This window comes from Chiloscyllium punctatum, chromosome 19, assembly GCF_047496795.1.
Source record: "Chiloscyllium punctatum isolate Juve2018m chromosome 19, sChiPun1.3, whole genome shotgun sequence".
Classification (NCBI taxonomy): Eukaryota; Metazoa; Chordata; class Chondrichthyes; order Orectolobiformes; family Hemiscylliidae; genus Chiloscyllium; species Chiloscyllium punctatum.
In genome coordinates, this window is record NC_092757.1 from 78,110,681 (window position 1) to 78,364,832 (window position 254,152).

Sequence of the window (254,152 nt, forward strand, 5' to 3'; positions counted from 1 at the left end):
AGTGTTAGGTGCATTAGTCAGGGGTAAACATAGGGGTCTGGGTGGGTTCCTCTTCGGAGGGTCAGTGTGGACTTGTTGGGCCGAAGGACCTGTTTCCATACTGGAGGGAATCTAACCTAATTTAAATGAAGGAGCAGACTCAATGGGCTGAATGGCTGACTTGTGCTCCTGTGTCATATGGTCTGATCTTTAGTGCGTGACTGCAGGGCTATTATCAATCACTACCTGGACCCCATTGCTGTTAGTGGTGCAAGAAAAATGATGCAAAAGCTGTGATCTTTCAATGGCTTATCACACAGTTTGAGACAGCTGTACAGGACACAGGAATACTACTGTGGCTCAGTGGTTAGCACTGTTACCTCACAGCACCAGAGTCTTGGGTTCAATTCCACTCGCGGGTGACTGTCTGTGTGAAATTTGCATGTTCCTCCGTGTGTCTGTGTGGGTTTCCTCCTGGTGCTGTGGTTTCCTCTCACAGTCCAAAGATGTGCAGGTTTGGTGGATTAGCCATGCTAAATTGACCATGGTGTCTAAGGATGTGCCGGCTAGGTGGATTAGCCGTGGGAAATGTACAGTAACAGGAATGGGGTGGGTCTGAATGGGATGCTGTTTGGAGGGTCGGTGCAGACACAAAGAGCTGAATGACCTCTTTCTGTGAGGCTTGCATATTCCTCATAGCATGGAATCAACTCTGAGGAGAGGCAGTGGGCGCAAAATCCCTTGGGTCAACTGAATGGGGAGAGGCTAGAGGTCAGGATCTCCCTTCAGACGTGAATTGAGCTACTTAAATAATCTTCTAGATCAATCATTACCATACAATTCTTAAGATTAAGATGATCCATCTACCTCCTACCTTTCATCAAAGAATTTAACTTTTGAAAAAGGATGAAATTGGAGACAGAGAACTGCAGGTAAAGAAGCAATAATGAATTGAAAAGAAAAGAAAGCAATGAAGGAAGCTTCATAACACTGGTATTACTGGAAAGTAACTCGTTTCCAGGAAATCAATTATACATGAATATAATACCTTTCTCAGTTTCGGTGTGACCCAGAGTGCTGCAGAGTGGACAGATTACTTTTGAAAGGTAGTTACTCCTATTATGTAGGCATTTACTGCGATCAATTTGCACAAAACAAGGTTCTACATGCAGAAAAAGAAAATAGATGACAATTATTGACCAAGAGAAGGATGCTGATTCTGATCATGAGAGAAATCCCTGTACGCAGTATAGTAGCCCCATTGGACCTTGTACAACCATCTGATCAGGTAAATAATGTCTATGTTTGATATTCATTCTGAAAGGTAGCACCTCCAATAATGTTGTCCTTCCTCAGTATTACTCTAAATGTCGACTGTATCGCCAAGATCTAATAGAAGACATCATTTTATACATATGCCATATGTTCCCTCAGATTGCTATCTGTTTGGAGCAATGGGCCAGATTTTCCCAGAGTACCAATCTCAAACAAATTACCACACTTTTTTTAAATGCAAAGAATAAGCTCCACACTTCTGACAGAAGATTCTCATCAGGCATCCTTCAGAAATGCAGAGCCGTACCGACAATCTGATGGATCCCACACAATGCAGAGCAGTTTGGGGGTTGGGGGGGGGGGGGGGGGGGGGAGGGGAGAGTGAGAGGGTACGTTCATAAGAGAAGTGTGAGGTTAGCGTGGCAGGGGTTAGGGGTTAGGATGTCAGGTGGGGAGAATGAATTGAATTCAATTTATTGTCACATGTACTGAGGCACAGTGAAAAACTTTGTCTTGTGAGCAATACAGGCAGATCAGAGTTAAATAGCATAGATAAGTAAATAATAGGTAAGCAGTGGCAAAAACCACACAGAGTTACAGGTGAATGCTAAGTTTGTGAGTCCATTCAGTATTCTAACAATAGTAAGGTAGAAACTGTTGTTTCGAAACCGGCTGGTGCGTGTGATCAGGCTTTTGTAAGTTCTCCCCGATGTTAGAGGCTGTAGAAAAGCATTGCCTGGGTGGGATGGATCTTTGAGAACGGTGGCAGCCTTTCCTTGACAGCGGGCCTGGTAGATGGATTCTATGGCAGGTTGGTAGAGTATCTGATATGTAGGGTAGCAGAGCACAAGGTGATAGAGGAGACCCATTAAAGGAATGTTATGAGCAAATCAGGGTGGATGTGAGGTTTTGGAGATCTACAGTACAGTAAAAGGTCCTCTGGCCCATTGCATACTCACCAATTGAAAACAACCTCCTAACTATTCTAATTCCATTTGCCAGCACTTGGCCCTTGGCCCTATATGCCTTGGCATCAAAAGTTAATAAAGTAAAAACAATGACTGCAGATGCTGGAAACCAGAGTCTAGATTAGAGTGGTGCTGGAAAAGCACAGCAGTTCAGGCAGCATCTGAGGAGCAGTAAAATCAATGTTTTGGGCAAAAGCCCTTCATCAGGAATAATCAAAAGTTAACATTTAAATTTTTCTGAAATGTTATGGGCTGGGGAGGGTGTCAGGTTCTGCCTCTACCACTCTTACAGACAGTGAGTTCCAGATTCCCACCATCCTGTCAGTGAAACTGCTTTTCTTCACATCTCCTCTGAACCTTCTGCACCCTACCTTGAATCTATACCCCCCCCCCCTCCTCCAGTCACTGATCCTTCCATCAAGGGCTTGCCAAATAAACACAATAGCCAGAAGAGGCTGGGAATATTGTGGCGAATAACTCACCTCCTGACTCCCTAAAGCCTGTCTAGCATCTAAAAGGTACAAGTCAGGAGTGTGATGGATTACTCCCCACTTGCTCCAGCAACACTCAAGAAGATTGACACCATCCAGGAAAAGCAGCTGCTTGATTGACTCCACATCCACAAGTATCAACCCCCTCCAACACTGATGCTCAGTACTATGTACAAGATGCACTGCAGAAACTCACCAAAGATCCACAGACAGCACCTTCCAAACCCACGACCACTTCCATCTAGAAGAACAAAGGCAGCAGACACATGGGAACACCATGACCTTCAAGTTCCCTTCTATGCCATTCACCATTCTGACTTGGAAATATATCACTGTTCCTTCAATGCCTCTCAGTCAATCCAAGAATTCCCCTCCCTAAGGGCATTGTGGGTCACCCTCCAGCATGATTCAAGAAGGCAGCTCACCACCACCTTTGCAAGGGGCAACTAGGGATGGGCAATAAATGTCCAGCCACCCACAAGCGAATGGAAAAAAATGCCAGCCAATCCAATCTCTCTTCATTACTGAAACTCTCCAGCCCAGTAAATCGCCAGAATGACTGGCTGGAATTAAAATTGAAAAACCATTAACACCAAATGGGTTACATTCAAAGATGCTGCAGAAAGTAGAGTTGAGGATTATGGAGGCACTGGCATTAATCTTTCAATCCTTAAAGTCAAAATATTGCAGGAACTGGAAATCTGAAATCAAAATTGAACAAGGTGGAAATGCTCATCAGGTCAGGAAGGTACAGAAATGGGGAAAGGCCCAGAGTTAACTTTTCAAGTTACGTTCCTTCACCAGAACTGGGGAAAGTTAGAAATGCAATAGGAAGTGAAAAGTGAAGAAAGGGAAGAATGAGAAAGGGGAATTTCTGTGGTAGGGTGGGGAGCACGAGAAATTAAATGATTAAAGGGCTCATGATGCAAGTCCCAGAGGAGGAAGGAGAGCGGCCACCTGAATGCAAAGTAAAGGAAATAAGAGAGAAACAAGACAAAAAAACCCAAACCAACAAAAGAAAAAATAAAACAAAATTGGACAGAGTTTATGATCTACAATTGTTGAACTCAACCTTGATTTTGAAAGGTTGTACAGTGCAGAATCGAAAGGTGAAAGGCTGCATCTTTGAGGGAGGTAGAGATTTGGTGGAACGGCATAGCTTCAACAGAAAGTCAGTGGGAGCAAGACAGAGAATTACAATGATAAGCATCAGGAAGTTCAGGGTCTGCTCCAGTCAGTCTGCAAGCACTGCTTAGTACATCACAGAATATTCAGAGTTCGCTAATCTCAGTCAGGGTTTATTATGACAATAGGCTTTGTCAGTTTAACCCAGCAGTAAGGGAGAGGAAATGTCAGCACTGAGTGCTTCCACCAAGCCTTAGCTGGAACGTGCATGTTAGGCGAATGACAATGGTTGGTTGTAAGGCTGACATTCACCATTATGACCCACCCTTAGGAATGATCAAAGAAGCATATCAGACACTTGACACTTGCATAACTTTACCCAATTAAACAGCAAAGCCTTAAGATGAGAAGATGGCAGAAAAGAAAATTGTGGGGGATATACTTATTGCTTCACCAGAGACCTGGAGTTTCCAGTATAAACACAACCCTATGTAGAACCACCCCCGCCTGTGTTTTACATCATTTTGCTAATGTATGTATCCAGTAAAATAATGCTGCGAGTGGGGTGTCATGTGCAGCTCTCTGGCTGCCAGTCTTTGGTTAGACACATCTGCAGAGATAACCTCCTTCATGAAACAATGTAGAACCCAAACACCACGTGACAGCTTGGGGGGAGCTCAGCAGAATCTCAGGAAAAATGAAATGGAAAATAACTGTGTTCCCTCATTAATTATTTAATGCTTGGTCACCACTGCAATTCTAAGAGAACAGCACCCTCTTCCTGGTAAGTTATATCTACTGCAGATGAGTCCTCAGGAGGCAAGTCATAAATGACTGCTATGAATTGAATTACTTTAATAAGTGCCAGATGAAATATTGAATTGATGCTCATGTACACCTGTTTAGAAGACGTTAAAGCAGCAATCTAAAAGAGACAGCATTGCATTTCAGTTGGAGCAGGAAAATATCTGAAAATTCCTTTTTCTTGCTTCCTATTCAATAAGATCACCGATGAACCTCTATAGAGCCCCATTTTTAAAATTTGATTTGATTTATTGTCACATGTACCTAGGTACAATGCAAAGTTTTGGTTTACAGTGCAGTACAGAGAGATAACAGATTTGTGAACACAGCCCAGTCCATCATGCAAGCCAAGCTTCCATCCATTGACTCCACGTACACTTCTCACTGCCTTGGGTGGACAGCCAACATCAGCAAAGACCCCTCTCCCCCCGGTTATAATCTCTTCCAACATCTTCTATTGGGTAGAAGCTACAAAAGCTTAAACACACATATCAACAGATTCAAAAACAGCTTCTTCCCTGCTGTTATTCAACTCCTGAATGGAAATTTCAAATTTAATGTTGATTTTGCTCTTTGCGCAACCTCTCTGCAGCCATAACATTGTATTCCTTACTCTGTTCTATTAAGCTCCTTTAGAGCTGAAGAATCTACTGCTGTCAGCTGTGAACATAGCATTCACAGGGGTGAAAAACCCAGACTCATAACCCTGAGTGAAAAATTTCTCCTCACCTCAATCACTGACCCCACTCCCTCTCCCCCTGAAAGTACAAGCCAGAGTTCTAAACACCAGTGTAAATTACAAACATTTCAGGTCTGTCATGCCCTCTAAGAATTTCAATGAGGAAGGATGGAACTGAAAGATTTTAAAAAATTTTCTTCTGTTAAATATATTTTACATACTTGCGAAGATTGGGAAGAACTGAGTCCTACTCAGGACATTTTGCCGATACAGGACCCTATAGCATCATTCAGCATGAAACAGACCCTTCGAGCCAACCATTTCATGCATGAGGACTTGTAAGTGGGACTGGTTTAGTTTACCTGCTCATAGCCCATATCTCTCCAAACCTTTCCCGTTCATGTATTCATCCAAATGCCTTTTAAACATTGATTTTGTACCCACATTTACCACTCCCCGTTTTTCTCTCTCGGTATGGTTGATGAGAAGCTCTGCACTTTTTGGGAGAACTCTGTTTTCACTTCACTTTTGATACTGACCTGGTGATAACTTTGAAAGTTTTAACTCCTTGTCTTGGCCCACAGCTGGCATCAAGTGCCAGGTTAAAATGTGGGATTGAATCTGCTTCCTCTATATGCACACAACATTGTGGCCATACCTACTTGGACTGCAAGAAGGTATCTCACCACCACCCTGACAAGAGTAGCTAGAATGGTAACTAGGAATAAATGTTGGCCCAACTAGCAACGTCCACGTCATGAATGAATTAAAACAAAAAACCTGTGTTACTGTTGCTTTATAGTGCAGCATCACCAGTTTTATCACAATACAGTGGAAAAAAACATTATATGGGAGCTACAATTAGGGAAAGAATCATAGAGTATTTATTGTTTCAGGATAACCTGTATGATCATTATTGAAATGAACAGGGATCTTCTCTGACTCGTGAGCTGGACAGCATCAATCATTGTTATAGCTTGTTGGGTGCCTCTCACTATTTGACTTTCTGCCATTGTGCATTTTACTCCAAAGTAATGCCAAACACATTAAGGCAACTTAATCTAGTTTCTTGACTTTAACAAATGATATGTAAATCTGCTGAAAACCTGCTGTTTATGAACTGAGGAGCTTGGGAAATATTTCCTTTGACAATCCTCAGAGATTATCCATGCCAATTTCAATGTTAAGAAAATGATTCTTGTTTGCTTAGTCTAGTGCCATTTTGTTTTTGGAACCATTCTCTGCCCGTCCATTGATATGCATTTGTGACAGCTGTGTAGCACTCACCTCCAAGCCCCCATTCCACAGCCATGATTTCGAGGTGCTGGTGTCGGACTGGGGTGGATAAAGGTAAAAATCACACAACACCAGGTTATAGTCCAACCGGTTAATTTGGAAGCACTAGCTTTCGAAGCACATTCCAGAGCAGTCAGCTGAATGTCTGGATTGGCACTGGGGGGTGCCATCTTTGGACGGAGTTGGTAAGACTCAATATGCCGTCTCTGGTGACCAGAAAGTCCCAGAGCACTATTGTGAAAATGACTCCGGGAAGTTCTCCTGGTTAATACTAATCCTTTAAACCAATACCAGAGTGAAACAGATGATTAAGTCATTATGGTAGCAGCTGTGGGACCAGCAACAAATGCTGCTCACATTCCATGGAAGACTAAAAGCGTGGCTGCCACATTTCCAACATTACAACCACTCAGAAGTACGTAATTGTCTTTAAGTGCAGTGGGATTCTCTATGGTCCTAAAAGGCACTATAAAGCAAATCTTTCTGTGTCAACACATTATCTGACATGTTACTAATTCCCACAGATTAAAGCACAGAAGCTGCATTCGCAATATGCATTGACTTTTTCTCAACCAGAAATACAACAATTGGCCCCAGCGACTTGAAAGTTAGAAGAAAGGAAAATGCAGAAGATCTCCCACTGATAGTCACTTTTCAGATTCTTTTTGGAAGAGTATGCGTGTGTGGGCAATTTGACTGGATTCAGTTGTTTTTCCCTAACAGGTCTGAACACCCTCAAATCTTTAAGTAGCCATTCCCCCAGTGGGAATCTGACTACTAGGGGGCAACTTTCATTCATGAGCTACATCCTAAAACAAGTCTTTGCCTGTATGGAAAGGATGGAAAATTTTAAATAGGTTGTCGGAACCCAGTTGGCATTTATTTCATTACACTGTGCGTTTATACATTACATATTGTAGGTCTATTATGTTAATAAAAGCCACAATTGGTATTGTCACAATTTCTACTCCTGCTTTTGTATCAACAATTAACATTGCCTATGTAAATAGAGGACTTAAATTCATAATGCAAAAGCACACAAACAATGTAGTTGCAGGCTCTGACCATTAAGCTGTGTTGTGCCATAAGTCTCACATCACTGCCATTTTTTAACATATTAAAATAACATACATTATTTATCAACTACGGACAATGCCAAAGGTTAGAATATTAAATGGTGAGTGCATAGTTATAGCAGGTAAGACTGAGAGCAGTAAATTATTAAACAGTGGTTTACAGATGACCTGTTAAGCTGAGCAATGTGGCACCGTGCTTGTTCTTGGTTTCTTCCTAATACAGCTGAAAAGATTCTTGTTACTGTTGTTTGTCCCTTTTAATTGAGTGATGGAGTACCCAATCATAATATGTCATGGTATTTTGTGTTGTGCTTCTTTGTGGAGAAATAGAGATGGAATAGGAGGACTTGATCCATGTTTATTTTCATTGAATGCATGTTTAGTTTCCCTGGGCTATTTCCCACAGTAAAACAATGCAATATTGATAAGGAATGAATTCAGCTAGTCACTGCAGTGAGATGAATCTTTACACTTGCAATTAGAGAAGAATTCCAGGAGCTTAGTCCTGCTCAGAACTGTGAGAACAAGCCCAAAAAGAATAGTAGCAGATAAGACTACATTTTCTCAGCAATTATTTCCATTTTCTGCAGCAGACATTTTCAATAGAAAGATAAAGTCTGTTACAGACTTGAAACAAAATCATGAGAGTGAAAAACAGTCAGGTATCCACCTCCACAGCCTATTCCATCCACATGTCATTTCCATTATGCAACTCCTCAAACTCACCACCTAATCCCTTGTCTCACTCAGTCACCCTCTTGCCGGTGATACACAAGAATGAGGCAGCCCAGAGCACAGCAAAGTTCATCTAACAGGTAGCCCCTGAACCAGACTGTGGGTCACCAAGTCGGGCCTTATTTGGTCAACAACCAGCATTCCTAATACAGGTAAGGCACGTGGAAGACTCTGCAAGGAGACACACCTTTAATTTGAAGTTAATTCTCTCTCTAGTTTGCTGGTGATTAGAAGAGCAGCAAGCTGCAGAAATGCCTCTACCTTCATTCAACCCAGACACCGGGAGCAACCATGAGATGAAGGGGGTTAGAAGATTCCAAGGTTCAGGATGCTTGAAGGATAAATGCGGAGACAAGGCTAGGAGGTCACTGAGCAGGTCAGGGCAACAGCGGCATGTGGGTTAGGTCAGACAAGGCTCCAATTTGGTAAGCAAGAGCAGACTCAACCCCTCAAACCTGCTCTGCCATTTAATATGATCACAACTGATCTTAAAGCAGCCTCAACTCTGCTTTCCTGCATGCTCTTCATCACTCTTCAACCAATTACTAATTAAAAATCTATATCCTCAAATTTACTCTATGACCTAGCTTCCACCACACTCTACCATATTGAATTCCATAGATTCATGACACATTGAGAGAAATAATTTCTTGTCTGTTTTAAACCTGCTACTCTTTATCCTAAAACTACAACCCTTTGTTCTAGATTGCCCCACATGAGGAAACATCCTTTCTACATCTACTTGACCAATCCCTTTTAGCATCTTATACATCACAATTAGCTCTCCTCTTAATGTTTCTAAACTTGAGTACAGAACGAAACCCCTCAATCTTTGGAATCAATCTAGTGAACCTCTTCTGAATTGCCTCCAACATAACTACATCCTTCTTCAAGGGGATCAAGTCTGTATGCAATACTCCAGGTACTGTCTAACTAATGCCTTATACAGTTGCAGCAATAGCTCCCTTCTATTATACCATCTACCTGCCAAAATTCTACTTGCTTTCCTTATTACCCACTGTACCTGCATACTAGTTTTCTGCAATTAATGCAGAAAGACATTTTCCAAGCTAAAGGAGCCTAAAACAGTTTATGACATTTGGAGACATCTCAGAGGAGTGGCCAATTTTGTGACCATGGTCTGGTGTGAGTATACAATTAGTTTATGAGCACTGAGATGGGGAAAGGATTCTGAAGATATCTTGATGTCTTCACAAGACTGACAGGATGTTGGAGTATTTGACAGAGTTATTCTGGGATTTAAGACACCTTTTGCAAGGGGAGAGCAAAGAAAATGGGATCCAAAATGTGCAGGTTCTTTGCAAACCATCAAGTTGCAATCTACCCTCCCACTTCATTCTCATCCACCAGTTTCTGTCTGACTTATCTCAAGCCTGTCCTAGTACTCCCAATTACACCCTCCCTACTTGCTTTCCCTATAGTCAATTACTTCCATTCTTTATATTACTGCTTTAAATGTTCAGACGCCTTAAAATGAGGAGATGCAGTGCAGTGACTTATAAAATCTTCCATAGTGCTTGTAAAATATGGCAAACCAAATTGCTTACGCAATTTCCATTTTTGTAGAAAATGCTAATTCTCAAAAATACTTAGCCGGATTGCAATAGGATTACAGTTCTTTAAAAACATCTTCTGAAGTCTTTGACAATTCGACCCACCATTTCTTTTGATGTCTTTGGGGCAGAAAAAAGTTGCTACACTGATGGTGGGATGGCTGCTTCTGCAAGTTATGCCTGCCGTGTGAAAACTCACATGCTTTCTCAAAATGCAGGCATGTTATTGAGAACTCTCAAAATTGTTGGGATAAGTATTTGAAAATTAGCCTGTGAGCATTTATCTTCTAAAAACATGACTTCCCATTTTCATGTTTTCAAATCTCATTTTGTCTCAATTCTTTGCATTCCTGTTTTGTCTTCCTTGTACACAGAAGGCAAATGCTAGTGGCAAGGCCAGCATTTGTTGTTCTTCAGAAGCATTCAGCTCTACGTTTTTATACAATATGCAGCACACAGAGAAAAAATGCAGAAAGAGAAAGCCTCATAACAGATGTACTTGAGTACATCTTCAGAAGTGCTCATTAACTGCTAGAAATTAGGTCGCATTACAAGATAGTTTTTCTAAACACATTATCCTAAATGTTAAAGATAATGGAATCAGATACAAAGAGAAAAACATGAGCAGTAATCTTATACAAGGAAATTGAGTTTTGTTTTTGCAAGATGGCAGCAATACAATTTTCATAATGCAATTTTGTCACTACAAATTTCAAACTGAATGTTATAATTAAAACTGGGAAACAATGTACAGAAGCTATTAACCATTTCTTTAAAAATAAAAATTTAAATTCACAAGCAAATATAATTTAACACAGATACAGCTAACCATAGGGCTCAGATTTCATTTTACAGGTAACTCCTTATGATTAATAACTGGCATTTTCTACAATATCCTACACTATACACCAATGAGTGACAGATTATTGTCTTAGTTCACAAGGGTCTTCAATTGTACCAATGGGGGCGCGATTGCAAAATGAAGCCGGTCATTCCTGCCTGACAATAGAGTATACAAAGATAAGTTTGGAAGTCTACTCCTGGAAAAAATTGAAGACGTTTGCATGCACTACAGCTACATACTTTACAATACCTAATACTTCCTCTTTTGTAAAACCATATTGACTTTGATCAACTTAGGATTTGTTAAGCGAGTGTTGAAAAAAAAAGACACCAGCATTTTACCATGATTGGGCCAACTAGTTGCTCAATTTTCTCTTTCCTTCTTTTTTAGAATTGAGATGCTAGCAATCTTTGCTTACTGCTAACCCATTGCGTTGGTTCTAAAATCTGGGGAGTTTTGAAGAATGAACTGTGTCCAACTACCACTGAGGCCACCTTTACAGTACTGTAGGAAGTAGGCCAGAATTCGGAGGATAAATCGGACTTTAGTACCGTAAGTTTCTTGAATACGTTCGTTGATTATTACCTTGCATTCACCATTTTTATTAGTCCCTTACTTATCCCCTATTTTTCATTTGATTTGTGTCTATTATGAAGACTCACATTACTTCACCTCCAAAGGTATTTCTCATGCCTCCATCTGTAAAAGAACCAATCCTTACTTTAGCTAATCTCCTTTTACATACGTGTACTTGGAAGTAAATAAGAGCTTTACATGTTTCCTAGTAAATGCTCATTCTATTTTATCCTGGTCACCAGACATATTTTCTTACTCTCTCTGCTAAAGGTCTATGGTACAGTCCCCACCTTTGGGCCAGGTTTGAATTCAGGCCTCATTTGCCACAAAAGGGGTGTCAAAACATACCTGAACAGGACAATTAAAAAATACTGGCTCACCATTCACACATTTCTGCATTTGACAATTTGATCAGCTATTCCTTTAATGTCAAGTTTGATATGCTCATCTCACCACAGCATTTAGTCACTGGCAGCTCCGATGCTCCCCATGTTTGATTCCTACCTTCACTCCTTTGTTTTCAAATCACTGTTAACCCTCATGTTCAAACAACTCTCAAGTCATCTCCAACCTCTTTCGAGACCACAAACATGGTGTTCCTGCTGCTCAAATCTATTTGAAGTTCTTCACTCAGGTTTCCATTCCTGCCTCACCAATGGGACAACTTCTCATTAAAGTTACAAATAAAACCCTGAGTGCAGTGCATTGTCTCAAAATGACATATGTCAAACTTAGTGTTGAGATAAGGCTCTCAAACGGACCTGCTCTCCTGCTTTGGTATGGTGTGAAGATAGATGTGAATAGGCAAATGAAGAAAAATAACCTTTTCTTTCAAAAAAAAAGTATAATTATTGCAACAGGTTTACATAAGTACAGGTTTACATAAATGCTAAAATGATTGCAATAATTGATTGCTTGGAACACGTTTTATTACACAATATTGTTGATAAAGCAAACACTTGCTAAATTCTATTGTGGTTAATCTTCAATTCCCTGAAAATACAATAAGACAGATAAACTTCAATGCAGTTAACACGTTAATTATATAATTTTTTTCTCGAGTAACTTCTGCTTTTGCATAAAGCCAGTTTATTAAACATAATCCCTTAGTGAAAAGAACATTTGAATAAATTCCTAAATATTTAACTACTGCAGCGTAGCTTAATAAATAGCATATAACAAATGAAGTCCTACAGCTTTAGCATTATAATCAGCAACAGACTGTACTAAAAGCAAATGGAGAGAAACACCAATAATCTTTTTTCTTGCATATTGCAGCATGCACAAGATACAAGTTTGGCTTTGACACTTTTTACTCAGACAAATTATTTATTGGGTAAACAAAAATACAGGGCACACATTTAAAACAATAAAATTAGTCAAGAGCTGGACTTATTTTTTAAAAAATCCAAACTTCATTTAGTGTTACTGGTTGGAAATGTAACTTTTGGCAAATTTCTTTGTCAAAGCTGGTTACTTCTGCAATAATTGGCATTCCCCTGAAGAGAGAGACTTTCCTCCTTTTTATTTCTATTTAAGGCAACAAGAAATGCAAACTTCTTGGAAACTGCACCATCAATTATGTCCTTTTTTAAAAATGGACTTGCATTCAGACTGAACATGTCATGTAGTGAAGAAATAGGAAAAGGTTTCAGGGTGAGAGATGGTACTGATGAAGACTGGTGTATTTAAATTTTCCATTTACCAACATGATGTACTCAAGTGAAATGTGGATTTCCCCCACAGTCTGCCAGAATAGTATACCTTCACCTCCTGTTGACTAGTGTGGCATTTCCATATATCAGTACTGAGCCACAGATAACTTTGAAAGTGATGCCAAGAGTTTGACTGACATCAAAGAACATTTCTCTTTGGACTCTTAACAGGTACCAGAGATGTGAGTGACTTTGTTTCATAACTGGGACTCAGCAAATACTACAGACAGACGTACAGGCCCAGTACTCTTTAATTTGTGCCTCTCAATAATTGCAGTTAAATATTTAAGTTTCAAAATTCAAGCTTTTGAAAGAAAAAATGTCTTTTAATTGTTATTTAATATATTTCTTTGTAATATCTGTATGGCTCACATATAATTTATCTCCTTGCTGCCATTAGCTGTAATTCCTTCTCTTTTAAAGCAAGAAAACTTAAATGACGCTCTCCAGGCAATACATGACCGAAACAGAATTTATGCAGCAATAGATCTCAGTTCTGCCAGGTATAGTTTTTTTTTTAATATGGACAAATACCTATAAATGCTAATCTCAACTGAGGTAAATTTCCCCTTTCAGCTGCAGTTTACTATCAGCCAAGCTTTTAAATTGGTTTGAAAAATTGGCTTAAAGCTGCTGCTCAATCTACTGAATGAGACATGGTTTGTTACCATTTCTCCAATCTTCATTACTCTTTTCTTCAGATTGATTTGTTTTTCTGGTTAACACTTTCCGCTTGCCTGTTTAACTCAAAATTATTCAACAATTTCAAATGACTGCAATCATTAATCACAATTTCTCTTCTGCCATCAATATCCTTCCACTGAGCATGCTCCAGGATCCAGGAAGCTACAGATGATGTTGCTGTGAGGTCACAATGGAAAATGGACAGTGGAGGAGGGTAGGAATATTTTTCTGAAAACTATATCCAGTAATAGATTTTATGAGCAAATGGGATTTCAGATAGAGAATAATGCTCTGATAATTTAGTTACGTTATTCGTTACAACTGAATATTTCAATTTTCCTCAGAAAAAATATACAACAGAAAAGGCACCCCGTGTGAGCTGCTACTGGGTCCGAGTCTGCATCTTCCTTCATAGCTGGAGGAAGATGGCATGCAGGTTAAAAGATACTGTTAAAATCCATGAGGTTAAGGAATTTGGGAAAATCCATACATTAAAAAGAGACCAGACAGATGAACAGTGGATTTGAATGCCATCCTTCATTTATCAGAGTATTTGTTTGACTATATTCTTCCTCTATCTCCTTCACATAAGTAAATCAACAGAAAATTTTCCAAGGATCAGTTATTAGATTAGATTCTCTACAGTGTGGAAACAGGCCCATTGGCCCAACAAGTCCACACCGCCTCTCCAAAGAGAAACCCATCCAAACCCATTCCCCTACCCTAAATTTACCCCTGACTAACACACCAACAACTTTGGGCAATTTAGCATGGCCAATTCACCTGATGTGCACATCTTTAGATTGTGGGAGGAAACCGGAGCAGACACAGGGAGAATGTGCAAACTCCACACAGACAGGCAGGAATTGAACCCAGGACCCTGGTGCTATGAGGCAGCAGTGCTAACCACTGAGCCACCGTGCCGCCCATAAAATTTGGCATGCAATAAAATGGATCAGAGTGCAAAATGTCTTGAGAAAAGAGGTAGAGAGAGTTTAAATCTTGTTCAGAGGAAAAATGATCAAAACTAAATAGAAATACTGAGTTTGGAGTCAGAGTTATTCCAAAACCAATTAAAATGACCAACAACATTGCTTAGCTTGATTTTAATAAAGCCATTGTAAACTGACCAACAGTAGCAGACTAGGCTTCATGGAACATATTCTGGGTTTATGATGCACGGTCAAACACAGACCCAAAGGAATACAGATTCTGGATTAGTGGTGCTGGAAGAGCACAGCAGTTCAGGCAGCATCCAAGTAGCTTTGAAATCGACGTTTCGGGCAAAAGCCCATGATGAAGGGCTTTTGCCTGAACCGTCGATTTCGAAGCTACTTGGATGCTGCCTGAACTGCTGTGCTCTTCAAGCACCACTAATCCAGAATCTGCAGTCATTGTTTTTACCCCAAAGGAATACAGACTACCTGGAATAAGTTTTTTTCTTGAGCAGCAAATCTAGAGATTGAGACATAACAGCTGAAAGTTATATTCAATTTTCTGAAAAGAACAAGTTATTGCAGTCATCAACATGACTATGAAGCTCCATTTGAATCAAATAGTAATTTCAGGTTCTTACATATAATTGCAAATAACCAGCAAAGAGGATCACGTAGGATTCTAATTTATTAACAAATTACATACACAGTCAGAGCTCCTCTGTACAATGCAGAAAATACACATTGGTGGAGAAAAAAATTATCTTACAAGATTATTAAAATCTACATTAACAAAATTCCCAGAAGCATTTGGAGAAGCAAATGAGGGAGAGGAAGATGAAGGGCAGTAGAGAAAGGATGGAGGTGGGTGGGTGGGTGGGTGGGGGAGGGAATCCTGAAAAACAAATAGATCTTTGACACCAAAAGCTTTGAAAAGATAAACAAATACAGCAGCTGTGAGAGCTCTATCTTACGGGAGAACTGCACCTTCTTTATGGATCAACTCAACTGTATGGTAAACAAAAATCCAACTAAGCAACTGAACAATATGAATTCAAATGATCCAGTTAGCCAGTCAACTCTTGCTTGCCAGAGTGTCAAGTTAATTCATCAAAGATGCCAAGACAAATAGATCATAACCTGTATCCAAAAACAGTGAAATGTACAAAAAAAGGTGTTATTTCTTTCTGAACACACTATTGGAATGATTCATATTTCCAAGCATTAAGTTTTGTACCTGCATGAATTCCAAACCATAACATTTGTATTGGTTACCTTAATCTGAGGAATTGAAACTGACAGTTTGTTATATTCTCTGGAAGTCATTAAGGAGGCCACAGTTAGTGGTTTGTGAGTAAATGTATAGTGATTCAAACACATAATGGGATCAAGGGCAAATCCCAGCCTTAATGCAAATATCTGAAAACAAAACCTAAAACAAGTTTTCTCCATTCACTGTGATGCGGGTTTTCAGTACAGATGTTCTAATATTTTACATTTTTTTTGAAACATAGGCTTTGGCAATAGTATTTTTTGTAGTAATACCGAAATGTGTCAATATATTACACCCATGTGTATTAAAAAGAGGGTTGAAATTACTTGGTTTATGTGGGATGTGGTTTCATAAGCTTATTTTAATACATTACCAAAGTTTACCAATGGCACAGAGTGAGTTGATATAAATAAGCATAGTACATGGACACATGACAACTATGTGAAAGTTTGCCATATTAATAGAGCTTTGGGATACTGGATAAACAACTGAAAGTTTATGACTGAATGGATGTCTAGATATATATTTTTAAAAATCTTGCTTTTGTTTTCTCTTCCACAAGAATGGGTAAGTTTGGTATTTGCTCCTCGGTCTTGGCAGTGGCTGCTCTGCAACCAAATCAATTGAATTTAAACCATTCATCTGAGTAAACCAGAAAGTGAGAAACAGAGCTGATGTTTCAGCCTGCAACTATTCACTGAAACTGGCTCTGACTAAAAGTCATCCACCTGATTCTACTTTTGTTTTCCTCTCTGCACATGCTGCTGGATCTAAGTGTTGCTGCATTTTGTGTTTTTATTTCAGATTTCCAGTATTCAGAAAATTTGGCTTTTGCATTCATCTGGGTGAGGGAGCAGACAATGGACATGCAAAGCCATCAAAAGGAGCAAAACCATGACTTACACAGCATACAGATACACAAATGTTCTGCAGGGTCATAGTGTATGAAAGTAATTTTATGTACACATTGTATATGCTCTTGAAAATACACTTGCATCAAGATGGATGATTCAAAGAACACTTTTTTTCTTCTAAATTGGTCTATATAATTGCTCAGAAATGATACAGTAACTTTCAATCTGGATAATTGAGATGGAGAAGGAAGTGTTAACAGATTGCATTCTGAAGCATCCTTTCACAAAATGTAATGAGCGATGTTTCAAAATTATATATTCCAAGAGCATAATTAATTAAAAATCTGAGGTTTAACATTTTATCATAAACCAATCACACAAACTGTAGCCTGCAGGAATCTCTTTTAAAGTATTCCAGTGTAACCTAGATCCATCGTACTCAATCCAGTCAATATATGCAGGTCCACAAGTTCCCCACCAGTCTCTCCCCAGTGCTTTGCAGCTGCAGAGAAATCTTATGGAGATGCATTATCAGTGAAAAGCATACAGTAGTAATAGGATAGTACAAATACCAATAACACCTCCCAAGATTAATGTGTCCCTGCGTTTTCTCAAATTTATCCTCTGAACCAGGTTGTTAATGGCAGGAAATCGGTCTGGAATTGTTGTTAAAGAATCTGAAATAATTGTGTTTTCAATTCATTAGAAAAACATCTTGACACAAAACAAGGAGCTTTAGCCACCCAGCCCTGTTTTCTGTCATTTGCTAAAGTACCAGATTCCTCGTTGAGGTATAACTCCATGGATATCAATAATTCTCTGACTGACTGCACTTCAGGCGTGGGACTAGATGTTTAATTGCCAGCTGCTATTTGACTGAAGGAGGATCACAGCTAAAATATCCTTACCAAATGCTTTATTCTGATCCTTCCAAAGGACCAGAAGAGGGAATCCTGGCTTGTTTATATCTTTCTGATAATGAGCACTGAGGCAAACTGGATATTTTCCTATTGGCATATCACCAGAGGTTAGCTAACTTATCCTGATTACAGGCTGAATAGCAAGGGTGCCGAAACAGTAGTAGACTCGCCAACTTTAAGGGCATTTAAATGGTCATTGGATAAACATATGGATGAGAATGGAATAGTGTAGGTTGGATGGGCTTCAGATTGGTTGCACAGGTCAGCGCAACATCAAGGGCCAAAGAGTGTGTACTGTGCTGTAAGGTTCTGTTCTGTAAGGCTCAAAAATTCATTTTATTGGATAAACTGGATGGATAATGCACAAGTTGATTGTACATTTATCTTTGCCTAGAACCCACTGCAACTTATTTGAAGCTAGAGCTACTTTCACTGCTCACTCTAAAATGTGCATCATAATTAACTGCATTAACAATTTAAGATGACTGGAGAGACCAGCTGCAGCTTTCAGAAGGTGAGAACATTCCTACGGCTCCAACCCTAGATTTTTATGTAAAGCTCTAACCTACAGAAATTGTGTGGTAACCCTGCTCATTCAATAGCAATTGCTCAAGCTACTTTCACTCAACAAATTACTCCTGATCCTGCCAGTCTGAGTTTCTAAAAAGCATAACTGCCCTCTAAACAACACAGAATAGGTAAAGAGCCCATCATGTTGTTACGGGTTTGAAGATGCATATCAGCCAGACTAGGCAAGGATGGCAGATTTTCTTCCTCCAAAAGGCATTGATGAACTAACTGTCTTTTTGGAATAACCCAGTAGTTTCAGAGAAACCATTACTGATGGTCACTTTTTATTTCAGTTTTATTCAACTAAATTTAAATTCCCCAAATGCCATAGTTTCCCAAATCTCATTTTCCGATTATTAGTCCAAGTCTCTAACCTACTTATTAACTCAGTAAAATAAACACAATGTTAGTTAGCATTTACGCTGAGTGAAATGTTGTGAGACGAATGAACTATGGATTGACTATAGATAAAAATCTAAAGAAAACCTTTGCATCATTGCTAGAATAATTATAGTCTTCAAACACTGAAAACTGCAGTGTAAAATGATTCGTTGCTACATTCTTTAAAAGTTATGTTTTACATATTTTTCTGTGAAAACTGGTACTTTGTGAACCATCTACTCCAACTTTTCCTGAAAGTTCATTACTTTGCATTAAATTTTATGTAGTTCTCTACATTCAACCAAATTAGTTACTGTATCAACTGAACAGTTTCGCAGTTTGATATATCACAGCTATGCTGTGGAAGACAGCTTAACAAACTTTACAATACACTAGTTTTCCACCTACGAAATTCTGGATAGACTGACGAGTCCACTAGGAGAAAGTGAGGACTGTAGATGCTGGAGATCAGAGTCAAAATGTATGGTGCTGGAAAAGCACAGCAGGTCAGGCAGGTCAGAAGGTGGGGGGAGAGGAGATGAGGAAACTGGTGAAATCAACATTGATCCCATGTGATTGGAGGGTCCCAAGGTGGAAGATGAGGTTCCTTCCTCCAGGCTTTGGGTGACTAGAAGCGGGCAGTGGAGGCAGCCCAGGAATTACATGTCCTTGGCGGAGTGGGAGAGGGGGAGTTGAACCACAGGGTGGTGGGGTTGTTTGGTGCATGTGTCCCAGAGATGTTCTTTGAAACATTCTGCAAGTTGGTGTCCTGTCTCCGCACTGTAGAGGAGACCACATTGGGAGCAACAAGACGCCAGAGATGAGGTATTCGGATGTGCAAGAAAATTTGTGCTGGATGTGAAAGGATCCTTTGGGGCCTTGGAATGGAGGTCAGGGGTGGCTGGGGGGAGGAGAGGCCCCGGGTTTTACACCTCTTTCGCGGTGGCAAGGGGAGGTGTCCGAAGTGGGTTAGTGGGGGGCATGGACCTAACAAGGGGGTCGCAGAGGGAATGGTCCCTGCAGAATGCAGATAGGGGTGGGGAGAGAAATATCTCTCTGGTGTTGGGGTCAGTTTATAAGTGGAGGAGGATGGTGCATTGTATTGGAGGTTGGTAGGTGGAAGGTGACCGGGGGGGCGGGGGGGGTTTCTGTTATTGTTGCAATTGGAGGGGTGGGTTCAAAGGTGTAGCTGTAGGAAGTGGAGGTGTTGTGCTGAAGGGAATCATAGACCACGTGGGAGGGGAAATTGCAGTCCTTGAAGGAGGCGGCCATCTGGGATGCACTTTGGTGGAATTGGTCCTTCTGAGAGCAGATGCAGAGGAGGAATTGGGAGTAATGGATAGCGTTTTTATAGGAGGTAGGATGGAGGTGTAGTAGTCTAACCCACTAGCCCGTCCCATCATATTTACCTTCTAAATTATTGTTACCTTGACACAAAGTAGAAGAATTTAAAACAAAATGTTTGAAAAGGATACTGGCCAAGGAGTTCACTTTGCTTTGTATAGACTTCAGCATTCCTCGTTGTGATGTCACATTTTCTTTTGTTGCCATAGCGATGCTAAAGAAAGAAAACACATCAGATCATTGCTAAGAATAGCTTGCTTAGCCTGCTGCAATTTCTCAGCTGACCAGACAGAAAATCAAAATATACACTGTAGTCTGTTTCTTTGATAAATGCGACACACACTAGTGCACTAGGTATTCCCACAGCTGCTCTCTTTTCCAGTTTCTTCCAATTAATCTTCATCCTTCTTTCTCTTTCCTTACCTGTCGGCTCCTACAAAACATGCAGACTCAGCACTTTTCTTTCTACATTCACAATCTAAATTTAACCTTAGTTACAATCCAATGGGACTAGCAATCTGATGAGGATAAAACTAGAAAATTCTTGACACCAGCTAGTCTGTATGTCCACAATTAGTTACAAAGCAATTTGACAACTCATAACAGTGATGCATTTATGGCTTTATGTTTAAAAATATGTCCAACTGCTCTCTACATCAGTTCTTTACTATCACAATGCCACCTATGTACCTGTGACTCTATGTTAGGACTTCAATGATTTGAATTCATTTACAACTTACCAAAATGAGAAAGAAAGCTATGTATTTAAATTTTACTGAAATACAAACGTGGACATCATTATAAGCAATGTAGATGGAAGCATGAGGTTAAAAAATACTGGTAGATTAAGTGAATAGGAAAAACTGGGCAAACAGATTTTATGGCAACTAAATGTGAGGTCATTCATTTTGAACATAAAGATTAAATAATGTATTTCATCAATTGTAATGAACTGGAAACGTGGTGATCCAAAGAGACTTGGTGGTCTAAATATATAATTGTCACAAACAGGTAGAGAAAATAATTAAAAAGGATAATGGAATGCTGATCTTTTCACCTAGAGGGCTAGAATACGTGTAGAAGTGTAAATCAAGCAATATAAAGTCCTGATTAAACCCGGAGTAATGTGGAGCTATTACGTGTAACACGCTTTCTGAATGTCTTAGCCTTGGAGGAAGTGCCTGTCGGCTTGCCAGAATGACATCTGGTTTCCAAGGGCAAATTACAAAGAGGTTATACATCAACTACACTTTCGCTTTTGGAACTTTGAAGGTTAGAAGTGATTTGATCAAGGGGGCAAAGGGGACAGAAACTATTTACGCTGGTTGGGGAATTGAGGACTAGGAAACTATCTAAAATTGGAACCATTTCTTTCAGGAATAAACTGAGGAAACACTTCAGTGCACAAAGGATGCTAGATGTTTGAACCTCTACACTGCAAATGGCAATTGATTGATCGACTATAAATTTTAAACCAAGACCAATAGATTTTTGTTATTCCAAGATATTAAAGGAAATGGGGTAAATAAGAACAAAGATTTAGATTGCAAATCGCCCATGATCTTCTGAATGGTGGAAAGGTTTGAGGAGAAAGCTTGCCTGCGCCTGTTCCAAAACACTAAGAAATGTTAGTGTAGCTGGTCGGGGTGGGAGTTTGTGTAGAATGCATTTCCTTCTCCTATGAAAAGTCTCTACAGTCAGTCATTCCACTATAGACATATACTAAACAAAGATAAGGTCTCACATAAGGGCAGGAATTGATAGGACTGTAAGATACACACCTGATGACTGATTATACAGCTGCATAACAGAAACCCAGGAGGAGTTTGTCTGTTTACCACTTAAGTCCAGAGTTGTGGCAAGGTTTCCCAATTTGTTACAGCTCCAGACACACAGCTCAAACTATGACGATCCTATGAGGTTAGGGGCAGGGGGAGGAGGAATAAAGAAGTGCATATATGGAACAAGCTGCCAGAGAAAGTGGAGGCAGAGGAGGCAGGTACAAATACAACATTTAAAAGGCATCGGGATGTGTTTATAGGAAGTGACAATATTTCAGTTGAAGAAGGGGAACTATGGAGCTATGAGGGAGGAGATGGCCAAAGTTCAATGGTGCAATCCCCTAGCAGGGATGGCAGTGGCAACAATAGCAGGTATTTCTGGGTATAATGCAGAAGATGCAGGATCAATTCATTCCAAAAAGGAATAAAGATCCTAAGGGGAGGCAGGGGTGACCGTGGCTGATGAGGGAAGTTAAGGACCATATAAAGACAAAAGGGAAAAAGTATAACATAGCAAAGATGAGTGGGAAATCAGAGGACTGGAAAGCTTTTAAAGAACAACAGGGGATAACTAAAAAGGAAATACGCAAAGAAAAAATAAGGTACGAAGGTAAACTAGCCAAAAATATAAAGGAGGATAGTAAAGGCTTTTTTAGGTATGTGAAAAGAAAAAAAAATGGTTAAGACTAAAATTTGGCCCTTGAAGACAGAAACGGGTGAATTTATTACGGGGATCAAAGAAATGGCAGAAGAGTTGAACTGGTACTTTAGATCTGTCTTCACTGTGAAAGACATGAGCAATCTCCCAGATGTAATAGTGGCTGAAGGACCTGAACGGAAGGGAATTTATATTAGGCAGGAAATGGTGTTGGAGAGACTGTTAGGTCTGAAGGCTGATAAGTCCCCGGGGCCTGATGGTCTACATCCCAGGGTACTGAAGGAGGTGGCTCTAGAAATAGTGGATGCATTGGTGATCATTTTCCAATGTTCTATAGATTCAGGATCAGTTCCTGCAGATTGGAGGGTGGCTAATGTTGTCCCACTTTTTAAGAAAGGAGGGAGAGAGAAAACAGAGAATTATAGACCAGTTAGTCTGACCTCAGTGGTGGGAAAAATGCTGGAATCAATTATAAAGGATGAAATTACAACACATCTGGATATCAGTAACAGGATAGGTCAGAGTCAGCATGGCTTTATGCTTGACTAATCTTCGAGAATATTTTGAGGATGTAACTCTGAAGATGGACAAGGGAGATCCAGTGAATGTAGTATACCTGGACTTTCAGAAAGCCTTTGATAAAGTCCTACATAGGAGGTTAGTGAGCAAAATTAGGGCACATGGTATTAGGGGCAAAATACTGACATGGATTGAAAATTGGTTAGCTGGCAGGAAACAAAGAGTAGTGATAAATGGCTTCCTTTCGGAATGGCAGGCAGTGACTAGTGGTGTGCTGCAGGGATCAGTGCTGGGACCGCAGCTTTTTACAATATACATTAATGATATAGATGATGGTATTAAAAGTAATATTAGCAAATTTGCTGATTATACAAAGCTGGGTGGCAAGGTGAAACATGAGGAGGATGTTAGGAGAATACAGGGTGACCTGGACAGGCTAGGTGAGTGGATGGATGCATGGCAGATGCAGCTTAACGTGGATAAATGTGTGGTTATCCACTTTGGTGGCAAGAACAGGAAGGCAGATTACTACCTAAATGGAGTCAAGTTAGGTAAAGGGGCAGTACCATGAGATCTAGGTGTTCTTGCACATCAGTCAATGAAAGCAAGTATGCAGGTACAGCAGGCAGTGAAGAAAGCTAATAGCATGCTGGCCTTCATAAGAGGAATTGAGTATAGAAGCAAAGAGGTTCTTCTGCAGCTGTACAGGGCCGTGGTGAGACCGCACCTGGAATATTGTTAGCAGTTTTGGTCTTCAAATTTGAGGAAAGACATTCTGGCTATTGAGGGAGTGCAGCGTAGGTTCACAAGGTCAATTCCCGGAATGGTGGGACTATCTTATGCTGAAAGAGCGACTGGGCTTGTATACGCTTGAGTTTAGAAGGCTGAGGGGATCTGATTGAGAAGTATACGATTATTCAAGGATTAGACACTCTGGAGGCAGGAAGCATGTTTCCGCTGATGGGTGAGTCCCGAACCAGAGGACACAGTTTAAAAATAAGGGGTAGGCCACTTAGAACAGAGTTGAGGAGAAAGTTCTTCACCCAGACAGTGGTGGGTGAATGGAATGCTCTGCCCCAGAAGGCTGTGGAGGCCAAGTCTCTGGATACTTTTAAGAAAGAGTTGGATAGAGCTCTTAAGGATAGTGGAATCAAGGGTTATGGGGATAAGGCAGGAACAGGATACTGATTGAGGATGATCAGCCATGATGGTGCTGGCTCGAAGGGCAGAATGGCCTACTCCTGCACCTATTGTCTATCGATAATGGGCCAAATGCTGGCAAATGAGACTAGGTCAGATTGGGATGTCTGGTCAGCACAGATGAGCTGAACCAAAGGGTCTGTGCCCAAACTGTATGACTATAAGTCTCCTTCTTTATTCACCCACTTGTTTGGTTAGTTGCAACAAGGTTATTTTAAAAAGGAATTCCTTTCATTGTGGATACCTTCGTGAGAGCAAATGAAATAATGTTGCAAAAGGAGCCAATTTAGCCAAGCTTTCATGAATTAACAAAATGTGAGATTTGAATTTCTAGATTCAAGAAAAAATACCACAGCAACACACACACATTACAAATTAAGAGACTTCAAAATAAAGTTAAAAATGGCTATATAAATCAGAGAGCAGAGTAGTGGGTGGGTGTGAGAGAGAGACACAGACACAGAGAGAGAGAGATGAGAAAGAAAGAGGAGAGAGAGATTCTTCCTTTTGTTACCTGTAGTGCAGGGACTGGCTGTTCTCAAACCAAGGCTTCCACAGCAGCCTAATAATAATACACAGACTAATGCTGAAGTTCTCTTTTAACCCCTTTTTATATATTCCTAGAAGGGGAAACCATAAAAATGTCGGCAGGAACTATCTGCTCAAATGTGTTATAAAGTACCTTGCTATATTTAATTATGTAAGTTATAAAATATTGGTTATAGCACATTTTATTAAGTGATCAAATGATCTTTACACTTCCACATCAGGACAAGCCAAGAATATTTTTTGGAGCTGCTTTTGGGACAAAAGGAGTTTGCTTTGGCACCTAAACATTATGCCCCGGAAAGTTGCTATAAATGAATTAGGTGCTCAAACGTTTTCCAAAAACAACGAAAAAAAATTAGATTAGGCAAGACAGAATCGAAAGTAAAAGTGAAATAAAAAACCCAGGAGACAGAATAATGCAAAGGAGCACATTGAGTATGTGTCAAAAATGTGATTAAGATGGGGTTATTACTACAGAAAGACATTGATGTGTAATATTGTGATAGTTGTATAAGCCTCAGCTTCATGCAAGCTGAAAGGTTAGAGATACCTGCTCAGGAATTGTAAACAATATCGCAGACATTACTTCTCTAATTACATTTAACTATGTTCCTCAGCAAACTGCTCAGTTGACACAAAAGTTACATATAAAACAGGATGTTTGGCACAGTCACTGCTTTTTGGCGTTTATGTTCTATATGAGCAAATAGTTACAGATGTACTTTGCTACCCAGTTCCCACGTATCTTTGCCTACCTATCCAATCTAAACTTGATTGAAAACAATTACATACAATCACTAACCCGGGAAGTGAATCCACAAACTCTCAACTGTTTTAAATCCCTTCCATTTGAGTTCACATCCATCACTCCTCATTCCTAGAATGAATTTGTTTCTACTTACACATTATTTTGTTTTTATAATATCTCAGGAAACAATCATTTTAAGCAATAATCTTTCGATGGAAATATCTGTTGATTTTATTCAGTCTTTAATAAAGCAAATCCATTTGAATTTACGCAAGTCATTTTAGAAACGGAAACATTAAAGTAGCCCAGTATGGATTGAATGCCTAAAGACTTTAGAAATGAACTGTCAATGTCACATGCACTTAACTTTCCAACGACTAATCTGGTGCTGTCTATGGCATGTACAAGATCATTCAAGTCCATCTTCCTGATATAGCTGATAATTCCATTATATGCTCTCCAGGAACACCAGGGGCTTCATTTTGTTACTTGAAATTTAACAAGCACTCTTGTTGATAAAAATCTTACACTAAAATATGCAATTTGCTCAGGAACTTTTATTAGTTTATAAGACTATAAAAGGACATTTTGTCGTCTTTCCTTTACAAAACAATGATTTATGCTATAAATGATGTCATGAATTCCCTGGTAAGTGTTTGTCAACTGCCAAAAATCTAAAGTCAGCCTGTCCCAAGTTTCCCTGTAGAAATTTCTATTATATATTGGTTGTAGAGCTTGCCATAAAATACAACTTAGTCCATAGCATTTGAAAATCATTACTATATTGAAAATAGTTTAATGTGCTTGGACTTGAAATATCAGAACTTCTCCACAGATTTACCACTGAGTGTCTCAAACTGCACTTCCAAGTAGTTCTGAAGCCGTGGCTCAGCATGCTGGTGCTGTGGAAACTGTTTACACACAATGTGCAGCATTGATGTAAAGAAAAAAAGCTTGTATGGTACAAAGAGTTAATCAGAGTGGGAGGTGGTACGGAACATAATCACTGCCAAAGACAAACTCAGCCAAGTTGGCCATTTCTGTACTTCAGAGTTTATATAGTTCTCTACATTTAAAAAAAAATGCATGCACAGGAAAGGGGGACGGATTTGGGAATCGATAATGTTCTTAGACCTTGAAGAGACAGATTTAAGGTGGGACAGAAATCCGCATGGTCAGAGGGTCAAGAGTTAACATTAAAGAGAAGGGTTGCAGGGGAAAGTGAATAAGACGAATTGTGTATCTTTACACTATTTTGGCGCATTAAGTATTTGGTTTAAATTGTTGAACATCTTTTTCAAATAATAGACTTTTAAAAATAATTTGTATCCATATTTTAAAACTAAGAACTTATAGCACTGAGCAGTAAATCATCCAGTTACAGACAAGCAATTATTGGTTGCCTGACAAATAGCTACCTTGCAATTTTAAATCTTATTTAAAGACTCAGTGAAGCCATTCATTTCTTTTAGCTAAAAGATATACTTCAATACTGTATAGTCCTGACAATGCATTTTCCTCATTTTATATATAAACAGTCATTCAGACATCATGCTCTTCAGTTATCCAGCTGGTTGCCCAAAGTAAAAGCCAACTTTTACTATCTTTACAAACTATACCTTTACTACCAACTGCAGCAGTCAAGCAAGCATCCTTACATTCAACACTTATCATGGGAAAACTGCTCAAAGAATGACATCCAAAAATGGAAAAATTCTGCAAAATTGATTCTTGAAATTCAAACTCAAAAATGATCAAGGACTCTCAGTTGGAACTGAATGGCAACGTTATAGAGCAGCCAAACCATTTCAGCCCAAGCACATGCTTGTTTAAAGAGAAACTACTCGGGCATCTAGAGAATCAGAAACAGAATTTTCTGGAAAAGCTCAGCAGATCTAGCAGCATCTGTGGAGTGAAATCAGATTTAACTTTTCAGGTCGAGTGCCCCTTTCTCAGAACAGTTATTTTGAGGTTTTTTTTCCTGGAGAATCAGAATGGTTGCAGCACCAAAAGGAGGTCATTCCATCCAGTGAGTTTGCACCAGTTCTCTGCAGGAATACATCATTCCATTTCCCAGCCTTTTCTTCACTGTAACCCTTCTTCCCTCCTCAGTTGCTTATCCATCTCCCTTTCGAAAGTCATGATGAAATCTGCTTCCATCACACTTTCAGACTCTGCATTCTAGGTCCTAACCACTTTGTATAAACATTTCTCTCAAGCTTTCTTTGGAACTTTTGTCAGTTACTCGACAACGATGTGCCCTCTGGTCTTGATCGTTCCACCATTGGGAATAATTTCTCTATCTGTTCTCCCCAGGCCCTACATGAGTTGGATTATTTTATACAATCACGCCTCAACTCTCTCTGCTCGAAGAATTATGCTCACTTTTCCCAGTAACGGACGTCCTTCACCCTGGAACCATGCTGTAAACCTTTTCTGCAATCTTCGTAAAACCTTCACAATTTTATATAATAAACAGTAGAAGAACATATGGCCTAGTGAGCTGGCTTCAGCGTTCAACTTGATGATTAGTCTTCTGCTTCAATGCTCAGGTGTTGACAGAAGGATGGAGAGGAAATAGGATGGGTCAGGTTGGGGGTGGGGGGGGTGGTGCAAGAGGAGACATTTGGCAATGGGCAAGCAAGGTGACAAGGAGGCGGCAAGGGTTGGCAGGGGAGGTAGGGAAGATGTGGAAATGGACAGGGAAGACAGGGAATGTAAGGGGTAGCAAGGCAGGGGTAGGCTGGGAAGTGGGCGGGAGGCCATGGTGGAGGTCCAGAATACAGGAGAGAGGCGGCTACAAATGTGGTTTTGGAAAGGGTGGGGCAGGGGATGAAAACACTGCGACAGGTGAAACAAAGAGAGGGGGGGGGAGGGATGCTGCAAGCAAAGGGATAGAGGAATGTTGCAAGGGGGAGGCTGCAAAGTTGAATGGGAAAAGAAGGAGGCTGAAAAGGAGACAGCATACATTTAAATGTATCAACAATGGAACGGTCAGCTAACAAAGGATCAGGAAAACCTGAAATCACAAAAGCAGTGAATTCCTCGCAAGCAAATATGCATTGTTGAGTTTAAGGCTACATATGTTTAGGAGCTACTACATGGGGAAAACGTAACAGATGCTATTATAATAAACACATTCTCAATTGTTCAATTTAAATTTGAGGGGTAACAAAACAGGCACTAACTGTTTAGTTCAACCTTCCTGCTTTATGTCTATGATATAGAAATACATTAACTATGGCCTCATTAGTTTGTGGAATGGATGTTTAGAACAAAGTAGTACAGTACAGGAACAGACCATCAGCCTTTCAGGATCATCATGCCCTAACTAAATTTAAAAACAACAAATTTTCTGTCCTTATTTGGTCTGTATCCCTCTATTCCCTCCCTATTCATATAACTATCCAGATGCCTCTTAAATGTCACCAATGTGCCTGCTTCCACCACCTCTTCTGGCAGCACGCTCCAGGCTCCTACTACTCTCTGCATGAAAACTTTCCCCCACATATCTAAGGGTGAAGTCTTTTTGTGTATATGAGGGCATTAGTTATTGTAAAAAAAGCAAGTTATGGCTATTGTATTGAGCCAATTCAAGAAATAAATGCTTTTCGTGTACATTATGGCTTTGATTTTAATGTAGGAATGACATTTTTGAGAGTATTGATGAATTATTCTAGTTCTACTTCTGTGCAAGCCCAAATATCTATGTCAATAATAACACAATGTTATTACTATTAATGATTTAGTGAGAATTAAAATTAAAACGAAAACCTCAAAATGCCCTTGAAGATAAAGTTAAAAAAATTGTACCCAAGTAATAGAAGAGAATGTTGGAAAAACATTATTTCTTTAAAAAAAGCAAGTAATTCTAACAGAGCAGTATGTTTCTTAACACTTGAATGCAAGATCCGCATTTATTGGAGATGCTCCAAATTTTATGAATTGTCAAGTTAATTAATTCAATTTCTTGATTAATCAGATGATAAACATCTCCCTAGTTTAACAACGGAAAACTTTCAGAAAAATATAGTTTCCAAAAGTGATCACAATCACTTCATTAACAGCTGTGATCACTTACTGCTCAAGTCAGTAACAAAGCAGTAATACAAACACAGCATTATCAAAGATGAGGTCTGGTGTTTTTAGCAATAACATGTCCAAAGACATAATCTTGCACTTCCAAGATACAATGCCATTAGTTCAGAATCAATTTGCTAATAGTTTATTAACAAGCACTCTTTTCGACTTGTTCATAAAATCTAGATATCTAGAATGAGAGTGTCAAAAGAACCTGACAATAAAACTACTGTACTTGCTTGAATTTGAATAAGTTAGGTTGCTGTTTCTGACTGGCACCTTTTTCTCTCTATGACATTAAGGTCGATGCTCTGAATTGTTAATGCTCCAGTACCTTTTCTACCCTGCATGGTTTTCTCTTCACAGACAAGCAGCAAAGCTTTTCTCACAAGCCTGCAAATATTTCTGTAGTTGGAGCAGTACAACTAAATACACTGTGATAAGTTTTTGTAGGCAAGCAACTTATGTTCCACACAAACTGCCTCTCAACCTCCTTAATCTAATCTTAAGTACACGTGAGCCAACAAGATCTTACAGTGATAAGTTAACCAGTAATGAAGAAACATTACTATTTGGACCAGATGCAGGAAAGGACCTGCAATAAAAACTCAGCAAAAAGGGTGAATTGTGGAAAAAAATAGAACAGCAATGTCGTCTCAGAACTCAGAGTCCAAGTCAATTTTAATGCCACAGGATCAAAATAAGATTTAGAGCAACTTTACCACTCATAAACGTTGTAGGTCGGTGTAATATGTGTACATCTGAGGGCATAGTTATCTAGACTCAAGGTTAAGCGAATGAAAAGCGCTCCTTCAACTTCCATTTACTGATGATTATGTCTGCAGTAAGTGTGTATGGTTGAGAATCCTATCAGATCACATGGATCGGTAGGAGTGGCAGTTAGAGGCAATAAGGAATTAATAGGAGCTAGGGGGTGGGATACATGGCAATTATAGGAAGGGAGAAAAACTGCAGATACAGTCAGGTAGATGGTTACCACCAGGATAGGTAGGTGCGGGAGGCAGGTAGTGCAGAAATTGTCCGTGTTTGTCCCCATCTCAAACAAGTATGCTATTTTGGAAAATGTGGGGAGGTGATGGACTCTCAGGGGAATGTAGCATGAACAGCCAATTCTCTAGTATGAAGCTGGCTCTAATGTAACGAAGAGTAAGACAGGTTACAAACAGTTGATTGTGATAGGGAACTCTTTAGTTAGAGACACAGACAGGAATTTCTGCAGCTGACAGTGAGAAATCAGAATATTGTCAAAGGGAAGTGGGACCAGCAGGAGATCATTGTACACATTGGGAGGAAAAAAGGATGAGATTCTGAAGGGAGAATATAGAAAGTTAGGCAGGAATTTAAAAAAGTAGTCCTCAAGGGTGTATACTGGCACCACTCCCCACCTCTTCCTCCGCTACATTGATGGCTGCATTGGTGTCCCCTCGTGCTCCCGCGAGGAGGTTGAGCAATTCATCAACTTCACCAACACATTCCACCCTGACCTTAAATTTACCTGGACCATCTCTGACACCTCCCTCCCTTTCCTGGACCTCTCCATCTCCAATAATGACGACCGACTTGACACTGACATTTTTTACAAACCCACCGACTCCCACAGCTACCTGGATTACACCTCTTCCCACACTACCTCTTGCAAAAATGCCATCCCGTATTCCCAATTCCTCCGCCTCCGCCCCCAGGAGGACCAGTTCCACCACAGAACACACCAAATGGCCTCCTTCTTTAGAGACCGCAATTTACCTTCCCACGTGGTTAAAGATGCCCTCCAACGCATCTCGTCTACATCCCGCACCTCCGCCCTCAGACCCCACCCCTCCAACCGTAACAAGGACAGAATGCCCCTGGTGCTCACCTTCCACCTTACCAACCTTCGCATAAATCAAATCATCCGCCGACATTTCCGCCACCTCCAAACAGACCCGACCACCAGGGATATCTTTCCATCCCCACCCCTTTCCGCCTTCCGCAAAGACCGTTCCCTCCGTGACTACCTGGTCAGGTCCACGCCCCCCTGTAACCCACCCTCCCATCCTGGCACTTTCCCCTGCCACCGCAGGAACTGTAAAACCTGTGCCCACACCTCCTCCCTCACCTCTATCCAAGGCCCTAAAGGAGCCTTCCACATCCATCAAAGTTTTACTTGCACATCCACTAATATCATTTATTGTATCTGTTGCTCCCGATGTGGTCTCCTCTACATTGGGGAGACTGGGCACCTCCTAGCAGAGCGCTTTAGGGAACATCTTCGGGACACCCGCACCAATCAACCAAACCGCCCCGTGGCCCAACATTTCAACTCCCCCTCCCACTCTGCCAAGGAAATGGAGGTCCTGGGCCTCCTTCACTGCCGCTCCCTCACCAGCAGAAGCCTGGAGGAAAAATGCCTCATCTTCTGACTCGGAACACTTCAACCCCAGGGCATCAATGTGGACTTCAACAGTTTCCTCATTTCCCCTTCCCCCACCTCACCCTAGTTCTAAACCTCCAGCTCAGCACTGTCCCCATGACTTGTCCGGACTTGTCCTCCCTGCCTATCTCCTTTTCACCTATCCACTCCACCCTCTCCTCCCTGACCTATCACCTTCATCCCCTCCCCCACTCACCCATTGTACTCTATGCTACTTTCTCCCCACCCCCACCCTCCTCTAGCTTATCTCTCCACACTTCAGGCTCACTGCCTTTATTCTTGATGAAGGGCTTTTGCCCGAAACGTCGATTTCGAAGCTACTTGGATGCTGCCTGAACTGCTGTGCTCTTCCAGCACCACTAATCCAGAATCTGGTTTCCAGCATCTGCAGTCATTGTTTTTACCTTGTTTTCACCAAGTGACTGAGGTGCTAGTAGGGGAGCATTTTGGGGCCAGCAACCATAATTATTCATTTGAAAATAGTAATGGAAAAGGATAGACAGGATCTAAAAGTTAAAGATCTAAATTGATGGAAGGCCAATTTTGACAGTATTAGGCAAGAACTTTCAAAAGTTGATTGGGGACAGATGTTTACAGGTAAAGGGACGGCTGGAAAATGGGAAGCCTTCAGAAATGAGATAACCAGGGTCCAGAGACAGTATGTTCCTGTTAGGGGTGAAGGGCTAGATGTAGGGAATGCAGGATGAATAGAGAAATTGATGGTTTGGCTAAGAGAAAGAAGGAAGCATATGTCAGGTATAGACAGCAGAGATTGAGTGAATCCTTACAAGAGTGTAAAGGCTGTAGGAGTATACTTAGGAGGGAAATCAGGAGGGCAAAAAGGCCACGAGATAGTTTTGGCAAACAGAGTTAAGAAGAACCCAAAGAGATTTTCTAAATATTTTAAGGACAAAAGGGTAACTAGGGAGAGAATAGGACCCTTCAAAGATCAGCAAGGCAACCTATATGTGGAACCAGACAAGATGGGGAAGATACTAAATGAGCATTTTACATCAGTGTTTATGATGGAGAAGGACATGGAAGTTACTGAATGTGGGGAAATAGATGGTGACATCTTGAAAAAATGTCCATATTACAGAGGTGATAGTGCTGGATGTCTTAAAATGCATAAAGGTGGATAAATCCCCAAGACCTGATCAGGTGTACCCTAGAACTCTGTGGAAAGCTAGGGAAGTGATTGCTCAGCCTCTTGCTGAGATATTTGGATCACTGATAGTCACAGGTGAGGTGCAGGAAGACTGGAGGTTGACTAACATGATATCACTATTTAAGAAAGGTGGTAAGGACAAGCCAGGGAACTATAGACCAGTAAGCCTGACAAGGGTGGTGGACAAGCTGTTGGATGGAATCCTGAGGGACAGGATTTACATGTATGTGGAAAGGTAAGGACTGATTAGGGATAGTCAACTTGGCTTTGTGCTTGGAAAAATCATGTCTCACTAACTTAATTGCGTTTTTTGAAGAAGTAACAAAGAAAACTGATGAGAGTAGAGTGGTGGACATGACCTATGTGGACTTAAAGGTGTTCGACAAGGTTCCTCATGGTTAGCAAGGTTAGGTCACATGGAATACAGGGAGAACTAGCCATTTGGATACAAAACTGGCTCAAAGGTAGAAGACAGCGGGTGGTGGTGGAGGGTTTCTTTTCAGACTGGAGGCCTGTGACCAGTGGGTGTATCACAAGGATTGCTGCTGTGTCTACTGCTTTTCATCATTTATATAAATGATTTGGATGTGAGCATAAGAAGTATAGTTAGTATGTCTGCAGATGACACCAAAATTGGAAGTGTAATGGACAGCGAAGGTTACCTCAGAGTACAATGGGATCTTGATCAGAAGGGCCAATGGGCTGAAGAATGGCAGACGGAGTTTAATTTAGATAAATGCAAGGTGCTGCATTTTGGAAAAGACAAACCAGGGCAGCACTTATACACTTCATGGTAAGGTCCTAGGGTGTGTTGCTGAACAGAGACCTTGGAGTGCAGGTTCCCAGTTCCTTGAAATTGGAGTCTCAGGTAGATAGCATAGTGAAGGTGGCTTTTAGTATGCTTTTCTTTATTAGTCAGAGCATTGAGTACTGGAGTTGGGAGGTCAGGTTGCAGCTGTGCAAGACATTGATTAGGCCATTTTGGAATATTGTTTGCAATTTTGGTCCCCCTCCTATTGGAAGGATGTTGTGAAACTTGAAAGAATTCAAAAATGATTTACAAGGATGTTGCCAGGATTGGAGGGTTTGAGTTACAGGGAGAGCTGAATAGACTGGGGCTGTTTTCTCTGGAGCGTCGGAGGCTGAGGGGTGACCTTATTGAGGTTTATAAAATCATGAGGGGCATGGAAAGGATAAATAGAAGAAGTCTTTTCCCTGGGGTGGGGGATTCCAGAATTTAGGGTGAGGGGGGGAAAGATTTAAAAGGAACCTAAGGGGCAACGTTTTCACACAAAGGTGGCGCATGGAATGAGCTGACTGAAAAGTGGTGGAGACTGGTCCAATTATGACATTGAAAATGGTACCTGGATAGGTATATGAATAGTAAGGGCATAGAGGGATATAGACCAAGTGCTGGCAAATGGGACGAGATTAATTTAGGATATGTGGTTGGCATAGACGAGTTGGAGCGAAGGGTCTGATTCTGTACTGTACATCTCTATGACTCTGAGAAAAGGTTGTTGGAGGCTTGTAGTGGTTTATAAAATCATGAGGGGCAATGGATAGCGTGAGTAGCCAAGGTCTGTTTCCTGGGATGCAGAGCGCAAAACTAGAGGGAATAAGTTTAAGGTGAGAGGGGAAAAGCCCGAGGGGTACCTTTTTCACGCCAAGAGTGTTGCTTGTAATGGAATGAGCTGCCAGAGGAAGTAGTGGAGGCTAGTACATTTAAAAGGCATCTGGATAGTTATATGAATGGGGCAACAATGTGGCTCAGTGGTTAGCACTGCTGCCACGCAGTGTGATTATCTGTGTGGAGTTTACACATTCTCTCCTTGTCTGCACGGGTTTCCTCCAGGCGCTCTGGTTTCTGTCCACAATCCAGAGGTGTGCAGGCTAGATGGATTGGCCTTGCTAAATTGCTCATGTCCAGCGATGTGGATGTTAGTTTGATTAGCCAAGGGAAATACAGGGTTACAGGATCTTTGTGGACTTGAAGGGCCGAATGGTCTGTGTCCACATTGCAGGGATTCTATGATTAATAGGAAGGTTATGAGGGATATGGGCCAAATGCTGGCAAATGGGAAAGGTCAGACTGGGATATCTTGTCAGTGCAGAAGAGTTGGACCAAAGGTTCTCTTTCCGTGCTGTATGATTCTATTTAAGTCAGCAGTTGAATGGAGTCAGTCTGCGCATCTAAGCTACATAGTAGCACTGACAGAATGCCCTGGTGGTGGTGATGGACAAGCCCTCTTGCATTAAAAAAAGTTGTTTTTAAAAATTTCATTACAACAACGATTGACTTTGCTTCTAACTATTTAATTGGAATTACTGCAGAACAGGAAGACTGCATATGGGATTTTTCGTGCTGAATGCCTACTATATATGGCATACCAGGAGACAGCTAAGAGACTGGCAAACAACAAGTTGTAAATTAAAATTACTGTGTGCACCATTGTGAAGACACTTGTGCAGTTGAGAACAAGGTCGATTTTTAAATAGGTTTACAGCAGACTTTCTTAGTAACAGCAATGTATGATAACGACAGCTCGGATTTAGAGAAATTCCATCACAAATTTAGAAAAACTGCTTAAAAGGAGAAAACTTTCTGAAAGTCAGATAATACTTAAAAAAAACTATATGATGATATTTATTGGTCACTACCTCAGGGAACTACGCCCATACATGGTTACAGCAGGGCTACAAGGCAACTTGAACACGATTTTGTCAGGTAAGAAATTTATAACAGTGTTCATTTTTATGAACCACAGCTAATGTATATTCCAAATTGGAAGAAACTAAAAATTCAGATGATACTCCTGATTGAGGGCAATTTCACAAAACAGACATGGATTACAAATACATAAGCAATATATTTGATTACCAGTTGTTTTAAAATATCTGCATTTCACTTTGGACAATTTTGTTGTTCTTCATCCCAATCTGCAGATATATGTAAATCTAAAACTGCAACACTTTTGAGTTAAGAATTAAACCACTACAAGAAAAGTTACTGAACAACATCAATTCTAGAATAACCAGAGGAGACTTTTAGTAAGGCAATTAAGATGTATCTCACAGTGACCTGACATTTGCTTTTAACAGAAAGAAATCATGCCTAAGCATACCTGCAATGCTCATTGCTAATCTTGTAAACATGGATTTGGCAAATGAAGTAAGAGGTGGTGATCTGCTTTCCACACGTGATGTATGCAGTATTGCAAATAAACGCAACTGCAGTCAGGCAGTGTCCTTCTGCATACCAGCCCCGCCCAGTCCAGGTGGAAACTAGCTATTTATTTTTGTCGAAGTCTTTCTTCAAGTTATGTCAACGAATCTTGATCACAACTACAGACGTATAAACCAAATTGACACCGCACTTAAAAGATATTTCCCAATCAGCCTGCTCAGAGATGTTAAATACCTTTGGATCAGGTGGGACTTGAACCAGGCTTCTTGGTTCAGAGATTAGACACTAGTACTATACCACAGCAGTCAACACAACATTTAAAACATCACATCTCAAGCAGATATGCTTCATCTATTTCAAAAAGGACTATGAAACATGCTGCCTCAGAATGTGGTGGAAGTAGCTTCATTATATGTTTGCAGAGGCAGATAAATCCTTGCTAGGCAAGGGAACCACAGCCCTTTTTCTCTCCCAAGGGGTGTGTTGATGGAAGTGTGGAATTCAAAACAGAGCCAGATCATCAGTGATCGTTCTGAATGGGGTGGAGCAGGCTCGAGGGTTGCAATGACCGACTTCAGCTCCCGATTCATATGTATGGAAGGCCAGGTGCAGATCAAACATGTCCCTAATATTTAACAAAAGCTGTTGGAAATGCAAATACTGGGTTTCTTGCACAATGGCACTGTGCATTATTCCAAAAAAATTAATAGCCTGTTCAAAATGCAATATGATTATTTCAATTGGCTGAAAAATCTTGCATATATAACTAACTATTTCTTGAACAGACAGGCTAAAATTTGCACAAAGATTGGCTTTTAAAAAGAATCTGGATTAACATTGTTACTTATAAAGTGTCTACTGCAGCACTTTATCCTCTGTTTAGATACGGGTTATTAAATTGCAATCTTGTTTTACTTTCAACGGTACAAATGATGATTATTTGTGCTAAATCCATTTGAACAAATAGGGAAAGAAATGGCATCACTCATCCTCTTGTGTAAGGGGATGGTTGGTAATAATGTGAATTGGTCTGATGAGTACAGGACAAAAAGCTTTGACAAAATGTTGTTTTTTCTGTAAACTTTCACATAATAAATACTTTGCACTTTGAGAAATTGAGTTATTTAATTTGGTCATGCCGGCTTACCTTATTGTATCTTCTATCAGCCGATCTGAGCTGCAAAAGGAAGGAAGAAAATCAATTGTGAGAAAATATCTTGCTACATAAATTTACATTTCTCCATTAGCTTTTCCATCTTAAATCCAAAATGTTGCAGTACAAACTAATGAGAAATAATGTTCACTTATATCATTACCAACATGATGCATTCACAATTTCAACTTCAGTCCAAAAGGACATAAAACAGAGTATGGCAAGAAATTAATTGCACAGAAACGCTGCATACTATTTTTGCATAACTCTTGTTTCCTGGTTTCAGTGTCTCAGTGAGGATGACCCGGTATTTAATTTCTACACTTGAGACAAAAGAACGAAACCACTTTCTAAAGCATAGATATATTTTCCCTTTCCAATCCAACCCTCCGCAAAAAGAAATACCTGTATTAGGTGCACTGTTGGAGGGACAAAAGTAGAGTGTTTTCCAAAACTACTATATTAAGGTTCTTTGCTGAAGGTAATCAAAACACCTGGCTTAGTGTTTAAAACTGCCGCCTCACAGCACCAGGGTCCCAGGTTAGATTCCATCCACAGGCAACTGTCTGCGTGAGTTTGCATGTTCTCCCAGTGTCTGCATGGGTTTCCTCCGGGTGCTCTGGTTTCCTCCCACAGTCCAAAGATGTGCAGGTCAAGTGAATTGGCCATGCTAAATTGTCCATAGTGTTAGATGCATTAGTCAGAGGGAAATGGATCTGGGTTGGTTACTCTTCGGAGAGTCTGTATGGACTTGTTGGGCTGAAGGGCCTGATTCCACCCTGTAGGGAATCCAATCTAACAAAAGGGCTTGCAGGCAATTCAGAGATCATCACCCTGAATGGGCAACTATTTTTTATTATTCTAGCAGATGCATCTTTTTCTTATGTGGAGTAAAATTGATATCTCAGCATTTCTGAAAGGTCTTAAGACACACTTCTGAAATTTTTAAAGTACTTGTCGAGAACACCTTATTTAAATTTTAATGTTTCTAATTACATTGGAATATTTTCTTAATTGGAAAGCATTTTGTTTAGCTTTTTAAGCTTACAAGAAGGCTGTGCAAATCTGCAAACCATTGTTTGTTAACCGCACCACAAAGTACACACAAATTTGATGTTGCCACTACTGATGTACGAGGTTAATGTGCATGTAAAATAAATTATGCATCTTTCGATCAACTCCAAGACACAAAAATAAAAGAAAAAGTTAAAGGTAAAATAGTTGGAGGACATCAGCAATCAATCACAGACTATACGTTTGCAATATTTCCAAGCTTGCAAACTACACAAAGCTTGTGGGAATGTGGGTTGTGACAATGATGCAAAGTAGCTTCAAGAGGATTTGGACAGACCAGGACTGGGCAAGAACAAGGCAAATGGAATATGATGCATGTACGTGAGAAACTATCCACTTTAGCAGGAGGAACAAAGGTGCAGAATATACAGGAGAGAGATTGGAAATGCTAACCTCTAGAAGTACCTGGATGCCCTTATTAAGAAGTTACTAAAAGGTGCAGGTGCAGCAAACAAACAGGAAAGCAAATGATGTATTAGCCTTTATCATAAGAGTATCTACATACAGGAGTAATGAAGTCTTCTTTCAAACATATGATTGCGTGTATATATTTTCCATGGAGCCAACCAACTGTTGGAACAGGGTAGAATCAGGGGACACTGTATATCAGAATAAGGAGCACAGCATTTAAAATGGAGATAAGGAGGAACTGCTTCATTCTGAAAACTGAATCTTTAGAATTATCTGTGGCAGAAGACTATGAAAGCTCAGACTGAGAATATTTAAGACTGACGTTGACCAATGACATTGAGAGATATGGGATAGTGTGGAAAACGAGCACTGAGGTAGACAATTTGGGCACGATACAGGATGGTGGAGCCAGCTCAAGGGTTTACATGGCAATTCCTACTGACAATACAGCGATAATGGAAACACATCTTTAAATTGAAAGTAGGAAATTCAGAAAACTTAGAGATGCTTGATCAATATCTGTAAAAAGACTTCATAAGTAACATTCAGGGCTGAAAACTTAAAAAATAAACAAATGACCACGTAGGAGGAGGAAATCAGGTTTGGAAAACAGAAGACAGGAAAAAAGGAAAAGCAATCGTGATCTATAATATGCAACTAGCTACATAATGAAAAGCACAGTAAAATACAGAAGACTAGAAATGCAAATAGGAAATGCTACAAATAACTGTGGATGGCAGAAAGAGAAAAACATGGGCCAATACATCTGTGCCATAAGCTACATTCTGAAGGAACAGGTGTAACCATCTCCTGTCTCAGGTGATGACAGACTCCCCACACCCCCACCCCCTACAAAATCAACACCACTGCAGGAAACTAATTATCAGAAGTTACTGAAATTCAAAAATAGACAGCTTTGAACTGCCAAGAAAAGAAAACTTTCCTGAAAGCTTCCATTGAAATTGGTTGGAGCCATGCAGTATGCCAAAAATAGAAAAGCTCTAACAAGGGAACAGAAAAAACATTAAGTAGTTAGCTGTGTGCCACTCAAGAATAGATTGAATAGCTTACAAAAGGGCTGTGCTTGCTCCTCAAAGTCAAGATTAATCTGTGAGCAATGTATACAATACAAGAACGCAGGATGCACATGCCAACCAGTCTCATAGGACAATGCTTATTGCCTCTAAATGGTGTGTGAAAAAACAATTACAAGCATTGCATTGCATCTGAAGGCTGATGTTTTAAAAGTTCAATGGAAAGGTCAGCTGGTGGAGAAAAAGGTTATATAGGTGAGGAGAAAATGAATAGGGCTATCCAAAGGGAACGATCACTCTAGAATTGAGAGAGAAGGGGAAATAAATCGAGAGGTGAGCAAATTCTTTGTTGAGATTAAGGAGTGTAAATGGGGAAATCCAATCTACCAAATGCAAATGTTTGCGACATGAGGGTAGGTTACATTTCACTTTTCTAACTGGCATGACTCCTCCCAGATGCATTATTCCTGTTGACCGTGATCTGATCAAAACAGCCAGTTTTAAAACCACGGTTACAAATATCACAAATTAATTTATAATAATTTGGTTCCAGCACAAAATTCTGAGAAACCAATAATGTACCGATGCAAAATTAAGTACAGTCAGTGTTCTTTGTAATTCAAAATGCTGGGTGGAACTGTGAAAGCTATTTTGGATGTATGTGGATTCAGGGAAGAGCTAGTAGATTAAATGTAGTGTGACATTTATTCCTAGCCAATTTGGAGAGAATTGGGTAATTCCCTTGACAATCATGCTGAGGCATTGTACTGCCAGAAGTGACTAGATTGTGTATGGTTTTATAGGCAGAGATTATAGAGTCCAAGAGATGTACAGCATGGAAACAGACCTTCGGTCCAACCCATCCATGCCGACCAGATATCCCAACCAATCGAGGCCCACCTGCCAGCACCCAGCCCATATCCCTCCAAACCCTTCCTATTCATATACCCATCCAAATGCCTCTTAAATGTTGCAATTGTATCAGCCTCCACCACTTCCTCTGGCAGCTCATTCCATACATGTAACACCTTCTGTGTGAAAAAGTTGCCGTGTAGGTGTCTTTTATATCTTTCCCCTCTCACCTTAAACTTATGCCCTTTAGTTCTGGACTCCCCCATTCCAAGGAAACGACTTTGTCTATTTATCCTATCCATGCCCCTCATGATTTTGCAAACCTCTATAAGGTCACTCCTCAGCCTCCGACGCTCCAGGGAAAACAGCCCCAGTCTGTTCAGCCTCTCCCTGTAGCTCAGATCCTCCAACCCTGGCAATATCCTTGAAAATCTTTTCTCAACACTTTCAAGTTTCACAAGTTCTTTCCGATAGGAAGGAGACCAGAATTGCACGCAATATTCCAACAATGGCCTAACCAATGTCCTGTACAGCTGCAACATGACCTCCCAACTCCTGTACTCAATACTCTGACCAATAAAGGAAAGCATACCAAACACCTTCTTCACTATCCTATCTACCTGTGACTCCACTTTCAAGGAGCTATGAACCTGCACTCCAAGGTCTTTGTTCAGCAACACTCCCGAGGACCTTACCATTAAAGTGTAGAAGTCCTGCTAAGATTTGCTTTCCCAAAATGCAGCACCTCGCATTTATCTGAATTAAACTCCATCTGCCACTTCTCAGCCCATTGGCCCATCTGGTCAAGATCCTGTCGTAATCTGAGGTAACCCTCTTCGCTGTCCACTACACCTCCAATTTTGATGTCATCTGCAAACTTATTAACCGTACCTCTTATGCTCGTATCCAAATCACTTATGTAAATGACAAAAAGTAGTGGACCCAGCACTGATCCTTGTGGCACTCCACTGGTCACAGGCCTCCAGTCTGAAAAACAACCTTCCACCACCACCCTCTGTCTTCTACCTTTGAGCCAGTTCTGTATCCAAATGGCTAGTTCTCCCTGTATTCCGTGAGATCTAACCTTGCTAACCAGTCTCCCATGGAGAACCTTGTCGAACGCCTTACTGAAGTCCATATAGATCACATCTACCGCTCTGCCATCATCAATCCTTTGTTACTTCCTAAAAAAACTCAATCAAGTTTGTGAGACATAAGCCATAAATTCTCTTTCCTTCAAACTTTAAAAAAAATCATTTTGTGTTTCAGTCCTTTGATGGATAAATAGACTTGACCTGCTGTAAATCAGACAATTGTGGAAGTTCTGTCCCACCTTCAACTCATAGCACAATGAGTTGAAGAGACATAAACACCCTCCTATCATCCCCAAACATCCTTCTATATTCCCAGCCTACATTTGTGAATGAATATGGAAACAAATGCAATTGTGACTTGTCCAGATGTTTTAGAAGTAACACACTTTTTTTTGATGCAACAAGTAAATAGAAAGAGAGAGTAGGGACAGACTCAACTCTGAAATGAAGACTCCTTTGCTATACAAAAAACAAATTTGAAAGAATGTCACTAATAAGAATTATCATTCTAATCTCAAATCATTATACATGGTGATAATCAAAAAAATGTTTTACTTTTAAAACATCTGGACAAGTCACAATTGCATTTGTTTCTATATTCATTCACTAATGTAGGCGGGGACTACAGAAGAATGTTTGGGGATGATAGAAGGGTGTTTATGTCTCTATTCATAAAGCACAATTACTTATCACAAATTTTTGTATTTTTCTAATAAACCTACAACAAAGTTCAATGCAATTTCTCTGGCAGGGTTCATGTCCCTCAGAACTTGAGAAGCAGATTCATAAGAAGGAAGAGAAAAATAGAATACCAGCATACTTTGGTTTATTAATCTATGGTGTATGGAACATTGGCACTGGCCTGAAAGCAGATTGTCTGCCTAGCCTTTCACCTGGGATTAAAAGCCTAATGGGAGACTCAATTGGCCAACGGGAAGGATCTTTGACACAAAAATAAATTCCTCTTGCATAACTAAATGGAGCATAAACAAATCATTTTGTTGAAAAGGTACTCAACCTTTAGAGTCTACACCCCTGATTCTTGAAGGAAAATAACTTCATCGTGCATAGCTTTAGCAATCACTTCAGAACAGAATTGAAATGTATTTTGTAATACTTGGTCATCTACAATTAAGAGGAGAATACTACAGAAAATCACAAGAGGACAACATTAAATAATTCCTGAACCAAATGATTGCAAAAAGCAACACTCTTGAAAGTTTTAACTGCTTATTGGCTATGGAGATGGTGAATAATTCAGGCTCAATTAGGATGCTAAGTAACATTTTCCTGGATTCAGTGATCAAGCATGATTTCAACCATTATTGTGCAAAAATCTGTATGAAATCTAACAGTTTGTGTTCTCACCAAAAAGCCTATTGGGACAACAGCATCTAACAATAAAATGTACAATGCAAAAATGTTCAATGCTGAAATTTTCCAATCACATGACAAAATAATACGAAATCCTGGTGGATGGTAGTTCAATATTGAATGGTGAAGGATGGACTGCAATCTTAGCCAAAAGGTGTTTTTTTCCCCCTCTGGCACTGCAACATGACACTGTTCCTGTCATTGTGGAAATATTTCTCATATCTGTACTTGAGGACATTATTACATACCTGCTCTGACTAATAACGCTAGTCAAAGTTTGGTGATAACTGAAATCTGAACATGTCCACAGCCTGTTTTTCTCATGCTTCTGAGATGCTAGACAACCTCACCCAGAGAAGGAATGAAGGGAAATTGCAGATTGGCTTCAAAATCTCTGGATGAGGTAGGAGGAAACATGCAAGTCAGCCATGATGCCTACACCAAATTGCTCTCTAGTGAATTCTGCTTCTAAATATTAACACGTAGGCATCATGTCAAAAGATGGCCTTTGCTGTATCCCTCTAAACATTTGAATATCTCGCCGTTGTTGAACATTAAGTTCAGGTGAAAAGAATAGCTATTTGGATGAAGATGCAAAAGCTATTAGCACTTGCATAATCATCTCCCAAGGATTAGGCACTGTCTTCATAACATGAGAAGAAATTATGGATTAAATTAAGGGTAGAAAAACATGGCTAAAGAGCACAAGAAGACAGGAAGAAAAATAAAAAAAAACATTAAGTTTTCACCGACCTCTGTCAACACTGATACTGGCAGCCATTATTGATGGATAAATAGACTTGACCTGCTGTAAATCAGACAATTGTGGAAGTTCTGTCCCACCTTCAACTCATAGCACAATGAGTTGAAGAGACATAAACACCCTCCTATCGTTCCCAAATATCCTTCTATATTCCCAGCCTACATTAGTGAATGAATACAGAAACAAATGCAATTGTGACTTGTCCAGATGTTTTAGAAGTAACACACTTTTTTTTGATGCAACAAGAAAATAGAAAGAGAGAGTAGGGACAGACTCAACTCATTAACAGAAAAGCTTTTCCAAATAGTCATTCCATTCAATTTCCTGTTAGCCATGTTTGCCTAATCTCTCACCAAAAAGTTTGCCAACAACAGTTAGCGTCACCTCAATAACTGACATGAGTCTGTAACTCATTCACAGCACAATTTTAGATAAATAAAATTAACCGTCTGGTTAATTCATCAGCATTAGACTAAAAACAACATTGTAAATTACCACTACTCACAGCTATTGTTATCTTCATTTACTGGAAAAGGGAAATAATAGGTTTGGCTTGAATATGGTCATTTGCATAATTTAAACTGAACTGCAAACTATTATAAGTATTGGACGCCAGCTTTATTTACAATGAACAATTCTGAGGAAGCTCATCCATATATTTTAAATCATTTTGATCTCTCAATTTGCTCAATGATCTCAGATGTCTGGATTATTCAGGAAGCTTTTGCCAACCTTTTTATTCATCTCCTATGGATGAGGTCATGCTGGAATGTGGTCCTACGAATGACGAATAGTCAGAGTCAAAGAGATAAATGACACAGAAACAGACCCTTCCAGCCCAACTTAGCCATGTTGATCAGATATCCTAAATCAATCTAGTCCCATCTGCCAGCATTTGCTCCATATCCTTCTAAACCCTTCCTATTCATGTATCCATCCAGATGCCTTTCAAATGTTGTAATTGTACCAACCTCCACCACTTTCTCTGGCAGCTCATACCACCATACACACACCATCCTCTACATGAAAAAGTTGCCCCTTAGGTTCCTTTAAAATCTTTCCCCCTCACCTTAAACCTACGCCCTCTGGTTTTGGAACCCCTCCACCAGGTAAAAGATCTGGTCTATTTAGCCTCTCCATGTCAGTCATGATTTTATAAACCTCTAGAAGGTCACCCTTCAGCCTCCAATGCTCCAAGGAAAATAGTCCCGGTCTGTTCAGCCTCTCCCTTTAGCTCAAATCATCCAATCCTGGCAACATCCTTGGAAATCTTTTCTGAACCCTTCCAAGTTTCACAACATCCTTCCTCCAGCAGGGAGACGAGAATTGCATGCAGTATTCTAATGATGGCCTAACGAATGTCCTGTACAGCCACAACATGACTTCCCAACTCTTGTACTCAATGCACTGACCAATAAAGGCAAGCATATCAAACTATCTTATCTACCTGCGAGTCCACTTTCAAGGAACTATGAAGCTGCACTCCAGTGTATAAGATCATATTCATTTGGCCATTCTTGGAGCATCAGCATACATAGCATGCTTCAACAGGCTATTCAACACTGGAGTCATCATGGCTGAGCTACAACCTGCCCTTTATTTGAACTTTTGCACACATTTTTTATGGTAGTCAGTGGATAGCGCTCAGGAAAGGGAATGCTATCCTGTCCTTTCTCCAGCCAAATACCAAAGTTATGATGGCACTCCACAGTAGTCTCCTTATAAACTCTTGTACAAATTCTGTGTACGCTTTCCTTTTTCTCTCATTGTAAGTGCTTTAGTTGAAATATATTTTGACCACATAGACATGTAGAACTGAAATATCTATATGACCCAGTTTGGTCTTTTTCAAATATTGACATGGAATGGCAGAGTCATTCATGTTAACTATAATTAATAATCACACGACACCAGGTTGCAGTCCAACAGGTTTATTTGGAAACACTATCTTTTGGAGCGCCACTCCTTCAGCTTTTAACTTCGTCCACCCCTGTCCAACACCAACACCTCCACATCATGTTAACTATTTACAGACACAAAAGGACACTTCCTTTTTCCATTGGGGATTCCTGCTGAAGGGCACTGCAACCCCAGGCAATGTTAGGTCAAATCAGTCAGTGGACTTCAAAGTCATCTGTGTTTTTTGTGGCCTTGAAGTATCAGTGCTCCATGTTTACACTGATTGTACAAGTTTGCAGCTCTCTATTGCCTGAGGGGTCTGCTCCTGTTTTCAGTTGCACTTCACCCTCACGTTTCTGATCTTTGGTCAGCCAGTGCTCGCTTTCACCATTTTTTCTCTGCTGCATCCTTTGCAATGTTTGCTCTTTAGTAAATTAACTGCCACTGCTACACTCGAAGAATCCTGCTTCATTGCTTTTTTTATGCTACTTCAAGAAAAAAAAAGTTACTCTAAATGCAGCAGAAATGAACGCTATTCATCCTAATTTGTGAAAAAGCCTAGGAGTTTCATAAGATTGTTTATTTTCTTTTGATAAACTACACTAGTTTTAAACTCAGGAGAAAGTGAGGACTGCAGCTGCTGGAGATCTGAGCTTAAAAATGTGTTGCTGGAAAAGCGCAGCAGGTCCGGCAGCATCAAAGGAACAGAAGAATCGACGTTTCGGGGATAAGCCCTTCTTCAGGAATGAGGAGGGTGTGCCAAGCAGGCTAAGATAAAAGGTAGGGAGGAAGGACGGACTTGGGGGAGGGGCATTGGGAATATGACAGGTGGAAGGAGGTTAAGGTGAGGGTGATAGGCCAGAGAGGTCGGGAAGAAGATTGCATGTCAAGAAGGCGGCGCTGAGTCTGAGGGTTGGGACTGAGATAAGATGGAGGGAGGGGAAATGAGAAAGCTGGAAAAATCTGCATTCATCCCTTGTGGTTGGAGGGTTCCTAGGCGGAAGATGAGGCGCTCTTCCTCCAGGCCTCGTGTTGCCATGGTCTGGCGATGGAGGCGGCAACGGACCTGCATGTCCTTGGCGGAGTGGGAGGGGGAGTTAAAGTGTTCAGCCACGGGGCGGTTGGGTTGGTTGGTGCAGGTGTCCCAGAGGTGTTCTCTGAAACGTTCTGCAAGTAGGCAGCCTGTCTCCCCAATGTATAGGAGGCTACATGGGGTGCAGCGGATTCAGTAAATGATGTGTGTGGAGGTGCAGGTGAATTTCTGACGGATATGGAAGGATCCCTTGGGGCCTTGCAGGGAAGTGAGGGGGGAGGTGTGGGCACAAGTTTTGCATTTCTTGCGGTTGATAGGGAAGGTATTGGACTTGGTCCTCCTGGGAGCAGATGCGAGAAGGTGAAGGAATTGGGAATATGGGATGGCGTTTTTACAGGGGACAGGGTGAGAGGAGGTGTAGTCTAGGCAGCTGTGGGAGTTAGTCGGTTTATAACAAACATCCGTGTTGAGTCGGTCATCCGAGATAGAAATGGAGAGGTCTAGGAAGGGGAGGGAGGAGTCTGAGACGGTCCACGTATATTTGAGGTCGGGGTGGAATGTGTTAGTAAAGTGGATGAACTGTTCAACCTCCTCGTGGGAGTACGAGGTAGCGCCGATACAGTCATTGATGTAGTGGAGGAAAAGGTGGGGGGTGGTGCTAGTGTAGGTTGCGGAAGATGGACTATTCCACATATCCAACGAAGAGGCAGGCATAGCTGGGGCCCATGCGGGTGCCCATGGCTACTCCTTTGGTTTGGAGGATGTGGGAGGATTGGAAAGAGAAGTTGTTCAGAGTGAGGACCAGTTCAGTCAGTCGAAGGAGAGTGTCAGTGGAAGGGTATTGGTTGGTTTGGCAGGAAAGGAAGAAGCGGGGGGCTGTGAGGCCTTCGTGATGGGGGATGGAGGTGTATAGGGACTGGATGTCCATGGTGAAGATAAGGCGCTGGGGGCCGGGGAAGTGAAAATCATGGAGGAGATGAAGGGCGTGGGTGGTATCCCGAACATAGGTGGGGTGTTCTTGGACTAAGGGGGACAGGACCGTGTCGAGGTATGCAGAAATGAGTTCGGTGGGGCAGGAGCAGGCAGAGACTATGGGTCGGCCGGGGCAGTCAGGTTTGTGGATTTTGGGCAGGAGGTAGAAACGGGCGGTGCAGGGTTGTGGGACTATGAGGTTGGAGGTGGTGGGTGGGAGATCCCCTGAGGTGATGAGGTTATGGATGGTCTGGGAGATGATGGTTTGGTGGTGGGAGGTGGGGTCATGGTCAAGGGGGCAGTAGGAGGAGGTGTCCGCGAGCTGGCGTTTAGCCTCAGTGATGTAAAGATCAGTGCGCCAAACTACCTCATCACCTCAGGGGACCACCCACCCACCGCCTCCAACCTCATAGGCCCACAACCCCGCACCGCCAGTTTCTACCTCCTGCCCAAAATCCACAAACCTGACTGCCCCGGCTGACCCACTGAACTCATTTCTGCATACCTTGACACGGTCCTGTCCCCCTTAGTCCAAGAGCTCCCCACCGACGCTGGGACACCACCCACGCCCTCCACCTCCTCCATGATTTGCGCTTCCCCGGCCCCCAATGCCTTATCTTCACCATGGACATCCAGTCCCCATACACCTCCATCCCCCATCACGAAGGCCTCAAAGCCCCCCGCTTCTTCCTTTCCCACCGAACAACCAGTACCCTTCCATTGACACCCTCCTTCGACTGACTGAACTGGTCCTCACTCTGAACAACTTCTCTTTCCAATCCTCTCACTTCCTCTAACTCAAAGGAGTAGCTATGGGCACCCGCATGGGCCCCAGCTATGCCTGCCTCTTCGTTGGATATGTGAACAGTCCATCTTCCGCAACCTACACTAGCACCATCCCCCACCTTTTCCTCCTCTACATCGATGACTGTATCGGCGCTACCTCGCGCTCCCACGAGGAGGTTGAACAGTTCATCCACTTTACTAACACATTCCACCCCGACCTCAAATTTACCTGGACCGTCTCAGACTCCTACCTCCCCTTCCTAGACCTCTCCATTTCTATCTCGGATGACCGACTCAACACGGATGTTTGTTATAAACCGACTGACTCCCACAGCTGCCTAGACTACACCTGCTCCCATCCTGCCCCCTGTAAAAACGCCATCTCTTATTCCCAATTCCTTCACCTTCGCCGCATCTGCTCCCAGAAGGACCAATTCCAATACCGAACGATCCAGATGGCCTCCTTCTTCAAAGACCACAATTTCCCCTCAGACGTGGTTGATGATGCTCTCCACCGCATCTCCTCCACTTTCCACTCCTCCGCCCTTGAACCCTGCCCCTCCAATTGCCACCAGGACAGAACCCCACTGGTCCTCACCTACCACCCCACCAACCTCCAGATACATTGTATCATCCTTCGCCACTTCCGCCACCTCCAAACAGACCCCACCACCAAGGATATATTTCCCTCCCCACCCCTATCAGCGTTCCGGTAAGACCACTCCCTCCGCGACTCCCTCTTCAGATCCACACGCCCCACCAACCCAACCTCTACTCCCGGCACCTTCCCTATCAACCGCAAGAAATGCAAAACTTGTACCCACACCTCCCCCTCACTTCCCTGCAAGGCCCCAAGGGATCCTTCCATATCAGTCAGAAATTCACCTGCAACTCCACACACATCATTTACTGCATCTGCTGCACCCGATGTGGCCTCCTATACATTGGGGAGACAGGCCGCCTACTTGCAGAACATTTCAGAGAACCCCTCTGGGACACTGCACCAACCAACCCAACCGCCCCGTGGCTGAACACTTCAAGGGTTTTTGCCCGAAACGTCGATTTCAAAGCTCCTTGGACGCTGCCTGAACTGCTGTGCTCTTCCAGCACCACTAATCCAGAATCTGGTTTCCAGCATCTGCAGTCATTGGTTTTACCTCGTTGATTTTATCCCTACTGTGAATCCTCTTGCAAGGAATCCTGCCTTGAAGTAGTTTTCCTCCTCTCTCTACAAGAATCTCAGGGAGTCCCTCTCCCACTGCAACTCCCAAGTCATTTCCTCTGCCCTGAAGATCTTCAACCATGTCGTGAAACAAACTCGCTACCACAGCCACATTTGCTTCCTCAGAGCCTGCCTCTGTAACCAACTCATCCCACACGGACTCCAGACCACCTTTAAACCAGCAGAGTTCGGACCCGAACAGGACAAACAGTACAGACTACAGATTCAAAAACACCCGCAACAGTTCTCCTTCAAGATCCTCCGCTCCACGCTTGCAGCAATGCACCGGCACCTAAACTCTCTACAGTCAGCCCCGCCTCAGCTGAGGGCCACACTCTCTCAGAATTTCAAAGGACCCACTCTGTACTACATCCTCAGGAGAATTCATACTCTCAACAAACAGTATTTCAATTCCAACTCAAACATCAAAAACTGTAAGTACAACAAACTTTTATCCACCCACCTCCATAACTAGTGCTCCTCAAATATTCTAGAAGATTCCCCTGGCCTCGGAATCTATTCAGCCATTAGCCATGTGGCTGATGCAGCTGCTACCCCCACGTTGATTGATGATGTCACTTCTGCCCCCATCATGGCCACTCCCACAACCACTTCCACCCCTCACAATTCCTCATGCATCACACGTGACATCACTTCCATCCTTCACATCATCGCTGATGCCACATGCTCAGTGACTTCCGCCACCACTTCCGCCCCCACCAGCGCCACTCACCTGCATTCTGCTGACATGCCCCCCACAGACCCCACTGTCACTATCCCCACCCCCCAGAACCCCGAGGGGAACACTACCCCCGCTCATGACTCCACCCCCATTCCCCCCACCATCACACCCACTCCAGTTACAGGTTTCGCCCCCACTCCCGGCCCTACACCCACACGAGATCCCAGCTCCCAGCCCTGCTGAGTTTTCACCATCCCCCCAGACCTCTCCCTCACTGAGGACGATCAGTCCTCAGCAAAGGACTCATCTTCATCCCCCTCCGTCCACGCATCAATGAATTTAATACACGCCGTGACGTTGAACAATTCTTCCGTCGCCTCCGCCTCCGAGCTTACTTTCACAATTAGGACTCCCGCCCACCTTCCGAGGACCCCTTCACCCACCTCCAACACACTGCATCCACCTGGACACCCTGCGCTGGCCTATTACCTGCCCTCGACCTCTTCATTTCCAACTGCCGCCGGGACATTAACCGCCTCAACCTGTTTACCCCCCTCCCCTAGTCCAACCTCTCACCCTCACAATGCGCAGCCCTCCAATCCCTCTGCTCCAATCCCAACATCACCATCAAGCCAGCGGATAAAAGGGGCGCAGTGGTAGTCTGCCGCACTGACTTCTACACCGCTGAAGCCAAATATCAACTCGAGGACACCTCTTCCTACTGCCCTCTCGACCATGACCTCACCCCCCATGACCAAACCATCATCTCCCAGACCATACAGAACCTCATCACCTCAGGGGATCGCCCACCCACAGCTTCCAACCTCATAGTAGGAACCCCGCACTGCCCGGTTCTACCTCCTTCCCAAGATCCACAAGCCTGACCATCCTGGCCGACACATTGTCTCAGTATGCTCCTGCCCCACTGAACTCATCTCTACCTACCGCGACACTGTCCTATCCCCCCTAGTCCAGGAACTCCCACATACATTCGAGACACCACCCACGCCCTCCACCTCCTCCAAGATTTCCATTTCTCCAACCCCCAACGCCTCATCTTCACCGTGGATATCCAGTCCCTCTACACCTCCATCCGCCATGACCAGGGCCTCCAAGCCCTCCGTTTTTTCCTCTCCAGACGTCCCCAACAGTACTCTTCCACCGACACTCTCATTCGTTCGGCCGAACTGGTCCTCGCCCTTAACAATTTCTCCTTTGAATCCTCCCACTTCCTCCAGACAAAAGGAGTAGCCACAAAAGGGGTAGCCACGGGCACACGTATGGGCCCCAGCTATGCCTGTCTCTTTGTTGGCTACGTAGAGCAGTTGATCTTCCATAATTACACCGGCACCACTCCCCACCTCTTCCTCCGCTACATTGATGACTACATTGGCGCCACCTCGTGCTCCTGCGAGGAGGTTGAGCAATTCATCAACTTCACCAACACATTCCACCCTGACCTTAAATTTACCTGGACCATCTCTGACACCTCCCTCCCCTTCTTGGACCTCTCCATCTCCATTAATGACGACCGACTTGACACTGACATTTTTTACAAACCCACCGACTCCCACAGCTACCTGGATTACACCTCCTCCCACACTACCTCTTGCAAAAATGCCATCCTGTATTCCCAATTCCTCCGCCTCTGCCGCATCTGCTCCCAGGGGGACCAGTTCCACCACAGAACACACCAGATGGCCTCCTTCTTTAGAGACCACAATTTCCCTTCCCACGTGGTTAAAGATGCCCTCCAATGCATCTCGTCCACATCCCGCACCTCCGCCCTCAGACCCCACCCCTCCAACCGTAACAAGGACAGAACGCCCCTGGTGCTCACCTTCCACCCTACCAACCTTCGCATAAACCAAATCATCCGCCAACATTTCCGCCACCTCCAAACAGACCCGACCACCAGGGATATCTTTCCCTCCCCACCCCTTTCCGCCTTCCGCAAAGACCGTTCTCTCCGTGACTACCTGGTCAGGTCCACTTCAACTCCAGGGCATCAATGTGGACTTCAACAGTTTCCTCATTTCCCCGTCCCCCACCTCACCCTAGTTCTAAACTTCCAGCTCAGCACTGTCCCCATGACTTGTCCTACCTGCCTATCTCCTTTTCCACCTATCCACTCCACCCTCTCCTCCCTGACCTATCACCTTCATCCCCTCCCCCACTCACCCATTGTACTCTAGGCTACTTTCTCCCCACCCCCACCCTCTAGCTTATCTCTCCATGCTTCAGCCTCACTGCCTTGATTCCTGATGAAGGACTTTTGCCCGAACCGTCGATTTTGAAGCTCCTTGGATGCTGCCTGAACTGCTGTGCTCTTCCAGCACCACTAATCCAGAACTTTAACACCCCCTCCCACTCCACCAAGGAATTGCAGGTCCTTGGCCTCCTCCATCGCCAGACCATGGCAACACGACGCCTGGAGGAAGAGAGCCACATCTTCCGCTTAGGAACCCTCCAACTACAAGGGATGAATGCAGATTTCTCCAGCTTTCTCACTTCCCCTCCCCCCACCTTTTCTCAGTCCCAACCCTCAGACTCAGCACCCCTTCTTGACCTGCAATCTTCTTCCCGACCTCTCAGCCCCCACCCCCTCTCCGGCCTATCACCCTCACCTTAACCTCCTTCCACCTATCGCATTCCCAACGCCCCTCCCCCAAGTCCCTCCTCCCCACCTTTTATCTTAGCCTGCTTGGCACACCATTCTCATTCCTGAATAGACAATAGACAATAGATGCAGGAGTAGGCCATTCTGCCCTTCGAGCCTGCACCGCCATTCAATATGATCATGGCTGATCATTCCTAATCAGTATCCTGTTCCAGCCTTATCTCCATACCCCTTGACTCCACTATCTTTAAGAGCTCTATCCAATTCTTTCTTAAATGAATCCAGAGACTGGGCCTCCACTGCCCTCTGGGGCAGAGCATTCCACACAGCCACCACTCTCTGGGTGAAGTAGTTTCTCCTCATCTCTGTCCTAAATGGTCTACCCCGTATTTTTAAGTTGTGTCCTCTGGTTCGGCATTCCCCCATCAACGGAAATATGTTCCCTCCTGCCAGAGTGTCCAGTCCTTTCATAATCCTATACGTTTCAATCAGATCCCCTCTCAGTCTTCTAAACTCAAGGGTATACAAGCCCAGTCGCTTCAGTCTTTCCGTGTAAGGCAATCCTGCCATTCCAGGAATTGACCTCGTGAACCTACGCTGCACTCCCTCAATAGCCAGAATGTCTTTCCTCAAATTTGGAGACCAGAACTGTACACAGTACTCCAGGTGTGGTCTCACCAGGGCCCTGTACAGCTGCAGAAGCACCTCTTTGCTTCTATACTTAATCCCTCTTGTTATGAAGGCCAGCATGCTATTAGCCTTCTTCACGACCTGCTGTACCTGCATGCTTGCCTTCATTGACTGGTGGACAAGAACACCCAGATCTCTCTGAACAGCCCCTTTACCTAATTTGATACCATTGAGGTAGTAATCTGCCTTCCTGTTCTTGCCACCAAAGTAGATAACCAGACATTTATCCACATTAAACTGCATCTGCCATGCATCTGCCCACTCACCTAACTTGTCCAGGTCACCCTGTAATCCCCTAACATCCTCTTCACATTTCACCCTACCACCTAGCTTTGTGTCATCAGCAAATTTGCTAATGTTATTGCTGATACCATCTTCTATTTCATTTACATATATTGTAAAAAGCTGCGGTCCCAGCACGGATCCCTGCGGTATCCCACTGGTCACTGCCTGCCACTGCCTGAAGAAGGGCTTATGCCCGAAACGTCTATTCTCCTGTTAGTTTTAAGCTCAGCCCATCAAAGCAGGTTATATTAATGTGACAAAAACAAAGTACTATGGAAGCTGGAAATTAGATTGGTTTTGAGACCAATATCACTCTTCTTCAGAGCTCAAGGTTTCTGGCATATGTTTCAGTTTGGGCTATGATACAGGACATAGGAAATCTAATTGGATAGTTCTGTACTGTAAACCATCTCGGAGGTCTGCTTCCAGTCACTCTCGTTTAACCTATATCGCAATTTATTAATAACAATGGCTAAGCCAGCTCAGTTAGCTGCTGCAGGGCAGAGAATAAAACCATGAGAAGATTCCTGATACATTTATAACATTTGGAATGTCAGAATTGGTATGCAGTCAGAAGTGTGGCCCAGCCCTTAAAAATCAAGGATAAAATTATCAAAAGCAGAAGCTAAATGATCTTGAGCATATGTACCATCTGGGGTGCTAATTTGTATTTTGCACTGCAATACAGTCACGGTTTGTGTAAAGATTTGTAGCTCGGGTGCCGGCGGCAGTTGTTGTGGGTATGTTCGCTGAGCTCTGAAGTTAGCTGGCAGGCGTTCCGTCCCCTTTCTAGGTGATGTGCTCAGTGCAGTGGAGCCTCCTGTGAAGTGCTGCTAATCAATTGAACCTAGACTATATTAGATTAGATTTGTTTTATGTTTTGTTTTGGCCCAACAAGTCCACACGAAGAGTAACCACCCAGACCCTTTCCCCTACTCTATTTTTTTGTTTACCTCTAACCTTCACATCCCTGAACACTATGGGCAATTTAGTATGGTTAATTCACCTATACTGCACATCCTTGGATTATGGGTGGAAACTGGAGCACCCAAAGGAAACCCACACAAACACAGGGAGAATATGCAAACTCCACACAGACAGTTGCCAGAGGCTGGAATCGAACCCAGGTCTCTGTCGCTGTGAGACAGTGGTGCTAACCACTGAGCCACTGTGCCGCCCATGACTAGTGCACCCTAATACAATGGGCAATTTAGCACCGCCAATTCACCTGACCCTACTTATAGGAAATCTGTGTGCCCTCTCACAAATGTGTTACATTGATCTTAAGACTTACTTTTGGTGTAGGTGAGCTTTCTTGGGTGCTGATGCAACAAAAGTACCACATAAAACAAATAAAACTACAGGTTAGGAGTTTGTCAGGAAAGACGGCACTGGCTGCAGTACAGCAGTGATCTTTAGTTATGAAATTATTGTTGTGAAGGTATAGCTAGGTCATTAAAATGCTGGGTTTAATGATCACCAGAAGTCCAAATGAACAGCAGGTTATCCATGTTTGTTTACAGAGTTAGTGTAGAAGATAGAGTGCTACAAAACAGTTAAAGAGTGCTTACTTAGGTCAAAGATGTGATGTCTACAATGCTTGCAAAGGCATGATGCAAAAAGGGATGTTTTTATTTTGTGAATTAGAGCCCAGTTAGTTTCAATTTAGCTGGATGTCTACTGTTAGGTGTTTTATCAGTTGCAATTTGGACCTGAAGTGATCTGTTGCTGGTTGACAGTTGTTAATCAAAATAAATGACAGATAGCCAGAGTAAAACCGTGCGCAGAGTAAAACACTAAATTTCATCAGAGACCATATGTGAGGTGGGTGAGACAATCTTAGTTTGAATTTTGTGGGGTACAAAGGAGGTTAACCAGCATGTTACCTGGCATGGAGAAATTAAGTTATAAGGAGAGACTATTTCAGCTCGATTCTTTTCTAAAGACTCAGGGGACATGATTGACATGCATAACATTAGGAGGGGTATAGACAGGGTGAATAGAAAGTAGCTGCTCTCCTTGATTGAGTTTTAGGATGAGGGGCAGGAGATAGAGGGGATTTGGGGAATAAAAAGTAGTTTTTTACCTCAGTACGCAATGGGACTCTACTTGGGAAGGTAGTGGAGGTTAGAAACCTTACAACCTTTAAAAAAAAGCTAGAAAAGTTCCTCAAATATCATAACATTCGAGGATACGGGACACGTGCAGAAAATTTGGGTTAGCGCACTTTCAATGGTAGTTACGTCAGTGTGACTCAATGGGCTGAAGGGCCTTTTCGGGCTATAGGAATCGAACGTGAAAGTAACCCAATGGTCCTCTAGGACTGTGATCACTTTACCTTATTGGTTAAAACAAGGCATTTGGATTTCTTTTAAATATCAACAATGCCTAACTATATCATAATGGTTTGACTTGTTCCATTTTGATATACAAAGGACCAATTATTAAAACACATCTTTCAATGCAGTAAAGAACTAAATTTTTTGATGTTTGCATCTTTTTTTTTCTGTTGGCCTTTTGTGCGTAGCCTACCTTTAAAAAAAAACCATGATATTTTTCCCCAAATATGGACTCAAAGAAAATCTTATTAAATTTGGGCAATACTGAAAAATGGATCATTTAAAGAAACCACAGAACTGCTGACTGTTTACCACATAGAAAGATTAACTCGAGTTAGAATAATATGCTGGAGAACAATTCTCAATGTAACCTGCGGTCAATTTCACAACTTTAAAAAGAAAATCTCACAGCCAAAATTATAATCTGCCCTTTCTTTCACTGACAGCTGATTCAATGATATGTTCCTTCACCTCACAACTATTTTGCCAATGGAAATACTGATATTCAACATGCATTTTGTTAAAGGCCGATGATTGCATTGAACTATCCAACTGAAAACCTAACTGAAAATTAACACTACGCAGTCAAAAGAAAGGACAATCTATTATATTGTTTAATAAAAAGTGATAGGGAAATTTAAATTAAATATAAATTTTTAGAAGGCAATTAAAATTCACCCAGAGATGTACAGCATAGAATCAGACCCTTCAATCCAACTTGTCCATGCCAACCAGATATCCTAAATTAATCTCGTCCCATTTGCCAGCACTTGGCCTGTATCCTTCTAAACCCTTACTTTTCATATACCCATCCAGATGCCTTTTAAATGCTGTAATCGCACCAGTCTCAACCACTTCCTCTGGCAGCGCAGTCCATACACGCACCACCCTCGCCGTGAAAAGGTTGCCCCTTAGTTCCCTTCTAAATCTATCCCCACTCACCCTAAACCTACATCCTCTGGTTCTGGTCTCCCCCACCCCAGGAAAAAGACCTTGTCTATTTACCCTATTCATACCCCTCATGACTTTATAAACCTCTATAAATTCACCCCTCAGCCTTCGACGCTCCAGGGAAAACAGCCCTAGCCTTTTCAACCTCTCCCTATAGTTCAAATCCTCCAGCCCTGACAACATTCTTGTAAATTTTTTCTGAATCCTTTCAATGTCATCCTCTGACTTTACAGGTTCAACCCTTTATACGTAATTTCTGTTGCAAGTTTGCTCTCCATCTCCCTACTTAGTTTCTCAAAGACTAACCTTCAGATCTTACATTCAGCCACCAACGTGAATCCTTCTTCCTCCAATTAGAGTCACAGAGATGTGCAGCACAGAAACAGACCCTTCGGTCCAATTTGTCCACGCCGACCAGATATCCCAACACAATCTAGTCCCACCTGTCAGCATCTGGCCCATATCCCTCCAAACCTTTCCTATTCATATAACTATCCAGATGCCTTTTAAATGTTACAATTGTACTAGCCTCCACCACTTCCTCTAGCAGCTCATTCCATACAAGTACCACCCTCTGGAGAGAAAATGTTACCTCTTAGGTCTCTTTTATATATTTCCCCTCTCACCCGAAACCTATGGACTCCCCCACCCAAGGGAAAAGACTTTGTCTATTTACCCTATGCATGCCCCACATGATTTTATAAACCTCAATAAGGTCACCCCTCAGCCTCCGACACTCCAGGTAGATAGGATAGTGAAGGTGGTGTTTGGTATGCTTTCCTTTATTGGTCAGAGTATTGAGCACTGGAGTTGGGAGGTCATGTTGCGGCTGTACAGGACATTGGTAAGGCCACTGTAGGAATATTGCATGCAATTCTGGTCTCCTTCCTATTGGAAAGATGTTGTGAAACATGAAAGGCTTCAGAAAAATATAATAAGGATGTTGCCTGGGTTGGAGGATTTGAGCTAAAGGGAGAGGTTGAATAGGCTAGGGCTGTTTTTGAATTGGTTGCTAACAAATCAATCCATTTGGGATTTTTATTAAAAAGAGCTACATTAAAAAACACAGAAGCTATCGTTACCTAACATATAAGCCTAGGTTGGAACACAGACTAAGAACTTGATTTGATTTGATATATTATTGTTACAAATACTGAGATACGGAAAAGCATTATTTGCATGCTAAATCAGACAAACCATACCTTGCACAACTATATCAGGGTTATAAAACTGAATGCAGAATATAGTGTTACAGCTACAGGGAAGGTGCAGACAAAGATCAACTCTAATACGCGAGAGATCCATTCATAAGTCTGATAACAGCTTGGTACATGTTTCAAACTTTTGTGTCTTCTGCCAGAGGGAAGACAGGGTGGGATGGGTCTTAGATGATGTTGGCTGCTTTCTTGAAGCAGTGGAAAGTGTAAACTGAGTCAATTAAAGAAAGGCTAGTTTTCGTGATGGACTTGGCTGCGCTCACAATTCTTTAATTTCTTGCATTCTTGAGCAGAGCAGTTGCTATAACCAAGCTGTGATGCACCAGGATAGGTCGCTTTCTATAGTGCAGCTATATATATTAAAAAAAAGGTCATGATTTGGAGATCCCGGTGTTGGACTGCGGTGTACAAAGTTAAAAATCACACTAACCTAGTGTTGTGTAATTTTTAACGTAAAAATTGGTAAGTCACAATGAACATGCTGAATTTTCTTAGCCATCTGAGAAAGTAGAGGCACGATGTGCTTCCTTGATTGTAGTGTCAACCAGGATGAATGTGGATAGATCTTTGGTGATATTTGCTCTTAGGAACTTGAAGCACTCAACCACCTCCACCTCAGCACCACTGGTACAGACAGGGGCGTGTCTTCTACTCTACTTCCTGAAGTTGATGACCAGCTCCGTCATTTTGCTGACACTGAGGAAGAAATTTTAGTCTTTACACCATGCTAAGCTGTTTCGCTCTTCCCTGTATTCTGTCTCATTGTTGTTTGAGATCCGAACCACTATGATGGTGGCATCAACAAATTAGCAAATGGAGCTGTAGCTGAATTTGGCCATGCAATCACAAATGCATAATGATTATCATAAGGGAGAGAGTGAGCAGCCTTGCGGGGGACCAGTGTTGAGGATTATCGTGGAGAAGGTGTTGTCACCTATGCTTATTGATGGTGGCCTGCAGGTTAGGAAGTCAAGGATCCAGTTGCAGACAAAGACAAGAGATCTTTATCTTGGCATTTGGAGAGGAGTTTTGTTGGAATTATGGTGCTGAAGGTGGAGCTGAAAGTCAATAAATAGTAAATCTGGAATTTAGACAGGCAGTATGTTTGGAGAGATGGGGGAGATCAGGAATTAGTAGTACAATAGGCATACCACAACAGGAAAGTCTGTTAAATTTTAAAATATTGAATAAATCTTAGAAAAAATCTTAGAAAATAAATCAAAATATTTGCTGGTTAGCTGGGATACATTAGCAATAGAGGAAGCTTTCCAATTTGCAACCACAATGCCCAATTATATTCACAGATAATAGATCTAGATGAGAATTCTTCATTTGATCTATCCACTGAAGGCCACTATTTTCTATGCAACAATCTAGTCCCATTTGCCAGCAGTTGGCCCATATCCCTCTAAACCCTTCCTATTCATATACCCATCCAGATGGCATTTAAATACTATAATTACACCTGCCTCTAACACTTCCTCTGGTAGCTCATTCCATACACGCACCATCTTCTGTATGAAAACGTTGGCCCTCAGGCCCCTTTTAAATCTTTCACCTGAAACCTATGCCCTCGAGTTTTGGACTCCCTCCACCTGGGGAAAATACTTTGTCTATTTGCCCTATCCATGCCCCTCATGGATATAAACTTCTAAATGGTCACCTCTCAGCCTCTGACACTCCAGGGAAAGTATTCCCAGCCTATCAGCATCTCCCTAAAGTTCGAACATTCCAATCCTGGCAACATCCTTATAAATACATTCTGAACTCTTAAATTTCACAACATCCTTCCTACAGCAGAGAGACCAGAATTGCACACAATATTCCAAAAGTGGCCTAACCAATGTCCTGTACAGCCACAACATGAACTCCCAACTCCTATACTCAATGACAAAAATAAAAATTGCTGGAAAAGCTCAGCAGGTCTGGCAGCATCTGTGGAGAGAAATCAGAGTTAATTTTTTGGTTTGAAGAACCCTTAGGGTCCCTAGACCCAAAATGTTAACTCCATGGATGTTGCCTTACCTGCTGAGCTTTTCCAACAATTTCTATTTTTGTCTCTGATTCACAGCCTCCGCAGTTTTTTTAGGTTCCTACACTCAATGGACTGACCGATAAAGGAAAGCATACCAAATGCCTTCTTCACTACCCTGTTTCCCTGGGGATCCATTTTCAAGGAACTATGAACCTGCAGTCCAAGGTCTCTGTTCAGCAAAATTCCCCAAGACCTTACGTATAAGTGTATAAGCACTGCCCTGATTGGTCTTTCCAAAATGCACCACCTCAAGTTTATCTAAATTAAACTCCATTTGTCACTCTTTGGCCCATTTGATCAAGATCCCGTTGTACTCTGAAGTAATCTTCTTTGCTGTCCACCACACTTCCATTTTGGTGTCATCTGCAAACTTACTAACTATACCTATGCTCACATTCAAATACATTCTGAACTCTTAAATTTCACAACATCCTTCCTACAGCAGAGAGATCCCACATCGATCTTTGTGGCATACCATGCAAGTAGTAAGTCAAAGTCTTCTTTTTCATTCCATCATGGAATGCAGGGGTCACTAGCGAAGCCAGTATTTGTTGCCTATTCTGAATTGCAATTAAACTAAGTGACTTGTTAGGCTAGAGCCAAACATATTGCTACAGTTCTGGAGTCACATGCTGGGCAGACCAAGTGAGGATACCACCAAATGGCACAGTTTCTTCTCTATCAGCCATTAATGAGCCAGCAATCGATTATAGTTTAATACAACTTTCAATTCCAGACTTCGTAATTTAAATTCCACCAGCTTTCATGGCTTGAACATGTGCTCAAAGAACTTTACCCTGGGCTCTGGATTACTGGTCCAATGACATTACAACCATGTCATCCTGAACATCAGGATTAACACAAACAAGAACATTATGAAGAAGTAAAATGTGTTTCCAAAGACATGCTTCCAAACTTGTGTACTTACACTTTTAATGCTGCTACAAAACAAACATTCTACATGTCCTGTTGTATTTTCCTTGTTGCAAACTTTTGTTGTGTTTGCAATGAGGGAAGAAAACCTCAGAGAAACATTAAGAGCTGTGATAGAGGGAGTGAGTTAACAGGTGCAGCGGAAAATACAAACCAACAGATTAAATTAGATTAGATTACTTACAGTGTGGAAACAGACTCTTCAGCCCAACAAGTCCACACCGACCCTCTGAACAGCAACCCACCCAGACCAATTCCCCTACATCTAACACTACGGGCAATTTAGCATGGCCAATTCACCTAACCTGCACATTTTTGGACTGTGGGAGGAAACCGGAGCACCCGGAGGAAATCCACGCAGACACAGGGAGACTGTGCAAACAGCCACACAGACAGTTGCCTGAGGCAGGAATTGAACCCGAGTCTCTGGTGCTGTGAGACAGCAGTGCTAACCACTGTGCCACCGTGCCGCCCTTTTTAACCTAAGGCTATTAAACATTGCAGCTGGGCAGAACAGGTTTCTACAAACTTGACAGAAGAGGAAAAGTGGAAGGAAAAAGATTCATCTGAATAATGAAAGTTCAAGTCAGCGTCAGCCAGGAACAGAATTGTAATATTTTACAGTATTGGAGGCCATTCTTCATATCTGGTCTGTACTAACTCATGAAAGTGCTACCCAGCTGGTCCCATTCTCCAGTTCCATCTCTGAGGCCCTTTACATTGATCACTTTCAAATATATATATCACACATATCCAGCTCTCTCTTTAAACTTCATATGGAATCTGCTTCCACCACTCTCCCAGGCAGCACATTCCAAATCTTAACAAGCTTTGAGTTTCTCCTCTACTCACTTCTAGCTCGCTTACTGACAATCTGGAAATCGTGTTCCCTAGCTTCTAACATACCAACTAGTGGAAACAGAACATCCTTCTTTACCCTGTCAAAATTTTCATAATATTGAACACCCCAACAAGGTCACTTTACAGTCTTCTCTGCTCCAAGGAGAATAAGCCCAATCTCCACAACCTTTCTTTGTATCTAAAATCCCTAATTGCTTGTATCATTCCAGTAAATCTCTGTTGCACACTTGCCAGGGCTTTAACATCCTTAAATAAGATGCCCAAAAATGAACACAATTCTCCCTATATCGTTGGACTAGGGATTTGTAGAGGTTTGGCATCATTTCATTGCTTTTATACTCTCTCCCTCCATTCATAAACTAAAGGATCCTATAAACCTTAACAGTTTCAACTTGCGCGGCCACCTTTAGAGAATCATGTATGAGAAAGCAAAGGTCCATCGGCTCTTGTACTTATCTCAAAGCTGTATTATTGAACCTTTATTGTCTGTTTCTTCTATCAAAATGCATTGTCTCATTTCTCTGCAATGAAATTCATTGCCAGATGTCTTCATTTGGTCCTTGTCTATGTCCCTCCAAAGTCATTCAGCATCATGCTCACAATACACTGTATTTCTTAGGTCAATATCTTCTGAAAATTTAGAGATTTTGCACTCAACAGCAATCTCCAAATCATTAACTGAAGCTCAGAAAAGCAAGAGTCCCCAGACCAATCCCTGGGAACACCACTTTCAATTTGTCTACAGTCTGAGAAATGCCCATCTATATCTACCTTTTATTTCCTATCTTTAGCCAACTTTATATTCATACTGCCAAAGACCCCCTCAACCCCAGACATTTCCAATGTGCTACCCAACCTGCCATGCGACACCATGGTAAATGCTTTCTGAAGGTCACAGTATGACCCTCACCCACTGCCTGTGTCACCTTGTCAAAGAACACAATTAAATTTGTCAGACATGACCTGCCCTTGATAAAGCCATGTTGACTGTCTAGTATTAACTTATTTTTCTCCAAGTCTAAATTTATCTTATCCTACGTTATAGCCTCCATCAGTTTTCCACTACTGATATCAAATCTGCCATTTCCTGGATTATCCTGGGCCCTGTTTTTAAACAACGGTGTCACATTTGCATCCTCCAGTCCCCTGGGAATAATCCTATGTTTGGAGGCACCTGGAAAATTTCTAACAGCAGCTACGTAATTTGCTTCATTACTTCCCAGCAATCTAAGATGCATTGCATCCAGGCCTGTGTGACTTCTCTACTTGGCGTGCTGCCAGCTTTGTTAGTACCTCTTCTTTGTCTATCACTACACAACTCAGTTGCTCAACACCCACATTTTCAACATGGCCACGGTGACCAATTACTAATTTTGTAAGGACAGGACCAAAGCACTAATTTAGTACTGCAGTCATGTCCTGTGCTTCAGTGTGCAGCTTACCCTGCTGGTTCCTTATGGGCCCCACTCTATCCTTCATTAAATTTGTTATTACTATTAACATGTCTGAAGAACATTTCACTATTTGGCTCAGCGCAGTCTGCCATTTCTTCCTCCCTCATGCTTCCTCACAGCCTTTTTTATTCCAGCCTTGGTCGCTCTCCTGCTTTTCAGATACTCTTCCTGATTTCTGCTGCTATTGTTATTCCAGTGTGCATCATCTACTCCCTGGTCTTCCTATTTTCTCTTGGCCAGGAGATTAGTTCCGTTTTGGCTCAGATAAAGCTGATGTCTTCTGAAAAGCTTTCTCCTTTCCCAAAAGTGGTTCTATTGTCCCAAACAAAAAAATCTAAGCCCTTCTTTTCTACAACATCCTCAAACAATGCATTTACCTCACTGATCTGCCTTTGCCTAAATGGTGAAACTGGTGGGCACAGGTAGTATTTGAGAGTACATAGGAAATCACAAAGGTGAGAAAAATTAAGATTTAGGAAGCAAGATTAATTTTGGAGTAATGATACAAGCTCCAGGCTTCCAAATGTGAAGTACAGATGCAAAAATTAAGTTACTAATAATATATAAAGGTAATGTCTGAAAGTACACATTATATTTCTCAGCTTCATGCTAATATAATAGAGGCAAATTATTTTTGCCCCCGCAAGTCATATACCTTGAGTATGTAAATTTTATTAAAGCATTGGTCAGGACTTTCCAAATTAAATCACTAGGAATTTCCTTCCTAAACAAACAAACTGAGTCTATCAATAGGATTCCATAGCGATATTCTTCCTGAGGAAGGGTTAAGAGACCTCAAATGTCAATTTTTGTTCCCTCATAAATGCGAAATGATCGAATCAGGATTGCCAAATTTTCATGTTTGCCTTTACGGTCTCAAAGGGTTGACAGTTTGATCAGAACAGCTGAATTGGAACCTTCCTGTCAGAATACTGAGTGTTCCTTTTTGTGAGCGCAGCCAGGGGGAAACGCGAGTAAAATTCCCCAGCTGCCTATATTAAGAAATCCCTGATCCTTCTGGTCTAGTGGAGAGTTTGCACCTGACAGACTAACTGGGTTGCCAAGAAGACTGGAAAATACATGCAATGTCTCTGGTGACAGAAGTTTTCCCCCTCTTCTTGGGGCAGGCAAGTTTAAACAGTGCTATCTGTAGAAGGGTCAAACAGGATTGCAACAAGATTATATAAAATAATTGACATTCTAATTTGAATGTATGTTACAAAATATGAATTAACAGTATAAAACAGGACGAGGAATGCTAGATCAATTTTAAATAGCATTTATTTAAAGGCACAAATTTAGCCTCTAACACATTATTTCATATATTTTATATTGAATGGTGAAGCAGAAAGCAAATGGAGACATGGACTTTAAATACATCTCAAAATTAAAAATGAACACAATTAGGTTGAGAATTAAATCCAAGAAAATTAATTGCTACACACATAAATGTCAGAAACTATCTGAATTCCAACAGAAACTTTTCTATGCTTTAAGTCCCAGGGAGATTTATTATAAGCTAATGGAGTTGAAGTTGAATAGGATAGGAATTCAAAGAATAATGTCTAACATAGCACTATAAAAGCAAAAGATCCTGAATGAGATAAAAATAGATCAATTTCTATATGCATTTACAATTTTACACATCTTTGTTAACCCCATGCAAACTATTAATGAACACTCCTCACAAGGTTTGGCACGGTAGCAGTGAGAGACCTGGCATTTCCACATTTATGAATTTAAAACATACCTGGTAATGACCAGTCTACTTGCATTAAAATATACACAGAAATACAGGCAGCTAGAATTTGCTGCCAGAACAGATATAATAGTCTTTGACTACTTGAATCCCAAAATGTAGGAATATACTTTATTCGAAGAACAAAGAGGTTTTGCTAACAGATCCCATTTGATAAGCAGACTACCCCAATCAAACAAGTTTTAGCTATATTTTATGAATTACATTGAGCAATGCGTACATTTCCTAAAGATGATTTTCTCGTGGCAATCCTGAATTGCAGTTAAGAAAATTGTTAGTTTATGGGCTGTTATACTCAGATAGTAAATCAACACATTTCTGGTATTCCCTCACCCAAATCCTTCATTGTGGGAATATGCTAACTTGAGCAAATTCAACAGAGCGTTGCCAATGAGAAAAATTAGAATTGTGTCAGCAGTTAGTAGAACGGATATATTCAATTGTGCCAAGGCTTTCAGGGGTAACATGGTATCTACATAATGCATCTCTTAAATAAATCATATGCCGTTCAACTGCTTGATGCCCTTCCAGGTATGTAATGCCAACTGGTTAATTAAAATTTCAATTCTCAAATCCAAAATGAAGAGTCAACAATCAGAAACTTCTCCTTTTAATGATCTTATTAATGCTTCCCAATATATTGATCACAAATTAATAAGGCAACATAAATTTTCATTATTTTGAAAAGTTAGAACAAACAGTCTACAAATCATAATATTTTAAATTTTACTCATAGTAAGGTGCTAAGTCCCTTCCAAACAAATGGAACATTCGGACACTAAACTGCATTGCCTGCAGGTTTTCAGATTGTGCAGATGTAAGCAAATCTCTGCTATTAATTTAAAATCCATCATAGCACAACCAAACTTGTGTACACAAATTATGCATCAGAATATTATATTTCTGGGTCCGTTTTTGGAAAATGAATGCTACCAGCTATCAATTACAGTGGATAATGCTGGGAACTGCCTGGTCAAAATAAACAATAATTTCACCATTTAGCACTTAAAAAGGAAGTCATGGTATCAGTAACTATGAAGTTCCATATTTGTTAAAGCTCAGGATAAGAAATAAAAATTCTGTCAATCGGAACACATCCTTCTTGTAACTTCATACTTCCTTGATTAATTTTTTTATTGACTGAAAAATATGCTCAGCCCTTTAACTATCCAGCACAATCTCAGGATGTGTATAAACCACAGTGAATGACAGACAAGATTCCAACCGATAATTCACATCCTCCTGATAAAACAAGTTGCCTCAATTGGATTCTCTTACATCAGTTTGAAAGGCACAACACAGTGTACATCACTGCGTCACAAAAAGGCCCATGTAAAGAAGGCCCATCTTCTCATGTGGGGAAATCTATAACGAAAGGTCATAATTTTAAGTTAAAGGATGGTTGATTCAATACAGAAATGAGGAGAAACTAATCGTCTTAAAGGGTGATGAATCTGTGGAAACCATTACCCCAGAGTGAGATGGACATTTGGACATTAAGTAAATTTTATGCAGTAATAGACAGTATTTTATTTCGTTATGATTTTTAAGGGTCATGGAGAGTGGGCAGGAAAGTGGAATTCAGGCAGAGAGGAGATCAGCCATTGAATGGCAGGGTTGGCTCGAGGAACTGAATTGCTTTGTCTTGCTCAAAATTCTTAATGTTAGTACGTAAATTCAATTCTACCACAATTCACTTTAACTGTGGAGATAAACGCCCATGTCAGAGATAAATATATTTTAACTGAAAATCAGATTTTTAGGAAATATAGGTGCATGCTACTTTGTAAAGTTGAGAAGAATTCCTAATGCGCTGTTCAGCAAAGATGGAAAACACTTCAGTGCTGCAGCAGTAGTGACTTCGTTAAGCAATCACATTGCAGTATGTTGAGCAACTATGCATCTAATTCAATCATTTATATTCTTTAGATGGGACAAAGAAAAGGAATATTTAATGCACAGCACCAATTATCACTTGTTTTTGCTCCATAATGATGTTCACACCCAATCTAAAGTGAACCACCGGGAAATTTCCACAGGTTAGGAACTCCTCAGGACTTCTTTTTCTCCCCACCTCTCAAACTTGTTTATTTTGGAAGGCGATGTGGGAAGTGAAAATGCAAGAGCTCCAATTTCTTCATGGGTTAAGTATTTGGTAAAAAAAAATTATGAGGAACGAATAGCTGTATTTAAAGGTTTATAAGTGCACACAGGTATGAACTTATTTGGACAAGCTTGCATCAAATGGTGCAAGCCATATGAGGATTCAGTGTTAAATCGCAATTGTTTATAATGCTGCACCATTATTGTCATTGTTAGAATATCTACACATAAATTAACTTGACAATGTTAGTATTAGGAAGAAAAACACTAAAAGATATAAACCATGATTCAACAGTAAATCAAGGACAAAGTGAATTTATACCGGGTCAAGAGCTCAAAGAAATTAGTTTAATCTCATTAGCTCAACTGTTCAGGCTTTACAATGCCGTCAGCAAAATCATTATGAAGAATTTGTAGAATTTCAATGAAATCAAATTAGAACTGAAGAAACATAATAAAATCCTTGTACAACAGGATTACATCAATTCAAATTTATGTACAAGTCTTGCAACATAGGTCACCTATTAAAGTTGTAATCTCCTTTATTCCATTAAAGCAACTCAACTTTATATACACAATTGGATTCACCCTAAGCTGCTTAAGCACTTGAAGAGGTAAATGAACTTCCACAGCCTTTTTGGTTGGCTGGCCATATTGCCAAATATTTTAGAAGCTATTATCCTGTAACACAATCGCTTCCATCATGCACACAAAGGCTGCAAGTTATTCAAAGAGTTGCCAATTTTTCCAAGTCAATCCCAGACTGGATGCCAACTTACTCGCTGGGCTTCAATAATTTAGGTGAAGGCGGCACGGTGGCTAAGTGTCTTGCGCAGCTGCCTCACTGCACCAGGGGTCCAGGTTCAATTCCAGTCTTAGCTAATAATGTGTGTGGAGTTTGCACATTCTCCCCACGTCTGTACGGGTTTCTGCTGGGCCCTCTGGTTTCTCCCACAGACCAAAGATGTGTAGGCTAAGTGGCTTGACCATGCTAAATTGCCTTTGAAACAACAAATGCTGGAGATCATAGCATCCGTAGATGATCTCCAGCATTGGTTGCTTTCAGTACAAATTCCAGTATCTGCAGTAATTTGTTCCTACATACTAAATTGTCCATAATGTCCAAAGATGTGTAGGCTAGGTGGAATGGCCATGGTAGCTGCATGGTTACAGGAATAGGATAGGAGTTTGGGTTGGGTGTGATGCTCTTAGGAGAGTTGGTGCAGAATTGTTGGGCTGGATGATCTCTTTTCACACTGTAGAGATTCTGTGATTGTGCATGTCAATATAAAATGCTTATTATGATCCACATATCAAATGGCAATGTTTAAAAACTGCCAGTAGGGCCTTCATGGATTCTCATACAGAGAATCCTTGTTAAATGTTGCCCTACAGTTTAGTAGGGTTTGAGTTTAACATTGCAAGTTATTAGAATTTGTAACCTGTTGAGCATATAGAGGTTTGCGTACCTGACCTGCATGGCACCCTTTTGGCATGGCTTTGAAGGCACTCCCATGCTGCAATGCTCCCAAATGTCCACACCAGGAAGCACACTGTCTCACTCACAGTGGTGGAAGCCAGAACATCTGAACTGTTGTGACAGATTATGTCCATAACTATGGGAACAATGCAGTGGAGCTGCTGAAATTGATATGAGGGGTGATGACCACTCAGCCTTAGGACACTGCAGTGGTGAACATCATTCTACAAGTGAAGATGGTCATTCAAAAGGAATACAGACAGTTTCAAAGCCGAAGTGAGGAGACAGAAATGATTCAAACGACAAGCTGCTGACTTTCAGTAGAGTCAAGATTGCAGCGAATTGTCGCCATCCCAGGCTCCAGAAACGGTGGCTTTAAGACCAAGACATCTACTGGCTCTGACGAGGAAGGAGTTTCACATGAAGGGCACAAACACAAGACAGAAATTTCTGCAACTGCTTAGCAGGTCTGGCAGCAGCTATGGAGAAGAATCAGAGTTAACATTTCGGGTCCACTGATCCTTCCTCAGAACGGTTCCAGCAATTTGTGTTTTTCTTCCTGATTACCAACATTCACAATTCTTTCAGTTCTTATTTGGTTATTTTTGTGTTTGGGTCTGACACTGAGTGACTCTTTATGAGCACTCTACAGCAGATCTTATCACACTTCTTACAAACATTCCACACTTTTAAACCTAAATTCTTTTGTGCATCTCCTGTACAGTTGTAACCTCGCATGTCTCGCTGTAAGCGCCCTACGAAACATATATCCTTGTTTGCTTTAATCTGCCTGAAAACTAAAACTTTTCACCGTACTTAGGTACATGTGACTACCATAAATCAAGTCAAATAATAGGATACCATGTTGCACTACTCTTGCTTTGCACCATGTAATTACATTTGTGAGAATTCTAAATGAACTGATCAAATCTGGATTACCCTGTTGTTATACAAAAATAGCTTAAATTGGTTTCTTACTTCTCCATCCAGCATTGTGCAACTTTCCTCACCTGGTTCAACTCTAGTTATCACTAGAGAATCTAATAATCTCATTTATACCCAAAGAGTTACCTCAAGTGTCCACGTGGCCAAAGAATTAAAACACCAATTCCACTGCGTGCTGTATGGAGAGTTTCGTTTTTTAAAAACTCCACCAGTTAAAAAAGGAAAAGCAAAAAAAAAGTACCCATGCAGTGCTAATTTGGAACGGGGCAGAAATATTGCTCATCCTCCTGAGTTAATGCTTGTCTGGAATCAGGCGACAGCTCCTTCCCACGGGTTCTAGAAATATATTTGAGCACTGGAACAGTAGCAGTTTCTATCGTCAAATGAAGAGGTTTGGCTCATCATCTGGGCACCAAAACAGATTGGAAACTCCCACTAGAAACCTTAAGCCTTCTCAGAACAGATGGCAGAAACCACACACTTGCCAGTAAAATAATCAGTTATCCCTATAAGACCATGAATACCAGCATTTATGCCACCTAAGGGCTCAATTAACAGCTGTACAAAATGTGTGAACAGGTTGGGAAAATTACTGCAAACTAAGACAGGTACACAATTTGAAAATTAAAATGTAATCCTGCTGTTAACCCCATCATTGTTACACCATAAATAACACCTTTGTAATTGAAAGCACTACCCTGATTAATTGAAGAAGATGTTGGTTCAATAAAAGGGTTGATATTTTCTTTGAGAGATGTGGGCGTGTGTTAAACAGGGCAAAGTGTTTTAAATATAAAATGGACATTTTTCATACAGCAACCTTGCAATTTACTGATAATGTCCACTCCTCGTGAAGGCACTGCCTCCTTTCTTGAGAAATAATGATTCCATGGAGAGCCCTCCAATGCCTCACACAAGCAAGCTGAAAGACTATAGTAGGATACTTCACCAGGATCATTGCTCCTTTGGTTGGCAGTGCAATAAATTAAATAAGCCTGATGTTCAAAGACATGCTCCCCCAGAACGAACCAACAGTTAGCAAGTAAAACAGCACCACCTGACAACTGCAGTGTTCCTAACCTCAGGCTCTGAAATCAAGGCCAACCTCTACTGATTCTTAGTATTGATATTAACTAACATAACAGAATGGAGATAACTTTGGACTTTGCTGTTTGCCAAGATTTAGTGTTTCACTAGTCAAATACACCAGGAGGAGCTAATAACTAGTATTGCGCAAACTATAAAAACTGCCAGCTGTTTTTTTCCACAAAATAAGTCAGGACGAGTTATAACACAAGGGATTAAATCAATGACAAACAATACTTGTATTTATTCCCATAGGCCTGTTTTCCAGTCACTGACCTTTTAGAAACTATCAACCAAACGCAGCTCTTTATGGAAGAGATTGTGGCACTATTTCATAAGATGTTCACTCAAAAACAAATCCAGTTATATTTCTACATGACCAAATTTGTTTTTAATTATCCTCGACCCACACCTTCAGTTTACCTTGTGTTATATCACTTTCTTTATCAGAGTACAAAGAGAATATCATCAAAGGTTTTTCAGGACATAACATGAAGTTGGCCAAAATATGATAACCACCCAAACTTCTATTTAGAACACTTATAATAGCTTTTTAAAAAAAAGTATTGAATCATTCAACTGTCAATAATCTCAGCTGCATTGGAAATTAGAACAGTAAAACTTCCTTTGTACCACTCCACATTCCACCATCAGGACAGTGACACAAAAAAACCCGCAAAATTAGGCAAGAATTTCGAAGAAAGAAAGAAAGAGTTGTGCGAATGAATAACAAGAAAACTACACTCACGTCAATGATCAGCCAATGATCAAGGTCTCATGAAAGGTAATTGAAATATGAAACACTCTGGGTGATTAAATGAAAAGGAGGAGGAAAACAGCACAGCTTGGTGAAATTATCATTAGTTTTCCAGCCATATAGACTTGTCTTCAGCATTACGTAACTTCAAGTCACACTTTCTATTCATCCAAATTAACTTTGTTTTACATTTAGCTGAGATTTATGAGTATCCCACCATAACAAGGGAAGATGGGAAAGTAAAATGATGAACAGAATTCCTACATGATGTCAGAACAAAACAAGTTGGAAAAAAAAAATCAGCGGGTCAGGCAGCATGTGCAGAGAGAAACAAGATCTGTAATCATCTGGAGCCCAGGTGAAACCAAAAAAAAATTCATGGTGCAAGAGCCAAAGACTCTTGTTTTTTTTTGTGTCACTATCCTGATGGTGGAATGTGGAGTGGTGAAGAAACAAAGGTTGTGTTTAGAGGAGGTGTGCATTAAGACAAATATCATCTAAATGCAATACGGAATGATAAGGAATAAACAAGACAAAGACAATCTCAGCAAAAAAAAAATAAAAAAGGTTACTTGGAAGAATACATAGAGATCATGATTTAAAATTCTGTTTAAAAGTTTGAGTGTTGTTTCAAAAGATAAGTCGCTGTTCCTTGAGCTTTAGTGGAATGGTGTAGCAGGCTATGGACGGAAAGGTCAATTAGCAAGATGAAGACCTTGCAAGGAACAGAAAGCTACAAGCCATGCTAGCAGGTGTTCAGCAAAGCAATCATCCAGTCTGTGTTTGGTCTTCTCAAACTAGAGACGACCAGATCATAAGCAACATATACAGCATACCAAACTGAAAGAAGTACAAATAAATCACTGTTCAAATTTGAAAATACATTTGGGTCCTTGAACAATGAGGAAGGAGGATATAAAAAGGACAATTGAAAAGTGCCACAGGGCAGGAAGGAATTGGTAAGAATGACTGAGGAGCGGATTGGCATATTCTGTAGACAACAGCCCCGATGCAATGTTGAAAGGGGACAACTTGTGGTTGCATCACACTGGAGGTGGTAGAAATGTCAGAAGATGATCTGTTGAATGTGGTGGTTGATGGAGTGAAGGTGGAGGACAAGGTTTCCCTTTCATAGTTTAGGGTAGAAGAGTTTTGAATTGGATGAAGAAGTTTGTGAAAACAGGATCTAGGTTGTCATTAATTTACATTTTTATTATTTCATAGTTTTTTTAAAAAGTTTTTTAGGACATTTCAATCTCAGTCACAAGTTTACAAAAGGGTTAAAAACACCTGTTAAATTGGAATTTTTTTTATGCATTGGTGACTACACACACAAGAAAAATATCCACATATTATGTTCAATTTTGAGAAGATATCAAGAAAACCAATACTTTCAAACAATGCAAATTTTTATTCTCCTCCATATTCCAAATCTCCACCTAATTATTCAACAAGTGTTCTCAAGATTAATATTAAATAAATTCTATTAAATGCCTACAAGTAAATAGTTAACTTTTTAACTTATAAAATTCTGAGTAACACATTAAAACTGAAGTACAATCTGAATAATCTAAAACATAAATAAAGAAACTGCAAAAAGTCAGGATTTGTAATTTAAAACCAATAAAGTCAGCCGAATAAAGGTCGGCACTTCAGTGCAGTTGTAAGGGAGCACTATTTCACAGGGTAGAGCCTTGGTGTTCTGGTCAATGTTTCTCGTGAACCATTGTGACAATAAAAAAAGACAATAACTTGGGCATTATCAGTCTGCTGTTTGTGGTAATTTTGAGGACAAATTGGTTGCCCCACTTCCTAATTGTGACTAGGAACCCACTTATCACTTCAGAAGTATTTCATTCGACATAAAAGGTTTGAGAAATCTGAAGGTAATCAGAAAATGCTACATTAATGCAAGTCTTTGTTTTGTTGGAGGTGTGACTTTTGGATGAGTCATAAAACTGAGGTTCTGTTAGCCCTCTTTACAAAAGATCCTACTGCACAAGTCAAAGATATCCCAGTATCTTGGTCAGTGGGACAAAAAAAATTCCCAACAAGGTATAAACAGCTGCTATTTATTGGACCTTACAGAAAACATGCTGATTGCTGTCTTTGACTGCATTGTAACTACTGTACTTCAAAAACAGTTTGGTTGCAAAATGCTTAGGGAATCCCATGGACAGAATTGGACAATCATTAATGCAGTCTTTTTAATTGCCTTTGTTCAGTGAGCTCAGCATAAAATTCTTTAAAGTATAATCAGTTACATTCCTGCTGACACTGCAGAGGTGTAGTAAATCAAAGTGTCACTGTAATTAGATTTAGATGTAGGGGTTTTAAACTGGAAGCTTTTGGCAGTTCTGTTTAATACACAAGAATCATTAAATTTAGATAGTGTTTTGTCTGGTATGCATTAAACTAGCACTAAAACACTCAGTTGAGATTGTGGTGTTGGAAAAGCACAGCAGGTCAGGTAGCATCCGAGGAGCAGCAGAATCAACATTTCAGCCAAAAGCTGGTTCCTGAAGAAGGGCTTTTGCTCGAAACGTCGATTCTCCTGCTCCTCGGATGCTGCTTGACTTGCTCTGCTTTACCAGCACCACACTCTCGACTCTAATTTCCAGCATCTGCAGTCCTCACTTTCGCCTAGTTGACTAAAACACTCACTTACTAAAACATTCCTGATAAGACCATAAGACCATAAGACATAGGAGTGGAAGTAAGGCCATTCGGCCCATCGAGTCCACTCCGCCATTCAATCATGGCTGATGCGCATTTCAGCTCCACTTGCCAGCATTCTCCCCGTAGCCCTTAATTCCTCTAGACAACAAGAACCTATCAATCTCGGCCTTGAAGACATTTAGCGTCCCGGCTTCCACTGCACTCCGTGGCAATGAATTCCACAGGCCCACCACTCTCTGGCTGAAGAAATGTCTCTGCATTTCCGTTCTGAAATGACCCCCTCTAATTCTAAGGCTGTGTCCACGGGTCCTAGTCTCCTCGCCTAACAGAAACAATTTTCTAGCATCCACCTTTTCAAAGCCATGTATTATTTTGTACGTCTCTATTAGATCTCCCCTTAATCTTCTAAACTCCAACGAATACAATCCCAGTATCCTCAGCCGTTCCTCATATGCTAGACCTGTCATTCCAGGGATCATCCGTGTGAATCTCCGCTGGACACGTTCCAGTGCCAGTATGTCCTTCCTGAGGTGTGGGGACCAAAACTGGACACAGTACTCCAAATGGGGCCTAACCAGAGCTTTATAAAGTCTTAGTAGTACATCTCTGCTTTTATATTCCAACCCTCTTGAGATAAGAGACAACATTGCATTCGCTTTCTTAATCACGGACTCAACCTGCATGTTTACCTTTAGAGAATCCTCGACTAGCACTCCCAGATCCCTTTGTGCTTTGGCTTTATTAAGTTTCTCACCATTTAGAAAGTAGTCCATTCCTATATTCTTTTTGCCAAAGTGCAAGACCTCGCACTTGCTCACGTTAAATTCCATCAGCCATTTCCTGGACCACTCTCCCAACCTGTCTAGATCCTTCTGTAGCCTCCCCACTTCCTCAGTACTACCTGCCTGTCTACCTAACTTTGTATCATCGGCAAACTTCGCTAGAATGCCCCCGGTTCCCTCATCCAAATCATTAATATATAATGCGAACAGCTGTGGCCCCAGCACCGAACCCTGCGGGACACCGCTCGTCACCGGCTGCCATTCTGAAAAAGAACCTTTTATCCCAACTCTCTGCCTTCTGTTAGATAGCCAATCCTCAATCCATCCCAGCAGCTCACCTCGAACACCATGGGCCCTCACCTTGCTCAGCAGTCTCCCGTGTGGCACCTTATCAAAGGCCTTTTGAAAGTCCAGATAGACCACATCCACTGGGTTCCCCTGGTCTAACCTACTTGTTACCTCTTCAAAAAATTCCAACAGGTTTGTCAGGCATGACCTCCCTTTACTAAATCCATGTTGACTTGTTCTAATCAGACTCTGCTCTTCCAAGAATTTAGAAACCTCATCCTTAATGATGGATTCTAGAATTTTACCAACAACCGAGGTTAAGCTGATTGGCCTATAATTTTCCATCTTTTGCCTTGATCCTTTCTTGAACAAGGGGGTTACTACAGCCATCTTCCAATCGTCCGGGACCTTTCCTGACTCCAGTGACTCTTGAAAGATCTCAACCAATGCCTCTGCTATTTCCTCAGAAGGGCTTTTGCCCGAAACGTCGATTTCGAAGCTACTTGGATGCTGCCTGAACTGCTGTGCTCTTCCAGCACCACTAATCCAGAATCCTAAAACACTCACAGTCAGCACCCTGCTGTTTTAACAAATCACATAGTACATTGCAGTCAGAGATTTACAAAACATATTCCTAAACAGGCTCGAGTGATTGGAAACTAAGATAAAAATGGAACACCAGAAAAGTATTCAAAAGTTGAACATGTCTACCCAAAACATTAAGCCATCTTTTCAGATATTAATTAACAGTATTCAATCTAATATTTCAGCTTTTAATTTTAAAATAAACCACATCATTTTGAGAAAATAAATTGCTGGAAAAAGTCAGCAGGTCTAACAGCAACTGTGGAGAAAAATCAGTTTGGCTCCAGTGACCCTTGAGCTTAACCATATGTTTCACCATCCCATTCCTATAATATGAGCTAACATGATAAAGGACCTACACCTGCCAGAAATAAAAACGAAATCTGATAGAAATTGCAGCTATCAAGGTAAACATGCCCAGAGCAACTGGCATTTACATACTACTGAACTTGATCAGAATAGCACACATGAAACTTTCACTTAGACTCACAAGTACAAGGTTTTATTTTATAAACTGCATGTTTAATACAGCTATCTCAAATGTCCTAAAGGTGTCTTTGCTTTCAGCACCATTCCACTTTTGAAGGGTGGTGGACAAGTAAATAATAGGGGCCTTCATATGCGCAATTTTACTATGATTGTCTATTCTTGAGGGCCAGGTACTGCCACGTGCTGCACACAAAGCTGAGGGTCATTGTGGGTGTTGTTTTCAGCTTTGGCCAAGCTTTTAGTCATCGCCATCTTCCTGTCTTCAAGTTAGTGACTCCCAATAATTAACATTTAAAGCCTAAGGGCGCAAGTAGCAGCATTCAAGAGACCCACTTTTAAAGTCATGACTTGGAGATGCCAGTGTTGGATGGGGTGGACAAAATTAAAAATCACACACCACCAGGTTATAGTCCAACAGATTTATTTGGAAACACCAGCTTTCGGAGCGCTGCTCCTTCATCAGGTCAACCACAATACGAAGGAGTAGTGCTCCAAAAGCTAGTGCTTCCAAATAAATCTGTTGGACTATAACCTGGTGCTATGTGATTTTTAACATTTTAAAAGCAACACAGTGATTAGCACTATTATCCACCACATGCTACACAGGAAAGTTAAAGTGTTAAGACTTTATTTTTAAAAAATGCACTTGGCACTTCTTGAAGGCTAACTGACATTGTTTTGTTACAATCAAGAGTTCTTTGATCTATTGTCGTTATGACCAATATTAAATTGTTATTCTAGACAGTGTAGCAGACGAGAAAATTTTCAAAATTCACAAAACAGCACATTGCCAGGAATCGGGGCCAGTACATTCTGGGCTGATTTTCCTCTTGTTGACCCAAATTGTGCTGCTATGACAACCCTGGATGAGCTAATTCAGCTTAGATGTGGATTCAAGCTCAAATGTTCCTTGTCTGTAGGGTTTAACTACTCACTGGATAAAAATGATAGTCATTCAAGGACACTCCCTGCTAGTGTTTAAATATTAAATGATTTTAGCATACTAAGTTATTTTATAAATCTTTGTCAGTTAACTTCAGAATCAAAGTTATGCAATCTCAGTCGATTGCACTGTCAAACTCAGAAAATTGCCCAGACCCAATCCCACAGCATATAATTACCATTCATTTGTAACTATTTGGGCTGGAAAAGGTCAAATATAAAAGGGGCAAAGCACCTCCAGGAATATGTGACAAGATCTATCGACCATGTTTACTTCCATGCTGCGCAGCTTCCCTACTTCTGCAACTCTATGTTCCTTGCATTAAAGATCAATATTTAATTTGTATTTCCAAATGTTGTGAGCTGTAAGGACTGCATCTTTTCATTCTATTTCAATTTTGATGGTGAGCTGAATGAGGAAAAAAAAGACTTTCACAACAAAAGGACCGGGGAAGAAATAGCTACACTTTTAAAAAGGAAATCACAAACTCACGAAGTTGTGTTGACAGTGTTGCTTTACAAGCATGGGGAGGGGAGGGGGGGGGTGGTGAGGTGGAAGGGGAGAGAGTAAAGATGGTGTCAATAGATGGGATGGCACCAGTGTGCATACAAAGTCAAATACGGCTGTCAATATGTAGCTGATTGGTCATACTTGCATAAACCAGCCATGGATTTCAGGCAGATACTGATTGAATATTTGAATAGTTTGTGGGCGAGAGTAATAAAGTGAGAAATCATTGGATCTCTGGAAGTGCAGGGTCTCTCTCTTTCCAGTGAAAACAGCAGAAGCTAAAGAAAGCCAGTTGATTTGGGTGGCACAGTGGCACAGTGGTTAGCACTGCTGCCTCACAGCGCCAGAGACCCAGGTTCAATTCCCACCTCAGGCAACTGTCTGTGTGGAGTTTGCACATTTGCCCCGTGTCTACGTGGGTTTCCTCCGGGTGCTCCGGTTTCCTCCCACAGTCCAAAGGTGCGCAGGTTAGGTGAATTGGCCATGCTAAATTGCCCGTAGTGTTAAATGATGGGGTAAATGTAGGGGAATTCTTCGGAGGGTCGGTGTACACTTATTGGGCCGAAGGGCCTGTTTCCACACTGTAAGTAATCTAATTTCTCCCACCAGATGCAGTAAACTGTTGCTTTTAACCAATTAGCACAAGACCATATAGCTTATGAACCAGTTGCTCAGTGCCTTTTGCTAATTGAAAAGAACCTGAAGGATAAAAAGATCAGAAAATTGAAGGACTTGGGAAACAAAAGGAACACTCCTTAAAATCCTGAAGACTGGGAACATCAAATTATTTCCCGCAAACTTTTCCCCTCCATCTACATCAAATGCTTTTTTTGTCTGTCATTTGTGTGTAGCTTTTTTTAGAAATGGTCTGATTTTTTTAAACAAGTTGAAAGCTACATATCCATTAGTCCATAGCTGTTTACTACATTTAAGACTCAATTTAATGTAATAAATTTTAGCTCTTCAGTATAGATCCTGGTCTATCATTTTTGGCAACCTGACTCCATAGGACATAACAACACAGTACAGTCCCTTTGGCCCTCGATGTTGCACCAGAGGAGTAAAATGAGGACTTTGTGCACTTGGAACATTTGAAAAAAAAACTTTAGAGGAGTCTGGAAATAAGCAGGACTAATGTTAAGCACACTACCCCAGTGAGGCATGACAACACTAACTTTTTGTGACTTGTGTATGAGGTCACTCAGGCTCTCAAGAAGCATTTTACAATCTCTCTCTCTACACCTGGTCTCACCAGCACATTAACATGCTGCAGAACAATGCAACGGGATGCCTAATGCTCAGTAGTTTTGCTCACAAAAATAACTGCTGGGCAAGAAATGAGAGAAACAGGACTGAACATAGGTGTACACAAAAGCAAGTGACGCATAAAACGCACCTACATTTCAAGGCTGAACGGTCAGAATGACAGGAATAAGGTCATTATAAGTGCAGCATAAACAATATACACATATTTGCTGTATGAGGATAATTTAATTTAAGCAGTCAAGACCCAATAGCTTTGCTGTCAGGTTCCAGCTGCTGAGCCAACAGGATTTTACCACAACATTATCCTCAGTCAGTTGATACACCATTACTCCTATATGAATTAACAGAATGCTAAAAACATTTTAATGACAAATGTTAATACAAGATCGAAATGAATAATTCACTTCTAAATGTCAACTCTACTTAACAGATGAAGACTGGAAAAATCACTTGCCTACATTGCTGATTTCAGACTTTGAAACTAGTAAAGGTTAGTCACGCAATTTCCTGCACTTATTAGTATATGCTTTGTTGATCTAAAACAGGGTTGATGTCATCTGAAATTATTCATTAAAAGTAAAATGCTGGAACAATTTATTAATTTATTAGTTGGTTTCCTCAAAATGCCTTCATACTCATCACTGCTCCCATCAGAACGTCACAAAGCCTGCAAATAATGAATATCATTCTAATACATATATGAAACGTCCAAATAATGCTTGGGCTCATACAATACACATTTAACCTCAAACCATCAAAAGGTCTACCATGAAAACAACTGTTCAATACTATAAACTAACCTCAACAAATGTTTCTTAATTATTTTACTCATGAATGTGTTACATCGGGTCGTAAACACTCCAATACAAAATATTAAACTTGGAGATCTAAATCAAACAAATAAACAACTCAAATAATTCCTGCATTTTTTGAATATCAGTTTATATATTAGGACAGTAATTGACTATACCAGCTCTCTTGATATGCATTGCTCAGTTTAAGTCATCTGTGCCAGAACAACCTTTACAGGATAGGCTAAGTACTGGACAGTCATTTCACTCAAATCAAATAATAAATGATACTAAGAACATCTTTATTAACTACAATATCCACACGTCTCAGTAATATATCCAGAGACAAACAGAAAATGTCTTCAAAATGTTTTTTTAAACCCGCCTTCACCTGAACCTCAAGTCTTTGAAGACTTCGAAAATAGAACAATACTATCCACATTTTAGGATTTTTTTTAAAAAGTTGAAAAAAATGGACCAATGCAATATGCAACAATTATAAATAAATTTAGTGATTTATCAATTAAAACTAAAATAAATGCTTGCAGAATTCATGCTAAGCTTTTTACTCATGGTTTATCAGTGAACTTGCAGCATTCCCTTCCCACAGGAAAAGGAGATAATCGGCTAGATCACATTCTTCCTCAAGGTTCCAATCCACTCAAAGATTTACGGACCTCAGGTACACAAGCAGTTCAGGATTTGAACAACTGTCAACTAAAATTATTAAATGGCTGTTATTCATAAACATAACTGAACAAAACAACAAGCTTAGCTCTGAAACTTTCTGCTATAAAATGCAGTAGCAGTGCAGTTGTAAATGGCTGGGTGAAAGAAGAAAGTTGAATTAATGGTCAGAATTAGGACTAAACCAGTTCTCGGAAGGTTCAGAAGCAGAAGACTGGCAGATTAGAACAGCAGCATGAGAATTTCAAAAATAAATCATTCGTGGACTGGAAGGGAGTGTAAACAAGGTGATGAAAAGTGACAAGCAGGTTAAAATGGGAACAGAGTTTTATACCCTTTATGAAGGGTAGAAGTTGGAGATTGACCAGTTAAGTATTGGAATTGTTCTGACTTGAGAAATCAAAAGCATAAATGTGGGTTTTATCAGGAAATAAGCTGAAGTAGGTATGGAGGCAGATTATAGTGTACTAGCATACAGTCTTCTGATGGAGAGGTATGGAGTGCAAGGGCAGCTTGTGAGGATGAGGGATGCACTAGGTGGCTAGAGAAGGGAATTCATGGTGGTGGATGAAAAAAATAGCTTTGAGTTTTCCAGTGTTTAACTGGAAGAAATTTCAGCTCATTCAAGATTCTTAACAAATATGCTGTATGTTATCTGTTGACAACATACATGCAACAGAATAGTTAAAAGGAAAGTTGGCATTGCAGAAAAAGCAATTGTCATTAGCACACATGTGGAACCTGACATGTATTTGAATGATATCACTGAAGCAAAATGTAGATTAGAAATAAGTTGCGGCAAAGGCATTGATGGGGATTCTAAGGATTCAGTATATAATAGAGATGGAAAGAGAAGGCATTGCAAGAGCTTCTCTGGCTACAATGGCAAAGATAAGAGTGCTCAGGGATCCACAGCATTCCTTTCCAGATTTAACAAGTGTAATTCATCAAAAGTTGTTTTAGTCTTGTACAAAAATATAATTTGTGGCAGCAAAACAACTGTTTCCATTTGTCCACGGCCTCATTTCATGTCTGTAATCACAACCAGCCTACAATGCTTGGATATCTGTACATCTTACATGATCCCAATTTTAATCACGCCATCAACAGTGATCTTGCCTTTAGCTAGCAAGACCCCATGCTCTAGAATTATCTTCCTGAACTTCATCGTACTTCCCTCCTTTAGAATCTCCTTTAAACCCTGCTCTTCAAGCAAATTTTTGGATATTTGCCCAATTTCTTCACATGTGGCTTTATTACTAGATAATAGACATTAGAATTGCTATGAGAACTTTGCACTGTGACAAAAATGTGCTGTATGAAGTTTTTCTTATTGATGCAAGTGTACAGAGTGATCGGTTTATAGGAATTCACCAAAACCGTCAACACCAAATTAAAATTATGAACATTGTAAAATTTCTCTGTTCATGTGACAACACTTTAATTTTAAAGCGAATATATAAAAAAAGGTTGTGCTGTTTGAAGGATTTGCAAATAAAGTAAAACAATTCTGAGGCTGCAAAGACTGAATTCTATTATCAAGCAGGACTCAAGATACGTCTTTGCATTAATCTCAGCAAGAGGAGTTCAGTTCATTGAAATGAGAATAAACATTTTAGAAATGCCTTGGATTGTTACTCTACAATAGTGAACCGGACTTTCTATTTTGATGATGCAATATTCCCTGAAGTATCACAACAGAGGAATATGAGAATAAGCCTATCAATTCAATTGGAAAAAAGTCAAGAAGTTTCTATGTCAGGGACAGGAAGTCTAAGGGGTCTTAAGTTTTTGGATGAAAGAATGTCAATAATCTTTAAGCCCAATATTGCTTAGGGTTTTTAAATGGGACTGCTCATAAAGAATCATTGAAAGTAATAATTATGTCTTCCAAACATTCTTCGATTCAATCCAAAGTTCATTAAAAATTGATAAATGTATCCGATGTCAGAGTAAAACGTTACACTTGACAACTGTTTTATTTCTATTTCTAACAGAAATATTATAAATTCAATTTATTTGGAACTTTGAAAGTTGTATTGTAGTAAGGGAATATAAAATTGTCTTAACAGAGTACGTTGTTCACCAGTTAAAAAAAGGTACAAGATTTCCAGAGAGCTAATACTAAAAACAGTTCATTAGCCTTTAGTGTAATGCAAATAATCTAGACGGCCACTGATTTTTCAACATTTTGATTAAACCAGTGCATTGGTAAGATGCAGTAGAATGTAGCATCAGAGTTATACAGCATGGAAACAGAGCCTTGAGTCCAACTCATCTGTGTCGACCAGATATCCGAAACTGATCTAGTCCTGTGTGCCTGCATGTGGCATCTATCCCTCTAAGCTGAAAATGCGCAGCAGGTCAGGCAGCATCCAAGGAGCAGGAGAATCGACGTTTCAGGCATGAGCCCTTCTTCAGGAATGAGGAAAGTCCGCCAAGCAGGCGAAGATAAAAGGTAGGGAGGAGGGACTTGGGGGAGGGGTGTTGGAAATGCGATTAATGGAAGGAGGTTAAGGTGAGGGTGATAGGCCGGAGTGGGGGTGGGGGAGGAGAGGTCAGGAAAATGATTGCAGGCTAGGAAGGTGGTGCTGAGTTTGAGGGTTGGGACTGAGACAAGGTGGGGTGGGGGGGGGTGGGAGATGAGGAAACTGGAGAAATCTGAGTTCATCCCTTGTGGTTGGAGGATTCCGAGGCGGAAGATGAGGCGCTCTTCCTCCAGCCGTCGTGTAGCTATGGTCTGGCGATGGAGGAGTCCAATGATCTGCATGTCCTTGGTGGAGTGGAAGGGGGAGTTGAAGTGTTGAGCCACGGGGTGGTTGGGTTGGTTGGTGCGGGTGTCCCAGGGGTGTTCTCTGAAACGTTTCGCAAGTAGGCAGCCTGTCTCCCCAATATAGAGGAGGCCACATCAGGTGCAGTGGATGCGGTAAATGATGTGTGTGGAGGTGCAGGTGAATTTCTGACAGATATGGAAGGATCCCTTGGGGCCTTGGAGGGAAGTGGGGGGGGGGTGTACATTTTGCATTTCTTCTGGTTGCAAGGGAAGGTGCCGGGAGTGGAGGTTGGGTTGGTGGGGGGTGTGGACCCGACAAGGGAGTCACGGAGGGAGTGGTCTTACCGGAACGCTGATAGGGGAGGGGAGGGAAATATATCCCTGGTGGTGGGGTCCGTTTGGAGGTGGCAGATATGATGATGGATGATACGATGTATATGGAGATTGGTGGGGTGGTAGGTGAGGACCAGTGGGGTTCTGTCCTGGTGGCTATTGGAGGGGCAGGGTTCAAGGGCGGAGGAGCGGGAGCTGGAGGAGATGTGGTGGAGAGCATCGTCGATCATGTCTGGGGGGAGATTGCGGTCTTTGAAGAAGGAGGCCATCTGGGTTGTTCGGTATTTGAACTGGTCCTCCTGGGAGCAGGTGCGGCGGAGACGAAGGAATTGGGAATATGGGATGGCGTTTTTACAGGGGGCAGGGTGGGAGGAAGTGTTGTCTAGGTAGCTGTGGGAGTCGGTCGGTTTATAGTAAATGTCCGTGTTGATTCGGTCGCCAGAGATAGAAATAGAGACATCTAGGAAGGGGAGGGAGGAATCTGAGACTGTCCAGGTAAATTTGAGGTCGGGGTGGAAGGTGTTGATAAAGTGGATGAACTGTTCAACCTCCTCGTGAGAGCATGAGTCAGCGCCGATACAGTCATCGATGTAGCGGAGGAAAAGGTGGAGGGGTGGTGGTGCCAGTGTAGCTGCGGAAGATGGACTATTCCACATATCCTATGAAGAGGCAGGCATAGCTGGGGCCCATGGCTACTCCTTTGGATTGGAGGAAGTGGGAGGATTGGAAAGAGAAGTTGTTCAGAGTGAGGACCAGTTCAGTCAGTCGAAGGAGGGGGTCAGTGGAAGGGTACTGGTTGGTACGGCGGAAAAGGAAGAAGCGGAGGGCTTTGAGTCCTTCGTGATGGGGGATGGAGGTGTACAGGGACTGGATGTGCATGAAGATAAGGCGTTGGGGACCGGGGAAGCGAAAATCATGAAGGAAGTGGAGGGCGTGGGTGGGGAGTTATCCCTCTAAACTCTTCCAATTCATATACCCATCCAGATGCCTTTTAAATATTGTAGCTGTACCTGCCTCCACCACCACCTCTGGCAGCTCATCCCATATACGCACTACCCTCAGCTTGAAAAGGTTGCCCCTTAAGTCCCTTTTAAATATTTCTGCTCTCACCTTAAACCTGTGACCTCTAGGAAAAAGACCTTCGCTATTCATCCTATCAGTGCCCCTCATGATTTCATAGAATCATTCCTCAGCCACTGATGCTGCGGGGAAAAAAAACAGGCTAATCAGCCTCTCCCTATAACTCAAACTCTCCAATCCCTTGTAAATCTTTTCTGAACCATTTCAAGTTTAACAACATCTTCCCTGCAACAGGGAGACCAGGATTGAACACAGTATTTCAAAAGTGGTCTCACCAATGTCCATACAGCGTTCTCATTAATGTACAAGTCCTGCCCTGATTTGCCGTACCAAAATACAACACCACACATCTATCCAAATTAAACTCCATTGGCACTCCTCTGCCCACTGGCCTATCTGATCAAGGTTCACGTAGTCGAACTTTTCAGTAAAACTTCATTTGTCAACATCAATGGATCTCTAGAAACACTTTCTGATTATTGAAACTGATCGGTTAGAACTTTAAAGATTTCATGAGATCACTGATGGACCTTTAGTGATCAAACCATTTTTCTTCAAAAGAACAGCTTAAAAATGAAAGCCAATGATGAGATCATGCCAGACAGCTCGGGGAAGCTAATCACGCTGATGCAATTGCTTCCACATCACACGTACTGCATCTCGAAAAAAATTACTTTTTTTTGGGTGGTTAACTCTACTCATTAGAAAGCAGTGTGCTCAGAGCTTAATGAGAGACTTTAACATATTGGTTATTCTGCCTTATTATAGGCTGGTAAAATTAAACATTATCTTGCCTCATACTTGTATTAATCTTGTTGCTTTCTCTGCACCTTGCAATTGAGAGTAAATTGCTGTTGTGGTGTAGTGATAAAACTGAGCATTGTATTTTTAATGCTGGTTCTCTGTACTTATGGTCTACAGCTTGGTTGTTCAACCAGGCATTCAATTAGCTTGTTTAAATTACTTTGTCATATTGCCTGGCCATTAGCGTGATGCATTTCCTAATACTCCTGATTCTTATTTTCAACCAAAAACACACAAAAACTGGGTTGGGGCTCAGCTTCATGTGTCAATATTCTGCCAAATTATGAAACCACGTATTATTTTGCAAGTCTTACACTGAATTATTTATTGGTATGGTAAAATCAGTGAATCTGATCAGTTGTTTTATTTACAATTTGACTCATTCAGATTAAAAAGTGTTTTCAGTTCAATCCAACTTCAAATATTTGTACAGTTTAGTACAGTTAGAAGTATTGCATGTGGAACATTACTGAAAGTATTGTAAAATTCTAAATAAACTATCATAGGGAGATCAATGACCTTTACTGTATTTTCTACAATATAGTGTTATGAAGTTGAAGGTATGTACTGTATCTTTGAGAGAGTGAAAGCTGGCAAGCACCTGTCATGTGACTGACTGACTAACAGTCACACAGCGAGCTGGAAAATGGAAAGATGTAACATTTGGCTGTAACCTAGATACCTCAGTTGTTTTCACAACAGTTTGAATTTAACAGTTTGAGTTTAAATTATGCCCCAAGATACTAAAACCCAATCGAATTTGAATTTTAATGTTTTGACAACATTGAAACAATGAGACAATCTGATGTTTGAGGTATAAAAAGCAGGTATTTTGGAAAGTTGGCCAGAAAGCACACCAACTTCCACTGAAAGACTGCTACTCACCACTCTCTCAGTCAAAAATACCTTCTTCATATAAAACATCTTTGTGGCAGAAGACCAAAGACAACCCAAAGAGATCTATAAACAGAGGAAGATAGACTCCAAGGATGACAGCTGCTGTCTGGTTTTGAAAATTAAGTTGCTGTAAATTTAATAGGGGCTTTTATTGGATCAGTATATTGTTATACAGTGGGAGGTAGATAACAAATCTTTAAGAAAAAGGAGGCTTAGAGTTGCAAGTAGTTGTTGTTTAATGTTCACTTTTAGTTTTAAAGAATAAAATTGATATTTTTGAGAAGGGAGTAGTTCTCGGTCACGCATACTTTAACAGATTACGAGGCGAGGTAAGCTTTTTTGTGTTTGATTTAATTAGCAGTAGGGTTCACCAGTGTGTCCAACAACAGCTTAATGTGCCTTTTAAACAATAACATTAAATGAATAACTTACAATTGAGATATGTCCAAAACAAGGAATTGTTTTTGCTCATATTTCAAATTAAAGAATAACTACTAGACCTTTCACAAGAAACTAAAGGAACAGGTTTTCAAGTGCCTTTAAGCAATGATGCACTAAATCTAAATAAATCTATATTGAAATTATGATAAAGCCATTTTAAAAATCACAAACAATCCACTAATGGAAGAGACAACCACCAAATTATTTTAAAAATGGAAGATCACTGCATTTCATTTTTAAAACATATTTCATGATTAACTGAAAATAAAAAGTATAATCATAACCCCAAATATTCCACTTCATTGAAAAAAAACTTACAAACCTGAAAAAAAAAGACCAACCTATTGTCTATTATTGCCTCCCCTTCATCTGTTCTTAATTTTTTTTGTTTTGAATACTTTTGTTGGACTAGAGGCTTCAGTATCCTTCTAAAGTTTGGGGCCAGAAATAGCCATTTCTAAAACATAAAATCAATCTGTTGTGGTATGTTATGACACGCCTCTGCAACAGGTGGTAGCTGGAATCTGACCTTCTTGGGGCACAATGGTAATGTTCCTATCCCTGGACCAGAAGGTCAGAAATGAATTTTCTTGTGTAACAGTTATCAGTGAAAAGAAGTATTAACTGCATCGATTCTGGTCAGAGAACTGCATTCCAATCTTGTGCAGTGGCATTATGCAGGATGCAGTGTTATAACATGTTCAATCCAAGCATGAGCTAAGAACAAATATATACAACTGTTTTTCCAAATCCTAACAACCTGAACAGAGAAATGTGAAAGCTCAGAGGTAAAATTTCCACATTACAGCAATGGTTATTTCTTGACTTCAACAGAGAGAAATAAAAAGTTTTTAAAAATCCTGATATTAGCACATAGTTAAATTCAAAGCACAAATGTGAATTACTTGAAATTCAAAAGAATCTTTTCAAAAAGTATATTTTCTTTCTCTGTCAAAATGTACGTTATAGAATTTCTCAAGATTCTTTGAGTTTGTAAGGAAAATTGAAAACCAGCAATAAGTTGAAGTCTACTAACTGATAGAATTTTAAAATGTTGTGATTTCAGCTGTGGCATAAGTCAAATCCCAGAAAAAAACCTGAATTGATTTATCATTTTTGTAGTTGATTACTCACTGAAACATATTCACGAGGCAGACATTCTTCAAATACAGAACGTAAGTTTAGTACACAAACCACACATCCCCACCAAAACAAACTATACAAGATAATACGATCTCAACTCCAACAACAAAACAAAGTTTCAACTTGCTCCCCAACAGTAAACCTTTTACAGATACTCCATTCCAGAGAAATTTCATTCCAATTTCAGCTCAAAGTTTTATTTTACTGACTCCTCCCAGTTTCTCTTCCAGGGACTGTGGAGCCTTTCACAAAATTTAATGCCTCAACTTTTTCAAGTCCAACAATTTGAATATTCTACCAATTTGAAAATCACAAAATTAATATACTTTGGCTACTGGTGCCCCTGAACTAAAACCAGATGCACCTGCCAAGAGAGATTTTTCTCCCTTCTGAACTGAGAGTTTGAACGTCCCGAAGTAAAACTAAAATAGTTTGCTTGGTTTGTCTTAACACAAATATAAATTTCATTAACACAAGATTTTCTCCCATGTACTTGACTGTAGAACCATGCTTTTTCAAATTGATGCAATTGGTTCACTATTCCACATGATTTTCTAACTTATTTTAAAATAAAATCTCTTCATAGAACTGACCCACAACTTTCTATTTTAAACCCCAAATCCCAAAATATCACACACATATAGTACATCTTTCATCACAAGTACAATTTTATTTGTAGTTAGAATTTCAACACAATTAGAACATGTTATAGAGTTGCACTCAGAGAGGACAAGCTAGAAACTCTCTGCAAGGTACAACTAAGTATTTCGGAACAGCCTTTGGAGCTTGACTTGTATCTATATGGAATGATGAGGTCAGCTGCTCATGGAAAGAAAATCAGGTCATTTTATTTCCTTTATTTAAATCAAAATCAGTGAAAATTAAATAAAACGTATTCTAAAACACAAACTGAGCCCTGAGCGGATTTTGAAGCAGCAACAGAAAACTCAACTGATGCTATTTGAACCCATCATGCAGGAATGTATTGCAAATTGATGCTCTAAGTTCTCCCTCAAAAACTTTACTGAAGAAGTTTAGTTATTGGAGGGGTGATGGCTGTGGGACTATTGCTGGATTATTAACTCAAAGATCCAGTTAATGTTCTGGGAACCCAGGTTCGAATCCTGCCATGGCAGACGGTGGTATTTGATTTCAATAAAAATCTGGAATTAAAAGGCTAATGATGACTGCGAATCCATTCCCGATTGTCAGCAAAAAAAAAAACGATCTGGTTCACTAATGTCCTTAGAGAGAGAAACTACAATCTTTACCTGGTCTGGCCTACATGTGACTCCAGACTCATGGCAATGTAATTGACTCTTAACTGCCCTCTAGGCAATTAGGGAATGGGTAATAAATGCTGGCCTAACCAGTGAATGCCTCACCCAGTGAACAAATTTTAAGAAGTGGGCAGTGTCATCACATACGTATTTTTGTAGGCTTAAAAAGGGAAAAATGTTCCTTGCTTAAAGTAGTGGGCAAGCTTGCAATAAACTCAGTGACTAAGGAAGAGTCTCTACATTGTTATGGACCAGGTCAGACCCCTCAAAACATTAAGGAGGTAGACCAGACCCTAACTTTGCTAGTCGTTTTAAGCAGGTGTAAGGTGGATATTCTAAGAGAGAATCAGCTGGTCAAACCAATTAATTTAAAACAAAACAGAATTTATTTACATGATTACTGAATGAAAAAAAACACAGAACAGAATACCAAATAACTTAACCTTTCTGAAAACCCAACAGATCATCCCAACTTAATGATGCATTTCAAATACTTGCATTAATCTCCATAAACACCCCGGGCACAAAAATTAAAATCAAACACAAGTTCTTACAGGATAGAAGTCAGAGAGAGAGAGTACCAGCCTGGACCTGCTTCTGTGGGTCCAGCAGCTTTTTTTTCATACTCCCGCTATATAATAAAAACCAAACCAGAGAAACGCTGAGTTGGGAGAACTGGCCACACCCCTTTCTTTGCATGTGTTTTTTTCCTAAAAGTTGAAAGCGTCTTCCTGAGGCAGTATCTATTGGCTATTATCAATTTGGCCCAAAGACCCTTCACCTACAGATTTTTCAGAGTGTGTCATTTACAACCTCTCTAAATAAAAAGCCAAGGACTGCATAACCTTGTTAAAGGAGCAACTTTGTGACAACATACTTATGCTTGCAAAGTTGCAACAAAAAAATCTTTATTGCACAAAGAATCATCATATTTTAAATAAAAAGACATTTCTTACTAAAAGCCTTGAGAATTGCTTTTTTCCAATACTAGCCAACTATACTATGATGAGCAATTTATTTAAGTATCTGCAATGACGAAAAAAAGGACTATTCATGAAAAAATAACAAGCACCACAAATTTCATGCCAGCTATCCATAAATTGCTCTTCCTAGGGATTTAAAGAAAAAGGGGACAGCTGAGTGAGTGTGTGTGAGATATATATGAGAGAGATGGGGGGAGGGAGAGAGAGAGAGAGAGAGAGAGAGAGAGAGAGAGAGAGAGAGAGAGAGAGAGAGAGGATGTTGTTCGATACTTGCCAAAACCAGTGCTAGAAGAAGTTTTAGCAAAATTTGTTTATGAATAAATTTTTTAAAATTGCTGAACCTATCTTAAGATGTGTTCAAATGAATTCCATGCCCGTAACAAACGGGGTTTAACAATTAACTCAACTTCCTCCAGGTAGCTAGCTGTGCCCTCTGAAGGTGGTCATCTCGTTTAGTGAAATTCAAAAGCCTGAAGGTCTGTGAAAAGCTTCACAGTTTCTCTTTGACATGCACACATAAACTGCAGTGTTAGATTACAACAGTTCTCTTCTGCCACCTTGAGAAAATATCCCATCATTGCAACACAGGTCAGGTTAACTTGTCTTTATACAGAAACCATTCATAAAACTGTCTTTGTTGTTACAATGCAGCAACAGACAACCAATTAAATAGAAAGAAATAAACACACCCAGTTAAAATTGAATATGGAAAGATGATGAAATAAGCACACCTGTCTAAATTTGCATGTAGAAAGAAACTAAAATATAAAAATCTGGTTATGGAATATTGGAAAATATCCAACTATCAACTGCCAAAATTTATAAACCATATGATTACATTTTTGGGTATAAAGGTTGCATGCCCTCTTGGCAATCAGGAAATGCCAACTTAAAATTAACTATATTACAATAATTAGGCTTTGATGGATGGCATTTTGCAGGCAGAGGTAAAACGACAGCATTTGCCACCAACCTCAAAGAGACATTGTTGGAAGTATCTCAGTGTTTTCATGGCGTGGATTCCCCTTTTCCCAAGCTAGCTTAAACCTGGCAAGGTGCTGTCTTGGCAAAGGCAGCAATGACAGCAAGTGCATAAGCAGCCAATCACAATGAAGTATTTGCATACAGCAAACCAGAAAATTAGAAGTTCCTCATATCCTTAATTTCTATTTTAAAATTGCAAATAGCAAAATAAGAGATGCTTCAATTTGGCTACAAGCTAAAACGGCAACATGAACAAGCTGCAAAAGTGGACTTTTAAAAAACAAATCGCAAAGAAGAAATCTGACATTCTGCAAATATTAAATGAACACTGATAGATCTTATGTCATTATCACTGGATTAGTGCCAGTTTTATCTTCCAAAACCTGGTCATAAATCATTATTAGTTGTTGAAACTCGTTTGTAGGAAGGGGGTATTTGACTGACTCATTCCTAATTGACGTGAGACGGTGGTGTTGAGCTGCCCATTTGAACTGCTGCATTCCATAGGGTAAGGGGACATACACAGTTCATTAGAACTAAGTCCCAGGGTTTTGACCTAACAACACTGAAGGAACGGCAATAGAGCTCCCAGTCAGGATGGTGTGCTGCTTGGCTTATAACCACAGGTGAATGAAGTTTCTCTTTCTAAACCACGTACACAGAAAAGAATAATTCCTGATGGTTGCTATGGATATTATGCTGCTCATATTTTTGCTCTGAACCCAAAGTTTATGGCTATTAATTCTAAAATAACTGCATTCTACAATCTTACATCGTTTTAAAAAATGATTTGCACACTTTCCTTTTTACAAAACATTTTGATGACCTGCGTAAATATGAGTGAAAGGACTAAAACAAAATATCAGTATATGCATTTTCACTACAATTTGTACTTAGCTATAAGTCTTGGTATTGCATGCAGCCAAAGTAACTCAATATACAATCATGATATGCAACTTTTAAACAGACCAAAGCTCGAGATATCTCCATCAGTTTTTATCAATTGTTACCATACTTCGTTTAAAAGCTTTACTTTCAGGAGATTGAAGGAGGAAAATCAGATATGGAAAATTAAAATTAGGACAAAAAGTCTTTGTTCCAATAAACAATGCAATGGTGAGAAACACTTGTGCCACACAAAGGAGAATCTAACCATCTCTCCTTAATATTCAATTGCACTGCCATGGCTGAGCTTCCACTATCACATTGGGTTTACTTATGACCAGAAACTGGATTGGATCAGCCATATAAATATTACTGCTACCAGAAGTAAAGTAACTGACAATTCTGCCAGGTCTCACCCACCTCTTGACTCCCCAAAGCCTGTCTACAAGGCACAAGTCAGCTCACTATAATTTTTTCCATATCAGAGGTCACCTGACACCAGGTTATAGTCCAACAGGTTTATTTGAAATCACAAGCTTTCTGAGCGCTGCCCCTTTGTCATTTCATCTGACTAAAATAATTGCACACAAAAAGTACAGACTGGCTCACAACTTTATCAAAGTCTGTCTGTTGGCACGATTGCAGCTCCCTAACATTCAACTTAAAAATGTTAGTTAATAAAAAAATGCTTAATAATCAAATCAGTGTATGAAGAAGCCTTTCATAATTATGGTCTGGCAATTGCAGTAATTAGCTTACTGGGAAGTGCTGGACTCAAAGCAAGTTAGCAATGAACTATGTATGCTCCAACCGAATTGAAATTTATTTCGTTAACCATCCAAGGAGTACGCAGAATATTTTTGTGATCAAATCATTTTTTTCCTCCAAATAATAACAACTTAAACCTCAAGTTGGGGAATGAACATTTATTTGGAACAAATAAAGATTCTGTCAATAAAGGAAATAAAATGCTAATAAACTAACTTGAATTACTCCCTCATGTATGCATTAAAAAAAGCTTTGACATGCCTTGAACAGCATAGATAATGGATTTAGGAATGGGACTCTTGAACTTCAGCTTAGTGAAGTGAAACACTCTCAAGTTCTATGACTAAAGTAGTTGCTGGCTCCAGGATTGCAATTAATTAATGGGCAAGCAATGAAGATTTCTACCACTGCTAGGCCTCTCACTCAAACAGCCATTAAAAAGCAGAACTTAATATCCTCAAAATTATGCTGGACTTCTTAATGCTGTTATTCAAATCTTCACAAAACTAGGGCTACATGAGTGAGGAAATTGCATTTAATTAGCAATGGTACATTCAAAAATAGTTCTGAGAAGGATACTAAAAATGTTTCCTGCTTATTGACAGGATGGGAACTTGCCCCCCCAAAAAATCATTCCTTATCTTGTGATTTGGGATGCAAATCATTTGGAGGAAAAGAATACTTTGTTTTAAAAAGAGAGTTCTTCAGATTGTTGGCTAGGGATTTGATTCCAGTTGGACTAGAGCATCAGGCATCCTCCGAACATGCCTGATAATCCCCATCAAGTTAATTACCAGTTTTGCCAAACAATGCAATTCAGGTTACAGGCTTCTTAAGTGATGATAATGACGACAGTTATTGCAGATTATTATTTATCTAAAATACTAACATTCACAATCCCTGCTGATCTTAAGATCACGCAACATTTCTATAAATTGCACAAGAATAATCTTATAAATAAACAATGAGAGGCGTAAGACCAGTAGAAAAAACAGCTAGAAAACATTCAAAGAGTAAGATAAAATAAGCACTGTGACAAAATAGGTAACTTCATCGTGCAAGCTGGAGGACAGGAGGGGGAATTTAGGTGCATTTCAATTTTACATGATAGCAATTAATAGCTAGAGAGAGAAAAAGCCATACCAAATATTCAAAAGCCAGAACTAATGAGGTCTCAGGCAGTACAATTAACTGTACAGACCATTAATTGTGTTACAACATCTATAGCTTATAAAACTTTAAACTGGAGGTAAAATGGCATAAAAGAAGAAGAGGAAGATAATCTGTTACTAGTTTTGCCTGATGCTTCCGGGGGCGGGAGCATAGGTCAAGCGTTATTGAAATGCATGCTCCTGGTTCAAGACCTGGAAATAAAGGAAGGCAAGAGCAGTTGGCTTTGCCATGGGCAGAACTGACAACAAAGGACCGAGCAAATACCTTCGCCAAAAACCCAACCGAGAGAGAAAGAGAATTAGTGTGTTCCAAAGTCTTAAAACTTGCAATCTTGTTGCATGATTCCTTTAAGTCAGTCAGTGTAAAGTCACAACTTAAAAATCAGAACATCAGATTTTAGTCCAATAGGTTTATTTGGAAGCACTAGCTTTTGAAGCGCTGATCTTTCATCGGGTGGTTGTGGAGGTTAAGATCATGCTCACAGAATCTATAGCCAAAGGAGTCCAGTGTAATGGAGATGTGATACAGTAAACTATCTTAGATTAAATCTTTTATAATGGGATATGCTGGTTTCTGTTCTTTGCGATATGCAAAGTCCAGAACTACTTTTAAATTACGTTCTCAAGATAGCTCAGCTTTTTAAATGATTGGTGTGAAGTCTGTCTGTGTCCTAATGCTATGTCAGACTGACAAACCCTCTGTATAGTTTTACAGAGTTTTAGATGGATTCATGCAGTTTTTGAGCAAAATAAAATGTAATTCTACAAAAACAAATTCACCCCATAAGCTTACATGTGTTCACATGTAGGAGCGACAGATTGAGTGTGCATGAAAGAGTGTAAGGCCACGTGATCGATATATAATATATATATATATATAAAATGTGTGTGTGCATGTAAGTTTGGTTAATTGAGAGTGTGATGGGGTATTTGTGAAAGGGTGCATGTGTTGGTATGAGTGTGGGGAGAAGTGTGCATGCATATGAGAGAGAGCTTGTGTGACAGGGATGGTCTGTGTGGATGCGTTTAAGGTTTGCTGGTTGTTTAACGACAAGAAGTGGAGACACGGAGCAGGTTTTGTCGAGGTGCTTATCCTCATTGCTAATGTGTTGCAGGCTGCGAAGAACATAGCATAGTCATTCAGCTCCCAGGAATATTGGGCAACGAAGGGTACCCTATCTGTTGCAGCCTGTCTCTGAGGAGGTCATTATGCTTTCTCACTGTGGTACATTGGAACTGGCGGTTGATGAGTTGAGCATTGTACCCTGTTCTTTTGAGGACATCCTTGAGCACTTTCAAGTGTCCGTCACGTTCCTCCTCATCTGAACAGATCCTGTGTATGCGGAGGGCTTGTCTGTAGGGAATCTGTTTTAATAGGTTTCAGGTGGAAGCTAGAGAAGTGTAGTCTCGTGAGGTTATCCATAGGTTTGCAGTAGAGAGGGGTCCTGAGGTGCCCATCCTTGATGGAGATGCACATGTCCAAGAACGAGGTAGATACTAAAGAGTAGTCCATGCTAAGTCTGATGGTGGGACGAAACTCATTGATATCACTGCGTAGTTATCTCAGTGACTCCTCACCATGGGTCCAAAAGGAAGAAAATATTGTCAATATACCTCATGTAGAGAATTGGTTGGAGATCCTGTGCAGCTTGTTCGAACTTGTGCATAAAGATGTTGGCATATTGGAGTGCAAATTTGGTCCCCATGGCCATTTGTGTGTATGGACGGTGAACTGATTGTCAAAGGTGAAAGCGTTGTAGTCGAGGATGAAGCGAATGAGTTGTAGGATGGTGCTCGGAAATTGGCAGTTGCTGGTATTGAGTAATGAGGCTGTTGCCCTGATGCCGTCATCGTGGGGGATACTGGTGTAGTGTGCTGACATGTCCATTGTGATGAGGAATGTTCCCGTTCCGAATGGTCCGTGGTGCTGAGTTTCTCGAAGAAATCCCTTGTTGCAACAGAAGCTTGGGGTCCCCCGTACAATGGGTTTAAAGATGCCTTCGACCGACATAGCCAGAGATTCTGCCAAGCTCTCTCTCATATGCACACACATACATCCAGATGGCCTCCTCCATCCACTACCAATTCCACCTCAAAGCCCCAGATGGTCACCTTCTTCCACGATCGCAACTTCCCTTCCCATGTGGTTGGCATTGCCCTCCAGCGCATCTCCTCCACTTCACACACCACTGCCCTTGAACCCCAACCTCCCAACACAACAAGGACAGAACACCCCTGGTCCTCACCTTCTACCCACTAACCTCTGCAGTCATCGCAATATCCTTCACCACTTCCGCCAACTCCAAACTGACACCAACACCACAGATGTTTCCCTCCCCATCCTATCAGCGTTCCGAAAAGGACATTCCCTCGGCGACTCCCTCGTCAGGTCCACAACCTCCACCAGCCCACACCCCACTCCCGACACCTTTCCCTGTCAACACAGGAAGTGCAAAATCTACGCCCACACCACTCCCCTCACTTCCGTGCAAGGCCCCAAGGGATCCTTCTACATCCAACAGAAAGTCACTTGTGCCTCTACCAGTGTCATCTACTGCATCCGTTGCACCTGACGTGATTGCCTCTACATCAGGGAGACAGGACGCCTTCTTGCAGATTGTTTCAGAGAACATCTCTGGGACATCCACATCCACCAACCCCACGCCCCATGGCTGAACACTTCAAATCCACCTCCCACTCCGTCAAGGACATGTGGGTCCTGGGCTTCCTCCACCGCCAAATCATTATCACCTTACGCCTGTAGGAGAAACACCTCATATTCCGCCTTGGGACCCTACAACCACATAGGAAAAATGTGGATTTCAATGGTTTCCTCATTTCCCCTCCTCCCACATTATCCCAGTCCCAAGCCTCCAACTCGGCACTCTCCTCCGGACCTTCCCATCACTGACCTATCACCTTCTCCCTCACCTTCATCCACTTATCGCTTTCCCAGCAACCCTCCCCCAACCCCACCCCCTCCCATTTATCTCTCAGCCCCGACCCACAAGCCTCATTGCTGATGAAGGGCTTATGCTCGAAACGTCAATTCTCCTGCTCCTTGGATGCTGCCTGACCTGTTGTGCTTTTCCAGCACCACATTCTTGTCACACATATATCCCCCACACTCACACCCTCTCTCAAATACCCCATCACACTTGCACTTAACCAAGCTTACACACACATATACTCTACCACGTGCACTCACACCCACAATCTATTGCTCCAGCATTTGCACACATAAAAGCTTCTGGGATGAATGTGTTTTTGCAGAATTGCATTTAATTTTGCTCAAAAACTGCATAAATCCATCTAAAACTCTATAAAACTATACAGAGGGTTTGTTAGTCTGACATAGCATTGGGACAGAGACTTCACACCAATCGTTTAAAAAGCTGAGCTATCTTGAAAATGTAATTTGAAAGCAGCTCTGGGATTTCCATATCAAAGAACAAAAACCAGCATATTCGATTACAAAAGATGAAAGCTTTAATCATAGATGGTTTACAGTATCACATCTCCATGACACTGGACTCCTTTGGCTATAAATGCTGTGAGCATGATCTTAACCTCCACAACCACCTGATGAAGGAGCAGCTCTCTGAAAGCTAGTCCTTCCAAATAAACCTGGTGGACTATAACCTGGTGTTGCGTGATTTTTAACATTGTCCACCCCAGTCCAACACCAGCACCTCCAAGTCATTGGAAAGTCAAACTTCTTTCAAAGTCAGATGTTTACAATGATCATAACATGCAACCCCATTCAAATTTATTAGATTTTGACTTTTCACACAGTGCTTAATTTATTACCAGAGCTAGATGACAATTACCAAACTAAAATTGTTGAGAACCCAATGCCACTAATATTCTGTAGAACAAAATGTACAAGTGACTGACTAGAACACTAGCAAGCACACTCTTATTTGCATCTAACAAACAGGCTGTTGGCAGGGAAAGCAGTTAAATTTCATAAATTGCACTTAAGCACAACTGAAACTGCTAGTAATAGAAAGAATCAACTACAACCCAATCATCATACCTCTCAATAAAAAAAGAACTAAAGCAAAATAAACACATTTGCAAAATTATGAGAAAACACTGGCCATTCTATAAAGGGAACAGGTGCAAGCACAGGCACAATGACCTAGAATACACTCCCTTTTGTGCTACAAGATTCTAGGATTCTATACATTTCAAAAACAAATCTCTCAATGTTGATCATCCTGATCATTTTCTAATTTAGAACATTTAAGTTTTACTAAAGCAAATATGATTTTATTGCCTTTCTCCTTTGACATATCTGCATGTCTATACAAGATCACGTGGAATCAAGAACACGGAAGTCTCCATCATCCACAGGACTCACTTCCTCATGCTCTAAATGTCCCACTATCCTGCTCATAACCTGAAAAACTACATTGGCTCACCTTCTATTTCATGCCTACTATGCCTGATGACATAGACAGCTCTTAGCACCTGTACAACTATCTCACCTGAATCTTCATCTACTCGGATCCTGTATCACCATGCTACAAAAACCACCCACACAGCCTTAAATCTGCAGGTTTGAAGCTTGAATCAGCTAAACCACTTTTACTGGAAATATATTACACAAGACACTTTCAAACTTATATGCAGCAGCATATTTTTCCACCCTCAGAGGTATCTGCAAAACTATGAAAAAGCAGTTTTTCTACAAAGTATAATATTCCATTTCACATTCAAAGTAATAAACTTCTGCAGGGTTTCTCACAAAACAAAAATCTTAGTGGTGTTAGGCCACCAATTAATTTCAACTTGAAGAACTTTTTAAAAAGGTTTTTTCCTTTAACAGTAATTCCACAGACTAATGTACTGTAATTATATATTTTCTTTTTCACTAAGTGCTCATTAATGAAGAGGTCACAGCACATTTCTGTAAAATTTGTAAAAGACCATTAAAAAAATCTTCCCTTTGTGCTAGTTTTTAAACATACTCAAGTAGAAATCAAACATTTCTACTTCGAAAAAAATAATACAAGTAACTGCTGAATCTCATCATGAAATACGTTAATGGTACCAAATAAAGAGACTAACAGCATTAAATAAAGAATGTAGTACTTGCAAGTAAACTCTTAAATAATATCCTTCCATTGCTGTAAGTTGGTAGGGGTTCAGATGAGATCAATCAGGATTTTGCCAGGAATGGAGGGTTTGAATTATAAGGGAGAGGTTGGATAGGCTGGGACTTCTTTCACTGGAGCATGGGAGGTTGAGGGGTGACTTTATCTGACGTTTACAAGATCATAAGGGGTATAGGTCAGGTGAATGGGTGGTGTCTTTTCCCTCGAGTAGGGGATTTCAAGACTAGGAACCATATTTTAAGATGACAGGAAAACAATTCATAGAAGACATGAGGGGCAATTTTTAAAAAATCTATAGAGGTTTGTGTATGTAATGAACTTCCACAGGAAGTGGTGGATTCGGGTATAGTCACAATGTTAAATGACATTTGGAGAAGTACTTGAATAAGCAATGTTTGGAGGGATAGGCACACAACAGGTGGGACTAGTTTAGCTTGGGATTATGGTCAGCACAGCCTGGTTGGACCGAAGGGTCTGTTTTCCATGCGGTATGATTCTATGACTTAAGATAACAGTGGTGTACATCCAAGTACCCCTGTAGTTATAGAATATATAAACCAGAGGATCGCCAAGGAAGTCACAGGAAAAACTGGGATAACTTATACACACGCCCAGTTTTTTTTTAAACAGAATAGTAAATAATCTTCTTGTTGCTTCCAAAGGATCTAATATATGGGATATAGATTTGGTTAAGAACATATTAAAAGAACAGAGTGATCATTAATCCACCCACATGCACATCAGGCTTACAAAATGACGAGAGAACCCATATGGTCACTGACAGCGTCCTAATGAAAAGAATTGGCCCCATGTTTAAATGGTGAGTGACATTCATAAAGGATGTCCTTCAACTTTGGGATCATAAAGCATATATGTTTTTTTTTACAGTTTATATCATCCAAACCTCAATTATATTTTAGTTACAATTCTCCTCAGTGCTTTGCCTCACTTATTTCCGTCTTTTAATCTTCACCATATTCTTACAAATCAAATTGCATAAGTGCAGCAATGCACAAAAACTCAACAAAATAAACTCACTTGCGAAGGTGCTCATGCTCTTTTAAGAACAGTTCTGTTCTTCTGTTGTTAACTCCTGATCCACTTTTGTAAGATCTGAAGGTAAAATATAAAGACTTTATTGAAAGGTTATAGTAAAATGATTAAGTATTACTTTCCTTCCATGGACACAGACACCTGTTACAGTTCTTAATGCGAAGTTCAGCGAAGTTCAATTCTAATTTTCATCTATCCATTTTGACCTTGAGGCAATTTGGTCATCTAGCATTTAAATGTACTTTAAGTAAACTACAAAAAAAAAATCACATGTAATATTTCATCTGGGCTTACTTCTTCAGATTGTTGATGCTTGAAAACAATCAGTAATTTTATAATTAATACATTCACTTTGAAAGGTGATACATGCCTACAGTGTGGGTAATTACTTTTACTTTTATTTTAGGAAATTGCATGTTAATTCCAAGTCTCAATCAAAACAGAAGATAAATCAAACAATGAAAATAAACAGGAGTGAATTATCAAATTTAATTAGCTCATGTACAATGCTTCCTGGAAGGTTCTTTAGTACAGTTAGAAAATGTACAAAACATGAGTTTACCTGGCCAATAAACACTGCTAATGACTTACCATCATTGGATCCAAACTAGCCAATTATAGAACATTTGAACCACTAATGTTATGATTTGATAGTACGTATGACATAGAAATAATGAAGAATCTTCATGCTTTAACTTGTGATGAAGTTGCTCCTTTAACAAGGTTACGTAATCCTTAGCTTTTTATTCAGAGAGGTTGTAAAGTCTGGAGGTGAAGTGTTTTAGGGCCAAGTTGACAGTTTAGGGCCAAGGCAGTTTTCAAGTTTGAAAAAAAAACACGTGTACAACGAAAGGGATATGGCCAGTTTTCCTAGCTCAACTTTTCTCTAGTATGGTTTTTTTTTAATAGCACGAGTATGAAAAAAGTTGCTGGACTCACAGAAGCATGTCCAGGCTGGTACTCTCTCTCAGACGTCTATCCTGTAAGAACTTGTGTTTGATTTTACCTTTTACGCCAAGGGGGTGTTTATGTGGATTGGTGCATCATTAAGTTGGGATGATCTGTTGGGTTTTCAGAGAGGTTAAGTTAATCTGTATCTGTTATTTGTGTTTTATTCAGTAATCGGGCAAATAAATTCTGTTGTTTAAGACTAAGTGGCTTGACCATCTGATTCTCTCCTGGAATATCCACTTTACACCTATTTAAAATGACTAGCAAAGTTAGAGTCAGGGCTACTTTCTTGAAATGTTTGAGGGGTCTGGCCTGGTCAATAACAAACTGTAACAAGTAATAATCACTTACTCAATATCCTTCCGAACTGATCCCAACAAGTCTTCACGCTCTCGGATTGCAATAAAATTAGCTTTAGTTTTATTAAACTCGTGTGTATAATCCTGGGAAAAAGCAAATAAAAAAAACTATTAAACTGTTCGTAACTACCTACCCACCTCATAACATTTCCTTGCCCCACACCACCTGGAAAAACACACAGCATTCTTTAAAACTGAAAATCTCTGTCACGAATATCAATTGTTGGGCATAACACTTAATGCTCTAAAACTTCATACTCTTTTTCCAGATACTAAACAGCCTTCAAAATTGCAGGCAGGAAGAGTGCACACATTGAAGCTTGAAGCACTCAGCGCAACACATCAGCTAAGTGTGGTGAGAGGGGGTGGTGTTCCAGAAGAAATGGACATCAAAAGGAAACTAAGTTGTTTACTAGATATGGTTGAAGCAACATGTCTTTGATTATACTTCTGCTGCCAAAATCTCAAATAGCACTGTTCTTATAGTGTACTTTAATAATAAAATTATAAAACACAGCCTACTTAAAACACTTTGTAACATCTGACCTTGTTTTCCAAACTGACGGAAGAAACAACAGGGGGAAAGAGTGGTAGCACAAAAGTTCTTCATTTCTAGCTATAATTAAATTCATGCAATAACAAGGACAACAGCTATTATTCTTTTTCCCTTACAAAAGCAGAACAGAGTGCAGCTGCTCGCTTTTGCAACAAATAACGTCATAGTCTAGCTAATATTATCAATTCACAACCAGCCACTATTTATTTTCACAGGCAGAACATTTAGACATTGAAAATGCATATTGTGCAGTATTGTCCCGCTGCACAAAATTGATTAAGTTATTTTGTGCAATTCACTTCCAAGCATAAGACCTGAGGTAGGACAAAATGGATCCTTTGCAGTCATGTAAAAATTACAATGATGGTTCTCCAGAGTTAGGAATATCCAAAAGCAAGTCTACAATAAATATGGAAGGGGGGCACTAAATTAGAATCACTAAATGAGCTAAAAACTATGCTGAAACAAGGAGCGTAATGGAGTCAAAACGGTGTCTGCTCTGGCACATCTATCAGATGTACTTCTAAACAAAAATCTAAATTATGCACATTTTTAGAGGAACTCTGCAAAAAGAAAAGTTCTGTTTCATCTTGACTGAAAGAATTATGCCTTTTAAAAGCATTTGGCTACAATTCTTTAAAAATCAAATTTAATTTTAAGACATTTAGTACAAGACTTTTAACAAGTCATTGACCAATGGGAATAGTCTTTCACCATTTAATCTTCCAAACACTTTACTGTGTGGACATTCTGTAAGAGCTATCCTATTTCTAGGGCGACAGCTTTCAGTGCTTTGGTAAAATTCTTTTTTCAGAAAAAAAACAATCCCTGGGCTCTGGTGATCCAGCAAATAATAAGTAAATAATTTTAACTCAAATAATAAGCAAAACATACCAAACCATATATTGTTCCTATGTCACCTATTATAGCAGACTGACCAACTACACATTTTTAAAACAAACTGATTGCATAACAATTTCATTTCTGGAGCAGCATAACAATTGCATTTCCAGTAAACAGAGTTATCCAGTCTGGTTTGAGCTTTATTTTCCATTTTAGGAATAGTATCCAACTTCTCACAAAGAATTATGAACAGACACAAACTGTGAAAGTGTCCAAGACATTGGGATTTCTTCCTGATATGAAATTTAAAAATGAACCATGTTAATGTACATTGTGTTTAAATTTGAAAATTAAAACAGAAGTTGAGTTTAAAAAGACTGAAATAAGCCAGAATTACCATTCACACTGCCAGTTACAAACAAACAGGTGTAGTAGAACATAGAACAATACAGTGCAGTACAGGCCCTTTGGCCCTCGATGTTGTGCTGATCCAAGCCTGCCTAACCTACACTAGCCCACTATCCTCCATATGCCTATCCAATGCATATTTAAATGCCCATAAAGAGGGAGAGTCCACCACTGCTACTGGCAGGGCATTCCATGAACTCACGACTCGCTGAGTGTAGAATCTACCCCTAACATCTGTCCTATACCTACCACCCCTTAATTTAAAGCTATGCCCCCTCGTAATAGCTGACTCCATACGCGGAAAAAGGTTCTCATGGTCAACCCTATCTAAACCCCTAATCATCTTGCACACCTCTATCAAGTCACCCCTAAACCTTCTTTTCTCCAATGAAAACAGCCCAAAGTGCTTCAGCCTTTCCTCATACGATCTTCCTACCATGCCAGGCAACATCCTGGTAAACCTCCTCTGCACCCGTTCCAGTGCCTCCACATCCTTCCTATAGTATGACGACCAAAACTGCACACAATACTCCAGGTGCGGCCGCACCAGAGTCTTATACAACTGCAACATGACCTCAGGACTCCGGAACTCAATTCCTCTACCAATAAAAGCCAGTACGCCATATGCCTTCTTCACCGCACTATTTACCTGTGCAGCCTAGTATCTCAACATCAGCAACCACAAGACATTTAGATCTTGGGTCAAAACAAGTTTCAATTGGAACAATCACTGTGAAATGACTACCAGTCAAAGCCAATAATCAATGCATGTCTTTTACAGGAAGAGTTTCTACAAATTGACAATCAACAAGTGAGTTGCTCCCCTTTGAACTGCTTACAGTTTAAGTGCTGAACTGATTTTATGGAAAAGAACAATAATTGGATAGGACCAAGGTAAAAGACTCCGTCAGATAGCATAGAAATAGGTCTTTCAGCTCATCAGGTCTATACCAATCAACAAACACCAAGCTATAGTAATCTAATTTACCTGCACTCAGTCCATAGCCTACTATGCCTTGCCATTTTAAGTGCTTGCATAGATGCTTCTTAAATGTTGCAAGAGTACCTGCCTCCACCATGCTCTCAGGCTGCGCGATCCAAATCTCTACCATCGTCTGGATGAAAAAACATTTTCCTCAGATCCTCTCTAAGCCACTTACTCCTAACCTTAAACTCATGTCCTCTAATCTAAGATACGTCTGCTATGGAGAAAAGATTCTCAAAATCTACGCTGCCTCTGCTTCTCATAACTTTGTACACTTCAATCGCATCACCGCTCCCCCCCAACCCCACCCCTGCCTCAGATTCCTCTGCTTAAAAATGTGTTGCTGGAAAAGCACAGCAGATCAGGCAGCAAAGGAACAAGAGAAGAGAATCGACGTTTCGGGCATAAGCCTTTCTTCAGATTCCTCTGCTCCATGGAAAACAAATTCAGCCTATCCAGTCTCACCTCATAACTGAGATTTTCCATCTGAAGCATCATCCTGGGTGAATCTCCTCTGCACTTGTGCAATCACGTTCTTCCAATAGTGTGGTGACCAAAATTGCACACAGTATTCCATCTGTGGCCCAACTAATGTCTTACAAAGTTATAACTACTTCCTTGCTCCCTTTTTCTACATCCTGGCTACGAAGGTAAACCTCCTGCATGCCTCTTCACCACCTGGTCTACCTGTACCACAACTTCAGGAAATTTTGAGCTTGTACACCAAGGTACCTTTGTCCCTCCGTACTCCCTAGGGACCGGTCATTCATTAAGAGTTCAAATATGGGAAGAATATGACCAAAGTGCATCACCTCAGACCTATCAGGATTAAATTCCATTGCTCTGCCCAATATCAGACTGCAGCCTGAGACCATCCTCTTAACAACACCAATTTTCATACCATCTGCAAATTTACACATTATACTTTGTATATTCACATCCAAGTCATTAATGCACATGACAACAGCAAGAGTCCTACCATGAGCCCTGTGGTACACAGCTGGTCACAGACTTCCAATCACAAAAACAACACTCCACCATGGCCCTTTGCCTCCTATTTGCCATCCAATTTTGGATTCAGTTTGCTGACGTCTTAGATCCTATAAACTCTCACCTTTTGGACGAGCCTTCCATGTGGGACCCTGTCAAAGGCCTTACTGAAGTCCATACAAATCACATCAATTGCACTACCTCAACATATTTAGTCATCTTTTCAAAAATATCCCAGTAGATTTGTCAAACAGGATCTCCTTCCAACAAATCCATGCCAATTATCTCTGGTCAATCCCTGCCTTTTCAACTGTTGATTAATCCAGTCCCTCAGAACATTTTTCCAATAATTTCCCTACACAAATTCCAGACAAACTGGTCTGTAATTACCTGGCCTAACCTTGCAGTCCTTCTTAAACAAAAGAAACCACATTTATTTTCCTCCAGAAATCTGGCATTTCACCTGTGGCCAGCAAAGTATTAAATATGTCAGCCAGGACCTCAGCAATCTTCTCCTTTATACTCACTAAAACATCTAATACCTCCTCCTTATTAATCTTAACATGCTCCAGGACTTGACAATCTCCAGCTACAATGTATTTCTCCTTTGTAAATACAGATGAATAACATTCATTTAATCCCTTCCCCGCATCCTCCGGCTCCATGCATAGATTGACCCTCTGGTCTTTATTAGGCCTGATTCTTTCCCTAGTAATCTTCTTGCTCTTAATATACTTATGAAACGTATTGGTGTTTTCCTTAATTCTATCTGCCAAAGGCATTTCATGGCGTCCCTTTGCCTCCTAATTTAATTTTTAAGCATCCACCACCATTTCCCCCCGCCCCCCACACTCCTGAAAACACAGAACGTGTAAATTTAAAAGATCTAAAATAAAATTTAAAACTTAAGTACCAATCAATAAATCCTTTTACACGGTAAGAATGAAGTCAATGTTCTTCCTCGGCAGATACTGTGTGAACATGAGCATATCTTGTCTTACATTGAATTATTGATATGATGAATGTGAATCTTTAGTTAAAAATTCACCATATGGAAGGAAAAAGTATCTTAAAACCTTAAACGAGTTCATAATGTTTATTACATACTGCAGCGGGAAAAGTGGATGGCATAACCATATTCAGTGCACCTAAACATCCTTTATTGTGAGCAAATGTTTCAAATTTTTGAACAGGCTACTTTTAATTCAAAACACAATTCAAATTATCAAGCAAATTGTTTTTAGAATTTCCTATTCCAATTTTTCTTCACTATTGACATTGCTAAGTTATAATTACTGGAAACCTTTGAAAGAAAAGCCTTTGAATTATCATCTGAAGACAATGTAGTGGATGCAATGATTGCTAGTCCTGTGCAAGCAATCAGGATCCTTCCTAATCCTGGATGAATTATGTTTGAACTCTTAAAATGATTGAACAAATTAAGTCACAAACAAAATGTGCGAGCTGACGAAGCACCACACATCAGCAAACAAACATTTTCCTGTTGGCCACACCAGATGTTGCTCATCTCAAGTCAATTCCCAAAAGGAGCTCGACATGAGGACAATTTTTTAAAATAAATCTATACTGTAGTCCTCCAGTTAAATGTAACGTTTCCCTTTAATACTGCAAAATATTTTAAAATTATGAAGGATATAGTTACAAAAATATTGATCTGTTCAGCACCTCAAGCCAAACCAGTTAAAATATATTTAACCTATTGACTCCAATTTTATTATTCAGAACATGCAAAAGGATGTCTTCAATTTTGAAGTTAAAAGAAATATCAGATAGCTTCATTCATTTTTAACATGGGACATGAGGAAAAATTGAAAGATGTGATGCTTTGTGGTAATGTCATTTTGTGAATTTTTTTTAATTGAAATGGATAGCACGATGTTTTGTACCAAGGATAGGTCAATCCCTTTAACTGCTTTATTTTTAAAAATGGATTACTAGTATATTTTCTCAAAAGTGCGAAATTAAAATGTAAGAAGTCACTTTCTTGGAGAGCCATTAGTTAGCAGTTTACTATTTTTTTGCTGAGGTTGACATCTGTACACTCAATATATAACGGAGGACATTTGTCACTCAATTAAGTTCAGACTACTCTATTAAATCGTCACGTCGTGCAATTTATCCTCATTTATAGCTAGCAATGAGCTAATCGTTTTTTACCATAAATGCAATGTCAGCTGTCACTCAACAAACATACTTAGATTGAAATTAATGGCTTCCTCCATCATTTCAAATTGCTGAAGTAATGTATTTGGAATCTACACCACTAGCAAATGTATATTGCATTTTTAATTTACCTCAAAATGCAAGAACTAGATCATGAAAACTATTGGAATATTTCATGAAACAAACAGACAAAAAAATGTAAACATTCAAATAGAAGAAACAGAGGATCAACACAACATACACAAGCACTTTCAAACCAAACGGCACTAAAAGGTTAAAACAATGTAGAGGGGTGTTTAATATTTTCAAAAGAATCAAAAAGGGCATGACATTTTTCACACTTCCAAATCAAAAAAATGCCTTAAAAGCTACATGTCTACATCCCTTTTTTTAAAAATTGGCTTTATATAATCAAATTACAAATTAAAAGTTTATTTGGCTTTGGCAGACATTTACAAGTGGATTTGGTGGAACCATTCTAGCAGCCTCAAGTTCATTAATGTACATCTCTTCTCCTCTATAACCTAGGCAACATTACCAATCTATAACATTTCTCCAGATTTACAAATCTCTCTGACTATTCACCCCAATTGCGTTGATTTTTAAAACCATCCTTGCGCTCAAAGAAATGTTAACTCACTTTACTCTTCATTTACTATGCTATTTGTGCCACCAGATCCCATGTTTTAGGTATAGAAGCATTCAATTTCCCAATAAAAGGGATTGTCTATTTTGTTATGAAACTCAAATTTACATCATTGCAACTGGAAATCAGGGTGGCACGGTTGCACAGTGGTTAGCAGAGACCCGGGTTCAATTCCTGCCTTAGGCAACTGTCTGTGTGGAGTTTGCACATTCTCCCAGTGTCTGCTTGGGTTTCCTCCGGATGCTCCGGTTTCCTCCCACAGTCCAAAAGTGTAGGTTAGGTGAATTGGCCATGCTAAGTTGCCCGTAGTGTTAGATGTAGGGGAATGGGTCTGGGTGGGTTGCTCTTCAGAGGGTTGGTGTGGACTTGTTGGGCCAAGGATCTGTATCCACACTGTAAGTAATCTAATCATGTGAAACCAAACAGTGTTTTTCACTCTCTGAAAATTTTACCCCAAATTCTTATTCAACGTGTATCTGAGGCCTACATTTCAGATATATTTCCACTGGCAACCCTTGCAGATACTGATTTTACTTTGGAAGAGTGATGATGTGCCTTAGGTACATCACTGCAGATACTGAAAACCAGATTCTGTATTAGAGGTGCTGGAAAAGCACAGCAGTTCAGGCAGCATCCGAGCAGCAGTAAAATCGACGTTTCGGGCAAAAGCCCTTCATCAGCAATACAGGGATGATGATGTGCCTTGACAAAATGTTGACAGTGACTCTTTTAAGAAAAGATCTGATATGCACCTGATAGGCAAACCAGTAAATCATTCCAACATCAATCTGCTGGCAATATTGAATTGACTGCCAAAAGCTACTCAAGAGAAATATGTGGGTTAGGGAAGGACTATACCCATGTAATGAGTCCAGAAAAGAAAAGTAGATATGCCCATTGCTGCTGAACGTTGAGCTGCTCCAATAATGAAATACACAGTAACCCCACACTACAAATTAATGAAGATTGTTTTTACCTGTAAAATGTCTCTATGCCGTTGTAGTGTGTGCATGAGTGCTGCATTCAATGATGTAACACCAGGGGATGAAGTATACTCTGCCATTTTGTCATTTACTCCCGTGAGCTGGAGATAAAAATGTTTAAAACATTAAGAATTGTACATACAGCAATAATGCCAGTACTTACCATATACCTCTGACTCCTAAGCACTTTGCTTCAGAACTCCATTGCAATACATTTTCCATTTCCCTCTCCTTCACAGTACCAATGTTATTGATACAAGCATTCTTCTTAAAAAATACAGGCAAGAAACTTGCCTCCAAGTTTTCTGATAAGAGATATCTGTTATTATAGAATATTCAAGGACGCCTGTGGAGGGTGCATTCATATTCTAGTTACATGCAGATTAAAAAAGACTGAAGAAAAGCTAGTCACCACTTAGTAGTGTACAGGAAGCTAAAAATATGAAGCAATCATGTGAATTTAGTCTTAGGCTACTCAGTGATAGTTCCTTGTGGTCAGCTGATATTGGCAGTGATAGTCATTCTTTCCAAGGTCACTGCACAAACCAGGGCAAAATAGCATTCACCACTTCAAAAAGCATACACCATAGCATGCAAGACAATTCAGCCTACTCCTAAATCAAATGCAACAACCATTTCAAGTTAATTCCAAATAAGGGAGGGCGACAGGACAAACAGATATCCAAATTACAAAGTCTCCTTAAAATTCAAAATATTATGGATACTGGAAAATCTGTAATAAAGAAAAAAAAAACTGAACTTGCAGCCAGTCTAGCAACATCAAGGGGAAAGAATCAGAGAGCTGACCTTCTAAATCCATTAAACGTTAGGTTATCTCCTTCAGTAACGCTTTAAAAGCCAGAACCACGGGTTCAAGTCCCATGCCAGAGCATCAGCACACTATAGTACGCTCAATTTGTGGGCGGCACGGTGGCACAGTGGTTAGCACTGCTGCCTCACAGCGCCAGAGACCCGTGTTAAATTCCCGCCTCAGGCGACTGACTGTGTGGAGTTTACACATTCTCCCCGTGTCTGCGTGGGTTTCCTCCTGGTGCTCTGGTTTCCTCCCACAGTCCAAAAATGTGCAGGTTAGGTGAATTGGCTATGCTAAGTTGCCCATAGTGTTAGGTGCAGGGTAAATGTAGGGGACTGGGTGTGGGTGGGTGCGTGCACTTCGGCGGGTCGGTGTGGACTTGTTGGGCCGAAGGGCCTGTTTCCACGCTGTAAGTAATCTAATCTAATCTAAAACTGATTAACAGAATCATACAATCCTTCCAGTGCAGATAGAAACCATATGATGAATCTCTGCCAATCCTCCAAACAGCATCACACCCAAACCCACTCTCCACCTTATTCCCATAGCCCGCATTAACCATGATAAATCCACCTGGCCTGCACATTCCGGGACACTATGGGCCATTGCACCTAACCTGCACATCTTTGGACTGTGGGAGGATACCAGAGCACCTAGTTGAAATCCACACAGACACAGGGCAAATGTGCAAACTCTACATTGTCACCCAATGCTAGAATTGAATCCAGGTCCTTGAAGCTGAGGCAGCAGTGCTAACCACTGTGCCACCCTAATTAACTGATCACTGATCTCATTGTTTGTATAATATTGTTAAATACAAATAATTGTTAACATAAAAGCAGGTTTTTTCCCCTGAGATGAGAGATAAGATGCTATATAAATTCAAATGTTTTTTCTGTAATTCTAGCTCACATTTGAAAAGGTTATTGATCTTTCTTTCCATCGGTGAAATCGCAGTCTCAGACAGCCTCAGAGTGATCCTTTAGAACAAAGATGGAGGGGGAATTTCTTCAGCCAGAGAAAGGGTGAATCTAAGGAACTCATTGCCACAGAAGGCTGTGGAGGACAAATCACTGAGTGTGGTTAAGACAGAGATAGTTCTTGTTCAGTGAGGGGATCAAGGATTGCGGGTGACAATTGGAAAATGCAGCTGAGAAACATAGCCTAGATCAAATGGTGGAGTAGAATCAATGGGCCGAATAGCCTAATTCTGTTCTCATGTCTTATAGTATCAGCCATAATAAAACCAAAATAAAACCAACCAGATAATCAATAAAATAGCATTCTTCATCCTTTTATAATGATGCATGGTGTCAATTAAGGACAAAGCATATTAGAAGATGAATTGGAATTGGAAAGGCAGAAAAGCATTCAACAAAAAAAAAATGTGCACAGCTATGCATCTTCAGAAATCTTCAAACAAAAAAAAAATTCTGTTTGCTTTTGGTCACTCACGAAACTCATTTTAACATTTGGACAATGTTGACCTTGTTTTAGAAAATGCTATACAGGTTAAAATTAACTGGATTTTGTTGTAAGTTACTGAACTAGAAATTCGATAGCTGAAAGAGCACTACCCTAAACATATGGTACTTATTTTATATAACACTAATTTTGTTTATTGATTACTTCTCCAAAGTGCAGAGAATGGAGAAGAGTTGCATTATCTTAACATTGCATGAGTGTGTATTTAAAACCACCTCACGTCAATAACAGCAGTGCTCATCGAGGTGTGGATGACAGAAAAACAATCCAATCATGCCCAAATTTGCAAGACATAATGGTGACAATACCTGCAGTCCAAAAAAAGACTCAAGTGCTTCAAGTAAACGGCAAAAGACAACGTTTGGTTTAACATATATGCAATGTTAACAAGGCAAATCATTGATGTTATCACTGCTGGGTTTAGATCTCGAATGTTTTAATACTAAAGAGGCCCAAGAAAAAAAAACAACCTGCAGTTTTCTAACTGCATCTTACGATTTCTATTATCACATGCCATTTTACAACACTAGTAGGAATGAGTTTTCAGATATTACATTTTCAGAATTATTTTTGCAATAATTTTTGTGGGCGGCACGGTGGCACAGTGGTTAGCACTGCTGCCTCACAGCGCCAGAGATCCGGGTTCATTTCCCACCTCAGGTGACTAACTGTGTGGAGTTTGCACATTCTCCCCGTGTCTGCGTGGGTTTCCTCCGGGTGCTCCGGTTTCCTCCCATAGTCCAAAGATGTGCAGGTCAGGTGAATTGGCCTTGCTAAATTGCCCGTAGTAGGGGTATGGGTGGGTTGTGCTTCGGCGGGGCGGTGTGGACTTGTTGGGCCGAAGGGCCTGTTTCCACACTGTAAGTAATCTAATCTAATAACTTTCTGGGCAGTTCAACCACTGAAGTTCAACCATTTGTGTGGCGTACTGCTAGTTTTCATTTTTGATCTGAAATTTCACTGTACTGCATAGTAAATCAAGATCACATAGCCCAACTATTTCACAAAATCTGTCAGGAATTTATTATTTATGTACCTGCCAGCAAACAGTAATGATGCCTAAAGCTTCAGGTGAACAAGGAAAAGTGGGCTAAGAGCACTCCTAATGTTGTGAAAGAAATAACTTCTAATTGTTTAGCATCCCTGAAATATAATAAAATGTCGTAAAGTGCTTGAAGAGGGAGCAATCAGAAACCTCAGAACAACATTAAACAGGAATAGCTGAGCAAAATGCAACACAGGTTTCTGAGGAGACTTCCAAAAAGCTGGAGAAATTAAGTAAGCAGAGTAGTTTAGGAAAATCGTTTCACAGTGTGTTGGTGGGATGAAAAAAGACCCAGACAGAATAGTCAAGGCTCATAGATTTGATCTGAGATAGAGATGTATGAGGAGAGAGGGAGGGATGGTGCGTTGTATTTTGCAAAAAACTTTGTTTTTTTTTAAATCCAACAATCCCCAAGCTTGAGAAGAATAATAATTGTGACTACTGTTTTTGTGGGGGAAGGGAGGGGGGGGGGGGGTGCGGTTAGTGAACATTGACAGGAGAGAAAGATAAAAGATTTAAAAGAAAATCAAATACAGGCACAGAGTTCCAGTTGGGATAGTTTGTGAGGGGTGAAGCAGTACAAGTAACACTCTACACTCTTAACAAGGTTTCAAAATAGCAATATTTCACTGAAGGGTTAAACTCACCTTAGCTAGCAGCTGTTCTATTTCCACAGCCATTGTTTCAAACATCCTGTCTTGGCTCGATCCATTTAGAAGGGGTGTTGTATCAGAACTAGAAAAGTGGAAAAAGAAACAAAAACTAGCACAAAAATACAAGAAAAATGTCGGACTAATATAATTTGCTACACAGTGTAATTAAAATAATAGCTTTGTTAATCTATCCAAGAATATAACAGAAACAAAAATTGATGCAGAAAACAAAGTGCCCAAAATAAGTGGAATTTTCAATCAATACATCATTTATTACTGTTGAAGACATTCTGCATGAACCATTTAATTTAATTTACATGAATGAAATCAATTCACAAAGATAACAAAAAAGTGTTCAATTGATCAAGGTGGTAAGCACACATTTAAACTAGACTTTTTGAAAATCAGCTGTACATTTCCTTTTTTATGTTTAATATGAGAAATTCTGACGGAAGAAAAATGAGACTTTTTAATGCCAATTAAAATTAATGGAAGCAGTTAAAAATGGATGCACCTTTCAAATAAAAATCTCTTCAATTTCAAAAATACTTAAGCAACACAGACTTACTCTTTACAGTGATTAATTACTTCCCATAGAAGTAATTAATCACTGCTCAACTTCTATCAGTACCTTCATGTAGTGGCTGAACTGCTTGTAAAACAGCGTGATGTTTTGTCAGTTAGGCTTGGAACAAGCTTAATTCCAATAATATCTTACCCAAAAATGATAGGTAAAAGAACTAAAAACTAAATAACAACTTCCTTAAACTGTGGTAATAAACTGAAATGTTGGGGTCATTAGCTCTGAGGCAATAATGATCACTGTGGAACTTTGACAGACATACCTCCACCTTAACAGGACCATATGCTCTCAATTCTTACTGACAGAGTCGCAACAATTTCCAAGCATTGAAAAGGAGTCACAGTGTGAAAATAACTTGGGAACTACTTTACTACATGCCCAATGTAATAAAGGCAAGTTGATGTAGACAACATGCATTCACACATGGAACAACATTACCATCACCAGATTCCTGCAAAATGAACATCCAATGATCAGAGAGCAAATTTCATCAGGAACAAAAAAAATACAATGGTGACACAACAATTCAGAGGCTGGATTGCTTCTTGACTGGCAAAAGTCCCTCTATTATAGGCAAACACACAATTCAGGAATGCAGCACAATACTTTTAAACTTTTCTAAATGAATGCAAGTAAAACAACCAAAAAAAACTGACACCATTTTGGATAAAGCTGCCTTCTGGCACCTCATCCACTAGCTTAAACAACCACTCGCTCCACCACAGTGAATGCAGTATGTAATATCTACAGAACTGAATGAGCAGCTCACAAAGGCATTACTGGCAACATCTCACAAACCCATATACTCCACTACACAGAAGGACCAAGTGTGTGGGAACAGCATTGTTTCAAAAAGTTCACCACAACTCATTCACCATCTTGACGTCGACAGACCATTCCTAAATTATTAGTATCAAAATCCTGGAACATCCCAACAGTGCTATGATAGTATCTTACCACGTGTAGTGCAAACCTTCTGAAAGATAAATTTACCACCGCATATTACAGCTTGGAAAAGGCAACTCTCTCAGAATAGAGGATGACTTGCTTCCATTCTTGAGGGACTGGGGGGTTCTGCAGTATCTGAATACTCCAATCCTGGAGTCACAGAGTGCTACAGGTGGGGCAGGTGGTGTTAAAAGTCGGACATTCAGATCCTGGGTGCTCTTTCTGCTGCATGGCCTTGGCCTCCCACATGCTCCACTTGGTGATGTTTGAGGTGGTTAGTGTCTTCACGGATACTCCTTCTCCAGAAGGAGCGTTCTAGGGTAAGCCATTCCCACATGTCAGTGGAGATGTTACATTTGTTTAGGAATCTTTCGGGGTGCCCTTGCAGCATTTCCTCTATCCTCTTTGTGCTTGCTTACCATTGTGCAGCTTGGAGCAGAGCACTTGTTTAGAGAGTTGAGGGATTGCGCATGCAGACAATGTGGCCTGTTCATTGCAGCTGGTCATGTCTGATCAATATCTCAATACTGGGGATACTGGCCAAGGAGAGGGTGCTAACACTGGCACATCTATTCTGGCTGAAGATTTACAGGCTTCTGCAAAGGCAGCACTGGCAATAACTCTTTAGGGATTTCAGTGTCTAGTTTACACAAGGTCCACAATTCAGATGCATACAGGAAGCTAGGGAATCATAGGGAATCTCTGTAAACTATGAGTTTGATGTTGGGTTTGAGGTCTTGGACTTAAAACACTGTTAATCAGACACTCAAACTCAACAATGGCATATTGGAGTCTATGGTGCATTTTATTGTCAATTTCTGTTCGTACCAAGAGAAGGCTTGAAATATCAATCAAAAGGCTTGCTGTGAATTTTGGCCATCGCGAGGACAGAGTTGTGGGGCAGGAGCAGGCTAGTAGAGAAACTCTGTTTTCCCATACGCTTAGCCTGAAGTCCCTTCTCTCAAATGTCATGGTGAATGCATTGTCAATGGCTTGTAGCTCAAGTTCCAAGTAGGTGTGCGCACACAGGCGCCATCTGCATGTTGCAGTTTGATGACAGAAGTTGGGGTAGCCATGGTTCTGCCCTGTAGGTGAAGGGTGAACAGTTTCCCACTCAATTTGTGTAGGTTAGCTCCACTACAGCCATGTGAACCAGTGAACCTTCGTTATAATTATATCCTCTCTCAGGTAAGGAGATCAAAACTGTGCATAGCACTTTGATAACAAAACTTCCTTACTTTTATTCCAGAACCCTCTTGCAATAAAAAAAACTTACCATACAGTAAATTCTTAAATTCTAGATAACAGGGACTTCACTAAATTATCAACTGAAAGGGAATAATGGATCTGAGGCTTCATTAAAGCTAGTTCAAGACTGACCTTGAAGCTGCTCTTCAGTTCCTGGGAGAAGTCCCAGATTCAAAATGAGAGCCATTGGCTTGTGTCATTCATTTTCAAGTGAGCATTCATTGTATTGCAGCAGCAAGTGGAGTTCTTCCAGCTGCCATATTATTTCTCATAAAACCAGCTCACCAATATATTTCATGTGCACTGAATACTAGGGAGACTACTGTGCTTTCCTACCTAAATGATTGTAGCACATGTGTGCATGCAAACTTTATTCATATGGACTCGTAAATTACTTTTGCATACTAACAATTACTGACACCCTGAATTTTAAAAATTCTGCTTTTCTATTCTAGAAAATGATGAACTGACCAATTTCATAATGTTGCAATCAGAAATTAATTTTGTCGTGTAGGTACGGATGTTTTGATGTCAAAGGCTGTGACAATTTGCACACCATAAAGTCCCATTATCATCAAATGACAAAACAAAAAAGTGACCACTTAGTCAGTTTTGTTAATAAGACTTTAACATAGGGATGTCGGCCACACACCAGGAAAATACATTGCTCATAGTTAAATGGCACTACAGATTGCTTTTCTGTCCTCTAGAACAGGTGATGAGACATTAATTTAACATCTTAAATCTGGGAGACAAACCTCTTCATTTACATGAAAATTGAAGGTGATATGGATAGGGAGGAAGATTGTCAAAGGATAGAACAGTATATAGATAAGTTGGAAAGTTGGGCAGAGAAATGGCCGATGATGTTTAAAAGGTATAAGGTGTGGTCAAATGTCAGAGGAAAGTATACAGTAAATGGCAGGACCCTTGCGAATACTAAGGCAGAAGGGATCTCGAGGAGCAAATCCATAATTCCCTGAAAGTGGCAACAGAAGTGTATAAGGTGGTAAAGAAGGTGATAAGCATTCTTGCCTTCATTGGTTGGGACACAGAGTATAAAAGTTGCAGTCTGGAAAAACGTTTACTGTTTTTGCTTGAACATTGGAGGCTAAGTATATAAAATGAGAAGCATGGATAGGTTGGACAGTCAGAGTCCTTTCCCCCCCCGAGAGTGGAAATAGCAAAATAGACTTAAGGTGAAAAGGGGAAGTTTAAGGGAGATGTGCAAGGCAAGTTTTTATTTTTAAGACAAGAGATGCTTGGAACATGCTGCCATGAGAGGTGGGACAAGCAGGCGTGATGGGCTGAAGGACCTGTTCCTGTGCTGCACGGTTTTACGTACAGACATCGCTAGGTGAAACTCTCACTTAAAATCAAATTGACAATATTACTTCTGAAACTTTAAAAGCACAGTTGACGGTTCCACAGCATTGGAATTAAGTTGTAAAGCTGAGCTGTCTTTCAGACAAGATAAATTTGAGGACAGCAGAATAAAATTGGATGGTCAAGGGAATGGAAAAGCTACTGTGCTTGTTCAGATAATTCAAAAGTATGGTCCCCGATTTTACAACTAATAAAGAAACAGATTTTCAAGCACTGGAGTTAAAAAGCTATATGCATGCCAACATGTTTAAAGAAAAAAAGAGATTTTATTACTAAAATTGAAAAAGGCTGTACTTTAAAAAAACTTGTAAAGTATCAACCTTCATTGTTAATTGCTAAACAATTATCACTTTACTTAGATTTGGCCCTGAAATAAGAAATTACAATATTATTACATTGAACATGGCTTAAAACTGAAAATCCTAATCACTATGCCACCTAAAGCTGTTTAACAGTAAAAACAGACTGTATTGTGACACCTTTTTGGCCAAAAGATTGAATTACATAGCCTTTCAGAATGAACTTTCAAATGGATTATTGCAAATTAACAATTTTAAAATACAAAAATTGTAAAACATAAATAAATCACTGAGTAAATACATTGACAAGGACAGTACCAAGCTACACAGATCAGGAGGACTCCTGGTTTGAGTTGAAGAGGTACTATATCTGGCCTCCAAAATGGGAATCAATGGGTCACCCAACAAAAAATGTGGGTAAGGATGCGATGACCCTCTGAAGGGTTCTGAAAGGTCTTGTATTACAACACCTTAGCTCTCCTTTGGGAGACAAGAGCAGGGGAAAAGAGAACAAAAACCCTGCATGTTAAAGAAAATTCTTTGGCTCCCATTTTGCCATGTAGCGTTTTACTGAAAATCAGGACACATTGCAAGTTGTCAGCCAATTCATAAATCTTCAACAAAAATCCATCCCATTTCTAACTCTATTCTCCCTTGGCATAAAATTGGGCTTACATTGTTTCACACTATACCGTTAGAGGCTAATCCTCCTGGAGATGATGCTCACTCCCTCAAATTCTCTTGCTAAACATTTTCAAATTATCTGATTCAATCTGTGCTAGACAATCAGAATTAAAATGATTACTAAAGAAAATGAATATGGTACATTTAGGGAACACCAACTCTGCAGAATGACAAGCTATCATTGGGGGAAAGAGCTTGGACATTCTATGGCACAGAAATTACTCAGCCAGTGTAAACTTGCTTACATTTGATTACTTTCAAAGTTCACTGATCAGTACTATGAACTAAAGTGCACTGCAATAATTTATCAGCCATCCTAATTATAAATGGGCTGACTGAACAAACAGTATGCACTGCTAAAAAATCTACACAAGTGTCACTTTAACTGTCAAATGCATTAATGATAAATTCTGACAGCAGCATCACATTCCCCAATTTCACAACACAATCCCTAATGTAAAACCCTCAACTAGTTTCTTTAAATTACAGAAAGGATAACTCAAGGTGATAGAAAATATTTTATACAATAGGTACTGGATACCAGGACATTGCATTATTCTAATGATAGAAGCATTAATAAGAGCAGATAATGGACATAGTGAATCAAAAGGTGCAGTACTCTTTTATTTGGTTCAATCTGAGCTTTAGGATCACTGATCATTAGATCCTGAAGTTAACAAATCAAAGGTAGTCTTTCTCCCAATAAAAATTATTCTTGCTCAAGATGCGGAGACATAAATCGATCAGCCCAAGTGTTGAAAGCAGCAACTACAAAGGCAGCACTGAGCTGTTTAAAAGTAAACAGCTTTCCAGATAGATTACATTAACAAATCTACATGCTTTCCAGATAGATTACATTAACAAATCTACAGATAACTAATGGTTAACTGAATAACAAAGTTTAGAAAGGACCCAGATTCAATCCACTGACTACAGTGGGTCAAGTGTCAAGTAGGAGTGTGGTAAGGTCACTACAATTGGCTTATTTCTCAATGCTAGAAAAAAAGGGAAGAAAATAACTCTGGGGAAAAGAGAAAACAACTGGCCAAAAGAAAAAAGGTATCTATTTTTAAGAATAAATTGTTAAATATTGTTAATCTGTCCTGGTACTTCATATGTAAAAGTAGAATGTGATATCATATAACATTATTGATGAATAATGAACAAATGCAATAAAATGCATCTCAAAATAGCAATCAGAGATAATGCAAATTATAGAGGAACCTCGATTTTCCAAAGGACACAGGCGAGGAGTATTTCATTCGGTTAATTGAATGCCAGATAATCGAATGCCGGATAACACAGTTTAGCCGGGCATCGGGACCATGCGATCTTGCCAGATTATCCAAAATTCGGATAATTGAGGTTCCTCTGTAAAAGTATTCACAGAGCTAACTTGAGCATCATATTGTAAACTGTAAGCCAAACAGGTCAAATCAAAATAAGGATGCAAACCTTTCTGTTCTTTATTTGTGACTAGATTGTGACCAGAAAGCCTAATATAAACTGAGAACATTTTAAAACTGAACAACTGCTGGAACACATTTGTTAAAATAGGACGTAATACATATGGGAACAAAAGTGAGAACACCTTTCAAAATTCCTACATGTTTTCTCAAAGGCTATATTTCACTCAATGATATATAGCAACCAACAAAAATCGTCAAGAACCTTAAACTAAGAGCACAATTATTAAAGTAGGCATTTGGTCATACAGAGCTTGAGTATTGCTGCAAAAAGATACCTTGTTGAAATTTTTCATCCTGCACTCATCAGGACAATTTGAAAGAATACCAATACAAGTAGAAAACCTGAGGGCCCTCTTGGGGCACAATGATAATGTCCCTACCCCTGAACCAAGAGACTCGGGTTCAAGTCCCACCTGCTCCAGAGGTGTGTAATAACAAGGTTGATTTGGAAAATAGGTACAAGGAGAACGCCAACATTTATACCACGTTAGCAGGAAGTGCCAAATGATAGGCAGGTAGATTCTGATTGGTAGAGGTATCACCATGGAGAATGCACCTATTAAAGCTGATTGACAATTAACTACTGTTTAAATTTTAAACCAGACAGGTCAACTGATGAGGACATTGCCCGTAGAAATGAACTGGCAAATGGACATTTGACAGGTTGAAACAGACACAGTGGGGTATACCTTTTGTTTTAACAGTCGCAAGTTGGTTTTCTACTTATATGGAAAAGGATTTCTCCAAACCTGCGAAGATCATACAGGCACATGGACAGCAATGCAGGTGCCCACTGCAAAGAATACCCAAGGAAGCTACAGACACCTGCGAAGCAGAGCTATATAATTGCAATCTGTACCTATGACCACAGCATGAATCAGTATTAGCTGAAATTATGAACTCAGCAACTCATACTTTCAATGAAAGCATGTCCAAATAAATGGTGTTGCCATGGAATCCTTGCTAGGCCCAACACAAAAAAAAGGGCTTCGTGAATTGCATCCTTTTACATATTTCTTACATAGGAGGAAAGTTTGTGATACTTGAATCTGTATCTAAGTGGAGGGCTGCATGTTGGCTCAGTGGTTAGCACTGCTGCCTCACAGTGCCAGGCACTTGGGTTTGATTCCAGCCTGGGGTGACTGTTTGTGTGGAGTTTGCACATTCTCCTCATGCCTCTGGGGGGTTTCCTCCCACAGTCCAAAGATGTGCAGGTTAGGTGAATTGGCCACATTAAATTGCCCAGTGTTCAGGGATGTGTAGGTTAGGTGCATCAGTCAGGGAAAATGTAGAGTAATAGGGTAGGGGAATGGGTTTGGGTCTGGGTGGGACACTTTTTGGAGGGTCAGTGGAGACTTGTTGGGCCAAATGGCCTGTTTCCACACTATAGGGATTCTATGATTCTATTTCCTTATGTGTCTTACTGGAGTCTATCCTACGTTCAAACTCACTTCTGAAATACAACAGCTAGTGGGTTACCTCCTACAGCAACAAACAATCACTGGACTCAAAATATTAACTCTGCTCTTTTCCTCTCACAGATGTTGCCAGATCTGCTGAGTTTCTCTTCCTCGCACAGTCCAAAAATGTGCAGGTTGGGTGAATTGGCCGAGCAAAATTGCCCGTAGTGTTAGGTGAAAGGGTAAATGTAGGAGAATGGGGTCTGGGTGGGTTGTGCTTCGGCGGGTCGGTATGGACTTGTTGGGCTGAAGGGCCTGTTTCCATACTGTATCTAATCTAATCTAATTTCTGCTTTTATTTCAGAATCATTTGTGATCCTTGGCCTGACCCAGGAAAGTGTCCAGTCTATCGCAGATTACCCTGAAAGGTTAAGCTTTTTATTAAAGTTTGAGCAACAGTTGCAGTTTTACATTGCTACCATGCAATTTCGAGAGGCGTTCACCACTAAAAAGATAGGTAGAATATAATTTTGGCTTGACAGTACTATCTCACTAATGAGTAATGTGAAATAATAATTTCTGTGCCAGTGTAATGCCAAGTATATAAACCACTTGCCAATTCCTGGAGGATTGTATCAAACAGCATATCTTTCAAGAAGCAAGGTACTACGCATACCCAACCAGCTCGTGCTTGGGACTTGCAACACTCCAACATTTGATGCTATTCTGCATTTGACAGCAGTTGTTGAATAAGAGTGTGCAAAGAATTGTGCTGACAAGCAATTTGGGATTTTCAGTGACACTTCCAGTATGGCACAATTGCATATACTGGAAGCTACATATATTAGTACAGAACCTCATTCTTTGCATACAAAAAGAACATGTGCATGTACTGCACCCATTTCATTTCTATGGTTTATGTCTCAGGGCAATGTTCTAACCAGAATCAACCTGCCTGGCTTAAAATTTTAAAATTCTAGCAGTTAAGTGTCAGTCTACAATAACTGGTGTATTCTTCATGGCAACTTCTCCAACCAAAAGTCCATTTGCCAACCGATTAGTGCACTCCTATCATGCAGTAGAAATACTGATTTTCCTTTTGCATTAATGTTCTTGCAAATTAGCTTGAGTGCAAGGCAAGAAGCTTTGCCAACACCTTCTCAGCAATACTCTAAGTATGAAATCATGGCTAATCTTTTAAAAAAAATTAGTTTATATCTCCAATTGTTTAAAAAGCAAATATTTTCTTCATAGTTCAGGGAAGTATAGTTGGAAAAAAAAAATAAAAGAAATTGCAGTGTAGTACCTATACCTGTCGCGTCGTCCATCTCGTGTCGTGGCACTATTATAACTTGTGCAAAGTTTACTGAAGGATACCAGCTTCAAATCAAGTTCGTTCTCCAGTTGCCGAGCCTGCTTCCGCAGGTCTGTTTAAACAAACACAAGAGAAATTAAGCAACCTTCCTCTAGATAAGAAAGAGGGAAATATTGAGTAAGGAGGAAGTTGGATCAGATTTTATAATTGTAGATAGGTTTTGCTCGAGTATCCTCAGTGAATGGAGTACAACTCACACCTGAAATCTGAACGGTATTAAATGAAATCAATTATCCAATCATTTGCAATTTATCAATAACAAAAGGTCATAAATGTAATTTGGAAAAGACATTCAAGCCAATGTCATTGAAACAAAGTCACTGCTGCAGCACCTAGCTGGTTTCAGTTTTAAACCTCTATCCAACAGTCCATTCCAAATGTCGATCACCTTAAGTAAATCAAGAAGTTTAACTTATGCAGCAACTTTGCCAATGCCTCACGGCCAAAGTATATTTCAACTCCAGTCTCTATTGTAACGTAGGAGATAATAGCAAACAATATCAAAATCTGCTAAATGATATAAATTACCAATTAACTTGTGACAATGACAGATAAATGATACTAAAGTACTAGGAAACTTAGCTGCTCTGTGAATGTGTTCTTATATCACCTTGGAGAGGAAACAGGGTTTGGATTTAACATCTTATCCTAAAGTTAGCACCTCTGACATTCCCTTCCTTTGCATTGTAATCTCTGGACTAGGGCTTAAGGCCAAACTTTTCTCACTCAGCAGTATGGAGACAATGCTTCTTGACAGCAGCACTAATCTTAACTATAATAGTTAGAACCTGTGTCCCAAAAAAACCTAAAAACTTACTCCTAAAAAAAACCCCTAAGTTTTCACTGTTTGGAAATTTTCTTCAAAGCTAAACAGTCAATTTCTTTGGCGCCTCATACTTTGAACCCCCTAAACTCAAGATCAGCATTGTGGCTATTCATTGTACTCACACCTTTGTATCTTGATGACCAGATATCAACATAATAAGCGAGGCTGACCAAAGTACTATACAATGTGATCATGGCTTCAATACATCTGCATGATTATTTTTGCCACCAAAAGTAGCACACAGGAAATGCCAGTACAGCTGACATTTTAGGAGAAAGTGAGGACTGCATATGTTGGAGATCGGAGTCAAAAGTGTAGCGCTGGCAAAGTGCACCATGTCAGGCAGCATACAAGGAGCAGGCGAATCGACATTTCTGGCATCAGCCCTTCATCAGGAATGTTATCAGTTGACATTTTAAGCAACTACGAACAAGGAGATATATTCTGGTTTACTCTTCTCCCGGATTTAAACACTATATTGGTGGAACGGAATGTGAGAAGCCATCAGTGTATCCCTCTCCAGTAGACAGGCCACTGCCTAGAAAGGCAGAAAGATACCAGGGTTGTACAGCCATTTCAGCAATATAGTCGAGTTAAACCAGACTTAAAAGATGGAATATTTATTACTGCACATTAAGACAGTTTATCTGGCTATGTGAATACAGACATTATGTTGAGTGCACCTAATCAAGTTCTGTATTGTTATAAAGTCAAAAATCACAACACCAGATTATAGTCCAATAGGTTTATTTCAAAGCACTAGTTTTCGGTGCGCTGCTCCTTCATCAGGTGGTTGTGGAGTACAAGATCGTAAGACACAGAATTTATAGCAAAGGCTTACAGTGTGATGTAACTGAAATTATATTGAAAAAGACCGGGATTGTTTGCAAAATCTCTCATCTTTTAGAATGACCATGTTGGTTTCAGTTCTTTCATATACAAATCTCAGAACTTTTTTAAAAGTTACATTCTCAAGTGCACTTTAACAATAGGTGCCATATCAATGAGGTGCCCTGTGAGAGGCTGTCTGTGCCTCAATATTCAGACTGATTCTAATCTAAAAAAAGGATTAGAAAGAATCTTACATGGATTCATGTAGTTTTTGAGCAAATTAAAATAAAATTCTGCAAGTACGAAACAAAATAAATGCATTATCAGGAACATCACACTTTGAACTTCTGCTATAAATTCTGTGTTTTATCATGTTAAAAATCACATAACACCAGGTTGTAGTCCAACAGGTTTAATTGGAAGCGCTAGCTTTCGGAGCGCCGCTCTTTAATCAGGTGGTTGTGGAGGGCACAATTTATAGCAAAAGTTTACAGTGTGATGTAACTGAAATTATACATTGAAAAATACCTTGATTGTTTGTGGAGTCTTCCATCTGTTAGAATACCATGATAGTTTCACTTCTTTCATATGTAAATCACAAAACGTTCTTTTAAAAAAAGTTACATTCTCAGGTTAACTGTTACAATTAGTGACAGCCAGATAATATGTTGAAGGTGTGAGCCCCCTGTGTTCCCTGTCTGCGCCATAATGTTTGGACTGATTCGAATCTAAAAAGTGAGTTAACAGAGTCTTACATGGATTCATGCAGTTTTTGAGCAAAGTACAATGTAACTCTGCAAATACAAATTCACCCCACAAACGTATATGTATATGGGTTTTTGTGTGTGTCTCTGTCTGTCTGGGGTGGGGGGTTGAGAGTGTATGTGTATGTGAGTGCAGAGTGTCTAAGTCTGTGAGAGAGTGCATGCGTGAGTTTGGGGGTGTGTGTGTCTGTAGGAGTGTGCGTGTCTGGGGTGGGGGGTTGTGAGTGTCTGTGAGAGACTGTATATGTGTGGGTGTGAGTGCGTAAAGTGGTCTAAGTCTGTGAGAGGATGCATGTACGAGTGTGTGTGTGTGCGCACGCGCGTGTGTAGCAGTGTGTGTGTCTGTAATGGTGGTCACCTGTAGTGTGACATGAACCCAAGGTCCCGGTTGAGGCCCTCCCTATGGGTACGGAACTTAGCTATCTTTTATGATCTTGTGCTCCACAACCACCTGATGAAGGAGCAGTGTTCTGAAAGTTAATGCTTCCAAATAAACCTTTTGCACTATAGACTGGTGTTGTACCAGTTTTAACTTTGTACACTCCAGTTCAACACTGGCACCTCCAAATCATGTATCGTTATAACAATAGTTTTTAAAAGGAAGAAAGAGGAGTGAGGAAAATAACAATAGGTGGTAATAAAAAAAAAATCACAGCATTTCTCCAAATCGGATTTTCTTCTCTTACTGTTTTTTATTTTGCCCTTATTCAGATTTCTGATCATATTAGTATTATTCAGAACATCAAACAAAATACTTTTGTTACAAGTTACGACAGGTTTGCAATTTCTATTTTCCTATTTTTTACACACATCACCCCAGAGTACATTCGGACTTTGCTTGTTAGGTTACCTTTCTTCCACTTTCCAAATAATTTCTGTCTTCTCGACAGATGAAACACAACTATGAAGAGTGATCTCTGCAGATAACACATTAGGCGCAAGGTTAACCAAGATAGAAATAGGGCAGTTTCTCTTCTCTACAAATGAGATCAATAACTTAGCCAACTTCTCTATTCATGCGTTCGGAGAGACTGGTCATCTCCTGTGAAAAATCACAGCTGTTAACCCATATCCTGTCATTCAGTTAAACGGTTACTTGGAGCACCACCATCTTAAGTACTTTTCAGAAAATTATTTCTGAAACTACATTACAGAAATCCCCTGTAACAATTAACTCGTAATTCAAAAGGACAATTTGGTCTCAAATTCCCTTTATAACTGACTGTTGACTTAAAATAACAGTATTGCATTGGTGTTCAAATCAGCAAAATTTAGACACCACTAATATTACAAAGGCATCCCCTCTATGATATTAAAACATGAAAACCAGCACAATTAACACAAGTAAACACTCATTCATGATATCCACCTCTATACCTTGTACAGAACACCTATTGAGAATACATTTCAACTGAAGTCATGATTCAGACAAAACTTCAGAGTAGGAACATGAGTAGGCCACTCAGCACATCAAACCTACACCACCATTTAACTAGACGGTGACTGACCTTCTCCTCAATACCACTTCTACGTACTATGATATCCCATAACATCATTAGTCTCAAGAAACCTATCAATTTCTGTCTTGAACATATTCAGGATTGAGCTTCCACAGCATGCTGGCTGGAGAATTATAAGCTCAAGTCATCATCTTAACTAGTCAATTCACTCATGGCTAGGAACTCACTCCAAATCATGTTTTCTTCCAAATTTAATGGTTCTTCCCCAGCAACATACAAAACTATTTTTGTATCAGTGCATCTTTGAAGTACTCAATAAGTCTTTTCTCACAAACATCTTTAAAAAGATGACAGACAACACTTGACAGCCAGAATTAACTTTACACATACAGCACTCCATTTTGCAGAATTCAGGAATGTGCATAGCAGGTTTGCCAGTCACTAAAGAGATGACATTGTCAAAGGATTACAATGTGAAACAAACATGGGAATCTCTCATCTCTTCCTGTTTACAAGACAGTCAATGCACGATATACAAGAAAAGATGTACAAATCAACAAACACACATCCTTATGAATTCTACTTATAAACATTAGATGGATCACTGGTTGACATTTATCTTTTCAGTAGCTAACAAACATGCTATGTACTTTTACTGAAACACAGGGTGCATATAAGGTCAAAAAACAAAGAACTGTGGATGCTGGAAATCTGAAACAAATACAGAAATAGCTGGAGAAACTCAACAGATCTGGCAGCATCTGTGGAGAGAAAGCAGAGTCAATATTTCAGGTCCAGTGATTCTTCTTCAGAACCCAGTATTATATAAAAAGACTGGTGCAACTTCAATAGCTCTGTATGCACCCATGATGGAAGCAAACTGTAAATTGCATATTAAAGCACAAATCAATGATTTTTCCATATTAATACATTCATCGCTAATTTTTAATGGTCCTGAAATTGATGTAAAATGGCATCAGAAGCAAAAGTGAACATTTGGGAAAAGTTGACTGAATGATGCTATACAAAAGACAATAGGCTTGCTGAAGTATAGAACCTTGGATTGTCAAAACATCTTGACATTTTTGAATCATACTGTCACTTGTCATTTACACTTTGCAATCAAAAGTTACAAAAAAAAGTTTAAAGTTTCACAAGGACTTCATCCGGTATATGTTGGTTATCACTGAAATGCATCCAGTTTCAGAAGTTAAAGGAGTAATTTACTTGTACGGTAATTCATGGAGCAATGCGACAGTTATACAGTCATAGAGATGTACAGCATGGAAACAGACCCTTCGGTCCAACCCATCCATGCCAACCAGATATCCCAACCCAATCTAGACCCACCTGCCAGCACCCGGCCCATATCCCTCCAAACCCTTCCTATTCATATACCTATGCAAATACTTCTTAAATGCTGCAATTGTACCAGTCTCCACCACTTCCTCTGGCAGCTCATTCCATACACGTACCACCCTCTGTGTGAAAATGTTGCTCCTTAGGTCTCTTTTATATCTTTCCCCTCTCACCCTAAACCTATGCCCTCTAGTTCTGGACTCCCCGACCCCAGGGAAAAGACTTTGCCTATTTACCCTATCCATTACCCTCAATTTTGTAAACCTCTACAAGGTCACCCCTCAGCCTCTGACACTCCAGGGAAAACAGCCCCAGCCTGTTCAGCCTCTCCCCGTAACTCAGATCCTCCAACCTTGGCAACATCCTTGTAAATCTTTACTGAACCCTTTCAAGTTTCACAACATCTTTCCGATAGGAAGGAGACCAGAATTGCACACAGTATTCCAACAGTGGCCTAGCCAATGTCCTGTACAGCTGCAACATGACCTCCCAACTCCTGTACTCAATATTCTGACCAATAAAGGAAAGCATACCAAACGCCTTCTTCACTATCCTATCTACCTGCGACTCTACTTTCAAGGAGCTATGAACCTGCACTCCAAGGTCTCTTTGTACTATAATAAACTGTTTTCCATCTGCTGTTACTTGCAAGCGAGCACATAAACGACCATCTCAAAAATGTAACTTTGGGAAAAAGAATATCAAGATAGTGTACCCATGAAAAAATGAAGGCTATTGAGGTACATAAAAATGAATCTACTGGCACTAAATTGCATGGTTGTCAAAAGAAATAAGCAAACATTGGAACTGAGAAAGGAAGGTCAGGTTCTGCCAGCTTTTGCTATAACAGCAACTACACTTCAAAAGTACTTCATTGGCTGTGAGGGAGTAAAGCTGGAACATTCTGAAGTTGTGATATAAATTGTAGAAACGTAGATCTTTCCTCAACTGCAGCTTATGGATGGATTATAAAATAATTTATTTTTAAATTGCTTTTAATCAACTTATTTGGCCATGTAACAATACATCTCTGGGGCAATTGGGACTTAAGTGCAAATCTTCTGATCCAGAGTTACGGTCAAAATCATTGTGCCACAACAGCCCGTGTAAATGCCAAATTACATTATAAATCATAGAATATATTAATCCACAGAAATCAAATCCAACCTCCTCCTGTGTAAACCTGAAAGTTGAAATTATATAAAGTGAAGCTATACAGATTATGAGAGATTCCTGAAATTGTACAATACAGACTTGTATTCCACTCAGGTAAATATTTTCTAACCAACCTGTTCAGAGATATTATTGCACTACTTTGCTCAAAGTTAGGGACACTATCAGTTCACCACGAGAGCCTGAAGACATTACACACTTCTTGAGAATGTAGGACTAGAAACCAGGGCTTCTAGGTGAGAGGCAGGAGCACTAGCAATGCACTACAAAGCCTCTAAAGTTACTAAGATGTCCCCGTCTGCTGTGTGACAGGCAAAGAGGGAAACTTGTTCAGCTGTTCTTTGGATATCCTATAACATTGGGTTGGACAGGATTCTACCCCAGGTAAAAACAATAACTGCAGATGCTGGAAACCAGATTCTGGATTAGTGGTGCTGGAAGAGCACAGCAGTTCAGGCAGCATCCAAGTAGCTTCGAAATCCCACACCCCACCCCAAATTCATCCAGGTGCCCACTGCCAAGGAGGGTAATGACACTCCCACATTGTGGGTCGGGGGGGGGGGGGGGGGGGTCAGGATGAATACTTTTGATACCCACCGCCCTCTACGCAGATGGACTTTTAGATATCATCAGGCAGTTGCTCTCACACGTTACTGAAGGATGGCCTAAGAGACTTTTACTGCCGCTGGGTGGGGAGGGGGTGAAAGCAAGTCGGGAGAAGGAGGGAAAGAGAGAGAGGGAGAGTCTGGGGTACAGTTAGGGAGGATGGGCAGTGGGGGGGGGGGGGGGTGAGAGTACAGGTTTGGGGCGGAAGGGGTGAACGCTTTACGCCTTCACGGTGTGGATTTTTATCCGCTCGGCTTCCCCCCCCACGCGGCCCTTCGCCCCGTCGCCCCCACCCCTCACCTTCCCAGTAGTTGCTGTTCCCCGCCGCCATCTTTGTTTTCCAACGTCACCCACCTGGAACACTGCATTACCACGGCTTTCTGAGGGAGGTCTCTACCAGCGGCTGACAGAGAATAAATACACTTGCTCATTTGAACAGAAATATCACCGCAGAGTGCCGCTGTATGTAGATAATTTGCTTTAATCTAACTTCGAAATATCCCGTAGAATCCAGTATGTATCTCATACCGGAAAGACAATGTTGATCGTACTCCCCTCCGGGATTATGGTAACTGCCACATTCTTAAAGGGGCCAGTCCGTAGCCAGCCCAGTGCGCACGCGCGCAGCTCAGGGTCAGCTGTTGTGGTGTGTGATGTGTCCCTTGCTCTTGCTACATTTTCAGGGCCAATCAAACTGTGGGAAAGTTAGCGCCAGGAATCAAATGCAATCCCGAAGCTACGATGCAAAGGGTCAAAATTTGTTTTGTTTGGAGCGTGAAAGGATGTTGCATAGCAAAAAAAAGGGGGGGAAGCATTGTGAAAGAAAATGCCCCAAGATCAACAATTTGAAATATTAAGTCTGCTGCACTCTTTACCACCGTAGTCTGTAACCCAACGGTGTCAGATTTCCACTATCTCCAGCTTTTAATATTTAGTTTTAGAACAGCCAACACAAAATATAAGCCGAAAGGGGCCAGATTCAGAAAACAATGCAGCACCCAGGACGTTTGGTTTTTGAGGTAGTTGCAAAGATTAAGTCTGGAAGATCCCGTTCACACTGCCTTCTCTGTTCATTTATTATTTTGCTTAATCTAAGCATTCTCTAAACAGTTTTTCTCCCACTTTTCTTCGACCATTTATGTTAAAGTTGAGACTCTTCTAAATATAAGCTGAAAACTGACGAAATGCAAATAATTTAAAGGTGAAAATCAAGTCCACAATAAAAACCGAAAGAACTGCTAATGCTGTAAATCAGAAACAAAAACAGAAATTGCTGGAAAAGCTCAGTAGGTCTGGTAGCATCTGTAGAGAGAAATCAGAGTTAACATTTCAAATCAAGTGACCCTTCCTCAGAAACATTAATTCTGATGAACTCCATAATATTTGTTTACAGAGTTGTACAGCATGGAAATAGACCCTTCGGTCCAACTCAGGCATGCCGACCAGATAGCCTAGTTTTGGTCTCTCCTATTCTGGTAAAAAATATTTTGGCTATTCAGTCTATCCATGCACCTCATGATTTTATAAACCTCAATAAGCCTATCAGCCTCCGACCCTCCAGAGAAAAAAGCCCCAAACTATTCAGCCTTTCCTTATATCTCAAACTCTCCAATCTGAGTAATGTCCTTGTAAATCTTTTCTGAACCCTTTCAAATTTAACATCTTTCTTAAGTAGGGAGACCAGAATTGAACTCTAAAAGTGGCCTAACCAATATCCTGGACAGCCATAAAATGACCTCCCAGCTCCTGTACTCAATGCACTGATGAATGAAGACACACCTTCTTCATCACCCTGTCTACTTGCAACTCCACTTTTAAGTAACTGTGCCTGCACTCTTTATTCGTCAACATTCCACCATGGTACGGTGGCTCAGAGGTTAGCACTGCTGCCTCATAGTGCCAGGGACCCGGGTTCGATTCCCACCTTGGGCGACTGTCTATGTGGAGTTTTCTCCGGGTGCTCCGGTTTCCTCCCACAATCCAAAGATATGCTAGATTGCCAGTAGTGTTAGGTGCATTAGTAAAGGATAAGTATAGGGTAGAGGAATGGGTCTGGGTGGGTTACTCTTCAGATGGTCAGTGTGGACTTGTTGGGCTGTTTCCATTCTGTAGGGAATCTAATCAAAAGCTAATAGAGTCTAAATCATGGAGAAACTGCTCCATTGGTTAGAGTCATACCTGGCACAAAGGGGGATGGTTGTGTTTGTAGGAGGTCAGTCAACTCAGTTCCTAGGCATTTCTGCTGAAGTTTCTCAAGGTCCTTGGCAGAACCATTTTCAGCTGCTTTATCAATGACCCTCCCTCCATCGTCAAGTCAGAAAGAGGGATGTTTACAGATGTCTGCACAGTATTCATCACCATATATGGCTTCTCAGATACTGAAGCAGACCATTCCCAATTGCAGCAAAACCTGGGCAATATTTAGGCTTCAGCTGACAAATAATATTTGCACCACACAAATATAAGGCAATGACCATCTCCAAGAAGAGAGAATCTAATTATTGCCCCTTGTCATACAATAAAATTTCCATCATTGAATCCACTACTATCAACATCCTGGGAGTTACCATTGAGAAGAAACCAAACTGGAATAACCACATGTGAAACTTGAAAGGATTCAGAAAAGATTTACAAGGATGTTGGAGGATTTGAGCTATAGGGAGAGGCTGAATAGGCTGGGGCTGTTTTCCCTGGAGCATCGGAGGCTGAGGGGTGACATTATAGAGGTTTACAAAATTATGAGGGGCATGGATAGGGTAAATAGACAAAGTCTTTTCCCTGGGGTTGCGGCATCCAGAACTAGAGGGTATAGGTTTAGGGTGAGAGGGGAAAGATATAAAAGAGACCTAAGGGTCAATGTTTTCACACAGAGGGTGGTACATGTATGGAATGAGCTGCCAGAGGAAGTGGTGGAGGCTGGTACAATTGCAACATTTAAGAGGCATTTGGATTGGTATATGAATAGGAACGGTTTGGAGTGATATGGGCCAGATGCTGCAGGTGGGACTGTATTTGGGTTGGGATATCTAATCGGCATGGATGAGTTGGACCAAAGGGTCTGCTTCCATGCTGTACATCTCTATGACTCTAACTACTGTGACTACAAGAGTAGGTCACAACTTTGGAGTCATTCAGTATGTAACTCACCTCCTGACTCACCAGAGTCTGTCCACCATCTACAAGGTACAAATCAGAAATGTGATGGAATACCCCCTACTTTCCTGAATGAATGCAGCTTTAATAACACTCAAGAAGTTTGACACAAAGGAGTCTGCTTGATTAATACTGTATGCATGAACATTCACTTCCTCCATCACTAACACTTAGTAGCAGTGATGTGTACTATCAACAAGATGCACTGCAGAAATTCACCAAGGTTCCTTAGACAGCACTTTTCAAACTCATGACCACTTCCATCTGTAAAGACCAGGGCAACAGATGTATGAGAACACCAATACCTGCAGGTTCCACTCCAAACTACTCACCATCCTGACTTGGAAATATATCACCATTCCTTCAGTGCCACTGGATCAAAACCCTGGAATTCCTTCTCTGCGGACATTGTGGGTCAATCTTCAGCAAACGGACGACAGCAGTTCAAGAAGGCAGCTCACAACCACCAGCTCAAGGGTCCTAGAGATGGAAAATAAATCCTATTGCAGTCAAAGATGCTTACATCCTGCGAATGAATAAAAAAAATATCGAAAGCCAACTCTGTGAGGTACACTCCTTTTCGGTTCATTCTTTATTTAAGCATGTCGAGAGACGGACATTTGATAAATGTTTATCTTGGTAACCCTTTACAAGCAGTACTTGGATCACAGTGGTGATTGTACACTCAAGCAAAGAACTGTACAGCTATGTTGTTCTTTGCTAGCCCCATGGAAGATTAATAAAAGTTATAAAGTGTACGCCTGTATTGTCTTTACAGGATTAACTACAAGATTTAGTCATATCAGGCACATTCTGAGCACATTCAGGTAACAGGGGGAGAAAGTGAGGACTGCAGATGCTGGAGATCAGAGCTGAAAGTGTGTTGCTGGAAAAGCGCAGCAGGTCAGGCAGCATCCAAGGAACAGGAGAATCGACGTTTCAGAAGGGCTGATGCCCGAAACGTCGATTCTCCTGTTCCTTGGATGCTGCCAGACCTGCTGCGCTTTTCCAGCAACACATTTTCAGCACATTCAGGTAATAGCACTCTCTTCCCCGAATCATAAAGTTCCCATTCAATTTAAACTCCAGGGCTCGAGTACCAAAAATCTAAGCCAATACTCCAGTACTGAGGTAGTCCCACACTGTCAGGAATGTGGTCTTTTAGTTGAGATATGCAGTCCCTGCTCAGATAAAGTTTAAAGATCCACACAACTATTGCACAGGAAAGCAGAGAAGGCACCACCAGTGTTCAGAATAATTTTTTTCTCAATCTGTATCACAGACCAAAAATCTTAGTGTGGTTGGTGGGAGTTTTCTTTGTGCATATTGACTGAAATATGTTTACTAAATTAGCAGCGACTATGTTTCAAGATGTACTTAATTGGAAAAAGGCACTGTATAAATGCAAGCCTTTCTTTCTTCCAATTAGTGTGCAAAGTCATTTGGTTAATTTGCAGGAATATTCAGCACTGTGGGGCTGGGTTAGCGCAATTGCTAAGATACTCTAAGTGTAGTGGAGAGTAATGCCAAAGGTGCTTCCTCAAACCCTGTGCTGACTTAGCTGTTTGTGGAGGCATGCCTCCTTGCCTTGCCCTCACACTACATGTGGCTCTCTAACATAACATTGTCCTTTGTGGATTATGGTTAGTTGCATAGTGTTTTTCTTCAATACAATTATGATCTACATGTGTGTATTGGTATCATTGGATCAAATTTATTGTCAGTGGCAAATATCATTCATTAGACTGACTTAGAGACCTCCTAATGGGCGGCACGGTGGTTAGCACTGCTGCCTCACTGCGCCAGAGACCCGGGTTCAATTCCCGACTCAGGCAACTGACTGTGTCGAGTTTGCACATTCTCCCCGTGTCTGTGTGGGTTTGCTCTGATCCCCTCCCACAGTCCAAAGATGTGCAGGTCAGGTGAATTGGCCATGCTAAATTGCCCATAGTGTTAGGTAAAAAGGGTTACATGTAGGGGTATGGGTGGGTTGCGGGTCAGTGTGGACTTGTTGGGCCGAAGGGCCTGTTTCCACTCTGTAAGTAATCTAATCTAATGGGTTTTTGTACTGGGTTAGAAAGCCATTTTTAGACTGCATATCCTACGAGGGACCTAAGACCTGAATGAACAGGGCAAGTAACTGTGTATCACCAGAATCACTCAGGTCGGAGTTTATGCACTGAACCTACTGGATTGTTAAAAATGGACTTAACTCAGGGTTTTGCCCATTCACTATAAAGGGCAAATGCTCCCTGACCACTTTTCCAACATGTTTTATTGTATTCATTCATGGTATATGAGCATCACTGCTTGGGCAAGCACCTATCCATAATAATCCTGAGAAGGTGATGATAAGCTGCCTTCGTGAACAGCAATAAAATCACACAACACCAGGTTATAGTGCCTGATGAAGAAGCAGCGCTTTGAAAGCTAGTGTCTCCAAATAAATCTGTTGGACTATAACCTGTTCTTGTGTGATTTTTAACTTTGTCCACCCCAGTCCAACACTGGCTCCTCCACATTCATGAACAACTGCAATTGTCTGGTGCTGTTGGAGAAGGAATTTCAGGACTCAGACCCAGTGACAGGGAAAGAATGGAGGTATAGTTCCAAACCAAATTGGCAGATGACTGGGAGAGAAACTTGCAGGTATTCCCAAGCACCTGATTCTAGGACCAGAGGACATAATCTCAGAATAAGGGGTCACCTACTTAAAGCAGAGATGGGGAAGAGTATCTTCTCTCAGAGGCTAGTGAATCTGTGGAATTCTTGACGACAACCTATTCAAGGCTGAAATAGACAGATTTTAAATTAGTAAAGCAATTAAGGATTATGGGGAAAAGGCAGTGAATAGGAAATGAGGACTATCAAATCAGCCATGATCTCATTGAATGACAGAGTAGACTAATGTGCTGAAAGTCTAATTCTGTTGCTCCGTCTTATGTCTTGTGTACTACTCTTGTCTTTCTAGGTAGTAGGGGTTATGGGTTTGGAAGGTGCTGGTAAAGGATTCTGAGTGCATTATTGCTATGCATTTTGTAGATGGCGCACTGTTACCGGTGTCTGGATATTTTCTGAAATTGAGTCCTCTCATAATTGAAACAAACACTGAGAATGCTGGAGAAACTCAGCAGCGCTGGCAGCATCTGTAGAAAGAAAGCAGAGTTAACATTTCAAGACCTGTTATGGTAGATTTGGAGGAAGTGAGTGTTTAATCTGGAGGGCTGGGGCATGCCCATTAATGTGCCTGCTTTTTCTGGATGGTGTCACGTTTCTTGATAGCTGTTGGAGCTGCACTTGTCCAGTTAAGTGGAGAGTACTCCATTACGCTCATAACTCATGTTATGGACAGGAGACAGTTGTAGAACGATTTCTCCTTTTCTCAACTGACCACCAGAAGATAGATATACTGGAAAAGATTAGTTTTAACCCTTTAGTACTGTGACTTTTCAGATTTCTAGCTTCTGCAGTATTTTGTTTTTATTCTCCTGACTTGATGTCTGCAAACTTGAAATCACTTAAAGGTGGATGTCAAGGAAACCTTTTTATTACGAGAAGATCCAAATGACCACCATTCATTCCCCATGGCACAGGCACAGAAAGGGCTTTCTTTTAAATTTAAATCAAAAGGAAGGATAAACATTTTTTACACAGAATCTGTAATGTAATCATAACAAATACTTAGTCCTCATTCACACTAAACACACAACTTTAAAAGGTGATTTCTAAAGCTGAAGCATGCACTTAGTCCTGAAAGTTCTGAAAGTCAATATTGTACTAGTTTTCACGAAGGTTACCAGAAGCACTGTTGACCTGAATATACCCTCTTGGTTCACTGAAGGAGAAATGGATGTTAAAGATCTTTGTTCATTAAATCAGAATGGTTTAATACAGTGGGAGGTGATGGCCTAGTGACATTATCATTAGACTATTAATCCAGAGACCCAGATAATATCCTGAGGATCTCGATTCAAATCCCACCACAGCAGATTAAGAGTCTAATGGTGACCGTGAAACTGTTGCCCATTGTTAGGAAAAACCCATCTTGTTCTCTAATATCCTTCAGGGAAAGAAATCTACCATCCTTACCTGGTTTGGCCTACATGTGACTGCACTCACAGCAATGTGGTTGACCTTCAACTGGGCAATTAGGGATGGGCAATAAATTCTAGCCTAGCCAGTGATGGCCGTGTCTCATGAATTAGTTTTTAAAAATGTAAGGTTATTGGTATTTTTAGTTAAAGTTGTGGCCGAACCATGGAGTAAAATGATAATATGTAGGCATGAGAAAAGCTTCACTTCTTTGCTTGAGGTGACTTTTTGAGTCAGGATTCTTTCCTTTTTAAGATAGAATCTCTCCCTTCTGAGATCTTTTATCCACATTGCTTTCTCTTGGCTTCTTTAGGAATAATACAATATTTGCTATCTCAGCCAGTTTCTGTCACATGACCACAATCAATAATCCTATTAACCACACAAAAAAAAACTGATGGCATAAGCTATTGTTACAAATGGGGAATGAATGGTGGTCATTTGGATCTTCTCGTAATAAAATGGTTTCCTTGACATCCACCTTTAAGTGATTTCAAGTTTGCAGACATCAAGTCAGGAGAATAAAAACAAAATATTGCAGAAGCTAGAAATCTGAAGCTAAAGCAAAGCATGCTGGTAAATTTCTGTTCAGAAGTTATGAACTTTTAATGAAGAGTCATATCAGACACAAAACATTAACTTCTCTTTTTCTCTCCACATATCTGCTGAGTTTCTCCAGCGTTCAGATGTGGGAGGACTATTGTGACTCAAATTCAGAAAACATCCAGATACCTGTAACTGTTAATTCCACAAGGGATCTGTTGCATCTTACTATTTCTTCAATGGAAGGGTCCCCAGAAAGCCATTCCTATTTTAGTGATTTTACAGATACATGTCCAGGTATGAGTTAATCCTGTCTGCAAAGAAACTATAAAAATGCCACTTTTCCTCTTATCAGACTCCATTTTGTCATTAAATTGTCAAAGTTCTACGTTACTGAACAAAGAGACCTTGGAGTACAGGTTCATAACTCCTTGAAAGTGGAGTTGCAGGTAGATCGAATAGTGAAGAAGGCGTTTGGTATGCTTTCTTTTGTTGGTCAGTGTAATGAATACAGGAGTTGGGAGGTCATGTTGCGGCTGTACAGGACATTGGTTAGGCCACTGTTGGAATATTGCATACAATTCTGGTCTCATCTGGTCGGCATGAACAGGTTGGACCGAAGGGTCTGTTTCCATGCTGTACATCTCTATGACTCTATTTCTCTTAAAAAGTAAAATTGTCTATTGTCTTCATACATTTATTGGCCTTTGCCATAACTACAACACTTAGGCCTTGTAGACAGTGGACAGATTTTAGGGAGTCATCAGAGGTGATGGTTAGACTTTCTCTTATCAGAAATGGTCATTGCCTGGCACTTGTGTGGCATCAATGCTCATTGCCACTTATCAGCCCAAGCCTGAATTTTGTTTGGGTCTTTCTGCATGAAGAAATGAACCACTTCAATATAGCCACTTCATAAAAGTTTTTTATGGGTGTTTATTACCTAAGTACAAAAAAAGGCACATACGTCCATGTATTTGAATGCCACGTCTCTGAGAGATATGAATAGCACAAAGTTCTTGAGAAACAAAACACCAACACTTTAATAACAGGGAATGTTGATAGCACCACTATTTGTACTGTAAAATCCAGCCATAACCTGCTTATAGTTCTTAAAACAAATTTTGCCGTAACTGACTATCAATTTCAGACAGCCTTCACTTTCTTATCTCAAAGGTAAATATTATAAATAAATGATTCTTTCATACTCCTGTCGTATCAAACGAGAGCCAGCAGATGTGATCTATTTGGATTTCCAGAAGGCATTTGAAAAGGTGCCATACAGAAGGCTGATAAATGAGTCCATGCTGTTAGGGGCATGGTACTTGCATGTTTAGGGGATTGGCTGACTGATGGAAAGCTAGAGTGGGGTTAAAGGGGTCTTTTTCAGGATTTCAAAAGCTGACCAGTAGGCAGTGTTGGAACCACAACTGTTCACATTATACATCAACAATCTGGAAAAAGAAACTGAGGGCATTGTTGCTAAGTTTGCAAATTACACAAAGGCAGGTAGAAGGACAGGTAGTGTTGACGAAGCAGAAAGGCAGTAAACAAACTTGGACAGGCTAGGAGAGTGGGCAAAGAAGTGGTAGATGGAATATGATTTGGAAAAATGTGAGGTTATGCACTTTGGTTGGAAGAATAGAAGCGGAAAAACTTTGGAAATCTGAAGCACAAAGGGACTTAAGGTTAGCCTGCACATTCAGATAGCAATTAGGAAAGCAAATGCAATGTTAGCATTTATTTCAAGAAGGTTACGAACAAGATCAGGGATATACTGAGGTTGTATAAGACTCTGGTCAGACCACATTTGGAATATTGTGAGCGATTTTGGGGCCTATATCTAACAAAGTCTGCTGACTTTGGAGGAGGTCTGAGGAGGTTTACAAGAATGATTTCAAGGATGAAGGTCTTGTCATATGAGGAGCGGTTGAGGACTCTGGGTTTGAACTGCAAGGAGTTTAGAAGGATGAAAGGGGACCTATTGAAACTACAGAATACCAGGAGGCATGGATAGAGCGGAATTGGGGAAGATGTTTCCATTAGTAGGAGAGACTAAGACCCAAGGGCACAGCCTCAGGCTGAAAAGATGATCCTTTAGAACTGAGATGAAGAAATTCTTCAGCTAGAGTGGTATTTAAGACAGAGATAGACAGGTTTCTGTTTAGTAAGGGGATCAAGGATTATGGGGAAAAGGCAGGAGAATGGGGTTGAGAACCATATCAGGCATGATCAAATGGTGGAGAAGACGCTATGGGCCGAATAGCCGAATTCTGCTCATACATTTATGGCTTTATCCCTGATATTTTGGCACTAGATCATCATAAAATCAATCTGTCTGTAGATCTCATCGCATGTCTGTTTGTGTTTAGACATATCTAATTCCACTAATCCTTGCTAATTGCTGCTGCAGTCTAATGTACTGCTGTCTGTTCTACAATGTATTCACTTTTACAAGGCATCTTCAAACTAATCTTTCACTGCAAGATTTTATTCCAGCTATAGACTTTATTTATAGAATTTATACAAGTACATTATATAACTGTTTGAAATTCAGATTACACAAAGTGCCAAGCTAAATCAGTTTCTTTCAGTCATATGTTACTCATTACATTTGTAGTTATTTACAATATTCATTGCATGTCAAAAAGACGGCTTCAGAGATTTTACCAGTTTACAGCTCCTCAGTTTACTGTTGTTGTAAGACCTTAGACAGTGACTTTTCTCCATTGTCTCTATACCTGTGACAATGTTGTCACTTCAGCAATGACTTGGAGGTGCCAGTGTTGGACTGGGGTATTCAAAGCTAAAAATCACACAACATCAGGTTATAGTCCAACAGGTTTATTTGGAAGCACTAGCTTTCAGAGTGCTGCTCCTTCATCAGGTGGTTGTGGAGCCCCTTTAACAAGGTTATTTTGTTCTTGGATTTTTTTAAAAGAGATCATAAAGGCAGAGGTGCCAAAATATTTGGGAGGAGCTTAGATTAACAATGGTAGGGGTTTGGGTAGTTCTCCCACTTCAAGTTTTTTCTAGTTTGGTTTAACTGTAGCAGACAGAAGCTGCTGCAGTGCAGAAAGGTTCCAAGCCCCAACAGATGATTCCTCTCTGACCTTGCGCCCTGAAATCTCTTTGGAAGTTGTTCCTTCCTGCCTGTAAAAACCTTTTGTTTGAATTTACCTTTTGCTAAGGGGTGTGTTTATGGGCTGTTGCTGGATTGGAGCAGTTCCTTAGTTAAATTGCTTTGTTGGGTTAGTTAAATTTTCCAACAGTTGTTATTCTAAATTCCATTTTCTTTTGATTGTGTTTCAACTGTAGTGTTTAAATAAATTCTGTTTCTCTTGTTGCCAAGTGGTTTAACCAGCTGCACCATTCCTGGAATTTCCACTTCACATCTGCCTTTAAAGTAAGAAAAAAAGGTCTAGGCTACCTTCTTAAAATATGTTGAGGGGGGGGTCTGGCCTGGTCCATAACAAGCCACTGCCCCAAACCTTTTGTGTGTCCCTCAGCGCAGAATGTTGGACATTGGAATGTGCTGGTCTGCCACACTCCAGTGCAGACTATCAGCTCACATTAGAAGACAAGCAAGGTTCGAGAAGACTGAAGAGTGTCTTTCTTTGAGATGACAGTCCTCCAGCTATGATTGATGTTTGGCTTCTTGTGTAGCCCTTCAAACAGCTCAGAGCAGAGAGTCCTGTGTCACAGCCAACTGCAACAAAATCTTTGCATCTCTTTCAGGACGCTCTTTGGTGAATTTGCATTGTGTTAAAGGTTAGAGTATGTCTGTACATGAGAGAAGGACAAGATAGGGTTCCTAAGGATTCACCTCCTCATTTTCTAACTCGTGTGTGTTTAAAAACCACTCACTTCAAAGGAAGTCAAGACTTTGCAAGTATTGGGATCTGTTATTGTTCAGTCTTTTTCTCTGCATTAAGTTTGATCTTGCCGACAAACCGATAACTTGCAACATTGTGAGACCACTTAAAAGAATACTGACAGATTTGTACGCAATCTACTTCCCATTCTAGTTTTTCTGAAACTAAAAATGAATACAACTGCCATTTAGATTGTTAATTAATTGTATTAGAAAAACAATTAACACAGTGATAATGGATCAAGTGTTTCAGCTGTAAATATATGACTAGTTGGAGTATGGAGGAGGCAGGCTTGATGAAGGGTCCTTCCCAAAATGTCAAATCTCCTGCTCCTCTGCTGCTGCTTGAGCTGCTGTGCTTTTTCCAGCTTCACATTTTGTCGACTTACTTTCCAGCATCTGCAGTCCTCACTTTCGCCTAGTTGGAATATGGATATGACATAGTAAGCAATGCAGCAACTAGACTGTTGACTGAATACTTTCCATTTTTAAATGTATTAGATGTAACATTTTAACTTACATATTTTTGTTTACCTGCCAGATTACTGACTGGTAACTATAAATGACAGCTTTAAGTTTCATACCTGCTCCATATCTATTTCTAGAATTCTGTGGGTATTATATTCAACACTGCCATTAACTACCATCATATAAAATGTTGCATTATCTTCTAGTGTGGCAAACAGGGCAGTTTTACAAAATAAAACTGGCACACTTTGCCTATGAAAAGAATCTAGTGTTATACTTCTGTTTGCTTCATGCCTCTGCATTGTTTGTTGTGATTCAAAGCACAATATTTTACGCCAGCACAGCCACCTTCCAAATTGAGCTGACGTTAATCTTTAAGCAGCTGCAACACGTGCAGGAAATTCCTCTGCCACTCCAGTCACAAACTACAAACAGTATACTCACAGACAATATGATCACATGGCACAATTAACAATGTTAACAGGGTCATTAATCTTGACTGTGATGAAGTTGAAGGCATATGCTTTATCTTTGAGAGGGTGAAAGCTGACAAGCACCTGTCATGTCCAAGTATACTGGACAATTTGAAGATGTAACATTTGGGCTGTAAACTAGATAAATGAGTTGCTTTCACAACAGTTCGAATTTAATCAGTTTAAATTATGCCACAAGACACTAAATCCCAATTGAATTTGAATTTTACTGTTTTGACAACATCCAACCAATGACATGACGTGATGTCTTGGGGTATAAAAAAGCAGGCATTTTGGACAGTTAGCCAGAGAAAGAGCACCACCTGCCATTGTCAGACATACTGCCTGAAAACTCAAAAGAATGATAGCTTTTCATATGAAAAATCTGTGCAGCAGAAAACAGAAGATGATCCAGTGAGATCTACAAACAGAGGAAGATCAACACTATGGTTTTGAAAGTTGATTTGCTGTAATTTTAATACAGGCTTTATCAGATCAATACATTGTTATAGAGTGGGAGGCACATAACAAGTTTTCATGACAAAGGAGGTTTAGAGTTGTAAATAGTTGTTGTTTAATGTTCACTTTTGGAGTTAAGAATAAAATTGTTATTTTTTTCATTAAATAGTGGAATTTAGGTAGTTCTCTGTCACTCATACTTTAACAGATTACGAGGTGAGGTGAGCTTGTGTGTGTTTGGTTTAATTATCAGAAGGGTTTACCACCATGTTGCAACACTATTTATAGCCCCAAAGTTGGTTAGGCACAAATTCTTAAATTTCCACAAACACTGTGGAAGCTTCACATAAAAACTAGTAGACCACTTAGACCCCAAACTTATTCTACAATTCTGTTAGATCACAGCTGATCCGATTGTGACCTCAATCTCACTTTTCTGCAAGCCTTGTACTCTTAGACTTTCATAAGAGTTTTTCTTTCAGTCCTTGAAAATATTCAAAGACCTGACTTCCGCACTCTTCGGGGACAGGTGTTTCAGAGATTCTTGACCATTGGAGAGAAAAAAAACCTCCATCTGTTCTAAATGGAAGACTCCTTATTTTTAAACTGTATCACCCTAAGTTGTTAAGTATAGGCCAGTTAGTCTGACATTTGCTGTTGGGAAAATGCTAGAATCCATTGAGGAAGAAATAGCAGGATATTTAGAAAAGCTTAATATAAAATAAAATCTATGTGGTTTTGTGAAAAGGAAAACATGTTTGACAAATTTAAGAGCTCTGCGGATATCAAAAACAGTTTACAAAGGGGAATGGGTACATGTAATGTATTTTGAATTTTCAGACCACAACAGAAAAGGTCTCAAAAGAATTGCACAAAGTAGGAGCTCACCAGTATCAGGGACATTGCATTAGCATGGATTAAAGATTAGTTAGCACATGAAAGATGGTGTTGGGATTAATGGGTCTTTTTCGGGTTGGAAAGATGAAACCAGTGCCATAATGATCAACCCCAAAGTCTCAATAATTTATTTATATTAGTGACTGGGGAGGGGTTAGAGTGCAATGTTTCCAAATTTGCTGATGGTACAAAAATAGGTGAGAGGGCATGTGGGATGAGGGTAGGAGGAACTTGCAAGGTGATATGGATAGGTTGAACGAGTAGGCAAAAACTTGGCAGCCGGAGTTTAATGTGAGGCAGTGTGAAACAGTACACTAATGTAAGAACATTCAAATGAAAGACTATTATTTATATGGAGAAAGATTCCTAAGAAATGCATTGCAGAGCATTTTCTTTTGCATGAAACACAAAGTTAGCTTACAGGTGCAACGAATGTCAAGGTGGCAGAGGAATTTTGGCCTTTATTGCTAGGGGTTAGGAGTTTCAAACAGGGCAGTTTTGTTCTTACAGTATATGTAGCCTCAATAGCCCCTTATAGAATACTCTGTACAGTTTTGTTCCCATATTTAATAAAGGACATACTGGAGTTGGACACACTTCAAAAGCAATTCACAGGTTTGATTCCTTGGGTGAACTGGTTGACTTATCAAAAACAGCTTTTAATCAATCATTAGACTTTAGAAGAACGACAGACTGATGTTAATGAAACATACAGGAATGAGGAAGCAAGACAGGGTGGATATTGGGATGCTACCAATCATGGAGGAATGAAGCCAGAAGACAGTTACACAATCAGGGGACACTTGTTTAAAACTGAGATGCAGAGGACTTTTCTCTCAGAGGTTAGTGAACGCTTGGAATTCTCTATCAGAGAGTTGTGGAGGCTAGATAATGTATTTAAAGATGAGGTAGATAGATTTTAGCAATATCACTGAGTTAATGGCTGGTGTGAGGGGGGTGTAGCAGATTAGCCAAAGTCTTCTTAATTGGCATAATGGGCTGAAGAGTCTAGTTTGTGCCTATTTGCATTTCTACAACTGAAATTTGTGTTTAAAAAAACACACGCTGAGCACTGTACTGAAGTTCAATTTCAATACATTTTTAAAGGCTCAAAAGAACTTCCCAATCTAACAACTGACATTTTGAAACTGGTCGAATTAGATATAGGACGTGCAGTGAGTTTTGAGAAGATTTGTAGCTCAGGTTGAGGTTCTGAATGTAAGTTTGCTCGCTGAGCTGGAAGGTTCACGTTCAGACGTTTTGTCACCATACTAGGTAACATCATCAGTGAACCTTTGGACGAAACATTGCTGATGATTCCTGCTTTCTATTTATAGGTTTGAGTTTCTTTGGGTTGGTGGTAGTATCATTTCCGGTTCTTTTTCTCAGAGGGTGGTAAATCAGGTCCAAGTCAATGTGTTTGTTGATCGAGTTCCGGTTGGAATGCCATGCTTCTAGAATTTCTCATGTGTGTCTCTGTTTGGCTTGTCCTAGGATGGATGTGTTGTCCCAGTCGAAGTTGTGTCCTTTCTCATCTGTATGTAAGGATATTAGTGAGAGGGGGTCATGTCGTTTTGTGGCTAGTTGATGTTTATGTCTCCTGGTGACTAGTTTTCTGCCTGTTTGTCCAATGTGCAATTGAAATTTGACAGGGTTGCAGCAGATAGACTGCACATTATACACTCCATCCAATTTCGACAATGTTATAAAATGTGTTAGCTTGCTTCTCCAGGTTGGTTTCAGTGAACAGCTGACCTCAAATCACATTCAAACAAAAGACATTATTGATTTCAGTTGACTTGGGAAGAATCATTTTTGGATCAATTCAGACTTTATGATGAAAGGTATTACATTTTAAAACCAATATAAAGCAAAAGGTTAATTTACTTTAGAAAATGAATAACTACATGAAATGACACTGCCTTTAGAGTATCTGATAGATCAAAGGACAGTTTTACACCTTGGCTAGTCTACATATTCTGATTTAGTGTTTGATTGTACAATTTTATTATTAAAGATAGAATTGAAAAGTAACGCTCAAATTATTTGTTAAGTCTAATGTAAAATAGAATTTTACCAAACATTCCTAGATTTTTCCCCACCAAAATACTTTAGAACATTTTTAATCTTTTGCAATAAATACTCTGTTCAATTATTTCATTTTAGGTTCCTTGAATCAGTTGAAACAGCCAACTTTTAAATTTTTGACATTTTGATATTTTTTCCAATTGGTGCCCTTTGTCACATCAATAATGATTAGGTAGTATAAAGAAAAGCAATTTTGACTCAAAGTTGACTCAGTCAGCTTTGATAGTCACTTTGTTTATTCCATGTGCAATTTATCAAAAGGGAACTAAGTGACCCATGTGAGCACTGTTTAAACATTGAATATACCACCATAAACATACATGTGCTAGATAAAGCATTTATTTTTAGATGCCAAAACCTTTCACTGAAACCCAGTGACATCACCACAAAATGAAAATATGAAAAATTTAAGGCATCACAGCATATAATCAAATACACAATATTGATAAAATGTTTTGTGCAAAAAGTACAAATGAACAATGATACTAACTTTCTGAAGTGATTTTCCAAACACAATGGAGTGACGAACTTAAGTACAGTGAATCGTTTCTTAATAAATTGAATATCATCTAACAATATGAATTAGGTGTTTTTGGCAATGCTGTATTTCTGGTGATCATATACTGTATTTAGGCAATTCAGGTGTACATTCAGTGGCACACACTGAAAACACACATACAAACATTCACTCACACCTACAAAGAGTTCATTATTCTATGACCCTTCACCCACATTCAATGCATCTCTACAGTATATTGAAAAAATTTACACCAAGATCCAGACTATAAAAACTATGAAAAAAATATGCTTCAAACAGCATATATGATAGGACCATAAATTCTAGTTTTACTTCAGTAGTCACCTCTACCATCATCATGATTCAAATTAAGCAATTTCACTGCCTAAGATATTTCATAATTTATATAATAAAAGAACACCTTGAAAATTAGATGTTCAGTTCTAACATTTGTAATTCCAATTGAGAAATCTCCAACTATAAAATGATCCAGTGTGCATAAAAAATAAATTCAAAAATAAAAGGATAACCATGACAAATTTGAAGATGCCATTTTCATAAATGGTTCATTTGGTTTTTGTTCCCTCTAACCTCTGCCTGCACATTGTCCATCCCTGCCCCCTACCAAAATTGTCTGGTTCTCAAATGTATACAACCTATTGCTAATTGCAGAGACTGCATTTGATGTATAAAGAACATATCATTGACCATTTTTAAAATATTAGTTTTGAATTACAAACCAATGACAAATTTCATTTGCTTGTATTTTATGGAGCAAAATAAAACTGCAAAAAGTGGGATATCAAATTTTTAAATTAATGTGGATCAGAAGGCAAACATATACACAAGTCACTTTTCCTTCTATTGTAACACTGGCAAGATTTAGACAACATAAAGCTTCATATGCCTTCAATTAAAAATTGCCCACGGTTTGAAATTAGCATGTACAATCCAGACAAAATGACAGTAGCAGCACTGCACAATTCTTTCCAATTCACTCCATTTCTTTTGAAAACTTTGTTTATACAAAATATCGAAAAGTTCGCAAAAATAAATGAACAGTTGTTTTAAAAAGGTGGTTAACAGACATTTCTCTTCTTAAAAATGGAGAAGTGAAAGGTATACTGTATCTTTAAATGTTGGCATAAGTTTGCAGTATGGTCAGGCAGAGGCTCAGATGGTAGATATGGTGCAACAACATTCTTCATGTGGTTGACCCTTAACCACAATACAAGGTCAGCAGTCAGTTCAGGGTATGTGCAATGCTCAAGTGATGGTGCAAACTGCCATTCCTCCTTGTAGCAACTACGTTTTGAAAAAAGGATAACTATATGTTATAAAAATCACTCCAACATTTCCCAAATGTGCAGTAGATCAGGCAAATCCTCTGTTCGGGTTAATGCTTATTTGTTCATTTTACTTGGCAAAAAGATAACATTTCTGCCAGTCCAGCTAGATATGTTAATGTTTATTAATATACAGAGTGTCATCTTCACTTTCAGTTTCATCCTGAAATTCACTGCTGAGAAGAGATTTCTTTGAACCCATGGACATCATTCGGATCTCATCTTCGTATTCATCTCTATGCTGCCTCAAACGATGAAAGCCATCTTTTTGGTGATTGGACTTGATAGCGCAAACACACCAAATGATGCAAGCTGTCACAATTATTGCAGAGATGGTTGCACCTAATGGAAAAAAGGTAAAAATATTTGTTGTTTAGTTTCATTCACTTTATAGCATTACACAAGCTAGAGAGACTGCTTCACCCAAAATAGAGAACAGAAACTGCTATTGACATATGTAAAATAGTTCTGTCAAAACTGATTACATTCAATGTTTAAATTAGAGACCAATACAACTTCAATGCTAAACCAAGGGAAATACACAGTTAAACAAGCAATTCAAAAATAAAACAATTGGCCTGCTCGCTTCAACTTTGCTACATTTCCACAATAAACAGTGGGAAAAAGATTTCTCAAATTTCTAAAGGGATTGTAGAACAAATTCTGGTTTTTAACTAAAAGGATGACCACATGAGAGTTAAACATGATCAAATTATTAATGTTGATTGTACAAATTGCTAATTTTAAATCTGAAACTATAACTTACTGTTAATAGAAATTTTAGCACAGATAACTCAATGCTGCCTCATGATATCAATTCTTACCTGCTGCTGTAACTACCAGTTCTCTGGGGAGACCAAATAATTTATTATCCAGCTCAACAACTATTATCAATGAGGTGGCAGCTTCAGAAGGGGATACAAACACCTATTGCACAAAAATGGAATTAATACAACTTTTAATTTTCAAACAGAGAAGAGTGTAAATTTATATTTCCTAAATGTGGAGGAGACCAGAAAGCAAGACTCTTATACATCATGACCTCTTTTAAAGTTCAACTAAATTTTAGTGCGAGAATATATTGAATGAAAATAAAAGCAAATACTGTACTGAAAATGAAAAGAAACAGCACATATCTCAAGTCTGTGAAAAAGAGATAGTTTAATATTTCACTTGCAAATGCTCAGATCCTGATATTAGTTTAAAAAAATGATCCAGTCGTAAGCATCACTGCAGGGCCAGTTAACATCCAATAATACTAAGCAACCAATTCCAGGGCTACTGATTTTGTGAAGGAAGAGTGATATAGTTCTTAGTCAGGGTGGATTGTGATTCAGAAGGGAATATTGCTGGTGATGTACTTGTTGCCCTTAGATCTTCACTATTTGGAAGAACAAGTATGGAAAATGCTGTCAAAGCAGCCTTGGCAGCTGCTGCACTGCATCTTTTACATGGTATACACTGCAGCCGATGGGTGGCAATTGCGATGGCAGGGTCAACCAGGTGAATTCGAATGAGGGTCACTGGACCTGAGATGTTAACTCTGCTTTCTCTCCACAGACATTGCCAGCCCTGTTGAAGTTTTCCAGCAATTTGTCTTTGCTGCCAATCAAGTGTGCTGCTTTGCTTGGATGGTCTCAAGTGCTGTTGGAGATACACTTGATGCAAGTGGAGAGTATTCCATCATATTCCTGCCTCACACGTACAGGTACTGGACTGGCTGAATCACAAGGTGAATTACTTGCTGCAGAATTTTAAGTATTTGACCTTCCTTTTAAATAAAGTATTTAAATGGCTAGATGTGGGTGTACCCTACCCCAACTGGATTGGGGTGTTTCACGGCAGCAGCTCAAACTCACCAATTAGGGATGGACAATGAATCCCTGCCATGAGCCCACATTACGTGTATTAAAAAGTCTGTAGTCTAAAAGCATCTGGAGTAAAACTGACCTCAGCAGCTCCATATTTAGAGAATGTACTTAGATTTTCTACCTGCTTGCGCTGATGCTGGTATCCTGCTGCAAGTGCATCAATATGATGTGACCCCGGAGACAGGAGAACATGAAAATAACCCATTTCCGAAGTCAGAACTTTAACACCTTCATTCAGAATAATATTTGCATTTGGAATTGGATTTCCAGCTTTATCAGTTACCATTCCTCGTAAGCCTTTATGAACCTGAGGAGAACAACCTCAGCTTAGAAAATAGATACAAGGTACTTAAAATAGCCTTATATTACATCCGGAAAACTGAAAACAGCAATCGGAAAAGCTAAAAATAAACTTTTTCCACAATAACACTTGAATTTATCATTCTTCTGGCTTATCACTATGGATTCTATTGATTGAAATTGGGGAGTTTTAAAAAAATTGATTGAGAATATTTTGACGACTATAACTTCCCTCCATATTATAAAGTTGGGATTACCCACCTTTTTTCCTTTGCGGTCTTACAAACTCTGGTGTAGAAATTCCATTTTCCAATTAATTTGTGTAGATTAAGATTCTGATGCCAACATATTCAGGATGTTCCAGTATGCAATTTAGTGAACTGGACAAGTCTAGCATTTTGAGATTTTGCAGGTTAAGAAAGCAAATGTAATGTTGTCATTTATCTCAAAAGGGTTGGAATGTTAAAGCAGTGATATGCTACAGAGACTTTATAAAGCTCCGGCTAGGCCTTATTTAGAATACGGTGTCCAATTTTGGGCCCCACACCTCAGGAAGGACATACTGGCACTGGAGTGTGTCCAGCAGAGATTCACATGGATGATCCCTGGAATGGTAGGCCTAACCTACGATGAATGGCTGAGGATCCTGGGATTGTATTCATTAGCGTTTAGAAGGTTGAGGGGAGATCTAATAGAAACTTACAAGATAATACATGGCTTAGAAAGGGTGGACACTGGAAATGTTTCGGTTAGGCGGGGATACTAGGACCCGTGAACATAGCCTTAGAATTAGAGGCTGTCAATTTAGAACAAATTAGGAGACACATCTTCAGCCACAGAGTGGTGGACCTGTAGAATTCATTGCCACGGAGCACAGTGGAGGCTGGGACGTTAAATGTCTTCAAGGCAGAGATTGATAAATTCTTAATCTTGCAAGGAATTAAGGGATACGGGGAAGAGTGCGGGTAAGTGGCATTGAAATGCCCATCAACCATGACTGATTGATAGACCGAATGGCCTTACTTCCACTCCTATGTCTTATGCTAAGATACAAATATTAAACAGAATAGATCAGTAAATAAGAAATATCTTCACAAACAGAAGCAAATGCCTTGGGTTTAATTGTCAGGTGCGACATGGCAGCAGACACCTCTGAATTGATGAGGAATTGGACAATACATGCTTACCTCAACAAGCATACTGAGTAAAGACTTCTTGTTCTCATTCCAAATTGTAGCAAGCTCTTTGACACGTGGGAAGTTACAGCAGCCTGTGTAAACTGTGATCTCAGGACAGTGACCGTAGGTTACACTAAAATCCTGGCAAGATAACAAAACAAATCACTAAGAGGTGTTAATGAAGGGATTAAAATGTAATTACTTTATCTGAAACATAAATTCCATGAGATTTTTAACCACAAATAAGGGAGGCATTCAGTCTCAAACCACAAAACTAAGCATTGCACAAGATCAAATTTCAGGTGTGTCTTTATTGCTGGTTGGATTTTATTTGGAATTTTAGCTAGCACCACAATTCCTATTTGGGGAATAAAATCAATTTTATTCTTCAGATGTAAGGGAGTCAGGTGAAGTGGATAAACATTTAAATTGTTGTATTCTATGACTGAGAAAGTCTTCAATATATCATTAAAAGGTTTACACTTTACATTGCAGGATTCTGTACAGGGCAGGTGACTGAGGTGTTCGTGGGGGAAGCACTTTGGAGTCAGCGACCATAATTCTATTAGTTTGAAAATAGTGATGGAAAAGCATAGACCAGATCTAAAAGTTGAAATTCTAAATTGGAGGAAGGCCAATTTTGATGGTATTAGGCAAGAACTTTCAAAAGTGGACTGGGCGCAGATGTTGGCAGGTAAAGGGACGTCTGGAAAATGGGAAGCCTTCAGAAATGAGATAATGAGTGTCCAGAGAAAATATATTCCAGTTCGGGTGAAAAGAAAGGCTAGCAGGTATAGGGAATGCTGGATGACTAAAGAAATTGAGGTTTTGGTTAAGAAAAAGGAAGCAAGCATACGGCAGGTATAGACAAGAAAGATCAAGAGAATCCATAGGGTATAAGGCAGTAGGAGTATACTTAGAAATCAGGAGGGCAAAAAGGGAACATGAGATAGCTTTGGCAAATAGAGTTAATGAGTGTCCAAAGGGTTTTTACAAATACATTAAGGACAAATAGGCAACTAGGGAGAGAATAGGACCCCCCAAAGATCAGCAAGGCGGCCTTTTTGTGGAGCCGCAGGAGATGAGACAGATACTAAACAAGTATTTTACATCAGTATTTACTGTGGAAAAGAACATGGAAATATAGAATGTAGGGAACTAATTGGTGGCATCTTGAAAAATGTTCATATTACAGAGGAAGTGCTGGATGTCTTGAAACGCATAAAAGTGGATAAATCCTCAGGACCTGATCAGGTGTACCTGAACTCTGTGGGAAACTAGGGAAGGGATTGCTGGGCCTCTTACTGAGATATTTGTATCACCGATAGTCACAGGTGAGGTGCTGGAAGACTGGAGGTTGGCTAACGTGGTACCACTGTCTAAGAAAGGTGGTAAGGACAAGCCAGGGAACTACAGACCAGTGAGCCAGATGGCAGTGGTGGGCAAGCTGTTGGAGGGAATCCTAAGGGACAGGATGTACATGTTCTTGGAAAGACAAGGACTGATTAGAGATAGTCAACATGGCTGTATGGGAGGGAAATCATGTCTCAAACTTGATTGAGTTTTTTGAAGAAGTAACAAAGAGGATTGATGAGGGCAGAGCAGTAGATGTGATCTATATGGACTTCAGTAAGGCGTTCGACAAAGATCCCCATGGGAGACTGGTTAGCAAGGTTAGATCTCACGGAATACAGGGAGAACTAGCCATTTGGATACAGAACTGGCTCATAAGGTAGAAGACAGAGGGTGGTGCTGGAGGGCTGTTTTCAGACTGGAGGCCCGTGGAGTGCCACAAGGATCAGCACTGGGTCCACTAAATGTCCACTCATTTTATATAAATGATTTGGATGTGAACATAAGAGGTATAGAAGGTTATCTCAGATTACAACGGGATCTTGATCAGATGGGCTGAGAACAGGCAGAATGAGTTTAATTTAGATAAATGTGAGGTGGTGCACTTTGGGAAAGCAAACGTTAACAGGGCTTGTACACTTAAATGGTATGGTCCTAGGGAGTGTTGCTGAACAATGAGACCTTGGAGTGCAAGATCATAGCTCCTTGAACGTGGAGTCGCAAGTATATAGGATAGTGAAGGCAGCGTTAATATGCTTTCCTTTATTGGTTAGAGTATTGAGTACAGGCGTTGGGAGGAGATCATGTTGTGGCTGTACAGGACATTGGTTAGGCCACTGTTGGAATATTGCGTGCAATTCTGGTTTCCTTCCTATCGGAAAGATGTTGTGAAACTTGAAAGGGTTCAGAAAAGAATTACAAGGATGTTGCCAGGGTTGGAGGATTTGAGTTATAGGGAGAGGTTGAATAGGCTAGGGCTGTTTGTCCCTGGAGCGTCGGAGGCAGAGGGGTAACCTTATATAGGTTTATAAAATCATGACAGACATGGAAAGGATAAATAGACAAAGTATTTTTCCTGGGGTGGGGGAGTCCAGAACTAGAGGGCATAGGATTAGGGTGAGAGGGGAAAGATATAAAAGAGACCTAAGGGGCAACGTTTTCACACAAAGGGTGGTGTGTGTATGGAATGAGCTACTATAGAAGTGGAGGAGGCTGGTACAATTGCAACATTTAAAAGGCACCTGGATGGGTATATGAATAGGAAGGGTTTGGAGGGATATGGGCCAAGTGCTGGCACGTGAGACTAGATTGGGTTGGGATATCTGGTCGGCATGGATAAGTTGGACTGAAGGGTTTGTTTCCGTGCTGTATATCTCTATGACACTGACACAAACTGTTTCAACATGCAACCAGCCATAAGAGGGCAGCACAGGAAGAGCAGATAGCACTTGCTTCTGCTGAACTAATCAGGTGATTTTAAAACTAGAATGCCTGCCAGATCTTCAGTTACACTTCTGACATTGGCTTCATAATGTCAATATTTAATACTCACCTTCATGCTATGCATGTGACCATGCCATTGTGCACCACGTACAACACCATCAGGGATGTTTTCTTCTGAAACAGATTAAACCAATGAATGCTGTAAACTTCAGATGCCAGAAGCAAATTGAAGTAAACAGGTCTTCTATCACAGTTCACAATAACAATTTCTAATTTGCATGCAGCATAAAGGAAGTGACCAGAAATAAACATTTATAAGATCACATGGAGTCAGGAGCAATTAATTACCTTGGACACAGGATTGGCTAGCAAAGCAGGGACCTGGGATAAACAAATCTTACTTTGGTTGGCAAGATGCAACTAACCAATGCCACAGGGTTTGGGCCTCAACTATTTACAATCTGCATTAATGACTTGGATGCAGGGATAGAAAGTACTTTAGCTAAATCCAAAAGTAATATAATAGCATAGCAATTTACGGTCATACATTTTTAACTGATTCTTTGTGGAATTTCCTTTTGTGCTGTTGATTTACCTACAATATTAGATTTCCTGCATTAGCCCACTGTTTTAGATCCAAAATTTTGCTAGTTGGATGTAGGCCAAGAAACCAGTGAACAAGAGGGCTGACAGTGTTTAGTAGCCAAAGGAAAAAGCATTGCAAATTGAGGAATGAAACTGGATATGCTATCTAGAATTCATAAGAACATATGATCTAGGAGCAGGCTGATCAGACTGTGGTTTCAAATCCATACTCTTGCCTATCCCAGATAATCTTTGAAACCCTTGCTAGCCTTAAGAGCATTCAATGACCCTACCTCCACTGCTGAGGGCAAGTACCAAAGCCCCACAATCCCTCTAAAGACAATCTCTTCCTACCTCAGTCTTAAATAAGAGATCCATTATTTTCAAACTACTGTTCCCTCCATCTAGACTTGGGATGCAAAATCAGTTCCAGATTAAAACATCTTTATATTGTAGGCACAAAATCTGACTTAGTCAAAAGTTTATCTGAATGCTTGATCTGGGGTTGCAAAATACATGATAGCTCTCAAAATTTCCAATGTTAATGCAATTACATTGGATTTGTGCAAAATGAAAATAATGAGATCCAACAAAGTTAAGTATTATTGTAAATTCTCACCTGTGTTATCAGGACAGCCTGGATGACCCAAATGCATTTTAGGGTGATTGTCAGAATAAACTATGGCCAAGTATTTCAGGGTTTCCTCATTTGCCACTGTTGAGAAAACAGGTAATAGAGGAGTGATGGGGTAGTCTTCTACCTTCACAATATGCAGCAAAACATTGCTCATAGAGTAAGAGCTTTTGCTTTTTCTTCCTCACGTTAGAGCCTTTCAAAATGAATTTTTATTGCAAAAAAAAAAAAGGCTTGTGAATACATAAACAATTACTGGATACAGATTTCTCAGAATGCACAAGATGCCAAACCTTCCATATTCAACTAGCTTTGGGTCTTTGTGCCTCACTGCTTTTTATTATCTCTCATATTCAATAAAGCAGCATCAAAAGATAATAAATACCTCATGACTTCAATTTCTTTTATTCAAACGAAATACCCTTGATACAGATAAGTTTGGGGTTTGTAGAAAAGCTACAAAAAATGGTAATTGAAATAGTAAATAGATATGCAGATGGGAAAACAAACAGAAATTCCAGGACTCCAGCTCTGGTACCTTTGCAACTTCTAATATTAAACATTTCAGGAGGAAATTTGGCACTGCATTCAAAGTCACCAAACTTCATTTTATCTTCTCACCTGCCATCCATGTCACTTAATTGTGATCAACAGATGAACCCAATTTAATACTTTTAAAAAAAAACTCATTAGCTTGCGGACGTTAAACTGATTGCAACTTTCATGTACTTCAAAATTACCAGAAGAGGTTTGCCAAACCCCAACATAGTAAACAAACCACCCTGCGAGAGTAACAAAATAACTTTACAGAGTCAACACAAAATACTTCACCATTAGGACAAGGTAAGTTGAATTTAATGTGGAATAAACATGGGATACAATAAATACATACCTGTTTGTACAGGCTTATCGTAAGGATATGTAGTAAGAAGAGAGCCACCATCCAAAACAACAGATAATGTAAATCCTTGGTGGAGGATCAGTTGCTTGACTATCGCTCTAGTCTCAGGTTGCATCTCTGAGAATTGCTCAGAGGAGTTTCCTGGTAAAATACAAGTGTTGTACTTTTACTATTTACAATGCAGTCTTCAAGATACATTCCTAACCAGTCTCTGTGAAAATGTCACTAACACTTGGATTTGATAAGAAAAAAAAGTGGAAGCATAGTACTGCATAATATTCAAGATCATGTATTATGAACTGAAGAATGATTTAAAGTATACAGTGAATTCAACACATTAATTTTTAAATAACACAATGAAAAGTGATCAGTTACACTAAAATTCTGAATTATTGAGGGAGTTGAAATCAACAAGATCATTCATTTTGGTTATAAGTTTATAACTGAAAATTATTTGGGCTGGATAACTTCAGTATCTGTAACATTTTAAATTCGATATATTGAAAAAAGCCATCAACGAGTCAGCCTTTATATTTTTTTCCCTTCAATACGTTAATTCAACCTGTTCAGATGTGTTATGACAACCATGAAGGTAGGTAGAGTTTGAATCTGATCTTGCTGCTCAGGATGTGGTCAGTACGACGGTGCCACAAGCTCCCAATCTTCAGCTTTGTTACAATACTCAAATATTGATCTAATACCTTTACCAATTTGATTTGATAAGAAAACAATGGAAGCACAGTACCGTATGCACAATATTCAAGATCTTCAGAAAACATGATTGGGTTAAACAAATTCCTCCTTTGGCTGAACTCAAGGTAGTCAGGGTAGCATAGCGATAAGCAATGATCCCAAAACAAAACATCTCCATTCTAAGGTAATGAGATAACTTTGCTATTTGCTAAACAAATTTTACACATGGTATGGACTAATTAAAACAATATTGGTTACAACTGTGACAAAATATGGTTTGAAACTTTAGTTTCTATATTGAAAGTAATCCAAAATCAGTAGCCTAGGTTAGTCTTGGAAATAAAACAGCTACCAGTTTTAGTACATTACCCATGAAATCACTGTCCAAATCTTTTCCATTTACATTGGTCAGTCCAATTCTCGACGTACACTGCCCTTCTTGGGCAATTTCTCTACCATCTGGGTTCACGGATGGTACTATCACAATCTTTGTCTCTTTAATTAACTGGAGAGAAAAAAAATTAATTTAGCTTTCACTAGCTTAGACAATATATCTTTAAGTACAAGCTTAACTCACATGCACACTTTACAACAATCATGTTTGATTGTTGTAAACTGCAGTTAACAAAGTACTTTCAAAATTTTAAAGTCAATAATTCAAAGACAAAAGCCAATAAATTAAAACTGAAAAACATGTGACTGCAAAACACTTCACACTGCATTTTTAAAAGCTAATACAAATGTGAAACTAAATATATAAATCAAATGTTTTTGGAGTTGAATTTTACTTATGTGCACCAACATTCAAGATTCCAGTATCTGTTGCTCAGTTATGAAATGTAATAGTCACATTTCATAAGGGTTTGTTTCGGGGTTTAATTCATGAGTTTCTGATGAGATTCAGGAAGCACAGACAATCTAATGGTTTGGAGATGTTTGTGTTCGACTGGGGTGTACAAAGTTAAAAATCACACCAGGTTATAGTCCAACAGGTTTATTTGTAAGCATTTGCTTTTGGAGCGCTGCTCCTTCAAGTGGTTTCTAATGGCTTTCACTTTTCACAATCTGGCTGCATCTATTTTGACTACCAAATTCAGCTCCTCATATCAAGGCCACCAAGTTTTCCTGCAATTCAAAATTATAGATTTAAGCATGTACTTTGGGCAGCTAACAGTGCCCAAATGGATTGTGCTTGTAACGGCAATTATGAGGAATGATCTTTCTTAACCATTTTTTATATACTGGTTTGTTAGCATTTTCACCAGCAGGGCAGATGACAGCAATGGTCGAATGTTAAATGATATTGCTGCAGCACTGTCACCAAAAATTGTGTCATCAACAATTTTTAAAAAAACTTTGGTGCAGGAGGAGACCATTTTGTCTGGACTGGCTTTTAATGCTGTTAGGGTTTCTGGATCTACCAACCTTAAAGGCAGCAAATTCAAGACTGGCAACATTCCACAAATGAAAAGATTTCTCTTCAGCCTCCTTTATTCAGTGCTTCAAATAAGTGAAGTCTGTGTTGAGAAATGGGCTGCTCTGATCCAGTGAATTCAGGCCTCAATTTTGGAATAGAATCTATCCCTCCTCAGCCTCATTGTTCTGAAAAAAAAAACCCAACCCTAGTCTGTGTCTTCTCCTGGATAAAACTTTCCTGTCCTAGCAATATCCCCTGAAATTCCTCTGTACTAAATTTCTAATTGTAATCACATCCTTCCTGCAACATAGCAATCAGAAGCACACATTGTATTCGAACAATGTCAACTAGTGTTTTATGCAGTTTTAGTATACTTCCTTACTTGGGTTGTATGCTGCGGCTAGGACATGCAAAGCAACACTGCAGTGTTCCTTTACAATTCTACTGCTCTACTACTTGTGTATTCCTGCCTTGTTTTCCTTCCTCAAATGCATTTGCTCGGTTCTCAAGTTTTCTGTATGTCTGACTCAGTCTATTGAAATCTTCCTGCAGTCTTGAGTATTCTATGAACAATGCTGCCAACTTTATACTGTCTGCAAACTTTTTAAATCAGGCCTGGACATTTGTCAAAACCATTAATACAAATCATGGAAAAGAGGGATACAGTGCAGAACCCCACTTTCATCACAAAAATATCCAACTCGTGCTCTTTGCTTTTTGCCACTGAGCCAACTGTGTATCCAATTTGTCACCTACTCCTTAATCCCTTAGGCTTTTATTTATCTCCCATTTTCCAAGCGAGACCTAAATAAAGGCCTATCTGGATTTTAACAAAGCAGTGCATCAAAGGGATTTTCATCTAATAGTCTCAACTCTATCCTGTACTCATTTATCATTATGATTATTAATAAGTTCATTAAAGTGAACATGCAACAGGAATGTGGGAAAGGGGGAAAATGGAGAATGCTAGAATCCAAGAATTAAATGTACTGAATCTAGAAAGGAAAACTAACAGAAATGTGCCTAATACTTCAGAAACATTGGTAAAGAAAAGAATAAAAATGACGGCAAGCAATGCATATACAAAGGAGGCAGAAATGTCCATTGCACATCATTCTGACTATTGCTTCAATAATATAATTGTGAAATATGGCCATGGTGAGACAGAGCTCTGTTTGGTCATACCATAAATACCTGACATTTTATATATTTGTCTAGGTTAGCATCACAACCAAAGAATTTGCAGATAACATAAGGGTAGTTAGGAGGTTGGAACTCGAGTTGCAGACATACTTCAGTGTGATTTGGACAATTTGATTAAGTGGGCAAAGGCAGGGGAGATGGAAGTATAACATGGATAAGTGTGAAGGTATCCAATTTGGGAGCAACAACAGGTAGTCAGATTATCTAAAGGGGATAGATTGGGAAAGAGGAGGTGCAACTAGATCTGTGTGGCCTTGTAGACCAGTCACTGAGAGCAAGTATGCAGAAGGTTGTGAAGACAGGAAAGTGTATATTGACATTCATAGTGAAAGTGTGTGTACAGGCGCAGAGATGTTTTGCAGCAATTGTACAGGGATTTAGTAAGGTACCTCTCTAGCATTGCATGCAGTTTTTGTCTGAGGAAGGATGTTCTGGTGAAAGGGGGAGTGCTGAGGTTTACTGGACTGATTCCTGGGAAAGAAAGAGACATATGAAGAGACACTGGATTGCTGAGGACTATATTCACTAGAGTTTAAAAAAATGAGGGGATCTTATTAAAAAAAGAAATTTTTGCAGGACTGGACGGTAAACAGAGGAAGGAAGTTCCTGATGACCAAGAGTTCAGAACCAATGGTTACAGTTTAAGGATTAGGTTAGGCCAATTAAGACTGAGTTGAGAAATTTCATCACCCAGAATGGTGAGCCTGTGAAATCCTCCGCCACAAAAAATAGTTGTGACCAAACCATCAAATGTTTTCAAGTAGCAGCTAGATTTGTAGTAATTAGGGAAGTCAATGGCCTAGTGGTATTGTCACCGGACTGTTAACCCAGAGATGCTGGTAATGTTCTGGGGACTGGGTTTGAATCCCATTATAGCAGATGGTGGAATTTAAATGTAACTAAAAATTCTGGAATTAAGGGTCTAATGATAACCAGGATTCCATTATTGATTGCCAGAAGAACCCATCTAATTCATTAATGCCCTTTTGGGAAGGAAACTGCCATCATTATCTGGTCTCTCCAACATGGGACTCCAGACCCACAGAAACGTGGTTGCCTCGACTGCCCTCTGGGTAATTTGGGACTGGCAATAAATGCTGGCCTAGCCAACAAACACCCACATCCCATGAATCAAAAATAAATTTTAAACATTTAGTTAGTAGCCAGGAGTATTCCTTACTGCTAAAGGGATCAAAGAGCATGGGGAGAAAGGAGGACAATCAACCATGAACATACTGAATGAGAGCGAAAGCTTGGCTGCTGAATGGCCTACTCCTGTTCCTATTGTGTGTTTCTGGTTAAAACAATGCAGACAAACAAATACAACTTGAGCAATGTTACAACTGTGGAAAAACCAAATATCTTAACCATACACATCATCTACAGAAGATGAATATTAATGGACAGTCTTTCTTGCATATTAGGTTCAAAGTAGCAGTCAGCCAAGTACCTTCCATATACACCTTAGAAAAACATTGAACTTTTTTTTGCATTGTAGACAGCATTCCCAGACAGCAAAAGTTGTGAATAACTTTGAATTGTACTTAGGCCTTCCACAATACACTGATGAGATGTTCCTCCTTTCTATCCATGATCAAAACATCTAAAGCATTGTATTAAAACTATGGCATTTGAATTCAATGGGTCAACTTTGAGAAATTGGATTTTACCATTCACTCGGAAAAATTTACTTTACAACTAAAATTGGCAATATTAAATTTATAACTGAGCCATTAACAACAACATCTACACATTAACATTGTGCCGTGTAACTGCAAAGTTAAGGCATATAATGATTCTTTCAATAAGAAAGTGTTGATACATTAAAGAGGATGTTTTCAAACAAGTCATGAAACTTGATAAATAAGACGTTTATAACTGCAGAAATATCCTCATTCAATTGCATAGAAAGGAATTTACAATTTGTAATTGCTGTCAGATGAGCTAGAAAATTTTAGGAATGCCTGCAAAGATGTTACAGTTATTGCTGGCTATCCATGTGAATGGGAAAGAAACATGTTTTTTTGGTCCAGCACTTGAATGCCACTGACCCAATAACAGAGGGAATACAGTACAACTTAAAACATTTACCTAACGCCGAGAAAATATATTTTTTATAGCATTCTCCTCCAGCAAAGTATACTTAACCAAATACAAGTCATTGTGCAATTTATAATGTAATTTCTGTAACCAAGAATTCCTAATCAAAGACTAGACTCAAATATAAACTGGCATAACTTCAAGTTAATTTTCACTACGTTGAGGGAAACGTCAGACACCAAGTCATGCCAGCCTCTCCAATAAGAGACATCATCAACATGTTCAACCTGTCTTTGGCCAACTACACAAAAAGATGCAGCAATTGGAAATTGAAATAATTGTGGTGCCTCTACTATAAAAGTATTAAAATCGACACAAGCAGGCACTGTCCCAGGTTTCTTGATCTGTAGATCTCAGTTGCTTCCTGTTTTAAAAAATAGGGTGGGAGGAAAGATTCAAGTCAGTCTGAAAATGTAAAAACACATTTCTTGAGAAAAGTAAAATTGTGTGGATTGTGGTTAAAAGCAATTCACAAAAACTGGCTAAAGATTTCATCAGAATGGTTTATATATAGTTGTACAATGTGTTACTAATTTCAGAACAAAATGAATCAACTATCCTCTCTAAAGGATCTGCTTTAAAATACATGTTGAAGGAATTAGTTGAAATGCATTCCAGAATATTACCTTTGTAATGGCTTGATTTTTCCCGTACAGAATACAAAGAAACTCTGCAAATGCCAATAGCAACTCTGTCCCGACAGGTGCATTTCCATGAACTCCTGCAATAAATTTAATCTTTGGCTCTGAAGATTCTTTTATTCCAGGTTTATCTGATACTTCCAGGGCCCAAATTTGGCGAACTTCTACACTTTGGCCCAAACTGTACAGATATGTAAAGTAAACACAAAAGGTTCAGTTCATTTTGGTACACATCTATGTAGGTTTCTTTGTTAATAAATGTCCCAAATTGTAAACTAGTCTCAGTCATAGTTAATATGTAATTGTGATTAAAAACTTAATGTCGTTTAGAAAAGGAAATTTGCTGGCCTTACCTGGTATACCCTACATGTGACTTCAGACACAGCAATATGGTCATGGTTCTTAACACTTCTGAAATGACCTAGCAAGCCACTCAGTTCAAGGACAATAAGGAATGGGCAATAAATGCCTCAGCGTCAACACTCAGATCATGAAATAATAAACAAAACATACAATATACACTCCTAAGGTACACAAACATGATTGAAATTCCTGTGATCCAAAAGGTAACAAATTTGAAGACATTTGTGATTCCACACAAGTTTCAAGAGACAGAGACTTGATTCAATAAATTAAAGGACAAGCAAAAGGATTTAAGGCATAAAACTTTAGATAAATTTAGCGGAGGTATTTTGACATAAATTTTGACAGGACCGATAAATTATTCGATGTTTGAGCATCAACTTTAGGATTTAAATTTTAAGCAAACTGGTAGGAAGGATCATCCAAATCAAAATGATACTCATCTTCCCAATCATGTGACAGAGAAGTACTGACATATTAAGTTGTGTAGGTCATAGCCACAGGGGCCCAAATGATCACAGGCATCAGGTCTTCAATATCTCATGCACCAAATTAATGACCTCAACATTAAATATTACAAGGAGGCAATGAGCATTGAGGTAAATTTCCACAGAAACAGCAACTTCACGCCTCCCCATAGTTTAGCACAGAACCTGAAAGAACAAATACACACCTGCTCAATTTGGTAATTGTTGGGTAGTTACTATGTAACCCATGCAGAACTTCAGTCAGGTCTTTATAATCATGGTAACGATCAAGACTGAGATCAACATGTGCAGATGAAATCAAATGGTTCAATCCTTCTTCAGATGATAAAGTCTTTATAAGTTGTTGGAACTCCTTTCCAGGCTCTCCTGAAGAGTTGGTCAGTACTTGATCATTATTGTTGGAATAGTGATCTGCAATACGTGAAAGAGTGAAATTGACTTCTACAGCTTCTTCCACAACAGTCACATTCCTCGTCATTGGGATATACCTGCAATAAATGAGGAGGATGTGGCTATTAAAACATGGTTTAAATTTTTGTACAATGATTTTGAACATTTTCTTCTAGGCTCAAGTGTATTTTTCCTTGCTCTCAGTAAAGCAATTATTTCCTTAAATTTCTGGAAAATTCAGCAGTTCTAGAAAGGGTCACTGGACTCAAAGCATTAACTCAGCTTTCTCTGCATAGATGCTGCTGGAAGGACTGAATTTTTCCAGCCATTTCTGTTTTTGATCATTTCTGATTTCCAGCATCCCCAGCTTTTTGGTTTTTATTTGTAGAAAATTTCTTAAGACTTGAAATCTTGTTAACTTAGTATTAATTAGTACCGGTATTAGTTAAAAATTAAGAAATCAAATTTTACAAAACCATCCAGCTGAATTTACAAATTATGAAAAGGTAGATAAAATTAACATACAGATCAGAAATACTGAATTAATACGGTGTAAAAACAGAATTGTAAAAACAGTGAGAGAGACCAAATTTAGTTTTGGTTTACTGTATATTGAAGAATGTTGGGTTGTTTTGTAACTGGCGTTTCCGTAATACGTGCAATCTCACTCCGAGCATACCACTTTAATTCCACAACGCAGGGAGATACCCTTTAACACAATAACTGCTGTCCTTGCTCAACTGCAGAATTTTAGATAATAAAGGAGAGGTAGGCCATTGAGACATTCAAGTCTGCTCCATTATTAAGATCAAGGCTGATCATACTGTAATTGCAAATCCATATTTCCACCCACCAACAATCTTTCCACTTCTGCACTAACATTCAAAAACACTGCTTCTACTCCCATTTCAAGAATGGTTCCAAAGATTGCCAAAAACATTTACTTCATGCCAGTTTAAAATCGGTGACTTTTTTTCAAATAAATGGTGCCTAGTTCTAGATTCACCCACTAAAGGAAACTTGCTCGCCATCTATACGATCAAGACCTCTCAAGATCAAGAGGACTAAGGCTCACTTTGTTTACTCCTTCCTTTTTAAAAAATATTTTTAAAAAATCTACCTACTTTTATATTTCTGGCCAGATGTCTCTCAGACTAATATTCCCCTTCTCGATTTTTAGACAATTTATTTAAAAACAAAGCTTTTATAGAAACTTCCTATCTAATACTTATACCTAGCTTTCTCCAATGCTTTTTAAAAAATTTTGGGGTCATTCTTTAAAAAAAAAGTTTGTGATTTAAGATTTGTAGCTCAGGTTGTAAGTTTGCTTGCTGAGTTGGAAGGTTCCTCAGATGTTTCGTCACCATGCTAGGTAACATCAGAGAGCCTCCGGTGAAGCACTGGTTATTCTGTCCCGCTTTGTATTTCTGTCTTGGTCTCCTAGGGTGGGTGATATCATTTCTGGTACTTTTTCTCAGAGGTTGGTAAATTTACCAGTCTCAGAAAAAGAACCAGAAATGATATCATCCACCTTAACAGACCAAGACACAAATAGAAAGCGGGACAGAACACCAGCGCTTCACCGGAAGCTCATTGATGTTACCTAACATGGTGATGAAAACGACTGAGAAGAAACCTTTCAGTTCAGTGAACAAACTTACAATTTTAAAAAAATTTAGTGCTATATTACCTCATTGCTCACACAATTACTTGACAAAACAGCAGCAGCATCTTTTTTATGCCAGTTATAGTGCTATGATTCACATGCAGTACATTTCATTAGAGCATACCCTCTAGCAGAAGCAGTAATTTTATAGACACCAGGAACAAGCAGGCGCCAGTAATCTCCATCTTTAGCCGATCTTACTGGATGGTTCACTTCAGCCACAATAATGGTAGCATTGCGAATCCCCTTTCTATTAGCGGCATCAAGTACAAATCCTTTGATACCCTTGTGGACCTAATGGTAAAATGTGAAGCAAAGAATCATTCATTTCAATTTCAAAAGGTAGCAAGTTAGCTACTTCAAGCATCAGAATAACTTTCTGAATGACTGACTAAATAAGAACTAATTAGGGAACACAAGAATATTGCATGTCATAAAACTACTGCTTTTTAAACAAATAAAAATGATTTCAGATATTAATACTCCTGCATTAATAATTTTGAAGAATAATTTAAATAATTATTTGCCAAAATCCTCAGTTAAGTGTCTCCACATGAGTTTAGGGTGCTGAAAGACAGATGGCTCAAATAATCAGATGCAAACAGCAACATATGGCGTTTCCATACAGTCCTATCTAGAATGAAGCACATTAAGCATCCCTCCTCAAATTGTAGACCTTGGACTACAGTATCCATATTAAGTACAGGGCGACCTGTATCTGTGGGTCCAGTTTCCACGGTTTCAGTTACCCGCAGTTTACCCCAGCTGGAACTCATAGGGAACGTTCTGGAACCAGGGACCAGGTGGTTGCTGGGAAGATACGTTTCCAATTTAAATGAATGGGCTCACTCCTATCCGTGATTTCGGGTTTCTGCAGTATGTCCTGGAAGCAATTCCCAATGATCAGGACTTGGAACTCAAATCACTTGTGCTTGATGTATCATTATGTTTATCTGCTTAAAGGCAGATAATCAGTAATCTATCCGTGTTCATATCTATTTCTCTCATCAGACAATGCACACACTCATTAAACAAGGGAACTTCAATTGATATTAAATCAACTGCTATGGTGTACAAGTGATGAGGGAATGAATAATTATGGTGACGAATGAGGCCACAAACCAGAAGGAAAACAAAGGAAACTGGATATAGTTGCTGAAAGCTCAGTACTCTCCACTCCAGGACACCCTTAAGAGTCGCTCAATGTGATATCCTGAGCACACCATCTTCAGCTGCTCCATGAATAAATGCCCCTTCATAAGGTCAGAAGTAGGAACGTTCACAGAAGGGTGCATAGCGTTCAGCACCATTCAGTGACTGCTTCTATATGGTCTTATCTTGAAAATCAAGGGGATCAAGTGCTACAGGAAGGCAGAAGAATGGGGTTGAGAAACTTATCAGCTACAATTGAATGGTGGAGCAGACTCAATGGGCTGAATGGCCTAATTTGTGCTCTTCCGTCTTATTATCTGACAAGTAACATAGTAAGACTTGAACAATATCCAGGTTGACAAGTTGCAAATAGCATTCACACCACTCATGCCAGGCAACCTTCAATAAGAGAATCTAACCATCACTCCTTGAAATTCAACTGTATTTCTGCCACAAAATACCTATTATCTACATCCTAGGAATACCACTGACCAGAAAATGAATTGGACTAACCATGTAAATATTATGCCTACAAGAATACTTCAAAGGCGATGAGTACTGCAGCAAGCAACTCACCTGTTCCCCCTATAGCCTGACCACCAACCATGAGGTGGAAGTCTGGATTGTGATTGGATATTTCGTACTTGCCTGGATGATTACAACTCAATTCTATTCAGGATAAAGCATTTCCTTGATTAGCACCACATCCACAAACATTCACTTCCTCCACTATTCATGCAAGGCAATAGCTGTGTGAACCATTTACTAGGTGCAATGCAGAAATTCAACAAGGCTCCGAAAATAGTATCTTCCAAAACCACAGCCCCAAGCATTTAAAAGAGCAAGGGTAGCAGATGGACAGGAATATAGCCACCTGCTCATTCTCCAAGTCACTCACCACCTTGGCTTGGAAATATATGGTTATTCCTTTAGTGTTGCTCAGTCAAAATCCTGGAGCTCCCTCCCTAAAAATATTGTGGCACGTACAGATACCAAATGGATGGTGGGGGATCAGGAAGGCAGCTCATCACCACCTTCAAGGGAAGTTAGGGATGGGGACCAAATGCTAAAGAGGCCAATATCCCAAATGAATATTAAAAATGACCCCAATCAATACCCCATCAAATCCTTACTTCAACTTTCCTACAGCACCTTGCTGCTCAGTTAAATGCAACTTTGATGTCAAGTGCAATCACACTTATCTCACTACACATACAGCAAACCTGCATACCTAATCACATTTTCAGCATCAACAGTATATTGCTTGTATATACAACTGCCAGCTCAGATGGATGCAGAAAATCCTGTAACAGTTTCCAAAGGTCATGTGACATTATTTGCTCAACATATTCCTAGAATAGTTGCCATATTCCCTATGTTTCAACAGTGACAACATCTCAAAGTACTTAAAATGGCTCTAAAACACTTTGACATCCTATAATCAAAAAGTGTATGTTCTCCCTGTGTCTGTGTTTCCACTGGCTTCTCCAGTTTCCTCCCACAGTCCAAAGATGTGCAGATGAGGTGGACCGGCCATGGTAAATTGCCTTGCCGTGGCCAGGGATTTGCAGGCCAGGCAGATTTAGCCAAGGCAGATATAGAGTCACAGGGATAGGATGAGTGGCTGGGCCTAGGTGGGATGCTCTTTAGAGGGTTGGTGTAGACTCAAAGGGTCAAACGCGTTTTCCCACATTGTAGGGATTCTATTATTCTAAATGTAAGTGTTTGATACTAGTTTTCGCTGGATTGAGAGAAAGAAAGTGTTAATCAAGATTGAGCATTACTTCACATGCATTCAAAGAAAATATTTCAGACTCTACCTACCTGCTTTATAAACTGAAGGAGAGACCTTTTATTTTGTTTCCAATACTTGGGCAAATCCTTCGCAAAGGGGAATTTATAACAGCCCAATTCAATAGTCACTTCAAAGCAGTTTGTGTGAAGATAATTCCAGTCTTGCATGCCACCTGGGAAGAAAGTCTCTCATTTATTTAATTAATAGTTTGACAGTTTCCAGAAAGAACTCAAGTGAAATATACCACAAATAATTTGAAAAGGATGAAATCCCGATCAACATCTGCAATCAATTTTTCATTAAATCAAATCTTTGATTAAACCAAAGATGATTAAACTTTAAAAACTGAACCCACTTTAATAATTGCTATATGAATATGCTATTCAACATAGATCTGCATTTAAAAAACATCTAACTGTCCCTTTAATTAAAGGTTTTAACTTATCAGCCATTGCTGCAGGTGGTTTTCTATTTACAGTCAAGCAGACAGGTAATCCTATAATGCATCACTGAGTATCAAGCCTTCTCAATAAAACCTAAGATGCATTTGGTCACAACACAGCAATCTAGCATAGGCCGGGGGGTGGGGGGGGAAAGGGAGATTTCTTTTCTATCAGTTGGATGGAAATACTGAAGCTACTTGGATGCTGCCTGAACGGCTGTGCTCTTCCAGCACCACTAATCCAGAATCTGGTTTCCAGCATCTGCAATCATTGTTTTTAACCATACTGGAGTTCCAAGCTATCCTTCCCCATTTGAGGCAACTTCAACATGCAGCTCCAGAATTTATCACAGCATAAGCTCACCTTTGACTTGAAGCTGAATAATACTAATCAATGTCACCTTGTTTACTGCGTTCAGCTTTGTTCCTTTACCCATGGTAAGAAAAAATTAGCTTTAGAGGGAATGTAATCAATGTTCAATGAACTCATTGACTCATTGTTTTTGCATGGAGATTGGGGGGGGTGGTAGGGGTGGTTGGTTGGTTGGGGCGAGGGCAAGGACAAGCTCAGTGTTGGAGGCAATTTCTCCTGGCTGGGCAATCTAGAATTAAAGGTCATAGATACAGATAATCTGTTTGCTATAATAAAAATGGCAAAGACTCAGTTATTGAACACATTTAAGGCAAATCCTTTCTTTTAAAAAATACAGGGAAGCAAGACATATGGGGATGCGTAGAACGGAGATCAGTAATGGCCTTGATTAGACTCCCTACAGTGTGGAAACAGGCCCTCCAGCCCAACAAGTCCACACCGACTCTTCGAAGAGTAACCCACCCAGACCCATTTCCTTCTGACTAACGCAACCTACACTATGAGCAATTCAGCATGGCCAATTCTCCTGACCCACACCTCTTGACTGTGGGAAGAAACCGGAGCACCCGGAGGAACCCCATGCAGACACAGGGAGAATGTGCAAACTCCACACAGTCGCTAGAGGCTGGAATCAAACCTGGGACCCTAATACTGCGAGGCAGCAGTGCTAGCCACTGAGCCACCATGCCACCCTGTTGAATGCCTGAGTAGGCACGAAGGAGCATGAAACTTGCTCCTGGCTTTGACTTGTGTGATGTGCACCCTTACAGAACCCTGTGGGGCTGGATGGGAATTAGATCTGGTGATGTGCAATGAGACAGTTTTAATGAATCGTGTCAGAATAAAATATCCACTTAGAATGTTACCATGAGCTTGAAGGGGAGAAATTTGGATCGGACATAATTGTGCGAGCTTATGGAAGGATTACAACAAAGGAACAAGGGCAGAGCAAGCTGGAATGGACTGGGAAACAGGTTTAGTAGTAGTGATGGTTGAGGAAAATGGCAGACATTTTCATGGATTTTAGGAAGGGGAATACACCAACCATGGTTAAACAAGAAAATCAAGACTAGCTTTAAATTGAAAGAAAAAGCAAGACGTGTGGCAAAGATTAGTGGTAAGCCAGATGATATAGAAGCTTAAAAAAGACAACCCAAAAAAGGGTGAAGGTAAACTTAGAGGGTAATATTGCAAGAAAGATCAAGATAGATAGCAAGAGCTTCTTTAAATGTATAGAAAGGGCAAAAGTTAGCAGTCACTTGGAGGACAAGGCCAGGGAAATAATAAGGTACCAGGAAATGACAGGAGCTGAATGAATACTTTGTATCAGTCTTCACAATAGTATTCCAAAATTACTCAATAATCAAGGGACAAAGAAGAGAGGAAATAAATATATGATCTATCACTAGAGAAAAGGGTGGTAGAGAATCTAGCAAGTTTAAAGACCATCATGCCCTCTGAGCCTGATGGGATGCATTCCAGGGTATTAAAATAAGGAACTCCAGATATAGCGGATGCAACGATAGTAATCTTCCTAGAATCAGATTCTGGAAAAGCCGCAGAGGATTAAAATTTGGCAATGTAATATCTTCGTTTAAAAATGGAGATAGATAAAAATGCAGGTAACTTCACTAGCTAGCTTAACATCTACTCTTGAAAAAATGTTAGACTATTATAAAAGATGTATTAGAGCATTTAGAAATACATAGCAATCAAGTAGATTTAGCATCGCTTTCTTAAGGGGAAATCACTCTGGACAAATATTATTAGAATTTTTTCAGCAAGTAATAAGCAGGGTAGATAGAGGAGAAGCAGTGATATCGTTGAACTTCAGAAGGCATTTGATAACATTAGGCTACTTACTACATGCGATATTGGAGACGGTATACTAACATATTAGTTAGCCAGTCCTTTAGCTAAGTTGTTGGGATGAATGGGCATTTTCAGAATGGCAACGTTTAACTAGTGGGGTGCAACAGGGATCAGTGCTGAAGACACAATTACTTACAACATATATTAATGATTTGAATGAGGAAAGTGACTGCATTATAGCCAAGTTTGCAGATAACATAAAACTGGGTGGGAACCCAAGTGCTGAGGATGAAGGCGCAGAGGAATTTAGGGAAGTTAGGCATGTGGTCAAAAACTCGGCAGATGGAATACAAGGTGGGAAAATGCAAAGTTATGCACTTTAGCAGAAAGAATAAAGGAGCTGATTATTATTTAAATGGAGAAAAACTGGAGAAAGCTACAGATTTGGGAGTTGGAGCATAAATCACAAAAAGCTAGCGTAAAGTCAGCAAACAGGAAAGTCAAAGGAACGTTGGCCTTTATTTACAAAAGGAATGCGCTTTCAAAAGAGAAGTCTTGCTAAAACTACACAAGGCAGTAGTCAGACCAGAACTGGAAGACTGAACAGTTTCTGAACTCTTATCAAAGAAAAGCTATATCTATATCAGAGACAGTTCAGAGAACACTGATTAGTTATGGCCAGATGATTAAAATGACGGATCTGAAATTCACTGGAGTGTCTCCGCCCAGATATAAATCTTACACGGCTCAACAGTAGAGTCTCTTCACCTGGGCCAGTAGGTCCAGGTTCAAGTCCCACCTGTCAAACGGGAGTCAAAACACATCCAATCTGTGATTAAAATAAACAAATATCATGCAGAAAGCAGTGACAACTTTTAATTAACATTATGAGTCCCTCTTCTGAGGATAGTAGCAGCATAGAATACAAAACCTTTGAGGCACTTGAAAAATGACAGTCACTGGATAAAACACAATTATGGTAATACACAGGAAGCTACATGTGCATTTAAGAAAATAGACAGTTTTAAATTTTTGGGTGTAGGACAGGGTCTACAACCAACTCACTATGGAATTATTTAGACTCCTGACTTTGATCAATCAAGTCCATTTTAAGAGCAATTAAATGCTTTTGATTTTACTAAACTGTTTACAACTCAAGCATCTTTCAGTTAAGTTTTATTTTGCATTAATATTAGCACTTAAGTTATAACAGTGCAGCTGCCAAGATATTCCACTTGACTAAAATTTTCAAAAGCGAATCTTTTACCCCTGGTGTAGGCCCTTCATAAGGCAACTAGAGTCACAGAATTTGCTTCGGGCCCTTAGACAATAAGTTGTGAATAATTTGTTTAAAATGCTTAAGTGGATAATGGCGATCCTGTATATGCAATACATCTGGACTTCAGGAAGGCATTTGATAAGGTATCGCACAAAAGGCTAATTCACAAGGTTGGATCGTATGGGATTGGGGATAATTTATTAGCATGAATAGATGACTAGCTGACGGATAGAAGACAGTCGGTATAAATGTTTCGTTTTCTGAATGGCTGGATGTAACTAGTGAGGTTCCACAGAGTTCGATCCTTGGGCCCCAGCTATTTACAATCTACATTATCAACTTGGATACAGGGATAGAAGACTATAACTAAATTTGTGGACAAAACAAAAATAGGAGGAACGGTAAATTGCAATAAGGAAATAAAAACCTTAACAAATGGATGTAGATAGGTTAGGAGTGTGGACCAAAATGTGGCAGATTGGAGTTTAATGTGCATAAGTGTGAGGTCATGCATTTTGGTCAAAAAATGGGAAGGCAACCTATTATCTAAATGGGGAAGAGACTTCGGTGATTCGGTGCAGAGGGATCGGAGTGTCCTCATACATGAGTCACAGAAAACTAGCATCAGATACAGCAGATAATAAAAAAAGCGAGTGGAATATTGGCTTTTATAGCTAAAAGAATAGGATATAAAGATTAGTATTGTTGCACGTATACAAGGCATTGGGGAGACTGCACACGGAGTATTGTGCAGAGTTTGGGGCCCTTATTTGAAGAAAGATTCAGTGGAATTGAAAGCAGTTCAGAGGAGGTCCACAAGATTGATCCCAGAGATGAGGAGCTTGTCATATGAAAAAAAAAGAGATTGAACAGTTTAGGCCTATACTCAGAATTAGAAAAATGAGGCGAGATCAAATTGAGGTATTCAAAATGATAAAAAGGTATGGATAAAATAGAAGTGGACCTGATGCTGCTTCTTGTGGGGCATTCTAGGATGAGAGGTCATAGTCTTAGGATAAAGGGTAGCAAATTTAAAAACAGTTGAGGAGAAATTACTTGTGAATTTGTGGAATTTGCTACACCGAGTGCAGTGGATGCTGGGACAGTGAGTAAATTTAAAGGAGGAGTTAGACACATTTTCAATTGGTAGTGAATTGAAGAGTTATGGAGATAAGGCAGGAAAACGGGGGTGAGGAGCTTATCAGCCACGATCGAATGGTGGAGCAGACTTGATCGGCTGAATGGCCTAATTCTGCTCCCCTATATAATAAACTTCCAGAACATTTTTTCACTAGAACATAGGTGGTTATGGGGGATCTTCGAGGTTTACAAAATCATGAGGGGTGCAGTTAAGGTGAATAGCAAAGATTTTGTTTTCTTCCTAAGGTGGGAATTCAAATCTAAGGTATATGTTTAAAGTGAGAGGAGAAAGATTTTAAATAAAGGATGTGAAGTGCACCGTTTTCTAAATAAAGGTGTGGTTAGTGTATGAAAATGAACTGCCAGAGAAAGTGGTTAGAACGTTTAAAAAGACATTTGGAGAAGCACGTAAATAGGGAAGGTTTGGAAGAATACAGGCCAAATTCAGGCAGGCAGGACTAGTTCAGCTTGGGAGCATGGTCAGTGTGGATTAGTTTGATCGACGGGTCCGTTTTCATGCTGTATGACTTCATGAAATGCTTCTTACCTGGTACGTTATACCAATGAGCGCCATTTGTGATTCCTTGAGGAAAATATTCTTCCGGGTATATATTTTTACAAGGATGCCCTTCAAACATTTGACTGTTTTCCTAAACAAAAACATTGATGAACTAATTAAACGCACTGCAACCAGACCGCAACATACAAGCTTATTTCATTAAGCTTCTCTTAGAAGCTTATTTTTGTCTTAAATAAAATAACCCCTAGATCGATGGATGGATTTAAACATTAAAATGAGATATGCCTATTTCATGGGGAATTGCAAGCACCATCAACTGCTACCAAGTCAGGTAAAGAAACTTCAAAATGCACCATTTCTTTTATCAGTCTCTCATATTAACCAGATGATTGGAATACAATAAAACATTCTGTAAAAAAAAATCCAAATATACTCTTGAATAACGTGTAGAAATAAACAACTTTCTCAATAAAACACAATATCATGTATACCAAAAGGCAAATACATTATTGTATTCAAATTACTGCTATATATAAATTGGTCAACTAACAATTGGAGCACAGTTGACAGACCTTATGCCCTACTGATTCCTTTTGGACATTTAATTAGTTTAAGACCATAAGACCATAAGACATAGGAGTGGAAGTAAGGCCATTCGGCCCATCGAGTCCACTCCGCCATTCAATCATGGCTGATGCGCATTTCAGCTCCACTTGCCAGCGTTCTCCCCGTAGCCCTTAATTCCTCTAGACAACAAGAACCTATCAATCTCGGCCTTGAAGACATTTAGGTGTGCTAGAGCAGTGTTTTCATGAAAGGGCTGTCCTTTAAACAATTTCCTTCAAAGCTTTGTATTATTCAAGTAAATTTGCTAAGTCCACAGATGTTATGCAAATTTCACAGAGGGTCACAAGAATGCGGCAATGAACTATCGGTTGGAAAATATTACAATTTTATTCAAGAAAATAAATGAGAAAATCATGGTTTGGTAAATGGGAAGTTTCTATGATGTGTAAGGGGCAGAGTTCTGCAATCAACATGTTTAAGTAATGTTATACTCAAATTCAAATGCAGCATTGAACAGGTTGGTCAAAACTTCACAATTTGAATTTAATCTACGCCTCAGTCAGGCTTTGATTGTTTAACAGAAATCAAAAAAATCAGTTTCACTGGGAGTACTTATCTGAATATATGGTTGTTATTTAAATGGGTGCATTCTCAAAGATAGAGTTTGTAATCTTAAGCTTTAAATACAACTTTGGCTCAGCTTTTAGAATTAAATCTTAGAAGGCACAAATGACTTTTTCAAAACAGAAACAATTAAATTGGGTACCTTAGAAAAAGAAAGTGCCAACTGTTGGAAAATGGCATCATCTGGTGACTTACTGAAGGCAACAATTCCTTCTGCATCATCATCGTAAGGGTAATTCACTACCAGGGAACCTTGTCCAAGCAAAAGAACATAAAACATTATTGTTCCTCCGAGTATCACAAACAAGTTACTTAAGACAACAAATCAATACACGGTTTGCATAAATATTATAAAGACAACTTTCAAAAGCAATGTTGCATTTAGCTTGGAACTTGCATTGATAAGTGACTTTTTTCCTTCCAATGTCCACATTAAATAAAAAAGACATTTCAAATACTTAAAACAGATTTCTTTAGAAGGGAACAATATAATCAAGCTAGTAGTATTGAAGGGAGAAACAAATTTTTGTATTTGCATTTAGTAATTCTGAATTGCCAACATCTGCTGTTCTTATTAAAAAAAAAAGTACTTGAATTCCACCTCCAAGGAATGATGTTCTCATGCATCATTGCAATTCCTCTTCAAGTTCCCTGCTTTCTATAATCAGCGAGATCACATTTTACACTAATACTTCCGCTCTACAGCTCTTCCTTTTTCAGACATTTACAAAGCTTAATAAGTTTTAAAAATTCTTCTACATAATCAAGATATGTACATTGGCTTGATTACGTTAACCTTCAATACATCAAATTATTGTTGTGCTGCCCAGAAGCAAGTTAAATTCTTTTAAACTAATAATTGATACGCCAAGGTTTCCTTCTATCTCTTAACTTTTAGAACAATGATTTAAAGTTGCTTTCACATGCCAGTCCAGTTTCTAATTTTTTGATCATTTTATGCCCAATTAGAACAGCCATCACTTCAACAGGTGTACATTGTGGTTTAGAAGTACAGCACTTCATGCACTTGGTGAGCGTAATTCCATCGATTCGAAGAATTATTTTCCTCACTGTTAAAAACTGGCTGGACAGGTAGCCAAAGGCAGACAAAAGAGCAGAGTTGGTCATTGGTGATTAAGCACAATTTTAAGACAATTTCTACAATTTCCCCTGAATTCTGAAGTGTACTAATAAATTGGTTAATTAATCTGGTAGAAACTAATTGCACTCCCAATACCAGAGAAGAAACTATATACCTACCACCATGCAAATTAGCAGACAACACAAAGGGAATATTTTGTAGCCAACGCATCACAGCTAATGTTTCTGGCTGCTGTGGGTCAATGATTTGAAAGAATTGGTCAGGGAAGTTGCGATTGAGATCAAAGTTATTACTATTGTTTCTCCCAACCACACCATTCATATCACCTGCAAGTTGAAGCAGAATTTTTTTGTTTAAAATGTGCACACCATATTTCATCTATAGTGCAAAAATATAATCTGAAAAGACATTAACATTACTGGTTGACTAATGGAACTCAGACTATTTGGGAAAACAGGAAGTTATAATTAATCTGCCCCTGGGCATGGGAAACCTTGATATTAAAATTACCAGAACAGAAAGTGATTTCAGAGTTGCCAAGAAATTTGAAGTTAACAGCAACTGATTTGTGCTCAATATTCAATATGCTTTTGTGTTTTGAAAGCACAAGCTAGTCATATCTTAAACATGACAACATAAGAATTAAAATGAGTTGAAAAGTTGTTCACTACTTTTAACAATCTATGCTGAAATATTTTTAAGATACAGGGGGTTTTTGAATAACAAATCAGTTGCCACAGAAAATGGTTACTTGAAAATCCTGACAAGCATAATTTTATTAGACAGGAGAGAGGAAAATAGTAAAGAAAGCTCAAGGGGAAGCTAGTAAAAATACTTGTATGAAAAAAATTAGGTCTGAAATAATCTTATTCCAATTTCAAATCAGGAGTAAACATCAACAGTACCATGAACGTGTATATGGAATTCTTACTAAAATAATTCAATTGGAGGATGTGACAAAATAACAAAAAGGTGAACATTGTAGAACAGACATTGGAACTCATTACCGAAATACTCGAGATTATTTTACTTTAATTCAGGACAAAAACGATAGTTTTCCACCACCTCCCACCCCGTACCCCCCAGCCCAAAAACAATTGTTTCGAACTCAAAATATCACCTTCTGTTGCCATCTCATATCCATCAGGATTCATGGAGGGCATGATGTGGATTCTTGTATTAGTCACCAAACTGGTCACTTCAGGATCAGTTCCAAAGTTGTTACAGAGGTACTCAATAAGATTCAGGAGGAGCTCTCTGCCTACAACCTCATTTCCATGCATATTTCCGATGTATTTGAATTCAGGCTCACCTTAATTAAATAAAACATTTATGCACTCTGTATGATTTAATTTTTTTTTAAGATCACATTTTATATACAGATATGACAAACATTCTTGCGATAAAACAACATCTTTGTTGAAGACTACAAATGTACTACTAACACTGCACGAATTTTAACATACTCACAAAGGGTGCTTTTAGTCTTCCGATCCAGTCATTAATGGTAGCATGAAATATGGGATGGGAAGTACAGCTGATTGTGGGGATAGACTATCGCAATTTCTCCGAAAACAGTTGCTAAATTGCACACACAAAACCCAGATGGGCAATAATGTACACAATATAGCACTTATGCAGGTACACTTAAAATTGCACAAAACAATCTTGGGCTCGTCAAGTTTCTCTTGGCAAAGTACATTCAGCAAAACAAGATAAACGTCATGAATTGAAAATGTTACTTTGGAACAGGACTTGTCACATTATGTTGACATCTTCTGTTAGAATGGAAAATAATTTCACGTCGTTACTGAGCAGCTTTCATTTCAAAATCTAAATAGGATAATATTGTCTTAGCACTTGAAACATGCAAGCCAATAGGTATAGTATCAGAGTGGAGGTATGACTTATTTACTGGCTAAAACAAACATTAAAAAATGAAAACAAATGTTCTTCCTTTTTTTAAGAAGGCAAGGGAAGACTCTTTAGCCAGCTTTCACATTCACCTGACATTAGGAACTCCATTTTTAAACTTCAGTTTTGCAGTTAACTAATGTAAAATAAAAAGGTGAAAGCGAGGACTGCAGATGTTCGAGATTAGAGTCAAGAGTGTGGTCCTGGAAAAGCGCAGCAGGTCAGGCAGCATCAGAGGAACAGGAGAAAAAAAAAGAAAATAAAAAAAATTCAATATTTCGGGCATAAGCCCTTCACCATTCCTGATTAAGGGCTTATGCCCGAAACATTAATTTTCCTGCTCCTTGGACGCTGCCTGACCTACTGTCCTTTTCCAGCACCACACTCTTGACTAATTTAAAAGTAGTGCAGGCCTATGACTTGTTACCAACTGGTTTTGCTGTTGGAATAGCAGTTTGCCTTTTTTAACAGCACTCAGATTTGCAATCAAGACCCATTTAAATCAAACTTTACTATATTTTTGCAACTGTACCCATTTCATGAGTGCCTGGATTGTCAGATATTTCCATGACGTATAAATTCCTTTGCTCCACAGATTTGCCAACTGTATACAGTCTTGTGATCGCTGGATACTCCGTGGAGTACTTCCTGAGGAGGATCTCCATATCAGCATAATTATGGTGCCTGAAGTTAGAAGGTTCAATGGCTCTGGATTGATGGTAGTCTTCCATTTCTGATACATTTTGTGCCCTGTATACAGTAGAGGTAGGCGTCTCAATGGTACGATTATCTACAGATCCTAGATGGTGAAGCGTGAAATTAAATTGTGTGGCTGGGCCCTCAAGCACCTCCATGTTATAGATGGTAACAGGCAAGTATCTGTGAAAATATAAGCAATATTGCAGGCATTCGTCAATTTAAATTAATGACAATTACCTTGCATTATCCCATTTCCAAAAAGTAACCGTAAGATCAAATTTTTATTTCCTTTATTTTTGAACTGTGGATTAAAAGAGATTATATTTTAAACCAAGGAGATTATGCAAGAGATGGCTACAGTTCTAAAAACCATGTTTACTGGAGTAGATTGGCATGTGGCTTTTTTCTGGAAAAGAACACACCAAAACAAATAGAACGCAGCTGATGCTCACCGATCCTCACTGATCTGGGGGACAATTGCTTGACAACAATCTTTGGATTTACTCATGATCAGGTGAATATGATTTGTGCAGCAGAAAACATCTAGCCTACAAAGAGAAAGCATCAAAAATCTGTCTCTTTCCTGTGTGGAGGCAGTCTCCAGTAACAGCTAACAGGTTTTCACTAACAATGCAATGCAAATTCTCTTCTTAAAAGAAAAAACAGCAAATCCTTAAAGACTTTGAAAGGAGCAAATTCTGAAGTAGTAAACAAGAGACAGCAAACCACCTTGTGGCAAAGCACAATGATGAGGGAACCGAAAGAAAAATTTAAACTTCTGTGGTTTGGATTGGTATTATCAAACTATTTCACTTCTGTGTTTTTTATACCCATAACAACTATATCTTGTGCCTGTTTATGTAGGAGGAATTCAAGAAGAGGTAGAGTTTAAGCTATATAATTACAAGACAGCAATTCCCATTTTCTTTTTTTACCACTGGTTAAAAGACAAATTTTTCATTCTAGTGTTACAGGTACAGAAAACTATTGAGTGTTTTAACTGGTGTTAATCAGACAGTAAATTGGTAATTTCAATATCTCGACTGTTTGCCATTTGTGACGACACTGTGGTATGATCAAGAAGTACCCAGTGGGTCATGATAGCAATCAAACAAAAAAATAACCACGACTTGAAATACAGTCTCGGTTTCCATTACCTTTCAGTGGCAGTTATGGTTGGACAATAAACGCTCTCATAACAAGTCTAGCTTTGTTTGGCTTACGCCTTTTGGATAAAAAGAATCATTTGCCTGGCTTTCGCTTTTCTTACCCTTCTGCAACAACTGTTACATTGTAAGTCCCTGGTACAAGCAGTCTGTGAAAATCGCCAAATTTGCCAGTTGTAATATTATGATCAATGCCAGCGACTATAATTGTTGCCTGAGAAATCCCCAAGCCAAGTTGAGCATCTGTGACAAATCCTGCAATGCCAATATGAACCTGCAAAATACAAGTTAAAAAATAAAACTTCTAATTATGGCTCTCATTGGATAGATATGATACATCAAACTGGAGTAAATGTATAAAATACTTCAAAATCCAAAATCATTTAGAACTACATGAATTCTACATGTTCCTTTTTCAGGTGGCATCAAGGATGGAGTTCATATGCCAATTACATTTCTATCTTCCTCAATACTTCAAAAACAGGCTGTGGGTGCTGGGTCAATTGGAACTCTCAGGCTGAGACTGACAAAACAAGGGCAAGATATGGAGTAATGTGGTAAAACGTGCTTCTGAAGGGTCAAGGCATGTATTACTGATTCTATACACAAAACGATAAGACCATAAGACATAGGAGTGGAAGTCGTCCATTCGGCCCATCGAGTCCACTCCGCCATTCAATCATGGCTGCTGGGCACTTCAACTCCACTTACCCGCATTCGCCCCGTAGCCCTTAATTCCCCGAGACAACAAGAATCTATCAATCTCTGCCTTGAAGACATTTAGCGTCCCAGCCTCCATTGCACTCTGCGGCAATGAATGCCACAGGCCCACCACTCTCTGGCTGAAGAAATGTCTCCGCATTGCTGTTCTGAATTTAACCCCTCTAATTCAGAGGCTGTGTCCACGGGTCCTAGTCTCGTCACCTAACGGAAACAATTTCCTAGCATCCACCATTTCCAAGCCATGTATACAATAAATATTAGAATGGCTAATTGATTGCAAGAACATTTTGGGGCATCAGAGAGATGAAAGGCACTACAGAATCAAAAACTTAGCAGAGAACAATGTTTCAGACAGTCATTTGTGCTGTTCCTTTGAAGTACCCATTATGCTTAGTCTCATAGACCCACTTTTTGTCTGCAATCTTGCGCCTCTAAACACTGGCTATCCTGTCCCATATCCTGAAGTCACTAACCATTCTCACCATGATCTTTGTGAAAATTTGATAATGAACCATGCGCCATCAACTTCAATCACAGAATAACTTATTGCACAGAAAGAGACTATTCAGCCCATTTTGTCCAGACCAGCTCTTCAAATGACTACCTCGTGCCAATTTCCTGCTTTTTTTCCCCCCCCCTATATCCTTGCACATGATTTCTATTCAAATAATCATCCAATTGAATGCCATAATTGAACCTGTCTCCACCACACTTTTGTGTAATGCATTCCTTAACTGTAACTATTTGCATTGTGAAAAGTTTTTCTCACATCACATTTGCTCCTTTTGCAATCACTTTAAATCTGTGCCCTCTGGTACATGATGGTTTTCCAGGCAGGAATACTTTCTCATCCACTCTAATCCAAACCACTCAGTTCTGAAAACCTCTTTTAGACTTCTCCTTTCCAAGTAAAACAGTTCCAATACCTTCAATATATCCTTATAACTTCAATTTGATTTTGTGACTTTGCCACATGTATTTTATAGTAAGATTACAACTTACTAAGAAATTTTCTTTTGTCACCATAATACTTCGAATAATTTGAGGAAAAAGAAAGTTTTAGTTCAAAGAGAGCCCAATCCCAAATCAGCTCAATGATGCCAGAGTTGCCACCCATCCATTATCACTTTGCCACCTCCTACAAAGGATGCAACCAACATCGAAGTTGCTGATCCTCAGGCTCTATCTTTGCTGCTGGGCCAATACTCCTCAGCCACTGCTTCATTGACCAAGCACAATCAAAGTCATGTCTCTCACTGCTGGGTCCACCTTACTGATGTTGCCATGATGTCCTTCTGCCGACGGACCAAAAGAACAATGAAGCCATAAATCCTCAAGCTCCATCTTCTGCTGCCAGGTCTACCTTGTCGACATCACCTCTGTCAATATAGCAACTGCTGATTCCAGGTCCTGTGCTTGCTCGAGAAAAGTAGGGGATCAATCGAGGTCTCTGCTGAGTCTACAGTAGATCTGCCTAAGGTCTGTGCCCTGGGCCTGGCTCAAGGTCCATGTGCTAGGCTCCTGCCACCATCTTGGGACTTCCCATCCATGGAAACCTCCTTTTAAGTCACACACTCTCCAACATGTTCACACTTTGCCTCTAATATGGTGCCCAGAACTATATACAACACCCCAAAAGGTCAAACAAGTGTCTTATAAGTTCAACATCACTTCCTTGCTCTTGCAGTTTATTCCCCTATTTATAAAATAGGATATTATTTTATTAAAATATGGTCAGCCTGCCCCACCACATTCAGTGATCGGTTCACGTAGACATCCATCTCCTTCTGCTCCTGAACCCCTTTTAGAACTGCATACTCTATTTTATATTGCCTTTCAACATTCTTCCTTTGAAAATGTATCACCTTAAGCTCCTCTGCATTGAACCTTTGACACCTATCCACCCATTCCAACAACTTGTCTCATGCCTTTTTGGGCTTCTCCTTTTGGAAATCATTTAAAGAAATTGAAAGTTTGAGCACAAATTGAAAACTTACTCTGGGAGAATGAATGTTTTTCAAACTGAGTCATCCATTGCCACCTTTTGTTTCCAGTCAGCAAGTCAGTTTTACTTCTATACCATGATTTGCTCTTAATTCCAAGAACTTCCATTTTCTTAACAAGCTTTCAATACGGCACTTTATGTAAAGCTTCGCAAAAGTCCTCATCTCTATATTCTGCGACTATTAATTTACGTCTACCATTATTTCAATTAACTGAATCAAGTTAGCCATAAGTGACTCGTCATTAATAAATCATTGCTGATGCGCCTTAATTTACCCATGCCTTTTCAAATGCAACAGCATTTGATCTTTAATAGCTTATAACAGGTTCCCAGTCAGTGATATTGGTCTGATGAAGCCTGTAGTTTCCTCTTTTGTAACTCCTCTCCTTTGTCAATTGTTACGTACAGAACAACCGTGGTTATCCAAACATCAACTACCCGAATTTTGGATTATACAAACAAGATCAAAGTGCCGTAAAAACGTTATCTGAACAACCAGTTATCAGAACAAAAACACTCCCAGCCCATCTCATTCAGATAATCAAGAATGTTCTGTAATCCTCCAGACCTCCTGCATGGGACAGTAACCAATGAGGATTAAAAAGAAATGACGACCAATACTTCAGATATTACGGATTTTCAGCAACTCAAGATGACCAGGTGACTTACCAACATTAAGCAGTACAAATCTTAAATCGTCCTATATATCAACAAACTTTTTATTATTAAACTAAATTCCCAATTTTACGGTAAACATTAAATCATTCCACTCCTTATAACTACTTAAACTTTTGCAATGTTCTCTACTTTTCAATGACTATTTCCCATTGGGTCCAATTTTTTTCTTGGCTAATTGTTTACACTTTGTCTCTTAAGGTTCAATCTAACATGACCTCCTATGTCAACTCCTCCTGCACTTTAGCATTATTGTTCATTACCACCTGGATCATCTTAAAACACCTTTTACTTGCTTCACCAGCCAGGTTGCATCAACTATGGTTACACCTTGTCCCTTCAATGAAGTACTTCGTACTTGCACCCTACGCGCATGCCCCTACATTGCTCTACAACTGCCTTTCCCAAATTTTTGTGGTCAATTTCTTTTTAGATGAATTACATATGAACTTAAATATGGTCTTTTTCTCATCATGTTCCCTTAAAAGTACCTGTTCCATTAGGTTTAAAAGAGATTCACGATTTTTCTCCCATTCTTCACCAAGGTTAGAGGCCATTGGATGTTTGCAGCAGGTCAGTTCCAGTGTGATTTCAAAACAGTCTCCCTGCAAGTAATTGTAGTCTTGCATCCCACCTGGAAAAAATCAGCAAAATAACATGTCACTTAAAGAACAGACTTACTGAATAGTATTTTACCTTGCATTCATCATGCACTTTCGAAGTATATCTAAAAGTTCTACTTCCACCCATTTCAATGTGACCAAGTCATCACTCCATTTTTAAGTGTCAAGTACAACTTCCTGACTGTATGTTTGCCATTTTGAACAGTTCCAGTGTTGACTCAGTCATGTGGATAGCAACCAGCAGAGACTGCTAATAGATTTATTCCTAAAGCCAAAGTAAAAAAAACACTTCTAATTGGTGTATCTGCAATTTGCCTATTTAAAAAAAAAGATTGTGTTTTCAAGTGTAGAAAATAAACAAGTATCAATAAATCAAGCATCTAACCAGCTCATCAAACCAATTGAAGATCTGAGATTTAATGTTTGTTTCAATACTTGAAAACAATTTTTTTTGAAATAGGCAAATTGCAGGGTGCACCAAATAGATTTAAGGAACATTGAGTTTTCAACTTGGTTAATTCCTAAAATACAGATTGCAAAGTCCTCTAAGCAAACTTTCTAGCATATTTTCTCAAACCTTCAAAAGACCACTGATCAAACATTTTAAGTTGACATTTGCCACAAGAAACTGTGCGAACATAATGGTAAAATGTGACAATAACTATAAACTCTTGCAGTGTTAACAGCAGCTAGAAACAGATTTCTCACCAAGATCATGATCTTTAGCTAGAGAAACACTGGAGTTGAAAAGGAAACTTCCAGCAATTAATGAGATAAATAACTGAACACAAAAATAAAGCCTGATATCCAGAGATTATTTTTCATACAAGGAAAAACATATGGAACACACTTCTAGACAGAATGGAAGAGGCAACAATATGGACATTATCTTAGAACTAAGCGAGAGAAATCTGGAATCTTTCTGGATGAATGAATTAATGTTATCTTCATTAAAAATTCATTTGTGAACTCTATGCTCACAAACTGTTGGTTCTGATGACTTCCTGGTTCAATAAATGATTTACAGTTGATTCTTGTAACAATTGTTGTAATTGTCTACCGGAGCTGCTTTTCAGCTGAAGCAATAAATCTCTACTTTGTGGGGGGAATACAAGGTGGCGGCGATCTAGGAAGATCGCATTGCAGAGCTCTGCACTGCATCGCAAGCAGGACAAAGTCCTCGCCTGCCCTACCTGGACCACCGTGATATCCAGGGACACTGGAAAGGTCTTGGAGTCCCAGGAAACTTAAACTTACCTCCGTTTTTGTTGTTCAGGGATGCCGAAGGAGGGAAGAGGAGCGTCCGAGGCATGGCCCAAGGCCCAGCCTGCAGGACACTTGACTCTACTTCTTACCAGGCCCTGCTGAAGGAGCTCACGAAATCTTGAGAGATTTCAGGGAAGCAGATAGAGGAGAAGCTGGCTCCAATCTCTATCATCCTGCAGAAGCATGAACAGTAGATGGGAGAACTGGAGAAAAAGGACGGATGAGGTAGAACAGTTGCAGTAGTGGAAATGGATACCGGTTCCTCCAAGGATAGGATCCATGTCCTGGAGACGCTGGTCCGTAATTTGCTTGACCACGATGATGACATCGAGAATTGGGGCTGGAGAAAAAATATTTGCATTGTCGGTCTGCAGGAAGGTAAGCAGCCAGCGGAATTTATTAAGGACTGGTTGCCAGACTTCCTTAATTTGAAGGCTGGAATGAGAGGCTTGAAGGTCGAGAGGACTGACTAGGTCACAGCACGGAGATCGGGTCTGGACCAAGTCCTTGTCCTATCTTGGCACGGTTTCATTACAGAGATAAGGAGAGAATCGTAGAAACTTCCAGAATCCAGGGGAAGGATCCGAAGACCCTAGTTTCCGAGGGCTCGGAGATCATGTTCTTCCAGGAATTCCTTTCCAGATCACCGCTGCTGAGAAGGTCCTATGATGGCGTCAAGAGAACATGGAGGGAGCTCGGGATCCAGTACTGAGGGGTATCCGGCGGTGCTTCAGATCACCTTAGATGGATCTGCACATCTCCTTGGCTCAGAGAAGGCAAAAGACTTTGTGGACAAATTAACGTACTCTGAACAATTCAGTATTTACAAACAGTGGTGTGATGTCTGTTTCTCTTGGGGAGGGGGAAAAAAAAGTCAAGTCAGGACTTTGTTTTTTTTAAATTGGTAATAATCTGGTCTAAACTACGTTTGGCATCAGTTGAGATGTGTACTTTCAATTTTTAAGTTGTACCAAAGGATGGGTACCTTTATTTTCCAAAATTTCTTTATTCATATTGTTATTTCATAGTGTATTTTTGAATTGTATTGTTTTGTATTTGCTGTAATATTTAAAAATCTATTTTCCAATAAAAATATAGTTAAAAATAAATCTCTACATTCTATACTCAAATCATTTCTAGGTTAAAATACTTGATCCGCTTTAGAACTAATGTATAACATTATCTGACTAAATCTATTAGTTGCTGAAGTAAATCATTTGTACCTTGGTCAAATTCATAAACAAAACACATGAAACATTTAAAATACAGTTCAAGGTAAGTGCATGAAGTGAAGTGAAAACTTTTATAAAACAGATCAGATAAATGTCATAACACCCAAAGTATGTGCCACAGAAGTACCCAGACCCAGTTAGTAATAACTACAATCCTCAAGTTTAATGGGCTTTAAACATTAAAAACACAAACATACATGCCAAAGATTACATTCCATTATTTTAGCTGAATATACAATTGATCAGAGAAACTTACAGATGCCAAACCACAGATTCTTTCAACAGGAGTATTATTGATAATTAACTAGGGAATGGTAAAAATAATTTTATGCTTGTTCAACAATTCAGTGAACCAGAACTAGCTATCATAGGTGGAATTCCATTATACTTTCAGTCCATGATGCAGTCTCATTACTATGTTTCGTAGAGTTTAGTAATTATGTCACGACTGGGGGCTTTTTTCTCATCCTTTAAACAAATAACAACTGGTCATTCCCTGTTTGCGGGATTTTGTTAATACAAATCGCCGAACACATTTACCAACATGTGTCAGCCAAGGTCACTGCAAATTATGAACTTACATATAATAGAGCCACAGGACTTGAAGCAAAGAGTCTGTTGCAAAGGAGAAGCAAATTTTTAATCGTTTGGTTCAGGTCTGTTGAAACGGAGGATAACTTTCAAAGTAAATTGACAGGTACTACAAAACATATTGAAGTAATAAACTTAATTCAGTGCTATACATGAAGCTGCACATGAAATGTTTCATATAACTTAGAATACTATGGTCATCCACAGCTTAACCATATTAAGTATGAAGCATGCAGAAATTTTTAAATACGGTAAGCTGCTTGACCCAAAGTATTGAAACTAAGATCAAAGGATGTCACTATGCATTGGTCAACAATTCCCAAACATTATGTATGAGCTAATGGAGACAAATATAGTGCAAAAGAAAATAGTGATTTTAAAACAATTCTAAACAATATATCGTCTTGACATTTATTGTGATTCTCCATTCCAGGACTTTCATGTCCTATGTGATTTTAAATGTATTGGATAGAAACCTGCTGCCAGACACATGACAGTCAATTTCTTAGTTAACTAAAAAGTCAATTGTACAATTTATCTTGCCTTATTCTCACCCACCAGATTCCTTCAGGAACAATGTGGGATAAGTATGTAACTTCTTCTAAAACACTTCAAGGTGAATCGCTAAGTATGGGAACGAATCACAACAATGAAAATATTGTTCACCACCATAATGCAGACAACTATGTCTAGCCTTCACACTTAGCATAAAAATTAGTTGGCATTATGTGGTTGCACACTGATAATTAGGAGCTGAATCAAAAGCATCAGTTCATAAATTTTGCTGAGGCATAACTGAAAAAACAATGCAAGATTACATGTTTGGTTATAGCTTAATCACAAATAACAATGCAATTTGCCTCTCTGAACATCAACATAAAGAAAGTTTACAGAATTTTGTTATCTAGAACCAAAGTATCTGAAAATAGAAATCAGTTGGCTCTCCACTGATCAAACTTGAACAGGCTGACCAGCTCTGTGTAATCTATTTCAATTTGCTTTTGCTTCAATTAGTTGCTCATTTAACCAGGTACAGAGTTCATACTTTCTATTCTAATAGTCATCCAGTCAGCTTCCTTAGTTCACACTTCAGCTCAACTAAAAAGAGCCAAAACATTCTGTCTATATTCTATTTAAGCCCTAGACATCACTCACTCTTGCTGATATGGATCTTGGCCCACACGTTGGAAGTTTAAACATTTCTTCAATTTTAACCCCTGCAATGGACTTGCCTGTACTCAAACAAACAGTCAGTGCTACAAAATTCCTTCTATAACTTCCATTCTTCTCGACTTACTTTGTGTTGCTAAAAACCTTATTTCCTGTCTTTCTAAAAGCACCAATTCACACCAAGATCAATAAACAGAGTCTTTTGTATCTTCCTCAAAGCCAGTCTGCTTGCATTAACTTTGTGCAAAGATACATAACAAGTCAAGTTTGGGAAAAGCAGGAAAGAGGGCATCACTATTAACCCAGTAATATTCATCCTATGCAGAGTTATGTATCTACAATAGCTAAAATATTTTGTAACATTGACACTTGCACAGTTTGAGTACATTGAGTCTCTAATCTAATAGAGAGTCATCGAACATGGAAACAGACCCTTCGGTCCAACTTGTCCACATTGACCAGACGTTCCAATCTAACCTAGTTGCAGTTGCCAACACTTGACCAATATCCCTCTAAACATTTCCTTTTAGTGTACCCGACCAGATGCCTTTTAAATGTTGTAATTGTATCCACCTCTACCGCTTCTTCTCAATGACTAATTTGTTATTGCCACATATACACAAGTACAGTGAAAAGGTTTGTTTTGCATGCAATACAGGTAGATCATAAACACAAAAATCAAGGTAATTTAAGAGTAAGAAATACAATTTTTTTTTCTGGCAGCTCATTCCATGCGTGAACGATCCTCTGCATGAAAAAAAAAGTTACCCTTCAGGTCCTTTTTAAAAATCTTACTCCTCACCTTAAACCTAGGCCCTCAAGTTTTGGACTCCTCTACTTTTGGGAAAAGACCTTAGTTATTTCACCCTATCCATGCCCCACCACCTCTGAAACTTCCAGGGAAAAAAGCCCAGTCTATTCAGTTTCAATGCAAGACTCAAACTCTATAGCCCTGGCAACATCGTTGTAAATCTTCCCTCCAATTTCAAGTTTAATATCCATTCCATTGAAGGATGACCAGAATTTTATGCAGTACTCTAAAAGTGGCCTCACTGATGTCCCAACTCCTATACGCAATGCTCTGACCAATGAAGACAAATGTCAAAAGTCTTCTTCACAACACTATCTACCTGTGCCTCTATTTTCAAAGACCTTACCAAAATGCAACATTTATCCAAGTTAAGTTTCATCTGCCACTCAGTACATTGGCACATCTGATCAGCGCCCTGCTGTACTCTGAGATAATCTTCTCCACTGCCCATTACACCAATTTTGGCATCATTTGCAAACTTTCTGAACATATCACCTATATTTGTATCCAAATAGTTTATATACACAACAAAAAAGTGGACTCAGCACCGAACCTTGCAGCACACCACTGGTTCTAGGCCTTCAGTCCAAAAAGCAACCCCCCACCATCACCCTCTGTCTCCAACCTTCAAGCCAATTGGCTAGCTCCCCCTTGAGACCATGTGATCTAACATGACAAGCTTCCCTGCAGAACCATGTCAAACAAGTTACTGAAGTCCATATAGGCAACGTTTACCATTCTGCATTTACCAATCCTGTCACCTCTTCAAAAAAAAAACTCATTCAAGTTAGAGACAATTTCACAGACACAAAGCCATGTTAACTATCCCTAACCAGTCCTTACCTTTCCAAACACATGGAAATTCTTCAGAATGACCTCCAACAACTTCCCCACCACAGCTGTAAGGCTCACTGGTCTATAGCTCCCTGGCTTTACATTACAGCCTCTTTCGAATAATGGCATCACATTAGCCAACCTCCAGTCTTCCACCATTTCACCCATGTTTCTATTGCTCAACTATCTAAACATATTCCAAAGTTTTACACTCCATGAAAATGTTCTTTCAAATTACTTTTGGGGAACAACCAGTGACAGCTTATTAATGACGCATGCTACAGGTACCCTTCAAAGTCCAACAGGTTTATTTGGAAGCACTAGATTTTGAAGTGCTGTTTCTTCATCAGGTGGTTGCTGAGCAGAATCATTTGACAATTTATAACAACAGGATGTTGTTATAAATTCTGTGCCAAATGATTCTGCTCCACAACCACCTGGCGCAGCGGGGCTTTGAAAGCTAATGCCTCCAAATAAACCTGTTGGACTATTAGCTGGTGTTGAGATTTTTAACTTTGGTCTAGGGTGGACAACACCAGTACCTCCAATTCAATGTTAAATGCAGCCTACTTAATTGATATATAGTACCAAATAACAGGACTGAGTCAGTCTTGCATGCGAGTCAGTAAGTATGCAGTGTCAATCCAACACTAGGTACTCCTTACAAGATCTTAGATGCCTTACGCGAGTCTAAAATTTCAAAAGAGCCTTCCTTCACACCCATTCTCTTAAGTGTAGAAATTATAAATAAGACTTCAGCTCAATGACAGTTTACTAACCAACATGTTTCATCTGCAAAGGAAATTCATTCCAACTACAAGTCAAAAATAGGACAATATTGATTGGGGGTGGGGAAAGAGGTTAATAGCAATCACTGTTCACTTGTGAGAACTATTCCAACTTAAGTAATAACGTTTACTTTAAGGCACCAGAGCATTAGGCATTTCGAGAACACTAGCGGTTTATACTACATTATGGGCATCAAAGCCAGCAGCATTTGTCTAGTTCAGTGTATAGTCAAACATTTTTCAAATACACAAGAAATAGATTCTGCAGCAAATCACAGTAAAACTGCAATTTATTAAATAGAAGTATCAAAGCTAACTAAAGCAACTAAATTCAGTTGTAGATTTTTTTAAAATTAAAGGAACAAGTTAATTGCTCTCAAATTAGAAGGGATAGCTTCTTAAAAATTGTTTTAATTCAAAAACTGTCCAAGAAGATAATATATGTTTCTAATAAAGTGGTCACTTTGAAAAAAGTGTTGGAAGTTAACATTAGCTAAAAGGCTTGACAAAGACTTGTGTAGCATTTTTGATTTTTTATTTGCCTCAAAAAAAGGGCTTTGGGCATAAGTAAATTATACAAAAGCACAGAAGGAAGCCAGCCAGCAATACCTACTTCAACTCTGCAAAGCCAATCCAGGTACTCCCACTCCTCTGTCCTATTCCTATTGTCCTAGAACTCTTTTCCCTTGTGGTGCTTACTCAACTCTCCTTTGAAAGTATTAGTTGAATACCCCTCCATCACACTCAAGTAGTGAACTCTAGACAGTACCTACTTGCTATTCTTTCATCACATCATTGCTGGTAATCACTAAATCTGTTTGCTCTGATTCTCAGCCCTTCTGCAAATGGGAACCGTTTCTCCATATCTATCCTGCTTAGATCCCTGAGGATTCTCAAGACCTGTATCAAATTTTCAATGTTTGTTCAAAATGTCGTCCCATTTGCCACTTTGGAAGTAGATTTTTAAAGAGATCTATTTTCTACTATTGAGGTACTTACTTTAATTTCCAACAATATGTGTAATGCTCAAAGTTTAAGCATTTTAGAGAAAGTATTCATACAACAGGAGACCACTTCAATTTCTTGCTACACCGACTCAGCCACTTCCAAGACAAAAATATGGCAGAAGATATTGAAACTGAGGTTTAATATTCTTTCAGCACAGGACTAAATTTATTTTGTTCATTCCCTAGATATCTCCCTACCTATTCTATGCATTAGAAGCTTAGTGTCTTTTCCAGAGGGGAGGGGATGGATTTTCAAGACAAGGAGGACACATTAAGGTGAGATGGGAAAGATTTGAGAGAAAAGAGGGGCTATAAAAAATTAACAATTTCCACCATTAACCTTCATTTCCAAATGCGCTATTAATCTAGAGGTTAAATCAGTATTAAATGTTTAGAGTTCAGCATGAACAGGAAAAAGAAGAAAATCAGTTGGTATGAAATAGGATGTGAACTTTTTGCAGACTTAAAACTTTAATTTTTTGTAGTATGTGTATGCAGCTGCACCAGAGTCTTGGGGAAATTAATCTAAATCATTAATAAATTTGGTCAGTAAGCTGAGTGTCTCACCTCTCCCAAACTTGCACATTTTTGAAAATAAGGACAGGTTTAGAGTTTCAGGCCATGGTACATGGTGTTCCCAAATGGATGGTGCCAAGAGAAAGATAAATTAGAACTAGCAATTGAGTAACCCCAAGAATGGCTTTGAAAGCCTAAGTTTTTGAACACATTGGTAGGCAGAGGAGGTAAAACCAATTCTAAATTTCTAGATTTAGACAATAGTTTTTAATTCATAGATGCTAATAGCATTGATTTCCATTAAGTAAAATATTAAAAGAACTTAGAATAAGCCAGAACTTAGAACTGCGAAAAGCACCACCATAGGAGTAACGGAAGTGAGCAACAAGATGAAAGGTTAAAAAAAAAGATAAAACAACATTTATTATTTTGAGGTGTGCCTTTTAGATCGTTATCCAGGAGTATGAGTGAGATTCCTGGTTTTGGGCACAGCGATAATTTTCTATGAGTTCGAAATTCAGCCAAGAATCAGAGAATGGTCAAGATTTATATGACAGAAAAGAGATTACAAAAATCAGCTGTAATACTATCAGACATTGGAAAGATTTATTTGAATCCAGAGAATGAGGCAAAAAATATCTACAGTAAAGAATGGTTAAATGAATATGGAAAAGTTGCTTTTCTAGAGACAAGGAATTATTTAGATTAAAACATTTTCACTGCTTTGGGTAAAGGTCACAAAAGAGATCAAGATGACAATAACGGAAATATGAGTCAAAGGATTAAATAAATTAGGTGCTGTCAGTATAATGGATATTGGGAGTGCCAATGTAATATTTCTCTAGGACTCGGAGGTGCCTGCTAGCCACAGTCCACATCTTTGATGTGCACAGAAGGGCAAATAACAGCACTGTCCTATAGACTTTGAGCTTGGTGATGGGTTGGAGATCTATGACATCAAACACTTTGCTCCTCAGCTGGCTGAAGACTGCACTAGCAGAGTGGAGCAGATGTTCAATTTCATCATCAACTTCTGCCCTCCTTGAAAGAAATGAGAATTGATCTGTGGCTCACCATGGATCTTGATAGTTGGGAGATATCACTACAAAGGAGGAGTAGGCAGGCAGAGGACCATTGCCTTCAGGATATTTAACCTAAGGCCCATTCTCTCTCAGGCCTCCTTGAGTGCCAATGGTTCAGAGGTCAGTTTTTGAGTGTATTTACACCCAAGTATCACCACCGTACTGCAGCTTAATGTTGAAGATTGGTGTGGTCTTGGTTTTGGAAAGAGTGATGCAAACCAAACAATTTCAGGTTTGTTGTGAAGAGAAGCTATGCCAGTAGCTAGCTTCAACCAATACCTGTACAAAATCCTACAAATTAAACTGTAGAATAGGCATTCCAAAATCCCTTCTCAAGCCAACACAGAGGCACCGGTCAGTCAGCTGCATTCAACTGTGCAGTATGCTTGCCTGATTGAAGATTTCCAAAACAAGTTCACTACTCAGTTTTATCACAGCAAGCAGTTAATTTGAGTGCAGAGACAACTTCAAAGCCTCTCTGAAATAGTGGAACATCTTCACCAACTCATCAGAGTCTCTTCTCCAAGAACACCCATAAATGAAGCCTAAGTATGGAAAAATGCTCAGATTGGCATCTGAAATGGCCTGTGAAAACTAAGTATCTCAATAACTCATCTCTTCAAACACCACCTGCCTCATCTGTGGCAGGGTTTTCAGATCCTGTATTGGATAGCTTATTTACCTCCAAACCAATAATTCTGAAGATTACATTTTTCCAATGCAGAAAATGACCATCGATTTCATTACAGGTTAATCAAAGTTAGAGCTGTGGTAACAATTAACTTCTGATAGCTCCACTTAAACTCTGAAGTTTCTGTACCTATCCAGCGATCAAAGCAGATTAGCTAGATTTTTCGTGCTTCCTTAAGTTCCAACTGATACTCCAGTATTTCAGCTACAAATGACCCATGGTTCCTCATTTTCTCTCTCCATCCCTTCCTGAATTATGTTTGCTACTTTCCAATAAAGGACAATTCTAAAAGTAAATTTTGCAAGATGAAAAGCATTATACCTATTTCTGTAGCGACCTCAAAAGTTTAAGATGTGGCAATAGATTCAGGAGATTTGTTAGCTTTTAGCCCAGTTTATTTCCCCAGTTGTTTCTTCAAATTTCTTAATTCACCAGGTCCTTGGTTCTCCAATAAACTTTTGGGATTGTTTTGTTTTCAAACACAAAACAATGTTCATGACTTTGCCATTTCCTTACTTCCTTCAAAATGACCCAGGTGTACTTTCAATGCTTGCATCCTTTATACTTGCCTAAAGAAGCTTTGACAATATGTTCGTGTTTCTTACTAGCTTATCCTCGCTCTATTTCTCCTACTTGGGTTGTTGGTTGGCAAATAATAACTTCAGGGCAGTGTACTCCCCTATTCTTCTTCAAAATGTCCAGTGGAATTCTTTGCGTTAACCAAATGTTCACCAAAAAAAGACACAATGAGCGCTAAGTGGAACGCCAGCATAGAAAGTGATCAATTTTCTAAAGTACTGGAAAAGTTCAGTACTTCAGAAAACATTTGAAAAGAAAAAAAGACAAGTTAAAGCTGTGTGTTCCCTCCCTTACCTTTCAGTTGTGAAATTTTCAATTCTGATAGAAACATACACGGATCAATTTGTCTTTTGTCTTTATAAATGGTAAGTAACTTATCTATTTCCATTTATAGAAATAACAGCAACCTCAAATATAGATTTCCCAAAAATGCATCAAGAATGCTGCCTAAGCACAGAACACACTATACATGTATTTTAAACAGGATATCCTGCAACTGTTATGTGGAAATACAATGACTCAACTTGCCTCAAGTTTTTTTTAAATCTTTGTCCACAATGTACTGTAGATTTGATAATATTTGTTCTCAGATTCTTAAAGTTCATTACACACCAAATTACACAGTTTAGGTGAGGTGTTAGCTCTGAGTTTCAGAAAGTTAATTATTCACTCACAAGGAACAACAAGAACTACATTTAAAAGCAATCTGCTACAATTACAGCAGGAAGATTGATAGGAGTGTAGGTGTGCATAACTTACTGATTACGTTTTAAAGATGTATTTGTACAGTACCTGAGACACCCATGGAATATTCCAAAGGAACTTACGCGTTGAGTTGTAGCCAGTTCTGCTACCCAATTTTAGAACTAATATTTTTGTATGTATTTTTTGAAGTAGAGAGATAAATTTGTACACAAAAATTTAAAGCAAAAAACCTTTCGATTCCTAGAAATTCAAACAGATGGTTGAAAAGACCTTTACTGTTATAAATCACTGCAACAGATGTAGAAGTGACCAGCACATTTGACTCACCAACAATCCAATAAAGCATATCTGGAATTATCCTTTGGTTAGTTTCTTTTGTTCTCTGGAAAAAGTAAGTAAACTGCAGTAAAAAGATATAGACCTATGATAGAAGCGTAGCAAGTTCAATCACAGATTACAAGTGATTAGTAGACTTTTAACAGGAAGTTTAATAACATCACAAATCTGCTAAGAACAGCTCAAGGGTAATTGCTATGTTAGAGCGCTTAGTTACTAACTAAAATATTTTGAAGGTTCAAAATCCTTTAATTTAGGAACTAAATAACTTCTCTGGTAACATTTCGAAATCATTACATTTCTGAATGGTGGGCACACCTCATCCAATGGAATAGGAACTAACCTTCAGGTATTGAATGTTTTATTTCCTTAGAACTTCAAGTTGCCAATTGTTTCTAAGTACTCAATAACACCACGTCAACTCTTGTAGATTAAAGTCAGTGTGCATCATTGGCAATTATTCATGATATAAAGATGCAGAAACTAAAACAAAAAGCATGAAATCTGATTTTTTTGGTTCCTTTTCTCAGAGAGTCTTATGTCTGTTCTATGAGGATTGTGAGAAAACTACATCATATTCTCACCCAAGGAGATGCATACACTTTCCAGCAAGAGTAACTACAGTATTTTACAGGGAGAATGCCACTGTGTGGTATGAATTCTATAACACACTCCTGCTCCTTGTATGCTACCTGATCGGCTGTGCTTTTCCAGCACCACACGTTTTGACTGATCTTCAGCATCTGCAGTCCTCACTTTCTCCCATAACACTCACTCAATTGGGTGAGTTCATTTAAATTCAAAAGGAATGTAATTTCCCAGCTTGTACACTATGCAAAATTTGCAATAATGTCAATTTCCAACATCAGGATCACAAACCAGATCAAACTTGAAGGAATGTTTGCTAGCATTTATGAAGATCCGCTGAAAACAACATGATAATATTGAAAGCATAATATCACAGCCTAAATTTTCCCTTGTTTTATAAAGATATTATGGACTGAAGTACAGTTCTGCTTTCAATTACAGCCTTTTAACACCTCACTTACAGAAATGATAATACTATCAATTTAGACTTTTTTAAAAAACCAAGAGCGATGGTATAACTATCAAAGTAAAATAAACCCTACAATCTCCATCATTTCACCTCAGCTTCCAGGCAACAAATGCCAAAATCAACTGTCCTATTAGTGTCAGTCCCCGAATACCTATTACAGAAAAGAGCAAGAATCTCAAAACAGTGAATAAATTTATCCACTGATCAATTCAGAAAAGGTAGTATGGAACCTATCAAAGTTCCCACAAAGGTCAAGAAATGTATACAAACAACGTTGCTGCATATATGCCTGCATGTATTTTGCACATTGCAAAACATCGATTAAACTGTCTTTTATAATGCAAGCAGCAGGAATACATGTGTGGGAAGCTTGCAGATGACCTAGTAGGTTTCAAAGACAACACTAATAATTGGCTAAATCACCAGCCTGATTTTGTGATTGAATAACTAAAAACACTCAATTCCACCTGATCTGTTGCAGTTGATTCTTTGGATTTTAAAAAAAAATTCTCCAGAACTGCTGTCACCACATCTCTCTACTATTGAATATTTAAATTTTGAGAAGCAAAGGCTTAACAGCCTCCTGGCTTTGCAGCCTTGCAGCTTAGAAAATGCTTTGCTAAATGTTCAGGATAAAGGAAACCATCAAGTGGTCTACTTATAATTGCTCTCACCTGGTTCTGTTAAATGTTTTCACAATACAAACATTCTAGTTTTTCCAATGGATTCTTCAGCTTGCAGAATCATTCATTTTACAAGCTGCACTTCAACAATTATCTGAAAGCACAAGGTCTGTGCTCACTTTACTTTGATGGTACACAGCAGTCTCCCACTTTCTTCTCCACTTATGAAAAGCTAATTACTACACTTGCAAAGTGCAGTTTGAATGAACCATGTCACAAAAAAAACTAGAATTAAATTAATCAAACTCATTTCACACAAGACTTTTAGTACAACTTCTTTATCACCAATCTGAACTGAAATTGAACCAAGAGCATGGTTTGAAATCAGCTGAAAGGACTGTGGCTAATTTATTGTAACATCGAGTTCTTGTTGTACTTGAAAGTATATACAGTCCAGTAAACATTTAGCAACACAACAGATGAAAAAGTGTAGGTGGAACAGAAATCAATGTCTGAAGAGAAAACTAGTGCAGAAGTGCACAATTTAACAGGAGTAACAAGGGGAAAAAAAGATTTCTTCTGTTACAACATACTATGAAATGATTTTAAAGCTTACAATTCTGTGCAGACTACAAGACAGTTCAGTAATTTAATGACATCTCTTCATTGGGAAGGGGAGAAAAGGGAAAAGGCACCCATGATCACTTAAACATGAGTATATGTTTGAGATCTGCTGGCCCTGCAGGAAGATTGGCTCACAAACTCAAATAGGAGAAGATGAAACTACAAGGAACAGTGCAGCATGTGCACTTTTTCCTTTCACATCCAAATCTAGAGATCACAGCACAATCCAAATTGCATTGAGAATTGGATCAATAGAGGCATCTTCAAAGAATTCAGATGCGCTGTAAACTACACAAAAGAACAATTTCAGTCTTTCACCTTGGTTTCAATGCAAAGGTATATGTAAAGTCCTGAAATCACTTCCAGGTTTGAAAGATTTACGTGGACAGCTTAAGTTCAGCACAGGAGATAACTTTCACAAAGCTATTGTGACTTTGCATTAAAGTTGAATAGAATATGGTTTACCAGTTGGTCAATTATCTCCCACTTTCATGGGTTCAAGAGAAAAATATCCCCCAAGAGAACTGCACTATCACGGTCTCTGCACAAAAATGTGCAAAGGTGTCATGACATCATTACTTTAATTGGCAATACATTTCCCTTTCTTGAAAAAAACTATTTCCATTTTGGCAGAAAAGCTCCATGGTGTAAACAGGAAAAAACCTGCTCATTAGACCTAATTAACTGATACTGTTGCACCAGAATCCTGTATGATAACTGACAATCGACCTGTTTGACAAACTTTGATACAAACATAGTGCAAATGAATATCTGTAAATAATGACAATACTTCCAATACTTTTAAATTTTGTCTCTTCCTCAAAGAGCTAGAGTTGTAGTTCCATAGGTACCAGCAACCTTTGAATATCACCGAACTGCCAAAACATGAAAACTAGAAGGCTCTGCAACCACAGGTGTATCATAACCAACCCTAAAACCTGACATTTACACACCTAACAATAAAGTTTGGATAGTGATAAGCAGCAAATTAGCAGTTCCTTTCACATTCCTCACACTACAAAATACAATGTTCCCCTATTCGGTACAGCCCATGTGTACGTTTGACCACTGAAGCTAATAAGCCAGCTTGCTTTGAATAACCCCCTGCCATACCAGCGCTCATGACAATGATCATTAATAAGCAGTGCACTCCAAATAATATGAGAACAGGAAAAGAACAGCATTGGAATAATAACTGTGCTATAGTTATTGTACCTGTCCTATAATAACCAGAAATTTTGGAGTTGAATACATCAGCAAAAACACTTTGTAGCATTGTCCTTTTCCTACAATTACAACTTCAACTGTATCATTAAAATGAAGCACATCAAATAATCCTCTGTAGAAAAATCAGCATTGAACTCACCTGTCACATCGTACCATTTGGCTCCATTTGTAATCCCATCCTCAAAAGTTTCTCCAGGAGGGTCAATGGGGCAATGTGGCTTGCCAGTTTTCATCACCGGATGCTTGGAAGAATAACTTCTTGCTAGGTATTTAAAAACCTCATCATCAGGGCTCTTACTGTAGTATCCCCCTGACTCATGAGTTTCAGAATCGTCATAAGGATAACTGGCAACGACAGACCCACCATGGAGATTCCCAGAAGCCACAAACTTGTTTTCTATAGGAATGAAAAATTATAAAACAACATTTTAAAGAAGTAAATGCACCTTGAAGCAATTGCACTGCCTGCCAGGGAGCATAAAACAAGATGGTTAATTTTAGTGACTCTACTGCTGGACAACAACTACTTTACCAGATAGCACCTTAGTGGGTAAAATGTATTTGCAGTTTGCCTTGTACGTTTTCTCCCCTGGATTTTATGTTTTTCCCCCCTTTTCATTACAATCCACTGGAATTTTTACCTCAAGTATTTTTCTATTATCTTGAAACCATCGTGTACCTCCTATCTGAGGTACACCAGTCATGTAGTGCTTCATCCTGGACATCCAAACTTGCGCAGTCATGTTGATTCAGTAAGAGTCAGACACTCATACCCAAAGTAAACAGCAATAAGAAAGTGTGTTCTCTTCACAAGTAAATTGTCAGAATGATCTAATCTTCATTCAACCTCTTGAAATATCTTTTGCAGTTTTGTTAACTCTTTTACAATCTGAATACCACAGGATTGAAGATATACTGGATTTCATTTTGACTACAATTAAATTTGAATATTTCCACAATTTACTAAAAGCATACAAGTATGTTTTATGAAATTTTAGACAGAGGAGAGGCCATTTTGGATTTGGTGCTCAGCAATGAGCCAGGACAGGTGTCAGATCTCGCGGTGGGAGAACACTTTGGTGACAGTGATCACAACTGCCTCACATTTAGCATAGCCTTGGAGAGTGAAAGGAGCAGTTACCAAAGGAAGATATTTAATTGGGGAAAAGGAAATTATGATGCTATCAGACAGGAGTTGGGAAATACAGACTGGGAGTAATTGTTCCACAGGAAGGGCACAGCAGATATGTGGAGACTATTTAAGGAGCAGTTGTTGCGAGTGATACAGGAATTTGTTCCTCTGGAAGGGGTAAGATTAAGGAACCTTGGATGACAAGAACAGAGGAACTTCTCGTCAAAAGGAAGGCGGCAGCTTACGTAAGGTGGAGGAAGCAAGGATCTAGCATAGCTTTAGAGGATTACAGGCTGGTGAGAAAGGAGCTCAGTGGGATCCCGCAGGGCCCTGCTCTTTGTAGTTTTTATAAATGACTTGGATGAGGTGGTTAGGGGATGCGTTAGTAACCTTGCAGATGACACAAAGGTTGGAGATGTTGTCGATAGTATAGAGGGCTACTGCAGGCTGCTGCAAGACAGAGGTGGGCTGAGAAATGGCAGATGGAGTTCAACCTGGATAAATGTGAAGTGATGCATTTTGGAAGGTCAAACTTGAATACTGAATATAGGATTAAAGACAAGATTCTTGGCAATGTGGAGGAACAGAGGGATCTGGGTGTGTAAGTACATAGATCCCTCAAAGTTGCCACCCAAATGGATAGGGTTGTTAAGAAAGCATATGGCATTTTGGCTTTCATTAACAGGGGAATCGAGTTTAAGAGCAGCGAGGTTTTGCTACAGCTCTACAAGTCCCTGATGAGACCACACTTGGAATATTTTGCCCAGTTCTGGTCGCCCTACTACAGGAAAGATACAGAGGTTTTAGAGAGGGTGCAAAGATGGTTTACCAGGGTGCTGCCTGGACTGGAGGGCTTGCCTTATGAAGAACGGTTGAATAAGCTCAGATTTTTCTCTCTGGAGAGAAGGACGAAGAGAGGAGACCTGATCGAGCTATACAAGATAATGAGTGGAATGGATAGAATCAATAACCAGAGACTTTTCCCCAGGGCAAGATTGACTGGTACGAGGAGTCATAGTTTGAAGATATTAGGAGAAAGGTATAAAGAAGACGTCAGCGGTAGGTTCTTTACACAGAGTTGTGAATGCATGGAATATGTTGCCAGCTATGGTGGTGGAAGTAGAGTCATTGGGGACATTTAAGTGATTGCTGGACATGCACATGGATAGCAGTGAATTGAGAGGTGCGTAGGTTAAGTTACTACATTTTACATGAGGATTAACTTCAACAACACCGCAGGCCAAAGAGCCTGTTCTATGCTGTACCTTTATATGTAGAACCTAGTCTAGGTTGTGAGGATTTGGTTCTTCAAGTCCATTGAGACATGCAGACCTCCAGAATATAATCGCTCTATAACTAGCAGCATGCTTTCACCAATGTTCCTCTCAAGAGTTGACTGTTCAAGCAATCCATAGCAACCTTCAAACTGCCCAAAACTCCATGGCCATCCTGCACACACATGCATAACTTTTTGTCAAGCTCCACTGGCTTCCTGTGCCATAGATAAGAGACTTCAAAAAACCTTTAAGGAATTGTAGATAAATATGCCTACAATCCCATCTGCACTTTTTCTTCTATACTACTTATGCTGCAAGAGACTAACTTGCTGATCCTTACACTATCATGTCCTCTGGAGTTGTCTCCAAAACCTGATTACTTTATACTATTAATACCCTGTTCCTTGATTCCTAAAGACTCAGGGAAAAAAAACTTCAATATCTGGAGTAATACAGTAATGATGAAAGACTACTGCACAAAAACAAAGTAAAATGGACATTCACAATGCAGCACATGATAAAAGCTCAAAGTCCTTTTGTGTATATACCTGATGTGCTATTACATTTTGTTGATACTGTAGAAGAAATTCATGATCACCTTAAGTGGCATTACTTAACTGGGTCACAAAAACAAGTCAACAACTAAAGTTTTGGAATACTCCATGTACTCTTCACAAAAGATGGCACACAGTATGTGCATGTTAAAGGGTAATATCAATGACTGGAGCAAAGTTTATATTCACCTAACTTCACTTTATCAAATTATAAGCCCTTTTTATCTGCAGAGTATATCTCAAGTTGCTAGAGCTTTTCTCATCACTGTTACTCATTCAAAATCCTACTTTTGTCTCTTTGTGATAATAATTTGAGGACTGAATATTTTACACTGCAGTCTGGCATAAATAGAGAGAATAATCCATTCAAAATCTAGATAAACAAAAAACCATCAGCACGCAAATGATAAGATGATGCAAAACTAGAAAAGCAGAGAGAATATAGACAAGCCACATTATAAAGTGCTGACCTAATTTGTCTCATCAGTATTACGTTTCTATAAAATTGTGCAGTTTTTTTAAAAAGAATTCAAAAGGATGTGGATGTTGTGGGTAAACATTAGAGCTACATGTAGGTCAGACCAGGGAATTTCCTTCCTTAATGGACATTAGCAAACAAAGGGCTTCCCCCCCCCACCCCCGACAATCAACAATTGTTTCAGTCGTCACTAGACTTTTAATTCAGATGGTTTTTGAATTAAAACTCTACCATCTGCCTTGGCGGGATTCAACATTGGGACTACAGATTAGTATAGTGATAATGCCACTAAGCCTTCATGTATGCACACCTTCCACCCTCCCATATACTTGAACATTACACTGAATGTGGAAGCTTCAAAGTGTGGCAAACCACTCGTATGTAACTCGGTTGGATGTTTGTCCCATTCAGAGAAATCTAATCTATTGCCTGTATCCTTCAAGATTACTACATATTGGCTTGATGTCAAATTTCTGAGAAGTGTCTCAGACAAATAAAGCAGTCTCTAGGGACGAAGTTGCTACAGTGACCTCAGATTTAACGAGTGACAGCTTCAAATACATGTTTTATATAACATAACTAACAGGATACAGGATGAGGCAGAAAGTGTTTATCTCCACAATTACTGAATAGAAGTGAAAGGAACAGCTGGATAGGTGGTGAGGAGAAAGCGTACCTCAATACTTAAAGGATTAGAGTGAGGAAACACAGAATATAGTATACCTAGTGAAGGACGTTTTGCCCAAAACGTCGATTTTTCTGCTCCTCGGAAGCTGTCACTCCCTCAGTCTAGAGTTACAGAATGGGATAGGGGAAAGGATTTACCACCACGGCAGGAGTCAAGAGTGTGTTGCTGGAAAAGCACAGGTCAGGCTGCATCCGAGGAGCTGACCCCCATGATTCCAGGAGCGTCGGGGGGGGGGGGGGGGGGGGGGGCAGGGGCAGTGTGTGAGGGGTAAGAGCTGACCCTCACAGTGATAGGACTGGGGGAAGGGGTGGGGGGGACGAGTTGGTTCCTACATTTAGAGAAGGGGGGGGGGGGGGGAAGAGAAGAAGGAGGAGACACGGAGGGAGGATGGGGGGGGCGGGAAGGGGTAAGAGTTGGGGGCCCGTGGTTAGCCACCCCCCCCCACACCCCACACACCCCACACACACACCTTTAATCCACTTCTCCATCGCGACAACTTCGGGCACATCCTCCTCGTCCACGTCCACCGCCGCGAACTGATCCCAGAAGCTCCGGTTGAGGTCCCGGTTCCTGGCGTTGTTCCTGCCGCCGTGCTCGCCGGTGCAGTCGCCCTCCACCGACTTCTCGAAGCCGTCGGGGTTCATGCTGGGCATGATGTAGATGTCGGTGGCGTTGACCAGCCGCTCGACCCGCTCGTCCTGGCCGTACCCCTCGAGCAGGTACTGGATCAGGTAGACCAGCACCTGGCGGGACACCGTCTCGTCGCCGTGCATGTTGCCCACGTACTTGAACTTGGGCTTGCCCGGGCTGTCCAGGCCCGGAGTGCTCGAGATCTCCATGACCCAGAGGGAACGGTTCTCGACGCTCTGGCCGATGCTGAAGAGCCTGGCCAGGGAGCCGTGAGCGGCCGCCAGCTCCTTCAGCAGCCCGCTCAGGCTCTCGTAGTTGTAGTAACGGGACGTGTCAATGGCGACCGGAGCCGGCGAGAGGGCGCAAAGCACGGCCAAAACGCCGAGGTAAGCCAGGCACGAAGCCCGCTCGAAACGCCGCCACAGGTCGCTCGCCATCTTCTCGAACCGTCGCCTGAAGCGAAGGAACTGGCCCCGCCCCTACCAGCCACTCACTGGCCACAACCTACCGCGGCTAGCCTGACTGACATCTCATCTAACCATTCGGCTCCCCGATCCCCGCTGGGATCCCATTCTCGTTGGACAAAGGCCCAGGCTGCCACCAGCGGGGCGGGGCCGCACAGCGTTGCGTCATGTTTGGCTGCACCCGCACACGTCCGTCGTTGACGTCAGTGTTTCCCCGCCCCTGCCCCTCCACAAGGTGTTCCCCTCCCTCTCAAACAGGTGGTTTTGATACCCCTGGGTATTGGAGGTCTCAGCTGGAGACTGGGTTTCATTCATCACCCAGGGTTGAGACCCCAGCATGGTTTCTTTCAACATCTTATGGTTCTTATTGCCAAGGGAGGAGGTGGAAGCCAATTCCATCTGTCAATGGATTACAGGATTAAGTTAAGTACCTGGTAAAACCTCAGTTGAGCCAAATATGTGTTCGGAAATCCAGCTCATCAACACACAAGGACCCATGACTGATGTATGTGGAATTCCCTAGATGGATAATCATATTCGTTTGAGAGAGAGTGAGGACTACAGATGAAGAAGATCATAGTCAAAAAGTGTGATGCTGTCAAAGCACAGCAGGTCAGGCAGAATGCGAGGAGCTGGAGAGTTGGCGCTTTGGGCATAAGCCCTTCATCAGGAATATGATGGGCATGTCTAAGAGGGCTGAGAGATAAATGGGAGGTGGGTGGGACTGGGGGGTAAAGTAACTTGGAAGGCGATAGGTAGATGAAGGTGGGGGGGTGATGGTGACAGGTCAGAGCGGAGGGTGGAGTGGATAAGTGGGAAGGAAGATAGACAGATAGGACAGTTCAAGAGGACAATGCTGAGTTGGAGGGTTGGATCTGGGATAAGGTGGGGGGAGGGGCGGTGAGAAAACTGGTGAGATCGACATTGATGCTGTGTGGTTGGAGGGTCCCAAGGCAGAAGATGAGGTGTTCCTCCTCCATGTGTCGGATGGCTTGGATTTGGCAGCAAAGGAGGCCCAGGACTTGCATGTCCTTGGCGGAGGGGAGGGAGAGTTGAAGTGGTCGGCCAGAGGGTGGTGGGGTTTTTGGGTGTGAGTGTCCTGGCGATGTTCCCTGAACCATTCTGCTAGTTGGCGTCTTGTCTCCTCAATGTAGAGGAGACCACTTCAGGAGCAACGGACACTGTAGATGAGGTGGTTGGATGTGCAAACATACTCATTTGCCGGTGATTACCAGCAAAAATGTTTGATAGATGATTATGAGAGATATTGTACTGTTGGTTAATGAAAATTCTAGCTGACAGGCAACCATATGTTTTATGACAACATCTGGCAGAAAATGTCAAAACACCTCTGTCTAAAGAACTGCATCATTTGGATCAAATTATTAGTTGAGAGTATTGAGTTTATGTTTCTGTGCAAAGTTCAGTATGTGTTTTAGAGTTGTTGAAGGAAAGGGGTTTTGAAAGGTAAGATAATCATAAGGAACCATAACCCATCTCTCTGCATCACAGAGTGGCAAGTGGTTATATAAGCATGAAGGGAACCACTCTGCATCTCGAACAGGGTAAAGCAAGGAGGCAGCCTTGCTAGTACTAGTACAATTGGCACAAGAAATGAATCCATAACATTAATGTCATTCTGCACCACACTTGCCATCGAGTCAACTTAATGAATCAATCCCTGTGAAAGAGTTTATGTTGTAAAAATTAAGTGCTGGGTATTGACAAACAACACAAATGTCAGAAAATATGTTCTTCACAACTGTATCACACTATAGCTTTATAACTTCTATTTGCAGCTTCTCTGCTGTCTCATGTACAACAATAGAAAATGGCTTACTGAATATTGCTAACTCTCCTTCACAGTTCCTGAAGCTAGAGAACCGTTCTTCTAATTCCTTTCTTGCAGTTTTCTCGAGTACTGTGACATTGTGTCATATAGAAATTTCAAGAGTGGATTTCATGTACCTGTAAGAATGGTGTTTCTTCGATAGCTGTAGCTTCATCTTCAATGCTCAAATATTGTCATAGTCTTCTATCACTGTTTGATTCAATCTCTGCATTCAGCAATTGGTTGAGTTTAGGTCCTTAACTTTTTCATGAAATCAAGGTCTTGAAACCATTCACAGTCCTGTAAGTTAGTAAGATTTGTGATCCATAACCAATCTGATCTCACCATGCAATTCAGTAGAGAAATTTGACACAGCTCCTAGATATAGCCACTTAACTCTAGAATAATATGGTATTCTGTAGGTGATGTTGCAACTTTACCATTGTCAATATTTCAAGCTGCGTTTCAAATATAATTTGTGTGCTTAACAAAATTTCCAAAAACATTAAACATATGCAAAATTTTGCCTCATTGTCCTTGTAACTGTTTTCGCTGCATTTTACAACAAGTTCAATTTGGATTTATCAGTTTGAAATTTGACCTTAAAATTACCACAACTACTTTGATGATCCAGTGTGTCAAGGGTTATGGAGTGCAGACAGGAAAGTGGAGCTTACAAGAGATCAGCCATGTGCACCGAAGTACATCTTTTGCTGATTATGATCTCAAGTCCTGGTTCTGACTCAATCTCATGATGTCAATCCCAATTTGTAGCTATTGGCTAAACCCAAATCTTACCATGGTGGCTCAGTGGTTAGCAATGCTGCCTCACAACACCAGGGATTTGGATTTAATTCCCACCTCAGGCGACTGTCTGTATGGTTTGCACATTCTCCCCGTGTCTGTGTGGGTTTCCTCCGTGTGCTCTGGTTTCTTCCCACAATCCAAAGACGTGCAGGCCAGGTGAATTGGTCATGCTAAATTGACCATATTGTTAGGTGCATTAGTCAGGGGTAAATATAGGGTAAGGAAATGGGTCTGGGTGGGTTACTGTTCAGAGGGTCGGTGTGGACTTGTTGGGACAAATGCCCTGTTTCCATTCTGTAGGGAATCTAATCTATTCTTATTGAAAGACAGATTCTGCTTGAAGGGCTAAATGAGCTATTTTTGCTCCTAGGTCCCAGTCCACTTTTAATTCCTTCAGAGTTCCCACAAAACTGTGGATTGAACAGTTTACTGGTGTGTCTCTCAGTGGTGCCAATTCTACAAGCTCTTCTGTTCTCATTAACTCCGTGAATCAGTATTGACAGCTGAGCCATGCTTTCTTCAATTGCAATTCCAAAGGCAGTGAAAGTCTTTGCTTTGACAATAGTTGACTGTCCAAACTCTCAGCTGAATCATTGATTCTCTCTGTGATTTTGTTTCTTGAGATGCTTCTTTTTGCAAAAGCTTTCTAATTTTTTTCTGGAGATCTTATTTCAAAATTCCTCAGAGATAATGTACTCATTTCATGTGCATGTATGTAGCTTGGCTTAACAGCAACATTGATTGCATGGTAAATATCAGTAAATATTCGTAGAGAAAAATATAATTGACGTCAGAAAAACATTGTTCTTTTTCCATTAACTATGTTAATTTGGAAAATATACTGTATCTTCATGTAATTTTCCTGTATACTGAGCCTATTTTAAACAACGAACAGCTTTATGATTGTTTGATTTATTTTTTGTCATATGCACCGAAGTACACCTTTTGCTGATTATGATCTTAAGTCCTGGTTCTGACTCACATCTCATGATGTCAATCCCAATTTGTAGCTATTGGCTTAACCCAAATCTTACCATGAACTTCAAACATTCCCTCCCAGTGACCCACAATAATGACCAACAGACCTCAGCCTCCACAGATTGTCAGATACTGGAGTCTTGCATATGGATTTGTTGTCAAAACCAAAAGCGAAATGATGGCATATCAAACCAGTAATTATGAACATGAACCAAATACAATTGAAGTTGCAGACAGTCCTATATATATCATTGTAAATATGTCAGGGAGGAAAATAAATTAGACAAGCAGTTTTTGCACTTGTGGAGCTAGAAATGTGCTACAGTCATCTGGTGATACAGGTCTGAATCTCACCATCTCTCTGCTTTTTTTGATCTTTGAACAGTGAAGATGTCCTTTCTGCTCCTGGTACCCGGGTATTAGATGTTTTGATTTTTCTCTACTTCCTGTGTTTTGCAACCTCTTAACTTACCAGAACCCTGTATTTGAAATTTACAACATACTACTGTTGCAAAGTTCATGGCTATTTAAATAATGAAAAAATTGTAGATTTAAATGAATATAACTTTTACGTTGCCAGAACGTAAAGCACGCTGAGTAGAACAGCACCATTTCTTATAGTCTGTCCGGCTCATGAACAATGCAGTCTGTGAATTCAGTCACTAAAAGTGACAGACTTCTGTCATACAATTCAGCAAATACTTATCCTTTTGTAACTACTTATTTAGACTTATACAGTTACGTTTGATGCTTGACACAGAAGTCATACACTTCCTTTTTTGTGGATCGTAGGAGGAGGAGAGTTCGAACTTCAAAGTTGATGAAGTTCGCAATTTCTTGTAAGTTTGCCACCAGATGCTGATCATGAGACACTGCAAGACCCCAGCATTAATATTACTACATACAAGAATTACAAGGTAACTTGGAAGAACCCAAAGCCAGATTTATTTTCGAAAGATACTGATATGTTAGTGGCACACGAGAAATACTGATGGACCATCTCAAATATTGCTGTGTGGAGTTGGTTTTCTTTCCAGGATATTTAACTGCACCATGCACAGGGGTTTGTGGCATACTTTCATTTATGCCCCTCTGTACAACATAACTTAGTATTTTGGGCTGAATCTGTCCCCAGTTGTGCCTTCCTTCTGAATGTTGTGTTTGCAGCTTCTCCTGCTTTGGGCTGAGCAGTCCAAACTTTGAATTGGCCTCTACCAACATTTTTAAAATACAGATTTGAAACTGAGGGCAGGACTTTATGTTTTTAGTTTGGGATCCCAGTGTTGGGTTCAATGTGGGTCCCAGGCTGATACTGTATCTGGAGCAGTGAGCAGACATTGACATTCCCTCCGGATGGGTAAATTAGTGCTGGTCAGAACCCTAGAGGACAGTGGATGTGCTTTCACAGTGTCAATAGAAGGGCCTCCAAAGAACTGCAACTTGTGGGTAAAGGAGAGGAGAGAGGGTCCTTTCATTTTGACATTCCCTCTCTGTGTGTTTTGAAAACTTCAAAGAAAGTAAACAATCAAAGATTCTGGACGACCAATGAGTTGGGGGAGCTCTACCACATGACAATCCATGGTGACATGTCTGGAAGTTGGCTGGGAGCGCAACACATCCCTCTCTGCCACAGGGTGGCTACCTCCAGCGACACACTTTTAATTTTTTTAACAAAGAAGGAGTGACCTTATAAAGGTCTATAAAATCATGAGAGGCATAGATTAGGTAGATAACTGACAGCTTTTACTCATGGTAAGGGAGTTTAAAGCTAAACTCAGCAACACGGTGGTTCAGTGGTTAGCATTGTTGGCTCATAGCACCAGGGAGCTGAGTTCAATTCCACCCTCAGGTGACTGTTTGCAGATCCTCCCAGTCCAAAGATTAGGTGGATTGGCCATGCCAAATTTCCCATAGTGTCCAGGGATGTGTAGGGTCGGAAGGTTAGACATGAAAAATACAGGGGTAGGGTAGTGGGTGGGTCCTAGCGGGATGCTCTTTGAAGGGTTGGTGTAGACTCGATGGGTCGAAAGGCCTGCTTCCACACTGTAGGGATTCGAGGAGGCATGGGGAGAGAGTGCAATGTTTTCACACAGAGGGTGATGACCCTCTGGAACAGGCTGCCAGAGGTAGTGGGGATGATAATGTGAGATGTTGGTGTTGGACTGGGGTGTACAAAGTTAAATATCACACAACACTAGGTTATAGTCCAACAGGTTTATTTGGAAGCAGTAGCTTTCGGAGTGCTGCTCCTTCATCAGGTGGTTGTGGAGGGTCAGATCATGATTACAGAATTTATAGCCAAAGGAGTTCAGTGCCATGAAGATGTGAAACATTAAACAATGTTAGATTAAATCTTTCATCTTTAAAACTGGATATGTTGGTATCTAATCTTTGATATGTAAGTCCCAGGACTTCTTTTAAATTTCATTCTCAAGATAGTTCAGCTTTTCTAACAATAGGTTTGAAGTGTATCTGTGTCCCAGTGATTAGTCAGACTGGCAAGAGTTCTGCATAGTTTTACATGATTCATGCAAAACAGTAGAGTACCTCATCTGTTCTGAGCATAAGTTTGGATGGAAGTCTGAGAAATCATCTCTGATCAAATTCTACAAAAAGTTGATAGTTGGTGTTGGTGATGTCGAAGTCCTGAAGAAAGGTCCTGCCCAAAACGTCAACTCTCTTGCTCCTTGGATGCTGCCTGACCTGCTATGCCTTTTCCAGTGCCACACTTCATCAACTCTGATTTCTCTAGCATCTGCAGTCCCCATTGTCTCCTAGTTCCTGCCATCCTTTCTGTGAAGCCTCTTCCAAAGGTTGCCTGAAGAAGTTCTCCTCCTCCCTCTGCAAGAATTTCAGTAAGTCTGTCTCTAACAGGTCTGAAAAAGGTTCCTGCCCAAAATGTCGACTCTCTTGCTCCGTGGATGCTGCCTGATCTGCTGTGCCACATTTCGTCAACTCCGATGTTGAAGGTACAGTGTGAATGAATTTGGGTAGCCTTAAATCAGTGTTATACCCAGGTCAATGGAATTGAAGTACAGGACAACCATCTTGAGTAAGTAGCAGAACAGACTTGGGAAGTCGAATGGACTGCTTCTGATCCTATATTCTTAGGCTTTTATTTAGAACTAAAGTGGAACACCCACATTAGCATTGCTAGAATGGCAAACTGAAAAATACCATCCAGCTGCTGGTTGAAACATATTGATGAAGGATAAATCAGAAGTGCTTCACCCTACACCTCACACCACTGTTCTAGGCTTGTGGGATTTCATACTGAAAGCATTAAGGCATTAAATCCCTCAGCCTTATGGTGACACACTCCACAAAAAATGTTTATAAGATTTTGCATTTTTATAACAGTTAATAAGCTGCATGTGAGAGAACTCCTTCCAATTTATATGCCAGTTGCTTTTGAGTTAAGTGCTCAATAAGTAAACGTATCTTTTATAAAATATCTACCCAAAAATGACTACACACACATATATATTGTTATGGAAGTTCATGATTATATATTGTTAGTTGGAAACCTGGGTTCTAAACTGAATAGAACCATATAAAGCTTTAACTTTGATTTGCATTTCTATGTTGTTGTGTTTCAGGAAAGGAGAGATGTTTTAGTTTCCTTTAGACCTTTTTTTAAGAATATTGTCGAGGTGTCTGAAGTTTGTTATCATTTTTAATAAGGGTTTACTGGCTTCGGAGTAGAGCTTGAGGTAAACAATTCAATGCATTAGAAACAAAGGTAGAAGTGAAAAATTACAGCTGTTTCCATGCTGCCACCAACATATCACAACCTTGAATCATTAGTTATTAAGGCCTTGTCAAACAAAATTGATCCGACTGAAACATTCATGATGCTTGTTCATATATTTTTGTTCTCCTTCTTGATTCAACATGATGCAAAACTGGTGTACTTCCATTAAGAACTAACTTACAGTCACAACTCAATCTCAAATTAACAAAATGAATTTCTCCCTTAAAATGTGCTGGGACGCTTCTTACTGGAAACAATTATGTCATGAGATTGCTGAATCATAAAAAAAATAGCCAGAGGCAAGCTACTGTTTCTCCGACTCCAATAGAACAATACTCAAGAAATTACTACAAGCAATTGCTGTGCCTTATTGAGTTGACACAGGTGTTAGTGAAATTTTAAAAACAGAAGGATTGTAATCTGAATTGGGAAATGCATCAACAGTTTTCAAAATTATATGCTACAGTGCCAATCTTTGACCATTTTCTTGAAGTAAAGGGAGTGGTCAAAATGGAGTGGACAATATCCAGGCTTGGGCTGACAAGTGGTAAAAAACATTCGTGCCACACAAATGCCAGACAACGACCATCATCAATAAGAGATACCCTAATATTCAATGGTATAATCATCACTAAATTCCCCCACTGTCAACATCCTTTGGGTTCCCATTGATCAGAAACTCAACTGGACTCATCACGTAAACATAGTGGTTTTAAGAGCCGCTCAGAGACTAGGGATACTGCGGCAAGTAACGCACCTCCTGACACCCCAAAGCCTATCCACTATCTACAAGGCACAACTCAGGAGAGTGATGGAATACTTCCCACTTGCCTGGATGGGTGCAGCTCCAACAGCACTCAAGAAGCTTGACATCATCCAGGACAAAACAACCTGCTTGACTGGTTCCACATCTACAAAATTCAATCCCTCCACCACCAGTGCTCAGTAGCAGCAATGTGTACTATCTACAAGATGCGCCGCAGAAATTCACCAAAGGTCCTTTGACAGCACCTTCCAAACCCACAACCACTTCCATCTAGCAGCCAAGGGCAGCAGGTACTTGGGAACACTGCCACCTGCGAGTTCCCCTCCAAGCCACTCATCACCCTGACTTGGAAATATACCACCGTTCCTTCACAGTGGTGGGTCAAAATTCTGGAATTCCTTCCCGACTGGCATTGTGGGTCACCGTCCAGCAAGTGTTCTGCAGTGATTCAAGAAGGCAGCTCACCACCACCTTCTCAAGGGCAAATAGGGATGAGCTACCAATGCTGGCCAGCCAACGATGCCCAAATCCCACAAATGAATTTTTAAAAAGTTAGGAACAAGATGCTCTTTTTTTTCTTTCAGCTGAATATTTATCTTGCTGCACATGAATTAGGGGTTAGCTGCTAAAACAAAAAATACCACTTCTCTGCTAGTTGATGTATTGGTTTGATAAGAACACCTGCATCTATGTATTTCAGAGCACTCTTATTTGGATATTATGACTATTTGTTTTTTTATATTGCAGTATGTTTTAATGCTTCTATTACTTTAATAGACCCGATTCTGTAATAGGTTGTGCAAATTGTGAACAAAAATTAAATAATTCTAGTAATCTTTTCAATATTACAAGGAAAAAACAGTTATGAAATCAGTTATTTTTATTATTAAAATTTATTTTTATTATTATTATTTTTATTATTATTCCCAAGTACCTGCTGCCCTTGGCTGCTAGATGGAAGTGGTTGTGGGTTTGGAAGGTGCTGTCAAAGGACCTTTGGTGAATTTCTGCGGCGCATCTTGTAGATATTACACATTGCTGCTACTGAGCACTGGTGGTGGACGGGTTGTGAGTATTCGGTGCAAGACCAGAATTTGTTGCTCATTACTGTTGCCTTGGACTCAATGGCTTTCCACCCCATTTCAAAGGGAATTTATGGTTCACCACATTGTTGTAGTCCAGTGTGTCAGGACAGCATTTCACCAAAGGTCATAAGTGTCACAGATAGGTGTTCACAAAATTAAATCATAACTTCAAGAGTTTCAGGGAAGGTTTCTCTCTGTGAGGCCAAGTGAGTTTTCACACGCAGTTGTACTCTGCTCATCTCATTATATATATGTCACACCTCTATAGGCCGCTCTCCAGTGTGCTCATCAGTAGCAGGAAGACTCAACACAGCCAAGTTTTTCTGGGATTTCCACCAGTAGAGTCGCATTTAGGTCAGGAGTTGCTCTTCGCTGTGGGAAGATCGCCCCAGAAATGGCCAACAGAGTTAAGTTGGCACCCCCATTTGTTGACGGGAAGTTGGACATCCTGCTGGGTGGGATGGTGGAGAGGAGGGCTGTTCTCTTTCCTTGGGACCACCAATGGAGACCACAGTACCAGGACCTGCCAGCCTGCTCTGAAGTTGCCACCTGGGTCAGAACAGTGGTATCCACAGTTCAGAGGAATGCCCAGCAATGTCATAAGAAGGTTAATGACCTACTCTGCTCTAAGGGTAAATGCCAACATCTTCTTTCTGATACCTCACACTCGCACAAACACTGCTACTTCAACTGTCTCCCACTGACGCTCATGCTCTAACACATTCACTATTGCATATAGCCTTTTCCCTCACTCTCACTCTGTGCCCCCAACCCCACAAACTATTACCTTGCAAACTCTCTGATCTACCTATACACTCACTCAGGATACCTCACTAACATTCCTCCATCTGCCCTGGCACCAACAGCTATGCTAGCAACATTCATATCATTTAGTGCCACCCTTTGTCTCATTCCAGGAGAATGCATCCCGCGATAGAATCAACTCGGGTGGTAGGGTGTCCGACATCCATCTCCTCATTCCCAGCAGAGAGAATCCTTGATCTTGCAGGAGAGGACCCTGACTGCTGATGTGGCAATGCAGAAAACTCAATGCAAGCAAGTAAGTTTAATTGTCAAGTGCTGAGCCGCTCTCCCATTACTGTCAGCATGAATGTTGTCAAGGTGGAATTGAAGATTAACAGATCAGCCATAATTTGCAGAGGATATGGAATAGGCTGAATCATTATTCAGGATTGTGTATTGTTTGAGTAGACAGTTTATTGCTTCATACTTACTTGAATGTTATGGGTGTGCTAACAGACATATGTTCTAAAACTAAATAAACCTTTCATCCTATCCATTCAGTAATAACAAGAAATGGATGCTTTCACACTTTTAAGGGGCTTTCTATGAATTTTATGAAGTTTCTCAGTATAACTGGATCCACCACACCCATTCCACCCCAGCAGTATATTGTTCTGTCTGTATCTCCGTCCTTTTACTAGTTTTTTTAAGTGCTTCCCATGCCTCGTCCTTGCTTTCTGAGGTAATTTATGATTTTATTCAATTATTATGACAGAACATAGCTGGGACAGGAAACACAATGGAAAGAGAAGAGAGTCTACAGAATTGGGCAGAAATATGAACAAATTATGAAAAAACTAAAGATTGAACAAGCTATGTTTTGATAAAGAGCTGCTGTGCTTTAGATTCTAGGAGGAGGGTAAATATTTGCGTACAACCAAAAGGTTTGCACATGATTTGACGACATTAAGTTTTACAATGAAAGCAATATAAAATTAATATGAGTATTTATGTCAGTTAGTTACATAGGTTATTTAGATTGATGGCCTTACACTATTGAAAGCACTACCAATGAGCATCAGAAAATTGTCGGCCAAGATTCTCTCTAGGGACATGTGCACATAACCTGGGCTGATAGCACTGTGTATTACTGGGGGAATGCAGCATTGTTGGAGGGAACAACCATGTTCTGCTCTGCATTGATTTTGTAGGTTTTGCACCGACTTTTCTAATGTTTTTGGAATTGCCTGTTAATGGTTACAAATTATAGTGACTGCCTGGTGGCATAATTATAAGAAATAATTTTTGCTGCAACATTTTCATTCAGGTTGGTCATTTCCTTCAGCTGCTGCGATAGGGTGATAGAAAGTTTGTAGCTATGGGATACTTTCGCAGTATGTCTGTGCATTAGATCCTGGAGACACACGTTGAGAATTGACGTATTGAGTTAGTCAGTGTTAAATGCAGATACTACTGTTTGCTTAGATGGATGGGAGAGATGGCTGGCACCAGGAGAAGATGAGTAGGGCATTCTGGCCAATGCCACTAAACAAGATTATCTTATTATTCACATTTTCTCTGTTTATGGGACTTACTGTGCATTGCATAGCTGTCTCGTTTATTGACAGAGCAACAATGTCTGGAAGTATTTTGTTGGCTCTGAAATGCTTTCAGATGTCTTGAGGACAAGAATGGTTTTATATAAAAGCAAACCTTAACCATTTTTGTAAACTTAGAGTAACACAAATGTTGGCATTTAAGGGGTCTAGTTCATGCTATCACCTCCATGTTTATGTTACTACCATAATTACCATAACTTGTACATGATTGCTGACATGAAATAAACTATATCTTCTTTAACATTCAGTGAAGAGTTGCTAGTGGTTGTTCCTCTCCCACTGTAAACCAAATAGGCCCTTAGACTCAACTAAGGAGAGGGGATTAATGGTTGCAATTCTATCCACAGAGTCATGGACCCTTGGCAAGGCTGTTAACTTGGAATGGATGCCAGGTAGAAGTCAGTTTTCAGGTCTCAACATCCTATACCTTGTTGTGTTCAACAATTTGAGAGGAGCTTCCCTCATTGTACCTTTTCCGCCAAATATTAGCATTAAGGCCCATCTGAGTGATAGTTGCTGTGGAAAAATGAATCATCTTTGTTGTGTAATGATTGCAACGAAGTCAGCCAAGTGGCCCTCATAGAATATGAGTTCCCTGATTGGGGATGTTAATCTAGTTCAATCAGGGAGTCTTGGCTGACAGATATAAGCAGAAGTGGCCCTCTTGTGGCTTGATGGTAGTGTCCATGCCTTGGACAAGGAAGGCCTGTGTTCAAGCCCTATTTGCTTCAGGGGTGTGTAATAATATTAGGGCGGCATGGTGGCTTAGTGGTTAGCACTGTTGCCTAACAGCACCAGGGTCCCAGGTTCAATTCCAGCCTTGGGTGACTGTCTGTAGTGGAGTTTCCCACCTGCACACACACAACATGGCTGCTGGAAAAAAAAGAGAGAAAAAATAATCAGAAGTGTCAGAGGTTTTGGTCACACTGAGAGCTGGCTCTGAGAAAGCGGACCAATATCAAGTACAATGCATGTATAAATAAAGTGCGACTTGATGACAGGATACTGGCCTCTATGAAGGTGCTTCAGGTGCTTTACTAATATTTAGATTAAGGCACCTCACTAGAATAAAGAAATCTTTACTGTAAGCCTGACTTGTGCAAAAGAACTGCTCTGATTTTTATCCAAAGCACTGATAGTATCTCCACAATGAGAGGTACAAAGTTCACTGCAATGTTTTTCAAAATTGATCTTGCATTATTAAACATGTTTGGAAATTGTGAAATTTGACATAGTTACAAATTAATAGAAAATGTTTTACATTATGAATTCCAAGCCATCCCTTTTAACTGGGTAAAAATAAAAATGTCACCACCATTTAGGTCAGGAAACTAGTTTTCAAGTAAGCACTTTGCGTTTAGAAACATATTAACTTCAGTGGTTGAATTCAAGTTGCATTGCCATAGCAACACAACTTTTACAGAGATCATACATAACTAAAACGTGACCTAGTTTTTGTAATACTACTTGGTAAGCGCCACACTTAATAACACAACTGGTATTCCAATGGAATTTGTGTTTCACAGAACATTTTATTTATAATGGTCATGCATAGCATTTTACACAATGCTGGTGTAATAGCTGTTCCAGCAGAACGGTTGTACACTAGTGTCTGCATCACACCTTTTTTATTTTTTTACATATTGTGAGGATTCATTACTTTTAGAATTTATACCCAAGATTTTGCACCCATGTATCTTTGTACCGAGCTTTAGGACTGTAATGTTGATGTTTTAACTTTATTTCTTCAATTTTACTTCATACCTGGTTTAGTATCTCGGTACCTAAGCTGGTGCTGAAAATAGCCACTTTGTACACTTTTCATTGATTCATGTATCCTTATACTTGAGTACATGTGACGATAAGCCTAATTTTAATTCTGATTATCTGCATGGTGTACAACATTTTAACTCATGCTACTCACAAGTCAAGGTTTCAAGCACAAGATTTACTGCATGCATGAGCAGTTCTGACCCAGGTGCATAAATGGTTTTCTGATTTTTGTTTTTAAAAGTTACTTATATTCTTTCATTCGTGTTGATTTACAAAAATCTTAATAAAAAGTGATTAATTGATTGGCGTAGGATGCAAGCTAACTATGGCCTGGTTGGAACACCAATGCTTTATCCTCAGGGTACTCTTGTCAAGGACTGTGACTGTCTTTATCTCACAATTTTTTTAAAGAGCTGGAGATGAGGACTGTCGCCGAGTTATTAAAAGTAAATAAAAGTAAATTCTTCCTTCTTGTCAATGTCAGGAGCCACAGGACAATAGATACAGCTAGGCAGTAATTCCCTGTAAGATTGAGTAAGAGAGGGCAGCAAGCAAAACGAATTAGAATTAGAATTCAGTTTATTGCCATATGTACTGAAGTAAAGAAGTACAGGAGTACAGTGAAAAGTTTACAATGCCACCCTTCACAGCACCATCATAAGTACAAAGTACCTAGCTACAAATCTTAGATACACAATATAGAAGGAACAGAACCACAACAACGAGCACCCGAGCTACAAATCTTCTATCAAATTTTGAATAGAAGGAAAAGAGAAAGAAGTTACATTACCTTACAATGATTCATGGTGTAAGTTAGAAAATAAGAAATAAAGTGAAAAGAATAAACATTACAGTCAGATTATCAGATTACAGGTAAACAGTACATTGTAATAGATCAGCGCAGGGGGCTTCCACACGTGGTCTGACTGGGGTCCCGAGCCGCTGGCCACTCGCACTGGTGTCCAGTCCAATGACATCCCTGCTCCACTTCTTGGTTGAAGGAATCAAAATATTTGAACAGGCACTCGAAGTTAACTGGTTAACGGGCACTCAAGAGAAGTGCATGAAGAAATATTTTCAGATGTCATGATCCAACAATCAATGGAAAAGAACAACTGGAAATTTTGTTCAAAATGCATTTTAGCCCTCTTTATTGTACTCCCTTAGATTCTTTCTGGGCATCTGGTTAGCTCAGTTGGCTAGATAATGTCTCTGGATAAGATTAATGCCAACAGCATAGGGTTTGATCCTCCCTCTGGCGAGGTAGTCTTGGGAACTGGCTTTACACCCAACCTGTAGTAAAATAAATCACCACTTTGGCAAGCAATCACAAATAATCTGCCATCAGGCAGAGAACATAAGAAAGAGGTTTGTTTTTGAAGCCTTTAGGCATTGAACTGTGAATGCTATTTCTCACGTTTAGAGGTGAACATTTAGAGGAGAAAAGCACAGTGAGCGTTCTGTGGATAAATGTGGACAATTTAAGTCTATGTAAACCAATTTCTCCATTGTTTCCTGCTGATGTACACTCAAGCTTAGCAGGATATAGAAGGGGCTAATTAAACTTCTTCAGCTCTGAATCCACATTAAAGGGGAAATGACTTCAAAACATTCAATTTCATAACACATTTAGATGATCCAACTATCATGGCAATTGTTGCATTTGTCACTTTGTCACCCTGAAAACAGCATTACTGAACATGCTACTAACACTTACTAAATTTTTGCAACATTTCCTGACAAATTGGTCCAAAAAGGTGGTGGTCTTTAAATAGGGTTGAAGTTATACATCCAAATTATCTTTCCCCTTACCTTCAAACTCAAATAAGCTACAATAGAGATTCTGAAATGCAGAAATGTCACAAACTGCTGGATGGAGACCACAACACTTTCGAAGAGGGGTCACATGACTAAGTTTGTGGATGAACAAGGATATTAGATTTGAATGAGGAGCCAGAGATATAGATTTCCTGGAACAGCAGCTCAGTGTGCTTTCTCTCTTCTGACTGAAATCTTTCTCATCAAAGTTGAGAGTTGTAAACCCACTGGAATACGTCATCATCACAAGAAGAATTTTTTTTTCGAAGAAATCTTCATTGATACAATCTGACAGTTGTTGAAGCACAATTTGAAATCTACCATCTTTGTCTCCACACAAAGATGATTCAACCAACAAAACTTGATCCAAGACAAAATCGTAGTGCCAAAATCTTGTGAGCAAAGTGACTTTGGGCTAAAGACCAACATTTGGATAATCTATGCATAATTTCTTCTTCTGAACATAACTATTACTTGGCAACTTTTTATGATTACACTATGTAAAATTTTAATTTTTTCCCCCCTGATTTGGAGATTATGTGTGCCAGTATTCAGGGAGGGGGACAGTAATTGTATATATTTACAAGGTTTAAACCTTTTGTTAATCACTTTTGCATCAACACTGGAGTAAATTTTATTTACAATAAACTAATTCTTTATTTGTTGCTAAAGGAACCTCACTGGCTTATTTCTGTTCCTGAGCTATTTACTGTTTGATAACTTGCAAAATTATCTCTCTTTTTAAATTCAAACTATGTTAAGAACATTGGAGGCAAGGATCAAGGAACCCTCCGAACTTAGTCGTAACAAACATTTGGGTGTTTATAAGTACCATTGAACTGATAAGTAAATGGGTGCAATTGGAACGGGGGGTATTCTTGTGTACTCAAATGAAATTAAACTCCCCAGAATATCAACGATTCAAAGCAAGTGTGTTTTTATATCAGAGTGGGAGAAATTTGAAATATTTAAACTCATTGTGCATTGACAAAGCAAGAAGTGTTACTGAACATTTGAAGATGAAATTTCATTCAGAAATGTTAAACAAGAAGTACTGAAACCAAAGGCCAGCAATCTGGGCATTGAATTAGGAGAACCAGAATACAGTTTAGGACTGGATGTGGACAGTGGAGAACTAAAAGATTTCAGAAACTAGGCAAGCAGTCAAAGTGTTTGATGATTGTTCCACAAGTCATTAATCCAAGGCAAAACCCCATTTTCATCACTCCCCCTTGAACTCACAAAAGGTGGGAGGGAGAAAAGAAAAGAAGGCAACCAGCCAGCAGTGAGAAGGGACTGCTGAGAATGCAAAGAGGTGCCATTCTCAGGTCAGAATGTAGGAGTGAAGCCAATAAGCTATGTATTTTCAAAGCAACAAGACACCTTTGTCTAACTGTTGGAAGTGAAATGGCACAACACTAGCAATGGAACAAATGAATCATATTCCCTTTGAGGCTACTAGAATGGGGAATGTGGCTTATGATAGTCAAGGGAATTCTTCCATGAACACTGCTAAAGTGAGTCAAGTTACAGAGATTTTGTCTCTAAGGGTGAAGCATTCCCTTACTTCTGCAACAAAGCAAGTAAATAATTGAATTTGCTCAAAGACAATACTGCAGCACCATCATTGATGAAGATGATGATACAATTTATTTTCCAGGTAGTTTTATGAAAGAAAAACAATTAATAGGGATGAATCATAGGATTTATGAATCTGCTCCCTTGCACAAAGATTAGTTACAAAGCAATGCAAAGGGTGATGGGGGTGGGGGAAGGGGGTATGGTGGGTGGGGGTTTGGTGTGGGTAATTGTTCTGACCTAACCTGCTGAAAAGTTGGATTCTATATTGGGTTGTAATTTAGCTAGTGTAGACAATAACAGTGATGATTGTGTCACAGTAGTTGCTTGATCTTTCTGATCTTGCCAAACTCCCCAGAATAACTGTAGCTAAACATGAGAAACCTTTTGCTGATGATGTGCAATTGAAAGAAAAATCTCATCAAGAGGAGAACCAGCTTTCATAGATAAATGTATTTTTTAATCATCCTGGTTAGGTAGGTTACAACATACTCCTGGAGCAGGTGGAACTTGAACCCATTAGATGTTTCAGATCCTGTTTACAGTGTTTTACTTCTCTTCACTGATGTGTGTGGTCATCTGCTTTTCATTAGCAACTTCACTACAATGAAGACACTCTTCTGGCACATTGGTATGGTGTGTGCCTCTGAATTAGATATTAATGAGAAGAACATGTACTATCAAAATTATTGTAAGGAAATGTTCACTGTTATGAGCTTTTCTTTTCTCTAAAATTGGGGTTATCTAAAGTATTAATTTGTCATTTCATTGGCTGGATGTATGCATATCTTGATCTTTGAGTCATAGTCACAGAGATGTACAGCCCAGAAACAGACCCTTCACTCCAACTTGTCCATGCCAACCAAATATCCCAACCCAATCTAGTCCCACCTGCCAGCACCCAGCCCATATCCCTCCAAACCCTCCTTATTCATATACCCATCCAGATGCCTTTTAAATGTTGCAATTGTACTAGCCTCCACCACTTCCCCAGGCGTACCACCCTCTGGGTGAAAAGGTTGCCCCTTAGGTCTCTTTTATATCTTTCCCCTTTCACCCTAAACCTATGCCCTCTAGTTCTGGACTCCCAAACCCCAGGGAAAAGACTTTGTCTATTTATCCTATCCATGTCCCTCATGATTTTATAAACTTCTATAAGGTCACCCCCTCAGCCTCCAACGCTCCAGGGAAAATAGCTCCAGCCTATTCAACCTCTCCTTATAGCTCAAATCCTCCAATTCTTTGAAGAGAAGACTAGCTACTGTAGCACAATGTTACATTTGCAAATATGGAGATATCAAATCTACAAAACCTTCAGAGATCACATGACCTACTGTATATTTGAAAAATGATATTGGACTTGAATGCAGGCAGAATCAGAGAGATAGCTTGCTTGGAGCAATAGCCTTTGTCATCCTTTACTTCCTTCTTTCTCTAAACTCCTTCTTGTATAGGCTGAAAGGGAAGGGTTGATAGAAAGGGTGTGTTCATTTCTGTAACCTGAGAGTTCTGAAAGAAGGATCCAGAGCCTACTCCCTCTATTTCCAGACAAAATGAATTCAGCCATCAGGGAAGAAGTCCCAATGCCTACAGCTTGTGAGTAATGGGAATTTGGCAACACACCAATATTTGGGCAATCCGTGAATAATTCTTCCTCCTGAATTTAACCGTTTATCAGACAAAGTACTTTACTAAAACAAACAATCTGCAGAGTTTTTGTTTACTTCCTGCAGGCCTGGAGACTGTTTGGTATGTGTGAAGTAAGGGATGGGCAATAAACCTTGGCCAGCCACCAAAGCCCATATCCCCCGAGTGAATAAAAAAAGTGTGAATGCGGCTGTGTTAATTTTCAAGGAAGGTGGTTTTATACATTTACACAGTTTACATTTTTTTTAATTGCCTTTGCATCTTCGCTTGAGTAAGTTTTGTTTGCAATCGACTAGTTCTTTGTTTGTGAGCAAGGAACCTGGCTGACTTGTTTCTGAAATTGAGCTACATACAGTCTGTTAGATTTATACAGGTAGTTCTACTAAAACTCTCTATTTGCATTCCAGTAAAACCATGCTTAATGGAAAATCGCTTGATATAAACAATGGGGCCCAAGGGAAAAGTGGGGTTAGGGGCAGACTAGCAAAAAATATCACTTACAATCACCCAAAAAGTGAACACAAAGTATAGTACAGCCTGAATGAAGGCATAAATTATACTAATCAATGAAACAAAAGTAAATTTAACACAGTATGTTTAAAAAATATTGTTAATACAGGGACAGTGGGTCATCATGGTGCAGAAGGTAAACTCCCTCATTCCTGTTAAGTGAGCTATGTCACATATTCTTTTCTTATGCTCAAAATGCATTATAATATCGAGCTTTTCTTCCAGCATTATAGTCTTTCTTTTGCGTTCACCACCTACAGTTTTATCACCACGACGCTTCTTGTTAACATTCCTGTCAATATGCCCCTCGATTTTTTTTTTAAAAAATGGATAATCTAGGAGTAGTGTACCTTTCACAGGAAGCTGCTCAATATATCTCTCTCAGAAAGCTGCTCTCTGTACTGTACCTCTCACAGACAGCTGCTCTATCAGCAGCTGACATCAGCACATGTGCAGAACGAAGAGTGTGAAAGGATCACCACTGGAATTGCATTATTGCAAACAGAGGTAAGCATTCTTGAACCTCCCATTCCTTGATTCCTCCTGTTCCTTAATTCAAATTATGCTGCCAGAACATGCGTTATCCAAGGCCTACCTGTAAATGGCAATGTCATCTCCCCACTTTTCGGTTCAAACACTGTTGTGATCAATGGAGGAGTGGAACATGGAAAGAAATCAAATACTGGATTAGTGGTGCTGGAAGAGCACAGCAGTTCAGGCAGCATCCAACCAGCAGCGAAATCAACGTTTCGGGCAAAAGCCCTTCATCAGGAATAAAGGCAGTGAGCCTGAAGCATGGAGAGATAAGCTAGAGGAGGGTGGGGGTGGGGAGAGAGTAGCATAGAGTACAATGGGTACTCTATGCTACTCTCTCCCCACCCCCACCCTCCTCTAGCTTATCTCTCCATGCTTCAGGCTCACTGCCTTTATTCCTGATGAAGGGCTTTTGCCCGAAACGTCGATTTCGCTGCTGGTTGGATGCTGCCTGAACTGCTGCGCTCTTCCAGCACCACTAATCCAGTATTTGGTTTTCAGTATCTGCAGTCATTGTTTTTACCATGGAAAGAAATCAGTTCATTCCTCCTAATTCAGCCGTAACAGATTAAAGTCACATCTTGAAATAATCTAGACAGATTTGGGGAACTTCTGAATATGAATCAGATGTTTAATGACCGTGTTAAGTGTGCCTTGCACATCACAAAGCTCAAAGGAAGGTCTCAGTGCACTGACTCTTCAGAGGAGGACGAGGAGAGGGCACCAGCAGTGGCACATAATTGCTGTATGGGTTAGATTGAAGCAGTGAACTCAACTGCCCATTAAATTGTGAACCTGTTTAACCCAATCCCCCACACAAACCACCCGACAAATATCAATTCATCCCTGTCATGGACGCCCATTGCTCATTATTATTTCTTGTAGCTTGAAAGTGAGAGTGTCAAGCAATGACCAATATTAAAAATGTTAGAATCTCTACGACCACAGAATCCCTATGGTGTGGAAGCATGCCATTTGGCCCATTGTGTACGTGCCAGCCCTCCGAAAGTTATCTCACCCAGATCTGTAATGCAGCATTTGCCCAGGATCTGCTCATCTTTGAACTGTAAGGGGGGAAACCACACAGAATGTGCAAACTCCACACAGACAGTTGCCCAAGGGTGGGATCAAACCTAGGTCCCTGGTGCTGTGAGGCAGCAGTGCTAACCACTGAACCACCATGCCACCCCTATTGCAAACTGATTATTTTAACTCGACAGAAGAACTAAGCAGAAACTTGATCTAAAATGGCATTAAATGCCCATGCACATGTCATCATGCAACAATGAATCTTTGCTCCACCACTATTTACAGTCCTACATGTTGCAACAACTAACTTCAGCAGAGGTGAAAGCAATTGCTGTTCTCAGCGATTTGAATACTGTGATGTTCTTGCCAAAGATTGCTTCAACCTGTGGTTGGAGCCAGCAGGTGAAAAGAGTAGCTGCATTAAATAGGGCATGAGTACACTAGCTAATTTTCCTAAACTAACTGTTCCACCCAACCTAGAACAGGTTTGATTTGTTTTACTCATATCATATGTTACTTCTTATTTCTGACAATAACAAGAGGATTAGAACCAACACCTTAATCATTATGCAGGCAACCTGTGAATCACCCTTCAATTTACAGGTAGAAACATCTGAAATGAATTCCTTTTGTTGTTTTTAATAGTTTCTGTAAATTAAGAATGACATAAGACATCACACAGAAATTATAATTAATCAAGGAACCGGATAATTCCGGTATGAAGTCCGGGATATACAATGCTGAATGGCGAGAAAATCAATGAGGCAGAACATCACACTGTCCAAATCTTTCACTGCCATGTTAGGTGTAAAGAAGAAAGATTTAAAAAGGGAAAGTTAGGGCTGAATTTATTACTGCTCCATTGAAAGTTTTAAATGTGGAAATGGGGAATGTGTTGAATCCAGTGAATGGCTTGCACATGCCTGCTCTTGTCCCCATTGCAATTTTATTAGTAATGGAGTTGGCATCTGGTAACCTGCCTACCAAATTTCAATTGGGCACTTAATATTCATGTAAATGTCACTTTTAGCTGGTGTTGGAATGTAACTGGTGGCAGGAGAGGTCCATGCCGTGCTGCAAGCCTGATAGGTTTCCCTGCACAGGCCAGGGGTGAGTGCGGGCACAGAATGGTGGGTTTCATCTTAATCTGCCCTCTGTACCCACAGGATGGTTATCCACCACTCCCCACATTCCCTTCCCTCATGGAATCTCAACCCCATCCCCATCCATAAAGATCTCCCAAGTTGACCCCAAGCTAGACCCATTCCAAGCCAATGCTGCAGACCTTCTTCTGGCCCAAGGTACCCTCTCTGAGGTGAGGGGTTATAACCCTGGAAAGTTTAGACGTCCTATCTTCTTGGTCATTAAATAACTATGGGGCTGTCATGTTCCTGCTGAGCAAGCTGCCTCTGACATTGTTTCAGGAAAACTGGGACTCCGGTGCCTGCAAAACCCCAGTCCCAGATTTAGATGGGCCATAACATTAGAATCCATACTGAATTTGGATCAGCATGTTATATGCATATCTGATGGCTCACAGTGGCTCAGTGGGATTGGCAAGGTAGCTCAGTGGTTTGGACTATTACCTCACAGCGCCAGGGTCCTGGGGTGACTGTGTGGAGCCTCAGGTGACTGTGTGAAGTTTGCACATTCACCCTGTATCTGCGTGGGTTTCCTTTGGGTGCTCTGATTGCCTCCCACAGTCTAAAGTTGTACAGATTATGTGGATTGGCAATGCTAAATTGCCCATGGTGTCCAGGGAGGTGCAGGCTACGTCGGTTGGCCATGGGAAGAATAGGGGGTGAGGGGGGAGGGGAGTTGGTGTCTGAGTGGGTTACCCTTCAGAGGGTCAGTCTAAGCTTGATTGGCAAAATGGACTGCTTCCACACTGTAGGGATTTTATGAATTATTGTATCACTATCTACCTACCACTTCTTCAACGTTACAAACTCCATCATTATCACCCTATGTTTAGCAGTCTCTACTGTTCTTCACAACCACTTCCCTAGTACAGCTTCTGTGTTTAAAATGTAATGCCTGCACCCCCACCCCCCACTCCCGGAGATAGGTGCGGAGGTGTGAGGGCATGTTATCGGATGGGACTGTGTGCGGTGGAAATCCCATCAACATTCCCCCTTCTCTCCAATTAAGTCCTGTGTGGTTAGCCTTCCTATCCGGAGGCTAATTGAGGGTGCGAGCGACTTCAATGATCTTATCTCATCGCTGTCGGTATCCCATTCTGTTGAGTTTCCTTGTGGCATTCGTGCTGACGTATATAGAAATTGCAGGTTAATCACATGGAACTTGGGTTTTTAGTGAGAAGAGTAGGTTACTAAAGCTTAAACATGGCACTGTGTCCTATTCCAATCATCAAGATTAGGAAAGGGCATGAAGATCCAGGAGAGGGTAAACAGACCCAGCATCAGGAAGGGACACCACAGGAAGTCAGACTTCCCTGCCTCCATAACTCTGGCCTTGCTGACCTTTTCCCATCGGGGTTTTTGGGATCGCTAAAGGATTATTTTGGGATTAATGAGATTATATTTCAACTGTGTGCTTCAAAATCTTTAAGGATATATCATGCGTAAATGGTTTGGTCTATTCTATTTTATTTTTATATCCTTTGCTCAATGAAGTTCAGCCTTATTATAGAGTCATAGAGTCAGAGATGTACAGCACAGAAACAGACCCTTCAGTCCAACCAGTCAATGTCGACCAGATATCCCAACCCAATCTAGTTCCACCTGCCAGCATCTGGTCTATATCCTTCCAAACCCTTCTTATTCATCTATCCATCTAGACGCCTTTTAAATGTTGAACATTGTACTAGCCTCCACCACTTTCTCTGCAGCTCATTGCATATACATACCACCCTCTGTGTGAAAACATTGCCCCTTATGTTTCTTTTACATCTTCCCCTCTCACCCAAAACCTGGGACCTCTAGTTCTGGACTCCCCCACCCCAGGGAAGAGACGTTGTCTATTTATCCTATCCATGCCCCTCATAATTTTATAGACCTCTATAAGGTCACCCTTCAGCCTCCAACGTTCTAGGGAAGACAGCCCTAGCCTATTCAACCTCTCCCTATAGCTCAAATCCTCCAACCCTGGCAACATCCTTGTAAATCCTTTCTGAACCCTTTCAAGTTTCACAATATCCTTCTGATAGGAATGGGACCAGGATTACATGCAATATTCCAACAGTGGCCTAACCAATGTTCTGTATAGCGCAATATGACCTCCCAACTCCTGTACTCAATACTCTGACTAATAAAAGAAAGCATACCAAACACCTTCTTCACTATCCTATTACCTGCGACTCCATTTTTAAGGAGCTAAGAACCTACATTCCAAGGTCTCTTTGTTCAACAACACTCTATTGTTAAAACTGAATCTGCAACATTGCTTGCATATGGTTGAGTGAGAGAGTACCTTGTTAAAACTAAAATATGATCTATCAAACTAGATTTCAGTCTGGAACCTAACTTGTTCAGTAGTAACATCAGCTGTGACCATAGCAATATGTTACACAAATAAAACGGGGTGGTGCCTTTGAGTCTGCTCTGCCACTGAATTGGATTGTCGTGGTCCAAAAGTCTAAAGTTAGGTAAGAGTTTTTTCATGAGATTGTGGTTGATTGGCTAGCCAGCAGCTGAGGGGTTGTAATCCATCTCATTGTAACAATCTCTTTAAATATCTACTGAGGGAGTTTTGTTGAAATGTGACATCTCCATTGATGTATTGATGAAAGTTTTTTTTTACTTGCAGATTGCACACATACAGTTTTATGATATAGCTTAGATTTGGGGGTGTTAATTTCTTTTCGTAGGTATGGTTTGGAGCTGTGACACCTTAATTGTCTGCTATTTTCAAACTGCATGGTTTAACTTGGCAGTTTGGTTCAAAAACAATGGGAGTCATGTGATCAAGCAGGAAAAACAGTTACCATTTCAACAAAGATTGACATTGCAGATGACCAAATATCTATTCAAGGGTGTTAATTTACATTCTTGTAAGATGGATGTAAATTGCAATTCTATTGTGTAAGGGTTTTGCCTTGGAGGCAATATCTCTGTCTTGCATTGTAGCACGGCAATGAGAATTCCAGGCACAGCAGTAGATAGTTGGAAACAAAAACAGAAATTGCTGAAAAAGCTCAGCAGGTCTGGTAGCATTTGTGAAGAGACATCGAATTTAATGTTTCTGATCTGGTGACCCTTCATCAGAACTAGATTAGATTACTTACAGTGTGGAAACAGGCCCTTCGGCCCAACAAGTCCACACCGACCCGCCACCCACGTTCCCCTACACCTAACACTACGGGCAATTTATCATGGCCAATTCACCTAACCTGCACATTTTTGGGTTGTGGGTGGAAACCGGAGCACCCGGAGGAAACCCACGCAGGCACGGGGAGAATGTGCAAACTTCACACAGTCAGTCACCTGAGGCAGGAATTGAACCCGGGTTTCTGGCGCTGTGAGGTAGCAGTGCTAACCACTGTGCCACCGTGCCACCCATCAACTAGTTCCCCAGTTCCATAAATGATCTGGAAGAAGGCATAGGTGGTCTGATTAGCAAGTTTGCAGATGACACTACGATTGTTGGAGTAGCAGACAGTAAAGGGGACTGTCAGAGAATGCAGCAGACTATAGATAGATTGGAGAGTTGGGCAGAGAAATGGCAGATGGATTTCAATCTGAGCAAATGCGAGGTGATGCATTTTGAAGATCCACTTCAAGAGCAAACTATACCATAAATGGAAAAGCCCTGGGGTAAATTGATGTCCGAAGAGAGCTAGATCTTCAGGTCTATTGTTCCCTGAAGGTGGCGACGCAGGTCAATAGAGTGGTCAAGAAGGCATACGGCATGCTTTCCTTCATCGGACTGGATACTGAGTACATGGGTTGGCAGGTCATGTTGCAGTTGTACCGGACTTTGGTTCGGTCACATTTGGAATACTGCAGACAGTTCTGGTCACCACATTACCAAAAGGATGTGGATGCTTTGGAGACGGTGCAGTGGAGGTTCACCAGGATATTGCCTGGTATGAATGGCACTAGCTATGAAGAGAGATTGAGTAGATTAGGATTATTTCCATTAGAAAGCCGGAGGTTGAGGGGGGACCTGATTGAGGTCTACAAAATCATGTCTACAAAGTCCAAGGTAGACTTCCGGACAGGCAGCAGAGGAAAGTGGCCGAGCAGAGGCTGATAGCTAAGTTCGGTACCCATAGGGAGGGCCTCAACCGGGACCTTGGGTTCATGTCACATTACAGGTGATCACCATTGCACTACACACACACACACACACAGATATTCCTATGCACACATACACTCTCACATACACACGGACACAGGTACACACAGACGCGCACACAGACACCCACACACACCCTTATAGACACACACACTCCCACACTCACATGTACCCCCTCACAGACTTAAGACACTCTGCACTCACTACACACACACATACACACACACACTTTCTCACACTCACAACCCCCACCCCAGACAGACACACACACAGACAGACAAAGACCCACATGCACACATATATTTTGTGTGGTGAATTTGTAATTGCAGAGTTACATTGCACTTTGCTCAAAAACTGCATACATTCATGTAGAACTCTGAGCTCAAAAACTACATGAATTTATGTAAAACTCTGTTATCTCACTTTTTAGATTAGAATCAATCTAAACATCAGGTCATAGACAGAGAACACAGGGGGCTAACACCTTCAAAATATTGTCTAGTTATCACCATTGTTAACAGCTAACCTGAGAATGCAACTTTAAAAAAGGGTTTTGTGATTTACACATGAAAGAAGTGAAACTATCACTGTATTCTAACAGATGAAAGGCTTAACAGACAATCAATTTTTCAATGTATAATTTCAGTTACATCACACTGCAAATTTTTGCTATAAATTCTGTGTTACGATCGAGCCCTCCATTATCACCTGATGAAGGAGCGTCGCTCCAAAAGCTAGTGTGCTTCCAATTAAACCTGTTGGACTATAACCTGGTGTTGTGTGATTTTTAACTTTGTACACCCCAGTCCAACACCGGCATCTCCAAATTACAAAATCATGATAGGTATAGACAGGGTGGATAGCAAGATGTTGTTTCCCCAGAGTGGGGGACTCAATTACTGGGGCCATGACTTCAAAGTGAGAGGGGAAAAGTTTAGGGGAGATATGCATGGAAAGCTCTTTATACAGTAAGTGGTGGGTGCGTGGAATGCATTGCCAGTGGAAGTGGTAGAGGCAAGCACAATAGCATCATTTAAGTTGTATCTAGACAGATGCATGAATGGGCAGGGAGCAGAGGGATACAGACCCTTATATCATAGGCAACAGGTTGAGATAGAGGATCTGGATTGGTGCAGGCTATGTGGGCCGACAGGCCTGTTCCTGTGTTGTAATTTTCTTTGCACTTTGTTATTGCTAAGTCTAGTCACATGATTATAGCAGCCACCTTTGTTGGACTGTTTGCTGTGTTTATAAACATCATAAGATATATGTAAGCATATTTATTTAGGTATTTTTGACTCCATTCATGATACTGAAATTAATTTGGTTGATCCTTTGCACGTCCTCCATGTCAAGTGAACTTTCCTTGGGTAAGAAGGCCGAAACTGTAGATAATTCCAGGTGTCGTCTCAGAAATTGCTACATAAAATTGTAGTAAGGCATCTTTACTTAGGGGTTGCACGGTAGCTCACAGTGCCCAGAGACCCAGGTTCGATTTCAACCTCGGACGACTGTCTGTGTGGAGTTTCCACATTCTCCCCATGTCTGCTTGGGTTTTCTCAGGGTGCTCTGGTTTCCTCCCACAATCTAACAAGTGCAGGTTAGGTAAATTGCCTATAATGTTCAGGGATGTATAAGTTAGGTATATTAGTCAGGGGTAAATGTAGTGTAATAGGGTAGGGGGATAGGTCTGGGAGGATTACTTTTCGGAGGATCAGCGTGGACTTGTTGGGCTGAAGGGCCAGTGTTTCCACACTGTAGGGATTCCATGATACTCCATTATTCGTGTAAAAAAAGCCAACATATTTGCCACCTGTAACATCTATATGTGTTAGTACGAAGAGGCAGAATCAAAGAGTGCAAGTCTAAGAATTTTACATCAGATGTCTATCTCAGAATGTCAAATTTAATCTTGATCTAAGAAGACGGCAACAACAATAATTTATATTTGCATATCTTAAAAAAAACCCAAGGCACTTTATGAAATTGTATCCAGAAGTGAACATTAATTTCAAGAAAGTTAAAGTGAGAGAGAGGAGAAAATATACAGTGGTCCAGGAATGGAAGTGGATGACCTAGATAGCTGAAGGCACAGTCAACCACAAAGAGGGTAGATGTATCGGAAGCCAGAGTCAGATAACAGGGTTCTGGTGTCAGGAAAATAATGTTAGACAGGGGTAAGGTCATGAAAAGAAGAGCGTGAGAACTTTAAATTGACAACAGTTTAAGAGAATGATAAAATTTAGTTAAATAGATCAGAGCTTATAGGTTAAAGAACCTGAGTCAGCTATTTTAAAACATTGCAAGGTGATAAAGGTCAGACTTCATACATTTCCTAAATCCTCTTTCAAACTTTGTTTAAGACCTTCCTTTATACATCTGTTATAATTGGGAGACAGCCAAAAGGAACCTGGAGGCAGGCCTGGCCTACTCAATAATTACTTACTTCAACTGAGAACCACCCAATTGTTCATAATAGAGGGTGGGCCTAAATTACAGGCCCTAACAAAAGGATGTTTTGAAACATAAATATATTAAGCATCAATTTCATTTTAATTGTGGTTTTAAATTGGGCATTTAGAAATCTGTAAACTATTTAAGGCAAAATGGGTTTCATAATATTCTCTTTTTGGGGGTTGGAATGTTAATTCAGCATTATTCAAAAGTACTTGGTGCCTGATTGAGGGACATGGCATCAGGAAACGGGGGTGCGGGCAACTGAGAGACACCATCGTGCTGTGAAGACCTTACCCCCCTCAGGATCTGCAAATCGTAACTCCCTCCCACCATCACTCACCTATATGGGGTGGCATAGTGGTTCAATGGTTAGCAATACTGCCTCACAGCGCCAGGAACCTGAGTTCAATTCCCGTCTCAGGTAACTGTCTGTGTGGAGTTTGCACATTCTCCCTGTGTCTGTGTGGGTTTCCTCCCACAATTCAAAGATGTGCAGGCCAGATGAATTGGCCATGCTAAATTGCCCAAAGTGTCAAGTGCATTAGTTAGGGGTAAATATAGGGTGGGGAGTGGGTTGCTTTTCAGACGGTCAGTGTGGACTTGTTGGGCTGAAGGGCCTGTTTCCATACTTTAGGGAATCTAATCTAATAATAAAAACGATCCAAAGAACCACACAAGCTGGAAATCTGAAACAAGTTCAGAAATTGCTGGAGAAACTCAGTGGGTCTGGCAGTATCTGTGGAGAGAAAGAAGAGTTAACATTTTGGGTCCAGTGAGCCTTCTTTAGAAGTATTAGCAGCTGGGAAAAAGGTGCTTTATGTGCTGATGGAGGAGAGGGGGTGGTGATGAGCAAGAAAATAAATGGAGACGGACCCCACAGAGAGAAAGTCAGTTTGGCAGAGAAAGGGAGGGATATGGTGAGCCAGGGAGAATGAAAAGCTGATAGTAGGGATCATAAGTAAGGGAGTAAAGGTTGATTGTGTTGAAAGCAGTCCCATGTCATGACAGGGCATGGGGTGTGGTCGTGAGTTAAGGACATGGAGGAAGGTGTTCAGGTTTTTGTAGTTGTTGAACTCGATTATTGAGTCCTGAAGGCTGCAGGGGTTCCCAAGAGGAAGATGAGATTCTGTTCTTCCAGTTTGCGTTAAATTTCGCTGGAGCACTGCAGCAAGCCAGAGATTGAGTCGTTGGGAACACAATGGCGTGTTGAATTGGCAGGTAACTGGAAGCTCAGGGTCATTTTTGCAGACACAATGTAGCATTCCACAAAATGGCTACCCAATTTGTGTTTCATCTCCCCATTGTAGAAGAAACCACATCGTGTGCAGCAAATACAGTGGACCAGACTGAGTGAAGTCCAGGTATATCACTACTTCACTTGGAAAGTGAGTTTGGAGTCTGGGATAATGAAGAGGGAGCAAGTAAGCAGGCAGATGTTTCACTCACCTGTACCTGGGTTCATCAGCAAACCTGGGCTTTGGGTGGATGTAGTACTGACAGCAGCCACCCAGTGGCACTGCTGAGAAATGAAGACCTGCCAGCCTTTGATTGACTTGACAGTTTTCAGTGAGTGGGTCTTCTGCCTTCGTATCCTTGATCCAGGGAAAGAGCAGCTGCCCAGAGTGACACTAAATTCAGAAGGCCTTCCAGAACTGAGGCGATATGAGGATTTGCAGACCTTCTAGCCAATGGCGAGGGTCCTGTCGGCTTTCTTAGATAGCACCCTTTGTTTCTTCTCTTGTGCAAACACTTCTCTTCTCAGGCGCTTTTGACTGCCTAGAAAGGCTAAGGTCACTGAGATGTAAATACTACCTCCATAATTGGGAAGGCTGACTTAATGTCTTTTCCACACCTTATTATGTGATATGAGAGAAAGCTCACCCACTCCCCACCCTCATCGTTACATTCCAACAACTATCTCAAATGAGTGGACTTTCTTCTCTTTCTCCATGTTAGATGTAGGCGCTGAGTAGCAATGTTAGATGCTTTTCCATCTTCCTTTATCCTGTATTGAACTTGAAATGTAGATGCAAAAACATAGGACATAACTCACAGGAGAATGCCATTTTGGCACACTCTGATCTACCATTCAATAAGATTGTGGCTGATCTGCTTGTAGTCTGACCTCCACTGTTGTGTCTACACCCACCCTCACAATTACCCTTGGCTCCCTCATATACCAAAAAATCAACCTAATTCCACCTTGAATAAACTTAAACATCCAGAATCCATTGCCTTTGAGGGAATATAATTCTACACATTAATTAGCTCTAACTTTCCTAAGATCTCAATCTCTTATTCTAAAATCACGTCCCCAGAAGGGGAAACATCCTCCAGGTATCTGCTCTATTCAGTCCACTCAAGATATAATTCAGGAAGTTCTCTCATTTTTCTAAAGTCCAATAGCTATAGGTTTAGTGACTCTTCAAAAGAAAATATACCTTATTTTCAAATAAGAAGACCAAAATAGTACACAGTAGTCCTGATGTGCTCCCACCAATGCCCTTTACAGCTGCAGTGAAACATTTCTGCTTTTTTATTCCATTTACTATGATTCATGTACCAAGGCACCCAGATTCCTTTATACCATCAACTCCTGCAATCTCTATCCAGCAACACGATATGCTGCTTTTCTATTCTCACTGTCAAAAATGGGCAAGTTCATATTTTACCATGTTAAACTCCACCATGCATTCTTTTCTCTCTTTTAATCTATCTAAATCTCTTTGCAGTCTCTCTACCTCCACTTGACAACTTATTTTCTTATCTATTTTGGTGTTGTAGGCAAATTTAACAAGCCTACATTTGGTTCCCTCATCCAAATCATTGATATAGATTGTAAATATTGAGGACTAACCACTGATCCCTGTGGCATCTACTGCTGATAGTTTTCCAATCTGAAAAAGTCTCATCTATCTCTCCTCTCTGCTTCCTGTTAGCTAACCAATCCTTTTTCCATAGTAACATTTTAGCCAACAACACGTGCCCCTAATTTATGCAGCAAACTTTGGTGTGATTATTTATCAAATGCCTTTGGAAATTCAAGTACTGCCAGTTCCCCCTTACACTGTGAGTGTTATTTCATCAAAGGACACTAATTGATTAATTAAACACAGCTTCTTTTCACATCTGCCTGATGCAATTATGATTTTCTCATAACTGTAGCACTTACCCCATGACCAATGTTAGTTTTCTGCTTTATTCCTATGTTCTTTCTTGAATACAAATGCTACATTTTAGTATTTGCAAATCTACTTGGGTTTTTTCCAGATTTTAAGGTATTTTGAAGGTAATAAGCAATGCATTTACTAGCTGAACCACCACCTGGTTTAAACCCCAGAATGCATGCCATCTGGTCACGGGGTTTAACAACCTCAAGATTCATTAGATTTCCTTCCAACCTTTCTCGGATGATGACAATTGTTTTCAGTTCATTTCTCCATATCGCTTCTTGATTTACAATTATCATTGGGAAGTTCTCTATGCATCATAACAAAATATAACATAAATATTTTGTTTATAACAAAATCATAAATCAATCAAAAAAGAACATTCCTGTGATTTTGCTACAACCAAAAGAGCAGGAATTGACTCCTGCTTCTTTTTGTCTTTTATTCCTTTCATAACCTTTTAGCTTTTAAAGTAATATCTTGGACACCTTAAAGTTCCTCCATTTCTCAGTCTTCTCAATGCCTTCTATTATTCCTCTCATTCTCCCTGAAGGCCTCACAGCGCCTGAGACCCGGGTTCAATTCCCGCCTCAGGCGACTGACTGTGTGGAGTTTGCACGTTCTCCCCGTGTCTGCGCGGGTTTGCTCCGGTTTCCTCCCACAGTCCAAAGATGTGCAGGCTAGGTGAATTGCCCATGCTAAATTGCCCATAGTGTTAGGTAAGGGGTAAATGTAGATGTAAGGGTATGGGTGGGTTACGCTTCGGCGGGGCGGTGTGGACTTGTTGGGCCGAAGGGCCTGTTTCCACACTGTAAGTAATCTAATCTAATCTACACGAAACTATATACATTACATGGTTAACCATAGTTTTAATAATGTGACTCAGAAGAAAGTTCAGAATAACAGTTAGCCATTCTACTCATTTATCCTAACCTACCATTTTGTTGAACAATTCTTGCGAGTATTTAATTTGTAGTTTGTGTTGATATCGATAAGAGCGGTTAATGGCTCAGTTTTCCTTTACCCTAAGCTCCTTGTTACTGATCAGCAACCCCAGCTGGAGGTGTATTTTTAAGCAGTCGGAGTTCAATCAGGATCAGGAACAGATTGCATTCACCCAGTTGACCTACAATCAGCTATGGCCAAATCTAAGAAGTAAGCAGTGGCTGTCTGGATACCCATGAAACATCTTCTCGTGCTTCAGTTCTTTTAAACTTAACAACTCTAGACTTGATTGTAGGTCAGAATTTTAACTACTAAGGGGTGTGAGTTTAGTTATGTATGCCAGTTACAGCCTCAAGGGAGTTGCCTAGATGGTCCCATATATCTCAAAGTATAACTTGAATTAGTTAGCAAGTGCATGGGAAACCCTGATAGGGAAGTAATTAGGATATTTGAATCACCAAATAACTGAAAATTTCTTCCAAATTTAACAGCCAGCATAAGGGTTTCCTGATTTGAACAAAACAGAGTAGGTATACAATAGGAGAACTTACATATTGAAACTGATGGAAAATGTCATCTACCCTTCTTGAGCTCCTCACCTGTTGTGGCACCGTAACCTGTTTTGAAGGACCACACTCTGCCATCAGACATTGCATCTAAAACATTATGTTTGAGTTCCAATCCCATGGCAAGTCCCACTTTAATTGTTTACTTGTCCCAATCAGTTGTCAGCACCCCTACTGTGTGCAGGTCTGTTCTCCAATCAGCCAGCACAGAGAAACCACCTTTTTGGAAGTTCATCAACCACCTTCCGTATAGATTAGAGTGGGGTGCTGGAAAAGCACAGCAAGTCGGGCAGCATCCGAGGAGCAGAAAATATCAACATTTCGGGCAAAAGCCCTTCATCAGGAATGATGACTTCTGCCAACCACCTTCAGTCGTCATTCTCTTCACCATCAGTACATAATGACTGCAGTGTGCACCATCTACAAGATGCAGTGCAGCAAACTGATAAGCCTTCTTTGTCAGCACCTGATCATTACAATGGAGAGTAACAAAGCCAACATAATGCAAGTAACATTACCAAGTGTAAAATCCTCCATGCTCCCCTGTCATGGCAAACTGTGCACCAGCATGACTTGTAACTATATCGCTGTTCCTACGTTATCATTGGATCAAAATCCCTGAGTATGCCTTCCTCAAAGCATTGCATATCTGCATCACATTCTTCAGTACAGAAACATGGTTCACCTCTAGCTTCCCAAGGGCAGTTAGGAGTGGGGGTCTATATCCCAGCCTTGTCAGTAATATTTATATCCCACAAATGAATTAAAAAATAAAGCTCCTGAACCGAGAGAAATGAATCTGTATGTGATTTGCGAAAAACATCAAAAAGCTTAGTTTGAACACATTTGTTTATGATTTGCATAATATATTACAGCCTTTCTGAAGGTAACAGTGATTTCATAAGGTCATAAAGCAAAGAAAAAGTAAGAAACTAAAAGATTACTCAAACCCATAACCCAACATAAGAAGCTGCCAAAAAGAACAAAGAGGGAATTCCATTGCTTTATATCATTATTGGGAAAAATTCTGCTTATTTTCCTAAAACAATTACGATTACTGATGGAAGATATTGTACTTATTTTTAAAGGCTTTGGTTCTGTCTCTCATAATAGCTCCTGTTTGCTGCTCATCACTTGTAAATGTTCATTCTATCTTTATCCTATATTCTTCACTCTAGGTGCTAATCAATTAATCCATAATCCTGGTGTTATCTGAAATGTGAGACCTGAGTATTTTAGAAAGCAGGAGGAGGTTCATGTAAAACAAATATGTTTTTACATTACCTGAGTGACTACACTTCAATGAACTTCACTGACTGAAGAACACTTTGGAATGAGGTTATGAAAGGTACCATATAATTCTAAGTGTTTATTTTTAATTTTCAGAAATCTGTAGGGCTGAATGGCTGGGGTCTGTGCTTAAACTTATTTTAGATAAACTTAGATCGAAACAAGGACAAATTAAAATGACTTCAATTGGTAGCAGGATCTGCTGTTGAGGAATTTTGTAGTGACACGCTAACATGTACGAGTTAATATGGTATAACTTTTGACTTCAATAACTAACATTAGTATTTGCATGAGGTTCAAGCTTTTTTTCTTTCTTCTTTTACAGAATGTAGGTGTCACTGGCATGGAAAGTACCTGTTGCCCATTTTTAATTGCACTTGAATTGAATGAGTCATTTCAGAGGGCAGCGAAGAATCAGTCACATTTCTGTGGATCTGGAGCCACACGTAGGCCAGATCAAGTAAGAATGTCAGATTTCCTCTTCTAAAAGACATTAATGAACCAGGCCAGTTTATTTATTAATCACTGATGATTTCATAATCACCATTACTGAGACCAGGTATTTTTTTATATTCCATATTTATTTGTTGTACTTAAATTCCACCAATTGTCATGATGGATCTGAACACATGGGCCTAGACCATTAGCCTAAAACTTCTGGATTACTAATCTAGCAGTTTAACCATTAGGTCACCATCAAATGATGAACTTTAGTTCTGTATGAAGCAGGAAATGTATCTGAGCATGGAGTAGACAAAATCAATCTAATAAATAAACAGATTGCATTTAGCTTATCTCCATAGTGACAAAAACTTGAAGACAAAGAGCACTTTGAACATTTTTTTAATGCTTCCATCTGAAGATTTCAGTTCCACTTTTGGCAGCAGTGTTGACATTAACCATTCTGAGTTCAGGCTCCTCCTGTTTTTGCTAAACAGTTACAAAGAAACCGGTGGTAGATTTCTGTGGATCGAGGTGAATGAAGAATGTAAGCTGAGATGGAGGTGAGGTGTGATACACTACAACATTGGATGAATGGACACCACACAACAATCCCCACACAGGAATGTGCCCTCCTAGCCTGGGAACACATAGTGATCAAAGACATTCAGCCTCAGATCTTCAGGTAAGCATCTTCTAAGGTGGTCGTTGAGATACACAATAATGCAGAATTGCCGAACAGAAACTGATAGCCAATTCCATACCCATGAAGACAGCCTGAACCATGATCATGGATTCATGTCACGCTACATGTAACCTCACCATACTGTTCGATATCTGTAAAACCTCCTTACTGTCCTGTTTGACACCATCATCTTGATACATTGTTATGATCTCTCTACCTTGATTGGTTTGTGCAGTTTTGGATTACTTAATTACTTTGGTTAGACCTTTGGCATGTGACTCTTATACCTATATGTCATTCCAGTCATTTGGTTTGTCTCCAGCACCACCCCTTATTTTTAATTTTTTGTAATTATCTCTCTGCCTCATTTAGTTGAGTTATAGGTCATCCCTTCAGTTGTTATTCAGCCATTGACATTTTACCCAAACCATGTGACACTCTTGATCAACGGCAGAGATTTGTTATTCAACCTGCCGACACTCCACCCACACCATTTGTATGATCTTTTGATCTCTCTACCCATTGATCTTTCTGCCTATAAATTCTGTGCCTGTGTGCTTCTCTCTCACTCACCTGACCAAGGGGCAATGCTTTGAAAGCTTGTGATTCTAAATAAACCCATTGGACCTGTTGTCATGTGACTTCTGGCTTTGTCTACCCCCATCCAATACTGGTACCTCCACATTAAGAGTAAGAAGTAATGTGAATGAGGATGTTGTATGAAGGCCAGACTATAATGTTGTAAAACAAAAAATATAAGAAACAATTTGTAATTATTGTGTTTCTTTAAACTTCCTGCATATTACAATAATTTTAACGTTGCTTCATTCTTATTAAACTGCAAAACTTGTATTTTCCCGATAAAAATTGACTAATTTCAAAACTGTTTGTCTTTCATGTGATCCTATTGAGAATCTATTTCAAGTTGCATTGCTTCATTTCTGTGCAACTATGTTGAGCACATTTCTGATCATGAAGTCCAATTTTGTCCTTACTTGAGATGCAGACACATACTTTCCAGTACAGGGCATTGGACAGGGTCCAGTGTTGAACCCATGGTAGATTTTAGTTCTCCCTAGCCCAGAAGCACTAATTAATATTATTCTAACTAAAACTAACAGTGAGTGTCTCCCCTGCATTGCCAGGTATGGGTACCCATTGAAAGTCATTCATGATAGGGTTAGGGCATTGCAAACCATTGAAAAAAAGGATGCACTAAACCTTTACTCAAGTTTGTTTTATGTTGTATACAGATGTCTTCCCTTTCCCCTGTATCTGCAGGTGTTACGTTCCAAGACCTACTGTGGATGCCTGAAACCGCAGATAGTAGCAAACCCTAGTATTTTAAATGGGAAATTTACCTCCCCGGCAGCCCCCTGGAATTATTTCTGGAATGTTCCAGGTAATACTTTTGGGCAGCAGTGAACTGCGGATAACTGAAATCGCAGAAACTGAATCCACGGATATAGGGGTTCTATGGTACACTGTTTGTGAGCAGTGCAACGATACACTGAACATTTATGAATTTATTTTATTAATGGAATCACTGGCATGACCAGCATTCGTTGTCCACGCTTGACTGCACATGCACTGAGCAGCTTGCTAGGTCATTTTCGAGGGGAGTTAGAAAGCAATCACATTGCTGTGAGTGTGTAGTCACATGTAAGCCAGACCTGGTAAAGATGGCAGATCTCTTTTTGAACCTTAGTGAATTAGAATGAGCTTTCACAGCAAGAAGTGATAGTCATGATGGTTACCATTACTGAGACTAGCTGATTTTATATTTCAAATTAACCTTAAATTTCACTAGGTGCTAAAGTGGGATTTGAACATGGCCTGGATTTCCAATTAACTATCTCAATTACTCTGATACAACACTGAGTAGAAAACTCAGCACACCTGTACAGCACTGATTTGATTTGTGTTTGAATTTTAAATGAAACCGAAAATTAACATGTATAAAACTATCAAAATAGTAGATAAACATTTTTGTTTTGGAATCCAGATATGATTGGCTGTGATCAAATTAGAAAGTTAAATTGTCCAATGGTTCAATAGATTAAGTAAAGGAATAATTAAACTGTACAAGCCAAGAAGGCTCAGTCTGGGACTTCTGATGCGTTCCCATTTGCTTGGAGAGTGGTTAACTCGGTTGGCTGGTTGGAAAGGTAGAGTAATGTCAACAGTGTGAGGTCAGTTCCAGTACCAGCTAAGGTTACCATGAAGATCCTGCCTTCCAACCTCACTCCTCACCTGAGGTGTGGTGAGCCTCAGGTTAAATTCAGCACCAGTTCTCTCTCTCTCTCTCTCTCTCTCTCTCTCTAAAGGGAGTGTGGGACTATGGCAACTTTATGTAGTATTTGCTTGGAAAATAGAAGTTTTGCTGCAGTAGGTCTCAATATTTCCAAATTGACATGGTGGGGAGTTATAAACCAAGCGATCCTATTGAAAAGTAGGAAATGTGAAGAGCATTGTGGAGAGGACTGGGTTTCGCATGATACTTACCCACTATTAGATGAACTGATACATTATAGGCTCAATCGTGTAAAAGTTATTTGAGAAACTTACACAATTAGCAAATTTTCGATATAGCGTTAGGGAGCAAAAGCAGCATTTAAAAACAAAAATGTTTCGTACTTATTTCAGATGTATAATTGAGGGTTGTTTTCTGAGGAACAGTTACTGGTTGTGGTTTGTGAACTGCACTGATGTTGAAAGTTCGAAATGAGAAAAGAAAGCAATTAACCCTTGCATACCCCTCTTGAACCTGAAATGTTTTTGTCTTAATGTCTTTACAAAGATGTGTCAAATATTTTATTAATATCTTAATAATGTTCCATAATATTTTCAAGAAGTAATTCCTTCTCTGTTGGCCTGAGGGTAGGACAGAAATCTTTGACTAAACTGAATAATTCTTGGCAAGGAAGCATTTAAACTGAAAGTGTTTGAGGTTTACATTGAAGAAACCACCCTCCTCCATCAAATGAAATATCAATGTTTTATAGTGAAGATGCTAAGATAACACAGTTACACCTACTGTGAGAGAGATTGTAAATTGTACAAATCCACCTCAGAATCTTGAAGTTTGTTTCTTTCATCTGCATATAATTCTAATAGAATATATTCAATGACACTCGCATGTATATTTTGTTCCAATATCCATCCTGCTCTCACCTTCACCTTCATCTCTGACTATTCCCTCCCCTTCCTTGAAATCTCTGTTTCCATTTCTGGGGATAGGCTGGCCGCTGATATCCACTACAAATCCACCGACTCCCACAGTTATCTTGACTATACATCCTCACAGCCCCGCTTCCTGTAAAGACTCTATTCCATTCTCCCAGTTCTCCATTTTGTCCATGGGAGGTTCTCAGAAATGTCCACCCTTTTCCTCAACTGAGGATTTCCTGCCACCATGTTTGACAGGGCCCTTGGCTGTGTCTGACCCACTTAACACACTGCTCTCCCGATCACTACTCTTCCCTCCCAAAACAGCGATAGGGTCTCCCTGGTCCTCACTTCCTACCTCATCAGCATCCACATTCAAAGGATTATTGGCCACCAATTCTGCCTCCTCCAGCAGAATGCCACCACCAGGCCCGTATTCCCCTCCCCTCCCTTGTTAGCCTTCTGCAGGGACTGGTCCTACCACAAACACCCTGGTCCACTTCTCCTCCACTTCCAACAGCTCCCCCACCCCCATGGCACCTTCCCCTACAATCGCAGCATGTGTAGCGCCTGCCCAGTTACTGCCTCCCTCTTCACTCTCCAAGGTCGCAGGCACACCTTCCAGATGAAGCAGTGGGTTACTTGCACTTCACACGTGAATGCTTTCAGCCAAACGACTTTCACGTTTTCATGGTCCCCATTATCAGATTTTCTTTCTCCCTGGCAGACTATCATTCATCCTGTTGTCTACATAATTATGTCTTATAGATCTCTCTCTCTCTCTGTGTGTGCTCTGTTTCCACCTACTGCCCATTTCTTCCTCTCTCCCATCTCCCATCTTCAGCTTATGTAGTATCTTTTCCTCACTGCTATCAGTTCTGAAGAAGGGCCATTGGACTTGAAACACTAACTGTGCTTTCTCTCTGTAGATGCTGCCGCACCTACTGAGTTTCTCCAGCATTTCTGGTTTTGTTTTATTTTATACATAGTAATTACAGAAGTTGTAGACAAGCAAGACAATATAAAGTTCAATATCATTTTGATTCTGTTACAAGTTTGACTATTAACTGGAATACATAGGCAGTAATCTTCACTGCTGATGCCAAAAGTAAGTGGAAATATGACAACCCAGTTTCTCAAAGTTAGGATAAATGTTGCTTTAAAAAGTGATAAATCTTCAACAACGTTGAGACATTTTCTGAATTGATGCAATGAAATAAACAATGAGTGCAGTTTTTAGACAATAAGTGCAGTTTCCCAAAAGCATTGAGAAGACCGTAATAATGTCAAACCATATCTCTAGCTGTCAAATCAAAACATTGCTTCTGTAACTCTCACTATTTCTGTTGTAGTAACTGTGTTGTTCATTCTGCTGATAGATTATAATAAAAATGTTGACCAATGTTGTCCATATTTCTTATCTGTTTTTACTTCAAAATTAATCTTCCAGCTGTTTTTGTGGACTTGGCAACTACTCAATGCTGATAATAATTTTATAACTCTTGCATTAATTCACTCATGGAACATAAGTGTCACTGGCTGGCCCAGAGGAACCATTTACATAGTCTCCAGACTATTATATCGGAGCCTGGATTAATCCAGATCATCATCTCTGTCCTGAGTTGGCAACCATTTCATAGAATTGAGAGTGTGGTTCTGGAAAAGCACAGCAGGTCAGGAAGCATCTGAGGAGAAGGAGAATTGACGTTTTGGGCAAAAGCCCTTCATCAGGAATGAGACTGGGAGCCTAGGGGGTGGAAAGGTAAATGGGAGGGGGTGGGGCTGAGGAGAAGGTAGCTGACAATGTGATAGGTGGATGGAGCTGGGGTAATGGTGGTAGCCTTTCAAATGAGGAAGCTCCAATTCAGTGGTGAGTTAGTCAATGTATTTGAAAGTAACTTAACGGAGTTGAATTCGCTTCTGTGCTGCAAGGCAAGAGACAGTTGGAAATCTAAACAACCAAGGTTCTGCTCCTGATCACTTTGCAGTTAACTCTGGTGGGGAAAAGAATCATTTATAGATGTTGCTGGCAGTTGAACGTGACTTGGCTTCAATGCTTTGCATGGATGAATACTCAGGAATACATACCTTGACTGCATCAATGAAAAGTATGCATGAGGTTCGCAGCAATAAGACTGTCAGGCAGTGCAGTTTAGAAAGCAAGAGCAAATAGTCTGTTCTGGACACATTATTTCTGAGATTGTTTCATCACATAAGTTTCAATGTCAAAGTCAACAGAAAATGGACTGTTTCTTGGTTTGGACCACAGGATGGTTCAGCTTCTGGCTGGGTTCAATGGAATTTGGCAAATGATGTGAGAATAATTCATTGGCTAAAACATTGCAATTCTCTTGGGTAATTATTCTCTGGATGCCACTGCTGCATTTTTTGAGTGGAAGCCTGATTAAGCACACACCCAGAAACCATTCAAGATCGGAGACGGTTACAGAGAGTGGTGAACTCAGCCCGGACAATCACAAAGGCCAACCTCCCATCTATAGAATCCACCTACCAGGCTCGCTGTCAGGGAAAGGGCGCCAGCATTCTTAAAGATCCATCTCACCCTGGCAATGTTTTTCTACAACCTCTACCATCGGGGAGAAGGTACAAAAGCCTGAACACGTGCACCAGCCTGTTCCGAAACAGTTTCTATCTTACTGTTGTTAGAATACTGAATGGGCTCACAAACCCTTAACATTCGCCTGTACCTGTGTTTTGTTTTTGCTGCTGTTTACCTATTATTTACTATCTATGCTACTTAACTCTGTGATCTGCCTGTATTGCTCGTAAGACAAAGCTTTTACACTGTGCCTCGATACACGTGACAATAAATTCAACTCAATTCAATTCAAATTCAATTCAATATATAGTTTCTTTGGTTTACAGATTGGGCAGAAGACCTGCCCAGAAACCTTTTGGCTCCCCCAAAAAATGTTAGCTAAAGCTGCCTAAAGTCCTAATTTAAAGTGACAGATGAAAACAAATTACTTTCATTCAGCCAATGGTTAATGTTTCATGACATATTTTCTCAATAATGGTTATGCACTATTAATTTGCAAAGAATTCTTAATGCATAATAATTTGCCTTACACCCTTTAAATATGTTAATCTTAGTTTACTCTTCAATTCCTTAATAATTTTCCTGATTTTGTACAGTGATAGTCCATGGGGGATATGTTTATGAAATGGGGAAAGAATAGAACCATCCTCGCCAATATCACAGAGAAACTGACTCCACTAACTCCTTTCAAGTTTTTAGCAGCACAGCATGTTTTTAAGTAAGAATGGCTACAATCATATTTCTGAGATTTCACAAAGCCTGTCGACCATTTACATGGCACAAGTCAAGAGTGTGCTAGAATATTGACTGAATGATTGCAGCTCCATCAAGAGGTTCCAACTTAAGAGAGTTGGATAAAAGGATAACAACAGCTTGTTTGATTAGCAACCCAACTGCCATTTCAATATTTACTCCCTTCAACACCCACACACAATGACAGTGTTGCATGCAATCTACAATATGCATTGCAAGGTTCATCACTTCATAGTGTTGGTAGGGTGTGAGTCTCATTCAAGATTATGAGTGCCAGTTCAACAGTGTTGGTGTCCTGGCCCCTTGCATCTTATTAAATGTCCTGTCCTCATTGTATCAGTTCTTTGAGGAAAGATCTTGATTTGTTTTTCCACAAAGTCAGCAAGTTTGCCCAATGGGCTGCATCTATGAAAGTAATGGATCTTGTTAAAAAATAATGATTGAGATCTGCTATGGCCAGCATTTATTATCCACTGCTTATTGCGTTGAGAGGATGATACCAGGCTATTTTCTTGAATTTTTGCCATCTGTCTGGCAATGGTACATTTGCAGGGCTTCACAATGCAAAGCTCTAGGATTTTCAAACAGAGTAAGAAACATTGCCCATGTCAGCCTGGTGTGTGACTTGGGAAAGAAGATGAGGATGCTGATGTTCCCATAAACATAGAAGATAGAACATTTAACATTACAGCGCATTGCAGGCCCTTTGGCCCTCAATGTTGCACCGATCTGTGAAACCAATCTGAAGCCCATCTAACCTACATTATTCCATTTTGTCCATGTACCTATTTAATGACCATTTAAATGCTGTTAAAGTTGGCGAGTCTACTATTGTTGCACGCACCTACTACTCTGTGTGTAAAGAAACTAGCCGTGACAACTGTCATAGAATCGCAGAGTCATAGAGATGTACAGCATGGAAACAGACCCTTTGGTCCAACTCGTACATGCTGACCAGATATCTCAACCCAACCTAGTCCCACCTGCCAGCACCCAGCCCATATCCCTCCAGCCATGTGGTGAGTGGATGGTTAACAAGTTCTTGCTTTTACTTTTAGCTTTGGCAGTGTACAGGTATAGCACTGTTATTCTAAGCCTCTGGTTGTGCTGACTGATTGCTTTCCAAGGATTGCAATACCAAACAAGTGGTCAGTGTTGTGATCCAATCACAAAAGACTTCTCAATCAACCTTGTGTTGGAATGCACTATTTATGTGATTTAGTGTATGGCCACAGGTGTAAATGAGAGGCATGCATAGTAACTCAGGGTGGTCTGTAACATCAGCTTCATTCAGTGACTAACCACTATTACAGTCAAGAATGGCTTGGAATACCTTCACCAAACATGAATGATTTCTCAGTTCTGAACCTATCTCCACCTATTCTCGTCTCTGCAATGCCATCATGCCATATGAACTAGTAACCCTCTTACGTATGAAGTTGAGGGTTTTAAGTTGAATGATTCCGATGAAAGACACCACTTTGCATATGCTTCCCATCCCACTTCTCCCCTGACCCCGTCCAACATGTTACTTACCTGTCACTTGGATCATATGTGATACTGAGACTCTGGAAGGTTTCCTCCCGACTGGAGCCCCAGCCTCAGTGCAGCTGCTGCTGAGTGCAAGAGCTGCTGGCCTTGGATTGTCCAAGGGCTCTCTGGGTGGAACGTTCATCTCTAGGGTTTAATTCCAGAAGGGCATTATTCACCAATAGCATTGCTTTTGCCTGAATGTTGGGTCATGTGACTGACCTTCCTGAAAAGAGCCACTCTTGGTCTCTCGCCAGCTCTCTGGCCAGCTGGTGAGAACCTGACACTGCTATGGGGCAAGTGCTAGTGACTCGATGGACTAAAGGGCCTTTTCTGTACTCTATTATCTATGGCAATGAGATTCTGCTCATTGAGGGGCATTCACAGTAAACTACTAGATTATAAAATACAAACATTGTACAACTGAGTTCAAAGCTTTAACCTTCCAAAAGGTAAGTACCTTGCTGGGTTAGAGATTACGTATTAGACAGAAGGCATTACACTCCACATTTACATTTGAAACTGGAAGAACTTTAATCCTGACTGCAGGAACATTTTGTTCACAAAAATGTAATTAGATTGAATTACATTATTTTTATAGGCAAAACCATTTGTTAGTGCAAACATGCCAAGATTTCAGTCTTAAATTACAGAGTTGCTATACATAGTTAGCCAGGAAAGAACTCTATGAGAGATTGGCATTGACTAACAAACAGCATATGTGCAGCAGATGCCTTTCCAAAATTTGGATGCATATGTAGTCACGTACCTGGTTGGCTGGGTTTACCTTGCAAGAATGTGCATAGTGTAAGGACCAAACTTTTGTCTCCTGTTCTGTTGTCCTCAAAGTATGTGTGGTCAGTAAGTCAATTTCTCACACATTCTTATTTTACTTGTCCACATTTACCATCAGGTGAGGAGCCGTGAATCAGCGCCTCACGTTTTAACTTTTTTAGTCGGACACAAGCAATATTAAATGAAGGGACCACAGAAAGTGCAGCTGAGTCTTTTATCTCCAAATGTAAAATTTATCATATAGGTACATCAAACAGGAGATTGACTGATTTCAGTCTCTTTGAATTTGTTCATTTAATTTGCACTCCTTCTTGCTCATTGATGGCTTCACAAAGCATGGCTCTAACAGTGGGTCAGGTGACACTAAGGTTTTTAAGTTTTTGTTTTTCCTCTTTAGCACCATTTTGGTTCACAAAAAGCTTCCAGCTATTAAGATTAGAGGATGAAAAACAAAAATTGATAGTTCATATTTTGCCACTGCCGTAACATTACAAAAAACATCATTTCATCAACAGTCCACAAACTTGGGATATAGAGTCATAGAGTCATACAGCAGAGAAACAGACCCTTCGGTCCAACCAGTGCATGCCAACTATGTTCCCAAACTAAGCTAGTCCCATCACATCTGCCTTCATTTGGTCCACATCCCTTTAAATCTTTCCTATTCATGAACTTATTCAAATGTCTTTTAAATGTTGTAACTGGATTTGAATCCACCACTTTCTCTGGTAGTTCATTCCACACATGAACCATAGTGTGTCAAAAAGTTGCCCCTCATGTCCTTTTTAAAATCTTTCTCCTCTCACCTTAAAAAATATACCCCCCCAGTTTTGAACTCCACCACCCTACAGAAAAGACTCTTGTCATTCACCTTACCAATGCCCCTCATGATGTTATAAACCTCAATAAGGTTTAACATCCTCAACCTCCTATGCTCCAGTGAAAAAAGTCCCAGTCTTTCCAATTGATTATTATATCTCAAACCCTTCTTTCCTGGCAACATCCTGGTAAATCTTTTCTGAAATCTCTCTAGTTTAATAATATCCTTCCTATAGCAGGGCAACCATAACTGCACACAGTACCCCAAAAGAGGCCTCACCAATGTCCTGCACAACCTCAACATGACATCCCAACAAGGTCTGAGCAATGAAGGCAATTGTGCTAAATGCCTTCTTAACTACCTTGTCTAGGCAAAAGTGAGGACTGCAGATGCTGGAAACCAGAGTTTAGATTAGAGTGGTGCTGGAAATGCACAGCAGGGCAGGCAGCATCTGAGGAGCAGGAAAATCGACATTTTGGGCAAAAGCCCTTTATCAGGAATAGAGACAGGAAGCCTCCAGAGTGGAGTGATTAATTGGGGGGGGGGAGCCCCAACCAGGGCTCTACCATTAATTGTAAAAATCCTGTCCATGTTTGCTTTACCAAAATGTAATACCTCTCATTTCTCCAAATTAAACTTCATCTGCCACTTCTCAGCCCATGAACCCAATTGATAAAGATCTCCTTATAATCTTTTCTTCACTGTCCACTATGCCACCAATTTTGCAAACTTACTAACCATGCCTTCTATATTCTCATCCAAATCATTTATTGAAATGACAAACAGAGTACCAATCCCTGTGGAACATCACTGGTCACAGGCCTCCAGTCTGAAGATTAACCCTCCACCACCATTCTCTGTCTTCTACAATCAAATCAATTTTGTATCCAATTAACTTTACTAATTAGTCTTTTGAAGTCCTTTAAGTACCAAAGATAAGCTTCAGAAAATTGCTGAAACATGTGTAATAGAAACAGAATTATTACTCCTAATGGTGGCTATTGACTTTTAAATGGCTGTGTTCCTTCCCAACATCTTTTTACGAATTCAAGCTTTCAGGTCCAGACCCAGTGTTGGCTGTGAGCTCAAGTACCTGCAGTTCAATGTCTTACAGACAACGACCACAGGAAACCTCACACATCAGAGTTCAAGCAAAGTAGCAGGTGCTGGGTTTTAGCACAAGAGCAGAAAATCTGCCCTCAAAGTCTGTAAAGAAGGAAATGTATAGTTTGTTCTTCTATATAGTTGTATTAGATATCATTATGTTGTGTACGCATCGCCATGCTAATACAGAGCTTGACTATTTTAATATCCTTTTAGAATTAATTTTACAAACTGTGCTTTCATTCAGCAAACACTACAATATTGACATACTTTGATTGATGGATTGTCATAATCCCCCAAACATTGTGAGAAATGTCTGTATTTGAAAATGATTGTTGAGTGTGTAGAAATTCTTTTAAATTATATTTAATAAAAGAATGCTTAATATATTGGCCTCATCAAGAAAGTGAGTATGTCTTCCGGTTACAATTGAACATGAGAAAATTTACTAATAGGTTTCTATGCTGCAACACTGACACCCATCGCAACAACAGCTGGCACAAATTCCAGAACCCAGGAATTGACTGTTTCATAAACTGGGCAATGTCTAGATCACAAGAATACTTACTCCTTTCTCAATCAGTGATCAATAAATTATTATTATTCCAGAAGACCAAAAAAACATTCATTTTCAATTGATTTTTAAAAATAAAAACACTTCTTCAAATCTTACAAAATGTGTTAGGAAACAAAAGAGCTTGAGAAAAGAATAGCATGCTTTGATAAAAAGACGGCACGCCTTAGAATAATAATCCCATTCAAAGCTTGTCGAAGTAGGTGTTGGAAGGGAAGGATAAGCCAAGACACATACTTTGTTTTATGTTACCTGGATATGTTGTTCTGACACCGGTCATTTGAAGAAGAATGCCTTTCATGTTTCTTGGTGTTGCTGCGACTCAATAAGTAAAGAATCAAAAAACAATCGGACTTGATTGGCATCTGAGCTACCACCTTCAGTATTCAAATCCTCCACTGACAATGTTGCACAGTGTGTACCCATGTACAAGATTCACTCCTCACCAAAGCTCCTTCCTCAGTCACTTCCAAAACATCAACCTCTATCACCAGAAGGAGAAAGGAATCAGATGCTTGGGAATGCCACCATCTCAATGTTCCCCTTCAAACCAACACCATCCCAGCTTGAAGCTATATCACCATTCCCTCACTATCACTGGGTCAAAATCCTGGAACCCCTATCTAACAGTTGTATACACCCTGACTGAAACAATTCAAGAAGACAGCTCACTGCTAACTTCTTCAGGACAATTAGGCATGTCAATAAATGGCAGTCTAGCCAATGATATCCATAAATCATCAATGAATAAAACAAAACTACTTTTTTCCAGGAAGCATAAATGAAGATTGATAATAATTTGTGTGAATCGACTTAGTTTCCAAGGGCCACCAGTTTGATGTTTTCCACTGTGGCAGTATAAACTTCAAGAACTTTAATAGCTGTTCATAGATTAAAAGAAGCAGCAAAAACTCCGTCTGGAATAAACTATTAAGGGACAAGGTTAATGTTATATAGGAATTTAAAGCAATTAGCCATGCCTGGAAGATGAGGGAGTCAAAGCTACATGAAGAAAACTGTTTTGACATCTGCTTGATAACTGGCTGCTTTATGCCACAAGGACAATTGATTACCCAGCGGAAGAATTTAAGGAATCAATCAATGAAAAGCTATGTCTTTAAATAGACAGTCAATGCCAAATGTAACAAGGAACAAAGAAGTTACTTCTGATAAAGAAGCAAGTTGCATTCTGAAGGTCTCTGAAAGAGTCATTGATATTTTAGAAAAAAGGAAATCTAAAGCATCATCAATAACATGCCATCATCGATCGAAGGTTGAAAAATTGGATAAGAAAGCAACTCTAGAACTCTCCCTTCGTAGAACTTGGAAGAACAACACTGCACAAAGATTGAACCCTGGGCACATCCACACTTTTGGTTGGAATCATTAATCCACCATTTCACCATTAATCCATTATTCCACTATTAATTGGGTAATAGCCAAGTTGAGTTGTGATACTTAACTTCCTTCCTTAAGGGGTCTTATTTTGGTCACTGCATGCAAAGCAGTTTAAATCACTGGTTCAGTACTTGATTGTCAGTGAGATTTGCTCACGATACTGCAACCAAAAATAGTAGGAGAGCAGTATGTTGAATCCTTTGCTTTAATCTCAACACCACCAGTACAGAACACCACCAATACACACCATCAATACAGAACACCACTAATGCGCAACATTATCAGTACAGAGCACCACCAATACACAACACCACTAGTACAAAACACCACCAATACACAATACCACCAATATACAACGCCACCAATACACAATACCATCAATACACAACACCACCAGTACACAATACCACCAATACACAACACCATCAATACACAACACTACCAATACACAACACCATCAATACACAATACCACCAATACACAATACCACCAATACACAACACCACCAGTACACAACACCATCAATACAGAACACCACTAATGCGCAACATTATCAGTACAGAACACCACCAATACACAACACCACCAGTACAGAACACCACCAATACACAACACCGCCAGTACAGAACAACATTAATACGCAACACCATCAGTACAGAACACAATCAATATAGAACACCACCAATACACAACACCACCAGTACACAATACCACCAATACACAACACCACCAATACACAACACCATCAATACCACCAATACACAACCCAACCAGTACACAACACCACCAATATACAATATCACCAATACACAATACCACCAATACACAACATCATCAATACACAACACCATCAATACACAATACCACCAATACACAACACCATCAATACACAATACCACCAATACACAACACCAGCAATACACAACACCACCAATACACAACACCATCAATACACAATATCACCAATACACAACACCACCAGTACACACCATCAATACACAACACCACCAATACACAACACCATCGATACACAATGCCACCAATACACAACACCACCAATACACAACACCACCGATACACAACACCATCAATACACAATGCCACCAATACAGAACACCACCAATACAGAATACCACTAATACGCAACACCATCAGTACAGAACATAACCAATATAGAACACAACCAATACACAACCCAACCAGTACACAATACCACCAATACACAACACCATCAATACACAACACTATCAATACACAATACCACCAATACACAACACCACCAGTACACAACACCACCAGTACACAACACCACCAATACACAACACACCAATATACAACACCACCAATACACAACACCACCAGTACACAACACCACCAATACACAACACCATCAATACACAATGCCACCAATGCACAACACCACCAATACACAACACCATCAATACACAATGCCACCAATACACAACACCACCAATACAGAACAGCACTAATATACAACACCATCAGTACAGAACACAACCAATATAGAACACCACCAATACACAACACCACCAGTACACAATACCACCACTACACAACACCACCAATACACAATACCACCAATACACAACACCATCAATACACAACACTATCAATACACAATACCACCAATACACAACACCACCAGTACACAACACCACCAGTACACAACACCACCAATACACAACACACCAATATACAA

At 39.9% G+C, this 254,152-nt stretch overlaps 2 protein-coding genes across 5 annotated transcripts; both read right to left on the reverse strand.

The window, feature by feature from the left end:
* Positions 1–15,426: 15,426 nt before the first annotated feature.
* gosr1 (golgi SNAP receptor complex member 1) lies at positions 15,427–130,678 on the reverse strand. 3 transcript variants are annotated; one of them, XM_072589770.1, is made up of 9 exons: positions 130,636–130,678; positions 123,254–123,368; positions 113,919–114,006; positions 109,921–110,028; positions 102,325–102,416; positions 101,008–101,082; positions 37,567–37,596; positions 20,230–20,312; positions 15,427–17,539 (listed from the first exon to the last, which is right to left on the reverse strand). In XM_072589770.1, the coding sequence occupies exons 1-9, from the start codon at positions 130,664–130,666 to the stop codon at positions 17,415–17,417; spliced, it is 747 nt and encodes a 248-aa protein (XP_072445871.1). In that variant the 5' UTR covers positions 130,667–130,678; the 3' UTR covers positions 15,427–17,414. The 3 variants fall into 3 exon arrangements, with proteins under 3 accessions (XP_072445871.1, XP_072445870.1, XP_072445869.1); XM_072589769.1 differs by having other exon boundaries at positions 123,248–123,368; XM_072589768.1 differs by having other exon boundaries at positions 15,427–17,560; positions 20,182–20,312; positions 123,248–123,368.
* Positions 130,679–146,712: 16,034 nt separating this feature from the next.
* Positions 146,713–204,456, reverse strand: cpda (carboxypeptidase D, a). Of its 2 annotated transcripts, none has more exons than XM_072589772.1 (21): positions 203,820–204,456; positions 199,361–199,618; positions 183,951–184,093; positions 180,161–180,330; positions 178,724–179,070; positions 177,398–177,589; positions 176,436–176,603; positions 175,318–175,427; positions 174,012–174,114; positions 168,448–168,590; positions 165,596–165,765; positions 163,601–163,903; positions 162,550–162,745; positions 157,573–157,708; positions 156,502–156,651; positions 155,595–155,690; positions 154,500–154,561; positions 151,604–151,735; positions 150,238–150,423; positions 149,070–149,172; positions 146,713–148,587 (listed from the first exon to the last, which is right to left on the reverse strand). In XM_072589772.1, the coding sequence occupies exons 1-21, from the start codon at positions 204,415–204,417 to the stop codon at positions 148,361–148,363; spliced, it is 3,993 nt and encodes a 1,330-aa protein (XP_072445873.1). In that variant the 5' UTR covers positions 204,418–204,456; the 3' UTR covers positions 146,713–148,360. The 2 variants fall into 2 exon arrangements, with proteins under 2 accessions (XP_072445873.1, XP_072445872.1); XM_072589771.1 differs by having other exon boundaries at positions 154,500–154,564; positions 203,820–204,455.
* Between the last annotated feature and the right edge of the window lie 49,696 nt (positions 204,457–254,152).

What these genes read in the sequence shown, in the direction of transcription:
- gosr1 (XM_072589768.1), bottom strand. Translation starts at nt 130,666, where the DNA reads ATGGCGGCGGGGAACAGCAACTACTGGGAAG. An exon ending in TCAGTTCGGAAGGATATTGA is followed by an intron (nt 101,083 to 102,324) that starts GTAAGTGATTAT and finishes TTTTACCTTCAG; the next exon opens with ATCTTACAAAAGTGGATCAG. An exon ending in CTGATAGAAGATACAATAAG is followed by an intron (nt 20,313 to 37,566) that starts GTAAGCCGGCAT and finishes TTCTTTCTTTAG; the next exon opens with CATCGCTATGGCAACAAAAG.
- cpda (XM_072589771.1), bottom strand. Translation starts at nt 204,417, where the DNA reads ATGGCGAGCGACCTGTGGCGGCGTTTCGAGCGGGCTTCGTGCCTGGCT. An exon ending in CAAATGGTACGATGTGACAG is followed by an intron (nt 184,094 to 199,360) that starts GTGAGTTCAATG and finishes GATTTTTTCCAG; the next exon opens with GTGGGATGCAAGACTACAAT. An exon ending in TCCTTCAGTTTATAAAGCAG is followed by an intron (nt 165,766 to 168,447) that starts GTAGGTAGAGTC and finishes TTTTACCATTAG; the next exon opens with GTCCACAAGGGTATCAAAGG.